This window comes from Palaemon carinicauda, chromosome 21 (genome assembly GCF_036898095.1).
Source record: "Palaemon carinicauda isolate YSFRI2023 chromosome 21, ASM3689809v2, whole genome shotgun sequence".
In the NCBI taxonomy this organism is placed as follows: domain Eukaryota; kingdom Metazoa; phylum Arthropoda; class Malacostraca; order Decapoda; family Palaemonidae; genus Palaemon; species Palaemon carinicauda.
Window position 1 is genome coordinate 26,872,828 of NC_090745.1, and position 255,000 is coordinate 27,127,827.

The following is a 255,000-nucleotide window of genomic DNA, read 5'->3' on the forward strand; positions in this document are numbered from 1 at the left end:
AGGCTTGCCTCCTTGGGCGGATAACTTTCCTTCCGAGGGAAGTTTTTTTCCTGTCCAGGCTTGAGCTTTTCCTCTTTTGGGGGGTTCTTCTCTTGCCTTTTTTTCGTGCGACTATGCTCTTGGTGCTGAGCGGTCGCAACTGCAGTTTCGCTCAAGGGGCTGGGCAACTGCAGGATCTCCTCTTCGGAGGATTGCCCCTTTTAGGTCACTGGCTGACCAGTCTCTTCCACGAAGTGTTTCTCTTTCGTTCGCGAGAGAGTACACTCATAGAGACTCCTCTTCGGAGGTTTCTTCTGTTGCTGTTGCTGTTGGCCTCCAGCGATCTCCGGATCGCCCACGTGTGTTACAGCTGGCACGCCAACGTTCTCCAACACTTCTGAAGGAACATGGTTCGCCAGCTACTAGCTCAACTGCGGATGCTGATCGCCATCGCGCGACCCTCAACTGCAGATGCTGATCGCCATCGCGCGACCCTCAACTGCGGATGCTGATCGCAACCCTGAACGATCGCCCTCTTGCGGATGCTGATCACCATCGCACCCTTTCACGCGATCATTCACCTGCGCATGCTGCTCGCCATCGCACAACCCTGAACGATTGCCCGCTTCGCATGCTGCTCCTCATCGCACAACCCTGAACGATCGCCCTCTTGCGGATGCTGATCACCATCGCACCCTTTCACGCGATCATTCACCTGCGCATGCTGCTCGCCATCGCACAACCCTGAACGATTGCCCGCTTCGCATGCTGCTCCTCATCGCACAACCCTGAACGATCGCCCTCTTGCGGATGCTGATCACCATCGCACCCTATCACGCGATCATTCACCTACACATGCTGCTCGCCATCGCTTACCGCCAGCGATCTTCTTCACCTACGCGGCAGCACGATCCCTCGCCGTCACGCCCATTCGCCTGCGCGCCCGCGCGATCGCTCGCCTGCGCGCCCGCGCGATCGCTCGCCTGCGCGCCCGCGCGATCGCTCGCCTGCGCGCCCTCGCGACCGCTCGCCTGCGCGCCCTCGCGACCGCTCGCCTGCGCGCCCCTCACGACCGCTCGCCTGCGCGCCCGCGCGACCACTCGCCTGTGCGCCCGCGCGACCATTCGCCTTTGCGCGACCGTTCGCCCTCGCGCGACCATAGTTCGCGGCGAATTCCACAGCCGGTGGTAGCAGCAGGGACGCGTGCTCCTAGGCGGCACTCGGGATCACCTCCATCCAAGCACAGGTTGGTAGTGCTGGACGAAGACAGGTCAGTACAGCATTCTTCCCACCTTCTTTTCAGGCAGGAACCGTCGTGTCCTCTCCAAAGGATCGCCCGATCCCTTTCACCTTAGCGAGGATTTCGGACTCGGTGTCCTTGGAGCAGCAGACATGGTTTGATCCGCTGGCACGGGCGTTAATGAGGTTTATGAAACCAGCACTCACCGGCCAGGGTAACAAACCAGCGGCTGTCTCTCCTACGCTGAAGAGAAAGAGAGGAGTGGACTTCGTGGTGACTTCCCCCAGGGCGAAGTTGGTTCCCAAGAGGTCGGTCTCGAGGGTCCCCTCTCCTGCACGAGTACTCTCTCCTTCTCCCGCCCTGGAAGGATTTTTGGCGGGGGGGCTTTCCGTTGAAGATTTCTCCATCGGACAAGGGGTGACTGCTTACCTCTTCCTCTGGGAGCTTACCAGGTTCTTTCCCTCCTCGGTTACGGCCCGAGGTTTGGTTCAAGGAAGCTACAGGAAGATCAAGGGTACTTTCCTCCTCTCGAGCTCAGGCACCTTGGCCTTTCGTCGTTAAGTATCTACTTGCGGACAAGCTCGATGTTGTACCATCTGGACGCACTGACTGAAGGCTTCCTTCGGGTGTCTCATCTGTGGAGGTCAACGACCTCAGACACCCTTCCATCCTTGAGAAGAGTTTTGTCTTTGCCCAAGGACAGAGACTTAAACATCTGCTGTGCGGAGTAAATCGACTTCCGGTTTCACTCCTCCAAGGCGCTTTCTTCCAGACTCTGCAGGGCTCCAGCTCCCTTTTCTTTCAACCACGTCGGCCTAAGTTATCGGCTACGACAACTGGGACAAGGTGTCCAATTGCAGTTTCCTCCTGTCAGGAACAGATGGCACGGGAGACTCCCCCGGGGTGGCATAGTCCTAAAAGGAGTTCACGAACTCTAGGATTGCAGGTTTTTTCGCTGGGAGGATGCTTAAGGTTACTCATCCGAATGACAGCTTCCCGATGCCCATTCCCGCACAATCTCTGTGAGTAGCCAAGGATATCGCGCCTGCCGTCTCTGTCAGCGAATTCAGTGTCTCTGAACCTCTATGCCATAGCATCAGCAGAGTTGCCCGGTTGGGCAGAATGATCCATACCTTAGGCGAAGGTCTTCCTTAGGATCATCGACGGCTTCACCCCCGGCCCCCTCAGTCGATCCTTTCTTGTAAGGAAGGATCTGAGAGGGGACGTCCATAGTCGACCTCTCAGCCCTGATCAAGTTTGTCGAACAAACTTCGGCCAGCGTAGACCAGCAGAATCGATCAGACTGGTAACGAGGCGACAGGACTCCTTTAACCCTGGATCGGAAGGACGGGTACTTTCAGTTTCCATTCCATCCATCTTCCAGGGTGCTCGTCGAATTCAGCCTAAACTGCAAGTATTCCTGCTTATGATGCAGTGTGGCTATCCCGCCGTGGCATAGCAGGTTTGTTTCCCCAGAGAACTCTCCCTGCCTTCCTCTTGGCCGCTCAGGTGCAGACTTCCGCCTCCTCTGCTGTTTGGAGGGCTGGTCAACTCCGGTAGGCTCGGGTTTCGACCTGATTCAGCGCCGGGAAAAGCTTCCGAATGCTGACCATGAGTGTGGGCTCATGGTATTTTGCTTGGAGCCTTCTCTTCCTCTGCCTCAACATCTGGAGTATCTGGCCATGATATTGAGTCAACCGCCTTACCACGTTGGAAACCCCGCTTCTCGTCCGTCCAGCGAGGTTAAGCAACGTCGGTACTTGGATGGGTGACCACCTGGGGACGCCAGATTCTGTTACCACATCCTCCGAGCCTTCCTTTCGGTTCACCGTGGCAAGACTGAGGAGAGTCGCAGTACCTGTTCTCAGTCAAGCAGAGTTTTCAGCCCTACCTTGGAACGTTTCCTAGTTCTTCTTTCCTCATTGACCCGTTTATAGTCCGAACGGTCGCCTCAGGATAAGTTCCATGTGGGGCGATCCAAGTTCCGGTGGCTTCAGGCAATGTTTAACCGGACTCCCTGGCCCTATGGGACCAGCGGAACTATTAAACCTGCAATGGGTGTTGACCTATGGAGCCTCTTGATGGTAGTGGATATTCTCGTCCTTTCCCCACATTCTTGATGCGGTTCTCGGACTCGTCAAAGGATAGGGGGGGGGGGGGGCATGTTCCGGTCCAGGCCTATGGTCAAGACCTGAAGGATACCTCTCCATCATTCAGGCAGGCTTAAGGGCCTTAGTCTGGCCCCTCTTCAGATCCTACCGCTCCTGCCAAGTCGCCCCGTTGCGTGTCGACTTCATGCTAACCAGCAGGGGACGCATTTTCACACCTTCACATCTTGCAGTAGAGATATCGGGATGATTGAGATTCTCTCAATTCCACCATCGGCTCTCTCATTCCAGGCAGGGGAATGTTTCTCTCAGACTATCCGAGCAGAGCCTCATAGAGAGAGTGTACCTAGGGGTCTTTGACCTTGGGTAACCAGCAAGTGCTGGTCTGGGGGACCTGATCGCGACAGCTTGGAACCTCAAGCTTCCGCTAGTTTTCCCCCCAGTCTCAGACCCCGAGACTCTGGCAAGATGCATTCCGGTGATGGTGGGACAACTTCGACGCCTGCGTCTTCCCTCCTTTTTGTCTGCGGACAATGGGTCTCAACAAAACCAGGTTGTCTGTCAACCTTTCAATGGGAGAGCTCCACTGGGACTATGTGCAGAACGGTTTCTGGACCCTCTGCTTCCCCTGACGGAACTCCCGGGAGAGCTTCTCCCACGGCGCAGACTACTCAAGCAACCACACTGCGACATCTCTCCCGAACCGGGGCGTCGCTTCGGCTTCATGCCTGGAGACACTGCGCTTCCTCCTCTAGAAGAGACAACCCGCTACAGTCGCGGTACGGAGGTCGCGTCATCTGCGATAGTCATCCACAGGGGTCTCCCAGGCAAAGTGAAGAGTCTAAGGTGGTTGGTGCCGTGGGAGATATACTTCTTCCCGTGAGGCCTCTTCTCCAGCAATAACGGTCTTATTGCCTTTCGGCGGGAGGAAACTCCTTTCCGCTCTTGGCAATGAAGCCTGTCGCTCAGCCTTTCCCTGACCTTCAGGCTTAAAGGAATAACTTTTTCCTGCCCGCTGGATCTATCCTCGCTCATGCGAAGCTACGATCGTCCCTGCCCTAGTCGGAGGAAGACCTCCAACTTGGAGCATGGCTCGGACTTTTAGTCCTTTAAGAGATCTTCTCAAGACCCTTTTACGACAGGCCTCGGATTGTATTCCGCCCTGGGTCTTCTGCTCACTCTGGCCACGGCCAGTGTGTGAGCAATCTTCTTGGTCTCTTACTACTCCCCCCCTTTCTAAGGAAGAGGGGAAGGCAACATTCAGGCTCGCTCCTGAGTTGTTGGCTAGACTCAGAATCTGAGGGTCCCGACCCTTCGGTCCGATTCATTCAAGATTTTGAGTCTCCATTCTGTGTCTGATGTCCCAAGACCTTCTCTTTCTTGCCAGTACAGGAATCGAGAGGTTAGCGCTGGGAACAGCTGCAGTTTGGCCTCAGTTGCAGCCGATTTGGGAACACAAGGAGGACATGGGGGGAGAGTCACCAGTATACCTCTTCAGCCCGGACTCAAGGACATTCATCTCGACCTGTCTTCAGACCCTCCCCCGTCACGTCGCCCTACAGCACGATGTTGGATACATCGCAACGTCCCTCGCCTTCGAGTAATACTACTCTGTGACGCAGGTGCTACAAGCTGGAGTCTGGAAGCGTCTGATGACCTTCGCAGCCCGCTTCCTGCAGGGCGTGACCCACAGGAGTCTCGATACGTTTTCTATCGCTCTGTGGTGGCTACACAACAGCTGGTCTAACCTCAGGCTCCTTTTTGGACAGGTAGCAGAAGGTTGAGGGCATTGTTATCAGGTTTTAGTCTGCATGAACGAAAGAAGTATGTCTGGCCCTTACTTCTTTCTTCATCATCCCCTCTACGGGGAAGCAGCATCCTGGTCTCTGCATAGCTGACCTCGAACCTCTGCAGGTAAACCATGCTTCCTTGTGTTCCGAGTATTGAGTCAATACTGTCGCGTCCCCCATACCCTGACGAGGTGGTATTGGGAACGTCTTAACCCAGAGTTCCTTCTGGAACTCCAGGTCAACTGCCTAAGACGGGTCACACTTCTTCCTTCACACACAAGCTTACGTAGGCCACATGGTTCCTTGCGGTGCAAGGAACTTGTGAGGTGCAGGGACTCCTTTTCTCGAGTGCGACTCACTCGGATTCTGAGTCCCCGGGTAAAGCCAAAGCCAGTATGGCTGGGGACTTTCCACCCTTCCTAAGGGATAAGTCACCCTTTGTAAATAGCGTGGTTTGTATTTCGGTTACGGAACAAATGACAAATTCGAAGATAATTTGTATTTTTCCTAACCATACAAACCTTAGCTATTTACACATATTTGCCCGCCAGCCCTGTCCCCCAAGACAAGTCCTACCTCTAAGTGAAAGTGAGTATTCACCTGTGTGTGAGGGGGAGGAGGGGTAGCTAGCTACCACTCCCCTACCCCCCCGCTAACTAGCGCGGGGGTAATACACCCTCGTTAAATTCTAATGGCTCGCCATTTCAGCTACGCTAAAAGTAATACCCTTTGTAAATAGCTAAGGTTTGTATGGTTAGGAAAAATACAAATTATCTTCGAATTTGTCATATTTATTTTATATCTCTCCGCCTCTTATAGGCCTCTTCGATTAACTTCCTTTTATTATAAACTTATTAAAATTAATTTTTATATTTGTTTATATTCGACCTTCCTAATAGTAGGCGGTCTTTTCTTGGTACCGAAGTTAATTATCGTGAGCCCGTCATTTCGGTTTTACCTGTTAACATATTATGCTATTTTAAGGTCTTTGAAAGAATTTCTTTGATAGTCTCGTACTTTTTCAAAGTTGAACTAACGTTTTGTTTGTCTCGGCAGTTGTTGACGTTCAGAACGTTTCAACTTGCACTCTATCGTTACGATAGAGAAAGAATGTTCACGGTTTCACATTGCAGTAAGAGTAACCGTGTCTAGCGTTTTGTTCATTCTTTCTTAACTTAATGGTTTTGATCCTAATAAGGAACTTTTCTTTTTGGGAAATATTTCAGTTTTTTCCTTTAACAATAATATGTTTTAACGATATATATGATTGGGCTCTTCTCTCAGGTTCTAAGTCAAGAGAGAGAGAGAGAGAGAGATAGAGACGGAGGGAGAAAGAGGATAAACGTTTCCCTCAAGCCTGCCAGGCGTACGAGTAACGTCGTTATCGTTTTGCTCTTATCCCTAGTCTCTTTAGGGGAAGAAACTAAACGTTTCTAGAGTGATCTAGTGTTTAGTCTCTTTCCAGCCACTGAATTTTCTTTCATTAGATTTTTCTGTTACATTGTAATTCTGTTTTCGCAATTACTAACTTTTGAGAAGGATAGAATTGCGTGTTTCAGGTACAAACCACTTAAAGTTTCGAGTTCAGTGAAATAAATGCAAACAGAAATCAAAGTGATAAGTGATTAGCGCAAAGTATGTCAGTGTTATGCGTGAGGGTACTTTTGTGCGCGCCAGTCGTCCTCCCAGTCCGGGACCTCTTGCAAGCTCCCAAGCCCAGGGGAGAAGCAATGTCGAAGGGCATAAGGGTTCGGCAGGCCTTGATCGGCGCACAGAAGTATCCTCGGTGGTTGTGGGCGTGTCTTACCGAGACCGTCACTCCCACCCGCAGACGATTGAGCCCTTATTTTGCTCGTCTGCAGAAGAGATTTAGAGGAGAAAATAAAGGCAGAGTTACGCTGGTCTCAGGTCTCAAGACCTCTTAAACGTAAAGTCCAGACCTATGCCAGACGTACGAAGTAAAGTTCAACAACCCGGATGCAGTCATTGGGTTAGCTCTGACTCTCCTCAGTCATCAGTTTGTCGGGCTGAGAGTGCGCCTACACTCCCCCCCCCCCTATGCTCGCTCCGCCTGATCGCAGTACCACCTGCCAGGCGTACGATGTTGTGGACTCTACTACAGTCCATGCAAGCACAGCTTTCGGACCTGATGCGTGAGTGTCGTGCTGAGAGTGTTGCACCTCCTCCTCCTCCTGCACCGGTGGTGCACCAACCGCCTGCACCCGTTCAGCCTGTGCTGCACCCGCCTGCACCGGTGGTGCACCAACCGGCTGCACCCGTTCAGCCTGTGCTGCACCCGCCTGCACTCGCTGCACCCAGTCGCAACACCATCTGCCAGGCGTACGATGTTGTGGACTCTTCTACAGTCCATGCAAGCACAGCTTTCGGACCTGTTGCGTGAGTGTCGGGCTGAGAGTGTTGCACCTCCACCTGCACCCTTTCAGCCTGTGCTCAACCCGCCTGCACTCGCTGCACCCAGTCGCAGCACCATCTGCCAGGCGTACGATGTTGTGGACTCTACTACAGTCCATGCAAGCACAGCTTTCGGACCTGTTGTGTGAGTGTCGGGCTGAGAGTGTTGCACCTCCCCTGCACCCGTTCAGCCTGTGCTCAACCCGCCTGCACTCGCTGCACCCAGTCGCAGCACCATCTGCCAGGCGTACGATGTTGAACCTCTTTCTGTGTTCGCTGTTCCCAGTGTTGTTCAGCCTCAGCCTTCTTTAAGGCAACCTTCGGTTTGGGATCAGGAGGATTACCCCACTCTTCCTCCTCCTCCCCTGGCTGCTCCACCGGTGGTGCAACTCTCGGTGGAGGTACAACCTCTTCCACCTGTGAGTCAGTCTCCTCAGCTGCTGCACCGAGCTCAACCCGTGCACCCTGATCCTGCGCCTCAGACACCTCTGCTTGCGGGAACTTTACCTTGTTCTGCGCAACCTCGGTCTCTTCACGCTCCACTCATACCACAGGAACAGGAACTTTCTGCACCTTCCACTGTTGTTGTTCCAGCTCGTTCTGACTCTGCTGTTCAGCATACCTTACCTCCATTTTCAAACCATGGCAAAAATATGAATCATGAGTTATGAATGTAAGGTAAACATTATGTTGATTTTTAAACCCCATGCAAGCATGCATAAAGCACTCTAGCACTGGTCATGGAATTTCTGAGAAATGTTAAACGCCATGCACACGCTCTGCTTTCCTTACAGCAGGCTCTGCTTACAGCAGGCTCTGCTTACTACATGCTCAGCATTCAGCATGCTCTGCATTCAGCATGCTCTGCATACAACATGCTCTGCATTCAGCATGCTCTGCATACAACATGCTCTACATACAGCATGCTCTGCATACAGCATACTCTGCATTCATCATGCTCTGCATACCTTACCGCATGCTTCTCAACATATCTTGGGTTGTTGCCAACTCACTAGACTGTCAAGCAGTTTCATAACGTTGCCTTCTAGTCTGCTGCTTTTGCACCAGTGAACCCTCACTCAGAGAACTTAGCTTTTCTAGGATAAGGTCCCTGTAGATGAGAAAGTTCTTTTCTCCCTCCTTCTGATATTCCCTTGAGGACTCTGTCATTTGGAGGGAGCCTTTAGCTGCATAACCTCTTATGGACTTTTATTTAAGCATAACATGCTTACAGGGAAGGTAATGGTTCCACTTCAGCCGCTAATCCCGTCTGTTACCACACCTGCTCCCATAGACCTTGAGCTGTGTTGCATGACATGCAGTCCAAGCTTAGTCCTTGTTAGAGGATTTTTGTTTACGGAGTCAATGTGTCACGGGGAAGACGTTCAACAACCAACAGAAGGGACTTGTTGTGACGCAGTGCGGCAACCTCAGCAACCCGTTAAGGAGTTGTCTGTACGACCCAGATAGTCTAGACAGATTCGGGTTGTCACTGTACTTCCTCGCTTGCCCATGATTGTCAGTTTACAGACTGTGCAGCAGTATCATGATCTTGTGTCCGGCTCCGTCAGACGACTGGCTTTTAAGAGCTCCCACAAGTCGTCGCTGTCTGGAGATTTTCAAATGGACTATGGATCTGACCAAGGAACTGGGCCTCCTGGTCAATTTTGAGGAGTCTCAGCTCGTTCCATCCCAGACCATTGTTTCCTTGGGTATGGATCTTCAGAGTCGAGCTTTTCGGACTTGTCCGTCGGCCCCAAGGATCTTCCAAGCCCTAGAATGCATCCAGAGCATGCTGAGAAGGAACCGATGCTTAGTCAGGCAGGGGATGAGTCTAACAGGGACACTTTCATCGCTGGCCCTGTTCATCGAGTTAGGGAGACTCCACCTCCGCCCCCTTCAGTATCATCTAGCTGCTCACTGGATAAAGGACATGACGCTAGAGACGGGCTCAGTTCCTGTTTCCGAAGAGATGAGGTCTACTCTAACGTGGTGGAAGAACAGCATTCTTCTCAAGGAAGGTCTACCTTTGGCTGTTCAGACCCCCGACCACCGTCTCTTCTCGGACGCATCGGACACGGGCTGGGGTGCGACACTGGACGGACAGGAATGCTCGGGAACATGGAATCAGGAGCAAAGGACACTTCACATCTATTGCAAGGAGTTGTTGGCAGTTCATCTGGCCTTGATAAACTTCAAGTCCCTCCAGCTTAACAAGGTGGTGGAGGTGAACTCCGACTACACCACAGCCTTGGCTTACATCTCCAAGCAGAGAGGGACTCATTCGAGGAAGTTGTTCAAGATCGCAAGGGACCTCCTCATTTGGTCAAAGATCGAAAGCTCACGCTGGTAACGAGGCTCATTCAGGGCGATATGAATGTCATGGCAGATCGCCTCAGCCGTAAGGGTCAGGTCTTCCCCACAGAGTGGACCCTTCACAAGAATGTTTGCAGCAGACTTTGGGCCCTGTGGGGTCTGCCAACCATAGTTCTATTCGCTACCTCGATGACCAAGAAGCTCCTCTTGTATTGTTCTCCGATTCCAGACCCAGCAGCAGTTCGCGTGGATGCCTTTCTGCTGGATTGGTCCCATCTCAACCTGTATGCATTCCCGCCGTTCAAGATTGTCAACAGGGTACTTCAGAAGTTCGCCTCTCACAAAGGGACACGGTTGACGTTGGTTGCTCCCCTCTGACCCGCGAGAGAAGGGTTCACCGAGGTACTGCAATGGCTGGTCGACGTTTCCCAGGACTCTTCCTCCTAGAGTGGACCTTCTGCGTCAACCTCACGTAAAGAAGGTACACCCAAACCTCCACGCTCTTCGTCTGACTGCCTTCAGACTATCGAAAGTCTCTCAAGAACTAGAGGCTTTTCGAAGGAGGCAGCCAGAACGATTGCCAGAGCAAGGACGACATCCACTCTCAGAGTCTATCAGTCTTAATGGGAAGTCTTCCGAAGCTGGTGCAAGGCCAATGCAGTTTTCCTCAACCAGTACCACTGTAACCCAGATTGCTGACTTCCTGTTACATCTAAGGAACGTAAAATCCCTATCAGCTCCTACGATCAAGGGTTACAGAAGTATGTTGGCAGCGGTTTTCCGCCACAGAGGCTTGGATCTTTCCTCCAACAAAGATCTACAGGACCTCCTTAGGTCTTTTGAGACCTCAAAGGAACGTCGGTTGTCCACTCCAGGCTGGAATCTAGACGTGGTCCTAAGGTTCCTAATGTCATCAGGATTTGAACCGTTCCAATCAGCCTCTTTTAAGGACCTCACATTAGAAACTCTTTTCCTCGTGTGCTTAGCAACAGGTAAAAGAGTAAGTGAGATCCACGCCTTCAGCAGGAACATAGGTTTCACATCTGAAACGGCTACATGTTCCTTGCGGCTCGGTTTTTTTTTGGCTAAAACGAGCTTCCTTCCCGTCCTTGCCCTAAGTCGTTCGAGATCCCAAGCCTGTCCAACATGGTGGGGAACGAACTAGAGAGAGTACTTTGCCCTGTTAGAGCTCTTAAGTACTATTTAAGAAGGTCAAAACCATTACGAGGACAATCAGAAGCCTTATGGTGTGCTATCAAGAAGCCTTCTCTACCAATGTCTAAGAACTCAGTTTCTTACTACATCAGGCTTCTGATTAGAGAAGCAAATTCTCATCCGAAGGAAGAAGACCTTGCTTTGCTGAAGGTAAGGACACATGAAGTGAGAGCTGTGGCTACTTCAGTGGCCTTCAAACAGAACCGTTCTCTGCAGAGTGTTATGGATGCAACCTATTGGAGAAGCAAGTCAGTGTTCGCATCATTCTATCTCAAAGATGTCCAGTCTCTTTACGAGTACTGCTACACCCTGGGTCCATTCGTAGCAACGAATGCAGTAGTAGGCGAGGGCTCAGCCACTACATTCCCATAATTCCATAACTTTTTAACCTTTCTCTTGAATACTTTTTATGGGTTGTTCGGTCGGCTAAGAAGCCTTCCACATCCTTGTTGATTTGGCGGGTGGTCAATTCTTTCTTGAGAAGCGCCGAGGTTAAAGGTTGTGATGAGGTCCTTTAGTATGGGTTGCAGCCCTGTATACTTTAGCACCTTTGGGTTGATTCAGCCTCCAAGAGGAACGCTGCGCTCAGTAAGGAAGACGAACTTAAAAAAGAGACAGAGTAACGGTTCAATTCGACTTCCTTACCAGGTACTTATTATTTCATTGTTATTTGAGATAACTGTTATATGAAATATGGGATACTTAGCTATCCTTTAATCTTGTACACTGGTTTTCACCCACCCCCCTGGGTGTGAATCAGCTACATGATTATCGGGTAAGTTTAATATTGAAAAATGTTATTTTCATTAGTAAAATAAATTTTTGAATATACTTACCCGATAATCATGATTTAATTGACCCTCCCTTCCTCCCCATAGAGAACCAGTGGGACCGAGGAATAATTGAGGAGGTGTCAACAAGAAGTACTTGAGTACCTGGCCACAGGTGGCGCTGGTAAGAACACCCCCTTCTAGTATTGTGATAGCTGGCGTATCCCTCCATAGAATTCTGTCGGGCAACAGAGTTGACAGCTACATGATTATCGGGTAAGTATATTCAAAAATTTATTTTACTAATGAAAATAACATATTACCCAAAAATTGTCCATAAAATATGCAATTCACAAATAAGGACAATTTTGAGTAATTACTCCATTTTTAATTTAGTATATATTTTGAATATACGGTATATCAATTGTACGCTGGCATCACAATCTTCTGTTTATGTACGCTGGCATCACAAACTTATGTTAGGTTGACTATGTTGATGTTGTCAATTCCAGGTCGTTTAGTGAGGAAACCAAGCTTTCTAGAGAGAGAGAGGCTTCAGCCTTTCAGACCCACTGGTTTTGCTATGACACACCCCTGGCTCCTCCCCCCGACAGCTGTAAGCGGGCACAAACCACGCCCATCGGGGCGGAGCTACCAGAGACATGTGAGTTGACAGGAACCAACCCGCCATATTTGAAGTTGACAGGACACAGGTAACACCTGTTACACCTCACCATTACTACAACCCTCCCCTAATTATTGTTTCGAGGGTCAACGCCTTAATCAACTAATTAAAATGTCCAAAAAAGTCGTAGTATCAGCAGATGTGCATAATCTTAGCGAAACTAGCGATGATGACCATATTCTACCGGCACAACCCAAAAGGAAGAGATGTCCCAAAACGGAAGTAACAAGCCAAGAACCTTCCAACAGTGAAATTCTTCAATTGTTATTATTACAGAATCAAACATTAATGAAACTAGTGGAGAAAGGGTAAGGTTTAATATTCTGTTTTTTTTTTAAAAACGTCTTGGATAGCAGCGGATATAGACTGATGACGTCACGCGCATGGCAGTAAAAGGTAAACAATGAGCCGGTACGGACCGTGCGGTAGTGATAATCGTAAAAGTTTGAAAATAGATAAATTTCGAGACCGAAGTACATTATCATATAATCCTAAACTATGTGTAAAGTGAGCCTAAAACATTATTAGGGCTAAATACTTATGTGCCAAAGGTAATTTATGCAGTAAGGTGAGGTGTTAACTAGGTTTGCCTTTCGTTCCAAAGAGTTGAGTAGCCTAACTTTTTCTTATTTTAAGTTTAATATACTACGTCAATCTAGGCTACCTATTAGCCGCTTCTTGCGCCTATCCCACCGAGATCCTATCGTCGACATTTAACTGGAGGGGTTCCTGTCAAAGGCGGTATAATTGCGCCTACCTCAGCTAATGGGTAGAATTTTATATCACACTCGTTTCCTTTCGATATAATAGTTTACCCCTTACCATGAGGAACTGCGTCTTAAGAATTTCTGACAGGTCGGCTATATTAATAATATAAGATTATTACTGTAGAGGCTATATAGTTAAGCATGTAATATTAGTGAGAGGATGCCGATTGACCTGAATTAACCGATGAAGGCCATTTGAGCCTAGAACCCGATTGCCTGGCTTCAGCCTTCTAGGTCTGCTGCTGTCCAACCTGATTCGTAAATTCATGAGCCATGTTATAGACATCAGTCAAACTTTTATTATCAAATTTGAGTCTAGATTTTCATTCCTATTGCAGAGGTGGTTCGACTGCAAAAAGGAATGACAATACTCCTCCTCCCAAGCGCCCTCGCCGTAAAGTAGATTTACCTGAGAATGCAAATGAAGAATTATTTACTACTTATAATGAAGATAGTAGTGACTATGAAGAATTTAACCCACTTACTTTTAACAAACCTATTCCTACTTATATATCTAACAATTTCAATGCTGTGCCCTCCATTCATAGAGATGGGAAAATACAATTAAATGACTCCCTAATTGCATTAACATTAAGTGAAGGAGACAAGAACTCTCATGATCAATTCTTTGTTTGTAATCATAATAAAGAACTTGCAGACCTTTTCAAATTGATAAATTTGCCAAAGTTGAACTTTTGGCCAAGTGGCAGGTTGTTCAATGAAGATTTCAAGAAGAAATTTCACTTTGATATTGAAAACATTAAAATGTCTATATCTTCTTTCCAAGGACATGCAGCTCTGGCGCAATTAGCTTACCCCTCTAAGATTAACGATATTGATTTCATTACTAAAGTGATAATTGGGCCTTTCAGGAAACACATTGATCTAATTAAAAGTTTAATCCGCTCATTCAGAAGTAGAACTTTACCCAGGAACCTCAATTTAGATACCAGAGATGCTATTATTAAAGCTGAAACTAATGATATATGGGTCTTATCAGATGATCATAGGAAAGCTATTGCTTCATGCTTTCGAGGCGGTCCCCTTCCTAGAGGAGGGGACATTTTCCCTAGAGGTGGAAGGTTCAACTTTGGCAAGCATCAGGGCTATCCCAGAGGGAAATTCAACTCTTACAGAGGTTTCAGGGGTAGCTTTGGGTTCAGGAATAGGTTCAATCCCTACAGGCGAGGTATCAAGAGAGGTGGCCGAAGAGGGGGAAGGAGTACAGGGGGACAGACAGCAATTAATTCAGACGTCAAAGATAAGAAACAAAACTAATAATTCTTTAATTCTTAATACCATCGAGCCCTGCTCGGACCAAGATGAAAATAACCTGGAGCTACACAGTAAAGATAAAAATTTGGCAAATGTACCCACTAACAATTCAATGATATTGGAAGAGTTAAATTTCCCTTCAGAAGCCTCCAGCTCCAAGGAAACCTCTCACGCCCCTCCAGTAAGTGGGATAGGTAGGTCATTGACAAATAAATTAAAAAATTGGCAAAAACTCCCAAATTCTTCTTTTGCATGCAACTTGATCAGTAAGGGTGTGAGACTCCCATTTATCAATAAAAATAAGGCTCAAAAGACTTTGAAAAGATTAGGGGTTGATAGACATTATCCTTCTAGCAAGAGAACGATACTAGAGAGAGAATGTAACAGATTACTAGACCTAGGGGTAATAGAACAAATTAACAGGAATTCTTTCTACTACTCTAACCACATATTTTACAAGCTTAAACCCGATGGGAGCATTCGCCTAATCTTCGATATGAAATGCCTTAATACTATGATCAAAAAACCTTCTTTCTCCATGCTGAAACCTAAAACTTTATTCCCTTATTTGCATTTAAACAACTGGGCATGTAGACTTGATTTAAAGGATGCTTATTGGCACGTCCCCCTTCATTCAAGTGCTCAAAGATTCTTAACGTTCAAATTAGGAAAGCGCAAATTCAAATGGACGGTTGTTCCCTTCGGGTTAAAGACAGCTCCCTACATCTTTTCCAAACTAATGTACACAGTAGTTAAATACATTAGGAAGGAATATAATATTCTCATCTTTAACTACTTAGATGATATACTCATATTAGCAGATTACTTTCACAAATGCGAGGCTCACACCCAAATAGTCATTGAAGTGCTCACAGAGCTGGGCTGGCAAATATCTATTAAAAAGTCTGTCATTCATCCAGTGCAAAAGATAGAGTTCTTGGGAGTTCATTATAACTTGGAAAACAAAACAATGAGACCAATGCAGAAAAATATTGATAAATGTATCAGACTTGCCAATACAGTATCAAACTTGAACAGATCTGACCTCAAATTATATCAAAGATTGATAGGATCACTTAACTTCTGTTCCTACTACACCTTTTACGGTAGATACCATCTTAAATTCCTTCACAGATTTCATAGATATTTTGCTAAAGGATATAGAATCATTCCTCCTTCTTTCAAATCCTTTCTAGGAGAATGGAAACAAACTAACATGTATAGTGATATAAACATTCCTAATAATCAAGTAGATCTAGAACTATTTACAGATGCATCCAACTTTGGCTGGGGTGGAGCATTAGTAGGAGAACATGGCATACTCTCAACTAATAATACATGGCTACAAAATGAGAATACTCTGCACATTAACATTAGAGAATTACTTGCATGCATTTACTGTATAAAACACTTCAGAGACAAACTAAGAAACAAAGTAGTACTAATTCACATAGATTCACAAGTAACAAACTGCTGGATCAAAAAACATGGTAGCATTAGGAACAAATCGGCCCAGGAGGCCATCAAAGTGTTACTAAACATCAAAGGAAAATACAACATAGACATTCAAACTAAATGGATTAAAGGGAAATGCAATGTGATGGCTGATTCCCTATCGAGAGACTTTGGTTCCATACATCCAGAAGCCACTCTTGACGACAATCTATTCAATTTAATTTGCACAGATATGAATTTCTCTCCTGAAATAGACCTTTTCACCAATGGTTTTAATTCTAAATGTAAAAGATTTTGTTCTTCCATACCCAACACAAAAGCAATCAGTAATAATGCTCTTCACATTAGCTGGGAAGGTTCTTCTCCTCTTTATGCTTTTCCCCCAGGCTTCTTACTGCATAAAGTTGCTTTTAAGATATATAACGAATGTAATAACAATATGCTCTTCTGCACTGTTTCCCAGGAAACGGAACCATGGATTCCCCTTGTCAAGACAGTCTCCAAGGAATACCGGAAGTACAAAGTCAAAGCAGAAGGCTGCCAGATACTTCATATGGACTGTACCTTACCCTTAGCGCAACACCACTTAAATTTGATCGCCTTCAGAATATAAAAGATCAACTACCTTCTATATTTCCTCCAGAGATATGCAACAAAATTACTTCCAATTTACGAGACAGTTCCATGGCCAAGTACCAAAACCTCTTCAGCAGCTTTAAAGAGTTCATACACAATAAATATGGAGGTAACAACAAGTTCCCCCTTTTATCAGTGCTACTCTATTTTAACGAATTAATAGACAAGGGCCTAGCATACAACACACTAAAAGGATACCGAGCTGCTCTTGGACCGGTTTTGAAGGGATACTTTCCCAATTATTGTCTAGCAGAAGACAAGTACATTAAAGCTATGCTTGATGGAGTAAATAGAAGAAGACCCAGCAATTCTCATCAATTTCCAGGCTGGGATCTTGATAAAGTGGTTTCCTTCCTCAACACTACAAGAGATGATTCTATGCTGCTCATGATTCAGAAGACCTTATTCCTCGTAGCTTTGGCTTGCCCATTGAGAGCTAACCAATTTAATCATCTATGTATCTCTAGGAGCACTTTCACGCCAGAAACCATCGTGTTAAGGAACCACCCTTCCTTCATGGCCAAGAATCAGAGAAACAATTACACTCCTATTGAATTCAGCTTTAGGTGTCACTCTACCAAGCCAAAAATTTGTCCGGTTAGACAATTAAACTTTTATCTGGAGTACACAAATAAAATCTGTGCAGAAAGAAACATAGATAGGAAAGACCATATTTGGCTGGATGAAAACTTCAAGATCATGTCCCTTCCAAAGATGAGGCAGCTATTCAGGGACTGTATTTTCAGAGCTGATCCCAATGCTAGAAAACACTCCACCAATTTCCACTCTATCAGAGGTCAAGCAGCTTCAAGGATGATGTATAATGGAGTTACGCTGCAAGAGATAATGACTAGAATGAATTGGAAAAGCAACTCTGTATTTGGGTCATTTTATGCTCTCCTCGGTCTACAGGGAGCGTTCAATGCAGTCGTTGCAGGACTTCATCTTCATGCCCCCTGAAGTATCGGGTGAGCAAAACCAGTGGGTCTGAAAGGCTGAAGCCTCTCTCTCTCTAGAACTGACAGTTTACTTGTGAACCTAAGTTCTGGAGAGAAGAGGTGAGGCCTTTCAGACCCAGGGTCTGGTTCACCCTCCGACCCTTCCCCCGTAACCGAGGAGACCATTCTGGAGGAAATAAAGGATTTTTAAAGTAATTACATACAAAGTCAACAGCTTTCATGTTTCTGAAAGCCAACCATAACATTTTTTCAATTATTCATAATTTCTTTAAGATATATTTAGACTCTTATCCTCGCACTTAGAGGAAAGGCAACTTTTAGGTAACAAGATAGGAATATCTTGGAAAGGGGAGGTGAACTACTGTCACATTATATTATCTTAAAATATAAAGAGGAATGGGAAATGTTAAAATTCACAATTGGAACTTTGAGTTACTACTTGTAGTAATTTGCAATCTCAAATAAATCTCACAACAGGAAAATGGAATGGTAAGTACAGATACACTTCATAGCAACTTGCAACTTCAAATATGGCGGGTTGGTTCCTGTCAACTCACATGTCTCTGGTAGCTCCGCCCCGATGGGCGTGGTTTGTGCCCGCTTACAGCTGTCGGGGGGAGGAGCCAGGGGTGTGTCATAGCAAAACCAGTGGGTCTGAAAGGCCTCACCTCTTCTCTCCAGAACTTAGGTTCACAAGTAAACTGTCAGATGTTTTTTTTATTAACCCCTCTCCACTTGCTTAACATATCTTGCCATATTTTGCTTTCCCCTAATTTAAGGAACCTTCTAATTACTGTTAAAGAAGAGGAGAGCTGTAGAACTGCATAATTTTGGAGTAAATGGGGAGTATGCTCTTGTAAACAAATACTTGTTTCTTCCTTTAGACGATCAAATTATATTTTGCAATAATTGGTAGAGCCCAGTGGCTTTGACTGCCTATAGTACATGTTGATGGCTTCCCTTACAATTCTGGTGCAGAATAATTATTTTCATGAAAATACTGTTGGCCAGGAATCTCCTGAAACAAGATTGAAAGATATTGAGGGTTAGTCCTCTTGCTTGAAAGTACACTCAGCCGCACTTTTATTTTATTTATCTTCCTCTTGATATTTAAGGTTTTGTAGTTTTTTTTTTTTTTAATAGAAAAGAGCTATTTTAATCATGTTACTGTTCTCAAATTTTTAATTTTAATTATTAATTGTTTCTCACATAGTTTATTTCCTTATACTCTTTCCTCTCTGGGCTAGTTTTCCATGTTGGAGCCTTTGGGCTTATAGTATCCTGCTCTTTCAGCTAGGATTGTTGCTTAGCTTGTAATAGTAATTATAGTAATAATGATTAGGCAAGAGCTTGATGAAAATGGGTTTAACCAGGTCACTAAGTTGGAATTCTCAATGTTCATATGACTAGGTTGGATTGAAAAGTTCATTTCTTAAGATTTTATAAGATTGAATGATGAATTATTGAGTTACCTATATCACAATTTCCTTCAAGGGAATTTTATTATGGACTAATTCTTCTTTATGAATTTTGAGGATTCACACGTTTGAGGATTGTGTATGATTTATTGCGTTCTTCAAAGAAATAATTGTCATTGAGGAGTATAAATTCTGTAACATTGTGTTATATTGGTGTCTTAAATTCCAAATGGGGGAATAGCTACATCTACTAGTCTTTTTGTAATGATGACCTCCCCAATCCGTCTGTTGGTAAAAATTTTTTATTTGTCATTTTCATAAGTTTGGAATTACTGTATGTAGAAAAGAAGAAATTGAGTTTTCCTTCAGGAGTTATTGTTGTATGAGGATCAATCAATACAGTTTATGAAGCATACCTTTACTCTGTAATTTGTTGGATAATTATTTATTGGATACACATTCACGTTTTAAGTTTATGTAGGAATACCTTATATTACTGTCAATATGATTGGTTGACGTATGGAGAATTTGGCTTAATAGTTGTACAATGTGTAAAGTAGTTCCTTTTAGATAATTATTTTGTAGGGGAGTCATTGCGATAACCAATATACAGTAGATAGGTTGTCCCATGAAAGGATGGTTATTACCCCAAGGAGACTATTTATTTCCATGAACCGCCCCTAATGTTCGTATTGCTTCTTTAGAAACTCATTATAATCTACATATAGCTTTAAAACTAAGAATTAAAAAATGACTAACCATTTTTCAATAAACACATACCACAAGTAAAGGAATGGAAATTTATTGTAGTAAAGTTTGGGTAGAATTCTTGCCCAGTGCTAACATGCCAGTGTATCTTTGATCCGTTGTCGTTGTTTGAGGCAGATGCGCTCCAGATTGGTTAGTTATTATTACATATCAAGTTGTTTTCACCAAGATTTGTGTGTAATTTCTCTACTACATGGTGTTCAAGGAAATTGTTTCTTGGAAGGCTTGATCCACATGTATCATGTCAAGGGCAATACTGTGATTGGAATAACTGTGTGAGGAGTGAGCTTGCTTCACGAGCCCTCTCGTGGAAAAGTGTTTCAATGGTTGCCAATGTAATTAAAAGTTGAAAGTCCCAAAGGACACTTGCTTTTTGTCCAGGAGTAAATCCTGGAAGGAATAGCCTAGTTAATTAATAGTGGGAATGACGATGATAATGAGACACCACCACCTCTAGCTAATTCAATTAATCAGCCAAGGTTAGATAGTGATAACTATTTCAATTAGAAAAGCACTCAAAGTGCAGACCTCCACCACGGCAACTTATTTCTCGAAACCAGCTTGCCTTTCCCAGACTGTAGGCATATTTGAAGTCTGCAGAACAACCATTTGCAAACTTGGGATTAAGGTTAGGGTTAATTTGGTTGACCATTTACTTGACTTTTGACTTAGGACTTTCAAAATTGTACACTTCTACGTCTCAGCGTAACAATTACTCCCCGAAAGTTTCACTACTCTGACTAAAATTGTGGCCAGGAAGTTGTTCATAAACAGACAAACGGAATAAAAACATAACCTCCTCCCAAATTTATATGTGGAGGTGATTAATCAGTCAAGTTTTGATAGTGATGAGCTTCAAAAGTTCTTGACATCTCTGGCTTGAATAGCTTCCATTGTTAAATTTCAGAAATCCAATGAATTGCAGTCCTATCTGCCTTTCCAAACCTAACTTAATTTCTCGAGTTGAGCCTAGTGGTATTGCTTTATTTTTGGTTTTTTGTTTTTAGTAAGGGTAGTAAAAGTTCAGGGTGCAATGTAGATTAAAAATAAGACTAACAGAGCCCCAGATTCTTCAATTACTCTAGACCCTTCCACTGCAAAACCCCTGTATTGCTGCATTCCTAGTCGCTTATTAGACAACTAGATTATGACAAGAAGATGGAGTTAGTAACTTTGTAGTCTTGATTCTAATATCCCTCTACTCACTAAAGTAAGCACTCTTAGATAATCTTGTACTACATGTGAGGGTGGTATGTCATATTGTACAATTCATCTTGATCTTGATTGGGTAAACAAAGTTTTAACTAAAGTCGGTCGTTTGCATCATATTTTGGATGTTGTGCTATGTTCCCTTGCAAGCTCGGCTACTAGCTCATCACAGGTTAGCTCTAGCTGGTTTGTTAAATGCAGGCGTTAGTATATATACATTTAGTACTGTCAAAATGAATCCTCTGCACACACATATGCAGCTTCCTCTGTATCCAGATGTAAACAAGCTGGGAAATCTCTTGATTTTCACTTGTTTCATCCTGCTGTACAGGAAGTTGAGTTGGAAGGAAGTTTAATTGATCTATAACACACTTAGTTACGATATATGGGGTCTTGATTTAATAAACATTTAAGAACTGCAATTACTGTATTAGAATTGAGGTTTTATTTTGAAAGCTTTGTTAACCTCATCTGTTTTGTTAACCTCATCTGTGTCGGGTAATTTTCCTTAGTGGTCCGCCTGGTTAATCTTTCTAATGATGTTAGTAATAATAGAATTTCAATATAATAATGATAGGCAGAAGTACAGTTATGTGCAAAGGTATTACTATATACTTACAGAATACTGTGGCAGAGCTGAAAGGCTCTATTTTTAATTAACTTGTGTGTATTTGATCTGCACTAATGTGTTTCTTCTAACTCATCTCTTCCTAATACCTAAACAAACAAACAAACACACACACACACACAAAATCTTGCAAAATTTGGATTTTCCCCTTCATTTTTTTACAAAACCCATTGTCTGTCATTTAGATCTATCATTTTGGATGCCCTCCATCTTCTGATACTTCTGTAATAGCAAATAACCTTAACCAGAAGTCTTGTACAGTAGTTTACTTAGTTTCCTGTGTTATGGAATAATGCAATTTTTTTTCCCAAGATGGTTTTAATTGTCACTGAATAGCCTCTCTGGGCCAGGTATTTGACTATAAGGTAAAGATTCTGTAAAATAAATATACAATTACAATGAGTGTACATTTTCTCATGATATCAACTGTTAATCTTTCACAGCATTTTTATATTTATTTTGCTAATTTTCACAGACTTCATTACTGTTTATCCTTTAATATTGTAGGGTATTCATTAAGGGTATTGAATATTAGAGAATACGTAAATATGATGGGCTAATTTTGCCTTTATTTATAATCTCTTTCAATTTTTGTTCAAGTTTGTTGTCATCACATGTTGCTTCAAAGTTTGTTGTCATCACATGTTGCATCAAAGTTTGTTGTCATCACATGTTGCATCAAAGTTTGTTGTCATCACATGTTGCATCAAAGTTTGTTGTCATCACATGTTGCATCAAAGTTTGTTGTCATCACATGTTGCTTTAAAGTTTGTTGTCATCACATGTTGCATCAAAGTTTGTTGTCATCACATGTTGCATCAAAGTTTGTTGTCATCACATGTTGCATCAAAGTTTGTTGTCATCACATGTTGCATCAAAGTTTGTTGTCATCACATGTTGCATCAGGCTGGGCAGTGTCCATATTGTACGTACGTATTTGAAGGAGACAGTGACCTTTGGTGTAATTTATTCTCAAGGACCTATGCTTCTGATATTGATTTTGCAAAGTTCTGATTTCAGTCTCACTGCAATTTACCGATGTGAACAAGTTAATGAAGCCTGTAATAATGCGTTGTTGGTGCTACTTTTATTGTAGCTATTTGATCCCTTTAATTTGAAAATAAGTGGGCGTTTCTCTTGACACCTTAGCCAATCTTGAACCATTATCCTACTTCATTTGCTTTAAGTATCACCATTTTGATATGCTTTACTACACTAAACTTCATAATTTGTTTACCCTTAAATACAAGCCTCCTTTTACATATTTGAAAAAGATAAAACCTTATGTTGCCCAACATACTACTATATATCCAGGGAGAAGAATGTTTTAATACTGCCGAAACCTTTTCCTTACGTCATTTGAATTCTATTCTCTTGTCTGTTTGTCAACACTCCGTGGGATAGTTAAGATTTCTTGAAATATAGTAGCAATTTCTGTTTTTAGAACGAGAAAGGTCTTAATTTAGATATTGTAATCTCCATTTCAACAGGGAAGTACAGTAATAACATTTTTTGGAATAGATGGCCTTTTCCATAAAAAGACAGTCTTTCAAGTCTTGAGAAAAATAAAATTTCCTGAATTATATTAACTATTTAGCCTATTATTCCTTTGAACCCATGAAATGCAAAAAAAAAAAAAAAAAAAAGCCGGAAAAGGGTAATTATTGCAATAAATATTTCTGTATATGGAACCATTTTCTTGAAATGCCCTTGCAAGTTCATTTATGAAAGTGAAAGAAAAAGATGCCCTTGGATATACATTATTCTCTGTATTACCAATTTTTATAGCAAACAGTATCAATGCTGATTATGCTGTTTGTGCTTGAAAGTTATTAGAATAGTCAATAATTACGTGGTATGCTTACTTATTACTTTATTGTTGTAATACCTTACAGTGCATTAGTAAAGTTGAAATTTGAGTAGATGGCAAAACTCAAGACAGGAAAAATTAGTTTTTTTTTAATGTAACAATTAATTAGGTTCATATTTGTAGTGCTACAAATTGCATATGAATCCTAGCCGAAGGTTAAATTTAGGTTAGCAACAGTATTCATTTTGAAATAAAGGAAAACTAAATTGTGATAATTTCACATACTATTGGCTCTTTTTTCTGTAAAAGTTGAGAGCTTTTAGGCTTATTCCATACATAATGGTAATGAAAATAAGTTTTCTTAAAGTGGGAAGTGCTCCTTTAAGTAAATCCAGTGTTCTTGAAAGAAGAAGCACTTCAAGTGCTGTGAAGATGGGAAGTCTGCTGCTGTCAGTAGTTGTGAAGCCTTTTATTGGCAGCTACTTGATTTTTGTATGGATTAGTGTTTTGCCATTGTGTATTTTCCTGTATATTTTGCATTGCTAAAATCTGCTACGTTGCTCTGCTGACTAAATAAAAAACTGGTATGAGTGGAACATTTTGGCATGTCTTTATGATATATTTTTATCATTCTTAATTTTGTACAACACTATATCTGTGCATTTGATTTTATATAAGAAAAGATGAAAAAGTTACACAAGGATGAAACATTCCTTTTACTCCTTGTGTAAGGGATTTGAGTTCAAAACATATCACCAATTTAGGTGTTGTGTAGTGGAGGTAATATCTTTATATATGGAAAAAATTTTAGGTGCCATTTTTATATATGTGTTAAGGTACATGGTAACCCCTTAATTAATGCCATATTTTTAATCCTTAGTCTCTGCTCTAGTCCCGGAACTATTACCGTTCAGTCTTGGGCATAAGCTCTTTCTCACTTGTAGACTTAAAAGGGTTTGGTGATTTAGGCTGGCGTGGAATGGTTACAGAGTGTGAGAATATGACTTGTCTGACCACCAATTGATTTATGGTTATAGTATTAAGTTTACAACTAATATATCTTTTTAATCCATTCAGAAATTAAAAAAAATAATTGATAGAAAAGAAATTAAGGGTATTTCAACTACCCCGAAGAAGTCACACTTTTTGCATGTAAAATTAAGAAGTCTAATGATCAAATATTCTCTGCACTAGTATAGGTAAAGTATTTAAATAATTAGCACAACCATATTCTTTTATTTCATCAACCCTTGCCTGGCTCAGGATTTATATTTTCAACCTTCTGTATAGTACTGCACAGTATTATCATTTGTAAATCTATATCTGCATGAATGTTATGATTTTCTAATGTTTATATTTCAGAATGACAAGGCCCCTCCAAAAGCTAGTGAAGAAGGTGCAGAACAGGAAGATGCTTCTCCAGAACTATTAATTAAGCATCCTTTACAAAATACATGGACTTTATGGTTCTTCAAGATAGAGAGTAATCGATCCTGGGAGGATTGCCAGGTCGAAATTGCTAGTTTTACTACTGTTGAGGACTTTTGGGCGTAAGTTTTTGCATCATCCTTTTTTCTGTTTCTTTAGAAAGGATTAATAGGCTGCCACAAAATTTTCCAAGGGTTATTTTTGAAGAAACTAATTATTTATATTTGTTTCTACACATAATATAACTCCTCCACTTTTAATTTAAGTGTGGCTTTCATCTAAGCCGGAACGGCCATTAAAACTTTTAAAAATAGTAGTAGCAGTAAATGGGATATTCCCCCCCCCCCCCACACCCATCATGTAATGTAACCTAACTTTGACTTAGACCACCAGAGAGTCAGGTATACTACTTGACTTTATCATCTGGCTGTTTTAATCTTTTGCTTTTCTTTCACATTGAATAAATGGTTTTGCAGACAGTTGTGTTTGAGGGATGTTAGTGGAAGAAGCTATATGCAGTTTCTTGATAACAAATTGTGTTAGTCTTTTTTGCCATCTTCCATTATCCAATATAATTGTTACTGTCGGGCAGCTTGTATTCTGTAGTTGATTTATCCTTTTTGTGTGTGGCAGCACAACAATAATGGTCATTTGAATCTAAACAAGTCGGTTTTCACCTGTGCTACGTCGGAAGAAGAGTTCCACTGCCCAGTGTAAGTAGTGGTTTGCTGCCTTTCATTCCTTCCGTGTCTGCCGATCTCAGAAAGCGCTAAGGACGTACCGCCTGGATGTACTTTTGTGGCCTCTTTCCCATGAGAGTGTTCTTCACTGGCCCGCACAACTCCGGGGAAGACTAACTTAAATTCTCCCTTCTCCGCTGACTCGTCTTCCTTGAGGATACAAATGAGTAGAAGTAGACCAGGAAGTTTGATTGATAGAAGGTACAGAAACTCCTGCCTTTTCTCTCCTTCTGGGAGGTATTGTATAATGCTGCACTAAGAATTCACTGTCCGTCCAGATGTAAGAGCCCTGCTATTCTTTTCCTTCTAGACTATCACTTTTTTTTTTTTTTGCTGAGTTATCTCTTAATTGGAAGAAATATCAGTATGCGCTACTACTGCTTGTGTTGCTCTAAAGGAAAATCCTCATGATAATTCATATGAGAGGCCTCCACCCATAATGGTTTGAAACATAACCACAGGCTACATATATATGGTCTCTTACCACACTGTCTTACACACACGTGTATTCAAGGACTCAATGCATTTATTCATTAGGATTCTATGTGCAGCAGATTTCCACACTCCTGGGCTTTGTTCTTGACTTCCACACACGCACAGGCTCTACGTATGGTCTTTTATCCTACTGTTTTTCACTCGTATGTTTGCAAGGACTTAAGTACCATACATATAGACACTCAAGGTTTCTTAACTGCAACAGAAATCCACTCTTGTCACCACATCCCTGACTTCTATGTGGACAGGCTTTCTGTACTGTATTTTGCATATTATCTTTCACGCATACGCGGGCAAGGACTCTCCTTTTAACCTCAAGAAAATGCCATGCATAAGGCCTTCGACAGTACTGTCTTAATGTAATGCCTTTTATATGTAATCACTGGTGTGAAGCCTCAAACAGTGCAGCTCTGGATCAAGTGCTATCATGAATATGGGGAGGCTTGCATTCCTGCCCCTTGCCAAATACTGGTAGACCCCGTAAGACGACTTTAAGGACCAGAAAACTTATGTTATTATTATTCTTCTTCTTCTTCTTCTTCTTATTATTATTATTATTAAGCGAGGATCCTTCCTTACTTGTCTATCAATAAGTTTTATGATCCTTAAAGTCGTTTTACGGGGTCTACCAGGCGTTGGGAAAGGGACAGGAACGCAAGCCTCCCCAAATTCACGATAGCACTTGATCAAGCGCTGCGCTGTTCGTGGCTTCACACCAGTGAAACTATATTTCCCGTAATTTGTGGTTTGTTTTGAATAATGGGACTATTTTAATGCATTTGTTCTTATCCATGGTCTGTTTAGGCATGGTAAGGGGTATAAATGTCACAGTTGGAGGGTAACACGAACCCAAAAGGGGACAAAAAAAAGCAATCCCGATCGCCACAAAGAACCAATTGCAACAGAGGTAAACAAAGCATAAGCCAAAGTCTCCCCAATTGTAGACACTACGTCCAGAGAAAATATCGGCTCGTTACACACTTTTTAGGGGGGCCACTTTTGAGGATCCAAGACTTTTGAAAAAAAGGTGTGAACCTTGGGTTAAGGCGTCAATTCATTCCACGCATACTGTAGGTTGTGATGGAGAGGGAGAATTTCTGGCCATTTTGTCTTTCATTTTCCCCTTTTTTGGGGTGAAGTAGTTGCTTCGTTATGTGCTTGATTGGACGCAGAATTTAGAAGAGCCTTACGACTAAATAAGTTTTCTATTCCTTTCCCATAATGACTATACATTCAGACACCTTATCCTTACGGATATAAATAGGTTCCTGCATGACTTTACCAGTCTCCTGGTAGGGACTTATCCTAACACCTGCAACAAATTCATGCTCACTTTTTTTTGTTTTTATGAAGTTTAACCTTTCCTTTGTTAGTAAACCAGCCAGACTTACTTTAGGAACTTCCTCTCTCTAAGGAGGAGTCGTCTATTAAAGATGGATGGTTCGTATTACAAGTAGAAACAAGATCACAAATTTTTGATAAATTTATATTTCTAAACTATACAAAACTTAGACCTTCAAGTTATAATACCTGGCTCAACCGCCTGGCCGCAAGACCTAAGGTAAGGTCGAAGTGAGATTACGCTAGCTGTCGGCTAGGGGTCATTGCAGCTACCCGCCAACTACTACTACTACCTTGTTAGAAGTTTAAAAGACCGTTCCAGCTTTTCTGAGTCATACTCCTAATAAAGGTATCGGGTTTGTATAGTTACGGAATGTATAAGTTCGTCATATCTCGCTTCACGAAAGAATTGGATTACCAAATTTTCAAGCTGCGAAATGACAGGGAAGATTTTTCCGACTTTCATTGCGAAAAATGTTTCATGATAATAAGATTTGCCAGCCAGGCGGAGAATGAAAAAGTCGCCCATTAAAAAGAAAAAAAAGAAAACAGGTTGTTCACACAATAGAAAATGTATCTCTATAGTAAGGGTAACTATAATACAGGTAGTATAGTACATATTATACTGTATATTTGTATATGTACAACATTTTACTGTATGTGTTATATTATTTTTTATTATTGCATTATGTTCTAATAAATACGTAATTTACAGGTATTAACAGTTGGTTTAGGTATATTGAATTGTTCAAATGTATTTAGTTGTATAGTATTTCATTGTGGTCATACGGTAGTGTTGTTATAAAATTTAATATGGGGTTTTTGTAGGACTTGGAACAAATTAGGCGATTTACATGTTAAACATTACTCATGACACAAAATTTTCACAAAACAAAGGCCACTCCAGAACAGATTAATTTAGTGTTGTGAGGCATTACTGTACCATTGAATTTTGTGATTTTTGAAAGTTACTACTTTCCTCGGTAAGATACTTGATTTACAATCCATGATCAAATATTGATCATCGTGTAAATAGCATTTCCTTGTGAATGTTTCTATATTCAAAACCCCTAAAAGAAATATTTGAATATTTTAGAGATCCAGAGAGGTTTGGAAAAAAAATCGTTATTTGGACATTGGGAAATATTTTCCAGGAATAAAAGCTTAGCCATTAATTCTTGCTCAAGAAATAGTTCTGCAAAATATTTTACCCCTTTCTATGAGAAAATATTAATGGCTTCAGCCTCGTTATTTGCTCTACAGGAATAAAACCCATACAGAAGAAGACCATTGTGTAGACTATTAAACAAATATACCAGATTCCCAGTAAAAATCCATGGTTTGCAGAATGTGCATAATTATTATTTTTTCATTATAGTACCTTAGATATTTCCAAAATTTAGTCTTCTTGACTGTGAACAATTATTAATTTGGTCAGATAGACTGGTCTAGACATGAAGTAATGTGCGGGTGAAATTTTCAAATTAGTATTGTAAATAATGGAAGAGTATCATGAGATGCACTATTCAGTATAAAAATATCCTTGTTTACCTAGAAGAGAGAGATGCTTATTTTCCTGCCAGTATCCAACCCATGTTCCACACCATGTTGATTGAATGTGTTGGGCTGGAAGGACAGTAAATTATCCTTATTATTGATGAATGTTTATTGAAAAATGTATTTTTAAACATCTTTGGTTTGTTATAATATTGGTAATCAAAAGATAGTATTAATGCCGTTTTTGTTGGGGGGAGGGGGGAGATGAAAGAGGGTGCTCGCAAAAATTACCAGCATGACAAAGCTGATAAAATTAAGCTATAATATGTTGAATTTGGTTGGTTATTCTGTACTATGCCGTAGTTTTGACAAATGGAAAGAAAACAAAAAGATAGAAACTCGTACTTCATAAGAGTGAATAGTGTTTGGGAGACATTGAAATAAGGGACAAAATTTTTGAAGGGGGTTGTGTTGCAGCCAAATTATCACAGGAGGAGAATAGAAAGGCCGACTTTTAGGGAGCATAAATTCACAGACCAAAATGAGTATAAGTTCAACAATAAATGATGAAGTGAGATTATGATTAATTTGAGATGAAACAAAACAAATGATTGCATTTTGAAATTGAACGAGAGGAAGATTCTTTTGTTTGGATCCCTTTCTTCTGCTGATTACTCAATTTTCAATATTAAACTTACCCGATGATCATATAGCTGTCAGCTCTGCTGCCCGACAGAAAAAACCTACGGGCGGAATACGCCAGCGATCGCTATACAGGTGGGGGTGTACATCAACAGCGCCATCTGTCAAGTAGGTACTCAAGTACTCGATGTCAACATAGAACCAATTTTCTCTCTGTCGTGCCACTGGCAAGACCTACTAAATACGCCATCCCTAACTGGATTTGTTTTCACAACGATTTGGTGAAGTACACTATTCCAGTTTTGAGCTTTCGCTATGCAGGGGTTTTTTCTTCATTTCAAAACTTGAACTCGTTTTGGATAGATTTAATTATGGTGACGAAGAGAGTATGGACTCTCTTTCACTTTTAAATGGCCGACCCTTCCCTTAGACGGAAGTGTGTTTAGGTTTTTGGTAATTTTGCTTAACACGTTATAGATCTATTTATTTTATATCTCTCCGCCTTTATAGGCCTCTTCGATTAACTTTCCATTTATTATAAACTTATAGAAAATAAATTTTTATGTTTATATGCGACCTTTCCTAATAGTAGGCGGTCCTAACTTGGAACCGAAGTTAATTAACATTGAGCCCGTTATATCGTATTTAACCTTTAAAGAATTTAATACTTTTTTAATTTTAATGTTTTATGAAAGAATTTCTTTGATAGTCTCGTACTGTTTTCAAAGATGAACTAACGTTTAGTTTTTAGTCTACGCAGTTGTTGACGTTCAGGACGTTCAACATGCGCTCTATCGTTACGATAGAGAGAGAGTGTATCACGGTTTCACTTTGCAGTAAGAGTAAACCGATTCTAGCGTTTCGTTCATTCTTTCTTAGCTTAAATGGTTTAAATTCTAAATTAAAGGAACTTTTTATGTGGAAAACCTTTCAGTTTTTTCCTTTAGCAAATAACATGTTTTAACGATATATAATTGGGCTCTTCTCTCAGGTGCGAAATCAAGAGAGAAGAGAGAGAGAGATAGAGACGGAGGGAGAGAGAGGAGAATAAACGTTTCGTTCAAGCGGGTAACGTTGTTCTCGTTTTTTTTTTTTACTCTCCTCCCTAGTCGCTGTAGGGGAAGAAGGTAAAACGTTTCTAGGGTTTTATTCTTGTTCCCAGGCTTTGTGCGGTGAGAGATTGTAAACGTAGTTTATTTGATCTAGTGTTTAGTCTCTTTTCCAGCCACTGAATTCTTTATCTTTATTTATGTTTTTCTGTTGCATTGTAAGACTGTTTTCGCAATTACTACCTTTTAATGAAGGATAGGATTGCGTGTTTCAGGTAGAAATCAGTTAAAGTTTCGATTTCAGTGAAATAAGTGCTAAACAGAAAATCAAAAGTGATAGTGATATGCGCAAAGTGTTACAGTGTTGCGTCCGAGGGTTCGTCTGTTCGTGCCAGTCGTTCACCTAGTCCGGGACCTCTTACAAGCTCCCAAGCCCAGGGGAGAAGTAATGTCGAACGACTTATGGGTTCCACAGGCCTTGATCAACGAACAGACGTTTTTCTCTCCGTGGTTTCGGGCGTATCTACCCAAGATCGCCCCACCCACACAAAGACGAGAGAGCCCATTTATTCCTAGTCTGCGGAAGAGGTTTCTCGTAAGAAACCATGGACCACATCTTGCAGCTTTTTAAGTGCAAGTCGGTCCCTTCCGCGCAAGTCCAACGGCCTAGGTGTAGCCACTGGGTCAGTTCGGACTCGCTGCAGTCATCCGACGACTGCACACCTCCCAAGAGAGGCAAGGTGGTACCGCAACAGGCAGTAACTCCGTCTGTTGCCGCACCAGCTGTTTTAGACCCTCAGTCACAACGGATAGTAGCTACGTCTTTTGCCGTTTTTGTAGACCCTTAGTGGTCTTTACTGCAGTCTATGCAGACTCAGTTAGTTGCGATTATGCAGGAGTTTCGCGCGGAGAAGGTTGACACTGCTCCCGTTAGCCTACAACCTGCCACGGTTGTGCGCCCAGCTCACGCTGAGGCTGCCTGCTCCCACACTCCGGCTGCGGAGAGCTCCACCTCCGATGCGCAATCGACCCTGCCAGACGCATGTTGACATTAGCCGACGTGCGGCACCCTCCGTTAACATGCGTGAGCTACCGCATCAGCAGTGGGAAGGTGGAGTCAAGCTGCCGTGTTTTGACGCGATGCGTTAGTTTCCGCAACCCACGGCAGTCCCCACCACGCACCACCACTCCGCTTTGGTTGTTGCCTGCTCCCACACTCCGACTGTGGAGGAGGTTGACGATGCACCCGTTTGCCTACAACCTGCCACGGTTGTGCGCCCAGCATGGCTGCCTGCTCCCACACTCTTGTTGTGAGAGCTCCTCCACCCATGCGCAGTCGACCCTGCCAGACGCATGCTGACTCCCACAGACACACGGAGCACTCCGTTGCCGTGCGTGAGCTACCACAAGCTGCCGTGTTTTGACACGGTGTGTCAGCCTCCGCAACCCACTGTGGTTACCGCCACTCGCCCGCAGCAGACTAGTCAGTCAGGAGTTGAGGCTTCCCCACACAGCTTTGGTTGTTGCCAGCTCACAGACTGTCAAGCAGTTACATGACGTTGCCTTCTGGTCTGCTACTAATGCACCAGTGCTGTATGTCCTCACGCCCTGTTGTGGTTGACAGTTCACAGACTTCAAGCAGTTACATAACGTTGCCTTCTGGTCTGCTGCTTATGCACCAGTGAGAACCTCACTGAGATAACCTAGCTTTTCTCGGACATGGTTCCTGTAGATGAGAAAGTGCTGTTCTCCCTCCTACTGATATTCCTTCGAGGACTCTGTCATTTGGAGAGGAGCCTTAAGCTGCTTAGCCTCCTATGGACTTTAAGCATAACAAGGCTTCCAGGGATGGTAAATGGTTCCGCTTCAGTCGCTAACCCCGTCTGTTGCCACACCTGCTCCCATAGACCCTAATGGGCTTTGTTGCAAGACATGCAGTCCAAGCTTGTGTCCTTGATAGAGGATTTTTTACGGAGAAGAACCTTCTGGCCAACAACCTTCCTACCGGTTGGTTGTGCGCCCTTTTGACGCTGAGGTATCCTACTCGCGTCCGCCAGTTGAGGTGGTTCCTCCGCCGATGCGACCCAGTGTGGGTTGCCAGTCGCACGTTGACGTTAAGCGACTCTCGGAGGTGGTTGTGGACGTTCAGTGTGTCACTAGGAAGACGTTCAACAACCAGCAGAGGTGACTTGTTGTGACGCAGTGCGGCAACCTCAGCAACCCGGTAGGGGGTTGACTGCACAACCCAGACAGTCTAGACAGTTTCGGGTTGACGCTGTACATCCTCGCGTCCCCATGGTTGACAGTTCACAGACTGTGCAGCAGTACCATGATATTGTGTCCGGCTCCGTCACGCATCCACCAGTGCGACCGGATTCAGCAAGTCAGACGTTGCCCACTCCGTTGCCGTTTCCTCATCAGTTTCGGATGAGGAACCCTCTGATGAGGACATTGCTGAACTAGACGATCAACCCCCAGCCCTGCTATCCATCCAGAAGATGCTGAAGAAGGAACGCTGCCCTGTCAGGCTGTGGATGAGTCTGGTTAGGACACTGTCATCCGTGGTTCATTTTGTGTCACTTGGAAGACTACACCTCCGTCCTCTTCTGTATCATCTAGCTTTTCACTGGAAAAGGACAAGACGCTAGAAGCGGTCTCGATCCCGGTTTCCGGAAAGATAAAGTCTGGTCTGACTTGGTGAAAGGACTTTATCAACCTTTGAAAGGGTCTTCCCCTGACTGTTCAGACTCCCAACCACGTTCTCTTCTCGGACGCATCGGACGTAGGCTGGGGTGCGACATTAGGCGGTAGGGAATGCTCGGGATTATGGAACTCGAGTCAAAGGACAATGCATTTCAACTGCAAGAAGCTACTGGCAGTACGTCTGACCTGGAAAAGCTTCAGGTCTCTCCTTCAAGGCAAAGTGGTGGAGGTGAACACGGACAACACCCTGCTTTGACGTACATCTCCAAGCAAGGAGGGACCTACTCTCTGACATGGTACGAGTTCGCAAGAGACCTCCTCACCTGTTCAACAGGTCTAGACTTTTCACTAGTAACGAGGTTCATCCAAGGCAACTTGAATGTCATAGCAGATTGTCTCAGTAGGAAGGGACAAATAATTCCAACAGATTGGACCCTCCACAAGGATGTATGCAAGAGACTTTGGGCCACCTGGGGCCAGCCAACCATAGATCTCTTTACAACCTCGATGACCAAGAGGCTCCCAATACTTTGCTCACCTATCCCGGACCCAGCAGTAGTTCATATAGATGCCTTTCTACTAGATTGGTCACATCTAGATCTATATGTATTCCCTCCATTCTAGATTGTCAACAAGGTACTGCAGAAGTTCGCCTCTCACGAAGGGACAAAGTGGACGCTAGTTGCTTCCCTCTGGCCCGCGAGAGAATAACTCACCGAGGTACTTCGATGGCTAGTAGACGTACTCCAAGGCCTCCACGCTCTTCGTCGGACTGCCTTCAGACTATCGAAAGACTCTCGAGAACTAGAGGTTTTTCGAAGGAGGCAACCAGAGCGATTGCTAGAGCAAGGAGAACATCCACCCTTAGAGTCTACCAATCGAAGTGGGAAATCTTCCGAAACTGGTGCAAGTCAGTATCCGTATCCTCGACCAGTACCTCTGTAACTCAAATAGCTGACTTCCTCTTATATCTGAGGAAAGAACGATCTCTCAGCTCCCACTATCAAGGGTTACAGAAGCATGTTGGCATCAGTCTTCCGTCACAGAGGCTTAGATCTTTCCAACAATAAAGATCTACAGGACCTCCTTAAGTCTTTTGAGACCACGAAGGAGCGTCGTTTGGTTACACCTAGTTGGAATTTAGACGTGGTTCTAAGATTCCTTATGTCAGACAGGTTCGAACCACTTCAATCAGCCTCCCTGAAAGATCTCACCTTTAAGACTCTTTTCCTGATATGCTTAACCACAGCTAAAAGAGTCAGTGAGATTCATGCCTTCAGCAAGAACATCGGATTCTCATCCGAAACGGCTACATGTTCTACAACTTGGTTTTCTAGCCAAACACGAGCTGCCTTCTCGGCCTTGACCAATATCGTTCGATATTCCAAACTTATCGTATGGTTGGAAATGAACTAGAAAGAGTATTATGTCCTGTAAGAGCTCTTAAGTTCTATTTTAAAAAACCTTTACGAGGCCCGTCTGAAGCTTTATGGTGTTCAGTTAAGAATCCATCTTTGCCTATGTCAGAGAATTCTTTATCCTATTTTATCAGACTGTTAATACGAGAAGCTCATTCCCTTCTGAATGAGGAAGACCAAGCTTGGCTGAAGGTAAGGACACACGAAGTTAGAGCTGTCGCAACTTCCGTGGCCTTTAAACAAAATAGATCTCTGCAAAGTATATTCGACGCAACCTATTGGAAAAGCAAATCAGTGTTCGCGTCTTTTATCTTAAGAATGTCCAGTCTCTTTACGAGAACTGCTACACTCTGGGACCATTCGTAGCAACGAGTGCAGTAGTGGTGGGGGCTCCACCACTACAATTCCCTAATTCCAGAACCTTTTTAATCTTTCTCTTGAAATATTTTTGGGTTGTCCGGAAGGCTAAGAAGCCTTTCGCATCCTTCTTGATTTGGCGGGTGGTCAAAGTCATTTCTTGAGAAGCGCCTAGATTAGAGGTTTTGATGAGGACCTTTAGTATGGGTTGCAACCCTTCATACTTCAGCTCCTAGGAGTCGCTCAGCATCCTATGAGGATCGCGAGGCTCAGTAAGGAAGACGTACTTAAAAAGGCAGAGTAATTGTTCAAGTCGTCTTCCTTACCAGGTACTTATTTATTTTATGCTTGTTATTTTGAATAACTGCTAAAATGAAATACGGAATACTTAGCTCATAATAATGTCAACATGTAATGCTGGTCTCTACCCACCCCCCTGGGTGTGAATCGGCTATATGATCATCGGGTAAGTTTAATATTGGAAAATTTTATTTTCCTTAGTAAAATAAATTTTTGAATATACTTACCCGATGATCATAAATTAAAGGACCCACCCTTCCTCCCCAATAGAGACCCAGTGGACAGAGGAGAAAATTGGTTCTATGTTGACATCGAGTACTTGAGTACCTACTTGACAGATGGCGCTGTTGATGTACACCCCCACCTGTATAGCGATCGCTGGCGTATTCCGCCCGTAGGTTTTTTCTGTCGGGCAGCAGAGCTGACAGCTATATGATCATCGGGTAAGTATATTCAAAAATTTATTTTACTAAGGAAAATAACATTTCTTGAAAGTCTAGAATACGATATTTCACATTGCCGTGTCAGTGCTCACGTGGTAGTGGCTTTTGCTTTAGAAATTGGTCCAGTTTGCTGATTTGGTTGTCTCCCATTCTTTTAGCAAATCCTTCTGGCTTGAAATCTTTTATCTTTTACGTTGGCTTTGCGTAGAGATTACATTGATTAATTTCTTTATTATTTTGTGTCTTTGTTTAGGTTTAACGTCGGTGAAAATTATGAACGTCAGTGAAAATTATGATGATTGTGCCTCTTCAGTGCCTTTTGGTTTTAAGGAGTGAAAACAAAACACTGTGTTGAGTTAGCTTGCCAAATAGACCCCCCAATAGAAGGCTTTCTGTATTTTGAGGTCTAGATATTTATGATTGGCAAAGTCTTCTGTTAGGTGCTAGTCTCGTCCAAAATAAATATATGCTTGCTGTTATAATCTACTGCAACCACCTCTATGATAGTTTCCATTGTGTGGGGATAGTTCTTAATAGCAACTCTATCATCTAAAGCAAATATGCCAGAAACCTACACATTATGGAATTGAATTCAAACAATGTGAAATTGAGTAAACCAATCGGAACATTTTTATTTCTCATCCATTGCCAGATTTTATTTTTTACTTCACCGCATCTACTGTATTACATAAATACAATTATTTTTGTGCAGTTAATGGAATGACCAGTCATATACCTAATACAATTGCTTGCATTATAATTGTACTGTAGTGCAAAACTTCTTGTATGCATTGCATTTTCCAGATTTGAGGGTGTTGTTTCTAAGGAATTAAATTTCCTCGTTTGCTTAGGAGCATTACCTCATTGGAATGATGGATGATGTGGAGTAGAGGTAGAAATACATTCTTATCTTGAGGAAATTGTGGTGCAACTGGGATATTTACTATGTTCCTTAAGGCATCTTATAATTATCTTGTCATAATTGTGTTCTGAGCAAGTTCCAAAGCAATAAAATTCTGCATTGATAATATTGTATAGGATTAGTTTAGTAACAGATGCCATTAGTCAGTTTTGTTGGTAATGTTTATGTTAAAGATATTTTACTTTTTAACAAAGTATATAGTCAGGCCTCACTTCGTGATGGTTAGGTAACAGAGATAAGCACGAATTTGCATATCTTTGGTGCTCCAGGGTTGGAAAACTCCTAACCTAACCTAACAACTCTTTAACCATTACCTAAGCTCAGATAATTAACACCAAGTACTGCTTGTTTTTATCTGGCTTTTTTTCACAGTATAAATAGTTTGTCATCATATCGGTAAGTGTACAGTACATGTGCACACGTGTACACTACGTACTGGACACGGTAAGGCGACAGTACAGCACGTAGTTGTGTTGCAGTGACCGAAACTACATAACTGAGTAGTCATATAATTTCAACAAAACTTTTTTTCCTATCTAGTAGTACAGCACTATACTGTATAACACACGCTGTTACTTTAGTGTATATTACTGTAATATCACTACAGTACAACTTAACTGTACTGTAAGTGTTCGCTGTTTTTGTTCAGACGACTCGACTACTTTGACAACTCACCGCACACGTAGCCTACATTTATATTTTGTCCAGTATTATAGAGTACAGCACTGTTAATAAACACTTTATTGTAATACTGTTCTGTACAAAATGTATACAATTCAAAATTACTCAAGTGTACATATTTTATAAGTTGACCAGTAACCATATTCGTACAAAGTTCTACGCAGTGACTCGAAGCATGGTGCAATTCCTAATGTGTTGTCTCTTGCGCAGTAATGTCCAACATCTAAAGTAACCCGGTAATATTTATCCCATCTACTTCAATGAGTTAGAAAATTACAAGATAATGATATAAGTATAGTTAGAAACGCTATAATCATTACGTAAACGCATACCGCCACAATAACAACCAAACAAATAACGGCTATTTTGTTATGAGCAACCGAATCAAATATTGGCTGTTTTGCTTGTATTTCGATCATGGTACAATACTAATAAAAGTAGCATAAGACTGACATTTTTACATTTTAATGTACCTTTATTTACTATTGAGAAAAGATGAAGAAAATATACTGCCAAATATAAACCAACAAGCTGTAAATGAAGGGGAGAAAACTAGCTATATTCATACCCGGTATTCTGTTTGGAATTGGAGAAAGCTGTGTCCGAAACTGGAAAAACAAAAACAAAATTTAGTGGAAACCATGGATGTGCAAATTGCATAGTTAATTGTAAATGTCTAATTAAAAAGGTAACATAACTAAGTGTCTGAAAACTGAAAATATAATTTTTTTTTAATAACATTTTAAATAATTTCCCAATCTTCATAAGCAAGCACCACAGAGGTAAAAACTATAAATTGTCGTGCATCAGCAACAATGAATGAAACTCCGGTTAACTTGCGATTCAACTCGACAGTAAATAGAACATGAGAGAAGTATTTAAAATGAAACTGCTGTATTGATATTAGTATGCCAATTAGAAAATGATAGATGAAGTAATAATAGTTTCATTTAGGAAATATGAAATATGTTTCGTTAGCGTGCCTTAATCAGCTGATTTAGAAAGCATTAATGTAAGCAATGGAAATAATTATTTTTAGCCAAGTTTTTATTTGCAAATATGATACTAAGATGGCAATATTACATTCTTTATTATTGATTACAGTTACTTGAAATACCAGTTTAATTAACATCCAGTTTATTTCAAATATAGTTCTAATTTTTTTACCACTGTAAATGGATACAGTATGCTATACTGTGTACGAGAGGTGGGACTACCTGGGTGGGGAGAGAAGAAAGTGATGTGAAGCTAACCCAGTGCAAAGGAGCATGGACTATTTGAAATCTTGCTGTAAGACTTTTTATTCAATAGGCATTCCGGTTTTCTGTCGCATATTAGTGAAATTACAAAGTATGAATCGTGTAAAGCGCAGGCTGACTGTATTGCTCATAACAAACATACTTCACATGTTCAAGTAATTTTTTCCCTTTTGCTGTGGTGGTAAGAAGACCACCATAGCAAGAGAAGTATGATGGATTGTGGTAAAGGTACACTCCATATCTGTACAATGAAGTGTCATAGAACTCCATGAAACTATTTTAATATGTTTTTTCTGATTTGATTTTTGTTAATGTAAGCAGGCACTTTTAATGCCATGAATTATTATTTATACAATTTTTTTTCAGGCTTTATAATCACATTGAACCAGCATCACGACTTAAAGTAGGCTGTGATTACTCCATGTTTAAGCAAGGGGTGAAACCTATGTGGGAGGACAGCCACAATATAAATGGTGGTAGATGGCTGATAAACCTCAACAAGCAGCAAAGATCAACAGAACTAGACAATTTCTGGATGGAAGTAGTGAGTAGTTTAACATTTTGAGTGATTATATTATTTTAGGTCTGTTCAGTGAGATTTGTTTTTAGCAAACTGTATACGGTAATACTGTACCCCAGGCAGTGATAATTTGTTCTAAGAGAACTTTTTTTTTACTTGTCATATTTTATCCATATAAAGGTACTGTACTTGTGTATGCGCCCTATAAATGTAATACACATGAAAAAGTACATGCAACCTGCTATCATTCTAGAAAAATCACAACTGTAGCTACATTATTAAGCCTCCATGTGAAGTACAGGTACAGTAAATACCTCGATTTATGAGTTTAATACTTTCTGGGAGTAAACTCGACCCAAAACAATTTTTCCCATAAGGAATATATGAAATATATGTGTATACAGTAAATATACCTATACACTCAATTTTAAAGATTTGTAATGATATTGAAACGAAATTATAATCCCTAACATCAGAAATAAATACATATTAATTCACTATAAGAATAGAAATATATTAACATTAACGAGAGGTGGGGTTGGCATGAGGGAGGGAGCCGAGAGAGGAGGAAGAATGGGTTACTTTTTGGAGGAGAATCGGCCTCTGTGAGCACTCCTGGTAAAATGTGGGGAGTTCTCTCTAGAACAACTTTCAGTATCACTAACTGAATCCCCTAATTTATGCTTTATGGAGACTTGGTCTTCTGTTTTTTTTTTTTTTTTCTTATATATTCCTATATTCAATTTTGACAAGAAACCTATCTAGAGAGGACTGCTTTTGCCTTGTCTTTAAAATTGCATGAAAATGGGATAAAGATCAACATAAACTTGTGTGGCGTACGTGCACCACTGACTGGTGTCCTGCTAGTCTCATTAATACTCTTCCACAAAAATACACATGCAAAGGGAAATTTTAGTTCATAGGCAATTTGAATTTTTATGGTTGCATTCCGAGTTACAGTACTCGCAAACCAAGGTACAGTATTTCTGTACACTCGCTCATATATTTAACACAAAAAAGTCACTTTACAGTAAAGTTGGCCTCTCTCTCAATAAATGTAGTACTACTAAAGTTGCCAATGTTTATCTTGTTAAAATAAGCCATGCCCACCTTATGTCATGGCATGCTTTTACCCCTCAAAAGAGTTCCCGCTCAGCGTTAGCACGACTTATGTTACTCAACAAAAATTCCTGTAGATTTTGGCTTTCAACTTTTTCACTTTTTATTATCATCATCATCATCATCATCTCCTCCCACGCCTATTGATGCAAAGGGACTCGGTCAGATTTTGCCAGTCTTCTCTATCTTGAACTTTTAAGAATAACTTTGGTTCATCATCTCCGACATCCCGCTTCATAGTCATCATCTCCGACATCCCGCTTCATAGTCATCATCTCCGACATCCCGCTTCATAGTCATCATCTCCGACATCCCGCTTCATAGTCATCATCTCCGACATCACGCTTCATAGTCATCATCTCCGACATTACGCTTCATAATCATCATCTCCGACATCACGCTTCATAGTCCTCAGTCATGTAGGCCTGGGTCTTCCAACTCCCCCCCATGCTGGGCGGGATATCTTGGCAATCTATGTTTACCAAAGGTTTTATAAGCGAGGAGGAGTAACAAGAACCTCAAGTGTGGAGGAATTTATCCCTAAATCTCGATGAAGTCACTGGCAGCAAGGTGACGGATTGGGTTTAAGGCGAGAGACAAGTCTCTTAGTCTTCTTTAACTGATGCCTGGCGGTTGATCTCACTTTCAATTATAATAACTACAATTATCTGTCACAGGAACATAACGCTGGTATCTATAACTAGAAGTTTTTTCCTTTTTTTTTTTTTTTTTTGTGGTAGTTCAACGCTGAGGCTGACAATGTCGATTAAAATGGCCTAATAAAATTTTTTTTTTTATTTCATTTACAGACAGTCCTCAACCAACAAACCCAATGGGGACTGAGAGGACATTTGTAGCTTGAATTTATTCTTAAATTGTTATCATACAAGTACCCCTTGAGTGAAATTTTGCCATAGGGTTTGCGGTCTAAATCAAATGCCTACGATTTTCAGAAGTCAACAAATAGTCCCCTTTCATATAAATTCAGCATCAGGTTATTACAGGTGATGTTTGACTTACTTTATCACCTTACATTACTGTATATAATACTGTAAAGGTTGGGCTCAAGATAAATAGAACAAAGACAGAGATGATGAGAACGGAATATGCAATGAAAGATGAAATACCATTGGAAGGAGAAAGTATTAATGAGTTGGAATCATTTGAATATATAGGAACTATGATCTCTGATATAGGATCTTTAGAATTTGAGTTTAACGAAAGATTAAAAAAAGTATGTCAGATATGGCTTGGTTAAAAAAACTTAGGAAATCAATCGCCTAAAATTACATATAAAAATCATGCTATATACTGTCTCAGTTTAGTGAGATCGGGGTTACTGTATGGACAACAACTGCCAATTGTTTTTATTTTGGGTTTGTTGTCAACTGTTTTCAAGGTCACAATGGTATCACGATTATGCTCACATATAGTTAACAGAGTATTGTTGATCAGATTTTCCTCCCTACCATGTAATTCTTGAAAGAGAGAGAGAGCACAGTGCAACGAACTCTCGACCAGTTTCTTATTGAATGGGCGTAAGAAATGAGTTAGCAGCTAGAGTGGACGTGAATGTATTTAGGTGGTTTGGCCATGTTGAGAGAATGGAAAATGGCTGTCTGATAAAGAAGGTGATGAGTGCAAGAGATGATGGGAGAAGTACAAGAGGAAGGCCAAGGTTTGGGTGGATGGATGGACTGAAGAAAGCTCTGGGTGATAGGAGGATAGATGTGAGAGAGGCAAGAGAGCGTGCTAGAAATAGGAATGAATGGTGAGTGATTGTGACACAGTTCCAGTAGGCCCTGCTGCTTCCTCCGGTGCCTTGGATGACCGCGGAGGTAGCAGCAGTAGGGGATTTAGCGTTATGAAGCTTCATCTGTGGTGGATAATGTGGGAGGGTGGGCTGTGGCACCCTAGCAGTACCAGCCTGACGAGGGACGTAGAGAGGAGAGGTCCCCTTTTTTTGTTTCATTTGTTTGATGTCGGCTACCCCCCAAAAATGGGGGAAGTGCCTTGGTATATGTATTTGCTATTTAACCTTAAAAATCCTTCTATTTTATACTATCTTGAGAGAAAACCACATTCATAAATAAAGAGCCTGCTATGTACTGTAAATTTGTTAAATTGTAAATGTTTACATTTACAAGTATGGATATACATTTATTCATAAAATTAGGTTAGTTTAGTTTAGTTTTTCGGTACTGCATTATAAACTAAAATTAATTTATTTGTAAGATGAAATAGATTCTTAATAGCCATATATTAAAATTGCATTTATAAATAGAATACCAAACTGGGAATGGTTATTTGTGGTTTAGTCTAGTGACTAGTAAAGTCAAAGACAAATTAAATTCGACTTGAGTCATTATTCAACTTAGGTCACCTCTACTGGAACCAATTACAGACGTAAGGTGAGCTATACCTGTATCATCTTTTTGAAATATGGCTGACTATGGCTGATGAATAGTTTCATATTTATGGTCAAAGTAGAACCAATAACAATATCTTTACAAATACAAATCATAGTCATCCGACAAGATTTACATCTGTATGAAGGTGAATTCTATTCCTAATTGAAAATTCTATTTATTACAGTTATCAAAAATGGCAGTTTTGATATGCTCACCGTAATTAATTATTAAAAAAATTTTAATTTAGGGCCAGGGGTATGGCAGTTTATAATAGAACTAGAACTGAGTACCCTGCTGCTTTCCTTAAGTCCATCTATGAGTGTTGATGTCATTAAAGATTCAGGTCCTATAAGTTTGTGGCAGTCATAACAGCTTTTATTTGTGTTCCATCTGTTGGACTCGAAACTTGGATAATTCTGCCGTTGATTGTTTTCTTACCTCTTTTGATAGAAAGGCTTCTTTTGTACTTGGTGATTTCAATGGTGAATAGGAAGTGGTTGAAATCTGTTTCAGTATGACAGCTCCTGAATCTTGTAAACAAGGTGAGTCCTCGCTAGATACTGAACAATTATTTGACCAGTCAATGCATGGTGTTGCAATCTGTTTTATGTACACATTTTCATATTGATGATGCCAAAGTATGTTATCCTCAGGAGGTTAAAAAGGTTTAACTTATGGTCTCGTAGGTAAATATTTGTTTGCTTTGGCATCAGAAAGCTAATAGGTAAACTGCATCTTTTTTAAAGTAGGCCTAGGTGATCATAAGATGGTTTTACTCTTTTGGCCTAGTTCAGAGCAAAAAATAAATTCAAAATTAAAGTTTATAAAGTTTTTAACATTCCAACATTAATAAAGGAAGGTGTCATTAGTTCAACGGATAGTTTTTCTTGACCACTAAGAGCTATTTAATATTATTTGGACAAATTTATGGCTATTAAAGGTAATGTCTAATTTGTTTTGTGGGACTAGAATTATAAAGTGACCTCTGTTCAAGAATGCAATGTCCTTCAGTATTACTGTTTGGTCTCGAAAGCTCAAAAACAACTTGATCCAAATCTCAAGGGTTGGAATTATGAGTATGGCTACATCTCTGTTTGGTAAATTATTTCTTTGGAATGGGTTTAAAAGGCAGCTCAATGATTGACCAAATCTGTATTTGCTCAACATCATCTTGAAAAGAATGCTGGTTTATGTTTCATGATTTTCAGGCTTAATGCCTTTAGTGGTTGCTGGGGATGTGGCCTGATAAAGAATATACATACACACATATATATATATATATATATATAAAATTTTTTTTTTTTTCTTTTTATAGAATTATGCCATAGAGTAGCAGTCTAGTAACCTTCCAAATTTAATTTATTGGTTTTTGTAAAATCATACTTGCAGTTCCACTGTAATTAGTATTTTTTTATATAACAAACTAATTAGCTGATTAAGTAAGATTTAGAAATGCCTACACTACAGGTATGTTCAAGACATTTGATTATGGGAAACTTAATGCCCTATCTTTTTTCTTCACTGGCTGCCCACTAGTGTGGGACTGCAATATGAACATTAAGTAAGGTTAATTGAAATAAACAAATCTGATAACATTTATTGTAGGGAAGTTTTGTTTCGACTTTGAGACTGAAGATACGACATGCGTAGCGTGTTTTTGTTGGTAGATGATCATTGGTGTCATTACTGTACTAAGGAATTAATAGATTGGAAGGAAAGAAAACAAATTCGTTCCATTTTTTAGGGGATTATTTGCAAAGCTTTTGGAAAATAAAGCAATAAGACCGTCTGATCAGTATGGAAATAAATGTTATTAAAATTCAGTTAGTCATGAATATTTTTGAGAATGGATTAATTTTTTTTTTTGTCTAAAGTGGTGGATTCATTAGTCTGGATATTGATTTTCTTTTTTATTTTGCCTTTGCAGCTCTTGCTTTTGATTGGTGAAGCTTTTGAAGACCATAGTGATGAAGTTTGTGGTGCAGTGGTGAATGTTCGGAGTAAAGGTGACAAAATCGGGGTGTGGACTGCTGATGCCAAGAAAAGTGAAAGCATTTTGAAAATTGGGTAAGTTTTATATATTTGCTTTATTGCCTTAATATTTGGTTCTTTTTGTATTTCAAGATTTAGGTTACTTTTATGCAAATACAAACAATATATATATATATATATATATATATATATATATATATATATATATATATATATATATATATATATATAAACAGTATATATATATATATATATATATATATATATATATATATATATATATATATATATATATATATATATATATATATATAAACAGTATATATATATATATATATATATATATATATATATATATATATATATATATATATAAACAGTATATATATATATATATATATATATATATATATATATATATATATATATATATATATATATATATATATATATAATGTGTGTGTGTGTATGTTTCACCCATAAGTGTTCAAGAAACTCTAATATTATTAGTCTCCCAAGACTCAATATTGCTGGTCCACAAAATATTGGTAACAATAGCATGGTTAAGGAAGTTTGACCGGAACATGAATGCTTTAATTAAAATATTATAGAAAATGTAGCTTTAACTTCATGGCATGTATAATTCATAGTATCGATAAAGCGCTAAATTAATGGAATAATATCCTTTTAAATCTTGCTTTTCAGGCACACACTGAAGGAACGTCTATGCATCCCACGCATTATCAACATTGGTTTCCAGGCTCACACAGATACCATGGTTAAATCGGGATCAACTGCTAAGAACAGATTCACCGTCTGACAACTGCAATTTATTATAGTGCCCCTCATTTACGTTGTGGAGATGCAACAGTTAGCCTTTTTTATGTCCATATGTTTCTTGATTCCTATATATATATGTATGTACAGTACTATTTTGCAACCAGAAGAAAGTTAACAGCATGGAAAAACTGTAAGAGTATGCATTACCATTTTTAGGTAAATGCATTATTTTCCAGTAATGGACTGAAGAAGACTGCTGTACATGTTGAGCAATCCAGTTTTGTTGTTAGTGTAAATGGAATATGTTCTGGACAGGTAAAACAAAAATATGGTTAGTAACTAGTGGTATAGTTTTTCTTAACATCAGAAAGTCAGTGTATCAGATTTCTCATAAAATGTTTAAGTTGTCAATGAGTGGTAAAACTTTAATAGGAGATTTGTGTTGTATGGAGTCTAGTCACAGCCAACATTTTTGTTTTACTTATTCAAATGAAATTACATAATACAGAAGAGTACAGTATGTAAATGGAAAAATAGCCTATTTGTTTTTGTAGTTAATTTATTTATAATGTTGCTTGTTACTTTTATTTAAGCTTGGGAGGAACATTGTTGCTAAATAAAACTGAAATAAAAATGCAGGAAATCTCCGGCAAATTTTTTATCTAGTTTATTTAGCAAAAAATGTCCAATTCTTATAAATTTTTTTTTATTACCATTTATCATTGGGTATTTTTGTATATAATTTGAGTTGTGGTGTATTAGGAAAGGGAACTTTAGCTTGACATTGTGTGTCTACTATGTATGTAATTACAATAAGTGAAAGACTGCATACCCACAAAAGAATATTTAGCTTTACACAATTTTAATGATGTTCACCACTAATGATATGGCTGTAATGTTGGAACTTGGCACCGGGAGTTTGTTGGCTTTCAAAGTAAATTCAAAAGATTATGGTTGTCAAGTTGGAATATAAATTTGTAAAACAGTTATTAAGGTGAGCATCTAAGTAAAGTTTTATCGTAAAAATCATAGCATATGGAACATAATGCAGTATGGATTTTGTAGTATAGTAGTTTGATAAGGAATTTATAAGAATTTATTGCAGTAGTTCCACATGCAATGAATTTTTTGCTTAGAAGCAGAGGTAAATCTCGCATTTTGTTTAAGCCCATTTCAGGAGGTTGTCTTATTTGCATAGGGAAATGTTGCTTGGCTGAGTTGAGTGAGAGCTCCATTGCCTTTGAAATTGCCCCACACCCTATATTATTTTCTCTCAAATCTGTACAAGCTTTACACTAAAGACCTTAGCATCTCCCAAAGTTTTTGGCCAAAGCCTATCAAATATCTGAAAATGAAGTAAAGGTGATGAACCACACAAAAATTTGATATTCAATGTGCAAGTTCAGTTTTGAAGACTATAAATTTTGCAATTGTAACCCCCTTTAGTATGGTTTATCAAGAGCAAAGTCTAAAGGGGGCCATGTTTGTATTGCAGTTTTAAAATACAGCACCTATTATTTCAGTTATCAAGTGAAAATGAAATAAGATTTTTTTTTTTTTTTTTTTTTTATAAAGAACATGCAAAAGGTGTCTGTAAAATTCTGTGATAACCCCATTAAATTATTTCATAAATGTACATAAATTTATCAAGCACCTTGGAGGTTTGAAGTTTAATCTATATTTTATGTAAAGATGGCTGGAGTTTTTCTCCGGCTTAATATAGTTCATAAGAATGGTGGGAAGTCACATTTGTTTCATGGCTTAGTCAATGATGTTCTTGCTTCTTGTCTTGAAACTTCCAGACATTGTATTGGATGTTTATGTAGACTTTGTTCCTATGATTAAATTTGATCTAGCTATGTTCCCATTTAACTTGCTGTGATCACACGAGTGATTTGCATTTTGGAAAAACTTCCCGTTTTGTATTTGTTACTTGCAGAACGAATGGATACATAGGTAGAGTTCTTTTCCTCTCATGCCTTATCTGTGACTTGAAAAGATCATCCATCATCACTACATTTACAAAAACTGAAGGAATTTCTTTCTTATAAAATATTAAAATTGAAAAAAATACCACTTAGTTGTAGACATACCTCTTTTTTTGTAATAAAATAGGTGTTAAAAAAAAATAGTGTCACTTATCCTATTTTCAGAGCTTAATAATTTGTTAGCATTAGTCTTAAGTCACTAGGATTGATTTCGGCTAGTTATATAGAAAAAACAATGGTGTTTGTAAGAGTTGTTTTTCATAGATGGTAATCATGTATTGCCCTTTTCAGTAAAACCCATTAATCACAAATGCCAACCTTGTTCTTTATTAGGAGTAACTTTTGGCGAGTGTTCACAGCCAGTAAACAACTCGGTGAGGTGGCAGCAAATTTTCCTGGTTGAGCGGGAGAGGCTCTCAACCCCTTTTGACTCGTTTGTCAGAGAGAATGGACGTGCATTGCTCCACCTGGTGTATAACCAGCAAATATATAATTTATATTTCTTTTCAGGTGTGATTGTGCCATTCTCCCGAGGAACCGGCAAGCCAACTTGCCCTGGTATGGACAGACGTCCTTCTGGCACCTTCCATATCCCACCCTTTGTGTAGAGGACACTTCATGCCTTCAGGAGTGGCCATACTACAAATGGGAGCAGTAAAGCTGCAGGAGGATGAGGGACTCTTGCCCTAGGAGCTATGGCTTAGGCAAAGAAGCCCAGACATTCTTCTGGAGTAAGGTTGGTCAAGAGGGATGTGCCTCTAATTCTTGGGCCTGGAGGACTCCATTGCTTCCCCTGGAGAAGCAATGGTGCCCTCTACCCAAGAGAAGGCCTTCCTTGATGCTCTCTATTGAAACTTCTGGGTTGTCCTAGGAAAGACACTGCTAGAGGTGTTGAAGCATAGTGCACAGCAAGAACCTCCACCTTGTGCAGAGGTCATCTTAGGACCTTCCTCTTCCCTCAGTCTATTCTCTGTGACATTGCTAACATAGTTTATCTTACATGATTGCTTCCCTTCAGGGTGACAAACATGAATATGTACTGAGCCTGCTCCACTACAGGATCCCCAACCTAGCACCTGCCAGCTCACTCTAGCTCTTCCGAGCAAGCAGATTGCCCTCCTGGTCTAGCTTTTCAGCATACAAAGATTGTTACGTGAGACTGCGAGATGAACCTGCACCCCGCGAGGACACGGTACCCAAGGAAGTCATTGTCTTCGAACATGATAAGGCACAAGCCATCCTGACCAAGACCCTGAAAGGAGCCGGATATACCAACTCCAAAGTCTCAGCATTGAGCAAGAAGCACACATTGCTCCTGCCTCCAGAGCTTTCCCCTTTTTGGTGAAAGCCCTTGACTGTGTCATGAAAGCAGTCGAAGAGGGCAAACCCTGCCCAGTTCTAGAGGAATGCAAACCATTGTCTCTAGCCATGCCCACCTGCAAGAAGTGGAAAGAGGTACATCTAACCTTCTCTGTCTCAAAATTGGATCCGGAGATAGCAGGCCAGCAGTTTAACGAGAACCTTCCAAAGTTGTCAGATCATCTTTTGAGAAGGGAACAGGAGATGAAAGAAAGACTTGCCACTTCCTTGTCTCATCAGAACTGCCTGGAAATGTGTGCAGGCCTAACTAATGCCCCAGACATGTACATGGTCTTAGCTAAGTCCCACATGGGTACCCTTGTGAAAGACTTGTATGCCTTTGTAAGGTTAAGGAGGACCTGTAGAGAGCATGTGTTTGCTGCAGCAACGGTAAAACACGAACCCAGGAAGCTGATATCATCATGCATCTGGGGCAGAGACCTTTTCCCACAAGATTTGGTCCAAGAAGTCATTGCCAAAGCCGCCACGGAAAATAGGAACCTTCTCCAAAAGTGGGGCATATCTTCAAAAAGGAAATCTTCCTCAGACAGTGGTCCCCAGCCTAAGAACAGAAAGGCAAAGAGACCACGTAGACCTGCACAACTTCCGGCCGTGACCATGGCCACAGTGCCCCAAATAGTAGCACAGCTGCAAACCACCTTCCAGATGGTCCCTCAGTCACCTGTCTGTAACCCAAGTAAAGGCCCATAAAGAGGATCCTCCGGAAACCCATAAAGGGGGAGAGGAGGACGCGGTCACGGAAAAAATTCTCAGGAACCTCTAAACAATGAGAGGTTCCAGGTAGGAGGCAGACTTTTCCACTTTCGGGATCGTTGAACCTTCGATCCCTGGGCCCACAGCCTAATCACGAATGGACTTGGTTGGAAATGGAACAAAAATCCACCCCCTTTTCCAAAATTCTTCCAACCCTCCACCCCCTTGTTGGAAGAATATACCTTGGAACTCTTGAACAAGAAGGTAATAAGAAAAGCGAAGTCCATCAAATTCCAGGGAAGGCTGTTTTGTGTTCCCAAGAAAGACTCTGACAAACTCAATGAGTCATTCTAGACTTGTCTCCACTCAACAAGTTCATCGAGAACAAGTTCCGGATGCTTACCTTGCAACACATAAGGACCCTTCTACCAAAAGGGGCGTACTCAGTCTCAATAGACCTGGCAGATGCTTACTGACACATACCAGTCAGTCGCTCCCTCTCCTCCTAACTAGGATTCAAGCTACAGAAGACAAAATATGTCTTCACAGCCATGCCTTTTGGGCTAAAGATAGCTCCAAGGGTATTCACAAACCTAGTGGACACATCGTCCAGCAACTACGCTCTGAGGGAGTACAAGTAGTAGCATACCTGGACAATTGGCTGGTGTGGGCAGTATCCAAGACTACTTGTCTGCAATTGGCCGGAAAGGTGATCCAATTCCTGAAACACCTGGGCTTCAAGATCAATCGCAAGTCTCGCCTTTCTCCAGCTCATTAGTTTCAATGGTTAGGAATCCATTGGAACTTACACCACCTCTCCATTCCATTAAAGAAGAGGAGAGATAGCTGCATCTGTCAAGAGACTAATCCAACACGAGGATTTCAAGAAACCAACAGGAAAGAGTATTGGGGTCTCTCTAGTTTGCAGCAGTGACAGACCCGGTGCTAAAAGCACAACTAAAGGATGCGTCAGGAGTCTGGAGAAGATACGCATTAAACGCTCAAAGAGATCAACAAAGATTGACCCTGACCCGATTGCGCACGGTATTAAGGCCGTGGTAAACAGCCAAGAGCCTAGCATGGACAATTCTCTTGCAACCACCACAACCATCAGTGGTGATGCACACGGACGCCTCCCTGGAAGGATGGGGAGGCCATTCGCAAGAAAAGAAAGCGCAAGGAAATTGGTCGCACCAGTTCAAAACTTTTCACAACATCTTGGAGGCTATGGCAGTCTTCCTGACATTGAAGAAACTATTCCCTCGCAGAGCAGTACACATCATACTGGTCTTGAACAAAAGTGATAGTAAAATGTCTAAATCGACAAGGCTCGAGATCACCTCACATTAATCACTTGATGTTGGCCATCTTCCGTCTAGCAAGGCAGAGAAGATGGCATTTATCAGCAGTTCACCTTCAAGGGTTCCGCAATGTGACGGCGGATGCTCTAACGAAGCGAAAGCCGATAGAGACAGAATGGTCCCTAGACGCAGACTCATTCTAATTCATCTCGGAAAAAGTCCCAGAACTGCAGAGCCACCTCTTCGAATGAGCGACAACAAGAAACTACCTCGTTATGTAGCCCCTTACGAGGACCCTCAAGCAAAAGCGATAGACGCCATGTCTCTTGACTGGAACATGGAATCGGATTTACCTGTTTCCACCAACCAATCTCTTGCTAAAAGTCCTCGACAAGCTAAGATCCTTCAGAGGAACAGCTGCAGTAGTGGCCCCCCAATGGCCCAGAAGCAATTGGTTCCCTCTAGTTCTAGAATTGAAACTGAAGTTGTTTCCTCTGCCGAGCCAACTGGTTCAGAAGTCGATTGTTTACGCTTCATCCTTGAGAACCAACAACCTACATCTCATGATTTTCTCGCCCTAGCATCGAAGAAAAGGTTTGGGATCTCAAAGGACAAAATCGAAGAGTACAAGTCAAGTTCAACTAGGAGACAATATAAATTGTCTTGGAAGAAGTGTGTTTCCTTTGTGAAACCAAGGAAACCAACAGAAATATCAATAGATTTCTTTCTTTCTTTCTTCATCCACCTACACGAACAAGGCCTGTCTTCCACCACAATAACCGCGTGTAAGTCGGCTCTGACTAGACCTCTTCTGTACGCCTTTCAGGTGGACCTCATAGGTGAAATCTTCAATAAGATATTAAAAGCATGCACTAGGACTCAAGCCAGCAACCCCTCCAAAGCCCATAACATGGTCCTTGGACAAAGTCTTGCACTATGCTTCGAATCTGAACAATGAGAATTGCACCTTAAAGGATCTAACACAAAGTTATATTTCTGTTTGCAATAGCCTCAGGGGCTAGAGTTAGTGAAATAGTGGCCCTATCCAGAAATGAAGGCCATATTCAGCTCCTAGACACAGGTGAACTGAATCTCTTCCCTGATCCTGCCTTTCTCGCCAAAAACGAGCTACCCACCAAAAGGTGGGGTCCTTGGAGAATCTTCTCACTGAAGGAAGATGTCCTTCTATGCCCAGTAGTGTCTCAAGGTCTATCTTCGAAGAACTTCAGACTTCAAGGAAGTACAGCTCTTCCGAGGCGAAACCTCAGGATCAAACTTAACTCAAACACAACTGAGAGCGAAACTCACCTACTTTATTCGCAGAGCGGATCCTGACAGCTCACCCGCAGGTCATGATCCAAGAAAAGTTGCTTCTTCGTTGAATTTCTTTCAATACATGGACATTGAGAGACTCCGCTCATCTACGGGTTGGAAATCATCCAGAGTCTTCTATAAACATTATGTGAAGCAAGTGCACGAGATAAAACACTTGGTGGTGGCGGCAGGCAGTGTCATAAAACCTGTCATCTAGTGCTGCGATGAACAGTGAACTGTTTTGGGACTTAACAGTGCATCAGGTGCATAGGCATTACTACCTTCGAGTGAAAATCACTACGGTGATTAATAGACTGTTCTATACAATTGCAGAATCTAACCAATAACACCAGTGCCGTATGAACATTTGAACAGTGTTGATGCATATCCAACATCTGAGTGAAACTAGACATGTTTAGCTTCACATTCATCTGAGTGGCATTTTTTATAATGAATTCATATATGTATATTCTTCCTTACAGGTCACAAATATATATAACCATGATGTTGATCGATGCAAGGTTACACTTCTACTTATGATGTAAACATTTACAATTTATTTTGCTTATGAAAATAAATATAAAAATCTGCATCTTCTTTTAACCCTCAGTATATGAAATAAAAGAGTTCAGAGTTAAATAGAATCTTGATTGTACCGATATCCAAAACACGAAAAGGCAATTTCTAAAACACGAAAAGGCAATCTCTAGAAAGTTTCCCTTGCGTCCTTAGGGATATACAAACTTTGAATCCTTATAGTCGAAGTCGACACTTTACCTGTAGGGAGCAGGAAGCCCTAAGCTAGTTCCAAGCTTGGTGGATATGATAAATAACGGTAATGTCACATATACAGGTCTAGGAGACCATATAAGGAACTCATTCAAAGGAAAGGCACTTATACAAACCCACAGATATAATACTTTCAAGTTAATTCTCTGGCAAGCTTCCATCAGGACGACATGGCTGAGCCCAAAAAAACTGATTTTGAACAAAGCGGAAAATCTATATTTGGGTGAGATAGCCATGTCGTCCTGATGGACCCACCCTTCTTTCTTTCTTAAATGACCCCACCCGAAACTACTCTATCTGCGGCTATTCCAGCTTAAATGCAAGTTCGTAATGATGAGCCATAATAGTATGGAGAGGAGGTCCACCAGTTACCTTGATAACGGCTCCCCTTTCGTTCGCCACTCTTCTCCCTCAAGAGTTAAATCTATTCGGGGTGAAGATTGCTAAGTGTCATATCTAAAAAACATGTCCCCTGATATTATGCGATATCCTTAAAGCTATATTAAGGATACTCGCACCAGGGGTTAGAATTCTGGAGACCTATGGTTAATTCTCTGGGAGTATCACTGTAGCAAATATCCCTTAGAAAGCTACCTAAAAGAAACTTCCATCAGGACGACATGGTTATCTCACCCAAAAATGACAAATTCGTAGATAATTTGTATTTTTCCTAACGATACAAACCTTAGCTATTTACATGGGGTAATTACTTGGGCGACAGCCGATGACGAGCCATAAAGTTTTAACGAGGGTTTCCTACCCCACCGCTAGTTAGCGGGGGGTAGGGAGGGGTAGCTAGCTACCCCTCCCCCCTCACACACACTGGTGATTGATTCACTTTACTTAGAGGTAGGACTTATCTTGGGGGACAGGGCTGGCGGCCACATAACTGTAAATACCTAAGGTTTGTATCGTTAGGAAAAATACAAATTATCTACGAATTTGTCATTTGTTCCGTAACTGAATACAAACCACACTATTTACATGGGGTGACTTAACCCTTAGTAAGGGAGGTAAGTCCCCTGCCATACTGGCTTTGGCTTGACCGGGGGCCCCGAACCCGAGTTCATAAAGCAAATCAAGGGTTGGGGCCCCTGCGCCTCGCAGACAGCTGAGGGGCTGCTGCGGCCTACGTAAGTCGCGTGTGAAGGTGAGCAGTGACATGTCCAAGGAAGTTGACCTTGAGTTCTTTAGAAGGAAATCTAGGCTAGGACTTACCCAATACCACCTCGTCAGGGTATGGGGACATGACAGTATTACAACTTAATACTAGGAAGACAAGGAAGCATGGCTTACCTGCAGAGGTTCGAGGTCAGCTGTACAAAGGACCCAGGATGCTGTTTTTCTCCAAGGGAGGAGAGGATGAAGAAAGGAAAAGGGCCAGACAGATCTTTTCATTCACACAGACTAACACCGGGTAACAATGCCCTCAACCCTCTGCTACTTGTCCAATTAGGAGCCTGAGGTTAGACTAGCTGTTGTGCAGCCACCACAGGGCCGATAGAAAACGTATCGAGCCTTCTGTGTGTCACGTCTTGCAGGTAGTGGGCCGTGAAGGTGGTCTGACGCTTCCACACCCCAGCTTGCAGGACCTGCGTCACCGAAAAGTTCTTCTTGAAGGCCAGGGACGTAGCTACGCCCCTGACATCATGCGGCCTAGGGCGCCGTGACGGAGGAGGGTCAGAGCTCAAGGCCAGGTGGATCACCTTGCGGATCCAGGCCGAGATGGTATTCCTGGTGACCCTCCTCTTCGTTTCCCCGGTGCTAACAAACAGGGCTCGTACCTGGGGGCAGACTGCAGCTGTTCTTTTAAGATACAACCTCAGACTCCTGACTGGGCACAGTAGGAGATGGTCTGGGTCATCTGTTACAGAACGAAGACTCGAGACCTGGAAAGAGTCGAACCTAGGGTCTGGCACTCCCAGGTTCTGAGTCTTAGCAACAAACTCAGGGACGAAGCCGAACGTTACCTCCCCCTTATCCCCTTGAATGGGCTACATCGTAGGAGACCATGCAGTTCGCTGACTCGCTTCTCCGAGGCCAAAGCTAGCAGGAACACAGTCTTCCAGGTAAGGTGGCGATCAGAAGCCTGGCGTAATGGTTCGTAGGGAGGCCTCTTAAGAGACCTGAGGATCCGAACCACGTTCCAAGGAGGAGGTCTCACTTCCGACTGAGGGCAGGTAAGTTCGTAACTCCGTATGAGAAGAGACAGATCCAGCGAGGAGGAAATGTCCATTCCTTTGAGCCTGAAGGCAAGACTTAAGGCTGAGCGATAGCCTTTCCCTGCCGAGACTGAAAGGCGCATTTCTTCCCGCAGATACACAAGGAACTCCACTATTGCTAGTAAAGTGGCATCGAGGGGAGATACCCCTTCCACGGCACCAACCACAGAAAACTCGCCATTTCGCCTGGTAGACTCCTGCGGATGACCTGCACAGGTGGCCAGACATCCTTTCCGCAACTTCTTGTGAAAATCCTCTCTTTGAGGAGATACTGGATAGTCTCCAGGCGTGAAGTCGAAGCAAAGCTACGGCTTTGTGGAAGATGTTGGAGTGTGGTTGTTTGAGTAGCTTGTGACGTGGAGGAGCTCCCTCGGGATCTCCGTGAGGAGCTGCAGAAGGTCCGGAAACCACTTTGCGTGATGCCATAGCGGAGCTATCAGGGTCATCGAGAGATTGACCGATGTTCTGGTCTTGTTGAGGACCCTCCTCATCAAACAGAACGGGGGAAAGGCGTACACGTCGACGTTGTCCCACCGTTGTTGGAAGGCATCTTGCCAGAGGGCCTTAGGGTCCGGGACTGGGGAGTAGTACAGCGGAAGCTTGGTGTTCAAAGCTGTAGCGAACAGGTCCACAGTCGGGGAACCCCACAAAGTCAGGACTTTATTGGCTATCCGAGGATCCAAAGACCACTCGGTACTCACTATCTGCGTCGCTCTGCTCAGACTGTCGGCGAGCACATTCCTCTTGCTTGGAATGAAGCGAGCCGCATGTGATATCAAGTGGACTTCGGACCATCTCAGGATCTCTACTGCAAGATGGGCAGCTGTTCCGAAAAGGTACCTCCCTGCTGTTGATGTAAGCCACCACCGTGTGTTGTCGCTCATCACCACCACGGAGTGGCTCGCCAGGACTTGGTGGAACTTTTGAAGGGCCAGGAAAATGGCCTTCATCTCTAGCAGGTTTATGTGAAGGTACTTTTCTGATTCTGACCACAGGCCTGAGGCCCTGTGGTTCAGAACGTGGGCACCCCACCCCTTGTTTGATGCGTCCGAAAACAGCATCAAATCCGGGGTAGAGATGAGAGGATCCATTCCCTTTCGCAGGTTCTCGTCTGCCACCCACCACCTGAGGTCCGCTTGTTCCGCAGATCCCATGGGGATCAGTATGTCCGGGGAGTCGAGTCCTTAACTCCACCAAGACTTCAGTCGCCACTGAAGGGATCTCATCCTGAGGCGATTGTTGGGGATGAGACGGGTCAGAGAGGAGAGGTGGCCGAGGAGACGAAGCCACGATTGGTCTGGGAGTTCTTCTCGATTGAGGAAAGGTTTCGCAACCTTCCTCAGCCTTGCTATCCTTTCGTCTGATGGGAAGGCTTTGTGGAGATTGGTGTCTATGATCATGCCTAGATATACCAGTCTCTGAGAGGGCTGCAGAGAGGACTTCTCGAGGTTTACCACGATCCCCAGATCCTGGCAAACTTCGAGGAGCTTGTCTCGGTGGCGAAGAAGGAATGCCTCCGAGTCTGCCAGGATCAGCCAGTCGTCCAGGTAATGAAGGAGACGGATGCCGATCCTGTGAGCCCACGAAGAGATGATGGTGAAGACTCTGGTGAACACCTGAGGCGCTGTGGAGAGACCGAAACACAGCACCTTGAACTGGTAGATCTTGTCTAGGCAAAATCTCAGGTACTTCCTTGAAGACGGATGGATTGGGATCTGGAAGTACGCGTCCTTCAGATCAAGTATGCACATGAAGTCTCGTGGTCTCACTGCAAGTCTGACCGTGTCTGCCGTCTTCATACTGAACGGAGTCTGCTTGACAAACCCGTTCAGTGTCGAGAGGTCGATGACTGGTCTCCAGCCTCCAGACGCCTTTCTCACAAGAAAGAGTCGACTGTAGAAGCCTGGGGACCCGTCCACGACCTCCTGGAGAGCGTCCTTCTCCAACATGGTCTGGACTTCGGGCCGAAGGGCCTGCCCTTTTGCCGATCCCATGGCAAAAGAGCTCAACGACACTGGATTCGCTGTCAGGGGAGGGAGAGATGCTGTGAACGGGACGCGATACCCTAGGGATATCACGGAGACTGTCCAGGCATCTGCCCCGAGTTGCTGCGCAACTCTGCAGGCATCCCCCTACTGGTGGACACGCGGGGGGATTGCCAACCCTAGCGCTTCCGGCCTCGGCCGGAGCCTCTAGGGTTCTTGCCTCCCCTGGAGGACTTCTTTCCCCTCCTGCCCTTGGCAGGGAAGGGCTTAGACACCTTCGGCTTCGCTGCTACGGTAGTCTTCTTCGTATCCTTGACGGGACGGGGCTGCTGAACCGACGGAGGCTTATAGGGCCTCGATGTCAGGTCCCTATGGATGAGGGAATCCTGATTGGATTTCCTCCTCCTCTCGGCAGAGAGCTCCACGTCCTTAGGCTCAAACAAGCTCTTACCGAGGACGGAAGAGTGTCTGAGCCTGCTCGACTCGGCACTGGGAACCTTATGGTGGAACCTCTCGGCAACAGCGTCCCTGCGTTTGAGGATCGTGTTGGCCCACAAGCTCGAGACTTGGTGGGACAGGAACTCAATGGTCCGAGTGCCCGAGAGGAGGAAGGTTTCCAGCGCTTTCCTTGGAGAGATCCTCGGACCGCACCAGGATGCCCAGAGACCCCAGCCAGATGTCGAGCCATGAAGTGGCCTGCATGGCGCACTTGATGACCTTCTCCTGGCTCTGGATCTCAGTGGCTGAGAAGGATACGTGCCGGTTGGAGAGCCTCTCAAGAGGGACTCCCCCTGTGAGTCCTTCCACGGAGTGATGTAAGGGAAGGCTCAGCGAAGACTCCTCGAGGATTTCAAAGTACCTCCTCTGATGGACACGAGGAGGAGGGAGGAGCTTATTCCCGGCACTGGATCTGCTGGAGGATTCAAGCTCCGCAAGCTGGCCCTCGATCTTGTCTCTGGCGCTCTTCATCCCTTGGGACCAGGGCAATGCTGCGCTGGCTCTACAGGGCTTCTGAGTAGACGCAATCCAGGACCGTGTCCTTACCTTCACGAGGTGGGACTTCAGGGTCTGGAATCCCATTAAGGTTCCTCATGAGTCAGGACTTGCCAGAACGCGTGTTCTGACTCCTGGTGTTCGCCTCCTGTCGGACTTGCAGCGAAGTCTCCGGACCCCAGAGGCTCTTCCTGGGGGGAAACATGGGCATCCTCGACAGCTCTGGGCTGTTCCTGTCTGATCCTAGTAGACGATTTGGGAATCATCTTAAGAGTCCTTAGGTTCTCTCCTGGGAGGGATGCAGGACTCTGGAAGCGAAGGGGGCAAGTCCTTCTCCACCTCGGGACGAGGAGACCTCTTGGGAAGAGGAGGAACATCCACCATTGGTGCGATGGGGGAGTATTCCTGCTCAACCGACTCCCCTGAGGAGGGGTAATCCTCCTCCGCAGGAGAGGGCGAGAAGGTCTGAGGGGGAGTAGGATCCTTGCGCAAGGATCTACGCAGGGACAGCACAGGCCTCGGAGGAGGATCCACAAGAGAGACTCCTCTCTTCCTCTTCAGGGGGGAGGAAGCTGCCGCTGGCTCGCGACCCGAATCAGAGAGGGCTGGCTTAATCGCCCGCACGAGAGCTCTGAGTAGGGTGTCGAACCAGGGCTGTTGACTGACAGCAGCGCTGTCTGTCAGACACTCCCTCTGGAGGGAAGGGGATCGAGGGATCCCTAGGAGGACTTGACAACCGAGGGTTCACCTGCAGGGCTGTAAGAGAAGAATCCTTAGACCTGTCTGAGGAGCGTTCCCCCTCTGGCGAGCGCGCTGGTCTGCGCTTGCGGGGAGGGGAACGCGATTAGGAAGAAACCGCCTGTCGGCGATCGCGCTGGGGCTAGTGTGACGGGCCCAGCTCAGGGTCGCGCGCGAGAAAAGGGCGCGAAGCTGGAAAATCGCGTGCGCGCGCACCCGTTTGGGCGGGGGCGCGATGGCGACAGAGCGGGAGCGCACGGCAGCCTGAGCGGGAACATGCCCGCAAGCGCGAGTGGGCGATGGTGTGGACGTGCGGCGATCAGGGGCTGGAACAGGAGGAGGCTGAACGCGCGGGCGTGCAGCAACCTGGTGCGGCCCCGGAGGGCGAGCGATAACAGGAGCGCCCGAGCAGGTGTCCGGTAGGATTGGCCGAGGGCGCGATAGCAGGGTCGCGAGCGACCTGGGAACGAGAGGTTTGATGACGGTCTGGCTGGACCGGTTTACTCGCCTGTGCAAGCGCTAGTTGCGCTGGCGATCGTGGGCGCGCATCAGGAACAGGTCGCACCGGGGTTCACTGCTTCGGAGGTCGCGTGGTGCGAGCCGCGTGAGGGCGCTCTGGAGTTAGTTGCGCCACCACCGCTGTCTTAAAGACAGGGACGGGGCGTGAAGCAGGAACGCGTCGGGCGCGATCATATCTGTAGTAGATTCGCTTGGTTCCAGAGGCGGCCGTGAGCGCCTGTGCGCTGGCTTGGCAACCTCTGGGGCGACGAGCTGAGTCGTCGCGACGCATGGTCACGTTGGTGCTGGAACAGGAACTGCGCGCGGGCACGCATCACGAACCTCTCTCATATTGCGAGCCTCCTTTGTATCGCGAACCTCCTTAGGTGAGCGCGATGGGTCCAAAGCGACACGTGGGTGCGTTGGGGTGCGCGTGAGCGCTGGAGCTGGAATCGCGTGGGGACGCGTATCGCGTCTCTCCCCCGCAGGGCGCGACGAGTCCGTGGGAACCTGTGGGCGCCTGTGCGCCAACTCAGGAACCTCCTGGATCGCGCGCGATGAAACAGGAACAGGGGGCCGGCGAGGTGCCGGATGGCGCGTGAGCGCTGGAGACCGCTGGGGTACCGGTGGACGCGTAGGCGCCTTGTCAGGAACTGGCCGCAAGTGCGCAGGAGAGCGCGGCGGCACTATAACAGGAACAGGGCGCGTTTGCGCAGTTGGGCGCTGGCGTGCTACTTCAGGAACTGCTGGAGGGCGACGGGGCGCCGATGGGCGTGGGCGCGCAGGGGAACCCTGGCGAGCAACAGGAACAGTGGCACGAACGCCTAAGGGTGAGCGCCGAGGCACTTTGTCAGGAACGTCAGGAACAACAGCAGCAGGGTGCGCAGGCGGAGCCTTACGCTTAGGAGCGAGCGGTGCAGCTGCGCGCTCAAGTCCCTGAGACCCCGAAGGGTCAGGAGGTTGCCCAGTGGCAGTCTCCAGCGCGTAAAGTGCGTCAGCAGCTTTAGATGTAGGTGGTTGAGGTGACAGCTCACACTGTCCCGAAGGACGACCATCCTCCGACGGGGATCGCGAAGGATCCCTGGAGAGGTCAAGGTTGGTAGCAGGCAGGTTAGGAGAACAGCGAGTCGTCTCCTCCACAGAGGACTGTGGTGACGACGAGCCGAAGAGGCGCCTCTTAACCCCTTTGAAGGGGGAAGGAAGGCCTCTACGGCGAAGGGGAGGGCGAGCCTTCCGCCTTATACGCCCACGAGGGGCCGTGGGATCAGCAGGCTGACCATCAATAGGCCTCCGAAGAGGCGTCTCTACCAGAGAACTCCCCCGAGAGGGAGTCTCAACGGAAGGAGAGACCGTGGGACTAAGCTCCTCCCTCGAAGTATGTTCAGAGGGGGAGACAGAGCCTTCTGCTACCGCAGCCACAGGAACAGGAGTTTGGTCAGACCCACAGGATGTTTCCGACACAACAACGTCAACCACAGACAGAGGATCTATGTCCGCTGAGGTTGATGATTGCTCGGCAGCCGCACCCCGTTTGATCATACCAAACAAGGCTTCCTTGGAGGGCGAACCCTGTAGCCCCAAGGAAGCCCAAAGCTGAAAAAGGTCATTGTTAGAAACAAATACCTCCTCCGAGGGGGAGGGGCAGCCGCCTCGCTATGGTAGGCAACGACCTCTTCCTCACCACGGGATCGGTTAATGGCATCAACATTATGGTCTACCCTACCACTCGCCGGCCTCTCGGAAGAGGCCGCCCGAGCGGGAGCTTCGGAGGAGGAATGGGTGGCGGAAGAAGAAGACCTAGGATTTTCTCTCTTCCAAGGAACCTCGGAAGGAGAAATATCCCTTTTAGCCTTCTTCTTACGTAGCCGGGCAAACCTCTCCCACTAGGAGGTAGACCACTCCCAACACTCAATGCACAAATTAGAACTATCACACCGTTGGCCCCTACACTGGGGGCATAAGGAGTGAGGATCCGTTTCCACGGCCGACATAAAGGTCCCACAAGGGCGGCCGGAAAGTCCAGGGCAAGTGCGCATAAGGAGAGTATAGGCCAACTTCACACACAAACGCTGAAAGAAAAAGCAGACAAAAATTATGGCAGTCAAAAGAGAGGAGAGCGCTGACAGGTCTGTCGTCTCTCCGAGCCAAAAGTAAAATGAATCAATCACCGGTGTGTGTGAGGCGGGAGAGGTAGCCAGCTACCCCTCCCTAACCCCCGCTAACTAGCGGTGGGGTAGGAAACCCTCGTTAAAACTTTATGGCTCGTCATCGGCTGTCGCCAAAGTAATTACCCCATGTAAATAGCGTGGTTTGTATTCAGTTACGGAACAAATAGATTTTTCGCTTTGCTCAAAATCCGTTATATATACATAGAGTATTTTACACATTCTTGTACCCTCACAAAAAAATTACGGGGGAGGGGCCCAATCCTACTTAGCAGATTTTCACCTATCGCGGGGGCTCCGGTCCCCATTAACCGCGATAAACGAGGTATCACTGTAGCAAACACAACTGATTTTGAATAAAGCAAGTCTGTGCTGAACAGCACTGGGACCCAGTCGGAAGTGGTGAAAATTTCAAAATTATAACTCCTTGGAGTTTGAACATATTTTTGACTTGTGGTAATTTGCTTTCTTAAATCTGAAAGTTTGCAAATCGGATGTTCATACCTCAAGGACTGTCAGTACTCCAGTTTCTGAGACAGTAGCAGAGATGATTTCTCTCCGTTTATCACGATCCCTAGATCGTGACAAAACTCAATTAGCCTGTCTCGGTGTAAGAGAAGTTGCTGCACCGAGTCTGCCAGAACAAGCCAATCATCCTAGTATCAAAGAATACAAGTGCCGTTCTTGTGAGCCCAGGTTGACACTAGGGAGAGAATCCTCGTGAAAACCTGAGGGGCTGTGTGGACAGCCCGAAACAGCACGGGTATGTTAATTATTTCAAGACAAATCTGAGGTACTTCCATAACGATGGATAAATTAGGATCTGCAAGTATGTATGTATCCATCTCGAATGGAGTTTGTGCACGTTCAGAGCGAAGAGGATGATGACTAGTTTCTGGCCTCCAGACACCTTTTCTACAAGAAAGAGTGGACTGTAAAATCCTGGAGAACATTCTTCTCTAGCATGGTCTGTACTTCAGCCTCAAGAGCCTATTTTTCTGCAGATCCCCTCGCATGCCTCTGGAATCTTGAAATGGAGTCATGACATTTCAAGCACCAGTTGGACCACTGGTTGACAATGCTATGAGTTATAAACTCCATTATGCTCATGCCAGAAAGCAAAAAGGCTGACATTGCTTCCGTTCTCTGCTCATTGGAGAAATCTTAATTTTGGAAGAGATATCAGACTGAACCAATCCTGTAGTCCAACTATGACCGGCTTGTAAAGAACACACTTTGCAATCGGTTCCATGTTTCCGGTTTCCACTGCAGAGAAAGCCACGGGCAAACCTGCCGGTTTATCTATGATGGTGATGTGTATCAACACAAAGTCCAATGGCATAGGAGACAGGTCATCGTCTACTATCTCATAAGGCTTCCTCAGTCGTATGTATGGAGGAGGAAGCAAACGAGATAAGTAACCTGCTCTGGGTGATTGGGATACTCCTACTTCTTGGGCTAAAGTTCTTTTCTTGGCCCCTAAGACCCCTCCAGACCAAGGCATGGCAACCCTAGTCTTGATAGTCTCTAGGCTTTATAGAGACGGTCTAAGACTAATCCTTTCACTAAGGGCTTATGTGAGGTGGGTCACCTAAGGAATTAATCTTCCTTACGCAAGCTAACACCTACTTAAAGATGCGATCTGTCTCCTGCTCCAGACGAGAGATTAGGACTAGCTGTTGTTGGCAGGTCAACAGATTGGTCAGAACTCTCATCTAAATAATCTTCCACATCCTGAGTCCGCACACATAGGAGCTCGAGGTGGGTCAAGGTTGTTAAGTATGTCCCCAGCAGGGGCTTTAAACCTAGGAGCGAGACTGCACTCCTTCTATCTCGCTACAGATGGTACAGAACCTTGAACATTCTCCCGAGGATCTAGGGCCTAGTCTTGAGAAAGGGTTCTTGGGAATAGACTTCGTATCCTTTCTCTCTCTTGAGGCTGGACTGAAAAGGTTGCAAGGAGTAATGTTTCACTGCTTCCTTGTCACCTCTGTCAGTCACAAAACTTTCAGGTGTACAGCAGAACTGTCAGCCAACTCTGGCAAAGGAGTGGAAGGTTTGGTCTAGACAAAATCTATTGGTTAAAGTTGATTGTAATCAACTCATGAGATCTCTCACCCCTGCCATTTCTCTGATGCAGAATATCCCCCAGGAGAGGCGTTGATCTCTCCTCCTCTTCCAGGGATTAACTGGAACAATCAACAATTTTCCCACTTGGGTCAAAATCAGTCTGGGAGATCTTAGAATGCAGGTATCGCTGATAACTGGAAGACTGCTGCTGAGAAAAAAAACAAGTTGCTGGCATTATGTGAGCCTGTCTAGTGGCAGAACTCCTACGCCTGGGGTCACTAGTAGTCGTAGGGTACTCTGAAATTTCGAGTGATATACGAGGAGCACTCGGTACTGCAGGTGGAAGTGGGGCTGGTCCAGAGACTTCCTGCTTAACTGCTTGCACCAACTCTGAAAACCATGAGGTGTCCTTTACGAATGAAGAAAAACCTACCGAGGAACTGCAAGAGTGCATACTGGTTACCTGCTCTGGGTAAACCGTGAGCAGGGCGAACATGAACAGGTGAACGTTCACGTTTATTAGCGAGACCTGGACTGTGCAAAAAAGAGTGTGCATGAACTACTGAGGTAGGATACACAGGTAAGCGTTCACGAACAGCAGTGTGTGCATGTACTACTGTGGTCAAGTGAATAGGTGATCACTGGCAAGCTACCGATATAGCTTTTCCCTGTGTAGGTGCATGCGCTCAGATTGTGAGTGTATGCACACTGCCGAAGCAGTGAGAGACATGAATTCGCTAATTGCGACCTAAGTCGGAAGTAGATCTCTATCAGTGAAAGGAGGTCGCCCACCCACCTCGCTCGGTGGTTGGATGCGCAACTCTAATCAAGACTCTCTCACTAACCTAGGGTCTACTCACCCGCGTGTCTGAGCAACGTGGGATCGATAATGAAAACTCGTCAGCTCACTTGTAGGAGGTTGACAATTTGCCGTATGCAGTTCTGTAGAATGAGACAAGCTCGTATGGTGGCGAGTAAGACAAGGGTGTTTTTCTTGTTTACTGTCAGAGGAAAAAGCAAGCTCTTCCCCGTAAGGAGAAGAAGCCCTAGGCGCAGGACCCGAAGGACCTAGCCTAACAAATTGCCAAGCATGCTTTTGTGTTTTATAGACATGACGGAAAAGCCGGGAACTGTAAACAGTCTCCTAGTAGACTCATCATCCTGCTCCAAGAAGCTGGAATGAGGCCATGGAGAATCCAGTTCTCATTTCCTCATCCCCCAAGGGAAAAACCACTGAGATACCATCACTCGCAAGCAAGCACATAAAGTTATGGGCTTCATGTGCTACGGGACCTTAGACCTCTAACCAAACTCAATCTGAGGGTGTGCAGTGCAATCAGCAAGCTGAGAAGACTGGGTTTGCCTTGTAAGGCTCACCCTCCTGGTCACTCAGAAGGGTACCAGTCTGCCAGTACTCTTTTTCATATGCCAGAGATCCATGAATGATGGGTGCATGAGCAGAGGCAGAAAGTGCTACAGCTAGGGACACGAGAAGCTCTGGAGGGTCACCTGCCCCAAAGTCTCAGAGGGGAAGACTGAGGTCAACTCCTGGAGAGGCAGATGTCCACTACCATTGCGCCTCCCTCTGAAGCACCCCAGCCAGTCATTTCTTTGTAGGAGAACCCAAGATTCCCAAGGACGACCAGAGCCGACACATAACGTCAGTGGACATAGACGTCCCTCTGGCCAAGGGCGCTGCCCCTTCGCTGGGGGAAATAGCAGTATACTCGGCTACTGAAGGTTGACCCGGTTTCAACTGGCCACCACTCTTGCTCGATTGTCCTCCACAGAAGACTGAACGAGGAGTCAAAGGGGAGTGAATGAGACGCCAGAGTAAGAAGTTTGGACTTCTTCGAGGAAGACCCTGAAGATGACGAATCCCTTTAGGACTTCTTTTCACAACACCTAAACCGCACCCACTAGGAGGATGGTCATTCCCTACACAGAGACCCCGCCAAACATATGCAGATCTGCACGTTTATCTCACTAAAAGTCTTAAGACTAGTTCAGCTTCGCCAAAGTTGTGTTCTCTTATAATAATGAGCGAAAGGTTTGGTCTGTAGGTGTAGGAACAAATATCTGTTTCATTATATCAAAAATAGCATTTTAGAATTTACCAACTTGAAAACTAGCATCCAATAAATCCTATTTGCTTGTTTCCATCAAATAACTTTTCAAACATAATCAAAGGAAACAGTGCTAGGAAGATTAGTTAAAATACCTTATAAAGTATATTGTTGTAAGGATACTATTCAAGTGTATATTGCACCTTTACTAAATAAAATACATTCTAGCACAAGAATAACTAAAAATTTGTACTGAAAAACTAATGAGGAATGAAATTAAAAGTAATATGGTATATACATTAATATAAAAACTATATATTGACAGAAAAGTCGATATTTCTTTCAAATAAATTTCACAAGCAGAAAAAGTCCAATATTTATTGTCTATACATCATGAAAAACTATACACTATAATAATGAAAATCCAATTAAAAATTATAAGTTAAAATTAATTTTTTTATCAACTACCCTCTAGTTTCAGTTAAAATAGGCGGAACAATTGTTGTCTGATTCAAGGCACCATTTGTTTTTTCATGAGTTGGTCCAGCCACGTTTCCATATTTATTGGGATTAATGGTGACAGATTTAGTGGCATTATATGTCTTGTAGATTCCTACCAGTCTGTCTGCCAGCTCAAACATTTGTGAACGCAAGGAGATGATGATAAATTGCGCATTCTTGGTACGCTCCTAGAAAGAAAGTAAATAGACAGCATGAGTAAAGACCATGTGTTACCACTACAGCACGATACTGTATACTTTTTATACTGAATATAAGATAATGCTATACTCTAAAATGGAGAGAAGAGAAAATTGCTGAAACCCAAACAAACAGAGTATTCCAACTACTGCAGTTCAGAAATTCAAAACATTTCCTCATGATATACAGTATATGTTCCCTAGATTCTTAAGTTTTTTTTTAAACATTTAATTTTACAATTAAAAAGACCAGCTGTTCCTCAAAAGTGAATGTGAAATCAAGAATAACACTTAGAATTCTAGATTATCTGCATCCAGTATTAAAAAGATCTGGATGGGGAAGATCCAATGTCCTACACCTACTAATAATCATACTTTGAGCTTTGTTAGGGGTTAACTTCATATCTCATAATTTGACCAAGCATTACTTTTACCTAGATCATTAGCCCAATTAGAGTAGCAATATCTGTGTAAGAAAAAGGCTTACTTTCAAGGACAACTCTCATGTTGTGTATATATAGAGATGCACTGATATAACTTTGGAAGCCGATACCGTGCCCAATTTTTTTTCTTCTAAACCGATACCAATACCATTACACTAGCCGATACTTCGGTACATTAGAAATTCTTTCTAATGATTACAATTACTGTACAGTATAATATTGATTTGATGACTGACTTTTCAACCTCTTCAGTGTGTGCAATGCAGTATATGAGGGATCATTAGGCCTAATCAGTATACGGTACAAGCCAAGCACTTTGTGGTATATATTTGACATAAAACAGTATTTTAAAGATTTCGCTTTATTTGAAACATGTTAAACTATGGCTATATTCATGGCAAATGACACAATCTTATCATAAATCTAATGCCTTCCCCTATACAATTTTTTTCATTACTAAATATCATATTAGTTCAACTAGACCACTAAACTAGAAAAAATAACTGTTCATAAATAGAGTAAAGTAATGAATTATTTGCAATTAAGAATTTATTTTCAGTGTGAGGAGCTAAAATGATAGCTTTAGCTGAAAAGAATATAATAGGTTTCCTTTTGCAACGCTCAATCTTAGCGAATTTTTCCCAAATAGTGTTATATTCTACACATCACCCTTCGTTGTTTAGTTATTGTTTAGGTACAGTTGTCTGCATGAATTCTAGTACACCAAGGTGGGAGAGAATAGAAATTTACGTTGTATACCAAAAGTCATATAGGGATTGTGCAAGGAATCAACAGCATTACTAACCTTCTTTATTTAGCTAAGTCCATATTTCAGTTATTGAAATGTTAACTACAGTAATACCTCGACATACGAGTGTCCCACCATACGAGAAATTTGAGATACGAGGAAAGTTTCGAGCAAATTTTTTCCCCGAGATACGAGGATACAAGACAGTTCCCTAGGTGGCCGAGTGTGCGAGAGGCTGCTCACGAGGACAGCATTGTTCGCTCTTTCCCATCGGATCTCCGTCATGTAAAGTTATCTCCGAGCATCGGCCGTAGTGTTTGCATTTTTTACATGTGTTTTGCGTTAATCAGTACAGAATTAAGTGAATAAACAATGGGTCCACAGCAAGTGAGTGCAAACAAGGGTAGTGAAAAGAAAAAGCGCATGATGACAATCGAGATAAGCATGAAATAACCAAAAACCATGAGAGTGGTGTATGAGTGACTGAGCTGGCTCGCCAATATGAGAGCAGTACATCAACAATACATACCATCCTCAAGCAGAAGGATACTATGAAGTGCACCAAGCCTTCCAAAGGACTAACCATCCTTTCCAAGCTGAGCAGTGATATTCATGACGAGATGGAGAGGCTTATTTTAATATGGATAAAGGAGAAACAGTTAGCATGACCGAGACGATCATCTGCGAAAAGGCCAGCGGAATCTACGATGACTTGAAAGGAAAGCAAGCAGCTGAGAGGGGGAAAACTTCGACGCCAGCGGAAACCTTCCCAGCCAGTCGTGGCTGGTTGGATAATTTAAAAAAAACGGACTGGGATACACCCAGTTGTCAGGCATGGGGAAGCAGCAAGTTCCGACTTGAAAGCCAAGGCGGACTTCGTCAAAACCTTAGCCTCGGTTATCGCAGAACAAGGATACATCCCCCAACAAGTATTCAACTGCGATGAAACTGGCTTTTTCTGGAACAAGATGCCCAGGACGACATTCATCATGGCAGAGGAGAAGAGACTACCGGGCCATAAACCCAATGCCAGCGGTGATTATAAGGTTAAGCCACTGCTGGTGTACCACTTAGAAAACACTCGTGGTTTCAAGAACCAAAGGATCTTGAAAGAAAAACTGCAAGTTATGTGGCAGGCTAATGCTAAGGCTTGGGTTACGCGGCAGTCAAAAAATATTTGGCTAAGAAAAACCAGTCAATGAAATGTCTCCTACGCCTCGACAATGTCCCTCGTCACGATCCTGGTCTCGAAGAGGACATTCTTGATGAGTACAGATTCATCAAGGTCCTTTATCTCCCGCCCAACACCACGTCACACCTCCAGCCCATGGACCAACAAGTAATTTCCAACTTTAAAAAACTGTACATGAAGCATAGGTTCAAGAAATACTTTGATGTCACAGACAACACCAATCTCACCCTTCGTGAATTTTGGAAGGAACATTTCAATATCGTCCATTGCTTAAAAATTTTTGACAACGCATGGCAGGGTGTTATACGAAGAACTCTTAATTCAATATGGAAGAAATTGTGGCCAGCTTCCGTCGCTGAGAGGGACTTTGAAGGGTTCGATACGCCAGACCCTGATGAACCCGAACCTATTGTGGTGGATGAAATCGTGTCTCTTGGAAAGTCCATGGGGCTGGAGGTAGGTGAGGCAGACGTGAACGACCTTGTCGAGGAGCATCAGGAAGAGCTCAAGTTGATCGAGCTCCAGGAGATGCAACATTCGGAGGTGTTGCAGGAGCTCAGTAGCGAGGAGATGGTGGAAGAGGAGGACCGCCTTTTTACGAAGGAAATCAGAGACATGTTAGCGAAGTGGCAGGAGTTTTCTGATTTATGGAAAAGAGGCACCCGGACAAGTTTGCGTGTGGTCGTGCGTTAGCCTTTTGTGACGACACTTGTGTACGTCATTTTCGTAACATTTTGAAGCGGAGACAAAAGCAAACATCCCTAGATAGGTTCCTTTTAAAATCGCAGGCAAAGAGTAAAGGTGAAAGCGAGTCAAAAAGAGCCAAGCCGGGAGACGAAAAGTAAAAAAATGAAAATGAAAACAAAATTAGAATTAAGTTTAGTGTAACGTAAGATTAACATTTATTTTTAAGTGTGCGTACAGTAAGCTAATTTCATTTAGGTTAAATTTAGTTCAAGTTATGTTATGTAGCATTGCAAAAGTGTAGTGTACCGAACGAGTTGCCGTCTAGTCTCTCTCCTCCCCTTTCTCTCTCCCTCCTCCTCCGCACACACCGCCATTAGCCGCTACCATCTGTCTCGAAGGTAAGAACTCCATAATAATTTCACATTTTATTGCAGATCATAACCAGTACATAGGTGCTGTATTTGTTATTTTGTGAGTGTAGGTTGTGAATTAGAACAATTAAAAACATGTTTTTCTACTGTAATACTGTATACTGTTTCTACGTGTTTTTTCAGAGGGTGGGAACGGATTAATTTTCTTCGTTATTTTTTTGGGGCTCAGCCATGTCGTCCTGATGGAAAGTTCCTTTAGGCAGCTTTCTAAGGGATATTTAGCTACAGTGATACTCCCAGAGAATTGACCTTAGGTCTCCAGAATTCTAACTCCTGGCGCGAGCATCCTTTAAAAAAATTCTTAAGGATATCGCATAATGTCAGGGGACGTATTTCTCGATTCGACACGTGGTAATTTTCACCCCGAATAGAGTTTTCGCTCTGAGGGGGAAGAATGGCGAAAATGAAAGGGAGCCGTCATCAAGGTTACCCGGAGGATCCCCTTCCCGTACTACTACAGTGCCACGCATGGCGATCCATTCCTTTGTTAGTAGCGAATTAAGCACGGTGTATCTCCCGCTTGCTCTCGGTGTTGTGTTACTAATTATTGGATTTATCATGCATTCTCCAGCATCTTCGGCCCCTGGAAAGTTGAGTATTTAATCTTTCCTGTGTATAATTTTTAGCTCCCCTCTCACAGTTAAATTAGCATAATTTAGATGTGTTTATCGGAGTATAGCCGTTCACCGGAAGCGCCATTTTGGACGCTGTCGTACGCCATATATGCTTTATTTAGTCAGTAGTACGACGTTCCCAGTATTTAGCTTTAATGAATTATAGGTATTAAGGCAAATTATACTAGTGAAGATAAGATCATGCACGTATATTTCCTCTTCTGTGAAATGTTTCGATCGTATACGATAGTCTCTCGGTAACGTAGCGTATCCGAGATCTCGACTCGCGTTAGGCTAGCCTAATGAGTTTTAGTATACTTTCGTACATTATCCCCATTTACCCTCTTGTATCGTTTTATCAATTCTGTAGGAGATAGTATATCTCCTAGAATTACTAATATAATTCGATACTCGTCTCTTTTCGAGATTTAAGGGTAAACCATACCTTCCCTCTTGAGTGTTGCCATTAGGCGAGAACTCTATCTTGGTCTTGCCATAGAGTACAGACGCTCCCCAACTTACGAACGAGTTACGTTCCGAACGATCGTTCTCAAGTTGCTTCAGTGCTATATTTTGTATTATAATTTATGTTTAAGGCCTATATAAGTATATTGAAGGTTTATATAAGTATGTTTAAGGCTTGTATAAGTAACCTGTATTGGTTTGTACTGAAAAAAACATTTAATAAAATGAGAGAGAGAGAGAGAGAGAGAGAGAAAGAGAGAGAGAGAGAGAGAGAGAGAGAGAGACAGAGAGAGAGAGAGAGAGAGAGAGAGAGAGAGAGAGAGAGAGAGAGAGAGAGAGAGAGAGAGAGAGAGAGAGAGAGAGAGAGAGAGAGAGAGAGAGAGAATGTACAAGTAAGTAATAAGATAAATAAAATGAAGTTTAACTTACTTTTGGAAGATGTACTCGATGCTTAAGGAGATGATGGAGGAGGAGGAGGAGGAGGAAGAGGAGGATTTTATATCATGAGAGGGTCTTCGTCGTTGCTGGAATGGGCTTCAAAAGTTACTTCCTCCTCCGTAACTTCAATGTAGGAAGAAGTTGAGGGTTGAAGAGAAGATGAGGATTGATGAGTATCTTCCTTAGAGGATTTACTAGAAACTGGCCGAAAGAAGCGATCTAACGACGATTGCACAGTTTTCTTCTTTTTTTCATCATAAATGATGCGGTAGTACTGTATGGCATCATTCAATTGATTTGCAACCTTTGTGCAACGGTCAATATTTGGGTCTTGCTGCTCGAAGAGTGCGATGGCTTTATCTATGAGCGAAAACCCCTCGGCCAAGAGTTTCGTCTCGAATTTTTTCATGGGGACAGGCGTTTCTTCCTTCTCCTCCTCCTCGACACGTTGCTGAGCCTCCAACTCCATGAGGTCTTGGTTACTCAATTCCTCAACATGGGACTCAAGCAATTCCTCGAAGTCCTCCTCCTGCAGGTCAAGCTCGAGTTTGTCACTTAGGCCGACAAGAGTGCTGAGAATTTCTTTATTGATGCCCTCCTGATCAAAGCCACGGAAGTCGTTGACGAACTGAGGGCATAGAGGCCTCCACACGGCGTTGAGGTTGACCTCGGTAACCTCACGCCATGATGCATCAATTTTTTTTACGCAGTTAAAGATGTTATACGACTTCCAGTAGCTCCGTAAGGTCATCTCGGGGTCAGAATCCACTGCTTTCAAAGCCATCCTGTACGTCCGTTGGGTGTAATATTTCTTGAAATTGGCGATAACGCCTTGGTCCATCGGCTGCAGAAGTGAAGTTGTATTTGGCGGCAGGTACACAACTTTGACATCAGGATGAAAATCATCCAAGTGCGGGGGGTGGCCAGGGGCATTCTCCAGCACCAGCAGGATCTTGAATGGAATTCCATTTTCCCGGCAATAAAACTTCACTTCTGGGATGAAATGGTGGAAGAACCAGTCCTCAAATACAGCGAGTGTCACCCATGCCTTCATGTTTGACATCCATATAACGGGGAGAGAGCTTTTCGTCACGTTCTTCAGGGCTCGAGGATTAGCTGCCCGGTAAACTAGCAGCGGCTTCAGCTTGTAGCTCCCTTCAGCATTCGCCCCAAGCATTAAGGTTAGGCGATCTTTAGCCGCTTTATATCCGGGCATCGTCTTCTCCTCACGGCTAATGTAGGTCTTCTCTGGCATTTTCTTCCCAAAAAGACCCGTTTCGTCGACATTGAAGATCTGCTTAGCCGAATAGCCACCCTCCTCAATGATCTCCTTCAACACTTGGGGGAATCGCTCGGCAGCCTCTTTGTCCGCAGATGCTGCCTCTCCGGACACGGACACATGGTGGAGATTAGCCCTCTTCTTGAAACGGGAAAACCACCCGTGGCTGGCAGAAAACGTTTCTTCGGCAGCGCTTTCCCCAGCCTTAGCCTTGACATCCTCAAAGATAGATTTTGCCTTCTCCTGAATGAGCATAAGGCTCAGAGGAATACGCCGCTGCTGCTGATCCTCGAGCCAAATGGTGAGAAGTTTCTCCATCTCTTCTATGATTTTCCCTCTTTTTTTGCTAATGATCGTCGATTGCATCGGCACTGCACCTTTCACGTGTTCCATTATACGATCTTTCTGTTTATAAATGGTACCGACGGTCGAACGATTCAAGTTGTATGCCCGTGCAACGCTCACCATTTTCTCACCCGTATCAAGCTTCTTTATTATTGCCACTTTCGTTTCAAATGAAATGGCTTGCCTCTTCTTTGCACTACCACTCTCACTAGAAGCCTTTCGCTTTTCACCAACCATATTGAATAATGGATGCACGAGATATTTAATGATAAAAATGAAAAAAGTTCTTTGCGCACTGGAGATACATTCACGCACTTACGCACTGCAACGAACTGGGCAGAGGAAGATGGATGCTGGGTGAGCTCTCACAGCGCCAAGCGTTGGTATTAGCGGCGGAAATAAGCACTACTCGGAAAAAGGTGCGCAATACAAAATCTAACTTACAGCATCTCTTTCCGAACATTTTTCGACATACGCGCAGACATGTTTGTATGTACTGTTGTTCGTAACTCGAATGTTCGTAAGTAGGGGAGCAACTGTAGTGTATTCCGGCTTGACTAGGCTAGTGTTTTTCTATCTTCCCTCTTTACCGGTGAGTATCCCAGCTTTGAATTACGACAGTAACTCAGAATATTCAGTCTTGTTGTCGGCAACCCTACTGACTAGTCACTCCCCTGCCGGTTTACAGTTGCAGACATAGGAAGCCCGGCTTCCCTAGTCCACAACCGAAAGTGGTAGTACAATTGCCGCCACCTTCTCCCTTGTGGTCTAGAAGACATGTCTTATATCCAGCAAGGTCTTGGGCTGAGGAATCATTATTCTTCTGCCGCCAAAGATGGCGCCGGTATAGGAACTATGTTTCTGTGTTTGTGACCGAAAGTGGGCGGCACGCCTTCTTCCGACATAAAATATAAGACCCTTTTCCCTTCCCCTCTCTGTCCTTTAGTGATGGCCTAGCCGTCGCAACATCATTGGCTAGTATGCTACAATTTCCCTGCTTGCCGGGTGGATTGTGATGCTGGCCGGGCTCCTACAAAGGCGGCTTGATTGTCACTTTGACCTTCCCCCTAACCAACGCAAGGCTCCGGTTAAGGTTGTGCCCGCCATGACAGCTGCCGGTGGGAGACCCTTATGACTTTGACTGTTCTTCAGTCCTCTCTTGGACTGCCATCCACAAACCGTGGAATCGGCAGAGCAGCTGGCAACAGATTCTGTGGCTGGATGGAAGCTAAAATGATTACATTTCCCCCTTCCATTTGAATCCTCATTCTGGAAGAAGGCAGTAGGGACAGTAGTCCCTACAACCCTATTTATTGTACTAAACTATAATAATACGGTAGCCCTTCTCTCCATGCTTTCCCTCTCTCTGTCGGCTAGTGCCGTCAGGTACTAGCCTAGCCGGCAGAACTACAGTATAAGATCATAGAGTAGCCAGCATTTCTGCAGTATAGTACATACTGCAGTTAGAAAAATGATATTTTAATTATAAAATAAATTTTTGAATATACTTACCCGGTGAATATATAGCTGCAACTCTGTTGCTCGACAGACAAAAAACTGTACAAAAAACTCGCCAGCGATCGCTATACAGGTTGCGGGTGTGCCCATCAGCGCCAACTGTCGGCCAGATACCAAACTCCATGTAAACAAAGACTCAATTTTCTTCTCATCCCACTGCGTCTCTATTGGGGAGGAAGGGAGGGTCGTTTCATTTATATATTCACCGGGTAAGTATATTAAAAAATTTATTTTATAATTAAAATATCATTTTTAAATATTTAACTTAGCCGGTGAATATATAGCTGATTCACACCCAGGGTGGTGGGTAGAGACCAGTTAAATATGTTTACATCTTATGAGCTAAGAGTTTTTATTTCATTTTAGAAGTTATCAAAATAACAAAAACAAAATAAATAGGTACCTGGTAAGGAAGTCGACTTAGACGATTACTCTGCCTTATAAGTACGTCTTCCTTACGGAGCCTCTCGATCCTCTTAGGATGCTGACAGACCCCTAGGAGCTGAAGTATCAAGGGCTGCAACCCATACAACAGGACCTCATCAAACCCCTAATCTGGGCGCTCTCAAGAAATGACTTTGACCACCCGCCAAATCAACCAGGATGCGAAAGACTTCTTAGCCTTCCGGACAACCCATAAAAAACAACATTAAAAACATTTCAAGAGACAGATTAAAAGGATATGGAATTAGGGAATTGTAGTGGTTGAGCCCTCACCCACTACTGCACTCGCTGCTACGAATGGTCCCAGTGTGTAGCAGTTCTCGTAAAGAGACTGGACATCTTTCAAGTAAAATGACGCGAACACTGACTTGCTTCTCCAATAGGTTGCGTCCATTATACTTCGCAGAGATCTATTTTGCTTAAAGGCCAAGGAAGTTGCTACAGCTCTAACTTCGTGCGTCTTCACCTTAAGCAAAGTTCGGTCTTCCTCACTCAGATGTGAATGAGCTTCTCGTATTAACAATCTGATAAAGTATGACAAAGCATTCTTTGACATAGGCAAGGATGGTTTCTTAACTGAACACCATAAAGCTTCAGATTGGCCTCGTAAAGGTTTGGTACGCTTTAAATAGAACTTAAGAGCTCTAACAGGGCATAAGACTCTTTCTAGTTCATTGCCTACGATCTCCGATAAGCTGGGAATATCGAAAGATTTAGGCCAAGGCCGAGAAGGCAGCTCATTTTTGGCTAGAAAACCAAGTTGCAGCGAACAAGTGGCTTTTTCCGACGAAAATCCGATGTTCTTTCTGAAGGCATGAATCTCACTGACTCTTTTAGCCGAGGCTAAGCATACCAGGAAAAGAGTCTTAAGAGTGAGATCTTTCAGGGAGGCTGATTGTAACGGCTCAAACCTGTCTGACATGAGGAATCTTAGTACCACGTCTAAATTCCATCCAGGGGTAGCCAAACGACGCTCCTTGGTGGTCTCAAAAGACTTAAGGAGGTCTTGCAGATCTTTATTGTTGGAAAGATCTAAGCCTCTATGCCGGAAGACCGATGCCAACATGCTTCTGTAGCCCTTGATAGTGGGAGCTGAAAGGGATCGTCCTTTTCTCAGGTATAAGAGAAAATCAGCTATTTGAGCTACAGAGGTACTGGTCGAGGATACAGAAACTGACTTGCACCAGTCTCGGAAGACTTCCCACTTCGATTGGTAGACTCTAATGGTAGACGCTCTCCTTGCTCTAGCAATCGCACTGGCTGCCTCCTTCGAAAAGCCTCTAGCTCTCGAGAGTCTTTCGATAGTCTGAAGGCAGTCAGACGAAGAGCGTGGAGGCTTTGGTGTACCTTCTTTACGTGTGGCTGACGTAGAAGGTCTACCCTTAGAGGAAGACTTATGGGAACGTCTACTAGCCATCGAAGTACCTCGGTGAACCATTCTCTCGCGGGCCAGAGGGGAGCAACTAACGTCAACCTTGTCCCTTCGTGAGAGGCGAACTTCTGCAGTACCTTGTTGACAATCTTGAACGGTGGGAATGCGTAGAGATTCAAATGTGACCAATCTAGGAGGAAGGCATCTATATGTATTGCTGCTGGGTCCGGGACTGGGGAGCAATAGATTGGAAGCCTCTTGGTCAGCGAGGTTGCAAAGAGATCTATGGTTGGTTGGCCCCAAGTGGCCCAAAGTCTCTTGCATACATCCTTGTGGAGGGTCCATTCTGTTGGAATTATTTGTCCCTTCCGACTGAGACAATCTGCTATGACATTCAAGTTGCCTTGGATGAACCTCGTTACTAGGGAGATGTCTTGACCTTTTGACCAGATGAGCAGGTCCCTTGCGATCTCGTACAACGTCAGTGAGTGGGTACCTCCTTGTTTGGAGATGTACGCCAAGGCCGTGGTGTTGTCTGAGTTTACTTCTACCACTTTGCCTCGAAGGAGATACTCGAAGCTTTTCAAGGCCAGATGTACTGCCAACAGCTCCTTGCAGTTGATATGCATGCTCCTCTGACTCGAGTTCCACAGACCTGAGCATTCCTGACCGTCTAGTGTCGCGCCCCAGCCCAAGTCCGATGCGTCCGAGAAGAGAACGTGGTTGGGAGTCTGAACAGCCAGGGGAAGACCCTCTCTTAGGTTGATATTGTCCTTCCACCAAGTCAGACAAGACTTTTTCTTTTCGGAAATCGGGATCGAGACCGCTTCTAGCGTCTTGTCCTTTTTCCAGTGAAAAGTTAGAGGGTATTGAAGAGGACGGAGGTGTAGTCTTCCTAGTGACACAAATTGTTCCAGGGATGACAGCGTCCCTACCAGACTCATCCACCGCCTGACTGAGCAGCATTCCTTCTTCAGCATCTTCTGGATGAATAGCAGGGCTTGATCTATTCTGGGGGTCGACGGAAAAGCCCGAAAAGCTAGACTGTCAATCTCCATCCCTAAATACAGAATAGTTTGGGATGGGACCAGCTGCGACTTTTCCAAATTGACTAGGAGTCCCAATTCCTTGGTCAGATCTAGAGTCCACTTGAGATCCTTCAGACAGCGACGACTGGAAGAGGCTCTGAGAAGCCAGACATCCAAATAAAGGGAGGCTCGGATGTCCGATAAGTGGAGGAATTTGGCCACATTCCTCATCAGCCTCGTAAACACGAGAGGAGCTGTGCTTAGGCCAAAGCATAGGGCCCGAAACTGGTAGACCACATTTTCGAAGACGAATCTCAGAAAAGGTTGGGAGTCTGAGTGAATGGGGACGTGGAAGTAGGCGTCCCTTAGGTCTAGCGAGACCATCCAGTCTTCCCTTCTGACCGCTGCTAAGACTGACTTTGTGGTCTCCATGGAGAACTTCGTGTTTGTGACAAAGACATTCAGAGCACTGACGTCTAGCACCGGTCTCCACCCTCCTGTCTTCTTTGAAACTAGGAAGAGACGGTTGTAAAATCCCGGTGATCGAAGGTCCGAGACTTTGACCACCGCTCCCTTCTCTAGCAAAAGAGACACTTCCAGTTTCAGGGCTTGTCTCTTTTCTTCCTCTCTGTACCTGGGAGAGAGATCGATGGGAGACGTTGCTAGAGGGGGTTTGCGTACAAAAGGGATTTTGTACCCCTCTCTGAGTAACTTTACAGATTGTGAATCTGCGCCTCTCCTCTCCCAGGCTTGCCAGAAGTTCTTGAGACTGGCTCCCACTGCTGTCTGAAGTTGCGGGCAGTCAGACTCTGCCCTTGGAGGACTTGGGTCCTTTCCTCTTCCCTCGTTTCCCTTCGGCACGAGCACCTCCTCTGCTGGAGGCTCTGCCACGAAAGGGCGGAATAAAGTGAGACGCTGGAGTGTCTATCCTCGGTCTAGCGGATAATGAAGGCAAAGGGGGAGCTTTGCGAGCTGAGGACGAAACAAGATCGTGGGTGTCCTTCTGAACTAACGAAGCGGCAATTTCCTTTACCAAGACTTCAGGAAACAGGCACTTGGAAAGGGGAGCAAAGAGAAGTTCAGATCTCTGGCATGGTGTAACTCCAGCAGACAGGAACGAACAGAGAGACTCTCGCTTTTTCAGGACTCCGGACGTGAATGAGGCAGCTAGCTCATTGGACCCATCACGGACGGCCTTGTCCATGCAGGACATAATGAGCAAAGAAATATCCTTATCTGTCGAAGAGATTTTCCTGCTCAGGGCTCCTAAGCACCAGTCTAAAAAGTTAAAGACTTCGAAAGCCCTAAAGATCCCTTTAAGAAGGTGGTCCAGGTCCGATGGTGACCAACAAATCTTCGAGCGTCTCATGGCAAGGCGGCGGGGAGAGTCTACAAGACTTGAGAAGTCGCCCTGGGCAGAGGCAGGAACTCCCAAGCCGAGAACTTCTCCCGTGGCATACCAGACGCTCGATCTAGAAGAGAGTTTAGATGGGGGAAAGGCAAATGCTGTCTTCCCTAAACTCTTCTTGGACTCTAACCAGTCTCCTAACAGCCGCAAAGCTCTCTTGGATGAGCGTGAGAGGACGAGTTTAGTAAAGGCAGGTGCGGTAGAAGGCATGCCTAATACAAACTCTGACGGCGGAGAACGAGGAGCCACAGAAATAAAATGGTCAGGAAACAACTCTTTGAATACAGCCATGACTTTTCTAAAGTCCAATGATGGTTGAGTTGCCTTGGGCTCGTCCAGTTCTGACTGTTGATCGTCTTGTTGTTCAGCAACATCCTCATCAGATAGTTCCTCATCCGAAAACTGATGAGGAAACGGCAACGGAGTGGGCAACGTCTGGTTCGCTGAGTCCGGTCGCACTGGTGCATGCGTGACGGAGCCAGACGCAACGTCATGGAACTGCTGCACAGTCTGTGAACTGTCAACAACCATGGGAGCGCGAGGACGCACAGCGTCCACCCGAGACTGTCTAGACCGTCTGGGTTGTGCAGTTGAAACCACACCGGGTTGCGGAGGTTGACGCACCGCGTCAAAACAAGTCACCTCTGATGATTGTTGAACGTCCTGAACGTCAACAACCACCTCCGAGCGTCGCTTAACGTCAACGTGCGGCTGGCAACCCACACTGGGTCGCATCGGTGGAGGAACCACCTCAACTGGTAGACGCGAGAAGGTTACCTCAGCGTCAATAGGACGCACAACCGATCGCTTGGAAGGTTGTTGGCCAGAAGGTTCAGCAGCAACCTTCTCCGCATGAAAGTCCTGCATCAAGGACGTAAGCTTGGACTGCATGTCTTGCAGCAAAGCCTATTTAGGGTCCACGGGAGCAGGTGCGGCAACAGACGGGGTTAGCGACTGAAGCGGTACCGCTTTGCCTCTCTTAGGCGGTGAGCAGTCATCAGATGACGGCAACGAGTCCGAACTGACCCAGTGGCTACAACCGGGACGTTGGACTTGTCCTGAAGGGACCGACTTACGCTTTAAAGGTCGTGAGACCTTGGTCCAAAGTTTCTTACGAGAAACACCTTCAGACGACGAGGTAAAAACGGGCTCTCTCGTCTTACGTAGGTAGGGGCGATCTTGGGGAGATATGCCTGATACCATGGAGGGAACGTCTGTTCGCTGATCAAGGCCTCTCGAACCCATGCGTCGTACGACATTGCTTCTCCCCTGGGCTTGGGAGCTTGCAAGAGGTCCCGGACTAGGAGGACGACAGGCACGAACAGACGAACCCTCAAGCGCAACACTGTTCACAACACTTTCACTAGGCACTTTATCACTTCCCGCGGCACTTTGGCACTTTAGCTCCTTAACATCCGCCATGAGTTGATTGCGGTCACTTGCAAGGGACTCAACTCTCTCCCCCAGGGCATGGATAGCACGTATTATGTCAGCCATCGATGGTTCCTGAGTGCTAGGAGGGGGGTTAGGAACAACCACTACAGGGGAAGGAATAGGTTGTGGGGCATGAGGAGAGGAAAAATCTATCGACCTAGAAGAACTTCTCCTAATTCTATCTCTCTCTAGCCTGCGTGTGTACTTTTCAAATTTGATAAAATCGAATTCCGAAAGGCCCACGCATTCCTCACACCGATCTTCCAATTGACAGGTTTTACCCCGACAATTGGAACAAACAGTGTGAGGGTCGAGAGAAGCCTTCAGAAGACGCCTAGAACAGTCCCTAGCATTGCATTTTCTAAACTTGGGAACTTGTGAAAGGTCAGCCATTTTGAATTGGTCAAGGGAAAATTCCAAAAAACGATCTAAGTCATCAACAATGAATCCGATACAAAAAAAGAGTTCAAGGATTTATTTGAAGAAAAACCCTGCACAGCGAAAGCTCAAAACCAGAATATAGTACTTCACCAAAGATGATGGGAAAAACTCCAGGTTTCAACAGCGAGTAAAGTACGTCTTGTCGACACGTCAACAGAGAGAAAATTGAGTCTTTGTTTACATGGAGTTTGGTATCTGGCCGACAGTTGGCGCTGATGGGCACACCTGCAACCTGTATAGCGATCGCTGGCGAGTTTTTTGTACAGTTTTTTGTCTGTCGAGCAACAGAGTTGCAGCTATATATTCACCGGCTAAGTTAAATATTTAAAACTATAGTATATAATATACAGTAGTATATTTTTCCAACATATTTTTTGTGTCCTTTCAAAGTCCATTGTTGAGACCACTTATAATGTTGAAGTGAAGTACTGTATTCCTTTAATATCTTGATGAGCCATGGGTCATCAGAACTTGATATTCTTACCCTACAATATTAATATTCCATTATGGAAGGGTTAGTGCTAGTATACACTAACTTTAGCTCTAGAGATTAGAGCTCTTCCACTCTAGTTTTCCCTAATAAGGAAATTCTAAATATTAATATTGAGGAAGGTCACAGCAATTGCCTGGACTGGAGACACAGATATGTGTCTTTCCTATTTTCTTTCTAGCTTACTATCCTAAGCTATAATGATAATAATAAGTGCTAATTTTATGCATGAACATAATTTATCAGTGTGATAAATTACCCCACTCATTTCACCTTTTTCTTTCTTTACAGGAGGAGACCAAGGTGGAGTGTGAAGTCATCTACTGCAACCACAAGAGTAAGAACTTTTGTGGTCACTCCATGTGCAGGTCTCATGCCCCCTGCTCCATCGCAACTGAAACCTTGAGATATTGGGATCCCAAGGATTGCAACGTCTGCTCGGCCTTGAAGACCGAGGGTTTCGGCGATCCCAAGTCGACGGAGTCGAGGGATGCTGCGAGGGAAAAGCTTAGGAAGTGGGTACGAGGGTTCCAAAAGAACTCTACGGGACCGTACCTACTAAGCGAGTTATTGAGAAGCTTGCTGTTCCCGAAGGCAACAGCTGATGCCATTGTACCTCAGGCATGACCCGGGCCTCCTTGTGTACAGCTTGCAATTGAGGCCGATATCAACGAGGCTTTAAAAGGCATGGACATCCATCAGGAGAGGATGTCAGACATGTCCTCAAGACACCGAAAAGGATCTCCTTCAAGAGGATCCTGACAAAGAGGTGGCCCAACCACCTGGAGAAGACGAAGATCTCGAGTCGACAGAAGCGGAGGATCCTCTTCTGTCTGTGTCGGCATTCCAGCCTGTGCCGTCAACTTCTTCGGCTCCAACCACTCCACTAGACCCACTGGGCCAAGCGGTTATGGCCCAGATCACGCAACTAGTGGACTCTCTACGTAAGGAAAACGTAGATATGAGGAAGGAATTCTGTGAAGCAACCCGCATAGTCACTTCTCGTGGGTCTTACAAGCGACCTAAAGTGTCTGACCTGCCACCATGCTCCGAAACCAATCCCTGGAGGTCTGCAGAGTTCATGCCCATGATGAATGGGAAACTCTACATTTCGGAAAAGATGGGGGCCATCCTCCTGGACGACATCCAATTCTGGTCAAACCTTTCGGCTTACCCGGAATGTTTCATCCGGCTGAAGAGTGAGCCGGCGTCTAAGGAAGAGACGGAACCCAAGGAAGTCATGGTTTTTGACCACGACAAGGCACAGGCTCTCCTGACGAGTAGCCTGAAGAAGGCAGGGTATACCAACTCCAAAGTTTCTGTGCTGAGCAAGAAACACCCTACTTTTCTTGCTCCTTCATCAAAAGCTTTCCCCTTCTTGTCGAAAGCTCTCCATAGCGTGCTGAAGGCAATTGATGCAGGCAAACCATGTCCTACGCTAGAGGAGTGTAGGCCACTGTCTCTGGCCTTGACCACAGATGAGAAAGATTGTAACGAGGTCCACTTAACCTTTTCAGTCTCGAAGCTCGACGCAGACATCGCAGGACAGCCGTTCAATGAGAACCTCGAGAAGCTGTCGGACTTTCTCCTGAGAAGAGAACAGGAGACAAAGGAGAGAGTAGCCGCCTCTCTTTCCCTCCAGAACTGCATGGAGATGTGTGCAGGCATTTCTAGCACCCCAGACATGTACACAGTTCTGGCCAAGATGCACATGGCCACCCTAGTTAAGGACTTGTATGCTTTTGTGAAGGCCAGGAGAGCCTGCAGGGAATTTGTGTTTGCCAATGAAACGGTTAAACACGAACCCAGGAAGTTGATCACTTCCTGTATCTGGGGCAAGGACCTCTTCCTAAAGGAAGTAGTCCAAGAGGTAGTCGCCAAAGCCGCCACAGAGAATAGGAATCTTCTCCAAAAGTGGGGCATCTCTGCTAAGAGAAAATCTTCCCCTGATGCTGGTCCCCAACCTAAGAGGAAGATGAAGAAGTCAAGACTACCTTCTCGACCTGTGCAACATCCCACAGTCACCATGACCACGGTGACTCAAGTGGTTCCTCAACCACAAACCACTTTCCAGGTGGTGCCTCAATAGCTGGTAGCCCAGTCATCAGCCTTTAACCCATGTTTTGAGAGGCACACCACTACCTTTCGCCCGAAAGGAAGAGGATCTAGACGGGGCTCCTCAAGAAACCCCTCACGAGGTAGGGGAGGACGTGGTCAGGCTGGCAAACCCTCTGGACCATCTAAGCAATGAGATGCTCCAGGTAGGAGGGAGACTCCTCCACTTTCAGGATCGTTGGACCTTCGATACCTGGGCCCACAGCCTAATCAAGGATGGACTAGGATGGAAATGGAACAGATCTCCACCTTTATTTCCTCAGTTTTTCCAACACTCCACCCTCCTACTGGAAGAATATACCTTAGAACTTTTGAACAAAAAGGTTATAAGGAAAGCAAAGTTCATCAAATTCCAGGGAAGGCTGTTTTGTGTTCCCAAGAAAGACTCGGACAAACTCAGAGTCATTCTAGACTTGTCTCCACTCAACAAGTTCATCGAGAACAAGTTCCGGATGCTAACCCTACAACACAAAAGGACACTGTTACTGAAAGGGGCGTACACAGTCTCAATAGACCTGGCAGATGCTTACTGGTACCTTCCAGTCAGTCGCCCCCTATCCTCCTACCTAGGATTCAAGCTACAAAAGACAAAGTATGTCTTCAGAGCCATGCCCTTTGGACTAAACATAGGCCCAAGGATCTTCACGAAATTTGCGGACGCAGTCGTACAACAGCCACGTTTAGAAGGCGTTCAGGTAGCTGCATACCTGGATGACTGGCTAGTGTGGGCAGCATCCAAGACTGCTTGTCTGCAGGCAACCACAAAAGTGATCCAGTTCCTGGAACATCTGGGATTCAAGATCAACTTCTTGCCTCTCTCCAGCTCAAGAGTTCCAATGGTTGGGAATCCATTGGAACTTACAGTCACACCGCCTCTCCATTCCACCAAAGAAGAGGAGAGAGATTGCGGGTTCTGTCAAGAGACTACTGAAATCCAACAGGATCTCAAGATGCCAACAGGAAAGAGTACTGGGCTCTCTCCAGTTTGCAGCAGTAACAGACCCAGTGCTAAGAGCACAACTAAAGGATGCGTCAGGAGTCTGGAGAAGATACGCATCAAACGCTCGAAGAGATCTACAGAGACTGATACCGACTTTACTGCAATCGCTTCTGAGACCGTGGTCGAAGGTCAAGAGCCTAGCAAGGACTATTCCCTTACAACCACCTCAACCATCGGTAATCATCCACATGGATGCCTCGACGGAAGGATGGGGAGGTCATTCCCATCAAAGGAAAGTTCAAGGGACCTGGTCATCCCTGTTCAAGACCTTTCACATCAACCTTCTAGAAGCCATGGCAGTCCTCCTCACGTTGAAGAAGCTATCCCCTCACAGATCAGCCCACATCAAGCTGGTCTTGGATAGTGAAGTGATAGTGAGATGTCTGAACCGACAAGGCTGGAGATCGCCCTACATCAACCACGTGCTGTTGGCCATCTTTCGCTTGGCAAGAAAGAAAAGATGGCACTTATCAGCAGTTCACCTAAAAGGGTTCCGCAATGTGACGGCGGACGCTCTATCCAGGCTAAAGCCGATGGAGTCAGAATGGTCCCTAGACGCAGGCTCATTCTCCTTCATCTTGGAAAAAGTCCCAGAACTGCAGATCGACCTCTTCGCAATGAGCGACAACAAGAAACTACCTCGATACGTAGCCCCATACGAGGACCCTTGGGCAGAAGCGACGGATGCCATGTCCCTCGATTGGAACAGATGGACTCCCATCTACCTGTTCCCGCCAACAAACCTTCTGCTGAAGGTCCTCAACAAACTAAGATCCTTCAAGGGAACAGCAGCAGCAGTGGTGGCCCCCAAGTGGCCCAAGAGCAATTGGTTCCCTCTGGTGATAGAACTGAAGCTGAGGCTGTTTCCTCTACCGAACCCAGTTCTATCCCAACTGGTTCAGAAGTCGACTGTCTTCGCTTCATCACTGAGAACCCAAAACCTTCATCTCATGATTTTCTCGCCTTAGCAGTCAAGAAAAGATTTGGGGTCTCGAAAGACAGTATCGACTTTATAGAAGAATACAAAAGAGACCCACTTCTTCCAAGACGATTCATATTGTCTTCAGTTCTATCAACGAGAAGACAATATGAATCATCTTGGAAGAAGTGGGTCTCTTTTGTTAAAGCAAAAAAGCCGACGGAAATCTCGATGGACTTATGCCTGTCCTTCTTCATCCACCTTCACGAACAAAGCTTGGCTTCCACCACGATAACTACATGTAAGTCAGCTTTGACTAGACCTCTTCTATACGCATTCCAGGTGGACCCGTCGAACGAAATCTTCAACAAGATTCCAAAGGCATGCGCTAGACTTAAACCAGCAGCCCCTCCGAAGCCCATTTCATGGTCTTTGGACAAAGTCTTGCACTATGCTTCGAACTTGAACAATGAAGATTGCACCCTAAAGGATCTAACACAAAAAGTGATATTTTTGTTACGCTATAGCCTCAGGGGCTAGAATTAGTGAAATAGTAGCCCTATCAAGAGACGAGGGCCATATTCAGTTCACAGAATTGGGAGAACTGAATCTTTTTCGCGATCCTACCTTTCTCCCCAAAAACGAGCTACCTACCAAAAGGTGGGGTCCTTGGAGAATCTGCCCTCTGAAGGAAGATGTCTCTCTATGTCCAGTAGAGTGTCTAAAGGTCTATCTTCGAAGAACTTCTGACTTCAAGGGAGGACAGCTCTTCATAGACGAAACCTCAGGATCAAACTTATCCCTGAAACAACTGAGGGCGAAGCTCACCTACTTTATTCGCAGAGCGGACCCTGACAGTACACCCGCAGGTCATGATCTGAGAAAAATTGCTTCCTCGCTGAACTTTTTTCAGTATATGGACTTTGATAGACCTTCCTCATACACAGGTTGGAAATCCTCTAGAGTCTTCTATAAACATTATGCGAAGCAAGTGCACGAGCTGAAACACTTTGTGGTGGCGGCAGGTAGTGTTATAAAACCTGTCGTCTAGTGCTGCGATGAACAGTGAACTGTTTTGGGACTTTACAGTTTTGGGTGAAAAGGTGTTAACACCTTTCAGTGTAATACCTAATTAAGGGTCACCCTGGTGCCCCTGGGACTGTTCTTTATAGGTGTAGAATCAAACCAATAACACCAGTGCCGTGTGTATACCGCAGTGTTCAAACTCATCCAACATTTACAGTGAAATTATCTTAATTTTACAATGATTTCGAGTGGCAATGTTTTAATAATATATTTCTTCCCTTACAGGTGATAAATATATATGTACCTTTAGAATGTTGATTGTAAAGGATATATTTATGTTGTCTATATAAATAAATATAAAAAATATATTTGCCTCTTATTCGCCCCATAAGTAGCTGAATAAAACTAGCCAGGGTTTCTTAATTATTTTTCCTAAAAATAATGTAAACACTTGAATGTGCCTATATGTGTAAACATAATTATGGTAAGTTAATTGCAATTGTTCCGACGTATACAAACCTTTTCGCTTCTATAGTCAGAGTTGACAGTTTCCCTGCAGGGGGCAGGAAGCCCTAAGCTCGTTCCAAGCTTAGCAGATATGACGAATAACGGTAGCGTCATATATTCATGTGGTCTGGGTGACCATATAGAAGCTGAATCAAGGTTAAGGCACTTATACAAACCCACAGATATAGTACTTTCAAGTAATTCTCTGGTAAGCTTCCATCAGGACGACATGGCTGAGCCCAAAAAATGGATTTTGAAGCAAAGCGAAAAATCTATTTTTGGGTGAGATGGCCATGTCATTCTGATGGACCCGCCCTCCTTTTCTAAGAAAAGGAGTATACATATGTAACAATCCCCACCCGAAACTACTCTATCAGTAGCCATCCATGCTTAATTGCAACAAGGAATGGGTTGCCATGCGTGGCACTGTAGTAGTACAGGAAGGGGATCCGCCGGGTAACCTTGATGACGGCTCCCCTTCATTTTCGCCACTCTTCCCCCCCAGAGCGAAAACTCTATTCGGGGTGAAGATTGCCATGTGTCGTATCAAGAAATACGTCCCCTGACATTATGCGATATCCTTAAGAATTTTCTTAAGGGATACTCGCGCCAGGAGTTAGAATTCTGGAGACCTATGGTCAATTCTCTGGGAGTATCACTGTAGCTAAATATCCCTTAGAAAACTGCCTAAAGGAATCTTCCATCAGGACGACATGGCTATCTCACCCAAAAATAGATTTTTCGCTTTGCTTGAAAATTCGCTATATGGAAAAAATTGATCCAAGGTACGAGTGAATTGACATACAAGCTCAGGTCCCGGAACGCATTAAGCTCGTATCTCAAGGTACTACTGTATTCTATTCAAAATCCAAAGTTAGTCCAGTTTGGTGGTAGGACTCCATTAGTAATAGGTAAGAAATATTATTATGCTAGAATGAATTATGATCAATTGTCAGTTGGTTTGAAAAAAAAAAAAAAAAAGGGCAAAATTGGCAACTTCACTTCCACCCTTTTCCCCACATCCATATTCGAAGATACGCTAGTTTGTCAACTTATTGTACAGCTAATTATTGTTTTACAGAACTTATAATATTTATGTTTTATCGGGTTGAAGATGAAGTAGTATAGAAAGAAAAATAATTCACAAATAAACAAATTCTTCTGTATATATATATATATATATATATATATATATATATATATATATATATATATATATATATATATATATATATATATATATATATAAGGCTAAGTAGGATGTAACACATTAGTCACATCACTCACATGAACTGGTTTCAGAGTTACATTACCGGGTACCAATCATTATCGTTTAATCTGAACAAAAGGTAGAAGGAGTGCCAGGGCACCAGCCACCTGTTGAGATAGTACCACTAGAGTTATTGGGTCCTTTGATTGGCCAGACAGTACTACATTGGATTCCTCTCTCTGATTTTGGCTCATTTTGTCTTTGCCTACACTTCCATTGAAAAGACTGGCCTATTCTTGCCAAATTCTCATCTGTCCTCATACAACTGACAACACTGGAATTACCAACCAATTGTTCTTCACTCAAGGGGTTAACTACTGCAATGTAATGGTTTACTTTCCTCTTTTTAACGGTAGAAGAGACTCTCTAGCTATGGTAAGCAGCTCTTCTAAGAGGACATTCTAAAATCAAATGATTGTTATCCAGTCTTCCACTGTCTTGGATTAGAATTCTCTTCCTTGGAGGTACACTTGGGCATGCTGTTTTACCTCATTTCTCTTCCATCTGTTTTTTTTTTTTTTAAGATCTTATAGTTTATATGTGAAGGATCTAATTAAATGTTTCTGTTATTGAATTATTTTATTATTATCTATTCTTCTCTTGTTTATGTATTTCCTTCTTTCCTTTCCTCAATTGGCTATTTTTCTCTGTTGGAGCCTTTGGGCTTACAGCATCTTACTTTTCCAACCCAGGTTTTAGCCTAGTTTGTAATAATAAAAATAATAAAAAGAAAATCTTTGATGTTCGAATAAACCAAAGTAACAGTATCGGAGTATTGGCAATTTGAGCTCATTTTTTGATTGGCCAGTACCGATACCAGATACTGTACTCATGGTGTCATGACAGTGGTTGATACCGGTAATCACAAAAAAGACCAATGCAGTACTATCGGTACAGATACTATCGATCCAACTCATATATAATCTAATATAAAAAGTAATGGATAAAGAAAAGTATCCTAATAAAAACCAGATTACATTTCTGAAGCCACCATGGTTTCCATCCACAACTAGGTAAAAATTTAATAATAAAACTAAGAAATGACCCATCAATTCCCATATGTTTAAGTCTGAAAACAAGGGCATTGTATCTGACATGGTAAAAAGCAGCACTAAAGTAAATATAAACCAAGTGAAAGTAGAGAAGGCTATCCTCAAGGTAAGTTTTTTTTCCCCATTTAACTAATTAGTTAATTTTTAATATGAGATTCAGACCACAGACTGACCATAAAAATCTTGCCAATATGAACACAACCATGTTTTCCAGATAAAGGACTGAATAAATAGTGCTTCAATGTTATTCTTTACTCGTACCAACTTATGCTACACAGAAAAAACTACCAATACTTAGAGACGATATCTAAAACCTTTTCACTTTAGTTGGTAGATTAGTTTATAGAAAATAAAACTGTCCATGCATATAACTCACCTTGATATAATTTCCAACAATAGAAACATTTTTGAAATCCAATGCAGCATCAATTTCATCCATAACATACAGTGGTGTTGGCTTATAGTAGTGAAGAGCAAATACCAATGCGAGAGAGGACAGGGTTTTCTCACCACCAGACAGATTTGTGATATTTTTCCATGATTTCTTAGGAGGACGCACACTGTAAAAAAAAACATGCTTAATTGGTACATTTTGTCATCCTTTTTATGCTGCATCATCATTTGACATCATTATGAATAAAAGGCATATTATTGGTAATAAAAACCAAAAATTAACAAAGTAATTTGCATTTCCCCTACCTATATAAACCAGTCCTTTAAAATAGGGAAATGTTTTAAGATATTTAGTTAACAAGGTTGTTAAAATTATAATACGGAACATGGGTGTAGTATCAAAATAATAAATATTAAGTATTATACAATATTTGTATTTTGTTGTTTTAAAATTAATATATATTGCAACATAAAACTTTTTCCACTCGTCAAGCATTTAATTATTTCATGCTTGTACAGCTCCCTACACATAAATAATTTGACAGTTAATAAACTAACTGTAATGATTTTTTGTGCACTGAACACAAACCAATTAGGAACCACACTTGATGTGTATTGGAGTGAATAATAAGGAAGCACAAACTGTCATAAGCTATTTTTCAGGCATTGTGATTAGAAATTGGATTATCCACAACGGACTCAAAAGCTTCTTCCAAAAACCAGAGCTTAATTGTTTCAGATTCCAGATCTATAGGGAACCAGAGCTGTAGAGTAAGGCTGTGCAAGATACATACATACAGATACCAAGGCACTTCCCCCAATTTTGGGGGGTAGCCGACATCAACAAATGAAACAAAACATAAAAGGGGACCTCTACTCTCTACGTTCCTCCCAGCCTAACAAGGGACTCAACTGAGTTCAGCTGGTACTGCTAGGGTGCCACAGCCCACCCTCCCACATTATCCACCACAGATGAAGCTTCATAATGCTGAATCCCCTCCTGCTGCTACCTCCGCGGTCATCTAAGGCACCGGAGGAAGCAGCAGGGCCTACCGGAACTGCGTCACAATCGCTCGCCATTCATTCCTATTTCTAGCACGCTCTCTTGCCTCTCTCACATCTATCCTCCTATCACCCAGAGCTTTCTTCACTCCATCCATCCACCCAAACCTTGGCCTTCCTCTTGTACTTCTCTCATCAATTCTTGCATTCATCACCTTCTTTAGCAGACCGCCATTTTCCATTCTCTCAACATGGCCAAACCACCTCAACACATTCATATCCACTCTAGCTGCTAACTCATTTCTTACACCCGTTCTCACCCTCACCCCTATCTACTCGAGATACACCAGCCATACTCCTTAGACACTTCATCTTAAACACATTCAATTTCTGTCTCTCCATCACTTCCATTCCCCACAACTCCGATCCATACATCACAGTTGGTACAATCACTTTCTCATATAGAATTCTCTATACATTCATGCCAAACCTTCTAATTTTTACTACTCCCTTAACTGCCCCCAACACTTTGCAACCTTCATTCACTCTCTGACGTAAATCTGCTTCCACTCGACCATTTGCTGCAACAACAGACCCCAAGTACTTAAACTGATCCACCTCCTCAAGTAACTCTCCATTCAACCTTGCACCACCTTCCCTTCTCGTACATCTCATAACCTTACTCTTACCCACATTAACTCTCAACTTCCTTCTCTCACACACTTCCAAATTCTGTCACTAATCGGCCAAGCTTTTCTTCTGTGTCTGCAACCAGTACAGTATCATCCACAAACAACTGATTTACCTCCCATTCATGGTCATTCTCGTCTACCAGTTTTAATCCTCGTCCAAGCACTCGAGCATTCACCTCTCTCACCACTCCATCAACATACAAGTTAAACAACCACGGCCCTCCATCACCTGGGCTACAGAAGGTATACAGAGCTGTAAACCACTGGCACACCTGGCTAACGGGTTAACTGGGGAAACCCGAGCCCTGTATGACGATACATGGGGTCGTGGCACTGCAGAAACCACTTGGGTGTTCCCCCCTACCACCCCTGAAAGAGGTGTGTTGTAAGGAGCCCTTTCCTTTTGACTATGCTAGCCATCATGAACTTCTTTCTTTTCTTAGAAGGTGCAACAGAACCCATCCCAGATGGCAAAGGAGAACATGCGCATTTTTTCCTCTCATCAACCTTTGCCTAAGGCTCTGCATGCAGAGAAGTCTGACTTCTGAGCTACCATTGATGATGACTCCCCCAAGGTAAAAAACCACTTTTGTTGCTCCAACAGGAACCACAATGTTGGGAAACTATCACAAGGAGGAGGTTGACATTCTGGGGTTTTCTCCTGTCGGAGGCACTGGTGTAGAAGGGCACACCTTCCAGAACTATTGGACTTCGGGATCTCATGGGGCACCACCACTGGGTACACCAGGAGCAAGGTAGCCCTACCTACCAGTTCCTTAACATAATCATACAGGGCCTGTGTGTCAGACCTAAGAAGGCCCAAGCCTTCCTCAAGTCTAACTTATCGTTGGTAGTCTGTACAACAATAGAAGAGCCTTTGATTTCTGATGGGGTTCATGCCACCAGAACCTGAAAATAAATGCAGGGTCTCCGCATTCCTGCCGCATACTACCAGTGGATCAAGCCAGGGGCGTATGCACAAAAGCAGATACCAGTCACACTCGATGAGGGAACGAAAGTGAAAGATTTCCTTAGTGTCTTATTCCTGATCTAGATATTAATCTTTGGCACATCGTTCAATTATTTCTTTATGCATGTTGCATAAGATTTTTTATAACTCTGACCATCCTTTACATTCCGATCTTCCTGCACAGTTCTATCCTGGTAGTAATACTGGGCATGCAATTAATTCTAATAGTCTGGCCTACTCCATTATGAGGCTCAACACTACACAGTATTCTAGAAGTTTTATTCCAGCTGTGATCAAATTGTGGAATGACCTTCCTAATCGGGTAGTTGAATCAGCACAACTTCATTAAGTTCAAACTTGCAGCAAATGTTTTTATGTTGAAAAGGCTGACGTAAGTCTTTTCATAGTTTGTATAAGAAACAACTATTTAGATGTTGATGTTTTTAAAATATTTTATTTTAATTGTTCATTACTTCTTGTGTCATTTATTTCCTTTCCTCACTGAGCTATTTTTTTCCTGTTGGACCCCTTGGGCTTATAGCATCTTGCTTTTCCAACTAGGGTTGTAGTTTAGCTAGTAATAATAATAATAATAATAAATATCAGATAAGATCCAAGAAAGTAGACTGAGGCGGTATGGTCATGTGATGAGAAGAGATGAATAGTATATTGGGAGGAGAGAGATGGAAATGGAGGTACAGGGAACGAGAAGGAGAGAGAGACCAAAGCGAAGGTGGGTGGACTGTATCAAGGATAACTTGCGATCAAAGGGATTAACTGGTGATGAGGTGTGGGACAGAGGTAGATGGAGAAACCTGACCAGAAACATTGACCCCACATAAAGTGGGAAAAGATGTAGACAAGAATAATAATAATAATAATAATAATAATGAAAGTGTTATCTTGGGAGTTTCCCAAACAATCACTAGAGAAGGCTTAGCTCTCTTCCTCCCCTTCAAAGAATATGCCTGCCACTGCAAAAGACTACGACATGCACTCAGCACATGGGGATGATTGTGAACAATCATGCCCCTAAGAGATGCATAGAGAGTGTGGATCTCCAGCCAGTTTTGTCAAAACCGGTTGTGTCCAACCTTTCCCCACCAAATACGCATGTCCTTTACATTCATAGCCACAAACAGCAACAACCAACATACACTTTCTAGAAAAAGATAAAACTTTTTGGTTAGAGCGCAACTATATACCTGTACTCTGCAGCCAGATATAAAAGTGAAGAGCATCTGACAAGCTTGGAAGTGTGCTTCTCACCCACGCTCACTGCCTATTGTCAATTACCTTGTTAATGAATTCAACGGCTGGTCCAGATCTGCTGAAAACATTTCCCTATTTAAAGAGGATGGAAGGTTTGTATACACGTAGGAACAAATACATGGAAAAATAAATGAAGGTCATGACCAAAAATTTTTAAAAGTACAAATAATCTTTAGAATACCAAAAGCCTTGTCTATAGCCTACCTGAAAACTATTCCTTCACTAAAAGGATCTAAAGAGTCGACCAATTCCAGTTCTGCATCACCTCCTAGAGTGATCATCTGATACATTTCCTTTAACTTGTTAGATATTATTGTAAAACCAGCCATAAATTCATTTAAACGCTGTTTTCGTAAGTCTTCGTGGTATTTTCTTTGCTCATCCCTTTTTTTTGTGATTTCATCTAACTCTGCAACACGTTGCAAGTAAATTTCTTCCTGTAAAAAATAAAATATCTTAGTAATATTTTTCACTAAACCCTGGTTATTATATATACAAATAGAAATATATTCAATATTCATATACAGGCACTAAAGTGTACCATACTGTATATACACATACAGCCAGCTCTCGTTTTTTGAGTTATTTCTGCTGTTTCACTTATACGTGACACAGAGGACCGCAATACTTATAGTTTGCTGTCAACCTCAATTTTCAGATCAAATAACTCTATTAAAGCATGCTACCGAATGATATTTTATTTTTCCTAAAAGAAAGAATTATTACTTGCTCTATCATTTTTACATTAGCATATAATTTCAATAATTCTATTTGAAATACTTCTCTCCTATTTAATTTACTTGTAATGTTAAGTTGAATCACATAAAGGTAACCAGTTTCATTCATGTTCCTGATACACGATATTTTATAGTTTTTACTTCCGTGGTGCTTGATTATAAAGCTTAGGAAATTATCTATTGCGGCTCCGTCAGTGAGCATTTAATACACTTTGTAAAGAGACAAAAGACTTCATTAGTTACAGAGAGAGAGAGGCAGATAGATAGAGTAAGAAAAGAGAGAGAGAGAGAGATATCCAAGTGATAACTAATAATGAAAGCTATATATGTATTATAAGAAAATTATGATAGCTTAAAACACATTGGTGCTTGTGATTCTATATTAAATATATACAGTAGATGACTTGAATAAGTTAAAAAATAATATTTGTATGTGCATCAAGCTGGTCTGATCATAACACCAACATACTTGATTGTTAAAATATACCCGAAAACAAAAGCACATACAGTAAATGTTTCATTAAAACCCAATTAACTACAGTATTTTTAGCTACCATTGGAAATGGATTATACTCGGTATAATATTTTTGTGTTGCATTTAATCGGCACCTTTCAAGGAAACAAAGATTTTGGTTTCTTCTGCTATATGTAAGTATTGTATAGCAAAAAAAAAAAAAAAGAGAGAGAGAGAGAGAGAGAGAGAGAGAGAGAGAGAGAGAGAGAGAGAGAGAGAGAGAGAGAGAGAGAGAGAGAGAGAGAATATCAGCTGGTGTACTGTAACGTTACTGACGATACTTTTATCATTATCTTTTATTTTTTCTAGCCCATGGAAGAAGATGAAATAAATAATATTACCAGGTTACTATACTGTAGAAGTAGCCAACTGAACAGAAGACGGAGCATACGGAGTTGCGTCATGTTTCAAGAAAACGCATAGATCTTCGTACGAAAGTGGTTAGTGGTCGTGTTATGTGATATGGACACTTAGTTAATCATAAATAGTTAAAATATCCACAGAAAAGGGTATTACACTAAAAATTTTAATTAATAACTACATATTGTATTTCTTTACTTCACATGTATGTAGGCTACGTGTCGAGTCGTTTAAATGAAAACACCGAACACTTACAGTACAGTTAAGGTGTACTGTACATATATTACAGTAATATACACTACAGTATCAGCGAGTGTTTTATTACAGTATTACTAGATAGGAACAACTGTTTAGTTATACAGTACAGCAAGGGTATGATGACGACTCTGTAAAGTTTTAGTTTAGTATAATACTGTACTATAGCCTTACCATGTCTAATACAGTATATAGCGTACATGTGTGCACATGTACTGTACACTGTACATTTGATTATAAACTGTAGTAAAAACCAAATAAAATCAATATTAGGCAGTCCTTAGTGTGTTAATTAGCCCCTCAGGTGCCACTCATAGGTTAGGAGTTAGCCCACCCTAGGGCAACACATTCGCAATTTTTTGCTTATTGAGTCTGTCTGTGTCAGCTAACCCTCGCGAAAAACGAAGGCAGACTATATATATACCTCTCTTCACAAAAGACTTTCAAGCTGCGAAATGAGATGCGAATATTTTTATGACTCACTTTGCAAAAAATGTTTCATTTTAAGAAGAGAGATTTGCCAGCCAGGCCGAGAATAAAATAGTCACCCAATAAAAAGAGTTGAAGAAAACGAGTTTAGACAATAGAAAATGTAGCTGTGGTCTATAACGGGTAACTACCGGTATAATAGTACAGCGCATATGGTATTGTATATTTTATATAATATGTACAGTATCGTACTGTATGTATTGTATTATTTTCTATTTATTATTACATTATGTTGTAATAGCAATTTAATTTACAGCTATTAACAGTTATTTTAGGTATATTAAATGGTTAAAATGTATTTGGCTGTACAGTATTTCATTATGGTTATACTATAGCTTTATTATAAGATTTAATGAGGTGTTTTACAGGGTTTGGAACAAATTAGGCAATTTACATGTAAAATGTGACTCACAACACGAAAAAATCACTTTACGAAAGCCACTCCAGAACGAATTAATTTTGTGTTGTAAGGCATTACTGTGTGTGTATATATATATATATATATATATATATATATATATATATATATATATATATATTCTATTGAATGAAAGTCTGCCTCATGCATCATTAAAATGATGTTTAAACAAATACATCAATATTATATTGTATCTATATCATGGGGAATGGTTTTAGGGAATACAAGACAACAATTAATAACACATCCCTCATTGAAACTACTGAATCACAAATGAATCTGTATACAGAAAACTTTTGTATTACCAATCGCTTCCTGAATCTAAACAAAGCTATCAGCAGACAAGCCTCACAAACACATGGTACTATGCTATTCTATCCTGTATTTCCTTCATATCAGGTTATGGTAAATTTACTGAATAGGTGACTAAATTGATTAAAGCCATCTCCATGAATGACTGTCAATCAATCAGTATATTTATCATGGTTGAGATTACAGATACAAATGAAGGTATAAAATTAGAATTTCAATAATAGAATTTATTCCTTTACTCACCTTTATTGCTTTGCCTGACGCTAAATTTAATTGAAACAGTTTCTTTTCCTTCAAACAATACATGCCCTTAAAGTTACATATCCCTCTATCATAAGTAGTAAGAGGGCAAGGATGTCACCTCGGTAAATATAGCTTTCAGTTTTGAATTTGTTATTATCCCTCCTTTGGATAGTATGAGTCAATGGGGAGGAGGGTGGGCATGTATATGAATATCAGGTAAGTATAAAAATAAAAAATTTTATTACTAATATTCTAATTATTTCTATTAATCTCCCTTGATGTTCATATTGCTGATTCCCACAATCAGTTGGAGGTGGGCAATGTTTGAAAGAGAGGGTAAATTTTAATACAACCATACAAAGTTAAAGTTGCAAATCTAGTCTAGATTACTTGTCTACCTTACAGGCAGAAACTCAGTATGCTTAGACTCTACAGTGATGAGGGAATCTATAAGTTCCTGCTCAGATTCACACAGCTGATACTCCTTAACAGGCCTATGGTCACCTCTCCCTGGAATGTGCGATACAAAAACCAAGGGGGGTCATGATAAACTGTTTAAAATGATATTTTATTTATAAAATAAATTTTTGAATATACTTACCCGGTGAATATATAATAGCTGCTACTCAGCGGCTCGACAGAAAACACACTCAAAAACTCGCGAGCGATCGCTATGAAGGTTGCGGGTGTGACCACCAGCGCCAACTATCGGCCAGATACCACTCTTGCATGTAAACAAACCCTTCAATTCTTCTCGTCCCGCTGCGTCTCTATTGGGGAGGAAGGGAGGGCCTTTAATTTATATATTCACTGGGTAAGTATATTCAAAAATTTATTTTATAATTAAAATATCATTTTTAAATATTTAACTTAGCCGGTGAATATATAATAGCTGATTAACACCCAAGGCGGTGGGTAGAGACCAGAGTTAATTAAGTTTACAGCGTATAAGCTAAGAGTTTTTGACAGTTATCAATATAACAAAACCAAAATATATAGGTACCTGGTAAGGAAGTTGACTTAGACGATTACTCTGCCTTGTAAGTCTGTCTTCCTCACGAAGCCCAGCGATCCTCTTAGGATGCTGAAAGACTCCCAGGAGCTGAAGTATAAAGGGTTGCAACCCATACTAACAGGACCTCATCAAACCCCTAATCTGGGCGCTCTCAAGAAATGACTTTGACCACCCGCCAAATCAACAAGGATGCGAAAGGCTTCTTAGCCTTCCGTACATCCCAAAAAATATTGAAAAACATTTCAAGAGACAGATTAAAAAGGATATTGGAATTAGGGTAATGTAGTGGTAGAACCCTCACCCACTACTGCACTCGCTGCAACGAATGGACCCAGTGTGTAGCAGTCCTCGTAAAGAGTCTGGACATCTTTTAAGTAAAATGACGCGAACACTGACTTGCTTCTCCAAAAAGTCGCGTCCATAATACTTTGCAGAGATTTATTTTGCTTGAAGGCCACGGAGGTTGCTATAGTTCTAACTTCGTGCGTCTTAACCTTAAGCAACCATCGGTCTTTCTCATTCAAGTGAGAATGAGCGTCTCGTATTAAAAAATCTGATAAAATATGACAAAGCATTCTTTGACATAGGCAATGATGGTTTCTTAACTGAGCACCATAATGCCTCAGATTTACCTCGTAAAGACTTAGTACGAGCTTAATAGAACTTAAGAGCTCTAACAGGACATAATACTCTTTCCAGTTCGTTGCCTACGATCTCTGATAAGCAAGGAATATCAAAAGATTTAGGCCAAGGACGAGAAGGCAGGTCATTTTTTGGCCAGGAAACCAAGTTGAAGTGAACAAGTGGCTTTTTCTGTAGAAAAAACCGATGTTCTAACTGAAGGCATGAATTTCACTGACCCTTTTAGCCGAAGCCAAGCACACTAGGAAAAGTGTCTTGAGGGTGAGATCCTTCAGGGAGGCTGAATGTAATGGCTCAAACCTGTCTGACATGAGGAACCTTATGACCACGTCTAAGTTCCATCCAGGAGTTGCCAAACGACGTTCCTTAGAGGTCTCGAAAGACTTAAGGAGATCTTGGAGATCTTTATTGTTGGAAAGATCTAAGCCTCTATGTCGAAAGACCGATGCCAACATGCTCCTGTAGCCCTTAATCGTGGGAGCTGAAAAGGGAGCGAACCTTTCTCAGATGTAAAAGAAAATCTGCGATTTGGGCTAGAGGTACTGGACGAGGACACAGATGCTGACTTGCACCAGTCTCAAAAGACTTCCCACTTCGACTGGTATACTCTAATGGTAGAAGCTCTCCTCGCTCTTGCAATCGCACTGGCTGCCTCCTTCGAAAAGCCTCGAGCTCTTGAGAGTCTTTCGATAGTCTGAAGGAAGTCAGACGAAGAGCGGGGAGGCTTTGATGGACATTCTTTACGTGGGGCTGACGTAACAGATCTACCCTTAGAGGAAGACTTCTTGGAAAGTCTACCAGCCATTGAAGTACCTCGGTGAACCACTCTCTCGCGGGCCAGAGGGTAGCAACCAACGTCAACCTTGTCCCTTCGTGAGAGGCGAACTTCTGCAGTACCTTGTTGACTATCTTGAATGGTGGGAATGCATATAAGTCCAGAAGAGACCAATCCAGTAGAAACGCGTCTATGTGGATTGCTTCTGTATCTAGGACTGGAGAGCAATAGATTGGTAACCTTTTGGTCAACGAGGAGGCAAAGAGGTCTATGGTGGGTTGACCCCAAGTAGCCCAAAGACTCTTGCCCACGTCCTTGTGGAGGGTCCATTCCGTGGGTATCACCTGACCCCTCCGACTGAGACAGTCTGCCAAGACGTTCAAGTCCCTCTGGATGAATCTCGTCAACAGGGAGATGCCTCGATTTCTTGACCATAAGAGAAGGTCCCTTGCGATCTCGAGCAGCGTGAAGGAGTGTGTGCCTCCTTGCTTGGAGATGTACGCCAAAGTTGTGGTGTTGTCTGAGTTGACCTCTACCACTTAGTTTCGAAGAAGCTTTCGAATATCATCAAGGCCAAGTGGACTGCTAATAGCTCCTTGCCGTTGATGTGCATGCTCTTCTGACTTGAGGTCCACAGACCCGAGCATTCCCAACCGTCCAGGGTCGCACCCCAACCCAAATCCGACGCGTCTGAGAACAACACGTGGTTTGGGTTCTTGACTGCTAGGGATAGTCCCTCTCTTAGACTGATATTGCTGTCCCACCATTTCAGGCATGCCTTTACTGGTTCGGAGACTGGGAATGATACCGTCTCTAACGTCTTGTCCTAGTTCCAGTGAGAGGCTAGATGGAACCGGAGAGGCAGAAGGTGTAGTCTCCCTAGTGAGACAAACTGCTCCAGGGATGAGAGAGTCCCTACGAGACTGTTCCAACTCCTGACTGAACAAACGTTTTCTTTTCAGCATTAGTTGGACTTCGAGCAGGGCTTGTTCTATTCGGTGGCAGACGGAAAAGCCCGAAAAAAACTTGACTGCGAATCTCCATCCCCAAATATAGAATAATCTGGGATGGGATCAGTTGGGACTTTTAGGTTGACCAAAAGTCCCAACTCCCTGGCCAGACTCAACGTCCAATGTAGATCCTGCAGACAGCGAAGACTGGACGATGCTCTGAGAAGCCAGTCGTCCAAGTACAGGGAGGCTCGGATCCCCAATAGATGGAGGGATTTTGCCACATTCCTCATGAGCCTCGTAAACACGAGAGGCGCAGGACTGAGGCCAAAGCACAGGGCTCGAAACTGGTACCCCACATTCCTGTAAACAAACCTCAGAAACGGTTGGGAATCCGGGTGTATAGGAATGTGGAAGTATGCCTCCTGAAGGTCGAGAGAGACCATCCAGTCGCCTTCCATAAATGCTGTCAAGACAGCCTGGTAGACTTCATCGTGAAGTTTGTCTTGACAATGAACACATTGAGCGCACTTGCCTCTTACGTACTCCTGCAGTGAACATGGCTGCCAGATCATTGGAGCCATCCCTGAGGGACTTGTTCCTGCAGAGAACGTGGCTGTCAGATCATTGGAGCTATCCCTGAAAGCCTTGTTTATGCATGACATAATTGTACAGCAAAACTTCAAACGCTCGAAAATAGCTCTGAAGTCGACCTGTAAAATCTTGGAGCGTCTCATGGCCAGGCGCCAGGGAGAGTCTATGAGGTTTGAGAAGTCTATCTGGGCAGAGGCAGGAACTCCCAAGCCGAGAACTTCTCTCGTGTCATATCAGACTCTCGCTCTATAAGCCAGCTTAAAAGTAGGGAAAGCAAAGGCTGTCTCCCCCAAACTCCTCCTGGTGATAAACCAGTCGCCTAGCAAACGTAAAGCTCTCTTAGAAGAGCGAGAGAGCACTAGCTTATAAAACAACGGCTTCGAAGTAGCTAGGCCTAGTGTAAACTCTGACGTTTAGGCGAACGAGGAGCAGCAGTTACAAAAAGATCCGGACAAAGATCCTTAAAAATCAGCATGATTTATTTAAAGTCCATAGAGGGCTAAGCTGCTTTAGGCTCCTCTCCGCCTGACAGAGTCCTCAAGGGAATATCAGTAGGAGGGGGAACAGCAACTTCCTTATCTGAAGGAACCTTGTCCGACAATAGCCGAGTCTCAAGCAAGGGAGAGACCTACCGTGGTGGCAATGCTTTACAAGCAGAGTCCACACGCACTGGTGCATTAGTAGCGGACCAGGACGCAACGTCATGTAACTGCTTAACAGTCTGTGAACTGTCAACAACAACAGGTGCGGGAGGACGCTCGGCGTCCACTCGAGACTGTTTTGACTGCCTAGTCTGAGCAGTCAAAACAACTCTAGACTGCGGTGGTTGACGCTCAGCGTCAAAACAAGTCAACTCCGCTGGCTGGCAAACGTCCTGAACGTCAACAGGAGCATTAGGAAGCGGCCTAACGTCCAAATGCGGCTGAAAATCAACACGTGACCGCATCGAGTGAGGCTCTACATATCGTGACTGACGTGACTTAGCTACGCCAACGTCAACAGGACGCACAAAGGTTCGTTTGGGCGGCTGAAGGCCAGGATCTCGATGAGATAAACGGCTAGGATCAACGTGAACCTTATCGGTAGAATAGTCTTCCAAAAGAGAGGCAAGCTTATTCTGCATGTCTTGCCGTACAACCCATTTAGGATCAACGGGAATGATTGCGGTAAGAGACGAGGGTAACGTCTGTGACTGCAAAACCTTGCCTACAAAAAGACTCTCGCAGTCTGTGTTACGCTTTTGTTTAGGCGGCGAGCAGTCTTCCGATGACTGCATAGGGTCAGAGCTGTCCTAATAGTTAAGACCAGGACGCTGGACCTGTCCTGAAAGGACTGACTTTCGCTTAAAGGGCCTCGAAACCTTGTTCCACGGTTTCTTATGCGAAAAGCCTTCGGATGACGAGGAGAAAATCGTCTCTCTCGCCTTATGGTAGGGGTGATCTTGGTGAGATACGCCTGATACCATAGAGGGAACGTCTGTTCGCTGATCAAGGCCTCTCGAACCCATAAGTCGTACGACATTACTTCTCCCCTGGGCTTGGGAGCTTGCAAGAGGTCCCGGACTAGGCGAACGACAGGCACGAACAGACGAACCCTCGGTCGCAACACTGATAACACTTTGCGCAATATCACTTTATCACTACGATTTTCTGTTTTGCACTTATTTCACTGAAATCGAATTTTTTAACAATTCACATTAGGTATGAATAAAACTGATTTCTACCTGAAGCACGCAATTCTACCCTCATCAAAAGGTTATAATTGCGAAATCACTCGTATAATGTAAGCACATTAATACCAGCAAAAAACAGTAAACATATTTTAAGATAAAAAGATCAGTGGCTGGGGAAGAGACTAAACACTAGTTGATTCAAAACTACGTTTTCAATCTCTCACCGTACAGTGCCTTGGGACGAGAATAAAAACTAAAAACGTTTTATCCTTTCTCCCCGTACAGAGACTAGGGACGAGAGTAACTCGAGAACAACATTACTCGCTTGGGACGAGATAAAGATCGGAACGTTCTCTCTCCTCTCTCTCTCTCCGTCTCTATCTCTCTCTCTCTCTCTCTCTTGATTTCGCACCGAAGAGAAGAGCCCACTTACGTTTCGTCAAAAAACAGGTTATTTGACCAAAGGAAAAAACTGAAAGGTTTTTCAATTAAAAAGTTCCTTTAAAATAGAATTTAAAACATTTAAGCTTTGAAAGAATGAACAAAACGTCAGAATCGATTTACTCTTTCTGCAAAATGAAACCGTGATACTCTCTCTCTCTATCGTAACGATAGAGCGCAAACTGCGTAGCATAAATAAACTAAACGTTAGTTCATCTTTGAAACAGTACGAAGACTATTCAAAGAAAATCTTTCATAAAATATCTACTAAAAAATATTCATTTAATAAGTTTTAAATCATTAGCTCTGTAAAAGTTATTTACGATTGAAAGGGCTCAACGTTGTTTAACTTCGGTTTCCAAGTTAGGACCGCCTACTCTCAGGAAAGGTCGCATATAAACAAATCATTAAAATTTATCTTGATGTTTATTATAAATGGAAAGCTAATCGAAGAGGCCTAATAAAGGCGGGTGAGATATAAAATATATAGAGGAAAATCTATAATTAATTTATAACGTGATAAGATAATTGCTAAAAGCCTAAACACACTTCCGTACTAAGGGAAGGGTCGGCCATTTAAAAGTCAAGGAAAGCCCAAAAAAACAATCCAAAGTCATCAAAAATTAAATCTATCCAAAAACGAGTTCAAGATTTAAGTTGAAGATAAAACACCTGCACTGCGAAAGCTCAAACCAAAATGAAGTACTTCACCAAATATGTTGAGAAAACTCCAGGTTCTACAGCGAGTAATGATACGTCTTGTCGTCAAGGTCGACAGAGAAGAATTGAAGGGTTTGTTTACATGCAAGAGTGGTATCTGGCCGATAGTTGGCGCTGGTGGTCACACCCGCAACCTTCATAGCGATCGCTCGCGAGTTTTTGAGTGTGTTTTCTGTCGAGCCGCTGAGTAGCAGCTATTATATATTCACCGGCTAAGTTAAATATTTAAAATCAAGGTTTAAAATACAGGACTCCTCATTGTTTACTAAAGTAATTAAAAATACAGTAATGTACTGTAGATTGGCCTTTTACAATAATGGTTTGTGAATTCGAACTTGGTACACTTTTGAGCTGCTGCTAGAAACTTTCCCAAGAAAAATTATAATTAAAAAAAAAAAAAAAAAAATCATGAAGTAACTGCACTCCTAATAGCTTGAACCTTTACTCTCAAGCAGAGATGATTTTCAGATCTAATTCCTTGTCTGTTTCTGTGATAGAATTTTAACAAGGGCTGTCAGATCCTTTTGTGGTAAGTGGGCGATCATGGACTTGAGCTCAGCCCAGAGAACAAATTAGGGACATTACCTCTTATTATGTCTCTTACTGGACAAAAAAAATTCTGAGGTGTCTTCATCCAGTCTTAGTGAAGAGATGCGCAAAAATTGAGGAAGACACTCGAGTCTTAAATCTAAAAGAAGGTAAAAGCGACAAGATTATACTGTGTTCACAAAAAATTACTTCAATCAACAGCATACTGTAATTCACTAAAGCATTTAGCCGTCACTATAGCCAACAGAACACTAGCTTCGCTGAATGGTGTAGATATCCCCCAAGTTACTACTTGAGAATTTAGGTTAAGGGTGAAATAGGGTAATCTAGAACTAAACTGATTTCTGGCCAACCTAAAAAGCAGTTTTTGGTCTTATTCACAATGAAATAAAGAAATTGAGAGGTATATGCTATATAGTTAAGTGACAGCTGTCTCTGCATACTTAGATGAAAAATTGCAACAGATCATAACTTAAAAACATGTTAAGTAGAATAGTGGAAATGTAAATACAGAAAATCCAATATATGTTTAATGACCACACTAAAGTACAGGAAGTCCTCGGGTTACGGTGGTCTCAAGTTATGATGATTTACCGTTATGAACAGCCTCCCATTAGGTAGTTAAAAAAAATCCTTGCAACTCAATTTCGAGCTATGATGTTTTGTTTGTTGATATAACAAACAATTTACCAACGCGGATAGCAATTAATGTCGCAGAATAATGTTACGTGTTACTTTAACATTAGTTTGCCATCCTTATTTGTTACAAATTGAGGATTTTCGTGCTCATCTTTTTAGGATAGTTTCGTACCTTTGTATTTTTGCTGTGCATCATATATATATATATATATATATATATATATATATATATATATATATATATATATATATATATATATATATATATATATATATATATATAGAGAGAGAGAGAGAGAGAGAGAGAGAGAGAGAGAGAGAGAGAGAGAGAGAGAGAGAGAGAGAGAGATTTATCTAAAGAAAGTAAACTAATGGGGCAAACATTTTCTTAGAATTATATTTTCTTTTAAATTATAAAAATAAAATTCCTTTGCTTGGTAAGTTAGTATTTTCTTTCATTTCTTGCAAGAAAAAGGAAAGGGTTTTACATAATTTGCAAGTCATCCTTTATCGAGTTCACATCACATGTCCCGTGACGTCACATGTAAGGCGGAATGCGCGGTGGCAAACCGAATGATTTCCTTTCGGTGTATTACTGAGTAATCTTATTATTCCCATTATCGTATCATCGAGTAATGATACAAAGAATTTCTGATAATATCTAAAGAAATATGAAGATTCAACGGTGAATTAAATATCAAAATACGAGAGAGAGAGAGAGAGAGAGAGAGAGAGAGAGAGAGAGAGAGAGAGAGAGAGAGAGAAAACATATTCATATGATAACTAATAAGGTGTATAAACGGACAGTATGGAAACTATTACCCTATAATACTGTATATTGTTGCTGAAGTAATATTCACTATGAAGAGATTTTGAATAAGTTAAGAAGATTATATAAACAACTCCGTGTTATTCATATTATATGTGCGCATAATCGCAATACGGTAGCGTGACCTTGAGATCAGCTGAAGCCTACCGAAAGTAATTGTTGATTATTGAAATGCTCAAGAAATTGAAAAAATAGAATAAAAACATGCTTTAATAAACCACAATAATGACTAATGAAATATGAAGGCTTAATAATGAATAAAAAATTAAATAGTGTACTGTATGAAGCTTTTAAAATAAACTACCCATACAAGAGGATATGTAACGGCTCCTCACCTATCCTCCTTTGATTCCTACACTGGGTTAAGTCTGTTAGGGGTGCAGATATCTATGGTTATTTATGGATACGTCCCTGATATACACGATATCTTAGGATAGTCGTTCTGGTGGTTAGAACCCTGTGATAACTGACGGTAATTCTCTTGTAATATCACTCGCAGAAATATTATACAGTAGGAAGCTGCCAGAAGGAACTTCCATCAGGACGACATGGCTATCTCACCCAAAAATAGATTTTTCCTACGTCAAAATCCGTTTCAAAATAAACTACCCATACGAGCCAGCACATGTACTGTACACACTCGCATAGAGTGAGAACGTATTCGCATGATACCTAATAATGATAGATATAAAAGAATTGAATGGAAACTGTGATATCCTGTAACATTTTGGTGCTGATGGAATATTCATCATGAGGATATCTCGAATAAATTAAGAAATTATATAAAAAATACGACACTTGTACGTGAGCAAACTTACGATATGGTAGCTTGACCTTCAGATCAGCTGATCATTAACCAAAGGTAAACAAAATATTAAGTAATTCTTGATATTTAAAATTCTTCCGAAATTGAAAAATAGAATACAAAAATACTTTAATAGAGCATATGATATTCTATTATACAAGAAAATGAAATAATGGCATACAGTATAGTAAGAATATATTGATAAAATATGACTTAGATGATTGCCGGATCATAATGCACCATAATAAATCTACGGAGACTTCCTTTTTTCAGTTCGACATACGTTGAAATTGACTTGCGACAAGTCTCTCAGTCCCTATCTCCGTCATAAGTCGGCAACTGCCTGTGTATGTGTGTGAGTATATATATATATATATATATATATATATATATATATATATATATATATATATATATATATATATATATATATATATATATATATATATATATATATATAAATATAATTTATATATATATATATATATATATATATATATATATATATATATATATATATATATATATATATATATAAATATAATTTATATATATATATATATATATATATATATATATATATATATATAAAATTTTCATTGAAGGCGATAGCCTTAATGGTGTTAATATGTTTCCTGCAGGAATATGTTATTTTCATTAGTAAAATAAATTTTTGAATATACTTACCCGATGATCATGTAGCTGTCAACTCCGTTGCCCGACAGAAATCTAAGGTCGGGATACGCCAGCGATCGCTATACAGGTGGGGGTGTACACAACAGCGCCATCTGTGAGCAGGTACTCAAGTACTTCTTGTCAACAAGAACTCAATTTTCTCCTCGGTCCACTGGTTCTCTATGGGGAGGAAGGGAGGGTCCTTAAATTCATGATCATCGGGTAAGTATATTCAAAAATTTATTTTACTAATGAAAATAACATTTTTCAATATTAATCTTACCCGATGATCATGTAGCTGATTCACACCCAGGGTGGTGGGTGGAGACCAGCATACATGTTAACATTAGAAGCTAAGTATCCCGTATTTCATTTTAGCAGTTATTCAAAATAACAAACATAAAATAAATAAGTACCTGGTAAGGAAGTCGACTTGAACCATTACTCTGCCTTTTTTAAGTACGTCTTCCTTACTGAGCCTAGCGGTCCTCTTAGGATGCTGAACGACTCCTAGGTGCTGAAGTATGAAGGGCTGCAACCCATACTAAAGGACCTCATCACAACCTCTAATCTAGGCGCTTCTCAAGAAAGAATTTGACCACCCGCCAAATCAACCAGGATGCGGAAGGCTTCTTAGCCTTCCGTACAACCCAAAAAACAACAATAAAAAGCAATTCAAGAGAAAGATTAAAAAAGGTTATGGGATTATGGGAATGTAGTGGCTGAGCCCTCACCTACTACTGCACTTGCTGCTACGAATGGTCCCAGGGTGTAGCAGTTCTCGTAAAGAGACTGGACATCTTTGAGATAGAATGATGCGAACACTGACTTGCTTCTCCAATAGGTTGCATCCATAACACTCTGCAGAGAACGGTTCTGTTTGAAGGCCACTGAAGTAGCGGCAGCTCTAACTTCATGTGTCCTTACCTTCAGCAAAGCAAGGTCTTCTTCCTTCAGATGAGAATGTGCCTCTCTAATCAGAAGCCTGATGTAGTAAGAAACTGCGTTCTTAGACATCGGTAAAGCAGGCTTCTTGATAGAACACCATAAAGCTTCTGATTGTCCTCGTAATGGCTTTGTCCGTCTTAAATAGTACTTAAGAGCTCTTACTGGGCAAAGTACTCTCTCTAGTTCGTTCCCCACCAAGTTGGACAGGCTTGGGATCTCGAACGACTTGGGCCAAGGACGAGAAGGAAGCTCGTTTTTAGCCAAAAAACCGAGCTGCAAGGAACATGTAGCCGTCTCAGATGTAAAACCTATGTTCCTGCTGAAGGCGTGGATCTCACTGACTCTTTTAGCTGTTGCTAAGCAAACGAGGAAAAGAGTCTTTAATGTGAGATCCTTAAAAGAGGCTGATTGAAGCGGTTCGAATCTTGATGACATCAGGAACCTTAAAACCACGTCTAGGTTCCAGCCTGGTGTGGACAACCGACGCTCCTTTGAGGTCTCAAAAGACCTAAGGAGGTCCTGTAGATCTTTGTTGGTGGAAAGATCCAAGCCTCTGTGGCGGAAGACCGCTGCCAACATGCTTCTGTAACCCTTGATCGTAGGAGCTGATAGGGATCTTACATTCCTTAGATGTAACAGAAAGTCAGCTATCTGTGTTACAGAGGTACTGGTTGAGGAAACTGCATTCGCCTTGCACCAGCTTCGGAAGACTTCCCATTTTGACTGATAGACTCTGAGAGTGGATGTCCTCCTTGCTCTGGCAATCGCTCTGGCTGCCTCCTTCGAAAAGCCTCTAGCTCTTGAGAGTCTTTCGATAGTCTGAAGGCAGTCAGACGAAGAGCGTGGAGGCTTGGGTGTACCTTCTTTACGTGAGGCTGACGCAGAAGGTCCACTCTTAGAGGAAGAGTCCTGGGAACGTCCACTAGCCATTGCAGTACCTCGGTGAACCATTCTCTCGCGGGCCAGAGGGGAGCAACCAACGTCAACCGTGTCCCTTCGTGAGAGGCGAACTTCTGAAGTACCCTGTTGACAATCTTGAACGGAGGGAACGCATACAGGTGTAGATGGGACCAATCCAGCAGAAAAGCATCCATGTGAACTGCTGCTGGGTCTGGAATCGGAGAACAATACATCGGGAGCCTCTTGGTCATCGAGGTAGCGAATAGATCTATGGTGGGCTGACCCCACAGGGCCCATAGTCTGCTGCAAACATTCTTGTGAAGGGTCCACTCTGTGGGGATGACCTGACCCTTCCGGCTGAGGCGATCTGCCATGACATTCATGTCGCCCTGAATGAACCTCGTTACCAGCGAAATCTTTCGATCTTTTGACCAAATGAGGAGGTCCCTTGCGATCTCGAACAACTTCCTCGAATGAGTCCCTCCTTGCTTGGAGATGTAAGCCAAGGCTGTGGTGTTGTCGGAGTTCACCTCCACCACCTTGCTTAGCTGGAGGGACTTGAAGTTTATCAAGGCCAGATGAACTGCCAAAAGCTCCTTGCAGTTGATGTGAAGTGTCCTTTGCTCCTGATTCCACGTGCCCGAGCATTCCTGTCCGTCCAGTGTCGCACCCCAGCCCGTGTCCGATGCGTCCGAGAAGAGACGGTGGTCGGGGGTCTGAACAGCCAATGGTAGACCTTCCTTGAGAAGAATGCTGTTCTTCCACCACGTCAGTGTAGACCTCATCTCTTCGGAAACAGGCACTGAGACCGCCTCTAGCGTCATGTCCTTTCTCCAGTGAGCAGCTAGATGATACTGAAGGGGGCGGAGGTGGAGTCTCCCTAACTCGATGAACTGGGCCAGGGATGAAAGTGTCCCTGTTAGACTCATCCACTGCCTGACTGAACATCGGTTCCTTCTCAGCATGCTCTGGATGCATTCTAGGGCTTGATTGATCCTTGGGGCCGACGGAAAAGCCCGAAAAGCTCGACTCTGAATCTCCATACCTAGATAGACGATGGTCTGGGATGGGACGAGTTGGGACTTCTCTATATTGACCAGGAGGCCCAATTCCTTGGTCAGATCCATAGTCCATCTGAGATTCTCCAGACAGCGACGACTTGACGGAGCTCTTAAAAGCCAGTCGTCCAAATAAAGGGAGGCTCTGATGTCTGCCAAGTGAAGGAATTTGGCAATATTCCTCATCAGTCTGGTAAACACAAGAGGTGCCGTGCTTAGGCCAAAGCACAGGGCTTGGAACTGGTACACAACCTTTCCAAAGACGAACCTTAGGAAAGGTTGGGAGTCTGGATGGATGGGGACGTGAAAGTACGCGTCTTTCAGGTCTAACGAGACCATCCAGTCCTCCTTCCTGACCGCTGCTAGGACCGACTTCGTCGTCTCCATCGTGAACGTCTGCTTGGTGACAAAAGCATTGAAAGCACTGACGTCCAGCACCGGTCTCCAACCTCCTGTCTTCTTCGCTACCAGGAAGAGACGGTTGTAGAAGCCCGGGGATTGATGGTCCCGGACTATGACTACCGCTCCCTTTTGTAGCAAGAGCGACACCTCTTGTTGCAACGCTAGCCTCTTGTCCTTCTCCTTGTAGTTGGGAGAGAGGTTGATGGGAGATGTTGCTAGAGGGGGACTGCGGCAGAACGGAATTCTGTACCCCTCCCTTAGCCACTTCACAGACTGAGCGTCTGCACCTCTGCTCTCCCAAGCTTGCCAGAAGTTCTTGAGCCTGGCTCCCACTGCTGTCTGGAGAGGAAGGCAGTCAGATCCTGCCTTTTGCGAACTTGGAACCCTTCTTGGATTTGCCACGGTGACTGTCGGCACGGGGACCTCCTCTGCTGGAGGTTCTGCCACGAAAGGGCGGGATGAACCTAGTTGCTGGAGTGTCCACTGCTGCAGGACGGAAAGGTCTAGGCACGGAAGGTAAAGCTTTAGCCTTACGTGCGAAAGATGCCATCAGATCATGGGTATCCTTCTGGATCAGCGAGGCAGCCATCCCCTTGATCAGCTCCTCCGGAAACAGACACTTGGAGAGAGGAGCAAACAACAACTCGGACTTCTGGCAAGGAGTGATCCCAGACGACAAGAAGGAGCAAAGATGTTCTCTCTTCTTAAGCACTCCCGACACGTACGAAGCCGCAAGTTCACCAGACCCATCCCGAATGGCTTTGTCCATGCTAGACATGATAAGCATGGCAGAGTCCTTATCCGAAGGGGAAGTCTTTCTGCTTAACGCTCCCAAACACCAATCGAGGAAGTTGAAGATCTCAAAAGCACGAAAGACTCCCTTCAACAGATGATCCATGTCAGAAAAGGACCAGCAAATTTTAGATCGTCTCATAGCCAGCCTGCGGGGAGAGTCAACCAGACTTGAGAAGTCGCCCTGGGCAGAGGCAGGAACTCCCAAGCCGGGTTCCTCTCCCGTGGCATACCAGACGCTAGATTTGGAAGCAAGCTTGGTAGGCGGAAAGATGAAAGCAGTCTTTCCCAGTTGCTTCTTGGACTGCAACCACTCTCCCATAACCCTCAAAGCTCTCTTGGATGAGCGTGCGAGGACAAGCTTGGTGAAGGCAGGAGCAGCAGACTGCATGCCCAGAGCAAACTCGGAGGGAGGAGAGCGAGGGGTTGCAGACACAAACTGTTCAGGATACAAGTCCCTGAACAAGGCAAGGACTTTACGAAAGTCTAAGGAGGGAGGTGTAGACTTGGGCCCTTCTAAGTCGGAGTGCGGTTCATCCAAATGTGCAGCTTCGTCATCCGATACTCCATCATCCGAAAGCTGAGTAGGAAGTGGCAAAGGCGGGGCAGAAAGCTGAACGGCTGAATCCGGCAGCACGGGTGCATGCGTAGCTGCTGCGGATCCAACATCATGCCGCTGCTGGTCAGTCTGCGAGCTGGCAACAACAAAAGCAGAGTGCTGGTGCGTGGGAGGGACTGCCGTAGGTTGCGGAGCATGCCGCATGGGTTGCGGAGCATGCCGCGTAGTGTCAAAACACGGCAGCTCTACCGCACCTTCCCACTGCTGATGCGGTAGCTCAAGTATGTCAACGGAAGGTGCAGCATGAACATGCGTCTGGCAGGGTGGACTGCGCATCGGTGGTGGAGCTCTCACAGGTGGAGTGTGGGAGCAGGCAGCCGCAGTATCTGCTGAGCGCACAACCGTGGCAGGTTGTAGGTTAACAGGTGCAGTGTCAACCTTCTCAGCATGATACTCTTGCATGAACGCAGCAAGCTGAGACTGCATAGTCTGCAGTATGGACCACTTAGGGTCTACCGTGGTTGGTGCAGCAACAGACGGAGTAGTAGCCTGTTGTGGAACCACTCTACCTCTCTTGGGAGGTGTGCAGTCTTCGGAAGACTGCGGCGAATCCGAACTGACCCAGTGGCTACACCTGGGCCGTTGGACTCGCTCGGAAGGGACCTTACGCTTGAGAGGTCGTGAGACCTTGGTCCATCGTTTCCTCCTTGAAACTTCTTCCACAGACGAGGAATGATGGGGCTCATTCGTCTGTTTGTGGATGGGACGATCTCTGACAGATACGTCCGCAACCACTGAGGGTACATCCGTACGCTGATCAAGGCCTGCCGAACCCTTTGGTCCTTCGACATTGCTTCTCCCCTGGGCTTGGGAGCTTGCAAGAGGTCCCGGACTGGGAGGACGACTGGCACGAACAGATGTACCCTCATGCGCAACACTGACACTGACACTTTTCACTTCACTTGCACTAACAACACTTCCCACTGCACTTTTCGCTTTCAGCTCTTTGACATCTGCCAAAAGCTGATTACGGTCATTAGCCAATGACTCCACTCTGTCACCAAGAGCCTGAATGGCACGCATCATATCCGCCATGGATGGCTGAGCACTAGTAGCAGGGTCGGGAGTCACCACTACAGGGGAAGGAAAAGGTTGAGGGGCATGGGGAGAGGAAAAATCAACAGAGCGAGAAGAACTCCTCCTGATCCTATCCTTCTCTAGCCTATGTGCATTTTTAAGGAATTCGTTAAAATCGAATTCCGAAAGCCCAGCGCATTCCTCACATCGATCTTCCAATTGACAGGATTTACCCCTACAATTGGAACAAACGGTGTGAGGATCTATGGAGGCCTTCGGAAGACGCCTAGTACAAGCCCTAACACTACACTGCCTGTACTTAGGGACTTGAGACTGGTCAGACATCTTGAATTGTAGAAATAGTCAAGGGGGAATTCCAAAATCTAGCAAAGTTCGTTAACAATTAATCCAAATTAAATCAAAAAGCTTGCTAAGCTAACGATAAAGCTTCCTGAATAGCGAAGGCTAAAATCTAGAGCGAATACATCACCAAAATCGTGAAAAACAACTACAGAATCAACAGCGTATCCAAGTAGGTCTTGCCGGCGGCACGGCAGAGGAAAAATTGAGTTCTTGTTGACAAGAAGTACTTGAGTACCTGCTCACAGATGGCGCTGTTGTGTACACTCCCACCTGTATAGCGATCGCTGGCGTATCCCGACCTTAGATTTCTGTCGGGCAACGGAGTTGACAGCTACATGATCATCGGGTAAGATTAATATTGAAAACTTCATATTTCCTCAGCTTCTGTAAGTTTTCAGCTGTAATCCTTTGGTTTATTTTCTTCATACTTTATTCATTACAGCACTGTTTCGACAAAACACTGGAGTCAGATCTCTTCTCCTTTGTACTAGATTTTGTAGCCAAATCTCAGGATCCTGCTATTCATGATTCTGACTTATTATTTTCTCCCTTTGGAAAGTGACCGACAATCCTAGGAGGGACCCAATCAGCTAGGCCAAGGTTAAAGAACCTGTTCATTAGACCAGGAAGGCAAAAGATGATGACTTCCAAAAACACAATCTTTCTGGCTTCTTGTGGTCATTAACAGAGTGCTATCTTCTGACTAAGGCAAGCTGGAGGGGCCGGCACAGGCACGCACTTGCGAGTTCAGGGTAGTGGGAAGGAGTCTATCCTTTCTGAAGAACTAGTCTCAATGGTTCACACTACACAGATTGAGTGTATTTTGATTTCAGGTGCTCCTTTTATAAAAAGCATTTGTAACTTATTAGTATTACTGTATACTGTATACTATATATATATATATATATATATATATATATATACATACAGTAGGGTCCCGAATTATGCGAGAATTTGGTCGATGAAAGGCCTCGTGTAATTGGAAATTCGTATATTTCGAAACACATCATGGCGGCAAACAGCAACCTACCCGTCAATTTTTTTTTTCACTCCATTTCTAGCTATATATATACTGTATATACACTGTGTGTGTGTATGTATGTGTGTATGTATATATTATATATATAAAACACACACACATATATATATACAGTAGGGTCCCGAATTATGCGAGAATTTGGTCGATGAAAGGCCTCGTGTAATTGGAAATTCGTGTATTTCGAAACACATCATGGTGGCAAACAGCAACCTACCCGTCAATTTTTTTTCACTCCATTTCTAGCTTTCTAGCTATATATATACTGTATATACACTGTGTGTGTGTATGTATGTATGTACAGTAGGGTCCCGAATTATGCGAGAATTTGGTCGATTAATGACCTCGTGTAAATGGAAAATCGCGAATTTCGAAACACACAACTAACAGAAATAATTCCATTGCGGCCATGGCAACCAGCAATTTGCCTATTCAAATGTGTTTACTACCCATTTCCAATACTTTCTTTGTACTATACAGTATTTCTTTACAATATCAAATTGTTTTTGTAAGTAAATAAAACATTTAATATACTTTAAAGTTCTAATAACTTGAAAAATGGTTAAAATTACAACCAGGATAGGTGTAAACACCATATATTTCCCATTATAACACAACCCAAAATACAGACAAATTTTAATGTTTGTCATATCTATTGTATAATACAACTGGTGAATAGCAAAACCATAACTCTATAGACTAGCTTGTTGTATGATTGAAAATCCAGAATTATCAAAATAAAGGCGATTTTATATCATGCGTTTCCTGAACACGCTAAAAAGCACAATAGAAAACGACAACCAATGTTTTGTTTACGTTTATCTGATCACAACGAAGAAACAGAAGCATTTATACATCTGTGTTTTTGAATTGACAGCAATTTTACCAAGTATAGATTATATGTTGAATTTGTTATTACCAATGTTCTAATTATTTTTTATTAGAACTTTCAAATAATTGAAATGAATGCCATTTATGAAATGTTTTTCTTTATGATGCCGCCTGAAACGGAAACCTTCCATTTGTTTACGCTCCATCTTCGATCATAATAAACAAACGAATGTATTAAACACACATGATCTAAGTCATAACTAATGATATTACAAACATTTAGTAAACATTATGTTATTACAAATATTTTACTTACCGTATCCATATAAATTCCTAAATTCGTAGCAAAGCTGGAAATTTTTTTTTCCTTATGCGTTTAATCCACAATAGCAAACTGCCGCTAATGACAGAGTGATAACTTACGATAATTCTAAACTGTTACGAAAGATAATTGTCCTTTCCATATCCAAAATACTTTTCCTAACTTCAGTTATAAGTCAACTTGTACCCACCTCAATTATGGATCCACATGCAAAAAAGGTAAAAGAAGAAAGTACTAGGCCTATTTTTAGTCACCGAACAATTAGGTTACCGCTATAACGTTCGATGTGAGAGAGAGAGAGAGAGAGAGAGAGAGAGAGAGAGAGAGAGAGAGAGAGAGAGAGAGAGAGAGAGAGAGAGAGAGGGATGGTTTTAAAGTACTAAACAATAAATATGATAGGTTATAACACATTGGTGTTTATGTAATATTAACTGTATAGATGGTTTGAATAAGTTAAGAAATGGTGTAAACAATTCTTTGTTATTGTATTCGCGCGGAAGCTAGACATCAGCTGATGTGATCACAGCCAAAAGTAAAACAAAAATAAGTTAGCAATACTCGATTTTTAAAACAAACCCGAAATTTGACAACATAAGTACATGTTTTATTATAGCGCAATTGACATTTAAAGAGTAAAAATTTTCTGGAATAGAATGGTGTTTCCTAAAAAATAGTGGTTTACGGACGAAATCGGTTACCGTATTTTAAGCTATGATTGAAATGGATGTATACACGGTATAATTTTTTCGTTTTGTATTTAATTGACACTTCAAGAAAACCGATTTTGGTTTCTTCATCTATTTGTAAGTATTGTATAACGAGAGAGAGAGAGAGAGAGAGAGAGAGAGAGAGAGAGAGAGAGAGAGAGAGAGAGAGAGAGAGAGAGAGAGAGAGATATTATGACGCAGAAGGTTACAGACCTAGAAGAGGGGAGGATGAAGGTGGGGAAGTGATGAGATAGGCTGGGTGGACTCGCAGGGGAGACGGTAGGAGACGGGGGAAGGGGGGATTTGGTTGCCAGTGGCTAAAAATAGATTCTGAAAGACGGTAAAGGGAAAAACGAATCCCATCGAATAAACAGAATAAGGAAAGGGAATAAGATCCAGAGGAATAATAGATATAATGGAATGAAAATGACTAGATGGTGTTAGTTGTGATAAGAATAATTTAGATATTTGAAATAAGAGTGTCTGAGGAGGTATAGAAGGAATTCGTGATAAATATAGAGGAATATCAAAGGATACAGTTAGTTTGCATTAAAGGGTTTGTTATCGTTTATCGGCAGTGAATAGCCTAAACTTCGGTAACGGGTCGTCAATATTTTGTCATATTTTAAACAGTATACATTTGATTTGCAAACATTGGTTTTGTAGAGTAGACGGTAAAATAAAATCTAGAGAGAGAGAGAGAGATTTCTGCCATCAAATCTCTCTCTCTCTCTCTCTCTCTCTCTCTCTAGATTTAGAGAGAGAGAGAGAGATTTCTGCCATCAAATCTCTCTCTCTCTCTCTCTGTCTAGATTTTATTTTACCGTCTACTCTACAAAATCAATGTTTGCAAATCAAATGTATACTGTTTAAAATATGACAAAATATTGACGACTCGTTACCGAAGTTTAGGCTATTCACTGTCGATAAACGAACCCAGTCTACTCGTGAAAACCTTGAACGCCCAGAGGGAAAAATAAGGCTTTTAAATATACTGTACTAAACAAAAATAATGCTTTAATATACCATCATTAACACTACCATTACAATTATCGTAAGGTTGGAGAAAGATAAAGATTGCCGAGAACGTAACCACATTTCTGTTTACATTTTGTCAGCTGGACTCGCACAGTTAACAGTTGATTTCATTGTTGATGTGGAATTTTATCCTTAAATAGGCTATTCATTATGAAATTATGTTAATGAAATGTAATGTTGATATTGTTTTGTAACATTTATTATAAATCACCGTATTTAGGGCTACCAATATACTTAAAAAGACAATAGATTTGATACATTTTGTAGTGCTTGACTCGCGAACTTTGAACAGCCTCGCAGATACAGAAAATTTATTTTTGAAAAATAGCGATCGCGGAAAAGGGGAATCGTGTAATGCGAACACGCTTAATTCGAGACCCTACTGTATATATATAATATATATATTTATATATATATATATATATATATATATATATATATATATATATAACTATATATATATATATATATATAACTATATATATATATATATATATATATATATATATATATATACATATATATATATACATATATATATATATATATATATATATATATATATATATATATATATATATATATATATATATATATATATATATAAATAAATCTATTGTAATTGCTGGTGTATCTTTAGGTGTTATTTTCAACCTTGACATTTTTTATGATCCACTGATGGGTAGAATAAGTTAGTTTTTTAGAATAAATAATTCCTTTTCATATCACTATATTCTCTTATGCTTTGTAATTCAATGAAATGTAACAGAAAAATCTCATCTGAGGTACATGTTGCTTGTCAGGTCCCCTTGCCCAGAACCAAAACATGGGGTGGTGCTCATTTATCATAGAGCTTCCTGGGGTAAGTTGATTAATAACATGGATAGGGGTCACTCACCCAATAGTAAGTCTGTGTGCTATACCATGCTGCAGCCTGCTAACTATAACAGTGTGCTGGATCTACTATGTGATTGAGAAATTTAGTAGGTGTGTGAACACCTGTACCACATACTGATTTCAGGTTGGGTACGTTCCATAGTATTAGCATATGCAAGGAGACACTGATTGGAGATGTACAGCTGCAGCTGATTACACATCCTTTGATGATGTCTTCTTTTTTGAGAGAGAAGTAACAGCATTCACAGGTACTGTCAAGAGAGCTGCGTATGGTACAAGACTGAGAGTTGTGCATACTTTTTTTTTCTCACTGCCATAATTTTCGGCAAGTACTCCCCCAGTACAAGTACAGTAGTAGGAACTGTGTATGGATACTCCTTCCTGGTATGGGATAGTTTTCGGGATGCACCGCTTTTCTGCCTCTCCCAAAAGAGGGAGAGAAGATTGTCCAGGAAGGGAGATAAAAGGATGTGCCCTTCTATCCTAACCAAAAGTTATTTGGGCTAATTAAAACAGCTAGATATGAGGATGCTGAGAAGTACATCTGTACTGTACTGTTCGGCAGCTGAAATCAGAGTGGCTACTCAGTGACCTGTTGGGTGTCCTTACACACCGTTCTCCAGCTGACTACCATCACCTTGATATAAATCTTAACAGATGTTTCCAATTTCATTGAAATTGTACTGCTATTAAAAGACTATGATTTGTATTCATGTAAGAGCATATACTTTTACACAAGAGGAACAGTAAAACTTTTGCACTCATCACAACAGTTATCTAAGCCACAATACTGTCTCTGAAACGAGAAACAAAGAAAAGGCCGATCATAGTCCCCCCGAAATTATTCCATTGAACAATCTATGCAGTAGTTACAAACAAATACAGAAAAAAGACATCTTTCTAAAAGCATTAAAAAATCTAATTATGAACAATCTGGAGTTTGGGGCTTGTCAACAAGCTGATACCAATGCAGAGACTGAAGGCAAAGACAGTATGGCTTGCCTAAGACATCAGTATTTCCATCAACTGCTAGATTGTCTCATTACTTTACTAGAGGCATAAGTATATTGAAAGGAAAGAAAATTTATTTTTTTTTTAGGTTTTAGGGGTAATCGTATTATGGAAGGTTCATAGAAATAAATAGCATTTGTTTCTTATTAATCAAGGTACACTCACTTTTACTATTATAAATACTCTTCTGCTTTTCTGAGACCCAAAAATATTACTTTAAGGAATATGTAGATCTCCCAAATATATTTAAACAGCAGATAATAAGTGTTGACTGTATACTAGACACAACAATATACTGTGAGAAATGTGTAGGTAAGTCAATATAGTGTAAGAAAAGTGTAGCTAAGTGTTTGATTTGTAATTTAACATGATCATGTAACTATAGGGCTCTTTGTTTGTATTACGATATTTTGGGAGCAACCACATCATATATCATCATTAAATACAAAACCAGAAAAAATATATCTTACCTTTTTTCGGTATTCATGAACAGCTGCTAAATTAGGTTTGGATTGGGCGAGTTTTTCTTCCAAGACTGTTATTTGATATTTTAATTGTTTTGTATCAATTTCGTCAAGGGCAGCTTCATCTAAAACGACCAATTCCCCTTCCTCATTGTTCTTTTCAAGGGGAATCTCAGAGAGCTCTAAACGACTCATCTGTAAGGAAGAAAAACATATGAAGTATAACACAGAAGAAGTTTCATGAATGTCTACTGGTCAACATTAAACATCTGACCAAATTATTTCATACATGAATATTTCTTACAAGACAAAATATCAGTAATACAGTTTTATGCACTCAACTCACCATTAACAAAGTCGGTTTTATAACGTTTGAATAATAAGTGAATTCGTCCTAACTCAACGTTCATTCAATGTTAACCAACCTAACGTGATATCATGACGACTGGAGAATTAAATTTCCCAATGGTTGCGATAAATGTACTCAGGGGGGTGAATTCAAATAAATTTTAACCCAACCTACAGTCAAAAATATAAATAAAATATGGAGTAAATAACTTGCAAGAATGACCATAATACTAAACTTGTTTAAAATCAATACTGTTTTCTGGGGGTTAGTCATTATATAAGATACAGTAAGCATATGAAATTCATAAAGTAGATACAGTTAAGACTGAAAATTTGTATAAAAGAGAACAACAAAACAGCATTATTCATCGACCTAAACAAATACCATGCCTGCGCATAAGTAACCAAATTATTTCTTATCAATTGGCAGCTGTGGGTTAGGTGCTATAATAAAGGTGAGCGTTGTGGTGAATAGGAAACCATATGCGCTCAAGTTCCCATAGCGTGTACAGCCAATCTTAAATTTAACTCTTACTGTACCAATACTATCATTCTTCTTCACCCAAGAGGTTAATTACTGCATTGTCATTTACTAAAGGTTTAAAGGCCACTCATGAATGGCAGGGGCAAAGGACAGTGACATTGCCCTATCAAGCAGGACAATGCCCTAGAGACTGACCATATACACATATGATCAGGGCCCTAACCCCCCTCTCAACCCAAGCTAGGACCAGGGAGGGCCAGGCAATGGCTGCTGATGACTCAGCAGATAGAGCTATAGGCTCCACCAAAACCCCCATCCAACAAGGATGATGTGGTTGGAACGACCAAAGAAACTAACAAGTTTGAGCAGGACTCGAACCCCAGTCTGGCGTTCACCAGTCAGGGACATTACCACATTGGCCACCACAACACTTTCCTCTTGGTAAGGGTAGAAGAGACTCTTTAGCTATAGTCAGCACTTTTCAAGGAGAAGGATACTCCAAAATCAAACCATTGTTCTCTAGTCTTGGGTAGTGCCATAGCCTCTATACCATGGTCTTTCACCTCCTTGGGTTAGAGTTCTCTTGCTTGAGGGTGCACTCGGGCAAACTATTCTATCTTATTTCTCTTCCTCTTCTTTTGTTAAAGATTTTATGGTTTATATAGGAAATTTTTGTTTCCGAGTTGTTACTGTTCTTGAAATATTTAATTTTTCCTTGTTTCCTTTCCTCACTGGGCTATTTTCCCTGTTGGGCTCGTTTGGCCACATCATGTTAACAAAGACTACAGAATAATAGTAATAATAATAATAATAATAATAATAATTACTGTAATAGTAACAAAATAATCCATAATTTTTATACAAAATTATTATAAATTTGCATATTTCTAACGCCAGGTTAGAAAATCCATCAATCAATCAAATATGTGCTACTAGTAGAAAACTTTTAAAATTAATTTTACGATGGTGTAATCAGATATTCTCTCTTAATTTTCATGCTTAATTTAAAATACAGTATTGTTAGATCTCTCTCTCTGACCTCATAATGACATAAAAAGACTATCAAACCTATCACCTTATTTCCCTGACCTTCACAATAACATGATGACATTATATTAAAATCCAGAGCTTACTAAAATCCCTGTCCATATGAACACAAAAAATTTGAGATTTACCATCAAGGCTTCCATATTTAGACCTGTTATGTTATGCAAGTATGATTTGTGAATTCAAGCTTGGAATAAGTATTCTCATTCCATATTCTCGGGATATGCATTCCTAGTTCTTTAGTCTTCCATAAGCATATCTTAAGCCATCAGAATCAAAAGTCCATGGTGATCCATCAACCAGTCATGAAGTCCTTTCAAGTTGATGCTCAAGATGCATAGGGACTTTTAATACTAAAGCAGTGTTGTATAAATGAACAAAATATATTTTCTCTAGAATAGGTATTAAAAGTTTTACAGACATTTTTATACAATTTACTAAGATGTGAAGTTTTATGGGAAACATAATTTACAAAAATATTGTTTTAGGGACCTTGGATATATTATCGATTAATAATGTGTTAAAAAATTGTGTACACTAAAACTAAATATCATTGCCTCTAGTTAGAATCCTCAGCTTATATAATAATTATTTCAAATGAGGCCTTCATGCATGTGTTGTAGAAAGAGAGCAGAAGATGACACTCTCGAAGAGATGGACATTGAAGTGAAAAAAATAAGAAAACCACAGAGGCACTAAGTAGAGCGCTGAGCTCCGCCGCGAAGATAATTTCTCAACCTTTGGCTCGACTAGGACCTTAACATGTATTAATTGGCATGGATTTTCAACACTCAAATATGAACCAAGTTTGAAGTCTCTATGACAAGGATGTCCAAAGTTAAGGCTGATTACGTCATATGGACATATTACTTGCCCATGACCTTGACCTTTGATATTCCAAAATTTAATCCTTTCCAGTTCTTTACATAAGTTTAAAATTCCTGCAAGTTTCATTATTTTACGATTAAAATTGTGGCCTTATGATTGGTGACCGAACTTTGACCATGAACTTTACATGTAATAAAGTTTTTAAACGTCTTCTGGCAAAACGTCTTAATAGGTTTGCTGAAGATAATCATCTACTCCCTAGTTTGCAATTTTTGATTTTGTAAAGGCCTTGGAGCATGTGATGCCATTCTTACAATCTCCAATGCTGTACAGAAATCCCTTGATTGTAGTGAAGAAGTTTGTATGATTGGCCTTGATTTTAGTGCTGCCTTTGACCGTGTAAATCATGAGGCCCTTGTTTTCAAACTCAAACAGTTGGGAGTGGGTGGGTCGTTTCTTAGCATTATTATTGATTTTTTAAGTATTAGATCTCAAAGGGTTGTTGTTGATGGGCACCATAGTGAGTATAGGAATGTGATATCCGGTGTTCCACAGGGTAGTGTTCTTGGCCCATTACTTTTCATACTATATACACATGACATGTGGTTTGGCCTAGAAAACAAGCTTGTTGCATATGCAGATGATGCTACTCTGAATCAATTCCATCCCCTGAATGTAGATCTGGGGTTGGTGAATCCCTTGATAGAGACTTAGCTAGGATTAGTGCATGGTGCAAATTATGGAGTATGAAGTTGAATCCTAACAAAACTCAAAGTATGATTGTGAGTAGGTCAAGGACGGTGGCTCCTCAACATCCGGATCTCAGTATTGATAATGTTTCTTTAAATTTGTATGACTCTTTTAAAATTTTAGGTGTGATTCTCGACAGCAAATTTACTTTTGAGAAACACATTAGGGCTGCGTCTTCTTCAATTGCACAAAAAATTGGCTTATTGAGAAAGTCTTACAAGATTTTCGGTAATCAATCTATTCTGAAGAAGTGTTTTAATTCTTTCATTCTACCTTGTTTTGAGTATTGTTCTCCCGTCTGGTGTTCCGCTGCTGATTCTCATCTTAATTTGTTGGACAGAAACTTACGGTCTATTAAATTTCTTATTCCTGATCTAGATATTAATCCTTGGAACCGTCGTTCAATTAGTTCATTATGCATGTTGCATAAGATTTTTCATAACTCTGACCATCCTTTACATTCAGATCTCCCTGGACAATTCTATCCAGTTCGTAATACTAGGCAGGCAGTTAATTCTAATAGCCAGGCCTTCTCCATCATGAGGCTCAATACTACACAGTATTCTAGAAGTTTTATTCCAGCTGTTACCAAGTTGTGGAATGATCTTCCTAATCAGGTAATTGAATCAGTAGAACTTCAAAAGTTCAAAGTTGGAGCAAATGTTTTTATGTTGACCAGGCTGACATGAGTCTTTTTCTTGTTTATATATGACATATCTCGTTTTGATGTTGTTAATAGTTTATATAGGACATATCTGTTTTGACGCTGTTACTGTTTTTAGAATGATATATTGTTGATTTATTCTCATCATATATTTATTTCCTTATTTTCTTTCCTCACTGGGCTATTTTTTGCTGTTGGAGCCCTTGGGCTTTATAGCATCTTGCTTTTCCAACTAGGGTTGTAGCTTGGCTAGTAATAATAATACTAATAATAATAATAATAATAATAATAATTGGCGTGGATTTTCATACACTCTAATATCATATGAACCAAGACTGAAGTGTCTGTGACAAAGATGTCTAAACTTAAGGGTGATTACGCGATATGGACATCTTGCTCGTCCGTGACCTTGACCTTTGATCTTCCCCAATTTAATAATTTCAATCTGTTTACCTAAGTTTCATTACTTTAGGATTAGAATAATTGTGGTCATATGGTTGATGACTGGAATTTAACCTTTTTCTTGACCTTGACCTTAACATGTATTAATTGGCGTAGGTTTACATACTATTATTATTATTATCACTTGCTAAGTTACAACTCTAGTTGGAAAAGCAGGATGCTATAAGCCCTGGGGCCCCAACAGGGAAAATAGCCCAGTGACGAAAGAAAACAAGGAAAAATAAAATATTTTAAGAACAGTAACAACATTAAAATAAATATTTCCTATATGAAATATAAAACTATAACAAAACAAGAGGAAGAAAAATTAGATAGAATAGTGTGCCCGAGTGTACCCTCAAGCAAGAGAACTCTAACCAAAGACACTGCAAGACCACTTTACAGAGGCTATGGCACTACCGAAGACTAGAGAACAATGGTTTTATTTTGGAGTGTCCTCCTGGAAGAGCTGCTTCCCATAGCTAGAGTCTCTTCTACCTTTATCAAGAGGAAAGTAGCCACTGAAAAATTATGGTGCATTAGTTAACCCCTTGGGTGAAGAAGAATTGTTTGGTAATCTCAGTGTTGTCAGGTGTATGAGGACAGAGGAGAATCTGTAAAGAATATGCCAGACTATTCTGTGTCTGTGTAGACAAAGGGAAAGTGAACCGTAACCAGAGAGAAGGATCCAATGTAGTACTGTCTGGCCAGTCAAAGGACCTCATAACTCTCTAGCGGTAGTATATCAACGGGTGGCTGGTGCCCTGGCAAACCTACTATCTCTAATATGAATCAAGTTTGAAGTTTCTGTGACAAGGATGTCCAAACTTATGGCTGATTACGTGATATGGACGTTGTGCTCTTCCGTGACCTTGACCTTTGACCTTCCAAAATTTAATCATTTTCAGCTCTTTCCACAACAGTTCAAAATCCATGCAAGTTTCATTACTTTACAATTAAAATTGTTTCCGCATGGTTGATGACTGGAATTCGACACTTTGCTTGACCTTGACCTTCAACACTAGCATGTACTAAATGGCATGGATTTTCATACACTCAAATATGATCAGTCACTTGACCGTGACCTTGACCTTCCAAAATTTAATAATTTCCAGCTTTTATATTTCATAACGATTAATCCCTGCAAATTTCATTACTATACAATTAAAATTGTGGCCTGAAGGATGTTCGCTACCGTAACAAACACACACACACACTCACTCTCTCTCTCAGAGAGTATTTTTCATAAATGCTTGGGACATACAGTAATCACACCCCCAACATTATGAGCTCTACGTCTCCTCAATAAGGGGAATGATCCTGCGAATCCAAGCTGACCTATTCATGGTGATCCTTCTCTTGACCTTCCCCGGGCTGACGAAGAGTACTGACACTCGGATGCTAGCTCCTGTAGTTTCTTTGAGGTAGAACTTCAAGTTCCTCCCTGGCACAATAGCCATTGATCTGGATCATAGGCCACGCTACAAAGGACTTGAATCTGGGATCTGAGCTGCCAGGAATGAAGTCAAGTACAGTATTACCTGGCCCATCGCCGTGAATGAGACATGTTGAAGGCGGCACATGGGGTTCGTTGACTCTCTCGGCCGTAGCCAACACGATAGAGAGACCTGTTATCGAGGTCAGGTGAACTAGGCCCTGTGAAGGAGGTTTCCCTTTCGAGTGAGGGGAGGTAGGCTCGAAACTCCATATGAGAGGTGATGCTGTCGTAGAAGAAAGTTTAATTACTTTCGGTCTAAAGGCAAGGCTGCTTTCCTCCACAAGATAAACGAAGAACTCCACTATTACTGGTATTGTGGCATCAAAGGGAGAGATAACCCTTCAATGACTTTAACCACAGACAATCCACTTGGCCTGGTAGACTGAAGCCGAAGATTTACGCAGGTATCTGGACATCCTCTTTGCAATTTGCTGTGGAAAAGGCTCTCTCTGAGAAGGAGCTGGATAGTATCCAGGCGTGAAGACGCAGCGAAGCCACAGCTTTCTGAAAGATGTCCACATGTGGCTGTTAAAGTAAATCGTGTCGTGGAGTGAGTTCTGTCGGGATCTCTGTTGGGAGTTGCAGACGAGTTCATTGGGCATGACAAGACTGATGGGCTAGCCGAGTCTTCTAGCGAGACGAGACTGCCAACGATGTGGCCTGCTCCAAAGAGCAATGGTAGGGAATGGACGAGTCCAATTACCACCAGAGGAATCCCCTGAAAGGGAGACCAAACAGGTGAAGGAAGTCTTTCCCATGGACAGGAAAAGGAGACCAACTTCTGCTGCCATTGGTGATTCTTCCCGCAAGCAAGAAAATTGCTGAATAGAGGCTGGAGGATGGACTCTCCCTCTGAAGGGGAGCGGACGAATCCAACATCCGCCGAAGGAATACCCTACTTACCGGACTGACTGGGTTACCAGCCGGGCTCTTACAAAGGCGGTTAGGTTGCCACTTCGACCATCTCCCTAACGGAAGCTAAGCTCCGGGAAAGGTTGAGCCGGCCCTGACGGCTGCTGGTGGGAAACCCATTATACTTTTGAGTATTCTTCAGTCCTCTCTTGGACTGCCATCCACAAACCCTGTAACCGGCAGTACAGCCGACAACAGAAATTGTGGCTGGATGGAAGCTAGAATCAATGTATTCCTCCCCTTCCATTTGAATCCTCATTCTGGAAAGAGGCAGTAGAGACAGTAGTCCCTACACCCCTAATTATTGTACTAAACTATAATACAACAGTAGTCCCTCTCTCCATTCTTTCTCTCTCTGTCAGCTAGTGCCGTCAGGTACTAGCCTAACCCGGTAGCATACCAGCAAAACTACAGTATAAGACAATACAGTAGCCAGTATTATTGCAGTATAACAATACAGCAGTTAGAAAACTACAGTATATAATGATACAGTAGTATGAAATTTCCAACATACTCTATGTATCCTTTTACAGTCCATTGTTGAGACCGTTTAAAAAATGTTGAGGTGAAGTATTCCTTCAACATTCTGATGAATCTTAGATCATGGGAACACCAATGATTACCTGTCAGTATTAATATTTTACAAGTGGTGGAGTTAATGTTAGTATCCACTGACTCCGGCTCTATGTAGGAGAGTTATTCCACTCTGTATTTTCCCTAATAAGGAAAATAAAAATATTAATATTGTAGGAGGTCACAACAATTGCCTGGAAGGGAAACACAGATATGTGTCTTTCCTACTTCTTTTCTAGCTTACTATCCTAAGCTATGATAAATAATAGTAAAGTATACTATTTTATGCATGTGTACATTTATCAGTGAGATAAATTACCCTGCACTCATTTCATTCTTTCTTTCCTTACAAGAGGAAGCTAAGGTGAAGTGTGCAGTTCTGTTCTGCAACCACAAAAGTAGGGACTTTTGTGGCCACAAGATGTGCAAGTCTCATGCCCCCTGCTGCATCGTATCCAGATCCCTGAGGTACTGGGACCCGTATTTTAAGTATATATTACAGTGAACCCTCGTTTATCGCGGTAGATAGGTTCCAGACGCGGCCGCAATAGGTGAAAATCCGCGAAGTAGTGACACCATATTTACCTATTTATTCAACATGTATATTCAGACTTTTAAAACCTTCCCTTGTACGTAGTACTGTTAACAAACTACCCTTTAATGTACAGAACACTTAATGCATGTACTAAATTACCCTAAACTAAAACAGGCACAAATATTAAAGGCAATTTTATATCGTGTTTCCTAAACACGCTAAAAAGCACGTTAAAAAATGGCAACCAATGTTTTGTTTACATTTATCTCTGATCATAATGAAGAAACAAACTGGAGGTAGAGCTTTGCTTATTACCCACACATATTTCTCATACTATTCCCTTAGAACTACATCACATCTTCCTACTTTAGATATATATATATAAATATATATATGTGTGTATATATATATATATATATATATATATATATATATATATATATATATATATATATATATGTATACACATATACATACCTACATATATACATACATACATATATACATACATACATATATACATAAATACATGCATACATATATATATATATATATATATATATATATATATATATATATATATATATATATATATATATATGTTACTGTATATATATGGGTTATGGAAAAAATCCGCGAAGTGGTGAATCCGCGATGGTCGAACCGCGAAGTAGCGAGGGTTCACTGTATATCAATGATATAAACAACATAGTACTCATTCACCCTTTTCTCCCTTATAGGAGCTGATGGTGAAGTGTACAATTGTGTTCTGCAACCACAAGAGTAAGGACTTTTGTGGGCATACGATGTACAGGTTTTATGTCCCTGCTGCATCGTATCTGGATCCCTGAGGTTCTGGGACCCGAAGGGTCGCCCCAATCGCTTGACCTTGCTGACCGACGGCTTTGTAAAAGATATCCCTGACACAACGGAGTCAGGGGATACAGCAAGGGAAACCCACCAAAGGTGAGTGAGGCTTATAAAAGAATTCTCCGGGACCTTATCTACCTAACAAATCTTTTAAGTGCCTACTGTTCCCTAAGGCTCAATCGAATATGTTTGTGCCTCAGGTACAGGTCCAGCCTACCTCTATCCAACGGACAGTAGACATGGATATCAACAGGCACTGCGAACCTTGGACATCCACCAAGATCGGATGTCAAAGGTGTCCACTGACACCGGACAGGACCTACTGCAAGAAGGCCCTGAATAAGGAGTGGTTCAACCACCCATGGAGGAAGAAGGATCCGTTTCGACACTGACTGAGGTCCCTCAGCTCACTGTGCTGGCATATCAACTCATACCGTCAACCTCTTCAGCCTCAACTCCCCAACTGGCTAGACAGGTCAGCAGGAGCGAAACACTCCTAGAGTCAATCCAGCAGATGCCGACACTGTTCAGGAAGGAACGAGAGGAGAATAAGCAAGATCTCAAAGAGATGAAGAGAGAGGTACAGGGAAGGAAAAGCCCTGGCGCTTCCAGGGGCTCCGCAAGCCCCTTAAAATATCTGACTTCCCTCACTGCTCCGAACCAACACCTGGAGGTAGACGGAACACATGCCCATGCTGAATGGGAAGCTTTATATCTCCTAGAGGTTGGGGTCCAATCCCTTGAAGAGCTTCAATTCTGGCCCAGCTTTCAGCGTACCCAGATTGCTACGTGAGACTGCGAGATGAACCTACATCCCGCGAGGAGACTATATCGAAAAAAGTCATTGTCCTCAAATATGACAAGGCACAAGCCATCCTTACCAAGACCCAGAAAGGGGCCGGATATACTAACTCCAAGTCTCAGCATTGAGCAAGAAGCATCCAACCTTCATTGCTCCTTCCTCCTGAGCCTTCCCCCTTTCGGGGAAAGCCCTAGACTGTGTCATGAGAGCAGTCGAAGAGGGAAAACCCTGCCCAATCCTAAAAAAATGCAAACCATTATCTTTAGCTATACCCACCTGCGAGGAGAAGTGGAGAGAGGTACATCTAACCTTCTCCGTCTCGAAGTTGGATCCGGAGATAGCAGGCCAGCAATTTAATGAGAACCTTCCAAAGTTGCCAATCCATCCTTTGAGAAGGGAACAGGAGACGAAAGATAGTCTTGCCGCCTCCCTGTCTCATCAGAACTGCTTAGAAATGTGTGTAGGACTTTAATAACGTCCCACCCTTGTGTAGGATTTGTAGGCTTTTCTCAGGTCAAAAAAAGGACTGGTAGAGAGCATGTGTTTGCTGCAACAATGGTGAAACACGAAACAGAAAACTGATTTCATCATGTATCTGGGGCGTAGACCCTTTCCCACAGGAAGTGGTCCAAAAAGTCATTACCAAAGCCACCATGGAGAATGGGAATCTGCTCCAAAAGTGGGGCATGTCCTCAAAGAGGAAATCATCATTAGAACAGCACAATTTCCGACCGTGACCATGACCACGGTGCCTCAAATGGTAGTCCAGCCGTAAACCACCTTCCAGATGGTCTCTCATCAGCTGGTAGCCAGTCACCTGTATTTAATCCCAGGCTTTGAAAGGCACTCGACCACCTTTCGGCCCCACTAAGGTAAGGGCCCAAAAACAGGATCATCCGGAAATCCCCCGAGGGTGGAGGAGGACGTTGTCACGGAAACATATCCTCAGGAACTTCTAAACAATGAGAGGTTCCAGGTAGGAGGCAGACTTTCCACTTTCGGGATCGTTGGACCTTCGATCCCTGGGTCCACAGCCAAATTATGAATGGACTTGGTTGGTTATGGAACATAATTCCACCTTTCCAAAATTCTTCCAACACTTCACCCCCTTATTGGAAGAATATACCTCGGAACTCTTGAAAAAGGTAATGAGGAAAGCGAAGTCCATGAAAATTCCAGAGAAGGCTGTTTTGTGTTCCCAAGAAAGACTCCGACAAACCCAGAGTCATTCCAGACTTGTCTCCACTCAACAAGTTCTGCATGCTTACAGTGCAACACATAAGGACAGTAAACAGTCTCAATAGACCTATAGACCTAGCAGATGCTTACTGGCACCTACCAGTCAATCGCCCCCTCTCATTCTACCTAGGATTCAGGCTACAGAAGATAAAATTTGTCTTCACAGCCATGCCCTTTGGACTAAACATAGTCCCAAAGGTATTCACAAAGCTAACGGACACGATTGTCAAGCACCTACGTTCCGAAGGAGTACAGGTAGAAAGGTGGTCCAGTTCCTGGAACACCTGGGCCTCAAGATCAATCACAAGAAGTCTCGCCCTTCTCCAGCTCACAAGTTTCAATGGTTAGGAATCCATGGGAACTTGCAGTCACGCCACCTCTCCATTCTATTAAAGAAGAGGAGAAAAATAGTGGCATCTGTCAAGAGACTAATCCAACATAAGATGATTTCAAAATGCCAACAGGAAAGAGTGCTGGGCTCTCACCGGTTCGCAGTAGTGACAGACCCGGTGCTAAAAGCACAACCAAAGGATGAGCCAGGAGTCTGGAGAAGATACGCATCAAACGCTCAAAGAGATCAACAAGATTGACACCGACCCGACTGCGCACGCCATTAAGGCCGTGGTCAACGAATAAGAGCCTAGCACAGACAATTCTCTTGCAACCACCACAAACATCAGTGGCGATAAACACGGAAGCCTCCCTGAAAGAATGGGGAGGCCATCCGCATGAAAGGAAAGGGCAAGAAATCGATTATTCCAGTTAAAAAACTTTCACATCAACATCTTGGAGGCTCTGACAGTCCTCCTGACGTTGAAGAGACTATCCCCTCGCAGAACAGTCCACATCAGACTGGCTCTCAACAACGAGGTGATAATAATACAGTGAACCCTCGTTTATCGCGGTAGATAGGTTCCAAACCCGGCCGCGATAGCTGAAAATCCGCGAAGTAGGGACACCATATTTACGTATTTATTTAACATGTATATTCAGACTTTTAAAACCTTCCCTTTACAAAGTGCTGTTAACAAACTACCCTTTAATGTACAGAACACTTAATGCATGTACTACAGTACCCTAAACTAAAACAGGCACAAATATTAAAGGCGATTTTATATCATGCGTTTCCTAAACACGCCAAATAGCACAATAAAAAATGACAACCAATGTTTTGTTTACGTTTATCTCTGATCATAACGAAGAAACAGACGCATTTACACATCTGTGTATAGGTTAGTGTTTGCATCGACAGCAATCTTACCAAGTATTGATTATATGATGACTTTGTTATTACCAATGTTCTACTTAATTTTTCTTAGAACTTCCAAATAAATGAAATGAATGCCATTTATATAATGTTTTTCTTTATGACGCCGCCTGAAACGGAAACCTTCCATTTGTTTACGCTCCATCTTCGATCATAATAAACAAACGAACGCATTAAACACACATGCTCAAAGTGATAACTAATGATATAACAAACATTTAGTAAACATTATGTTATTACAAATATTTTACTTATAGTATCCATATAAATTCCTAAATTCGTAGCAAAGCTGGAAACCTTTTTTTTCCTTATGCGTTTAATCCACAATAGCAAACTGCCGCTAATGACAGAATGATAATTTACGATAATTTTAAACCGTTACAAAAGATAATTGTTCTTTCCATATCCAAAATACTTTTCCTAACTTCAGTTATAAGTCAACTTGTACCCACCTCACCATATGCAAAAAAGGTAAAAGAAGAAGAAAGTACTAGGCCATTTTTAAAGTCATCGAAAAATTAAGTTACCGCTATTACGTTCGATGTGAGAGAGAGAGAGAGAGAGAGAGAGAGAGAGAGAGAGAGAGAGAGAGAGAGAGAGAGAGAGAGAGAGAATGGTTTTAAATGTACTAAATAATAAATATGATAGGTTATAACACATTGGTGCTTATGTAATATTAACTGTATAGATGGTTTGAATAAGTTAAGAAATGGTGTAAACAATTCTTTGTTAATGTATTCGTACCGCGCATATTCTTGAGACCGGAAGCTAGACATCAGCTGATGTGATCACAGCCAAAAGTAAAACAAAAAGAAGTCAAAAATACTCGATTTTTAAAACACACCCGAAATTTAAAAACATAAGTACATGTTTTATTATAGCGCAATTGACTATTTAAAGAGTAAAAGTTTTCTGGAATAGAATGGTGTTTCCTAAAAAATAGTAGTTTGCTAACAAAATCGGATACCGTATTTTAAGCTATGATTGAAATGGATGTATACACGGTATAATTTTTCGTTTTGTATTTAGTTGACACTTTAAGAAAACCGATTTTGGTTTCTTCATCTATTTGTAATTATTGTATAACACGAGAGAGAGAGAGAGAGAGAGAGAGAGAGAGAGAGAGAGAGAGAGAGAGAGAGAGAGAGAGAGAGAGAGAGAGAAAATCAGCTGTTGTAATCGAATGCCGTGTTTTTGTTTCCTGTACCTCCTGAAGCGAGGAATTGATCGCCACAACTAACAATATTCATGTTAATTTCATTCTTAAACTCAAGTTACCATATGTGAACTAAGGTTTTATTTCTTATGGAGAGAGAGAGAGAGAGAGAGAGAGAGAGAGAGAGAGAGAGAGAGAGAGAGAGAGAGAGAGAGAGAGAGAGAGAGAGATTGTTTTAAATGTAATAAACAAAAAAATATGATAGATTATAACACATTGGTGCTTATGTAATATCAACTGTATAGATGGTTTGAATAAATTAAGAAATGGTATAAACAATACTTCGTACGCGCATATTCTTGAGACCGGCAGCTAGACGTCAGCTGATCTGATCACAGCCAAAAGTAAAACAAAAAGTCAACAATACTCGATTTTTCAAACACACCCGAAATTTAAAAACAAAAGTACACGCTTTCTTAATGTGCAATTAACTATTTAAAGAGTAGCAATTTTCTAGAATAAAATGATGTTTCCCCCAAAAATAGTGGTTTGCTGATGAAATCGGATGCCGTATTTAATGAAAAAAGTCCGCGAAGGTCGAACTGTGAAGTAGCGAGAGCTCACTGTATGTCTAATCGACAAGGCTCGAGTTCACCTCACATCAACAACGTGATGTTAGCCATCTTCTGCCTGGTAAGGAAGAGAAGATGGCAATTATCAAGCAGTTCACCTTCAAGGGTTCCCCGATGTGACGGCGGATGCTCTATCCAGGCGAAAGCCGATAGAGACAGAATGGTCCCTAGACGCAAACTCATTCTCCTTTATTTTCGATAAAAGTCCCGGAACTGCAGATCGACCTCTTCACAACGAGTGACAACAAGAAACTACCTCGTTATGTAGCCCCTTACGAGAACCTTAAGCAGAAGCGATAGACGTCATGTCTCTCGACTGGAACGGATGGAATCGAATTTATCTGTTTCCACCAACCAATCTCCTGCTAAAAGTCCTCGACAAGCTAGGATCCTGCAGAGGAACAGCTCCTGTAGTAGCCCCAAAATGGCCCAAAAACAATTGGTTTCCTCTAGTTCTAGAAATGAAACTGTGGCTGTTTCCTCTGCCGTACCCACTTTTATCCAAACTGGTGCAGAAGTCGGCTGTTACATTTCATCCTCGAGAACCAACAACCTGAATCTCATGATTTTTTTGCCCTAACAGCGAACAAAAAGGTTGGGATCTCGAAGAATGAGGCCAACATTGTAGAGTACAAATCAAGTACAACCAGGAGACAATGTGGATTGTCTTAGAAGAAAGGGGTAACCCTAGTGAAAACAAGGGGACCAACAGAAATTTTAATAGGTTTCTGTCTCTCTTTCTTCTTTTACCTACTTGAACGAGGCCTGACTTCCACTACGATAACCATGTGTAAGTCGGCCCTGACTAGACCTCTTCTATACACCTTTGAGACGGACCTCATAAGCGATATCTTTTTTAAGGTACCAAAGCATGCACTAGACCCAAGCCAGCAACCCCTCCAAAGCCCATTACATGGGCGTTGGTCAAGTCTTGCACTATGCTTCGAACCTAAACAATGAGGATTGTACTCTAAAAGAACTAACACAGAAAGTCAATTTTCTGTTCGCAATAGCCTCAGGGGCTAGAGTTAGTGGAATATTGGCCCTATCAGGGATGTAGGCCATATTCACTTCACAGAAGAGGGAGAACTGAATCCTTTCCTCGCCAAAAACAAGCTGCCCACCAAAAGGTGGGGTCCTTGGAGAATCTGCCCACTGAAGGAAGATGTCTCCCTATGCCCATTAGGGTGTCTTAAGGTCTATCTTCGTAGAACTTCAGACTTCAAGGAAGGACAGCTCTTCCAAGGCAAAACCTCAGGATCAAAATTTATCCCTAAAATAACTGAGAGCAATGCTCACCTAATTATTCGCAGAGCGGATCCTGACAGCTCACACGCAGTTCATGATCCTAAGAAAATTGCTTCTTCACGAAACTTCTTCCAACACTATACGAAGCAAGTACTGTACATAAAATAAGACATGTTGTGGTGGCGGCGGGTAGTTTAAAAAAAAACGTCGTCTAAGCCTGCGATGAACAGTGAACTGCTTTGGGACTTTCCAGTGCATCGGGTGCATGGGTACATTTACCCCCAAGTGCAAATCACAACGATGATTAACACACTGCTCCATATAGGTGCATATTTGACCGATAACACCAGTGCCGAGTGAACTGGATGCATTTACAAAATCTGTACAAATCAATCAGATTTGGTTTCACATCTCCATTGAGTGGCATCATTTCGATGAAATTACATATTTTTCCGACAGGAGAAAATATGGGCCCTGATGTGTATTCAATGCCGGATCAGATTCATACCTGATTGTAACTACAATTGATAATCTAGTTACAAGGTAAAATACTAAACGTATTTGCGTCTTATTGCTGCTATCTCAGTTACAGACGAATAAAGTATACTAGAGTTTTATTTAAACCCTAGAAGGGCCCAACTTGAAATCAGAGTACAGATTTCCAAGGGATGAAAAAGGTAATCTCAGAGATTTACCCACCGTCCCTATGGAGATACAAACTTTGAATCCCTATAGTCGAAGTCGACACTTTCCCTGCAGGGGACAGGAAGCCCTAAGCTAGTTCAAAGCTTAGTGGATATGACAAATAACAGTAAAGTCATACAGCAGTACCTCTACATACGATCTTAATTCATTACGGGAACTGCTTCGTTGACGTGGACTGGAGAGCCGATGAAGAAGCTTGCCAATCATATACACAGGCTCTTTGAAGCCCGGGGAAGATGAAGAAATCATCGGAAACCAAAAACTCTGCTTGAGTGAAAACAAGCTCCAAGAGGCGAGTGGGGTATTATGTCAAGCGCAAGGTCAACACTTATGCTTAACCCTGCCCATCGATGGAGAGTGCTGGATTAGGTTCCAAGAATGGAACGTGTGAAAAACTACTTCAACTGTATGAGGGAGGCACTATCGAAGTAGTGAAACTCGAAGAGACTGGGGGAAGACAATCTATGTCATCTCGATGAGGATATTCTCCGATAACCAGAGAAGGAGGAGAGTCTCGCCAGGAAGAGCAGCATGCTTGTTTCAAGTGAAGGTCTCAGCCAAAGCAAATCCTCACACAGAGCAACTTTACGTCGGAAGGAGAAGTAGCTAGAAAAGAGTCAGGTGCTGGAAGCAGTTGCTGGTACTACAGCAACCTAGAAGAGAGCTGACTAGAGACGATCCCGAGCAGGTGAGTAACGATCATGAGCTGGCGAATGGTGAGTTGCTGAACGGTGAGCTTGAGAGCAACGATCCAGAGCTGGCAAATGGCAAGCTGAAGAGCCATGATCACAAGCTTACGAACGACGAGCTGGAGAATGATCATCACGAGCTGGCGAACGGCAAGCTGGAGAGTAACGATCACGAGATGGCGAATGGCGAGCTGTAGGCGAGACGAGATGAGTCTGCTGGGTGACAAGGACTGCTCCCGACGAGGAAGGGTGGGGAATGGACGAATCCGCCGAAGGAGTCCCCATCAAGAGAGCCTGAACAGGTGAAGGAAGTCTCTCCCGTAGATGCGAAAAGGTGACCAACATCTGCTGCCCCTGCCAACAATTCTCCCAGCAACCAGGAAGATTGCTGAACAGTGGCTGGTGATGGAACTCCCTTGAAAGGGAAAGTTCCAACACCTGGAGGCGAGCCTCCAGGCAGCACTCTCTGCTTCCCCTCAACAAGCTCTGGCTTAAATTGAAGGTTGACATCAAGTGTTGCCTGAGAACGAAGATAAAGCTTTCGCTGCCTTTCAACTATCGAAGATATTGTATAGGCTAGTTTTTTTTTGTCCAGACCCAGTAATGGTTCTTCTGTTGTTAAACTTTTCTTGTTGGGCTAGTACAGCTTTCGAGCTGCTCTTTCTTCCTGCACTGTAATTAATAGGGAGCATGTGAGACATTTTTTACATTAAACATTGTGATGTTACTATTTTGTAACATAACTCTTAGCAGAGCGGAATGTGATTACCTTGTAGGAATTCGGTCCGTCTTCGTGATGAATTCACAGTCCTGTGACGTAATCCGCTTAGTATGACTTGCATTACAGATGAGACCATCTGGAAGGTGGTTTACAGCTGGACTACCATTTGAGGTACCGTGGTCATGGTCACGGTCGGAAATTGTGCAGTTCTAATGATGATTTCCTCTTTGAGGGCATGCCCCACTTTTGGAGCAGGTTCCTATTTTCTCTCTCTCTCTCTCCCAACAATCGATACACAATTCAGATCGCGCACAAGGCGCGCTAGAAGTATCGAAAGTTGACGATACCTCTCAGCAATCACTACATAGTTCAGTTAAGAGCACACGACGCTCATTATGTATCGGATTTGTCAGAATTAAAGAGGTCTATTTCGTCTCTGTTGACGCTTACGATTCTCGGGCAGAAAAAATACACCTAAAAGAATCTAAGCACAGCGATACACCAAGAAAACGGTCTTCCGATAGTATCGGACAGCATAGTTCTCCGATACTCAGTAACGCTCCCTCCCAGCGATCAGCTTGCGTTGCAGCAAGCGTTAGGACGGAGGCATGCGGCAGTCTGGTCTCTTCCTCACGGCAGTCGCAGACACCAGTCTGGTCTCTCCTTCATGGCTGACGCAGACGCCAGTCTGGTCTCTCGGGGGAGATCTCTTGCAACAATTGACACATACAAGTATCGACAGTTGACGATACCTCACTGCGAAACGCTCCCTCGCAGCGATCAGCTCGCGTTAGGACGGACGCATGCGGCAGTCTGGTCTCTTCCTCACGGCAGTCGCAGACACCAGTCTGGTTTCTCCTTCACGGCAGATCAGACGCAGACGCCAGTCTGGTCTCTCGGGGGAGATCTTTCACAACAATCAATACATAGAAGTATCGACAGTTGACGATATGCAGCAGTCTGGTCTCTCCCTCACGGCAGACACAGACAATACGGCAGACACACACGCCACGGCGGACGCAGCAATCTGGACGCATGCAGCAGTCTGTTAACTCACGGCAAAGTGGATGCATGCGGCAATCTGGACATATACTGGACGCATGCAGTCAGGTTTTGTCACACGCCACTGTAGACAAACAGTTGTCTCTTCTTTGCGATTGACTGGACGCGCTTCCTCACAGCTCGCGGCAAACTCACGGCATTCGGGACTCATGCATTAGACTGATACCTCTTATGGAAAAATACAACAGTCTCGATCTAGACCCATGATGGACTCATATGGTCGGGACTTGTCCTCGCAACAGGATAGACAAGTTTTTTATCACTCCTTCGCAATTTTTTGAACGCACAACTAACGCTCCCTCGCTTCAACGCTGTTGACATACAACATGCTGGACGCACACGTTCAAGATTTTCCCTCACATGAGTTTACAGATGTTGTTGCTCCCTTACAGCATGATGATCTTATGCTAGAAGCACTAGAACCTGTCTCTCCCTCGCGGCTTACAATACTTAAACGTGATACTTCGCAACTGGATGATATCCTTCACGAGATTTCTTCCAGACAAGATGAATTATTTTTGGAAGATAATAACCGTCAAAATGACGAGGTTTTGTTTTGTTTCCTACTCATTCGAATCTGGGAATCGATGTTCCATTAGCCGAATTAGAATCTCAGGATTCATTACAGTCAACCAATTTATAAAAAAAAAAGTTCTGGCCAGATGGGTTAAGATAGTTTTCTCAACTCTCAACCAATGGACGTCCAAGAGAAAGGTTCTAGGGAAGGCCTCCTTTTTCTTTTCCTCAATCAGGTCAACCATGAGCAAGTCATAGTTTATGTGGTCCAATTCTGAAATGGACCATCAGCTGAAGTAAACTTTTAGACAATAAAAGTCTTCAGCCTTATGGACTGGACTCTCGGAACTCTCGCAGTAGCCACAGACCCTAGGAACAAGGCTCAGATATATCTGATTGCCTGTTTGGTCAAGACCTGGAGGGATGTCCCCATTGAACTTTCTGCCCTTTTCATGGCAGGAGTTCTTAAAAAGAGAACTCAGAGGATTGCGACTGGAGGTTAAACTCACAGATTCTCAAGTCAACAAACCGAATAAAAAAGTGAGACGTTTTATGCCTCCCATGTCGTCTATACCCCTAGAGCTGACAACAGTCCACTCAGGAGACAAGGCATCAGCTCTTTAAGAACAAGTGAGCCTTATGCTGTCAAAATCATTCATAGTAATTAGAGGACACCTCCTCGGAGGGGGTTTACAGCATACTTTTCCTTGGCCCGAAAAACTCGGGGGGAGGGGATGAAAACCTGTTCTGGACGTCAGTCCATTGTACACATAAAGGGAGTAACGTTTTTCTTGTACCTGGACAATTGACCACTCAGAGCAGAATCACAAGTAAAGTGTCTGGAAGCTCTTCAAAGGATAATGCCCTTAACGCAACAATTAGGTCTGATGGTAACCTGGCCAAATCTCAACTAACACCCTCACAGAATTTAATTTTTCTGGGGATGATAGTTGGTTCAGTTTGCGTTCAAGGTGCTCCGGAAATGTCGCAAGGACTTTCCCCTGGTGGACATCCGGCTAGGGTTGACAATCCCTCGCAGCAATCAGCACACGATTTAGTTCGCGCACACGGCGCGCTTCATGTGTCTGGTCTGTCTAAACTAGAGAAGTCGATTTCGTCCCTGTTTGACGCATATGATTTGTGACAGGGATCTATGGATAGAGTCTCAGAGGGAATGACACATAAATATCAAAGAGCTAGTGGCCATTCACCAAGCCCTGATTACTCACTTCATAGAAAATAAGAATAATGTCAAGAGGGATCTTCTCAGCAGAGGAAGGCAAGTTCTTACTGCAGAATGGACCCTATATCACGAGGTGTGCACCAACCTTTGGATGATTGTGGGGTCAACACTCGATAGACCTCTTCACCTCACAATCGACATAGAGGTTGCCGGTATTTTACTCTCCAGTACCAGATCAAGAAGCAGTCGCACTGGATGCTTTTCTTCTGAACTGAGAAGGTCTAAATGTGTACGCTTTTCCTCCATTTAAGATCCTGGACAGAGTCCCGAAAAGATTCAGGGATTCGGCCAACGTCCGCATTACCATGATAGCTCCTTTTTTGGTCTATGAGACATTGGGTTGCGGAGATGATGGAGTGGCTGGTAGATACCCCCAGATCATGACCACTATTAAGGTTGATTAATCTGAGTGGTACATATTTAGAGTGCCGTGCAGGAATAATAGATTTTCCTCTACCAATACCTCTATAGCCAATATAGCAGAGTTTTTCTGTTGTATCTACGTACAAAAGAGAAGCTAGCTATACCCTGCATCAAGGGTTACCTCAGCATATTAACCTCTGTCTTTCGTAACCGACACATTGGCGTGTCAGGTAACAAGGATCTCTCAGACCTCATTAGATCTTTTGAGACGAACAAGAGGAAGGACAATCCAACCTCCTCGTGGAACCTAGACGTAGTCCTGGCCTTTTTAACTTCAAGTAGGTTTGTACAGTTGGACAAGACATCTTGGAAGTATCTTACCAAGAAGACTTTTTCCTAATTTCATTGGCTTCAGTCAAAAAATTAGGAGAGTTAAAAGCCATCAGCAAGAAGATGGGCTTTAATGGAGACAATGCAATTTGCTCCCTTCAGCTAGGCTTTCTTTTCAAAGACGAGACAGACAGCCTCTGATGCTCAGTTAAAAATCCCTCTTTGCCTTTATCAAAGAATACCCTGGCTTTTTTCATTAAGGATTTAATAAGGGAAACTCTCCAAGATTGTGAGTAAGTAGTTTTCCCTATCCTCAAGGTAAAACCACACGAGGTTAGAGCAGTAGCAATTTTTATGACTTACAAACACAATAGGTCAATGAAGTCAATTTTGGAGCCTACTTTCTGATGAAATAAATCAATCTTCACAGACTGCTATCTCAAAGATGTCCAGACCCAGTATGAGGATTACTATTCCCTGGGTCCGTACGTTACCTCCGGCTTCGTAGTTGGAGAAGGGTCTACTGCCTCTTCCCTATAACTTAATATATACCCTTGCCTTTTTTCTTGTACTTGTTCACAGCTTGTTTGCGAGGGTTTTCGCAGGCTTCCGTCAGTCTCTGATGCAAGTCAAGTTAGTTTTAATGCGTTCACAGTTTGTCTGTGAGGCTTGTCGCAGCCTTCCATCAATCTGGGATACAAATCAAATTAGTTTTAATATGGCGTAGGTGGTCAATATCAGTATCATTGGCTATGCCAGGTTTGCAAGGGTGGTGGTCTAGCCATTCTAAGGGTCGTGGACCTTGTGGCAGCCCCAAGAGACTTTTCAGCCCCCTGAGTGGATGGCTGAGTCTCTTAAAGAATGCAGGCGAAATGAGGCAGTATCATTTTTAAAGCCAGCTTCCTTATCAAGTTAGAACACCAGATTCAGTATCCTTGGCTTTGCCAGGTTTGCAAGGGTGGTGGTCTAGCCACGCTAAGGTCGAGGACCTTGTGGCAACACCAAGAGACTTTTACAGCCCACTGAGTGGATCACTGAGTCTCTTGAGGAATGCAGGCGAAATGAGGCAGTATCATTGTGAAGCCAACTTTCTTATCAGGTTAGAACCAGATTGTTAGTACTACTATTGTAGTTATTAATAATTATACAAATTCCCAAGCGAATGAGGTTTTCAACCCACCTCCAACTGTGTGAATCAGCTATATATATGTAACTACCAGGGAAGTTACATATTTAAAAATGGTATTTTTATTATAAAATAAATTTTTAAATATAGTTACCTGGTAGTTACATATATAAAAGGGCCCTCCCTCCTCCCCTCTGAAAACAGAGACATCAAATTTCTGAAGATGTTGGGATCGGTTCTAATAACCTACGAGTGATGGCGCTCATGTATGACCACCTACTGTCATGGCGGCGATCGCCACGAATTTTGAATTTCTGTCGTGCTGCGTCAAAACGCAGGATTTAAGCTATATATATGTAACTACCAGGTAAGTATATTAAAAAATTTATTTTATAATAAAAATACAATTTTTCTCTAATGTCTTATTTCTTAATATGATATTTTAATTATAAAATAAATTTTTGAATATACTTACCCGGTGAATATATAGCTGCAACTCTGTTGCTCGACAGACAAAAAACTGTACAAAAAAACTCGCTAGCGATCGCTATACAGGTTGCAGGTGTGCCCATCAGCGCCAACTGTCGGCCAGATACCAAACTCCATGTAAACAAAGACTCAATTTTCTCCTCATCCCACTGTGTCTCTATTGGGGAGGAAGGGAGGGTCGTTTAATTTATATTCACCGGGTAAGTATATTCAAAAATTTATTTTATAATTAAAATATCATTTTTAAATATTTAACTTAGCCGGTGAATATATAGCTGATTCACACCCAGGGTGGTGGGTAGAGACCAGTTAAATATGTTTACATCTTATGAGCTAAGAGTTTTTATTTCATTTTAGAAGTTATCAAAATAACAAAAACAAAATAAATAGGTACCTGGTAAGGAAGTCGACTTAGACTATTACTCTGCCTTACAAGTACGTCTTCCTTACGGAGCCTCGCGATCCTCTTAGGATGCTGACAGACCCCTAGGAGCTGAAGTATCAAGGGCTGCAACCCATACAACAGGACCTCATCAAACCCCTAATCTGGGCGCTCTCAAGAAATGACTTTGACCACCCGCCAAATCAACCAGGATGCGAAAGGCTTCTTAGCCTTCCGGACAACCCATAAAAAACAACATTTCAAGAGACAGATTAAAAGGATATGGAATTAGGGAATTGTAGTGGTTGAGCCCTCACCCACTACTGCACTCGCTGCTACGAATGGTCCCAGTGTGTAGCAGTTCTCGTAAAGAGACTGGACATCTTTCAAGTAAAATGACGCGAACACTGACTTGCTTCTCCAATAGGTTGCGTCCATTATACTTTGCAGAGATATATTTTGCTTAAAGGCCACGGAAGTTGTTACAGCTCTAACTTCGTGCGTCTACACCTTAAGCAGAGTTCGGTCTTCCTCACTCAGATGTGAATGAGCTTCTCGTATTAACAATCTGATAAAGTCTGACCAAGCATTCTTTGACATAGGCAAGGATGGTTTCTTAACTGAACACCATAAAGCTTCAGATTGGCCTCGTAAAGGTTTAGTACGCTTTAAATAGAACTTAAGAGCTCTAACAGGGCATAAGACTCTTTCTAGTTCATTGCCTACGATCTCCGATAAGCTGGGAATATCGAAAGATTTAGGCCAAGGCCGAGAAGGCGGCTCATTTTTGGCTAGAAAACCAAGTTGCAGCGAACAAGTGGCTTTTTCCGACGAAAATCCGATGTTCTTGCTGAAGGCATGAATCTCACTGACTCTTTTAGCCGAGGCTAAGCATACCAGGAAAAGAGTCTTAAGAGTGAGATCTTTCAGGGAGGCTGATTGTAACGGCTCCAACCTGTCTGACATGAGGAATCTTAGTACCACGTCTAAATTCCATCCAGGGGTAGCCAAACGACGCTCCTTGGTGGTCTCAAAAGACTTAAGGAGGTCTTGCAGATCTTTATGTTGGAAAGATCTAAGCCTCTATGCCGGAAGACCGATGCCAACATGCTTCTGTAGCCCTTGATAGTGGGAGCTGAAAGGGATCGTCCTCTTCTCAGGTATAAGAGAAAATCAGCTATTTGAGCTACAGAGGTACTGGTCGAGGATACAGAAACTGACTTGCACCAGTCTCGGAAGACTTCCCACTTCGATTGGTAGACTCTAATGGAAGACGCTCTCCTTGCTCTAGCAATCGCACTGGCTGCCTCCTTCGAAAAGCCTCTAGCTCTCGAGAGTCTTTCGATAGTCTGAAGGCAGTCAGACGAAGAGCGTGGAGGCTTTGGAGTACCTTCTTTACGTGTGGCTGACGTAGAAGGTCTACCCTTAGAGGAAGACTTCTGGGAACATCTACTAACCATCGAAGTATCTCGGTGAACCATTCTCTCGCGGGCCAGAGGGAAGCAACTAACGTCAACCTTGTCCCTTCGTGAGAGGCGAACTTCTGCAGTACCTTGTTGACAATCTTGAACGGTGGGAATGCGTAGAGATCCAGATGTGACCAATCTAGGAGGAAAGCATCTATATGTATTGCTGCTGGGTCCGGGACTGGAGAGCAATAGATTGGAAGCCTCTTGGTCAGCGAGGTTGCAAAGAGATCTATGGATGGTTTACCCCAAGTGGCCCAAAGTCTCTTGCACACATCCTTGTGGAGGGTCCATTCGGTTGGAATTACTTGCCCTTTCCGACTGAGACAATGACGTTCAAGTCGCCTTGGATGAACCTCGTTACTAGGGAGATGTCTTGACCTTTTGACCAGATGAGCAGGTCCCTTGCGATCTCGTACAACGTCAGTGAGTGGGTACCTCCTTGTTTGGAGATGTACGCCAAGGCCGTGGTGTTGTCCGAGTTTACTTCCACCACTTTGCCTCGAAGGAGATACTCGAAGCTTTTCAAGGCCAGATGAACTGCCAAAAGCTCCTTGCAGTTGATATGCATGCTCCTCTGACTCGAGTTCCACAGACCTGAGCATTCCCGACCGTCCAGTGTCGCGCCCCAGCCCAAGTCCGATGCGTCCGAGAAGAGAACGTGGTGGGGAGTGTGAACAGCCAGGGGAAGACCCTCTCTTAGGTTGATACTGTCCTTCCACCAAGTCAGACAAGACTTTATCTTTCCGGAAATCGGGATCGAGACCGCTTCTAGCGTCTTGTCCTTTTTCCAGTGAAAAGCCAGATGGTATTGAAGAGGACGGAGGTGTAGTCTTCCTAGTGATACAAACTGTTCCAGGGATGACAGCGTCCCCACCAGACTCATCCACAGCCTGACTGAGCAGCGTTCCTTCTTCAGCATCTTCTGGATGGATAGCAGGGCTTGATCTATTCTGGGGGCTGATCGTCTTGTTGTTCAGCAACGTCCTCATCAGATAGTTCCTCATACGAAAACTGATGAGGAAACGGCAACGGAGTGGGTAACGTCTGGCTCGCTGAGTCCGGTCGCACTGGTGCATGCGTGACGGAGCCGGACGCAACGTCATGGAATTGCTGCACAGTCTGTGAACTGTCAACAACCATGGGTGCGCGAGGAAGCACAGCGTCCACCCGAGACTGTCTAGACCGTCTGGGTTGTGCGGTCAACACCATACCGGGTTGCTGAGGTTGACGCACCGCGTCAAAACAAGTCACCTCTGATGGTTGTTGAATGTCCTGAACGTCAACAACCACCTCCGAGCGTCGCTTAACGTCAACGTGCGGCTGGCAACCCACACTGGGTCGCATCGGTGGAGGAACCACCTCAACTGGTAGACGCGAGAAGGTTACCTCAGCGTCAACAGGACGCACAACCGACCGGTTGGAAGGCTGTTGGCCAGAAGGTTCGGCAGCAACCTTCTCCGCATTAAAGTCCTCTATCAAGGACGCAAGCTTGGACTGCATGTCTTGCAGCAAAGCCTATTAGGGTCTACGGGAGCAGGTGCGGCAACAGACGGGGTTAGCGACTGAGGCGGTACCGCTTTCCATCCCTGAAAGCCTTGTTTATGCATGACATAATTGTACAGCAAAACTACAAAGGCTCGAAAACAGCTGTGAAGTTGACCTGTAAAAAAAACTTGGAGCGTCTCCTGGCCAGGCGCCAGGGAGAGTCTATGAGATTTGAGAAGTCTATCTGGGCAGAGGAAGGAACTCCCAAGCCGAGAACTTCTCTCGTGTCATATCAGACTCTCGCTCTATAAACCAGTTTAAAAGAAGGGAAAGCAAAGGCTGTATCCCCCAAACTCCTCCTGGTGATAAACCAGTCGCCTAGCAGACGTAAAGCTCTCTAGGAGAGCGAGAGAGCACTAGCTTATAAACAACGGCTTCGAAGTAGCTAGGCCTAGTGTAAGCTCTGACATTTAGGCGAACGAGGAGCAGCAGTTACAAAAGGATCCGGACAAAGATCCTTAAAAATCAGCATGATTTAATTAAAGTCCATAGAGGGCTAAGCAGCTTTAGGCTCCTCTCCGTCTGACAGAGTCCTCAAGGGAATATCAGTAGGAGGGGGAACAGCAACTTCCTCATCTAAAGGAACCTTGTCCGATAAAAGCTGAGTCTCAAGCAAGGGAGAGACCTACCGTGGTGGCAATGCTTTACAAGCAGAGTCCACACACACTGGTGCATTAGTAGCGGACCAGGACGCAACGTCATGTAACTGCTTGACAGTCTGTGAACTGTCAACAACTGAACTGTCAACAACAACAGGTGCGAGAGGACGCACAGCGTCCACTCGAGACTGCTTTGACTGCCTAGACTGAGCAGTCAAAACAACTCTAGAATGCGGAGGTTGACGCACAGCGTCAAAACAAGTCAACTCCGATTGTTAGCGAACGTCCTGAACGTCAACAGGAGCATCAGCAAGTGGCCTAACGTCCAAATGTGGCTGAAAATCCACACGAGACCGCAACGAGTGTGGTTCTAAACAACCTGACTGACGTGACTTAGCTACGCCAACGTCAACAGGATGCACAAAGGAACGTTAGGTTGGCTGAAAGCCAGGATATCGATGAGATAAATGGCTAGACTCAACGGACTAATCGGCAGAATAGTCTTCCATAAGGGAGGCAAGCATATTCTGCATGTCTTGCCGTACAACCCATTAAGGATCCACGGAAATGGTTGCGGTAAGAGACGAGGGTAACGTCTGTGACCGCAACACTTTGCCAACAAAAAAGACTCTCGGAGTCTGTGTTACGCTTTTGTTAGGCGGCGAGCAGTTTTCCGATGACTGCATAGGGTCAGAGCTGTCCTAATGGCTGCAACCAGGACGCTGGACCTGTCCTGAAAGGACTGACTTTCGCTTAAGGGTCTCGAAACCTTGTTACAGGTTTCTTATGCGAAAAGCCTTCGGATGACGAGGAGAAAAACGTCTCTCTCGCCTTATGGTAGGGGAGATCTTGGTAAGATACACCCGATACCATAGAGGGAAACGTCTGTTCGCTGATCAAGGCCTCTCGAACCCATAAGTCGTACGACATTACTACTCCACGAACAGACGAACCCTCGGACGCAACACTGTAACACTTTGCGCAATATCACTTTATCACTACGATTTTCTGTTTTGCACTTATTTCACTGATTTCTACCTGAAGCACGCAATTCTACCCTCATCAAAAGGTAGTAAATGCGAAATCAGGTGTATAATGCAAGCACATTAAAACCAGCAAAAAAAAAAAACAGTAAACATCTTTTAAGATAAAAAAAAAAAAAAATTCAGTGGTTGGGGAAGAGAATAAACACTAGTTCATTCAAAACTACGTTTTCAATCTCTCACCGTACATTGCCTGGGGACGAGAATAAAACTAAAATCGTTTTATCCTTTCTCCGCGTACAGAGACTAGGGACGAGAGTAACTCGAGAACAACGTTACCCGCTTGAACGGAACGTTTTCTCTCCTCTCTCTCCCTCCGTCTCTATAGCTCTCTCTCTTTCTCTCTTGATTTCGCACCTAAGAGAAGAGCCCAATTACGTTTCGTCAAAAAAACATGTTATTTGACCAAAGGAAAAAACTGAAAGGTTTTTCAATTAAAAAGTTCCTTTAAAATAGAATTTAAAACATTTAAGCTTTGAAAGAATGAACAAAACGTCAGAATCGATTTACTCTTTCTGCAAAGTGAAACCGTGATACACTCTCTCTCTATCGTAACGATAGAGCGCAAACTGCGTAGCATAAATAAACTAAACGTTAGTTCATCTTTGAAAACAGTACGAAGACTAATCAAAGAAATTCTTTCATAAAATATTTCATTTAAAAAGTTTTAAATCCTTAGCTCTTTAAAAGCTATTTACGATTTAAAGGGCTCAACGTTGATTAACTTCAGTTTCCAAGTTAGGACCGCCTACTCTCAGGAAAGGTCGCATATAAACAAAACATTAAAATTTATTTTTTATGTTTATTATAAATGGAAAGTTAATCGAAGAGGAAAATCTATAATTAATTATAACGTGATAAGATAATTACTAAAAGCCTAAACACACTTCCGTCTAAGGGAAGGGTCGGCCATTTAAAAGTCAAAGAAAGTCCATACTCTCTGTCACCAAAAATTAAATCTATCCAAAACGAGTTCAAGATTTAAGATGAAGATAAAACACCTGCACTGCGAAAGCTCAAACCAGAATATAGTACTTCACCAAAGATGATGGGAAAAACTCCAGGTTTCAACAGCGAGTAAAGTACGTCTTGTCGACACGTCGACAGAGAGAAAATTGAGTCTTTGTTTACATGGAGTTTGGTATCTGGCCGACAGTTGGCGCTGATGGGCACACCCGCAACCTGTATAGCGATCGCTAGCGAGTTTTTTTGTACAGTTTTTTGTCTGTCGAGCAACAGAGTTGCAGCTATATATTCACCGGCTAAGTTAAATATTTAAAAAGATAAATTTCAACTTCGCTGATGTTTTCTTGGCTACTTTTTTCATATGGTTCAAACTGATACGGTTCCAGAATTGTTGATGACAGATCCTCAGTATCTGCTACATTTTCTTCGTTTATACCTATCATCCAAAACTATAGAAAAATTGATCGAATCTACGCTGTTTACTATCTGAATCCTTTTTCCCAAGGTTAGCGGACTCTAAACAAACCAGGTGGTGGAGGGAAGTTGTTTTTCAGTGATGTCATGCAATGGCATGCAGCCTTTGCCAAATCTAGTGTCAGGTTACGGCCTGTGTAACTAATTGTAACAACAAACGAAAATGTGAAATGTGGCAGAGTGTTTACTAATTTATGGTTATGAGTGAATTATAAGTACCTGTAAATATTGTTTATTTTTTCAAAGATATTTTAAGCATGTCAGCCCACCTCTGATTGAGTGGCTCCTCCAAAGAAAATTGCCTGGATGACTATTGCTACCTAGCTGTGTCCATAATCTTAAATCCTAGCTCCACTTTGATGTCAACAGATAATCTCTTACAAGATCATGATCATGGCAGAAGCCATGTTAACTGAATCTTCATGTCCCAAACGAGATGGTGAATTTATCACATTAGGATGTCTCTCCCTTCTTATGTTTAAGGTTAAGTTTACTAAAGGTTCTGGCATGTAATTTTGTACAAGAAATTGTCTACATTAAAACCCATGAGTCTGGATGGCAGGATATAATATATTATAAATGCATAAACTGAAGAGAATTACCAATCACCAGTTCAAAGACAAAGGGTATGAGTGGAACATGTTAAGATCTGGATAAGTTAAGCAGATGAAATGCAAGGTCAAATGTATAACACAAATGAACAGCTGATGGCCTAATTGAGTAGAAAAAGACAATACGTACAGTATATCATACATTTACCTTCTGACTGTCACTTCACTGTGTAGTGTACAGTATAACATTGCATATTGGCAGTAGAAAAAATCATTAGTTTGTGATTTCTAAGATCATAAGATCCATTTTTGTGGACTGAAACCAATGATGATTGCAAGAAAAATTTCTATACAGTAATGTATTTCATGCTCCAAAGATATATTAAAGAACTGTACCTATTTATAAAGAATGGAGGAAAGATAATAAATTCCTTTTCAAAATAAATGAAAGAATTGCTCTACCTTATATCTGGTTTTATAAAAACAATGATGACTCTACCTTGAAAAATTTCATCAATAACATACCAGTTTCTTCCAGTGTGACATTTTTGACTTATTTTCCTTGATAATGCCATCATATTTTTCCAATTCTTGATCGATTTCAATTCGGCTTGCCTTTATTTTGTTCTCTTTTTTGACAATCTCTTCATGTGCAGCTTTTAGTTCAGTCAATTGTTCACTAAGCTCCAATTCTTCTTGCTGTGTAAGGCAATAATTAATTTATGATTATTACAAGATGAATTGGTTCTACTGAAGTTATCTAAAAATTATTGGTCAAGATATATTTAGTAAAGTCAACAGAATAACTACTTATATATTCAGTGACTTTGCTAATTACAATTGTTCATATATTCCGTGACTTTGCTAATTACAATTACAATAATAGTGAGAAAACAGAACATAGCCACAACCAAGTTCATCCTACAACAGCTGAAACATGAATGATACTTGTTACAAGAACCTCCTAAACATTCCAAATATTACCTAGATACTAAAGTCCTTGCTTTCCAAACATTTTCAACACCAACACAATATTTTCTCTAGATTTCCTCTTATCCTACCTTCTAAAATATCAAAATTATACACTTCCACATGCTTATCATCCCTCATTCCCTCCCTTCTAATATCACTAAGCAATCTGTGTCTAGTAAACTGTTTACTACAGTATATATATATATATAAATGAAACAAAAAAGGGGACCTCTCCACTCTACGTTCCTCCCAGCCTGACAAGGGACTCAACATAGTTCGGCTGGTACTGCTAGGGTGACACAGCCCACCCTCCCACATTATCCACCACAGATGAAGCTTGATAACGCTGAATCCCCTACTGCTGCTACCTCTGCGGTCATCCAAGGTACCGGGGGAAGCAGCAGGGACTTCCGGAACTGCGTCACAATCGCTCGCCATTCATTCCTATTTCTAGCACGCTCTCTTGCCTCTCTCACAACTATCCACCTATCACCCAGAGCTTTCTTCACTCCCTCCATCCACCCAAACCTTGGCCTTCCTCTTGTACTTCTCCCATAAGCTCTTGCATTCATCACCTTCTTAAGCAGGCAACCATTTTCCTTTCTCTCAACATGGCCAAACCACCTCAACACATTCATATCCACTCTAGTTGCTAACTCATTTCTTACAGCCGTTCTCACCCTTACTACTTCGTTCCTAACCCTATCTAATCGAGATACACCAGCCATATATATATATATATATATATATATATATATATATATATATATATATATATATATATATATATATATATATATATATATTTGTAATCTAAATCTCTCATTATTTCAACCATTCTTACTGAACATTCACTAAATTAATTTCAACTTTCATTTCAACAACTACCACTTTTTCTTTTACTCACTTCCATAAAGAGTCCTTAATAATCCCTTCAAATATTTTTCAAAGTTTTTGTCAATGTCTATTCTTCACTTTACATAACCACTTAAATGCCTATAACATTAATGCATACAAGGATTCTTTTCAGCAGTTTCCTGGTTTCCCATTCAAATAAGCATGTAACCTGGATGTTTCAAGACTACAGGGGTGGCCTAATTGGCTGATCATATGTATATATGGTCAGTCTCTAGGGCATTGTTCTGCTTGCTAGGGTAATGTCCCTGTCCCTTGCCTCTGCCATTCATGAGTGACCTTTAAAAAACAAACTGGTAGCCCGTCTATGAAAATATATTACAAATACATACTTCCTACCATCCTAACATGGAATTTCCATGAGTAAAGTTTAATAAGCCCTCATTTTCAGTTATGAAATAAAGAAATTACCTAAAACAATTGGTTCAACTTCATAAATAATACTAACTTTGGTAAGACAGTCCAACTAATGTAGGCTAATAACCAAAGCAGCAAAGGCTAATAACAATAAAATCTACGATCAAATCAAGATTCAAACTCATGGACTCAATTGAACCTTTCATATTTGCATCACTAGGTATGCCACTATACATCTCTTTTCATCTTGCAACTTTGCACATCCACCTTCTGTCCTTTTCCTATACTAGAGAAGTACAAAACACAAGTAAACAACTTACAGTTACTTCCTGCAAGTTCTTTAAAACTGTGCCTGCTGCATCTTCAATTGCTTGCCTTTTATCTTGCATTCCCTTTAGTTCCTCTTCCAACTCCTTGATCTCTGCTTCCATAGTAGTAATTTTCTCTTCTGTCTTTTTGGTGTTTCGTTTAGCCGTTTTAATTGCTACCTAAAAAGGATTGTAAAATAAATACAGTAGTTAAAAAGGTGTACATAGAAGTATAGTACTGTATTACCTTAATACACTACAGTAAAGGGGGGACATACCTGTCTAAATATTTTGACTGTACATTTTGCAGAAGCTTATTCAAGCTTCAGTTATTCAGTCACACACTGTACAGTAATCCATTGCCGTATAGTGGTTTACCTATTGCTCTCTAAGTATTTTGTGGATTTATGAATATATATGTCCTGTAAATCTATATCATGGATTTTGTATTTTTTTCAGATTTTAATCATTTTTGGGGCCTAAAAATTCAATAAGTAAATTACACTAAAAAATAAAAATACAAAAATTTGGCTTGGCAGTGAGAACGCAATATGACAAATTTGGAAATAATTTGTATTTTTCCTAACTATACAAAACTTAAGGTATCTCCAGCAGATATTATTTCGGCGAATGCCGAAAACTAGTCAGAAGACTTTAGTGAAGTATACTGTAACTACCCATCGCTAGTTAGCGGAAGTAGACTAGTCGCTTCGCTCACATACTCACTGGTTGAGTGATGTCACTTTTTAAATTGCATGCAGAACTTTCCCTGAGGTTTGGTGATGGCGGGTCAGGTATGGACAAAGAGCTCATGGTTTGTATAGGTAAGGAAAATGCAAATAATTTCCATATTTGTCATTGTTCCTGTGGCTACGGATGCATAACAACAATTAGAAGATTATTATTATCATTACTAGCTAAGTTACAACCCTAGTTGGAAAAGCATGATGCTATAAGCACAAGGGCTCCAACAGAGAAAAATAGCAAAGTGAGGAAAGGAAACAAGGATATAAACTGGAAGAGAAGTAATAACAATCAAAATAAAACATTTCAAGATAATTAACAACATTAAATTAGATCTATCCTACATACGCCAAAAAAACTTCATAACTAGAGGAAGAGAAACAAGATAGAAAGAACGTGCCTAAATGTACCCTCAAGCAAGAGAACTCTAACCCAAGACGGTGGAAAACTATGGTACAGAGGCTATGGCACTGATTTTGGAAAGTCCTCCTAGAAGAGCTGCTTACCATGGCTAATGTGTCTCTTCTACCTTTACCAAGAGGAAAGTACACACTGAACAATTACATTGCAGTAGTTAACCTCTTGAGTGAAGAAGTACTGTTTGGTAATCTTAGTGTTATCAGGTGTATGAGAATGTGAAAAGAATAAGCCAGACTATTTGGTGTATGTGTAGGCAAAGAAAAAATCAGCTGTAACCAGATAGAGGGATCCAATTATCCTATGTAGTAAAGCCTGGCCAGTCAAAGGATCGAATAACTCTCTAGCGGTAGTAACCCAACATATACCGGCATGTCATAAGAGGCGACTAAAAGTGACGGGACGAGGGGACTGGGAATCCTCTTTCCTGTATTTTGTTCCTGAGAGACATCAAAGAAGAGGAATAAAGTTAAATATAATATTTAGGCCTTAAGGCAAGCACTGGGGCATCAAAGGCCATTCAGCACTATATAATGCAAGTTAATCAATCATACCCGTACACTCAGACCATATGGTATCATTTCAACCAATAAAACCAATCATACCACTTTCATACCATAAAATCTTGATGTGAAATAAGGGATTAAAAGGATTGAAAAAATAAATTATTAAAGAGACTGCTCCCCACACTAGTTTTGGGGTGTTTGACTGTCCGTGGATGTAATACAGTAGAAAGTTAAGATGTGATTTTGGAAGTATGTTTATGAATAGAAGGATGGATATATTGACCTTGTATGAGACAAAGATAAAAGGGAAGGGTGGTGTGATGTTTGATGAAGTGACAGGTACAGTGTCTGGGATTGTAAGGGGAAGAGCAAGAGAGGGTTTGGCTTTATTACTGAGTGAATTGATGACAGGTTAAGTAGTGGAATGGACGAAGGTAACCTCTAGGTTAATATGGGTAAGGGTTAGGTTGGGTAGGGAATGTTGGACTTTTGTTAATGAATATGAGCCACGTTGTGAGAAAACTGAAGAGCATAATGAATCAACTATGTGTGGGAGGACTGACTAGAAGGAATTATGTAGTTGTGATGGGTGACTTGAATGCTAGAGTGGGTGCTGGAGAAGTAGGTGTCATTGGGAAGTATGGCATACCAGGCAGATATGTGTTGAACAAGAACTGGTAATAATTTAGTTTTTTTTTTTTTCAAAAATAAAGATAATAAGTATACATGGGTAATAGTGTAGAATTGAAGAATGGTAGAAAGGGCATTAATGGATTGTGTGTTGATAACTAGAAGGATGCTAGGAAGATTGAAAGATGTGCACTTTTGGAATGAATGAGCGAAGATAAAAGTGGAAGGAAACAAGGGGTATTAGAAGAATGACTGCAGTGTAATAGTATAGAGAATATGAAAGATTGTATGGTTGGTGCGTTTGTTTAATAATTGTTTTTATGTTGTCAATGGTACCAGTGGGCTGTGTGTATAAGAGTATTGTACCACTATATAAAGGTAAGGGAGATGTGCATGAGAGTTTAATTCAAGGAATATTATTTTGTTGTGTGTGGTTGTAAGTGTATGGTAGAGTACTAATCAATAGAATTAAGGATAAAACAGAGGTTGCAATCTTAAAAGTACAGGGTAGTTTCAGAAAAGGTAGGGGATGTATGAATCAGATATTTCCAGCCTGGCAGGTAAGAGATAAATATTTAGCAAAAGGCAAGGAGGTGTATGTTGTATTTATGGATCTGGAGAAAGTGTATGATAGAGTTGATAAGGAAGCGATATGAAATGTGAAAAGTTATATGGAATTGGTGTAAGGTTGTAGAAAGCAATGAAGAGTTTCTACATAGGCAGTAAAACACGTGTTAAAATATGGAAAGAAGTGAGAGAGTGGTTTCCAGTGAGAATGGGGCTGAGACAAGGATGTGTGATGTCGCCAAAGTAGTTCAATTTGTTTGTTGATGGAGTTGTGAGAGAGGTGAATGCTCAAGTGCTTGATCAAGGATTAAAACTAATAAATGAGAGTGATCATGAGTGGAAGGTAAATCAGTTGTTATTTGTGAATGATACTGTACTGGTTGCAGCCTTGGAGAAGCTGGGTCGATTTGTGGCAGTTTGGAAGGGTGCGTGAGCAAAAGAAATTGAGTTAATGTGGGTAAGAGTAAGGTTAAGATATACGCAAGAAGGGAGGGTGGTGCTAGGTTGAATGCCATGTTGAATGGAGAGTTACTTGAGAAATTAGATCAGCTTAAGTTCTTGGGGTTTGCTGTTGCTGCAAACGGTGGAGTGAAAGCAGATATACGTCAGGGAGTGAGTGAAGGATGTAAAGTGTTGGAGGCAGTAAAGAGAGTGGTAAGCAATAGAGGGTTAGAAATGAATGTAAAGAGAGTTCTGTATGAGAAAGTGATTGTACCAACTGAGATGTATGGATCGGAGTTGTGGGGAATGAAAGTGACGGAAAGACAGAAATTTAATGTGTTCAAGATGAAGTGTCTGTAGAGTATGGCTATTAATGGATTACGTGTTGATAACTACAAGGATGTTTGGAAGATTAAAAAATGTGCACGTGTTTAGGGGTATGGCTAACGGTATGTCTGATCATTTTGGTTGAAGGATAATTAGTTTCAGCAAAAGAGTGGGGGAATAGAGTGGGGGATGTAAAAGGGAAGTAGTGAAGGTTGAAGAGTTAAAAAGAAAAAAAAGGAGGGAAAAAGTGAATATCAAGAAAGGTTGGAAGTGGCATATGACAGGACAAAAGTGAGAGAAACTGGTAATCTAGAGGAGGAGTGAAAGTTAGAAAAAGAAAATTTTGGGGGGATTGCAGGTGATGCATGTAGCAAGAGGATTGTTGGAGGCAGCATGAGGAAGGATAGTGAATGGTGGAATGGAGTGAAAATAAAATTGGAAGAGAAAAAGAGGGCATTTGAAGAATGGCTGCAGAGTAATAGTGTAGAGAAGTATGAAAGATATAGATAGAAAAATGTGGAAGTAAAATTTAAGTTAGCTGAGGCAAAGAGGGTGGGGTGAGGGATTGGGTCATTCATATTAACCCTTTTATCCCCAGGCTATTTGGAAATTTCCAACCCTTAACCCCCAGGGGGTTATTTTTTCCCAGCACATTTTGCAGTATATATTTTTTAAATTGCTCTAACAGGCTTAACTTTTGTGATAGAGAGGTCAGGTTGGTCTCATTCTCTTGGAAAATGCCTGAATTTTCTCAAAAAATTATAAAAAATATGAAAAAAAATTTTTTTATAGCATTTTTTTGCAAGGACGTACCGGTACGTCCATGGGGGTAAAGGGATGGCTTTTGTGAAACGTACCAGCACGTCCTTTGGGGGTAAAAGGGTTAAGAGAATAAGAATATTTATAAAGAAGTGAAGACAGTAAGAAAGGATGGTTTGAAAATTTAAAAGACAGTGAAAGATGAATATGAAAGGTTGTTGAAAGGAGAGGAGGCAAGGAAAAGGAGGGCTGAATATTTTGAAAGATTACTGAATGGTAAGGATAATAGGGAGGCAGATATAATTGCTGTTGCAGGTGTTGAGGGACCACTTATGGGAGATGAGAATGAGAGAGAGATTACAAGAGAGGAAGTGAAGAGAGCACTAGATGAAACGAGAGTAGGAAAAGCACCTGGTATGGATGGTGTGAGGGCTGAGATGTTAAAGGAGGGGGATGTGACTACTTGAATGGTTAGGGAGATTGTTTCATATATGTTTTATGTTGTCAATGGCACCAGTAGACTTCATGTGTGCATGTATTGTACCACTATATAAAGGTAAGCGAGATGTGCACAAGTGTTCAATTCAAGGGGTATTAGTTTGTTAAGTGTGGTTTGAAACATATATGGTAGACTACTAATTAATAGGATTAAGGATAAAACAGAGGATGCAATCTTAGAAGTACAGGGTGGTTTTAGAAGAGGTACAGGATGTATGAATCAGATTTTTATAGTGAGGCAGATATGCGAGAAATATTTAGCAAAAGGCAAGGAGGTGTATGTTGCGTTTATGGATCTGGAGGAAGATTATGATAGAGTTGACAGTGAGGCAATGTGGAACGTGATGAGGTTAGAGGAATTGGTGGAAGGTTGTTGCAAACAGTGAAGTTTCTACATAGGCAGTAAAACATGTGTTAAAATAGGAAATGAAGTGAGAGAGTGGTTTTCAGTGAGAATGGGGCTGAGACAGGGATGTGTGATGTCCCCATTGTTGTTCAATTTGTTTTTTTGATGGAGTTGTGAGCGAGGTGAATGCTCAAGTGCTTGGTCGAGGATTGAAACTGATAGACAAGAGTGATCAAAAGTGGGAGGTAAATCAGTTGCTGTTTGTGGATGATAATGTACTGTCCAGATTCAAAGAAGCTGGGTGGATCAGTAGCAGAGTTTGGAAGGGTGTGTGACAGAGGGAAGTTGAGAGTTAAAGTGGGTAAGAGTAAGGTTATGAGATGCACGTGACGGGAGGGTGGTGCTAGGTTGAATGTCATGTTGAATGGAGAGTTACTGGAGGAAGTATATCAGTTTGATAAAGTACTTGGGGTCTGTTGCTACAAATGGAGTGGAAGATGTACGTCAGGGAGTGAATGAAGGATGCAGTGTTGGGGGTGTTAAGGGAGTGCTACAGAATAGTTCTGTATAAGAAAATTATTGTACTAACTGTAATGTATGGATAGGAATTGTGGTGAATGAAAGTGATGGAGATTGAAATTGAATGTGTTCGAGATGACGTGTCTGAGGAGTAAGGCTGGTGTATCTCGATTAGATATGGTTAGGAACGAAGTAGCAAAGGTGAGAATGAGTGTAGGAAATGATTCAGCAGCTAGAGTGGATATGAATGCAGAGGTGGTTTGGCAATGCAGAGAATGGAAAGTGGTTGTCTGCTGAAGAAGGTGATGAATGCAAGAGTTGATGAGGAAGGCCAAGGTTTGGGTGAATGGATGGAGTGAAGAAAGCTCTAGATGATAGGAGGATAGATGAGAGAGAGACAAGGGAGCGTGCTTCAAATAGGAATGAAGGGTGAGCGATTGTGACGCAGTTCCAGTAGGCCCTGTTGATTCCTCTAGCTGCCTTGTTGACCACTGAGGTAACAGCAGTAAGGGATTCAACATATGAAGCTCCATTTGTGTTGGATAACGGGTGAGGGTGGGCTGTGGCACCCTAGCAGTACCAACCAAACTCAGCTGAATTGCACATCAGGCTGGGAGGAGCAAAGAGGAAAAGTCCCCTTTTCTTCTTTTTCTATTAATTTATGTCGGCTACCCCTCAAATTGGGGGAATTGCCTTGGTAAATGGGCTTAATAGATACTCCTTGACACCTCACTAATTCTCAGAATATGTAAGATTTATCTGCCTGAGCAATCAAACAAATGTGTGAGAACTCAGCAACGTGATTTGAGTAGGTGTTTTTTAGAGCTAAACTCCACCGTTAACCTAGACATTGCCCGATTCCACCTCGTAGGGATATGAGGGACATAACAAACATATAAAAATATACCAGGTTACACGATGGTACCCACCTGCAGTTAGAGGAGGTCAGCCTGGAGAGTTCCTTGGTTGCTCAACCCCAAGAGAGGGGAGAGTAAAATATGAAAAGGCCAGTCAATCGCACATTCATTATAGTCTTATACCAGGTAATATCTGCCTTCTACCAACTGCTACTTGTCCAATAAGGGAGCCCAGGTGCTTGCGACCACATTTTGTGCAGCCACCACAGTACATGTGGCGAACATGTCCAGGTTCCTGTGGGTAATATCTTGCAGGTAGTGGGCTGTGAAGATCGCTTGATGCTTCCACACGCCCGTCTGTAATACCTGTGCCACAAAGTTCTTTTTGAACGCCAGGGATGTGCTTATACCCCTGACGTCAAAAGCTCTGGGTCTTCGAGTCTGAGGATTAGAGTCTGGAATGAAAGCTCTCTCTATCACTTGCCTAATCCAGGCGTAAATAGTATTGCGTATTATTTTCCTCTTGACCTTACCGCTGGTCACGAAAAGTCCTGTGGTTCTTTAAAGCTAAGACCTCAGCACCACAATGGGGTATATAACAGCTGACCTGGATCATCTGTAACAGAACATAGATTCTCAATTCGGGAAGGGCCCGAATCTAGGATCCGCTACAACCACATTTTGAGTCTTGGCAATAAACTCAAGGATGAAGCTGACTGTCACCTGACCCCATCCCCTTGAATGGGCGACGTCGTACAATAAACCATGTAGCTCACTGACTCCTTGCCTACACAAGGGCTGGAAAAAAACCTGTCTTGATTGTCAAGTCACAATCTGACGAATGACATAACGTTCAATATGGTGCTCTTTTCAAGGTTCATAGTACATGTGCTACAATTCATAACGGATGTCTAACTTCTCACTGAGGGCAGGAGCACTCAAATCTTCGTATGAGAAGAAACAATTCCGTCGAGGAAGAAATGTTAACTCCTTTCAATCTGAAGGGGAGTCTCTAGGCTGAGCAAGAGCCTTTTACCACCGAGATCAAGAACTTTTTCCTCCCTAAGGTATAAAAGAAACTGCTTTCACAGGGATAGTGGTTTCCAGCGAAGTGTTACTCCTACGACACCAACCACAAAAAATAGACCACTTCGCCTAGTATACAGCAGCTGGAGAGTCCTGGAGGTATCCGGACATCCTTTTCTGTGCTGAATAACCTCCAGGCGTGAAGTCGTAGCAAAGCCACAGCTTTGTGGAATACTTCTGCGTGTGATTGTTTGAGTAACTTGGGAAGAGGTGGTAGCTCTCTCAGAGCTTCAGTGAGCAGATGTATAAGGTCTGGGAACCATTCTGCATGCTGCCACATCGAAGCTATGAGGGTCATCGAGAGATCTTGCGATGCCTTTACCTTGTTTATGAGTCGTCTTACTAGGCAAAGTGGGGACAACGCACAAACGTCCAACCTGTCCCAAAGATATTGGAAGTCATCCTGCCAGATGGCCTGGGGATCTGGCACTGGCGAGCAGTACACCGGAAGTTTCCGGTTGAGGACACGCTGCGAAGAGATCGATTGTCAGAGAACCCCATAAAGTCAGAACTTATTGGCAATCTGATGATTCAATGACCACTTAGGTCCAACTATCTGAGTCTTCCTGCTCATTTTGTCTGCCAGAACATTCCTCTTGGCTGGAATGAATCAGGCTGAGAGGGCTACCAAGTTGTCCTCCGTCCATCTCAATATTTCCTTAGCTAGATGGCAGAGGTGCTGTGAAAAAGTACCTACTGGTTTGTTTACATAAGCCTCTACCATGGTGTTGTCGCTCATCAATACCACAGAGTATCATGAAAGGAAATGGTGGAATTGTGTGAGGGCTAGAAACGTTACTCTCATTACCATGAGGTTTATGTGGCACTATCGCTCGGACTCGCACCAAGGCCCGGAGGCCGTGTGGTGCAACATGTGAGCCCCCACCCTTTTTTTGATGCATCTGTAAAGAACATCATTTCTGGGGGAGGAGAGAGGTTGGTGTCTCATGCCCACCTACTCAGGTCTCTTGCTCTAACCCTATTGGACCCCGGAGGTTCGGAGGGTCTTTGGGCTGAGACCATAAGGTCTTTAATTGCCACTGGAGAAAACGGATATGAAGAAGGCTGTTGGGCACTAGTCTCTCTTAACGAGGGCAGGTGACCTAATAGCTTCTGCCACTGCCGAGCTGGTAGTTTGCATTGTATTAGTAACGGGCTGGTTGGCTGTTTCAGTCTCTATTCTGTCTAAGGATGGAATGACTTTGCCTATGAAGTAGGTTAGCCAGGGCACCAGCCACCCATTGAGATACTACCACTAGAGTGTTATTGAGTCCTTTGAACTAGCCAGAAAGTATTACATTGGGCCCCTCTCTTTGGTTACAGAATATTTTACCTTTGCCTACACGTACACAGTACTGTATAGTCAGTCTGGCCTATTCTTTACAAATTTCATGGTGTCCTCATACACATGACAACATTGAGATTACCAAATATTTCTTCTTCATAAAAGAGATTAACTACTGCACTATAATTGTTCAGTGGCTACTTTTATCTTGTGAGGGTAGAAGAGACCCTAGCTATGGTAAGCAGCTCTTCTAGAAGAAGGACACTCTGAAATCAATCCATTTTTCTCTATTGGGTAGTGCCATAGCCTCTATACCATGGTTTTTCACTGTCTGGGGTTATAGTTCTCTTGCTTGAGGATACACTCGGGCACACTATTCTAACTTAATTTTTTTTCTCTTTTTTTTTTATGGTGTGTTGGGCAGGCTGAATTAAAGGGACATGGATGCCTGGTGGATAATCAAGAGGTTGTCTTTTCCTTACCCATTTCTTTTTCTTTTCAAAACCTTCGTTACTGTCCTCCCTTCAGCTGAAGTAGCTATCTTGGAAGGTATTTAGTCTTGCATGGTGTATCGGCTCAGCCATGTTGACCAGTTTTTCCGACTTTTTATCTATAGTCTGTGGGTTTCATGTCACTTTATTTGTATTTCTGTATATTGTTTTTGTAATCATCAATGTTAATTTAGTAGGATGCATCTTTTTTATTGCCATTAATTCTTATCCTGTCTGGAGACATTGAGCAAAATACGGGACCAGTACTTCCTAGAATTTGACAGCGTTGTCTACTGTATTGCAATATTCGAGGTCTGCATGCAAATATTCAACACATTACAGTTGCGTCCAGACAGTATGATATTCTTTTGTGCATAGAATCTTTGGTTTCTAATATAAGGCTCTCATCCGAGCTACTTATGACTGGTTTCAAGAAGTCAATAATTTCAAAATGGGATGCCATTCCTACGACCAGGGAAATGGCAGTGTATATTAGGACTTAGTACCCTATTTTTTATAAGTCCTATTATGAATGTCATGTAGCATCAAAGCATTTGATATCTTCAATTTGATTTAGAGTAGTAATTCAATCAGTCCTAGATGTAGTACAATTGAACAGTTTTTGTAAATTACCCTCACCCATGCCTCCTTCATTTTTTTTTACTTATATGGTGGGCTATTGCCACAATACTGTAAACCTTACAGCGTAGCACAAAATATCTTTATGAAGAAGAATAGCAATCACAACATCAAAAAGAATATGCAGTCACAACCATACAAAAAATAATTCCAGAAACAATACTCACAAGAAGGTACTTCTACCAGTACTGGTCTTAGAGTGGAAGAGTTAGGATCTGAGCATAGGAGGGGGTGTTAGTTGATGCAATATAAATTAGGGTAAAATGATTAGAAACACTGCGTTGGGTTGTTGGGTGGTGTATGGGTACTGCATGACTGATTTCTGCACATTACTGTATTTCCTGTGTCATAAGACGAACTTTTTTTCCTGAAAAAGGTCCACTAAAATCACCCTATGTCTTAACACTAAGATAAAGTTGTGTAGAGGAGTTTGTCAGCGCTCAGACACCTCAGCAATGACATGAAAACACTCATATTCACCAGACATAAAATATAAGCCTACAATTATCATTGATATGTAATAGATGAATTTTTTTTAATGCACTTTCTTTAATAAGTGAAGGTTATGAGATATTTGTTTTTATTTTGATGGTCAGTCAGTTGATGACTCCCAATGCCATATACATGCAAACATGCCAACTAATGGTATCCAAACAATTGTTTATGCAGTAGCTATCTATTTTCTCACAATTTGTTGATATTTTGTAAGAAAGCAATATTTTGATGACTATGATGCCTGTATTCCAAAATAATACAGACAGTTGTTAGTTTACAGCTAACTTGATAAAACTCCTCACTGCAAGTTGAGGGCATTGTTACCAAATTAGCTGTAAACTAACAAACCTAGAGTCACAGATAGCAGAAAAATCGATGACTGGAGCTTCCTATACTCCAAGAAGTGGCCAAGAAAGGAAGCCAAGAAGTCTAGGGTTATTTGAGCAGGTGATTGACTCCATAATAAAGCTATCCACATTTTCCACTGATTGGTATTGTCTTGCGAATCAAGACCTCTTGTCGCTCACCAAGTATAAAAGTAAAATTGTGGGCTGAAAATTCTTTCTGGAAAATTCAGAAGATAAAAAATCAAACATAAAGGTTCTGGGTTAGGAAGGAGGAAGCGAAGGTAGTAGGCCTTTCTACTTTCCGATACAGATGTGCAGACCGAAGAGGATTCTTGGTCTCAGACGCAGAAGCAGCTTTATACAATATATGTATGTGTGGGGGGACAATCTTAATTTCAAGGAATGGGCTCATCACTGTGAAGTAAGCAGTAGGTTGGCCAGGGTACCAGCCACCCATTGAGATACTACTGCTAGTGTGTTACTGGGTCCATTGACTGGCAGGTAATAATACATTTGATCCCTCTCTCTGGTTACGGCTGTTTTTCTCTTTGCCTACACATTCACCACGTAGTCTGGCCTATTCTTTCCATATTCTCTCCTGTCCTCATACACCTGACATCACTGAGAATACTAAACAATTCTTCTTCGTTCAAGGGGGTTAACTATTGTAACGTAATTGTTCAGTGGCTAATTTCCTCTTGGTAAGGATAGAAGAGACTCTTTTGCTATGGTAAGCAGCTCTTCTAGGAGAAAGATACTCCAAAATCAAACCATTATTCTCTAGTCTTGGGTAGTGCCATAACCTCTGTATCCAGGCCTTCCACTTTTGCTTGAGGGTACAATCGGGCATGCAGTTCTATCTTATTTCTCTTCCTTTTGTTTCTTAAAATTTTTATAGTTTATATACCAAAGATCTAATTTAATGTTGCTCCTGTTCTTAAAATATCTCATTTTGATTGCTTATTACTTCTTTTGTAGTTTATTTCCTTTCCTCACTTGGCTATTTTTTCCCTATTGGAGAACTTGGGCTTATAGGATCTTGCCTTTTAAACTAGGTTTATAGCATACCTTATAATAATAATAACCACTGTGAAATAAAATGATAATGTCCTTATGAGCCCCATTAGTGGGAAAAAAATTAACACAAAAGTCCCAAACTTATACATACTAACCTTTTCGATAACCAATCTCTAAAAAAAATTAAGCTTTTCTCAAAATATGAAAGTTTTAGAAAATACCGTATTTCCCGTGTCATAAGACGCACTTTTATTTTCTGAAAAATGACCACGAAAATCACCCTGCGTCTTAACACTTGAGAAAAAGTTGTATAGGGGAGTTTGCACCCCTTAAACACCAAACTATTGACATACAAGCACTCAAACTCACGAGAGATAGAATATAAACCTACAATTATCATTCATATGTAATAAATTCATTTATTTTTATATTGCACTTCATTCAATGAAGTACAGTAGCAATTTTTTTCTTTTTTTGGTAATCAGCTAATGACTTGCCAACCCCTTCTACAAGCAAACATGCCAACTAATGGTCTCGTAGCAGAAGACGCTGACACAGTTGTTTATGCAGTATATATCTATTTTCTCATATTTTGATATTTTGTAATAAAGCAATATATCTATAATGACTTTGTTGCCTGAGTTACGAAATAATACAAACAGACAGTGGCTGAATACAACTTGGAACAAACTCTCTTAATTGATTGCAGTATAACCAAGTTAGCAGAAAAGTAATTAGACCGTGAATCACATAAACAGTAGCAAAAGTATTCCACCTAAAAGAATTCCTAGATTTCTTTAATCAATAATTACATTTTGTGTGAAAATTTTTAAGCTGTATGAGGAATTTTGGAAATATTACTAGAATCATACCTCTCTAACAAAATTTTATGAAGAACCTTTGGCAACGCTGCTTTCATGTAAACTACACTTGAAACACCAAATACTATGACTAAACGTGTAGTTGTGGTGGAAACTACGACTGATTTAGTGGTTTCTTATATGAATAAGTAATAAAATTCGGATAATTGGCATATAGCTAATTAATATTACCATAAACATTTCATAATACTGTACACCCAAAATAAGAAAAGTTACTGTGCCAGACAATAATCATGCTTGAGTCACTGACTAGGGATTTCTGCTAAGAAATTTTTAAAATGATCAACTTCTTTTTTTTAAAACTGCCTTGCCACTTGTAGCGTCTTATGACACGGGAAATACAGTAATTAAATTTTTTTGTTAATATTGACCAATTTTTGTCATTTAAACATGAAAAAATAAGGAATTTTAAAGCCTAAACTTAGTGCACAAACTATTAGCAAAAAATCTTGCATTTCAAAATTGTGACCTTTAAAAGTAACATATATAGATTAAAATATACAGAAAAAATATAAGTGCCCAGAGAATTTCACATGCATAAAATTATCTTTCAAATAATGTTCAAATAAAAAAATCGGATGAAACAAAAAGGTATATAGAGTTTGCAGTATCACTAAAACAATTATGATTTCATGGGCCTCAGTAGCACTCCTTAAGGTACAATAGACTTATTTAGAGTGAAGAATTAAACAAAATAAAATGTTTCTTACCTGAAGACGAGTAATTTCAGCTATGACTTTCTCCAGCTTCTTTGTTGCAGTATCCAAAGCCTTTTTCAGACCTTTCATCTTTCCACCAGTTACTTCAACAATCTGTGCATGGATTCTGGAGACCTCACTTTCTATTCCTTGGGCAGATTCTGTAGCTTTCTTATAGTCTTTGACTTTTTCACCAATGTCTTTTTCCATACGCTTTACTTCAACTGGATCTGACTTGACAGATTCTACTTTTTCCTCCTGAACTTCAATTTGACTTTGGAAGGATTTGAACTGTTGTTCAGCTGCCTCAACGTTCATTTTAAACTTTTCAAAATCACTTTTCATTACCTTTATGTCTCTAGTAAGTTGACTAATCAAGTTTTCAAGATCAGCCCTTTCCTTCCGGAATTGCCCCGACCGTTGAGTAAGTTCATCTACTCTTGCTTCTACTCCTTCTATTTCTTTTGGATCAACATTTACTACGGCAGCCTGGCTTCCCATGCGACCACGATTTACGGAACGTCCACCTCCACTCATTGTACCCGAAGTCTCAATTAACTCTCCCTTCAAGGTAACTACACGGTGACGAACCTTTCCATAAGCAATACGAGAGGCCTGGTCCATGTCATTTGCAACAAGTGTATCTCGTAATGCAAAATAAAAAGCTGTTTTTACTCTATCATCATTCATTTTTATGAGATCAAATAAACGTGGAACATTTTCTGGAGTTTGCATGCGTCTTTCACATTGAGCCCTCCATCTTTCCTGCTTATCCAAAGCAATGAAAGTTGCAGTACCTATGCCATTCTTCTTCAAAAAGTTAATACACTGCTGGGCACTGTCTACACAATCCACAACAATGTTATCCAATGGCCCACAGGCTGTGCTAATTGCTATATCATATTTTTCATCAATACCACCTAAATCACCAAGACGTCCAAATATACCAGGAATGTTTCCATTTCTTTTCTGCTCCATTATGGCATCTAAAACTCTGCCGCGTGACCGAGATGACTGCATAGCACTTCTCTTCTCATCTAATTTTACGCGAAGACTTCGTAATTCTTCTTCTACCCTTTGTTGCTCAGGAAGCAGTTGATGAAGTCGTTGAGTACTTTCTTTTAGCTGTTTTTCTTTTTGGGGAATTTCCTTTTGTAATCTCTTTATTTCCCCAGTCTTACTCTTTATTGTTTCCTCAGACTTTTCCAAACCATTTTTGATCTGGTCAAGTTTCTTCAGTTCATTACGCTCTGTACTCAAGTAAATATCCAACTCTGACTGAGCAATATCTACAACACTCTTTGTTTCATCTACAACTTTGCGTAAATCAATAAGTTTTGTCTCAAACTTTGCTTTCTCATCTTGAAGTTGCTGAGTTTCTGAGTTGAGTGTAGACATAGCTTTATGATAAGCTTCCTCTTCCTTCTTTCTTTGTTTTTCTAAATCTTCACGAAGTGTTTCACATTCTGAAATATCTTTTTCATTCTTCTCAGGAACTTGGAGGAGTTCTTCCAACTTCTCTTTTTCTGTCTTCAGCAATGCCATTGTTTTCTTTCTTTTCTGATTTTTATGCTTGAGTTCTTCCTGCAACTTTACATCTTCACTTTCTAGTCCCTTGAATTTTTCAGAGCATTCTTCCTTGACTTTACTGATCCTTTCCAAGTTCTTCCCGATTTTCTTGATCTCATCGGACTTCTCAACTCTTAAAGCTTCTATCTCTTCAAGTTTTTTCTTCACATCACTCATACCTTCATCAATGGCCTTTTTCTTTTCTTCAGCTTCTTGTTTTGCCCGAGCACTATCGAGGGAATTATGCTGGTAGAGAACGTGAGTTTTCCGGGTTAAATCATTTTCCATTTTAATATGCTCTACTGCAGCATCTTTTGGACCTTCTAATTCATCTTTTTCCTTTTCTACAAGTTTAACACGATTCAATTTTTCTCCCCTTGCTTCATTTAGCTCCTCCACTCTTTTAAATAATTTTTCAATGGGCTCCTTGAATCTTGAAGAACCAACTATGTCTTCTAAAAACTCAAGCATACCTGTGTCGTGCTCTGTAAGGGCTTTAGCCCTCATCATAGCAATCTGCTCTACCTCTCCTTGGAGAATAAGGAAACGATTATGATCAAGATCAATTCCAAAATTTCTTAATTCTTTTGCTACCGCCTTAAACTGGCATCTTTTTCCATTCATCTGATAATAAGAGGAATTATCTCTAAAAGCTGTCCTAGACACAACAAAATGAGTGTTAGGAACAACTTCAAAGTCATCATCTTTATCAATAATTTTTTGAAAATGGACAGCTACTGTGCAGCTCTCGACATTCTTATGGTCTTCAGAATTATGAATTAGTACAGAGATCTTCTTAGAACGGATTTTTTGAGCTCGATACCCAAATACAAATAACATTGAATCTATAACATTACTTTTGCCACTTCCATTTGGCCCAACAATTGATGTGAAACTCTTGTGGAATGGTCCTAAAACCTGAAACAAGAAACATTCTTTAAAATCAAACTGTAGTTCTGGAATTTCTATACAACTTATATTATTCTGAAATTCTTGAATGATTCACCATAATTTTCTAAACAAATCATTAAATAAGTACACTAAGACCACTGGATATGATAAGATACTTCCACAAAAGCATACGTATATTTCCTTCAAGAGCTTTTCATTACACACTTATTCTGCAAATGGTTACCCCTTTTGGGTACGGTATTAAAGATGTACATATTACTATTAATGTTATTAAAATTATCATTATTCTAACACATTTATTAATCAAATATAGTTTATCCAGATCACTGTATCAAAGCTGTCACCAACTCATACTATACAGCATCTGATGAACTGTGGATTCATAGAATCTTTATAATTGGATGAACAAAATGTGTTTAGGGTATCAAATCTCTAAAGTAATTTGTATTTTTCCTAACTATACAAACCCGAGACCTTGTACCCTTTTACTATAATGACATACATTATGCGTCAAAACATGCCAGGTACAAGGGTGTTGGACGTACCAGTAACATAATTTACAAAAACCATATGGAAGTTAAAATCATTTGTTTATCCTACCAAAGAATACCACAAATGGTAGCATGTCACAACTGATGATATTTTACTAAAAATAGCTCATACCTTTGATTTTACCCCCTCCTTCCATTTTCTTCAGCCAACCAACAAAGATTTTAGGATTCTACCCTTTAATCCTGACTGTGAAAGGGTTATTTTTGTGTATTTTTATGTTACCATACATAATCACACCACTTTCTATAGCCAATGGCAATTTCTCCATGTGAGGCATTGCTCTTCCCCCAATTCCCTCCGACAACTACCAGCTTAAGAGATTTAAAGTAGCTATCCTTACATCTCACCCCACCACAAACTGAGACACATGTGATTCTATTCTTTATTCAGGATTATTTTAGTGTATTTGGCATACATTATCAAATCACACAGGAAGTATCCTCTCAAGTGAGACGTAGCCATAACACCCCAATCTCTGCCAACCAAGACACCAGCCATATAAGATGTCGAAAGCTTCTGTTTCAGTCGAATTCCATCATAAAATATCTAAAATACCATCAAATTATCTCCATATTTCAAATAATTGCCTAAAAATTCCCAATTCATATAAAACTTACCCTTATTTTGGTATAAATTCCAACATCATTTACTTGCATTTAATAGATCTTGGGAAATTTCATCAATATTGGTAACACTGATAACATTTGTAACCCTGATGGCTGTAGACACGATGAAGGACAAGATTTATTTTTTTCACACTTCTTTTCTTATTTTCTCAACTATCATTTCTACAAAATAATATTTTCCTGTCTTTCATGAAAATGGAAGGATTGTTGAAAGGAGAAGAGGTGAGAAAAAGGTTGGCTAAATATTTTGAAAGGTTGTGGAATGATAAGGATAATAGAGAGGCAGATATAATTGCTGTTGCAGGTGTTGAGGGGTCAGTGATGTGAGATGAGAATGAGAGAGATTACAAGAGAGGAAGTGAAGAGAGCATGAATGGCATGAGGGCTAAGATGTTAAAGGAAGGGGATGTGACTGTGCAAGTGAGATTCTTTAATATATGCTTTATGTTGTCAATGATGCCAGTGGACTGGGTGAGTGCGTGTATTGTTCTGCTATACAAAGGTAAGGGAGATGTGCATGAGCGTTGTAATTTCAAGGGGTATTAATTTGCTGAGTGTGGTTGGAAAAGTTTATGATAGCATTAATAGAATTACACATTAAACACAGAATGCAATCTTGGAAGAGCAAGGTGGCTTTAAAAGAGATAGGGGATGCATGGATCACAATTTTAATAGTTAGGCAGATATGTGAGAAATATTTAGCAAAATGTACGTCGGTTTATGTTGCATTTATGGATCTGGAGAAAGCTTATGATAGAGTTAAAAGGGAAGCAATGTGGAATGTGATGAGGTTATATGGAGTTGGTGGAAGGTTGTTGCAAGCAGTGAGAGTTTATACATATGCAGTAAAGTGTGTAAAGATAGGGAATGAAGTGAGTGCATGGTTTCCAGTAAGAGGGACTGAGACGGATGTGTGATGTTGCCATGGTTGTTTGATTTGTTTGTTGATGGAACTTTAAGAGGTGAATGCTAGAGTGCTCGGTCGAGGACTAAAACTGATAGATGAGTGCAATCATGAGTGGGAGGTGAATCAATTGTTATTTTCAGATGATACTGCATTGGTTGCAGACTATGAGAACAAGCAGTGTCAATTAATGACAGAGTTTGGAGGGTGTGTGTGAGAAGGAAATTGCGAGTTAATGTACGTAAGAAGGTTATGAGATGAACGAGAAGGGAGGGTCGTGCCAGATTGAATGTCACATGGAATTAAGTTACTTGAGGAAGTAGATCAGTTTAAGTACACTACTTGGGGTATATTGTTGCAGCAAATGGAGGAGAGGAAGATGTATGTCAGGGACTGAATGAAGGATGTAGTGTTGGAGGCAGTGAAGGGAGTGGTAAATAATAGAGAGGGTGGAAAATGGTCGTCTGCTGAAAAAGGGGCAGGAGTTATGGGACAAGTGCAAGAGGAAGGCCAAGGTTTGGGTGGATGGATGGAGTGAAGAAAATCCTAGATGACCGGATAGATGTGAGAGGCAAAAGACCGTGTTAGGAATAGAAATGAAAGGTGAGCAATTGTGAAACAGTTCCGATATGCCCTGTTGCTACCTCGGGTCACCTTGGTGACCGCTGAGGTAGAGACAATAGGGGATTCGGCATATGAAATTTCCATTGTGGTGGAAGACATGGAGGATGGGTGTGGCACCCTAGTAGTACCATTCAAACTTGGCCGAGTTTCTCATCAAGCAAGGAGGAACAATGAAAATAAAATCTGCTTTTGTTTCTATTTTGTTGTTGGGTACAGTACCTCCCAAAATAAATAGATATATATACATACATACATACAGTGGAACCTCTACATACGATTGTTCCAACACCCCAAGTAAAATTCGATCAAATTTTCGTTTTGACACCCGAAGTCATGCTCCAACATCTGACGTAGATCATACGCGTAGAATTTTCTCGAAGCGTCGATCGTAGTTTCTTGTTTACGCCGGTAACGGCAGCACGTCAGAGGGACGTTATTGAGCGTCACATCTGTCAGTTCTCTGTTCTCGCGCACATTGTGTGATTGTCCTCTGTTCGGTCCGTTATTAACAGTGCTCATTATCTTCCTTTTCTTATGTTTCCTTTTCGATTTTACGTATAATCATGGGTCCTAAGAAGCTTAAGTTTCGGTAAAGGTAGTAGTAGTGGTGGGAAAAGGAAGAAGGCAATGCTTTCATTAGAACTGAAGCAAGAAATTACAGAAAAACATGAGCACGGTGTGCATGTGAGAGATCTGACTAAACAATATAGCCGGAATATGTCTACGATCTCGACGATCATCAAGCAGAAGGCAGCCATTAAAACAGTCAAACCATCGAAGGGGATCATCATTATTTCTAAACATCGTAACCCTACCCTGGAAGAGATGGAACACCTTTTGTTGATATGGATAAAGGACAAAGAGATTTTTGGCGTGGAAAGACCGAAGCACAGTGCCCTGAACTGGTGTTTCTTGTCTGTCTAGACTGAATCTTCCACCCTTCCTAGATGGATGGTTTGGGCCTGGAAGTATGTGTCCTTTAGGTCCAGTGTGCAAATGAAGACCTGAGGTCTTAGCCCTTGTTCGAAATCCAAAATGGTGTGGACATCGACCCAAAGGGACAGCTCCTTGTGGATCCTTTTGCATAGCAGATTGTCGATGCTGGGGTCTTGACTTGTGGCATAAAGGATCAGACGCGATACTCTGTGTAAGAATTCTTCCTTGAGAGAGTGTTCCTTTAACTAACAGAAGGAAGGCAACGCTTAGCCCTACCATGCGCCCTGATGGGATTGATGCTATTCCTTAGAATAGAATCAATCTGGCGAATGTTAATCAATGGTTAACGATTGGGTGTCGTGGTTACTGTGCAGTTGGAGAGTGCTCGCAAGTAGTCCCCTGTTGACAAGCCGTTGATGTGGATTGTCGATCGTTTGCCGATCACTTTAGTGTGATGGCAAACGGCCAGTAGCGAGAAGTATTTTGTATACCTTCTGATCTAGGGAACTACGGGAAGAGGTTAACTAGTAAGTCCGAGTCACGAACTGCTGGCGAATTGCCGATGATCGGTGAATCGGCAGTCTGAGCCGAGGATGGTAACTGACAAGCAGATGAAGGCTGTCTGGTCAGTCAGCCAATGAGTTGGAAATCTGCTATGAGAGCCCTGAGAGACAGCAGAATGGTTTAATGATAGTCAGTTAGTGGTAGTAAGCCATTGATGATCAGCAGACTATGGTCCCTCCTGGTTGGTCAGAGATCAGCAAGCTGATGATGGGCTGGTCAGAGATCAGCGAGCTGAGTTCAATGATCGAAGAAAGATGAGCTGCCTGATTAGCAAGCTGATGACTGGTTATTGACTAGCAATCAGTGATTGGAACGCTAGCAATTGGAGACCGTTAGTCATTGGAGGGACTAGAGGTCAAGGATCAAGCTGAGCTAGCAATTGGCGATCTGGTGATCGGCTAGCTAGCGATCAGCAAACCGTGAACTAGCCATTAGCAAACAGTGATCTAGTGATCATTCTGTTGATGCTTTCTTGTTTGCTGACAGTGGTCTGTCAAGGCAAAAGAAACTTCAGAAGAGACAGGGACCAAGGATTCCCCATTTTGATTCCCCTTAGAAGATGGAATCTTCGGTGACCTGTCCAAAAAGTTCTATTCCTTTTTTCTGCCTATTGCACCAGTGTGCAGGAGAGTACTGGTGCGATGGCACACAGGATGATGCTGGTGCTCAGTCTCTGCTGAAGCGCAGTTTCCGGTGAATACGCAGACGAGCGCTAACAGGCAAGCACTGGTTCCTTGTGAAGAGTTGGCGCATTGGCGAAGCGCAAGTGAGCAGGAGGGTGCTGGATATGAGAGCACTGGCGCGCAGTAAGGCACTGTGTAGTTTTGTGCAGTCTCCCTAAAATGCGCCGAAGCGTGTGACTGGTTGCGCAAGGGTGGGTGCATTGGCGCGCGTGCAGAACACCAATGGCCCGCGCGGAATACCGCTGGCACGTGTGCGGAAGACAATTTGCGCGTGGGCGCGGGAAAACCATTGGCACGCGCACGGAAATCAGTTGGAGCGCACGCGCGCTGAAGACCACCATGACGTGTGCGGGGAAAACCATTGGAAGGGGGGCGCACGCGGGGAAAACCATTGGGGGGGGGCGCACACAGAAAACCATTGCCGCACACGCGCGGAAGACAGTTGGAGCACGCGTGCGCGGGAGACCATTGGTGCGCGCCCGCAAGACCATTGGCGCTCGCGCAGAAGCAATGGTGCGCATGTTAATGCTTGCAGGCGGGAGCTGGTGATCCTCAAAAGAGTCCAGGACCGAAGTTCAAGAACTAACTGTAGCGTAAGGTAGCGCTGGTAGGTCGGCAGGTTAGCTGGCAGGACGACCAGAAACTGGGATGAGCCCTTTGGAAGGGCAAACATCCATGATGGAGACCGTAAAAGCTCCACGGAAGTCCAGGACCAAAGCCCAAGGACTAACAGTGGCGCAAGATTGCGTTGGTAGATCGGTAGGTCAGCTGGCAGGACGATCAGGAACAGGGATGTGCCCTTTGGAAGGGCGAACATCCACAGTTGGGGACCGTAAAAGGTCCACAGAAGAGTCCACGACTACCAGCGGCATAAGGTTGCGTTGGTAGAACGGCAGGTCAGCTGGCAGGACGATCAGGAACTGGGGTGTGCCCTTTGGAAGGGCGAACCATCCACTGATGGCAACCGTGAAAGGTCCATAGAAGAGTTCAGGACCGAAGTCCACGGACTAAGTTGCAGCGCAAGGTTACGCTGGTAGGTCTGCTGGTAGGATGATCAGGAACTGATGATGCCCATGAGGGCCGGTGGACCAGCAAGCTGGCCTTATGAAGAGTCCAGGACCGAAGTCCACGGACTAAGTTCCACTGGCAGGTCTGCTGGTAGGATGATCAGGAACTGATGAGCAGAGTGATCCCCCGAAGAGGTGTCTCTATGAGTGGCCTCTCTCGCGAACGAGAGAGGTGAACACTTCGTAGGAGAGACTTGCCTAAGACTGTGCCCCACCCCTGAAGGATGAGAGACTCAGCAAGGGGGGAGAGTAGTCTAGGCGAAGACAGCAACAGCAGTCGGAGTTTGTGAAGTGATTTAAGATGCAGGTAGTTCTCCCTCAAAAGGGGGAAACAACCTTCCTCGAAGATGAAGTGCTGATCAGGGGTTGCCACAGGCGTACTTCTGAGAGAAGGGATGCCGCCCATGAAAGTCGGTGGATCAGCAAGCTGACCTTCAATAGCAGCGATCCTCCGAAGAGGAGTCTCTATGAGTGGCCTCCCTCGCGAACGAAAGAGGTGAACACTTCGTAGAAGAGACTTGCCTAAGACTGTGCTCCGCCTCTGAAGAAAGAGAGACTCAGCAAGGGGGGAGAGTAGTCTGGGCGAAGGCAGCAACAGTAGTCGGAGATGATGAATTTATTAAGATGTGGGAAGTTCTCCCACAGAAGGGAGAAACAACCTCACATCTGGGGAGGAAACTTTCCCTCGGAACGGAAAGTTGTCCGACCCCTGGAGGCGAACCGCCTGGTAACGCTCTAAGATGATCTGAAGTGCTGGTCATGTTGTCACGGGCGTACTTCTAAGAGAGGTGATGATGCTCATGACGACGTCCTCTGAGGGACGGCAGTGACAGCAGATTCCCCAGGCATGAACAGAACAGCTCTGCTTCGTCGGTACTCGTAGTAGAACGAAAAAAACACTGCATAGATAACTGGGAAAAAATAAAATTAATTATTTAACAGAAAATTCCCTAGGGAGGAACTCCAAAAGGAACCCCAAGGGAACAACATAAAAATAAGTATTGTGCCCTCCCATCCCCAGTCGACATCCAAGGGATAAGGGGGTGTAGAGTAACTGTAATAGAAAAAAAAAAAAAAAAATACAATTATTTAAATCAGCTAAGAATATTCACTAATAGTGAGAACCACTGATCCTCCGAAGGGAAGCATTCCCCACGGAGAAAAGCTGAAAAGTTAAAATTACAATTATAATTTCACTGAAAAATAATTGAGACAAACAATAGGAAGCGCAACCTAACCCGCAAACGGGAAAGGTGCTCTTCCCAATAGTACACTTGTTGAAAGGTGAACGACCTTGAGAAGAGAAAGACCGTAGTCAATCTCTGAGAGGCCACATTCCCTTCGCTCAGTAATCCATGTTTCCCGTAGGAAAAGGGAAAAGGCGAAGACAATAGTTGAATGAACAGGGTCCAGGCGATGATGATTCCCCTGCGGCGGCCGAGTCAACAATTATATGCCGACGGGAAGACCGATGGACCAGAGAGGGAGAGGTCATTCCCCCGAAGTGGAACTGTGCTGGCCTTGTTCCGGTGCTAATATACGCAAGTGTTGTAGTCGTATATGTATCACATGCACAGCACAAATACTGAAAAGGAAACTTATCACATTTCTAAACACATATATATACATAAACATTAAGAATGTTTTCATATATATACATGTATAAGTAAAAGTAAGTTAAAGACAAAAATAAATGGCAGTCCAGAATAGGCAAGGAGAAAGAGCGGAAACAATCGCTCTCCATCCGAGCCAAAAGTAAAGTGTGGTAAATCACAGGTGTATAAACGGGAGTGGTAGCAAGCTACCCCCCCTATCCCCGCTAACTAGCGGTGTGGGTAGTTAACCCTCGCTAAATTTTAATGGCTCGTCATTTCAGCGTCGCCGAAAGTATAACCCCTAATAAATAGCATGGTTTGTATTCCAGTTACACAACAATCGAACTGTTATACCTTTCAGGCAAATAAATAAAAGCCAATCTAAAATCTTTAAAACTAAAGGGTTATTAGAATTAAAACCTTCCAAAGCTTGAAGGACACTTCTTGCATCAATAAAAATGGTAAAATTGCCCTCCTCTTTAAACGCTATTTTGTCAGTAGCGGTCAGTATGCTATATAGTTCTCCAGTAAATATAGGATATTGGAGGAAGTGCATCTCTACAGTTAAAAGAATTACTATATACCGGTACTCCAAATCCAACGCCATCATCAGATTTGGAGCCATCAGTATAATAGAAGTAGATTAACTATGTTCTTCAACATGTTCCATAAAAAGAGACCTCGCTTCTAATTCAGTCATGTTCTTTTTAACACTAATAAAATATTTACAAAAAGATTTCTCTGGTAATTTCCAAGGAGGAGCTGATGATATCTTAAATGGATGCAACTTAGTTCTAATTATATCAAGACTGTCTATCAATTGTTTCACCCTAAAGCCGTAAGGTTGAGGAGATTTTGGGTGCAACGCAAAGTATGTTGAGTTCCTTACATGGCTTGCAGCCTGATAGGCTAAAGAATTAGGGAGTCTTTGCAACCTAAACCAATACCGAAAAATAGAAAACATCTGGTAAAGGTCTAAAGGTAAATCTTCAGTATCAACAGGGAGACTTGGGATAGGTGAAGTTCTAAACACTCCTGTGGACAATCTAATACCAGCATGATGTATAGAATCAAATATCTTTAATTGGCTTGGGGTGCCTGAGGAGTATATTTCACTTCCATAACTAATTTTTGAAAAAATCTGGGTCTTGTATAGTTTTAAAATAGTTTTGCGGTCTGCTCCCAAGATGTATGGGACAATACTTTTAAAAGATTCAGAGCCTCGAGACATTTAGCTTTTTAAGCCTTCAAGAGTAGGAACCCATGTAAGCCTACAATCACATATCAATCCTAAAAATTTATCTTCACCTACACATGGGATCCGTTGAACTTTCATGCATATATCCAGGTCTGGATGTACTCCCCGGATACAACAGAAATGGACAATAGTAGTTTTGCTTGTCAAAAACTTAAACCCATTCATATCAGCCCACTGAATATTTTGTCAATTGATAGTTGTAGTCTTCTCTCAACCATTGCCATTCTAGCTCCAGCAAATGATATGGAGAGATCATCCACTAATAGTATTGAGAGAATATCTTGAGGAATGACAGAGGATATTCCATTAATGGCTAGTGCAAATAAGGTTACACTTAGCACACTACCCTCGAGAACTTCTCCTCCTTGACATTTCCTCTCAGATAGAGTTTCCATCACTTTCACTTGAAAAAATCTGTGAAATAAATGATTGAATGAACAATGATGACACTCCTCGTAATCCCAAATTATGAATGGTTTTAAGGGGACCGTCCGCCATGTCCGCCATTTTTTTTTTCTAATGATCCAAATTACACCATTTCTATATATGATATAGACATATATAATACCTTCATCATATAAAAATTTCAAGACATTTGATCAAAAACTTTTGGATTTATTAGCAAAAATCATGATTAAAAAAAAAATTTAGGTACATTTTTCCCCACTACTATAATATCAATTGTATTGAAGCTTATACCATAAAAACTACTCTATCAACCGAACAATTTTGTCAGGCAGAATTTTGATTTTCCTTTCTATTTTTTTTTTAATGAATTTTTTTTTTCCTAGTCTAGACGGAAAATAATCGTGAAAAAAATATAAAAAGAAAATCAAAATTTTGTCTGACAGAATTGTGGGAATTTTATTCTTCTTTTCAATGATATCTTTCTCTCTAATATCGAACAATAAATAAGTGAGAAAAATGTACCTAAGTGTGAATAAGTATGTTTTTGAGATATGAGCTCCCAAAGATTTGCAACAAATTTTCGCTTCTTTTCTTAAAGAAATCAAGATAATATTATTATGATAACTTTTATTGTTTATTCTTACATAAATGCACCCTAAACGAGGTATTTGAACCCTCAGTTTACTATTCCTATGTTACGAGTTGCCAGCCATCTCTTATTATTGCCAGTGTTTTAGTTAGCAGGTTTCAGCTTTTACTCTTATTCATGTTTCCCTCTTTCTTGGTTCTTTTTTTTTTTTGTTCTCCACTTACTTTTTGTTCTTCCTATTACCTTATGTAACATTGGCATTGCTATAAAGTTCCAGAAGACGTTGTGAAAGCACAATCTACATAGGCTACGAACTTCAGGTAAATAAACACATGCATTATAATTTCTGTGTCTTTGGAAACTTGGCTGATGTTCTAGTAGCTGGTAGTTTTCATTTAGCTACCCTCTACCAATGCCTTTCATTTCTGCCAGAAGTACGACATATCGAAACATAAGAGTAAGAGTAAGAGTAAGAGTAAGAGTAAGAGAGAGAGAGAGAGAGAGAGAGAGAGAGAGAGAGAGAGAGGAGAGAGAGAGAGAGAGAGAGAGAGAGAGAGAGAGAGAGATCATGAATTTAATTTTGGAGTGATAGCATTTGGTTGATATACTGTAGATGGCAGTTCAAATTGAGAGAGAGAGAGAGAGAGAGAGAGAGAGAGAGAGAGAGAGAGGAGAGAGAGAGAGAGAGAGAGAGAGAGAGAGAGAGAGAGAGAGAAAGAGAGAGAGATCAACCATTATTTGATTCTAAGAGAGTTGAACATTGATATTATAGAATTTGTATAAATGGCAGCTTTGAATAATTTGAGAGAGAGAGAGAGAGAGAGAGAGAGAGAGAGAGAGAGAGAGAGAGAGGAGAGAGAGAGAGAGAGAGAGAGAGAGAGAGAGAGAGAGATGCAAAAATAAACATAACTGCGATTCTGTCAAACTCAGTCATGCAGACGACAGTAAGTATGACGTCATAATTTAAAGACCGCTATATCATTATTGTTTGGAAAAATGATAGACTATTTTTTCTTTTTATGACCTTAGGTAACATTGTGATTGCTATAAAGTTCCTGAGGATGTTATGAAAGCACAATCTACATGCGAACTTCAAAAGAGAGAGAGAGAGAGAGAGAGAGAGAGAGAGAGAGAGAGAGAGAGAGAGAGAGAGAGAGAGAGAGAGAGAGAGAGAGAGAGAGAGAGAGAGAACTACGATTCTCTCAAACTCAGTCAGATAGACGACGCAGTTAGGATGACGTCATCATTTAAAGACCGCTATATCTTCATTGTTTGGAAAAATTATTGACTATTTGTTCTTTTTATGACCTTAGGTAACATTAGCCTTGCTATAAAGTTCCCATGACGTTGTGAAAACAATCTACATACGAAGTTCAAGTAAACAAACGCATGCATTATAACTTCTGTAAGTGTTTGGAAACTTTGGCTTCTGTTCTATGAGTAGAATTCGTTCAACTACGTTCTACCAATGCCTCCCATTTCTGCCAGACGTACGATAGTTCAAAACATAAGTGAAAAATCGCTATAGATATGAAAAATAACACACAAAGATGATTTTTTCAAACTCAGTCATGCAGACGACACAGTAAGGATGACGTCATCATTTAAAGACCGCTATATCTTCGTTATTTGTAAAAATTATATTTTCATTATAAAATAAATTTTTGAGTATACTTACCCGGTGAATATTTAAATAGCTGACGTCTCCGACGGTCCACAGATTCCAAAAACTCGCGAGCGATCACCATGAAGGCTGCCGGGTGTGCCCACCAGCGCCGACTATCGGCCAGATACCGCATATACTTCTCAACCAAACCAGTTCTTCTCAGTCCGTAGGGTCTCTATCGGGGAGGAAGGGAGGGCCTTTAATATTATATATTCACCGGGTAAGTATATTAAAAAATTTATTTTATAATGAAAATATCATTTTTAAATATTAAACTTAGCCGGTGAATATATAAATAGCTGATTCACACCCATGGTGGTGGGTAGAGACCAGTATTAAAACAATAAAGGCGTATATGCTCAAGAGTTTTTGACAACTATTCAAAAATCAAACTTAAGTATAGGTACCTGGTAAGGAAGCTGACTCTGATAATTACTCTGCCTCATTAGTCCACTATCCTCACGAAGCCCAGCGATCCTCTTAGGATGCTGAAAGACTCCCAGGAGCTGCTATATCCAGGGTGAACACCCCTATAACAGGACCTCATAAATACCCTTAATCTGGGCGCTCTCAAGAAACAATATTTTGACCACCCGCCAAATCAAAAAGATTGCGAAAGACTTCTCAGTCTCCCGTACAACCCAAAATAAGATTAAAAATTTCAAGAGTAGATTAAAAAGATATTGGGATTAAGGGAATGTAGTGGTAGAGCCTTCACCCACTACTGCACTCGCTGATACGAATGGTCCCAGTGTGTAGCAGTCCTCATAAAGAGTCTGGACATCTTACAAGTAATATGAAGCGAATACCGACTTGCTTCTCCAAAAGGTCGCGTCCATAATACTTTTAATGGATCTATTTTGCTTAAACGCTACTGAAGTTGCTATCGGCCTAACTTCATGAGCCTTGACTTTAAGTAAATTACGATCCTTCTCACTTAAATGAGTGTGTGCCTCCCTAATCAAAAGTCTAATAAAATAAGACCACGCATTCTTAGACATGGGCAAAGAGGGCTTTTTAACGGAGCACCATAAAGCCTCTGAACAACCTCGTAGCGGTTTAGTTCTGGATAAATAAAATCTAAGAGCTCTAACGGGGCACAGCACTCTTTCAACTTCATTCCCCACAATCTCAGAAAGACTGGGGATTTCAAATGATTTAGGCCAAGGACGAGACGGAAGTTCATTCTTGGCCAAAAATCCAAGTTGAAGAGCACATACTGCTTTATTAGTGGAGAAGCCGATGTTCTTGCTAAAAGCATGTATCTCACTAACCCTTTTAGCCGAAGCCAAGCTCACCAAAAAAAGTGTCTTGAGGGTAAGATCCTTCAGGGAGGCTGAATTTAATGGTTCAAACCTGTCTGACATAAGGAACTGTAGGACCACGTCCAAGTTCCAAGCAGGAGTCGAAATATGACGCTCCTTGGAAGTCTCGAAAGACTTAAGCAGGTCTTGGAGATCTTTGTTATTAGAAAGATCCAAACCCCTATGCCTGAAAACAGAAGCTAACATGCTTCTGTAGCCTTTAATGGTGGATGCAGAGAGGGAGCGACCGTTTCTCAGATAAAGCAGAAAATCCGCAATCTGCGCTACAGAGGCACTGGAAGAGGAAATAGAGGAGGACTTGCACCAGTCTCTAAATACCTCCCATTTCGACTGATAGATCCTGATGGTAGAGGATCTTCTAGCCCTCGCGATTGCTCCAGCTGCCTCCTTCGAAAACCCTCGAGCTCAAGAGAGTGTTTCGATAGTCTGAAGGCAGTTAGACGAAGCGTGGGGAGGCTTTGATGAAATCTCTTTACGTGAGGCTGTCGCAAGAGATCCATCCGCTACGGCAGACTTCTTGGAACGTCTACCAGCCATAGAAGTACCTCTGTGAACCACTCTCTCGCGGGCCAGAGGGGAGCAACCAACGTCAACCTGGTCCCTTCGTGAGAGGTGAACTTCTGCAGCACCTTGTTTAGGATCTTGAAAGGTGGAAAGGCATAAACGTCCAGGTGAGACCAGTCCAGCAGGAAAGCGTCTATGTGGGCTGCCTCTGGATCTGGAACTGGAAAGCAGTAAGTCGAGAGCCTCTTTGTCAGTGAAGTCGCAAAAAGATCTATGGTGGGTTGACCCCATGTCATCCATAGCTTCTCGCACACAGTCTTGTGCAACGTCCACTCCATGGAGATGACTTGTCCTCTTCTGCTGAGGCAGTCCGCCAAGACGTTCATTTCTCCTTGCACAAATCTCGTCAAAAGAGAGATGTTACTTGCCTTAAATGGAGTTCCTTCTGATCCGTGGACCAAAGACCCGAGCATTCCAGACTGTCCAGTGGAGCTCCCTAACCCAAATCCGATGCATCTGAATACAACACATGGTTTGGGTTCTTGATCGCAAGAGAAAGACCTTCTCGATGTCTGATGTTGCTGTCCCACCAAGTCAGACATGTCTAGACTGAGTTGGAGATTGGGAAAGAGATACTCTCTAAGCCCTTCTCCTTGTTCCAATGGTTTAGGTGAAATTGGAGAGGGCAAAGGTTGAGTCTCCCCAGAGAGATAAACTACTCCAGTGATGAAAGAGTTCCCACGAGGCTCGTTCAAACTCTTACAGAGCAACTGTTTTTCTCTTGCAAGTGACAGACTTTTAACAGAGCTTGTTCCATTCTTGTGGGAGACGAAAAGGCCCGAAAAATTCGACACTGTATCTCCATTCCCAAATAAAGAATAGTCTGGAATGGAGTACTGTAAGTTACGACTTCTCTACGTTCACTATGAGACTTAGCTCCTTGGTTAGGTCTGATGTCCATTAGAGGCTCTCCAGACAGCGATTTAATGACGACGCCCTGATTAGCCAGTCGTCAAAATAAAGGGAGGCTCTGAATCCTCAAAAAATGTAGAAAGCTTGCTACATTTTGCAAGAGCCTTGTAAAAACAAGAGGAGCAGGAATGAGGCCGAAGCACAGTGCTCGAAATTGGTACACTACTTTCCCGTCCACAAACCTCAGATGTTGTTGAAAGTTTGGATGAATCGGGATGTGGAGGTATGCATCCTGAAGGTCGAGAGAGACCATCCAGTCGCCTTCCCTTACTGCTGCCAAGACAGATTTGGTAGTCTTCATCGTGAACTTTGTCTTGACAATGAACACATTGAGCGCACTTACATCATAAGTACTCCTGCAGTGAACGTGGCTGCCAGATCATTGGAGCCATCCCTGATAGCCTTGTTCATGCATGACATAATTGTACAGCAATACATTGACAGCTGGAGAGACCTTCTTACTTAAGGCTCCCAGGGACCAATCCAACAAATAAATACTTCAAACGCTCGAAAAAACTCCTAACAGGAGATGGTCTAGCTCTGAAGCAGACCATAAAATCTTGGAGCGTCTCATGGCTAGACGACGAGGAGAGTCCACTAGGCTTAAGAAGTCTCCCTGGGCAGAGGCAGGTACTCCCAAGCCAAGAACTTCTCCTGTGTCACACCAGACGCTCGAGCGAGAAGCTAATTAAGAAGGAGGAAAAGCAAAAGCAGACTTTCCTAAACTTCTCCTGGATTCCAACCAGTCTCCTAGTAAGAGCATGGCTCTCTTGGAAGAACAAGAGAGAACTGACTTCGTAAATGTAGGAGTCGAAGAAAGTCATGCCAAGAGTAAACTCAGACGGTGGAGCACCCGTTACAAAACGAGTAGGACAAAATTTCACTAAAGAAATTCATAATTATAAAACAAGGGATTGTTGGACCACCCTAGGATACTCCTCTTCTGAATGACTCCCCAAAGGTACATTAGTTGAAAGGGGGTCATCAACTTCTTCAGAAGGCACATCATCTGATAAATCTAAAGTCTTGCGAGAAGGAGATTTATGTTCAGAATGACGTGAAGGAGAAGCCTGACAGGCTACATCAACTTGTATATGAACAGAAGTTAAAGTTGGAGGGTCGATGTCACGTTGTGACTGCAGAGAATGTTATTCTACTACACGTCGTGACAGAAGTAACTGACGTTCAAACGTCCCGTAGTAACAGCGGTGACTGCTGTTCGATGCTATATCGTGACTACGATGACTGACCCTCGACGTCACGTCATGTCTACGGTGTCTACCGCTCAACGTCACGTCGTGTCTGCAGCTCAACGTCACGCTGTGACTGCGGTGGCTGACGTTCAAAGCGATCAAAGTTACTGTACATCGAGATTCATGCTCCGCATCTCGTTTAACAGCAAAGCTGTCACTAGGGATAACGTCAGCGAAGCGTAACAAAGCTCGTTTAGAAGGTTGAAGACCTGAATCACGTATCCCAGAACCGTGACGTACAAAAAGCAAAGGATCCTTTCGCACAGGAACAGGATCGTAAGCTTCTATTGAAGAAGAAAGCTTTAACAGCATATCTTGCAAAACACTTAACTTCGGATCAACCTGTGACTGCGGTGGCTGACGTTCAAACGTCACGTAGTAACAGCGGTGACTGCTGATCGATGCTATATCGTGACTACGGTGACTGACACTCGACGTCACGTTGTGTCTACGGTGTCTACCGCTCAACGTCACGTCGAGTCTGTGGCAGAAACGTCTGTACTGTACATGAACGGGACTCTCATGATGACTACAGCTAGGACGTTGAACTTGTTCTGAAGGAACTAATAAACGTTTCAACCGTCTCGAAACCTTATGCCCAGGCTTTTAAAGAGACGAATCATCGGAAGACGAGGAGAAACTTCGTCTCTCCTGACTTATGGCAAGGACATGCTTGACGAGCAACGTCTGATACCTTTGAGGGAACGTCTGTTCGTTGGTTTACACCCCTCACTCCCTTAGGTCCTACGACATTCCTTCTCCCTGGTGCAGGGGAGCCTGAAAGTAGTCTCGGACTAGGCAAGCGACAAGCACGAACAAACGAACCCTCCGCAACACAGAACATGTTTTTTGCACTTTCTTCACTGATATCACATTTTTTAATAATTTCACATTAGACATGAATAAAGCTGATTTCTACCTGAAGCATGCAATTCTCCCTTAAATCAAAAGATTAGAATTGCGAAATAAGTCGTATAATGTAAGCACATTAGTACAAAATGAAACACACATGCAAAAATCAATAAACATATACATATATATCGAATAAAACGGAAATATATAAAGCTAAAAAGATCAGTGACTGGGGATGAGACTAGTTCACTAAGGACTACGTTTTCAATCTCTCACCGTACAGTGCCTTGGGATGAGAATAAAAACTAAAACGTTTTATCCTCTCTCCCCATACAGAGACTTGGGACGAGAGCAAAAATCTGAAGCGAGAACAACGTTACTCGCTCCCAAACTCCTTGTACAGAGACTTGGGACGAGAATAAAGATCGGATCGTTCTCTCTTTCTCTCTCTCTCTCGTCACTCACAAGAGAATGGCTCACTCACTCTTCGTCAATAACAGGTTATTTGACTAAAGGAAAAAACTGAAAGGACTAAGAAATTGAAAATTAACATGTTCCTTTAAATTAGTATCTAAAAAACTTCAGTTTGAAAGAAGAATGAACAAAACGTCAAAATCGATTTACTCTTTCTGCAAAGTGAAACCGTGATTCTCTCTTTCTCTATCGTAACGATAGAGCGCAAACTGCGTAGCATAAATAAACCAAACGTTAGTTCATCTTTGAAAAACAGCACGAAGACTATTCAAAGAATAAATTTCTTAAAATATTTTCTAAAAATATTCATCTCATCACTCTTACAGAGCAACTGTTTTTATCTAAACAAAAATAAAAGTTGAATGGGCTCAACGTTGTTTAACTTCGTTTTCCAAGTCAGGACCGCCTACAAAGAATAGATAAAGGCCGCTTATAAACAAAAACATAAAATTTATCTCGGTGTTTAGTATAAATGGAAAGCTAATCGAAGAGGCCTAATAAAGGCGGGTGAGATATAAAATATATAGAGGTAAATCTATAAATATCAACAATAATTTATAGTGATAAAATAATTACTAAAAGCCTTTAACACACTTCCGTACACTGAGGGAAGGGTCGGCCATCTTTTCTCTATGGAAAAACCAGAGCGAGATTAAAAAAGCAAGGGCAAAAACTTTTCCTCTCCTTTCAAAAGCATTTCTTTTGAAGATAGTATTGAATAATCCAACACGGCGAAAGCAATAAAACCAAAACCAAGTACTTCACCAATCGGTAGAAAAACTCGAGGTCAAGCGCGAGCGGAACCAGTGTTGTCTTTAACACCGACAGAGAAGAACTGGTTTGGTTGAGAAGTATATGCGGTATCTGGCCGATAGTCGGCGCTGGTGGGCACACCCGGCAGCCTTCATGGCGATCGCTCGCGAGTTTTTAGAATCTGTCGACCGTCGGAGACGTCAGCTATTTATATATTCACCGGCTAAGTTTAATATTTAAAAATAATTGGCTGAAACTTCTGGGGAGCATGTACGATATGTTTATACATACATAGAAGCAATAAAACGATTTTCGATTTCTGAAAGTTGTTATGTCAAAACCCCATGGCGGACAGCCCCCTTAAGTAAACCATATCTCTATGTAGTATCCTATGCCTTTTCAAGGTAAAAAAAAAGACTATCACATGGTGCTGTTTGGAAGCAAAGGCTTCACAAATAGAGGACTCAAGTCGTATCAACACATCAGTTGCTGAGTGTATTTTTCTAAATCCATACTGGATATTGATAAAATACCCTTCTTTTCAAGGTACCACATTAGTCTTGCATTGACTATCTTCTCCAAGATCTTATATAAGCAAGATGTCAACGCAATTGGTTGATAGTTTGCATCTAAAAACTTATCCTTACCGGGTTTTAGAAAGGCTAAAATAATGGCTAGTTCCCAAACACTTAGATAACTATGATCAAGCCATATTCTGTTGATAATGTTTAAAATAAATAACTTTGTGTTAACAGGAACATTTTTAATCATTGCATATGGAATTCCATTGGGTCCAGGGGCAATATCATTACAAGTAGCAAGTGCAGAATCAAATTCTTTTTCAGTATAAGGCAAATTGTAAGACTTGCCTTACTGTTGGAAAATCTTAAATTTTCATTTCTTCAATGCTCCTATACTGGTGACCAGGAGCTGCTATACACTTGCATGATACATTTGAGAAATGGTCAGCCAGGGAATTGCTACCTTTATTTGCTTCAGTCACATACTGACCATTCACCTTCAACACTGGTGGTGGGTGCCTACTATCTTTTTTACTTTCCCCCAAACAGAAGATGGTGGTGTTCTACTATTGATGGAGGGTGCAAAAGACACCCAAGACTGGGACCTAGCTTCTTTCATTGCACGACGGAACTGTGGTCTACATTTCTTAAACATTATTAAGTTCTCCTCTGTACGGTGCCTATGCAATCAAGTCAAAAGATTTTCTTGTGGCTCTGTACAATGCAGTTAGTTCTGAGGACTACCAGGGGATAGGTTGCCATTTGAATAACCCTGTGGTGTTTTGGAATTGAATTGACTCAAGTTGTATGTAGAGTTTCATTCAGTAAGTCTATGGCATCATCTACACTTCCAAATTTTTCTGCACTCCCTTCAATTTCACTTAACTTTCAAAATTTATTCCAGTCCGCCTTGTTAAGGTTCCATTGTGGCAATCTCTGCAAGGGTGGAACATGATTTGTATTTATAATAATTGGAGCATGATCACTAGTATGCCAATCACCTAACTTTCTCCATTCAAAATCAAAAAGGCAGTTAGCACTTGTAACTGAAAGGTCAATGCATGATAGGGTACCTGTCTGAACATGAAAGTGTGTGGGCTCTCCTGTAATAAGGAGTGCCACATCTTCATTTTCCACAAATGATGAAATAATATTGTCCCTTGTGTTTGCTAGAACATCGCCCCATGAAGGATGTCTACCTTTCAAATCTCCCAGTATGAGAAAAGGTTGAGGGAGTTGTTGAATCACCTTTAATAAATTATCATATGAGATGTTGTCATTTGGAAGCAAGTAAAGAGAACAAATAGTGTATTTTCTTTCTATATCAATCTGTACAACCTTTGCTTGCAGATGTGTACAAATAGGCAAAGATATTTGGGGAAAATATTCTTGACGAATGTATATAAGACTTCTGCCTTGGCTCCTTACTCGATCATATGATGTCCTGTAGCTGATATATTCACAAGGACAAGGAGTATTATGATCAAGTTTGCTCTCTGTAGACATATAATTATGGGGGAGTGCTCATGAATGAGGAGCTCAAGTTCTGCATATTTAGCCATCAGACCTTGACATTTCCACTGTAAAATTGAGGAGAAAATAATGTTTACTTTAAGGAAGGTTTCTTAGAAGTATTCCTATCAGACTTTATTGAATTGATAGGAGTTTCTGATATGGTACTCTTTTTGAAAAAGTTGGTCTTGCTAGTCTTGGTTTGAGGTTTTTCTTAGCGGCTTTCTTATCTATTTGTCGAGGGGGATGGTGCACCTCAACATTAATCTTTGAAATATTTAAATTTTTTGGAAGTTCATCACCATTTACAGAGGAGGTAGCCTTTGAGGTTCCTGTTGCATCATGGAACCTTGATCACTTGCTGGAGGAAATGGGAGCCTCCGAATAGGGGCAACACGTTACGTAGGCGAGCGATGCACTACGGGAGAGCTTCGCATAGACGAGTGCATACAGAAGACACTCCAGGCCTTAAAAGGTGCTTGAGGTAGCCTTGGAAGAGGCTTCTGTACAAGTTTTCCTTCGGGTAGTCCTTGTTCGGTCGAGGGTCGATTGGGAGAAGGATCAGTAGATCTACGGGATGTAGAGCGCCGAGCGGATGGAGAGTACGAGCGTCTACATCGTCCTAATGAAGAGGATCTTCTCGATCTTGGAATGGAATGCCGTGTTCGAGATCGTGAGCACCTCATTCGAGATCGAGAGCGCCCTGCTCGTGATCATGAGTTTCGTGCTTGCGATCGTGAGCACCCTGCTTGTGGTCGTGAGCATCTTGCTAGGGATCATGAGCGTCTTGATCGCGATTGTTTAGCTCGTGAGCGGGATCGTCTTGCTCTTGATCGTGAGCGTCTTACTCGCTTTTTATCATGATTGTCTTGATCGCGATTGTTTAGCTCGTGAGCAGGAGCGGGATGCTCGCGATTTTAGGCGTCGTACTCGCGATCATGATCGCTCAGCTCGTGATCAAGAAGAAGAAGGTCTCCTGGAAGACGCGTACCTAGACCCTGATGACCTGCAGTCTTTTTGGCCTAAGTGCTAGAGTGAGAGCGTCTGCAAGAAGAAGAACGCTGAGATCCTTTGAACACTGTAAACGACGTTCGAAGAGTGAGCGTGAAGCTCGTGAAGGTGATCATCCAGATGGATGAGGTTTTGTCTCTTGTCCTAGCGAACGGCGAGGAGAGGGAGAGCTGGCCACATGAAAATCCTCTTGCCTACGATCTGCAGCTGGCGAGAGGAGCGTATGCGAGCTGAACCTTGTCTGTGGGAAGAAACAGAATGTTTCTGGCGAGGCAACGACCAACATCCTAGGATGGTGAGGGGACTCATTGTCAGCAGGAGGCCGTAAGGGGGGCGAGTGAAAATGGTCATCTCGTCCACACGTGGATGGACCAGGAGAGGGTGAAAGATGGGCTACACACATCCAGGACGAAAGATGTTGAGGCTACAGCGGACGGATCTCTCCTCACACCACGCTGAAGGAGAAGCAGCAGCGATTCCTTTGAAGGGAGAGCAGAAACCCCCATGGACGGCCATGCCTGAAGTACATCTGCAAGAGAGAATGGCTCCTTGGCAGCTTGAGGTGCTGGAGCTCCACTAGGGGAATCATTAACATCCCCAGTACCCCAAGGTTGCCATGAATTATGCGGTCTGCACTCCTACTCAACTGTTCCCCTGAAGAGACGGTTGAGTGAGGAGGAGCTTTGGGAAGAGATCTGGGAGTGCGGGTAGAAGAGGCTCGAGCTCTTTTCCTACCAGAGGACGACTCCGGAGGAGAAAGATCTCGCTTGGCCTTCTTCCTACGGCGGGCAAATTTCTACCACTGGAAGGCAGACCACTCCCTACACTCGTCACAGGGGAACCCTGCTCACAGCAACACCCAAAGCAGGCTGGACACAACAGATTGGGGTCGGTCTCAACCAACGACATGAAGGTGCCACAAAGGCGACCTTTCCGGCCAGGACATTTTTGCAAGGGAATGTTCAGGAAGAAGCGCACACACATCTGAAAAGAGAAGGCGTAAAGCAATAGTTGTAATCTACGGCTAAGCTTGAAAGAGAGAGACCGGAGACGTCCGTTCTCTACCAGACAAAAGAGAAAAGTGAGGCAGCTCTCCAAGCTGTCAGTGGAGATAGGTGGCTGGGGTCGCACTAAAAGGTGGCTGGGGTCACACTTTTTAGTCTATTGGCTAGCTTCCAGATTTGCCAAAAGAATATCCATATAAATTATGAAAGGTTTGTTAGTGAAGGAACAATCATCCTTTGCTTAATCACTACAAATTTCTGACTCATTTACTTTACTTAGTGAGGTGTAAAACTGCAGAAAAATTTTAAACATTTGCAGAATCATTTCAGGCTGATGCAGTTTTAATTTGTGGCTTTGACTTTAAATCTTTTTATGGTGACCTCCTCCTTAGATAATTAATTTCTTGAACTCTACCTTGCTTTGGTTTCTATCCCAATAAAGTACAAATTCTATGAGTCTGGAAAAGACTTGGTGATCTTAAACTGAGTACATTTTAAATTTGATTATAAAATAACTTTATATATATATATATATATATATATATATATATATATATATATATATATATATATATATATATATATACAGTAGGGTCCCGAATTATGCGAGAATTTGGTCGATGAATGACCTCGTATAAATGGAAAATTGCATATTTTGAAACACACCTAACAGAAATAATTCCATTGGGGCCATGGCAACCAGCAACTTGCCTATTCAAATGTGTTTACTACCCATTTCTAATACTTTCTATGTACTATACTGCATCTTTTTTATAATGTCAAATTGTTCTTGTAAATAAATCAAACATTTAATATGCTTTGAAAGTTCTAATAACTTGAAAAAAGGTTAAAATCAAAACCAGGATGGGTGTAAACACCATGCATTTCCCGTTATAACACGACCCAAAATACAGACAAATTTTAATGTTTGTCATATCTATTGTATAAAACAACTGGTGAAGAGCAAAAACATCACTCTATGGACTAGCTTTTGTTGTATCATTGAAAATCCAGAATGATAAAAATAAAGGTGATTTTATATCATCCGTTTCCTAAACACGCCAAAAAGCACAATAAAAACGACAACCAATGTTTTGTTTACGTTTATCTCTGATCATAACTAAGAAACAGACGCATTTACACATCTGTGTATAGGTTAATTTTTGCATCGACAGCAATCTTACCAAGTACTGTATTGATTATATGTTGATTTCGCTATTACCAATGTTCTACTTAATTTTTCTTAGAACTTCCAAATAAATGAATGCCATTCATATAATGTTATGTTTTTCTATATGACGCCGCCTGAAACGGAAACCTTCCATTCATTTACTGTACGCTCCATCTTCGATCATAATAAACAAACGTAGGCATTAAACACGCATGATCAGAGATAAATAATGATATTAAAAGCTTTTAGTAAATATGTTATTACAATTATTATTTACCATATTTATATAAATTCCTACAAACGTAGCAAAGCAGGAAAACTATATTTTCTTTTTGCGTTTAATCAACAATAACAAACTGCCGCTAATGACAGATTGATAATTTACGATAATTCTAAACTGGTACTAAAGATGATTGTCCATTCCATATAAAAAATACTTTTTCTAACTTTAGTTATAAGTCAATTTGTACCCACTTCAATTATGAAACCATCTATAAAAAAGTAAGAGAAGAAGCAAGTACTAAGCCGATTTTTGAAGTTATCAAACAATTAAGTTGCCGCTTTAACGTTCGATGTGACAGATGGTGCGAGATTAGAGAAAGTAAGGAAAATTGAATCATGATTGATTTTCAATATAACAAACTTTGTGAAGCAACAAAGATTTCATTTGTTAGAGAGAGAGAGAGAGAGAGAGAGAGAGAGAGAGAGAGAGAGAGAGAGAGAGAGAGAGAGAGCGTGTGTATGTGTGTGTTAGTTTTAAATGTACTAAACAAAAAAATATGATAGGTTATAACACATTGGTGCTTATGTAATATCAACTGTATAGATGTTTTGAATAAGTTAAGAAATGGTATAAACAATACTTTGTTACTGTATTCGTATGCGCCTATTCTTGAGACCGGCAGCTAGACGTCAGCTGATCTGATCTTAGCCAAAAGTAAAACGAAAAGAAGTCAACAATACTCGATTTTTAAAACACATCCGAAATTTAAAAACTAAAGTACACGCTTTCTTAATGTGCAATTAACTATTCAACGAGGGGCAATTTTCTATAATAAAATGATGTTTCCCAAAAAATAGTGGTTTGCTGAAGAAATCGGAAGCCGTATTTTAAGCTACGACTGAAATGGATGTATACACGGTATAACTTTTTCGTTTTGTATTTGGTTGACACTTTGAGAAAACTGATTTTGGTTTCTTCATCTAATTATAAGTATTGTATAACACGAGAGAGAGAGAGAGAGAGAGAGAGAGAGAGAGAGAGAGAGAGAGAGAGAGAGAGAGAGAGAGAGAGAGAGAATCAGCTGTTGTAATCGAATGCCGTGTTTTTGTTTCGTGAGGAATTGATCGCCAGAACTAACAATAGTCATGTTAATTTCATTCTTAAACTCAGGTTGCCATATGTGAATTAAGGTTTTATTTCTTACACAGAGAGAGAGAGAGAGAGAGAGGAGAGAGAGAGAGAGAGAGAGAGAGAGAGAGAGAGAGAGAGAGAGATATTTTTATAATTATACCGTGTACTCTACAAAACCAATCTTTGCAAATCAAATGTATACTGTTTAAAATATGACAAAATATTGCCGACTCGTTACCGAAGTTTCGGCTATTCACTGCCGATAAACGAACCCAGTCTACTCGTGAAAACCTTGAATGCCTAAAGGTAAAAATAAAGCTTTTATATATACTGTACTAAACAAAAATAATGCTTTAATATACCATCATTAACACTACCATTAAAATTATCGAAAGGTTGGAGAAAGATAAAGATTGCCGAGAACATAACCACAACTCTGTTTACATTTTGTCAGCTGAACTCGCACAGTTAACAGTTGATTTCATTGTTGATATGGAATTTTATCCTTAAATAGGCTTTTTATTATGAAATTATGTTAATAAGATGTAATGTTAATATTGTTTTGTAACATTTATTATAAATCACCGTATTTAGGGCTACCAATAGACTTAAAAAGACAATATATTTGATACGTTTTGTAGTCCTTGACTAGCAGACTTAGAACAGCTTCGCAGATACAGAAAATGTATTCTTGGAAAATAGCGATCGCATAAAAGGGGAATCGTATAATTCGAACATGTATAATTCGGGACCCTACTGTATATATATATATATATATATATATATATATATATATATATATATATATATATATATATATATATATATATATATATATATATATATATATATATATATATATGGGCATTCTGTTAAAAGGAAGTTGCTATGCTAAAGAAAAAATGGCATTTCAACTTGTGCCATATACAGTATATATCTGCTTTACTTTGAATAACATTACATATCATAAGGGAAAAAATTCTTGAACTATATATCCATACAACTCTATAAAATAAGTCAGTACTTTTTCCATATTTACCTATTATAATTTAACTTATGCATATTCATGAAAAACTCACTTGCCGACCAGCATAACTCTTGAAGTATTCATTCTCAATGTGTGTAATTACTAATCGTGGGCCAGTACTATCAAAAGTACAGGCAGGTGGTGGCGGAGGAGGAAGGTATATATCTCCTATACGAATTCCTCCTTCCTCCTCCTCATCTTCTTCGTCTTGCATCTCAACATTATTTAACTCTTCCTTGTCCTTTTCTATGTCTGAAGGAGGAGAGTCCTTTTCCTTTTCACTGTTTTCATTGTCCTTATTCTTGCTTTTTCTTCTTCCCTTTTCCTTCTTCTCCTTGGTCTGCTTTTCAGATGGCATCTTACATTTAATTTAACCTGCTGAAAAAGTTACCATTACTTTATGTACAAATTGCTGTAAAGTTCAAATAAAAAATATCAAAAGTTAGCAATAACATATTTGGTACACACACACACACACACACTCTCTCTCTCTCTCTCTCTCTCTCTCTCTCTCTCTCTCTCTCCTCTCTCTCTCTCTCTCTCTCTCTCTCTCTCTCTCTCTCTCTTTTTCAAAATTGGATCAAGACTAGAGGCAAGCAATTATAGACCTGTTAGTCTAACATCACATATTATGAAAGTGTATGAGAGGGTAATAAAAAAGAAAATAATGAATCATTTGGTTAAAAATAATTTGTTTAATATAGGTCAACACAGTTTTGTGCCAGGAAAAAGTACACAAACCCAACTGATAGCACACTATGAAAACATAAAAAATATGATAAATGAAAAAGACATAGATATGATCTATATCACAAATTTTAAGTAATTTGTATTTTTCCTAACAATACTTACCTCGAACTACTTTCTTAGGAGTATCTGGATCTCCTCCCATCCGACCAGAATTTTGTGTAGTTTACCCTACTCACGTTTTCTATGCAGGGCATCTCTGGTGGAGTGATACGCGCCCAGAGACGACCCGGGGTCAGAGAGCATGCTTGCTCAGGTCTCGCTCTCCAGTAAGTTTTGTCAGATAGGTTTCTATTAAGTCCTGTAAGGCACTCGGGGTAGGATGGGCGGGCCATAACCCAAAAGTAGTTCGAGGTAAGTACTGTTAGGAAAAATACAAATTACTTAAAATATGTGATTTGTTCCAACACGAAGTACTTACCTCGACCTACTTTCTTAGGAGACTTATACCTTAGGAGGTGGGAGTGTACCACAGGGCCCAGAGACCGTGATGAGGAGAGAAAGGGGGGAGAACCTAGATAGGAGGCTAGGTTCTGGTGACCCTTCAAGAGAAAACCTGAGAAAATAGGGAAAACTAACCAAAAAACTATCTTAGTGTCTAAGTAACTCACCTCTGTAAAATTCTTCGGAGACGTATCCATTCACTGACGATGTATGTCCTGGCAGTTAAGGGTTTTAGTGTCATTTCAGGGAGGGTAATAAGGGAACAGGGGGGGTAAGGAAGGAACCTGCGTCTCTTGGACTTACTGCACGTGGTTACCCTGGGGCTACACCTTTAAATCTTTTGAAGTGCTGAAATGAAGGGACCGAGAGAATCCGTCCAAGGGTCCAAGGACCTCCTCGAACACTCCTTCAAGTAGTGAGCTGTGAAGGTTGACTGATTGGTCCAAGTACCCGCCCGTAGGATTTGGCCGACTGCCATGTTCTTTTCAAAGGCCAACGAAGTACTCAACCCTCTGATGTCGTGGGGTCTAGGCTTACCCGGAATAGGCATCCCTGCACTACTGTAGGCCCTCATGATCACTTGCCGTAGCCAGAAGGAGATCGTGTTTTTGGAGACTGGTTTCTTCACCAAACCTGAAGAAACGAACTGATTCTTGATTCCGGGTCTAAGACTGACAGTCCTCTCCAAGTACTTCCGTACTGCTCTGACAGGGCAGAGCCGCAAGTCCTTCGGGTTGTCTGTACGTGGAATTGCCGGCACAGAGAAGCCTTCGAACTTGAGGTCCCAGACTGCGGGGTTGTGGGTCTTGGCCACGAAGGATGGTACGAACTTGAAGGTAGCTTCACACCATCCCTTCGAGTGTGACACCTCGTATGAGAGTCCATGAAGCTCCCCTACCCGTTTTGACAATGCTAGTGCTAAGAGAAAAACTGTCTTGAGGGTGAGCTCCTTGTCTAAGATATCCTTCAAGGTTCGAAGGGAGGTTCCGTCAACATCTTCAGGACCCTAGCTACGTCCTATTGGGGCACTCTAACCGCTTGAGGATGGCATAATTGCTCGAAGCTCTTGATGAGCATCGAGATGTGTCTGGAGGAACCTAGGTCAATGCCCTTCAGGAGGAAGACCTGTCCTAGGGTGGCTCGGACTCCTTTAATGGCGGGAATAGACATCTTTACCTCATCCCTGAGATAGACTAAGAAGTCAGCTATCTCCGGGATGGAGGCTTTCAACGGCTTGATGTTCTTTGTGACGCACCACCTCGTGAAGGTCGCCCATTTAGCCTGGTACACCGCGGCTGACAACCGTCTCAGGTAACCTGACAACCTCGTTGCGGTCTTCGCCGAATACCCTTCCTTCCTCAGATGACGCTCGATAAGCTCCACGCGTGAAGGCAGAGGGACCGAGGGTTTTCGTGGAACCTTTGAAAGTGTGGTTGCCGGAGAAGGTCCGACCTGTCCGGAAGGGGCCAAGGTGGAAGGCGCGCCAGTTCCTTTAGATCCGCGAACCACTCTCTCTCCGGCCACTTGGGCGCTACCAAAGTCATCCACAGGTTGTCCGCTCTCCTCACCCTGTTGAGGACTTGTCTGAGCATTCCGAAGAGAGGGAAGGCGTACACGTCGTGGTTGTCCCAAGGATGCTGGAAGGCGTCCTCGAACGCCGCTCCTGGGTCTGGCACAAGAGAACAAAACACGGGGAGCTGTGCGTTCAGTCTGGTGGCGAAGAGGTCTATTACTGGCGAGCCCCATTTCTGAATCAGAGTCTTGGCCACTTCTGCGTGCAGGGACCACTTGAACCCCACCACTTGACCCACTCTGCTGAGGCCGTCAGCCAGGACGTTCCTCTTCTCCGGAATGAACCTGGCCGAGATCTTGATCTGCTCCCTTTCGGCCCATTCCGGGAACTCCAACGTGAGGCCGCACAACTCCCTTGATTTTAGTCTTCCTTGCTTCTTTATGTAGGCCACCAACGTGGCGTTGTCGCACATCAGTGCCACGGTGTTTCCCCGGAGCTTCTGAACGAACTCTGGGTGTGCATGTACTGGTGCGTGCGTGCACGCGGGAGAGACCTGGCGCGCGCATGTTGATTGCAAGCGTGCAGACGCGTGATGGCACATGTGCGTAGGAGAATGACGGTGCGTAGGAGAACGCTGGCGCGCAGGAGCTTGCTAACGTGCAGGCGAGTGCTGGTGCGCGGGAGAGTGCTGGTGCACAGGAGAGATTTGATCCGCAGGAGAGCACTTGCGCACATGAGAGGGCTGGTGCACAGAAGAGCACTGGCGAGTAGGTGAGTGCTGGCACGCGGGAGAGCGCTGGCGTGTAGGAGATTGTGGGCGCGTAGGCGCAGGGTGAGCAGGAGTGTGCTTACGCGCAGGAGAGCACTAGCGCGTTGGAGATCGTGGGCGCGCAGGAGAGCGTTGGCACGTAGGTGACCGTGGGCGCAGGAGAGCGCTGGTGCATAGGCGCAGGTTGCAACTGCCATCTATGAGGGCGAGCAGGTGCTGTAGAACACTGACGAGCAGGCTGGTGAGCGCTGATATCCTGTAGAAGGTTGGCAAGCTACAGGGCGATGGCGCACAGCTGCGCACTTCGGTAGGGCCTCAAGAGGCTTTACCGGGAACAGGAACGGTGATGGAAGGTCAGCAGGTCTGATAGGTGGTAGGTTAGGAACTGGGATGTGCCCTTTGGAAGGGCGAGCATCAACCGATGGAGATCGCGAATGAACTGCAGAGAGGTCCAGGACCGAAGTCGGAGGACTCGTAGCAGGTCCAGTGACGGTCGAAGGTCGAGGTCCAGATGACTGAAGCGGAGGCTCCTCTGCAGGTGAAGGCTGCGACGACGAAGCAGAAGAGCCGAAGAGGCGCCTTTTCACCGATGGTGAAGGGAGACCTCTAAGACAAAGTGGAGGGTGAGCTTTCCGACGAAGGCGCCATCTAGGGGCCGTTGGATCAGCAAGCTGACCGTATGCTGCAGCAGTCCTCCGAAGAGGATTCTCTATGAGTGAACTCCCCCGAGGGGGAGAAACACTCGCAGGAGACAGATGTTGGACTTAGTTTCCCCTCGAAGGATGTACAGGAACGGGGGAAACTAAGTCAGCATCAACCGCTGGAGAGTCTGGAGGGGCAGAGGAGTTGGATGAGATCATATGTGACACCTCTGACATCACGTCAACAAGGGCCAAAGGATCTGCCTCTGACAGCGATGATGACTGCTGAACAGTAGCACCCTTGCAGATGATCTGCAGCAATGCATCCTTGGAGGGTGGACCCGAGAGGCCCAAGGACGACCAAACCTGTAATAAAGGAGTCAGTGACAAGGCCTCACCCAGGGGGAGAGGTGGGGTCGCTTCGCTAGGGGAAGCAACATCATCTCTAGAGGACCGGGGTTGGCCGACAATAAATTGGTCTACGCTACTACTTGACGGTCTCTCGTAAGAAACCGATCGAGTACGAGCTTTGGAGGAGGGTCTGGAGACGGAAGAAGAGGCCTTGGGATTTCCTCCCTTCTAAGGAACCTTCGAAGGAGAAATATCCCGCTTACACTTCTTTCGCCGTTGCCCAAACCTCTCCCACTGGGAGGAAGACCACTCCCTACACTCATTACACTTATTATCACTATCACACCGTTGACCTCTGCAGGTGGGACAAAGGGTGTGGGGATCTGTCTCCACCGCCGACATATATGTTTCACAGGGCCGGCCAGCGAGTCTAGGACAGGTGCGCATGGTTGCAGAAGTCAACTCACAAACACACACTAGAAAAAGAAAAAGCAAAAACAGATTAATAGTTGTCCAAATTAAGGAGAAGGATGAAGAGCGGCAACGTCCGTTCACCATCCAAGCCATAAGCAAAGTGAGCTAAATCACAGGTGTGTGAGTGGGAGCGGTAGCAAACTACCCTCCCCTACTCCCCGCTAACTAGCGGTGTGGGTAGTTAACCCTCGCTAAACTTTAATGGCTCGTCATTTCAGCTACGCCGAAAGTAATACTCCTAATAAATAGTGTGGTTTGTATTCCAGTTATGGAACAAATTTATATTGTAAATCAAAAGAGCTCTGTACCTGACTTGTACTTTTTTGCTCCCTTAGTTCCTAGAATTCACTGTAGATAACTTGATCAATTCAAGAGCGTTTCAGTGGCAGAACAGTGAACTAATCGAAAGGAGCAGTAATTAGAAACAACGCAATTGGACACCGCTTAACCAGGGAAACTGCTGGAGGGCTTTTTTATCCAATCGGAATTCAATATTGTACTTCCAAAATTCCAACAAGGTAATGGGAGCATCAAGCGTTGGTTGGAGATGACCATTCTTAGGCACCAAGACGTGAATATGGTAACATTGTACTCAGAGAGTGACGAAGTTCGACAGATACCAGCGATTTTTTTCTATAACTTAATCCAAAAATTCCCCCAACAAAGGTCGTTTATGAGAAAATTTCCTTGAAATGGCAAGACCACGTTTTTTTGGTAATGTTCAAATAGTTTGTGCGAAGTAAGGTTGCTAGGAAACATTGAAGCACTTTGAAAGATCCTTACTATCTTGTGGCGATCTTTTTGTTATACTAGCTTGCTTTGCATATACAGTAGTGTACCACAGAATATGTGCCCGTCCATCTCATAAAAATGTTTTCCCTTCAAATGAAGATGATGCAACCCAAAATGGGGGAATGTAGTTCATTGGGTTGCTGGATTGATTTATGAAATTTTTGGCCTGAAGTTCGTTGGGACAAGTGTAAAATTTCTTATTACTAGTAAAATATATTTCCTTTACAAAATATGACTGCGTTACTTTGCTATGAATAAATAGGGTTGCGAAGCAAAAGCAGGGTAAGCTAAAATACCGAAGTCTAAGGAGAGTCGGAATGGGGTATTAGGCCACCATTATGTAAGTAGGTAAGGACAAAACTTATAAATTAGGTTAGGAAGGGATGTCTAGGTTAGGTAGTATTCTAGTGTAGGTTTTACAGAACGACGGACACAGCTTATGAATGTCTAAAAAACAGAAAAGAGATTAATATTTCCTGTGGTGGCGGGAGACCTGGTCTGTCATTATACAAAGGCTCAGATTCAAATTAGTGTAATTGCAAAGATCACTTGAATCCTGTGTCTCCATGTCCAAACTAATATTATAATATTCTATAATAAAAGTGTAAAAAAACTATACACTCTAAATCAAACCTTTCACTCCCCAGTAGAATTAGTTAGGGACGGAACAACATTTTGAACAGAGAGAAGTTTTTCCTGTAGTAAATAATGCTTTCACGGAATTTGACCTCTATCTTAACAAAAAATAAATTGAAAACCAGTTAGACTGTCTATGAACGGGGATATTCTTAATAATTTTTGCTCTGCCATGTACTCGCTTTGCTCACAGAAAAACACCAACTCCTATATACTGGCAAGCGGTACATGCTGATCTGCGCACGCTACCCCATCAACTATCCTAAACTATCCCCCCTAACCCAACCTACAAGCCGTGTCCTTACCTACTTAAATAACAGGGGGCTAACCTCCCCTGCGACCCGCCTTATTCTAAGTTAGACATAATAATAAATGCAGGTGGCCGCTATCATACATACACCCCAAAAATTGTACTAGTTGTCAAATGTGATACATCCAAGCCTAAAGTTATCCAGTTGCCAGCTGCAAGCAGGATATGTTAATTACGTCCTACGATACCTTTTTACTGGGGCTAAAAGTTGCTGGTGTTCAGTTGAGCCAGAAACTGTGACTCAGGTTAAAGGGCAACTGAAACCTAATTATTTACACATCTATTTCATCAAAATTCATGCAATTTTAAGACATAAAAAATGGAATCTAATATTTTCATTGTTCGACTAAACTCAAGTAGGAGGGTTCAGAATTGCCCGTTACTTCTTCGTCAACTTTTAAACTTCCTCTAGCAACGGGGTTGTCAAATTTTCACCATATTAGTGCACTGGTTCTTTATGAACACAAACATTGTGTCTTTCAAACTTAAATACCGATGTGAAAACATATAATATGACTTACAATTGCAATAAGTTGAAAAGGTGATTTGGCGCGCACAGACCAGTATCAACAATATCGTTGCCACACTTGAATTGTTTTCTAAATATTATGCATTTTCAAAGACATAAATGTTGCTCATTCTTCATATTATCAAATAAACTAATATTATAAACATTAGGAATTTCATATATGTGGCAATTGTCCTGGCTTACGTTCAAATAAATATACAAACAAGAGATTAACTGGAAACTCACAGTTTTAAATGTTATTATTAAAAATCATAGATACTATAAAATTAATAGAAGATATATTTTCTTCACGGATTAAAAAAAAGAGGGTATACGAAGACTAATTTTTATATAAATAATCTAAGATGTATCACAATAAAGGAGCATAGATGAAAACTAGAATCGCCTGAGAAGATGATAGACAAAGTGAAATAAGTTGTAATTTGCATCACCGGGACCCTGATAAAGAATGAAGAAAAGTTGAATGCGGACGGTTAAAGAGTTTTTGATAATAATAGAAAATTAAATGTGGAGGAATGTTGATTTCAGTAAAGTGGAAATGAAAAGTGTAAACTATATCCATGTATAAATCAATGAAATGTTACTGATAGCAATTAACAAAGAAAAAGTAGTCGTAATGAGTGACTTAAATTACAAAGCGGGAAGTTATTTAAAAATCTGTTAAAATGTTGTTTTATATGGCGAAAGATTCCAGCACGAAGATTGCTAATGGTAATTGGATTTGTAAAGGAATTTCTTTTACAGATGAAAAGGATAAGAAATCCGTGATCGATTATGCCCTAGTCAAGGAAGAAGAGGAAGGTAGTAATGGCTCCTTACAGGATAACAAACGAGTTATTTGGTATACCTAGATCACTATATAATCCTACATGAGATTAATTGAGTGATACTAAACAGGAGAGCTACATAGTGGTATGACACTAACTGAAAGTTCAACAAGATAAAAAGGAATTACGTACGATATGCACAGAAAATTTAGACATAAAATAAGTGTTCAAAAGGGAAAGAAAATGCAATGGAAATTATAAGAAAATTTTGCATTAAGGAGACAAACAGAGTAAACAAAAAGTCAAAGGGATTAAGAAAATTAATTAAACTAATGAATCTTCGGGAAAAATTGATGGTATTATTACAGTTTCAACCAATTCCCCCACCATCTACGTTTATTGGCTCAAAATATCTCGGTTAGATTTCGCCAGTCATCATCTATCTTTAGCTTTTAATTCAATACTTCTCCATTTGTCATCTCTTCCTTCACGCTCCATAGTCCTCAGCCACGTAGCCCTTGGACTTAAAACTAGCCTAGTGCCTTGTGGAGATACCCTCACCATGATCTCATATATGGCACTCGAGTAATCTATCTTATAGTTTAACTTCTAATCCTGCCTTGTCCTTTAACTCGCAATATCCTTCTGATGGTTTTGTTCTCAAACCTACCAAATCTGTTTAATATTGCTTCATTGTCATACACTGACTCATGTCTGTGAAGAATTTTTCTTGACTCTTCCTTTTGTATTTAGGCTCTCTGCTAATACTTTAGCCACGCCTTGAACGTTTTCTCCTGTATTAGGTTTTCTTTATCAAAACATCGGGAGAACTATTTTAAATCAACTTAACTTGACAGTAGCATACGCCATGTTCGTGACGCCACAGTGTAGATATGCACAGTAAAGGCCTTACCTCGGCGTATATTGATTCTTTCCTTAAGCTACTTGGCTCGAGATAAAATATTAAACTGAATTTGAATATAATTTTCAAAGCAGCTTTTATTTCTCAGTACCAATTAAGGTCTGTTAATTTTAAGACGTATGCCCATCCCATCATCCCATTGCTAATTTATTATTTAATCTCTTATTTTTTTGCAAGCCAGAATACGTAGGATTATTGTATGTATAAACTCCCTTAGAGCAGCAAGATTTCTCTAGGTATTTTGTACAAAATCCTGCCTCCTATGCACTCCTTGCAACAATATATTGCCCTGTCCTAAAGTCTCGATATGGCACCTCCACTGGGTTATTCTGCGCAGCATGACTCTCACCTGTCTTGAAAGGTGAAGCCAGGTGAGCCCCCTTGACCCTATCGGCGCCCCATTCGTACTCGAGCAGTGACCGGATGACCAACTTGGTCAGTAAATCTGTGCACCTCTGGCTCACCACCCCACTTCCCAAAACTAGACTCACACCAGAACCTGTGGCTGAAGATAGTGTAGACACGAGCCTGGGAGTCCATATTTGCCAAAAGTGAGAATTCTATGGGTGAGCCAGTCAAGGGTGCAAAGTGCAAACTGTGCAACGATCCGGTCAACAGCCATTTGAGGACAAGGAGTGCAGGTACAAAAACGTAGCCACTTATTCCCCAAATTTTTAGCTTAGACTAATTTTTACTTAATTTAGGTTAACTGGCTATTACATATTTCGGGCTGTGTGCACATTTTTTTTTTCATATCATCTTTACTTTTGAGACTAGCAGTCTCGGGGTCACCGAGCCACGTGTCCGTCCCAATTTTGATTATTAACTATTGCAGAAGACCACGTGTCTAACCAACCCTATTTTTTATTAATTTGCATTTCTGTTGTTACATTTTGTATTTGTTCAGATGTCCATTTCTTTTCATGTAAATTTATATAATAAATCAAGATTAAGTTAATTAAACCTCGTCGTATTTCTATTCCTCCATTTATTTGATTGTCTATTATTATTATTTAATCTCGGGACAGTATACCCGATATTTTGAAAGGAGTAAGTAACTTGAATTAAGTGTGTTAGCGAGTGACTTATTATTGAATCTATCTGCTTCGAAGGTAAAGATCCATATCTTTAATTTTTACTTTACATCTCTGCTCCCAAATTTTATTTTGTCTCAATAATTACTTAACATAATATTCCTGTCCAGCATCTCACTGGGGTCCCTGGGACGAAGTCGAAACAGAGCCTGCGAGTGTAGATGACCCTAGACCTGACAAAGCTAGAGTAGGCCATTAATTTACTGTTATTTCACGTGTGGAGTTCTCCGGCCTCTGGACAGAGTAAAATTTCCTTTTGCATTTAAGGGGGATGGTTAGTGAACTACGTCAGTAAAGTTATTAGAGGTGTTTGTGCCCTGAGCCATAGTGCTCCTTATCCTCCTGATCTTTTAGGAACTGACGTAGGGAGACTTTCCTGGAGCACCAAGTTCCCACTCAACACTTGAAAAATTCTCCACAATGTCCATAGAGTAACACCAATCTCACCAAACTGATATATAGTCTGCTTTTTTTTATATACAATTTCAGGCGATTTAATTTTCAAATCTTTCTTAACTTAGCCATTGTCTGATTTGCTTTTTTCAATATTTCACTAAACTCTAATTCTAAAGTCCCTGTATTGGAGATCGTAGTTCCTAAATACTTAAACAATTCTACCTTATTAATTCTTTTTCCTTTTGATGATGTTTCATCTTCCACTGCATACTCCGTTCTCATCATCTCTGAGCCCAACATCCTGTGATATTTCATGTATTCTGGTGAGCAAGCATTGCAACGCATGTGGTGTTCTGCTAATAGGAACAGCATCATTAGCATACTCTAGATCTGCTAATTTTCTATTACCAATCCAGCCCAACCTTCACCACCATCTCCGACTGTTCTACTCATTACAAAATCCATGATGGTAAACAACATAGGTGACAACTCATTCCCTTGGAGTACTCCTGTGTTCACTGGAAATTCTTTTGATAGGGCTCCACTAACATTAACTTTGCACTTGCTATGATCATGAACAAACTTAATCAAAGTCACATATTTCCGAGAAATTTCATAATAATGCAGGACTCTCCATAAAACTGGCCGGTGTACAGTATCAAAGGCATTTTCATGGTCCACAAATGCCATCAAAGGGGGATTTATATATACTACGCATTACTGTAGCCTACATGTCTCAAAGTGAAAATTTAGTCTGTAGGCCTACAACTTCTACCTTTTCTAAATTCTGCTTGTCCATCTCTCAGCTTTTCACCAATCTTTCTATCTAGTCTCTTCAGAATAAACACACACACACACACATATATATATATATATATATATATATATATATATATATATATATATATATATATTATATATATATATAAGTGTGTGTGTATTCATAACAACTGACGTAAGTGTGATGCCTCTGTAATTATTGCAATAATTCAGGTCTCCCATTTTTGCTATTTTCACCAAAACTCCTAACTCCCATTCATCAGCTTTTGCCTCTTCACGCCAAATTCTACAAAATAATCTTGTAGGTATTCTGGGGGTCACTTAATTTTCAGCCACTATCATTTCAGCAGTTATTCCATCGTATCCAGGGGTTTTCCATCTCTTTAGTTTTTAATGACAGTTTCGACTTCAAACACACTGAATTCATCCATGAGTACACCAAGGTCTTCATCAGCTTTAGGTATATGAATCAAATTATTCCCTTCTTATCTCTTATTCATGACCTCACTAAAGTGTTCCATCCAACGTTGTCTTTCTCCATCTTCTGTTGTTATACAGTAACAGATAAATCTCTCACTTCTATAGGTATATGCTTCTTCTTCTTTGACCCAGTTGAGATTTCATTAATAATTTTATGAGCAATTCTTACACCATAGCCAGTTCCTGAATTCATAGCTCTGTCAGCCTCATCTACTTTCCTGTCTAAATATTCTCTCCAGTCATTCTTGGCTTTTCTTTTCACCTCACTATCAATACTGGAATACTTAGCATGCTCTACTTAGTAATTTGCATTACTTCCTTGAAAACATTCAATGATCAATTTCTCTCTTTGTCTCTTTTTTTATGGTATCCCAAGTATCATTTGATACCCAAGTCTTTCTCCTTGTAACTACGTGTTCAAAACTTCACTACCAGCAGACTGATATATGTTCTTGATATTATACCATTCTTCATTAGTTGTCTGCTCCTCGTTTCTTAAAGCCTCTAAGATTGCAAATCGATTCATACATTCAATTTCAAATTTTTCTCTGTACTCATCTTCTAGAAGCTTAGTTGTATCAATCCTAGGTATTCTATCCATCTTTCTGTTGGGTGCTTCAGTTTTAATTTCAGTGTGACAATAAGGAGCTGGTGATTACTACCAATATCTCCACCTCTATAGCTTCTTGCATTTCTTAAGAGTCCTCCTTCTCTCTTTATTAATGGCAATGTGATCTATTTGATTTTTGTAATTGCCACGTGGTGAAGTCCATTTGTGGATTTCCTTGTGCTGGAAAAGAGTACCTCCAATGACAAGATTGCTTGTTGCACAGAAATTTATGAAATGTGCTCCATTTTCTTTTACAACTTCTCCAAGACCCTCAACACCCATCAAATTCTCTATCCCTTCCAATTTTAGCATTGAAGTCACCTATCACAATTTTCATATCTTTTTTGGGATCTCATCTATTGCACTCCGCAGTTCATCATAGTAATCATTTTTCCTTTCTTCAGGGGAATAATTTGTTGGTGCATAGCAACCTATAATACTCATATTGCACTATTTGGATTTAAACTTTGCAAGTAACAATCTATTATTTACAGCTTACCACTCAGTTAATGCCTTTCCCGCTCTTGGTGTCACCATCATTCTTACCCTTTCTCTTCCAACTCCATCTGTTCTTCCAGAATAGACAAATATATATTGCCTTGGTCTAAGGTTTCCTTACCAATCCCCTTACAACGTGTTTCACTTAAGGACAAGATATTTAAACTATATTTCTCAATTTTACTCTCCACTTGCTGTAACTTTCCAATCTGATTCATGGTTCTAGCATTCCAATTACCAATTTTTAGTTTTTTTTTTCGGTATTTATAAACCGGGAGATTCTTAGCACCCCACTACGCCTAGGATTGGGGCCATTCTGTCATCTCTTTCCATTGACTGACTAAATCTATAGAGGATTCATTGGTTGGATTTATCAAAGGATAGCTAGTTTCTTGTGATGCATAGTGCCTATCTAACTAAAGTAAGTGACCCCTGCCAGTCCATACTAATTCCAGTATAATCAACTGGGAGGCATCAGGAGTAGGAGTTGAAGAGACAGTTTATCTATCACTTAAACCCAATTCCTCCACACCCAAAGTTCTCGTTTCTCCACCAGGCTGCTCCTTCGCTGATATAACCGTTAGCAAACAATCATTACTAAGACATACCGCCTGGCACAGTAACCAAATTCGGATATCTATTAATTTTTTTACTTGTGGTCATATATTTCTGAGATGATTCATACAAAAAATTTACTCAAATCTCCGCAAACTAAGGGTTACGGAAATATTTACCCCTTTAAGTTTGTATAATTGATAATTAACACTGAAATACTAGCCAAAAGGGCTAACGTGCGTAATGAAGCAAAGTCTGCTTGACAGAACATAGGAACAGTGAGATGATGTTTAATAGCAAGTGAAGCAAGCATATGGCAGAACAAAACCCAATAAATGATTGGCTCAATTGAGTAACAAGGTATTTGTAATAATATTAAGATGAAGACTGCTACCAGTGACTCGACTCCATAGTAAATGATAAGAAAATTTGCATTTTCTATGCATCCATAAGTCTGGCAAAGAAAACCTTCAGTGTTTGACTGTGTTTCATTACTATAATTCGATTTTGATTAAGTAAGATTTTTTTTATTATGATTGGTGTGTTTAAGTTGGACAGCTTTTTTTTATTTCCCTCGTTTTTTGTATTCTCTCACCCAAAAACCCATATTTTCCTCTGATTCTGATTATTTGCTGCAGAAATAAAGGTGAAATTTGTTGAAAACACACAATTAAGCTAGAATCTTTTTTTCATATTGGATAACAGTTTGGTTAAAACTGTAATTTCACTAAATTAATTCATCTTGGAAAGTAAAACAAAGAACAAGACAAGAACTTAACTTCAAGAGAACCCCACAGTCCAAACCATTCTAAATTATGTTATACTTGAATTGCAACAAAATACGAATTACAATTATAAGGTTTCTTCCCTATCTAAGATCGATATGATAATAGTATCTATTTGATTATCGAAAAAGCCTACTGTGATTCCAGCTTAACTCAATATCTAACTCAAACAAGCAAACACAATTAATCAGTCATTTAGACAAGCTGTTCATCCTACTTTTAATGATGTCCAAAAAACAAATTTTTCTTGATAAAAATAATGATTTGATAATCAGAATTTAATCCTCTGATAGAATGTTATTAAAACATCAGATTCTTATAAGAGACTGTTTACATATTTTGAAAATATAACGCTAATCCCCTTAACAGCCCCCACAAAAAGGAAAAAGAAATCTTCAGCTCCATCCCTCGTAGCTAGAGCATTTGAATGTAATTCCATAAAAATTCGGGCTAGTTTATTTAACAGCAACGCGTAAATACTCAGAGCTCCTTCATGGCGATAGATTTCAGTCCTCTGATTGGCTATAACTTCTTCAGCTGTCATTGGTTGTTGTATTTTTTTTCTGAATATAGCTTCACACACACACACACACTAACATTGTAACGAAAACGGTCAATTATTTCTTTGAATAATTTACATTATACTTGAAATGTAATAAAATACGAATTAGTCATGTACTATAGTTCCTTCACTATAAAAGCTTGATAAAATAATAGCATTTATTTGAATATCGCAAACTAGCAAACAGAATTAATTAGTCATTTAGACAAGATTTAAAGATCATCCTATTCCTTATGGCATCGCAAAGACATTTTCTCAATACAAATCATTATTTCGTAATTAAAATATATCCCTCTGATAAATTTTATTATTAAAACATCTTATTATGCACCATCTTTACATGTATTGAAGAAAATATATCCCCAATTCCATTAAAAACAAAAAGTTCAGGTCTGTTTTCCCTAAAAGCTAGAGTGTTTAGAAGCAATATTATGCAAATTTGGGTAGATTTTTCAAACAGCTTAACATCATAGCCACAACCCAGTTAATTATTCCTTCAAAAATGATATACTTATTTAGCCTTTGCATTTGAAAAATATTGTAGAAAATTTTTTTTGTGTTGAGTGGGAACTTGTAGTTCCAGGAAAGTCTCCCTACATCAGTTCCTAAAAGATCAGTAGGGGAGGATAAGGAGCACTATCGCTCAGGGCACAAACACCTTGCTAATAACTTTACTGACGTATTTCACTAACCATCACTCTTAAATGCAAACAAGGAAACTGTACTCTGTCAGAGAACTAGAAACTCCACACGTGAAATAAAAGTAATTTGATGGCCTACTCTAGCTTTTTAAGGTCTAAGGTCATCTACACTCTTCGGTTCTGTTTCGGCTCTGTCCCAGGGACCCAGTGAGATGCTGGACAGGAATCTTACGTTAAGTAATTATTTTGACAATGGCAAAAAATGGGAGAAGTGATGTAAAGTAAAGTAAAAGTTAGATATGGATCTTTACCTTTGAAGCAGATAGATTCAATACTAAGTCACTCGCTAACACACTTTTATTTTAAGTTACTTACTCCTTTCAAAATATCGGGTATACTGTCCCGAGATTAAATATTCCTAATAGGCTTAATGAAATAAATGAAGGAGTAAAAATGCGACAAGGTTTAATTAACCTAATCTCGATTTATTATACAAATTTACGTTAAGAGAAACGGACATCTGAACAAAAAGTAAAAGTATCAAAACAAAATGTGATGTGATAAAAAGAAATAAAGAATAAAAAATATGGTTGCTTAGACACGTGGTCTTCTGCAATGCTTAATAATTGAGATAGAGTCGGACACGTGGCCCGGTGACCGCGAGACTGCTAGTCTCGAAAGCAAAAATGATATACAAAACTACACACAATCCCACCGCACACAACCCAAAATATGTAACAGCCAGTTAAACCTAAATTAAGTAAAAATTAGTCTAAGCTAAAAATGCGGGAAAAACTAAGTGGCCCCATAATTTTACCTGTGCTCCTTACAGAAGCTAGCCCTTGTCCTCAAATGGCTGTTGACTGAATAGTTTCACAGTTGCGCCCTTGACTGGACCACCCCTGGAATCCTCACTTTTGGCAAATAGGGTTTACCAGGCTCGTGTTCTTCCCTATCTCCACTTGGCAGGTCCTGGTGTGAGTAGAGTTTTGGGATGGGGGGCGGGGGAGGTGAGCCAGAGGTGCAGAGATTCACTGACCAGGTCGGTCAGCCAGTCACAACTACGGCTTCTGAACGAATGGGCGACGCTAGGGTTGTGAGGGTTCACCTGGCTTCACCTTCCAAAACAGGTGAAGGTCATGATGCGTGAGTAACCCAGTGAAGGTGCCATATCGGGACTTTAGGACAGGGCAATATATTGTCGTAAGGAGTGCATAGGAGGCACGATTTTGCACAAAATACTCAGAGAAATCTTGCTGCTCTAAGGGATTTTACATATACAATAATCCTACCTATTCTGACTTGCTAAAAAATTGATAGTTTAAAGATCAGTTAGCAATGGGCTAGTGTGATGGGCATATATCTTAAAATTAACAAACCTTAATTGGTACTGAGAAATAAAAGCTGCATTCAAGTCAGCAGTAATAAAATTATATTCAAAACCAGTTTAATAATTTACCTCAAGACACGTAGTTTGAGGAAAGAACCACCATGCGCTGGCGCGTAAGGCTTTTGCTGTGCGTATCTACGCTGTGATGTAACGAACATGGCGTACGCTATTGTCAACAGGTTTGATTATTTTAAAATAGTTCTCCCGATGTTTTGGTAAAGAGAACTTAATGTAGAAGAGAACGTTTAAGGGGTAGCCACAGTATTAGGAGAGAGAGTCTAAAATACGAAAGGAAGAAGAAGAGTGAAGAAAATTCTTCACAAATATCCATTACCTATTTTATTACTACTATGCATTTCTTGGCCGTGTCCAATTGATTTTCGCTGATAAAATCCTACCAAAACATTGGATATGGGTCATATGTTGGAAATAGGTATTTGAAGCCACAGCCTAATTGGCAAAAATATGCAATAATGTCTAATGTGAATAATAAAGGCACTTACCAGAGTAAATCTAAGAAATTGAAAGGGTAACTTAGCTAAATTTAGACGCACCCAGAGACAGACTATGTAGACGTCATTATTGAAGGCCCTCCCACTCATTGATACTCTATTGTAGTATGACGTAGTTACTAGACACTCCAGTTGTATAGCCACTTTATGAATGAAGACACACAAACAGCTACCCTATACACTCTCTCTCTCTCTCTCTCTCTCTCTCTCTCTCTCTCTCTCTCTCTCTCTCTCTCTCTCTCTCTCTCTCTCTCTCTCTATATATATATATATATATATCATATATATATATATATATATATATATATATATATCATATATATATATATATATATATATATATATATATATATATATATATATATATGAGATCAGTAGAATAGGTAAATTGTTAAATATGGTTGATGAAGCTAGTCAGTGAGATAGTTTGCAGTCAAGAAAAAATCTGTCATTCTTGTTGTGAAAATTTAGAAATACATTAATATAAACAAAATATTTTTATATCTCATTTTTTTTCCAAACTCGTCATTCATGTATGACCCCTATAAAATTTAATTTAGGCTTCCTGTCTGAATCATTTGGTGTTTGTGCATGATCTGTTATCCATTTACCTGTTAATATTAATCATATGACGCATGCGGTTCTTTTCTTTATTGCATACTGCAAAAACACGCAGCATGAAAGCAGCCTTGCAGCCACAAGGACAATTTGCCAGGCCTGCCATAAGTGAAGCACCAGACAGCAGTCACGTAGAACAGATTAGCTTTGACGTATGAATGCTCTGCTGTCCTCGTCCTCTTATCAGCGTGTTTACTATTGTGAATGAAAAGTTTACTGGTATTACGTCTGATGTCATAGTTCACGTCACAACCAGCCTCTCTCTGGGTGCGTATAAATTTAGCTAAGTTACCCTTTCAATTTCTTATATTTACTCTGGTAAGTGCCTTCATTATTCACATTAGACATTGCTGCATATTTTTTCCAATTAGGCTGTGGCTTCAAATACCTATTTCCAAAATGTGACCCATATCCGATGTTTTGATAGGATGTTATCAACGCAAATCAATTGGACACGGCCCTGAAATGCATAGTAAATTAATAATTTGAGTTTGTTTTTATATAAATTGTAATTTCTTGTTCTTAATTTATCTACAATAACTATAAATATTTTACCTCTACCCAGTTGAACTCATTCATGAAATACGTGATTGTATGACATTACATACAACCACCAATCACAGCTAAGAATGAATCAGCCAATGAGACACCAGATATTTCCCGCTGAGGAAAAACATTGAGTTCCATTTTATTACTAAATGATTGTTTTGAGTTTGTTTCCATAAATTTGCAGTTTTAAAAACATCATTTATCTGAAATATGTATAGGCCTACACTAGCGTTTTACCCCTACCCTTCATGACGACAAATTTCCTGATAAACATATGATTTGATAATCATTGTTCAGTTACATTACACTTAAAATGTAACAAAATACAAATTCAAGTTACAGTACTTAGTTACTTCACTATTTAAACTCGATGTAATAAAACCCATTCTACTCGTGATCACGTCGCAAAGACATATTTTCTGGATAAAAAATAAAGATTTTAGTAGTCAGAATCTATTTATCTAATAAAATATGTTATCAAAACATCACATAAGGGGCTGTCTTTATATTCTAAAGAAAATATATCTTAAATTCCCTAACAAAATCTTCAGCTCCGTCCCATAGCTGGAGGGTTTGAAATGGATTTTGACATAGAAAAAATCTATTTCTGGGCATGAGCCATGTCGTCCTGATGGAAGGTCCCTTCGGCAGCTTCCTATGTATAACATTTCTGCGAGTGATATTACAAGAAAATTACCGTCAGGTATCACAGGGTTCTAAACCCTGGAACTACTATCTCGAGTATAATCAGGGACATATCCGTAGATAACCATAGATATCTGCATTCCAAATAGACTTTACCCAGTCTGGTCAACTAGGGGGAAAGATGAGTGAGGAGCCATTATATATCCTCTCTCCCTATGGTGCCCCCGTTCATCTCTGATGCCTCAATCCTTTGTTTGCAGCATAGTCCTACACTTGTTGTTATTTTGTTGTGCGCCCTTTATCAGCTTTTTTGAAGTTTTTCTTCGTATGATGGCATCTTCTTCGTCGTCTAAGTTGAGTACCAACTTCCCTTTACAGAAGCTATTTTATGGAAATTCAGGCAGGTTTCTCAATCAGCAACTCACAAGATCCCAAAACTCTCCCAGCGGCAAATTTCTATCCGCTGACTGGCCAAATCTTCCTCAGCTGTGACTGGTGGTTCCCTTCAGTAACTACAGCAGAAGATACACACACACACACACAACATTGTAGCCAGAAGCACAAGCTAGTATTCCTTTGAATATGACATATTTATTTAAGTAATACCCCTCAACAAGATCCATTATCTATTTATAACAATTAATAACTATATTAATTCTATTGCCATGAAAATTATGATTTGCAGTCATAATTTATCTGCAATAAGTATAGGCTTCCAACCCTACCCAGTTAATTAATTCATAAAAATACCATTGCATGACACCACACAAAACCACCTATGAGCTGAGAAAGAGTCAGCCAATGAGACGCCAGGTATTTCCCACTAAAAATGCATAAGGGGAAAGGGTTCATCTGGATTATAATACGTTGTTGCCAAACGAGTTATAGTCATTTTTTTTAGTGAAGCAGATTTGAACAGACTTTCCGGGGTGCCATATTAGCTCGGAAAAGTTTCATGATCGCCGATAATTCCAACCAATCAGATAGCAGGAAACTTTTCCGAGCTAAAAGGGCACCGCTGCGAGTCAGTGCAAATGTGACTCATTCAAAAATAATGAGTATAGTTTTCTCACGAGGCAGTTCGTTCAAACGCTCTAAGAGAGGCTCTTCTGGTTTATATGAGCTGCTATTTGAGGACACGTTAAATTGCATGCGTCACTTCATTCAAACGCTATAACTATGGATTCTTTCACCCTAATTCATTTCATATACATGTAATGATGATATTTTAGTTGCCTGAAAAGAATATTTTCATATTTCTTATATCTTTTAGATATTCAAAGATTTATCAATTACAGACTTTCCTTTCAGTAATCACACTTCTTTTCTTTTAGGAGTGAGAAGCGCAAATAATATGATTTTAAATATTTCTATATTATCATCATTATCTTTTATCATAGTCATTATTATTTTGAATATTTTGTGAGATAAGGTTGAGAATTTTTAGTTCATATTTATTCATTTTAAAACAAAAAACTATCTCAAGTCAGAAGCTCAAAAAGACTACATAGTAAATGGCAATGTACATAAGTGAATTTCCCTTTCATACGTTTGCTTTGTTATAAATATTTTTGGGCTCAAGCCATGGCGTCCTGATGGAAGGTTCCTTTTTGGTAGCTTCCTTGGGTAAATAACTACTAGATATTCCCAGAGAATTTAACCACAGGTTATCACAGAATTCTAACTTCTGGAGCGATTATCCTAAAGGTTTCCCTTTAAGACATCGTATATCAACAGCGGACGCATGTATTAACGCGCCACATAGCTATCTGCACCCCACATAGAGTTAACACTTCGATGTGTAGGGGCAGAGAATAGCTGGGGAGCCGTTCCACAGCTAATCTTGTCCGTGGCTACTTTTGGTACTCGAGATGTAAACAAACGGGCGCCATTGCTAAATGACGTCACGTCCGTCCTCATCCTTCGCATAGTAGCTTGCCTTACTAAGACGGATTTTCCCTGTGCTTACTTTATCGACTTGCATCTTAGCCATGTCTCTACCCTCGGCCTCGCCTTCTTCTGGAAAGTTGAGTACAAGGTTCCAGTATTGTTTAAATAAGCTCTGACCGTAAAGTAACTTTTACTTTTCGAGATATTTTATGTTTTTTGGCAGAGCTGTGCTGCTACAGGACACGCCATTTTATGGTGTCGCTGTTGTCTTGCATGCCTTATTTAGCTAGCCTCAACAGCTTTTTCCGGCCTTATTAACTAATCAATACTATTAGTTATTTAGTCTTCATAGCTAGGAACTTTCCTTATTAACTAATCGATACTATTAGTTATTTAGTCTTCATAGCTAGGAACTTTATATATCGTGTTTTGACGCTCTTTTATTGGTCATCGCCTGACCCCATACCAGATCGCTAGCCTAGCCCCTAGGCCAGAGTGCCTATCATCAGTGTTCATGCATGATATATTACAGTGATCCTAGGTTAAGTTATGAAGATAGTGGCATTATTTTATGATACTGTTTACTGTGATGCAAGTGTTTTCGCCTTCAGGGACCATATAGGGGATAGGTTTGATAGTGTGCCTTTCTAACCTAACCTAAATGTAGGACCCCTATATGCTCCCTTCAACCCCTGCCTTAGGGCATTCCCTCTGTGTAGCCTTGCTCCCCCTACCACGTAAGGGGATCAAGCTCATATCAGAGTACCTATCACTTCTCTGTCCTCCCTAAGGGAATGATCCCCCCTTAGGGTTGCGTCCGAGAATGAGGAACGGCCTGCCCTTCCTCTATTGCTGAGGCTAGGTTCCTGACCTTCCCTGCAATTGCGATACGTCTTCCAACCTTCCTGGTTCAGGGTGTAATATCCCTGCTCTAGGTTAGGCTTGGGGGGAGCTAGTTCTGTGCCTTGCTTGAAACGGTACCCATGCACCGTTCTCAGCCAGGTTGCCTACCTTAGGCTAGGGAGCGTCCTCCCTTCCTTGGTGGCCGTTTTGGTACAGAACCTCCCCTATGGAAGACCCTCCTTCTTCTCCCCTCCCCACCTATCTCTTGTATGACCTAGCCTATACTTAGGTTAGCCTATACCCATCTGTCCCCTGTCCTACAACTCCTTCTTAGGGTGGAGTGATAGGGCTACCTTGAGTCCCTGTGTGCAGTCCGCTCTGGTACATACACCCTTCATAGTGTCCTATGGGGTTAGCCACTGGATGCGTTTTGTCCGCAGGGGTTCTCCCCCTCTTGGGTGTTCCCTAGCCTTCCCTTGGGCTACACTGGCTCCCGGCCGCCTGCGGTTCCCTGCCACTGGGTGATAGGGCTATCCCCTATCATGGGTACACCCATTCAGGTGGGATGCCTTGGGGTTCGTGTCCGTACTCCTACATCCCTCCTTCTGTCTCTTTCACTGTCCTGGTGCCGGTCCCTTGCCGCCTCTACTGTCGGCGATACCGACCTCCCCCCTTGGTGACATCTTCCTTGCCCCCCGTGGCCGACAGCCCTCCGTGTGCCGGAGGGCTGCCGCCTCCCGTCGGCGTACAGCCGATGGCCTACCCTCATACCTCCTACCTTTGGTCGTCCGTCCATCGGACCGGCCCCCGGCGTGCCGGCATCCATTGCCGGCAGTCCGGTTCTGCTATAGCTCACCCTTGTCCCTGTCACCAAGCCGGCAACCTTCGGCTGCCGGAGCCGCCGCCTCCCGCCGGCATGCCGCCGTTGTACCGGCGGACGCCATCCTGGCATTACTCTTGACTTCTCTATTTGTCTTCCCTAATGCCAGAAACTCTGCTGGAGCGGCCTCCGGCGTCCCGCCGGTCTGCCGGCGCATTCCAGAGGCACCAAGAGACTTGCACCCCTTCTCCTAGCTATCAACACATGCTGATAGCCCTACCTTGCAACCAGATGGTTTGACTACATAAATAGATAGGTATTGTCTTACCGTTCTATTAGTAGCCGTGCTGTCTTCTTGCATATCACAATTTTCCAGCATGCTGTGTATCTTAGCATGGCTGGTTGCCGGAAACCGTTACCCTATGGGGTTTTCTACATCCCCAATTCAGTGGTCTGAGTGGTCTCAGTCCCAGTTTTATATCCTTGGCAATTCCTTCTAGAATTCCTTTGCCTCCCTGGCAATCTATGGAGAATTCTACCCTGTGTCCTCGGTCACAAACAAATTGCCTATGGATAAGGTTACGGTAACCAGCCGGGCGGGTTACACGGAGTATGTGTCTATCTACTTCATTTCCCGCTCCACTCTCAAACATCACAATGTTTATATCACTTAAGATTAAGTTAAAAATTAACCTTTTAATATTTAACTTTAGAATATGTCATTAATATGACTTCCCCATACTCATGTTCTCTTTCTCTTACAGGAGGAGTACGTGAAATGCGACCATGGCTTCTGTGGAGTGAAGCGCCCGCACTTCTACGGGCACACGGCGTGTAGGACCCACGCCCCTTACGCCAACAAGAAAGGCGATCTGAAGTTTTGGGACCCGCAGAACTGTACAGTCTGCAAGGACCGCCTGGTCGAGGCGTTCAATAATCCTCCCTCAGCGGAGGTTAGGGACGCTTCTCGAGAGAAGCTACGCAAGTGGGTGCGTGGCTTCCAAAAGAACGCCACCGGACCATACCTTGCCACCGAAGACTTGAGGGCCTTGCTTTTCCCGAAGGCATCCCCAGATTCTGTGGTCCCCAAGGATCAGATCCCCACCGTCCAGATAACGGTGGAACCTGATATAGTCATGGCCCAGTCCATGCACGAGTGCTGTCTGGATACCGACAACGCGGAACGTATGTCGGAAGTGTCGGAGAACACGGAGAGGAACCTCATGGCCGAAGAATTGGACTATGAGGAAGACCAGGTGGAATACACCGAGTCGGAGCAGGAGGTCGCTCCACCTTCCACCCCCACCCCCACACCGACTCCTACACTGACAGACGTATCACTCCCGTCTACCTCCGCTACCCCGGATCCCATCCCATCCAGCGCCCAGGAGATGTTCCGAATGCTCGAAGCTCTCATGGACAAGAAACTCCGTGAGACACACGAATACATCAGGACCATGGGAAGTTCAAAGCAGCCGAAAAGGATTTCGGTTAAGGACCTCCCGGCATGCTCGGACGCCAACCCCTGGAGGTATGCCGAGCACATGCCAATTACAACAGGCAGGATCTTCATCAGTGAGAAGATTGGCTCGATTGTCCAGGAAGAAGTGGAATTCTTCCCGAATTTTGAGGCTTATCCGGACTGTTACGTCCGACTTCGATCCGAACCTGCCTCTAAAGAAGAGACCGAACCGAAGGAGGTGATTGTGTTCGATCTCCCGAAGGCCCAGGCTATGCTGGCCAATACAGTAAAAAGTAGGGGTTTTACCTGCTCAAAACTTCCGGCCCTTAGCAAGAAGCACCCTACCTACGTCGCACCAGACGATGCGACCCTCCCCTTCTTGGAAAAGGCCTTCGCTGCGGTACATAAGGCAGTGGAAGAAGGAAAACCTTGCCCTGCACTGGAGGAGTGCAGACCCTTCTCCCTGATTACTCCCCCCGATGTTCGACACTGGAAAGATGTCCAGCATACATTCGTGGTAGGGAAACTAGAACCTGACGTAGCTGGCCATCAGTTTAACGAAGACCTCCCGAAACTTAATGACCATCTCCTTCGTCGGGAACATGACACGAAGGAAAGGCTCGCCGCATCCATGTCCCACCAGGTACAGCTCGACGTCATGGCCGGTGACACTAGAGTCCCTGACTACTACATGGTGCTCGCCAAAACACATTTGGCGACCGTAGTAAAAGACCTGTACAGCTTCACGAAGGCTCGTAGAGCCTGTCGTGAATTCGTGTTCTCCAGTGCCACAGTGAGACACGAACCCCGGAGGCTGATTTCCTCCAACATCTGGGGTAAGCACCTCTTTCCCTCCTCCCTTGTGAAAGAGATCACCGACAAGGCCGCCACGGAGAACAGGAACCTTCTCCACAAGTGGGGCATGTCGAAGTAAAGGAAATCCTCTCAGGACGACGGCCCTCAGCCTAAGAGGAAATCCTCCAAGCCGAAACCCCAGCAACGTCAACAGAGACGGCAGTTTCCGGGATCCGCTACTCCCCAAGTGGCAGCTCAGCCACAGCAGACCTTTCAGCTGGTCACCCAACCGGTCTTGTCACAGTCACCGGTTTTCACCCCTGCTTTCGAGCAACAGTCAACTACCTTTCGTCCCAAAGGTAGAGGCTCAAACAGAGGTGCAGGCAGAGATGCATCTCGCCGTCCCTCCAGAGGCAGAGGAGGAAGGGGAGCTAGCGGCCGAGGCAGTAAACCCTCGGGACACCAGAAGCAATGAAGTGCTTCCGGTGGGAGGAAGACTCCGCCAATTCCAGGATCGTTGGACCTTCGATTCCTGGGCACACAGCATCGTCAAGAAGGGTCTAGGCTGGAGTTGGACTCAACCACCCCCAATCTTCCAGCAATTCTTCAAACAATCAACCCCCTTCTGCAAGAATATGTCCTAGATCTCTTGAACAAGAAGGTGATAAGGAGGGTAAAGTCAACCAGGTTCCAAGGGAGACTGTTTTGTGTCCCCAAGAAGGACTCCGACAAACTCAGAGTCATTCTAGACTTATCCCCCCTCAACAAGTTCATAGCGAACAACAAGTTCAAGATGCTGACTCTCCAACAGATAAGGACCCTTCTGCCTCAAGGTTCCTACACGGTCTCCATAGACCTGGCGATGCCTACTGGCACGTTCCAATGAACCACCACGCTTCCTCCTACCTAGGATTTCGACTCCAAAGGAAAAGCTACGCCTTCAGGGCCATGCTCTTCGGGCTCAACGTGGCCCCTCGGATCTTCACAAAGCTGGCAGACGCCATCGTTCAACAGCTTCGCCTCCGAGGCGTCCAGGTGATGGCCTACCTCGACGACTGGCTGGTCTGGGCTTCATCGCCCGAGGATTGTTTAAGATCCTGCAACAAAGTTACCCAGTTCCTAGAACACCTGGGATTCAAGATAAACGTGAAGAAATCTCGCCTCTCTCCAGCTCAGAAGTTCCAATGGTTAGGAATCCAGTGGAACCTTCAGTCACACCACCTTTCCATCCCCCAGAAGAAAAGGAAGGAAATAGCAGGGTCTGTCAAGTGACTGCTGAAATCCAAACGGATCTCAAGACGTCAGCAGGAACGAGTTCTAGGCTCTCTACAGTTCGCCTCAGTGGCAAACCCAGTGCTACGTGCACAGCTAAAGGATGCCGCGGGAGTCTGGAGACGTTCCGCATCCATCGCTCGAAGAGACCTCAAGAGACGGCTCCCAAACAGACTTCGGTTACTCCTAAAGCCGTGGTCGGAAGCAAAGGCCCTGAAAAGGTCCATTCCTCTTCAACACCCACCTCCATCACTCAACATCCACACGGACGCTTCGCTGGAGGGTTGGGGAGGTCATTCCCACCAAAAACAGGCTCAAGGAACATGGTCTCCCCTATTCAAGACGTTTCACATCAACATCTTGGAGGCCATGGCAGTCCTTCTAACTCTGAAGAAACTCTCCCCGCCTCCCTCGATCCATATTCGTCTGACCCTGGACAACTCGGTGGTAGTTCGATGTCTCAATCACCAAGGCTCAAGATCGCCCCAGATAAATCAGGTGCTTCTAACAATCTTCCGTCTGGCAGAGAAGAAGAAATGGCACCTGTCTGCAGTTCACCTACAAGGATTCCGCAACGTGACGGCGGACACTCTATCTCGAACAAGCCCGATAGAGTCGGAATGGTCTCTAGACGCAAGATCCTTCTCCTTCATCTCTCACCAAGTCCCAGAACTCCAGATCAATCTCTTCGCAACGAGCGACAACAATCAACTTCCTCGATATGTGGCCCCGTACGAGGACCCCAAGGCAGAAGAAGTGGACGCCATGTCACTGGATTGGAACAGATGGTCCAGGATCTACCTGTTCCCTCCCACCAACCTTCTGCTAAAAGTCCTCTCCAAACTGAGAACCTTCAAAGGAACAGCGGCCCTAGTGGCTCCCAAGTGGCCCCGGAGCAACTGGTACCCCCTAGTCCTGGAGCTACAACCCACGCTGATCCCTCTCCTGGGCCCAGTTCTCTCCCAGCAAGTACAGAAGTCGACTGTCTTCGCTTCATCATCGAAAGTCAGGGACCTTCATCTCATGATTTTCTCTCCTTAGCCGCAAAGAAAAGGTTTGGGATCTCGAAGAAAAGTCTAGACTTCCTCGAGGAATACAAGACCGAATCCACACGACGGCAATATGAATCATCCTGGAGAAAATGGGTCTCATTCGTCAAGGCAAAAAATCCTACGGAAATCACCATCGATTTTTGCATGTCCTTCTTCATTCACCTTCATGAACAGCGCTTAGCAGCCAACACGATTTCTACTTGCAAATCGGCCTTGACTATACCGCTAATGTACGCCTACCAGATTGATCTGTCCAGCGACATCTTCAATAAACTGCCGAAGGCATGCGCTCGTCTACGCCCAGCACCCCCACCAAAACCTATCTACTGGTCCCTGGACAAGGTGCTCCATTTTGCCTCCAATTTGGACAACGATTCGTGCCCTCTCAAGGATTTGACTCAAAAGATTATATTTCTTTTTGCTCTTGCCTCAGGAGCCCGAGTCAGCGAAATAGTGGCATTATCAAGGGACGAGGGTCACATTCTGTTTACAGACTCAGGAGACCTTACCCTCTTCCCGGATCCGACGTTTCTCGCTAAAAACGAACTACCCACCAAAAGATGGGGCCCTTGGAGAATCTGCCCCCTGAAAGAAGATGCCTCTCTATGTCCAGTAGAGAGCCTCAAGGTCTATCTTCGTAGAACTTCTGACTTTGGTGGAGGCCAACTCTTCAAAGGAGAAACATCGGGCAGCGACCTGTCACTGAAACAACTAAGAGCGAAGATCACCTACTTCATTCGCAGAGCGGATCCTGACAGTACACCCGCAGGTCATGATCCTAGAAAAGTCGCATCTTCTCTGAATTTCTTTCAGAGTATGGATTTCGAAAGCCTCAAGAGTTTCACAGGCTGGAAATCCTCGCGTGTTTTCTTCAAGCATTACGCGAAACAAGTGCATGAAGTCAAACATTTCGTGGTAGCCGCAGGTAGTGTTATGAAACCTGCACCTAACTCTGCATAGAACAGTGAGTTACTTGGGACTCTAACTCCTCGGGTGCCTATGTTGACCCTCGCGTGATACGTAGTGAATTCAAAGACACTTAGTGTTTTTCATAGACTGTTCTTCTCTCAGGTGAAATGTCATAGTCGTCACATGAGTGCCGTATGCTTAGTGCATGATGTGTTTTTTCTTTGAAAAGACTAATGTTCCTCTGGAACCCGTGCTTTCTAATAATTTGAAATTTTCTTTCAGATTCAAGAGCGAAGTCTTTCATTACTATGTACATTATAATTTATTGTAAATACCTTTACATCCTTTATTGCATTTACTACCATATTCTGCAATTGTGAAATAAAATTTCTATTTTATTTACTTGTGCGTCTCAATCCGCTCCTACTTATACTATGAAATACATGGTTGTCATAGTTTTATTATCCTTCCCCTTTTTCCTCTATAAAAAAAGATGAAGATAATTGGTTCAATCCATATTATATACTCACCCATGCTATGTAATATTCCTAACTGAATACTTACTTGCGCTATACCTTCGAGACCAGACTGTTCTCCTTTACAATATACAGTGCCTAACCACCACTTGTCTGTTTTTTGAGAATGTTCCTATACGAATAGCAACCATTCTGTCTTGTCTCCGAGTTCTTCACGTTCTCCCCGCAAGGTGGGTAGCCCTTCAAGAACCACTTTGATCCTCAGCATGGTCCGTTGGGACTTCTCTGCCAAGGGGGGCAGGAATTTTCAGCCCCACAGAACCTCTATCTAGATTACCATGCTTACTCTATTCAAAGCCCTCGGCACTTACACTAAAAGGGGAAAATCTACCACGATACATTGATTCTCTGGTATTCTTCTATGAGGATGCCATGGCTTGAGCCCAAAAAACGGATTTTGAGCGAAGCGAAAAATCTATTTTTGGGTGAGATAGCCATGGCGTCCTGATGGACCCTCCCTGCTACTTCGTCCAGCCTTTCAGGTCCCACCCTGTCCTGCTGTATCATGGTGATCGGCAAGCAACTGGCTTCAGGATGAGGACGGACGTGACGTCATTTAGCAATGGCGCCCGTTTGTTTACATCTCGAGTACCAAAAGTAGCCACGGACGAGATTAGCTGTGGAACGACTCCCCAGCTATTCTCTGCCCCTACACATCGAAGTGTTAACTCTATGTGGAGTGCAGATAGCTATGTGGCGCATTAATACATGCGTCCCCTGTTGATATACGATGTCTTAAAGGGAAACCTTTAGGATACTCGCTCCAGAAGTTAGAATTCTGTGATAACCTGTGGTTAAATTCTCTGGGAATATCTAGTAGTTATTTACCAAAGGAAGCTACCAAAAAGGAACCTTCCATCAGGACGCCATGGCTATCTCACCCAAAAATAGATTTTTCGCTTCGCTCAAAATCCGTTTATTAAAATGGCTAAAATACAGAGTAGGCTATAGATGAAGTGGTCTGATCAGCAGGACAAATTTACATTCAGAATTTCATTTTCCTTTATAAATTGGAATAATCGAACTATTAAGAAATTAAAACAGCATCAGCAAAACTGATTGTTGAATTGTAAAATTTTCAGTCTTCAACACTCAATTTCTCAACCTAACCTAATAAAGTGCACATCTCCATAACAAACTACTATTGACAAATAGGTTATAAATTAATTTCTTGAAGTCGACATGGTTACAGGAGTAGGCCTACTTGGTTCAAAAACCTTTCTTGAGAACATCCAGTCAGACTGTATTGTATTGTCATGATAGGCTCAATCACCTAACATTCTCAAAAAGTTTGATAATTTGAGATCTATATATACCCTAACATTAGGGTTTGTGGGGCCGTTCAGAGTCAAGGTGACCAGACATCGCATATTTGACGGGATTGCCTCATATTTACAACATTTGTCTCGCGTCCCATATCGATCCCCCGGGAGCCTTTTGTCTCTTTTTCAACATCTGAATTTAGTGAAATTTTTAGTAATGATATCCTTCAAAGCTGCAAAACATGCCTGATTAGAATATTGTATTGTTTTAACACGCAAAGCTGTTAGAAACAAAATCTACAATGAATGCACTTTAAAACAAAAAAGGCAATGCAGTAGGTCCTGGAAAATCTAGACTAAGCTGAGGACTTCAGACTGCGTCGCTTCATGTAAGTATTGTTTATTTATTGCTCAACTACCTCTCCAATTTAGGTGTCACTTATTTCAAATATCAAAATCTGGTCACCCTGACTCATACTTTCGAGAAAAAAAATAAAACGAGTAAGGTTTTAGAATAATCAAAGAAGTAGAGGAGATCAAAGCAAAAGGGTGAGTAAATAGCATAGCTATTTGGGAATAAAAATGTGAATAGAAAAATCACCAATAACTGTATAGTTATCAGAAGAAAGGATGGAGAAATAATAAAGGAAGTTGAACGGATAAAGAAATAAAGAAATAATATGTACAACTCTATAAAGATCTTTTCAAGCCAGACAATCCCCAGAGTAAAGAAGAGATCGTGGTAGAAGAAATCAACACTTTGTTTGATGCATACCTGACAATGTAATGATAAAAAGGGTGGGAAAATAACCAACATAAACTCTGACGCTCATCTTTAAAGAATGATGAGAATATATGTATCGCGGAAGAATGGGAGGAGGTGTGTTAACATAAAAAGGAAAATAAAATGAAACTAAAAACAATAGGGCTATTTCTTCTTCTTTCCCACCGTTATCGCTACATTAAGGGGTCGGTTGCCTGATGCGCCCTCTCCAATGCCTTCTATCAAAGGTATCCTCTTCCACTAAACTTCTTCTCTCCATATCATCCTTCATCTTATATTATCTCACCATCTAATTATCTGCCTCCCTCTCGATATTCTGCATCTAAAAGGTTCCTTTCAAGCCCTCCCCACCATCCATTCTCAAATTGTGCCCACATCATTTCAGACAGGACACTCTTACCATTACTACGCCTGCCATACTTCTTTATTTCATCATTTTCCAATCTTTCATGCAGTGATATTCCCATAATCCACCTCAGCATTCTCAAGCTTTGTTTTCCCGATCCCTACATTAACACTGGTTTATTACAGTGCTATCGATCTTGAGTTTTAGCTTAATTGGCATTTTCTTATCACATACACAGCTGCTGCCTCCCTCCACTTTCCTATAAGCTGTTTTTATCCTAATCTCAACTTCAGCCTCATATCCTCCCTCCTGACGTATAGTAGATCCTAAGTATCTAAATTGTTCCACCAGTTTTATAACTGAGCCTCTGCATTCATGCATGGCTATCCTTTATCTATCTTCCTTACTGCTCATCATAGCTTCTATCTTATCAACATTTACACTCAAGAGGAATACTTATAACAAACACTATAAGTACGAAATTTGAGACAATAATTAATAAATCAAAGAACAAATTCAGGGGAGAGATGAGTAAGCTCCAATGTAGAGGCATTTAATGAAAGTCGATTGCAGATCATCCGCTAACTCTGAAAGCAGTAATCAACCATAATGCGTATACGAGAGGACCAACATACATGTGACTTTGTGATTCCTATAAGTTCTTTGATAAGATAGATCTCAAAGATTACATCAGAGACAGGAAATAGCAGGTAGGGAGTACTGACAGTAAAGAAAATGAAAGGAAAAAGTACAACAGTCATTAACTGTCTTGCAGTAGCAACAGAAAACATTGAGATTGGAGGAAAAGTAAGAAAATGGACTATATTTGGACCCAAGCTATACAGTATAGTGACAGACAGTGAATAGCATCTGTAGAAAAAAATCTATAATGTTGATAAGGTATATTTAAACTAAAACGCTGATATTTGTAAATGATATGCTTCCTACAGGAAGGAAAGAAGTATAATGTGCTGTAGATAACTGTCATAGTTTGGAGATCCTAAAAATTTCATAATTAGTACACATCCCCAAAAATCTTTTGAATTAATAATTAAAAAAGGAAGGGAAAAGAAGAGATTAAAGCAAATGTGAAGAAATTAATTCTAACTAAATCCACATAGTCAGCGGTGTTAGTAATATGACACAACAGAAGACGCTAGAAAGGTAATGGAACGGTTAGAAACGGAAGGAGGGAAACAGTTAAGGAATATAAATACTTAGGAGAATGATACTCAGGAAAGGGACACGTCCATAGTCTTAGTATAAGTAAAACGGAAGCAAAAATAGAATACATGGTGCAAAAAGTTAGTAATTATGGAGACTGTAACAGAGTAGGAGATTTGGCATTGCTTGTGAGAATGAAGATTTATGAAACAGTAGTAGTACTTACAATATTTGAAAATACTGAGACATGGGGTGTATTAAAAGAAAAAGAAATAAAAGAACTAGAGGGTATACAGTGCAAAATAATGTTTGAACAGGTTGTACCAACACCTTATTGGGGGTTAATAGCAGAAACAGGAATATGGCCGGTTGAAAATAGAATAGAGTATAAAAAAAGTGATGCGTTTTCATATCATCAGATGATAAACGATTAGTTAAGGAGATAGTGGTAGACTAAATAAGGGAACCATATGGGGAATGCTGGGGTAAAAATATTATAGAAATATGCAGAAAATAATATAATAAAATCGAAGAAGTAAGAAAGTATAAAAATCAAGAACTCAAGAAAGAAAGACACAGTAAAGTGGCAATCCTGCCTAAGGGCCCGGCCAGACCAAGCGCGGCTAGCGGGGAGGTTAGCGGCAAGAGGTTCCAGCTGATAATTGAAACCTTAGGTATCTCATGTAGGTGGCCAGATAGGAGACGCGAGGCTCTCGCGTCTCCTATCTGGCCACCTACATAAGATACCTAAGGTTTCAATTATCAGCTGGAACCTCTTGCCGCTAACCTCCTCGCTAGCCGCGCTTGGTCTGGCCGAGCCTTAAGGGCTCGGCCAGACCAAGCGCGTTGAGTGGCGAGGTTAGCGGCATGACTCGGTGGCAAGCCAGCAACAAAATGTTGGGTGGCCACACCGGAACCGCCACACCTCTCTTGCCACCTCACTCCCAGCTGATAGCCCTCCTCGTAAACATGACGATGGTGTTTGAGTAGGAAATTACTTCCGACTGAAAATCGTTATTTTAATCTGAACTATAAATTACACAAGAGTCTGGATTCACGATTTTAATAAACAGAGAAGGGAAAATCAGTTAATTTTGAAATTAATGTTGCCAGTCTCGTTTGTACGGCGACAGATTTAATGAATATCTGCATATTTCACAAGTCTTTAGATTCTTTGATAGGAACATCCTTCCTGGATTCAGACTAAAAAAAACAAACGCCAAACTATAGACAACCTCAATCTCTTTTTTACCAGCTATTATAATTGCTTCAGATATGATAAAGTTCACGAAAAATCATTGTCCCTTTTATTCCAAAATTAACTAGCATTTGCATAAGATATATTGTTTAAATGTACATACGATTCTTTTCACATTTGAAATGTTCTCTATATCTTATATATATATATATATATATATATATATATATATATATATATATATATATATATATATATATATATATATATATATATATGTATGTATAACTAAATGGTGATTAAATAGGTTGCAAAGCACAAAAAAGCATAGGCCTACCCACTATTTTATTACCATCCATTTGCAGTTGATTGCCATAACTTCCATTTATTTAATCCATTTTTGCTCTCCGAAACACCTCCCAATAAATTGTTGATTAGTAATGGCTGGAAACGAACAATTGAACGCGTACCCCTTCAGGAACTGATGAAAAATGGCGTAATCTTGGGTGAAGACGCTCAAGCCGCCGCGATTTTTTAAAACATGAAACATAGTCTGGCGGCAACTGCAGCGGCTTGAGGCTTCCCGCGTCTCCTTTATGACCACCTACATAAGATACTTAAGGTTTCAATTATCAGCTGGAACCTCTTGCCGCTAACCTCCCCGCTAGCCGCGCTTGGTCTGGCCGGGCCCTAACCGCTTATCAGGTAGGCTGGGGGTGACTGGGGAGTACCCAGCCGCCTCTATATATGCTCTCACAGCGCTGTAATGTTTATTCCACCCTTTCTCTACCACTCAAAGCTGCTAACAACTCTCTTTTTCAGCTCTCTCTCACTCAGCTGAAACTTCTCACTATCTCTCTGTCTAATAACTTAAGGTTAAACCACTAAGAAGTTTTTTACTTCACCTATATCAATATCTCCAACTAAAACATTTCAAACTCCTTCCCGAGCTCTCCTACTATTGGGACATACTACTGTAACTCTCTTTCTCAAACTAAAAGACTGGAGCCAGTGGGCTCTTGGGAAGGACATCTCCCCACAGTCACCTTCTTCCTTTCTCCCCCCCCCCACAAAAAAAAAAAAAAAAAAAAAAGAGGCAGGGGCGCCTCCCATACAAGCATAAAACCATTGCTTGTTACTATCCCAAAACCCACATCTTAACCTAAAATCCACCTAAATAAAAGTTGCAGATTACCCCACAACCAAATTACCTACTCCCAAAAACCCAACCAAAACACCTACAGGCTGCAAGAGTGCAAGAGCCCGTGCCCGGCAGTAAGGGCCAGGCAATCTTCAACAACAACAATGAGAAACATCACAGTTCTCACTCTGCTCCCACAGAGAGAGGACCTTCTGCCTGCTGCTGCTGCTGCTGAGCTGCCTTGACTGCTGACCCCCTGCTGCCTCCCCAGGGATTTTAGCTGCTGCTTTTTGCTGCCTTCTCCACGTAGCTGGTATTTTCAGCTGCCCTGCAGAGATCGCCGCCGATTTCGCCGGGATACCTGCCTGTAGGGGCTGCCTTGTGCTACCCCTACTGTGTAGGCTGCTGTTGGGCGCCTTTCAGCGCTACTGTAAAGGGCCTTGCCCTCAAATCTGGCTGATTTTCAGGCCCCCTTTATAAGAAGATATCATTGACTTGCTAGGCTTTTTTCTCCAACTATTCTAACCTTTCTCACTTACTAATAGATCCTCCTATGGAAAATCCAGTAGCCGTTGTGGTCTTAAAACTCTGGTTGAAACAGGACTCAGGGTCAAAAACTTTCCACTCTCGCCGTCTGTGGCTAGTGGCATAGGGATGCTAGGCTTGGCGCCTATAAGCCAAGGATAGGAATAGGTGCTAGGTGATAGGATCTTGCTAACCTGGCGTAGATAAGCCAGGAATTAAAAAAACAACATAGTTTCAATAAAGTAATAGGAGTGTACTTTGTTTAATTCTACCATAAACCTCCCTACCTGCAGGAGTAGATTACTGGGCCGTCTTAGTGCTTGGAAAGCAGTAAGGAGGCTCCCCAGCTACTATTTGTGCTGATTAGTATTTAGATAAACAGAGAAAGTTTTCGCACTTTCTCTACTAATAGGCTAGATAAGGCCTCCCCCAATTAACCGTTCTGTTTCAGATTCTGTACTTTTCATCTTTCCAACTCCTACTATAACTTTGTCTGGGGCCTTAGGGCTTAAAGTGTTTGACAACCCGACCAGACGCACTGTCTGTCTTCTCCCCCCTCTATGGACTAGGAAAGGAACTGATCATGGAAGAAATACAAGATATGGCGTGCAACCAACCGAATAGAAAAAGGGCTCAAGAAGACCTGGAACAGGACAAGGAGTCTCAAGAATGGACCCAAGTGATCAGGAAAAAGAAGCTGGCTAAGAGAAACCCTGCCCCCGCCCCTGCTGAAACCAGACCTCAAAACACTGAGGGAAACTGAAACTCAACTGGAGAAAACAAAACATACTTTTTCAGAGTTTTAGCTGGCAACTCCTCTGAGGCTTTCAAGGCTATTGCAGCCTTTGAGCAAAAACACAAAAACCTAAAAATAGTTGCAAAGCCAAACAGGCAAGGGCAGTGGACCATCTCCACCAGGGACGCAAGAGCCCTGATTACTCTGAGAAGCACCTTAGATATTAAACTGCAGGAGCTCAGAGATGAAGAAAAAATCAAGAAGGCTGTTGTAGTGGGCTACCCCACTGACATGATGGAAAGCGATCTTACAAAACTGACCAATATAACTGCGGCAGAACGAATGACCAATAAGGCTGGCTACCTAACCAAAGCCATCTTTGTGACTTTTAAGGGACCTCACCCCAATAAAGTTGATCTGGGCATCTTTGGAAGTTTCTAGGTTAAGAAATACTACCCAGATCCCCTAAGATGCTACAACTCCCAAAAATTTGGCCACCCCAAGGACCAGTGTCAGGCCAAATTCCCCACCTGTGCGGTGTGTAGCCAGAGGCACCCACGCAGGAATGCATAGATAAGAAGGCGGCAGGTATCCCTACCATGAATAAATGCCCTAAATGCAAAAAGGGCCACACTGCAATGGCTTGGGGATGCCCTGAAAGGGTAGCAAGGGTAATTGCTGCCCTCCCCAAGAGAAAAGAGAGAAGAGCTAGCTTTGAAAATTGCATATAATGCTTCGCTCAGGGACACGCATTTCGTTTTAGTGTATGGACAGGATCCTGTGTTACCATATACGGTACTGATTAATTCGCAATAATTACCAAAGTATTCAACTGAGCAATACCGCGTATATTTATTAAATCTATTAAGGAGAGTAACGAACACCACTGGAAGGTTTTTGAAAAGAGCTAATGAAAAACCACTCTAAGTATGATGGTCAATTCAAAACCGCACCAGTAAAAGTATTTGTGGGCGATCGTGTGTAATTGAAACGATTACAACCTAGGAAACACAAACTAGAGCCAGCATATTTGGGTTTATACCGAGTAAAGTCAGTTAAATCTAACACAGTTGTGATACAAAGCATTATTAATGGCAGTGTCTGAACATCATCAAGCACACATACATGTGGTGCCTTAAGAGGTAGTTTTCAAAAGTGTCAATCAGTGTTCCTCCTTAGCCCTGCATATGTGACATTCCTCGAGTTGATAAGTAGAATATTTTTTTTCCTTTGCTGTTGTTGTTGTTAGAACAGAACTCATTTCTTATTTTGACGTGTTTTAAATAAACTTGATGATAACAATGTGTTCTTATGTTGATGCTTAATGTATACGTAAAATATTGTGGTAATTTTGCCAAGTGTGGCAACACGTATGACATATTGCTGAGTGAACCTAAAAACAATCAGAGGTTAAATAGGTCAGGCAAGATCCGTCAGGCGGATGTTGTATTATTCATGTACATGTATTTATATGATTCCTGGTTGCTGAAGCCGGGGCAATTCCTGAATGGCAAGTAGCTGCAGGATTTGAGTTCAGCCTTGAGGATAGGCAGTCTTAGAGATTGTATAGATTTGAATACCTTATACTTAATGTTATAAGAGAAGGGCGGGAAGATGAATTTTTTTTCTCGGGAAAACGGCTAGTGGCCACCGGTTGATGGCAGCAAGTGCAAGTGTAGTAGTGACTTAGATAAATGGCAAAACGGTGGTGGTGAGTTGTATTGCGAAATTGTGCAGTAAACCCAGAGAAGTAAAATCAAGGGATGAAGGTTATTATTCTTACCCCTGTCCCACCCAAAAAGCCTGTATTGCCCGCAACCAGAGGGAGGTTATTGATGAGGGTGTGTAAGACAGATGTTGATATGATTTTTTATTCCACTTTGGGTATTCTGTATTTTAGTTGCAGAGGTCTTAAGAAGAAATATGTGGAATTATTTATATTGTATTGTGTGCATTTTTACATGCAATATTTCTTTTTAATTTTTTTTGTGGAAGATGTGTTATTTTCTGAGGGGTGATTTATATATATACATATATATACATATATATATATATATATATATATATATATATATATATATATATATATATATATATATATATATATATATATAATATATATATATATATATATAATATATATATATATATATATATATATATTATATATATATATATATATATACTGTATATATATATTATGTTGCATTTCTGTTTAGCCCATGCCATGCCTATTCTAGGTCGGAGTGTCCTCCATATATCATAGACTAGTGAGGGCGAGTGCGCACCTCCTCCCGGAGTAAGGAGCTTGGGGGATGGGGGAGTAATGTCCTTATTCTTGTAAGAAGATATGTGTTGTACGCCAGGGTAAATGAACTCTATAATCATGAGAATTCCACAAAACCTATAACTCAGCATGTTGTTGTAGCAAGATTGCATTTTGATAGCGAGGGGTAGTTAGTTGCCTTTGCACGCTCAAGTAGACAAGGCCCTCACCTGAGAGAGCGTTGATTGTATAGTATAGTGTACTTATGAACCTTTTGTAATAAAGTGAAAAAAAATCCATGTTCCGGTGTCTCATTATCCGTCAACATAAGACACGCATGCAAATTTAACTCGTCCGTAAACGGCAGCTCACATAAACGAGAAGAACCCCTCTTACCTAGAGCTGTGGAAAATATGAAATGAATAAAGTTAAAGAAAATTACAAATCATTTTATTTTGATGCATTTTTTTTAATGTATTATCTGTTATATTTTTGGTCCTAACATTTGTCTAACGAAATTCTTTTTTGCAGCACGCCCTACTCCCTGTAGGGTTTGGAGAGGCAACTAGAATTTGAGTCAGGCCGTGGCACAAGTAAAATAATTGGAAGGGTACTATATCCTACTGAAGAAGTTGAAACACTGGAACTAGTAGATTCTGCTGAGAAAGTTAATTCAGCAGTACTAGTAGATCCTCCTGAAGAAGTTGAGCCACCAGAACTTGTAGATCCTCCTGAAGAAGTTGACCCACCAGAACTTGTAGATCCTCCTGAAGAAGTTGAGCCACCAGAACTACTATATCCTACTGAAGAAGTTGAAACACTGGAACTAGTAGATTCTGCTGAGGAAGTTAATTCAGCAGTACTAGTAGATCCTCCTGAAGAAGTTGAGCCACCTGTGGCGAGCAGGAGGGATGTTGATGGGGACAGTATTGATTTGGGGAAAATTATTTCAGTGCAGTATTTTTCGCAGACATATGTTCTTTATGGATGGTTCATTAGATATTAAGAGTTCAAGTTTATTACTGGTCATTACAGATGTCATAAAAACATAGTGTTGCGGGGTTCTCCTTTAAGCTTAGTTCTGTAGTAATGTTTCTTTTGTTTTGGAGGCTGACTATGTTGAGAATCCTAATATTTCTAAGTCTTTCAAATCGTCAGGTTCTGCAGTCATGGTTTGGTTAGTATTTTTCTATTGCTTGTACAATATGCAGTAAGACTATTCTGAAGCGGTCATCTCTTTTGTTTATCTTGTTTTTTTCTTTTTCTTGTTATTCTGAGTGTAAAGGGATGCTAATTTTTTCCTTTAATTGATTATTTGAATTGACAAAACAATGTTGATGTATTCCTAACAGTTTTTTTTTGTTTCATTTACAAATAAATAATTTTTTGCCTTTATGAGGGCAAATTTATTCCAGTTCCTTACAACAAGGTGTTCCTTTCTCAGCCACTGTTTTTTTTAATCTTTCTAATAAGTCATTTATTACAATTTTTTCCTCCCACACTGAGTCCCGTTATAAGTTAATAAATGATCCCTTTCACCTAATGATCTGACCCTTACTTGAAGTTGAAGCTATCTAACCTTAAATTCAAGCTATTCACATATACTGCTCATTTTTCCCAGAAGTGAATCAACGTTCATCTTACATGGTAACCCAGCTAGCCCAAGGAAATGGAATTTAAGTAGGAAGTAAGATTCTAGCTGGGTCCCCTTGCCCAGTATAAATCAAGGGGTGGTGCCCAGTGCTCCGTTCTTTTGACCTGTTACCTAGATTTTAGGGTAATCCACCGTTGTATATTTTTTGTGTAGTGAACGTTGGGTTTTGGTTGGCATTCGGACACTATGCAGTTCGGGTGCTACCTCTGGCCACAGTCCGCAAACCACTACAGAGCCTTTGAACGAACTGCCTCGTGGGAAAACTATACTCATTTTTTTTTAACGAGTCGCATTTGCACTGACTCGCAGTAGCGCCCTTTTAGCTTGGAAAAGCTTCCTGCTATCTGATAGGTTAGAATTTTCTTGTCCAACCAATCAGCGATCATGAGACTTTTTCGAGGTAAAAGGGCACCCCTGCGAGTCTGTGCAAATCTGCCTCACTAAAATGAATTGACTACAACTCGTTTGGCAACAACATATTATAATCTAGATGAACCATTTCCCCTTATGCATTTTCAGTGGGAAATACCTGGCGTCTCATTGGCTGATTCTTTCTCAGCTCATAGGTGGTTATATGTGGTGTCATGCAATGGTATTTTTATGAATGAATTAACAGGGTAGGGTTGAAAGCCTGTACTTATTGCAGATAAATTATGACTGAAAATCATAATTTTCATGGAAATGGAATTTAAATAGTTAATAATTGTTATAAATAGATAATGGATCTTGTTGAGGGGTATAACATAAATAAATATGTCATATTGAAAGGAATACTAACCTGTGCTTCTGGCTACGATGTTATGTGTGCGTGTGTGTGTGTGTGCTGCTGTAGTTACTGAAGGGAACCACCAATCACAGCTGAGGAAGATTTAGCCAATCAGAGAACAGGAATTTTCCGCCAGGAGAGTTTTGGGATCTTATGAGTTGCTGATTGAGAAACCTGCCTGAATTTCTATAAAATAGCTTTCAAACCCTCCAGCTATGCGACGGAGCTGAAGATTTTTTATGGGAATTAAAGATATATTTTCTTTGAAATATAAAGACAGCCCCTTATGAGATGTTTTGATAACATATTTTATTAGATAAATAGATTCTGGTCCACATATTTTTTTCCAGAAAATATGTCTTTGCGACGTGATCAAGAGTAGGATGAGTTTTATTACATCGAGCTTAAATAGTGAAGTAACTAAATAACTTGAATCTTTATTTTGTTACATTTTAAATATAATGTAACTGAACAAATGATTATCAAATCATATGTTTATCAGGAAATGTGTCGTCATGAACTATAGAAAGGGAAGCCAACCACCCACTTATGTAATCAAAGACCCTATGGATGGGACAATTTTAACCGAACCCCGAGAAATTGAATTAGGATGGAAGCATCACTTTGAAACACTACTAAACAATGAAAATGATGACCTTGAAGAACATGTAGAATTTGATGTGGTTGGGGATGCAGAACCTGACATAACGACACAGGAAGTAAAAAATGCCCTCAAGAGGATGAGAAATGGTAAGGCCCCTGGAGTGGATACAATACCTGCAGAGCTCCTTAAAAACATGGGTGAGGATGGAGTCATTTGGCTGCTGGAACTAATCGACATACTCTGGAATGGACAAATACCACCTGAAGACTGGAGAAGAGATCTAATATGCCCAATCTATAAAAAGGTGACAAGACAAATTGCAGCAATTATAGAGGAATATCCCTAATGTCACACGCTTTTAAAGTATATGAAAGAATACTTGAAACCAGATTGAGAGGATATGTTGAACCAAAGCTGGGGAATGGCAAAGTGGTTTTCGGCAAGGAAGAGGGACAACCGATATGATTTTCTCACTCAAGATGATATTCGAGAAAAGCTGGGAATGGAACAAGGACAGATATATTGCTTTTATAGACCTAGAAAAGGCTTTTGATAGAGTACCAAGAATGAAAATATGGGATGCCCTAAAAGACCCTTACTATGGAATCCCTGAGAAACTTATAAGAGCAATTTATAACACCTATCAAAACATCAAATCCAGAGTAAAAACAAATCAAGAGAATGAAGATTGGTTTGAAATTAAATCAGGAGTAGGACAGGGCAGCGTCCTTTCTCCACTTCTTTTTATATTGTTCCTAGACAAATGTATGAGGGAACGAGGCGAGGACGAAGCTGAAGATATGATCATCAACCTTCTGTATGCAGATGACCACGCAATGATAGCCCCCAACGCAGCAGCTCTCCAAGAAAACGTCAACAACTGGAATGCGATCTTAACAGCAAATGGAATGCGGATCAACAAGGATAAGACAGAGATTATGCACCTATCACGAACACCAAACAACGTAGATGTAGAATTAGGTCATACATTGAAACAGTGTAGAAATTTCAAATACTTAGGAGTGGAGTTTTGTGACCAAAACGATCCAAAACTGGAAATAACTACCCGAGTTCAGAAATTCAGTAACAATTTGTATCTACTCTACCCACTAATGAAAGACAGAAACATACCTCGCAAAGTGAAAACCATAATATATTTAGCTATTTTAAGACCAATATTGACTTATGGCTATGAATCATTTGACATTAACATCAAGAACTAGAAGCCAACTCCAAGCAGCTGAAATGAAAGCCTTAAGACTCATAAAAGGTGTGAAAAGACTGGATAGACTACGAAATGAAGATATTAGAAGAGAACTGGGAGTGGAGGGGATTCTGGATTTTGTGGAGAGAGGGCAGCTTAGATGGTTTGGACATGTCAAAAGAATGGAGGAAGAGCGATATCCTGTAAGGTTTTTGGAATGGACACCAGAAGGAATGAGACCGGTAGGAAGACCAAAACTGAGATGGCTACAAAACATAGAGAGAGGAGTAGAGAGGAGAGGCTTCCGTTTGCAGGAAGTTGATGAGATGAGACTCTATGAGGATCGCCAAGAATGGAGACAGTTCTTGAAGCAGGACGACTGACAGGCCTGGAGGCCTACCTGGCGTCTGGTGAGAAAGGTGAGAAATGAAGGGTAGGGGTAAAATACCAGTGTAGGGCTATACATATTTCAGATAAATTATGATTTTAAAACTGCAAATTTATGGAAACAAACTCAAAATAATCATTTAGTAATAAAATGGAACTCAATGATTTTCCTTAGCGGGAAATATCTGGTGTCTCATTGGCTGGTTCATTCTCTGCTGTGATTGGTGGTTGTATGTAATGTCATACGATCTCGTATTTCATGAATGAGTTCAACTGAGTAGAGATAAAATATCTATACTTATTGTAGATAAATTAAGACGGAAATTACAATTTATATAAAAACAAACTCAAAATACTAATTTAGTAATAAAACAGATAATGGTGTAAGGACATGTTTCCTCCCCCTAGACTCTTTTCTGCATGCTTACGAATAGCTCGAGGAGGTGTTCTATCAAATAAGAACAACCAGTCGTGGGCGCGAGTGAGTCTTAAGGGAGCATGCTCATTCAGGGGAATGCACAAGTGAGGTTTTCACTCACAAGAAGGACAACCTGAAGGACCTCAAGGTCAGGAGGAACTGCAAAAGAGGAGGTGGGACACAGGGTGGGAGAAAACTCCCCTCACTTGGCACAGGAAGGAGATGGGCCTAGGCTGATCCTGGCAGAAGCAGATAGGGTCTCTTGCTATGTACCCCGCTTCAACACCAGAAGTTGATCCTTCAAGGGGGAACCTGAAAGTCCAAGGGATGGCCACAGCTCAAGAAGAGCATCAAGGGAGGACTTCTCATGGTAGAAGGTGCTACTGCTTCTCCAGGAGAAGCAACAGGGTCTTCCAGACCCGAAAGTTGTCCGGGGGTCATAGGTGCATCCCTCTTGGTCATTCCTCCTCCGGAGGAGATCAAATGAGCAGGGAGAGAAGAAAAAAGTCTGGGTTTCTTGGCCTTTGTGGTAGAGCTCGAAGGTAAAGAATCCCTTTTCGACTTCTTCCTTCTCATGCAAAACCGCTCCCATTGGAAGGATCATTACTCCAGATACTCGCCGCAGAGAGACTCCTCCATGCAGGAGTATCCTCTGCACAAAGGGTGAAGCTGATGAGCATCCATCTCCAAGGAAGACTAAAATTTGTCACAATTACAGTCGGTCGTTTCTGGACAAACCAGAATGCTGTTTCATCAAAAAAAAAATGCACTAACACCTGAAACATGAAAATGAAAACAAAGTTAGAACAGCTGGTGAACAGAAAACAAAGGTAGCAGAGTACACACACTCTGTGAAAATTCTTTCCACGCTTTATTTTAGTCACCCCCGTTATTCCATTTTTTTATTTTTTGTTTGTTATTTTCTGGATTTTACACATCTCGTTTTTCTTTTGTTTCCTTTGTAACCTTCATTATTATACCCTTAAATATTCATTGCTGCTAACATGTCCATCATTCCCCTGTAATGCTTTACCTTTCATCACCTCATTCCTCTGTAGATGATTTTATCTCATTTCCTGAGCTCACAGTACATTGCTTGACGATGCAACCGACCGTCGACAATTTTCAAAGACAGCGCTTGGTTGCGTTCTGTTCCAAATGTTCTTGAAGCTTTGTATGTTTAACCACAGTTGGTTTGTATTTAAGTAACTCTTTAATTTACATAACTCATTGATCTTAGCTTATTGCTATTTACATCTCAGTACCTATTTATGAGTCTGTTTAGCTAGGATTGTTTCCTGTGTTATTGAACATCACTAAACGCCACTTAATTTTTTTGTATGTATATTAATTCTTATAAACCAGACAGTAGGATTTCTTTATAATTACTTTCCCCTGGAGTTTCAAGAATGATCCTTGTATTTATAAAAAGCACCCTTCAGCAAACCACGTACTCATGGAAATTTGAAGAAGAAGCACCCTTCAGCAAACCACGTACTCATGGAAATTTGAAGAAGAAGACTCGACCGGTTCGAACCAGCTCAGCGGCGAGAGGCAGAAGCGTGTGAGCAGCCCACTTAAGAACCAGGAAGCGTGGGAGACGGACGTAGGCATAGCCCCTTCAACTTGGACGCCGCTTAAACTTGGGCGTCGCTTCAACTACCTGTTGGTCAACCAGTTACTAACCAACAGTATGTCTTGCTTTGTGCCATTATTCAGAAGATGGGCTTACGAAGACAAAACACGTCAGTGCAGAAGTTAACAGTTTACAAGATGCTTCCACTTCAACGTCTACAATCAACCCTCAAGAGCGTGAGTACTAATTAACGGTGCTCAACCTTGCCCAAGGAACTGTCCCCCCCTTTTTTTTCTAGCCTTTATTTAACGATGTGCACATTTAGCTAGGAAGTCATGTTCAAACTGTCTGGTTTAATCATTTGTGGCGTGTCCATTACTATAAGTTGTGTTCCCGTTCCCCTCTATCAAGTTTGAAATTTTATTGCCCGAGAGGAATGTGTTCAAAGTAGTGAGTAGAATTTTTGGTATTATTTCAGTCACCATTTTTACTTTCATTGGTTGATTAGTTATTTGATTATTGATTTACGATTTAATTGATTTGACCATTTTCTTGGCATTTTTTCATTTTTCATATGCCATGCGGTCTTTATTCAAATTTCAATTAGGTAGTTTTGCTGTTTTTTCCTGTGTCAGTTAGGTGAAAATTCCTGTTGTACTTTATGGAAATAAACGCCATTTTTAGGTCAAAATTATTAACTGTTTTTAACTTGGCCTTTACATTTTGAAAGGACTAAATGAGTTATCACATGAGGTGAGATATGACTTAAGGGTAAGTTTATATTTACGTCAATCTAAAGCTATCGGTGTCAATCCTTTATTGTAATGTTCTACGGTATTACCTCCCGGTGGCCCTTAGGACGTTTTGACTTTTACAGTACTGCTCCCCCTAACTCTTTGTGAAACTGTCGTTAACATAACTGAGTCAGTCCAACCACACTTGATTGGGATTTACTATTCTGCGCCCTGGAGTAGCGTCTGAACATCAAGGTGATATCGGTGCCGACAGTCCCGGTATAGAATAATATTTGGACTTAAACGTGTGTAGGGAAAGCAAACCGTCTTCGTTGCGTTTCTCTAGTTTGTCAAGTGTGAGAGTGTTGGCGCTCTATCCTTCAGACTCGGGTCCGAAAATCAGAAACGGGGAGGCCTTTCCCGGAATTATTTCCCACACACTCTACGAAGGCCAAATAAAAAAGTAGTTGAGCTAGTGAGTGGGGGGGGGGGGGGAGTAGCAAGAGTGTTCCCCTGTTAACCCCCAGCTTGGCTGCCACCTCGCTCAAAGTTTTTATGGTCTAAACACCAGCTCGCGCTGAATCTATCTCCTACGTAAATACAGTAACGAGGGTTTGTATCAAGTGTTGGAACAACTAGGAATTTAGGCAATTCCAGTATATTCTTTATGCAGTATACTGATGGTTTCCAGCGTGATTTAGCATGAAAACAGAAAAACAAACTACCCGCATCATATCATTACAGAATTTTTTCGTCTTAATAGAACATGACCCTGCGAGATTTACATTATGAAAAATAAGTGAAAAGACAGTAAACAGTATGATGGAAGAAAGAAAGAAGCACTTAATAATAGGTTTTGAGCATGTCTCACACAATGGCACAAAACAATTAATGCAATTATCTAATTTGAAATACATATGTTGTATTATCATAAATAGTATGGACTGGTTTTATGAATGTGGACTATATAGCCCAGTTCTATGGCCTGTGAGGCAATTCAACGCTTACTTACAATTGGCAGCAAACTCTGTAATGCCCCTCTTATGTAGAAAATGTTGGACAGCAAAGTGGAAGCGGAAATGCATGTAAAGTATTAAGATATAAAGCAATTGCAGCTAGAGGCTGAAAGAACGCTGCAGACCTTAATATAATACCTCAGTAAACAGCGTGAGGTGCACTGACAGCAGGGGCCCATAACCTTGATACTTGTTTAGAAGTTTCTTGCTTTTAAAATTATTATTTGTTCTGATATTATTCGTTGCAAAATTACTTCATTATTCGTTATTAATGTGGTTATTCACTAAGTTAGTGCATAGATAGTCTTACTTTATTTCATGCACTTATTTACTTAAAGACTGCTTTTCTGGTCCTAACAGAAGGGGAACCCTACTCTCTACAGGACCCCCACAGTCCTTTTATCGTGTTTGTTCGAAATCATTCAACATTTCACACCTATGGCTCGTTTATTGTCCAATCCACACTACGAAAGCAATTAAAAAACAAGAAAATCTTCAGTTTCCTCTTGAAAGTCTTGATATCTACAGTCTTTTGAATGTCTAGTGGGAGCTTATTGTATAGTCTCGGGACCCCATATTTAAAAGGTATAGAGCCTACAGTAGACATATATCTATGTTCCAATAATTTGAAACTATCTGTAACTATCATGCTGTCTGGAGACATTGAGCGAAATCCCGGACCAGTACGTCCTAGATTTCGTCAATGTCGTCTTCTGTATTGCAATATTTTTGGTCTTCATGCAAATATTCAAGACTTTACAGCTGCGTCCAGACAGTATGATATTCTTTTGTGCTCAGAAACTTTGGTTTCTAATATGGCTAAGATACAAGAAGATAGAAAGGCTTCTTTTGTCTTTGTTGGTGATTTCAATGATCACCATAGGGAGTGGTTAAGTTCTATCTCTCCTACCGATCGCAATGGCGACTTAAGAGCTTTAGACTTTGCCTCTGAATCAGGCTGTGAGCAAATCATAAGTGAAGCTACTCACAAGTCTGGTAATTGCTTGAACCTTGTATACACTGACTCCCCTGGTGTTACAACAAGTAAGGTTGGTTCTCCAGTTGGGACATCTGATCATGCCTTGATTTCATTAGTAGTGAAGACTGAGTAGCCTGTCCCTGATGTATCATACTCTTGTAAAATTTATATGAAATCTCAAGCAGACTAGAATGGGATTTTGCATGATCTTATGTGCTTGAATTGGTCACAATTATATAGTAGTGTTGATCCTGTTGCCCCTTTGAATGAGAATCTACTCAACATAATTGATAGGAGTATCCCTTCTCGTGTGCTAAGGTACCGAGTGAAGGACAAACCGTGGTTCAATGATGATTGTAGACATGGTCATTTGGAGAAGCAGGAGGCCTATCCTCTTTGGAAGGGTATTAGACCAGATTTGACCTGGAACAACTATACTCAGCTTAGAGCTTTTGCTCAGAGGGTTTATGCTTCAACTGAAAAGGAATACAACTTAACCATAAAAGAAACCCTTTTTGGCGCAACTCAGGAACATAAATGGTGGTCTACCCTTAAATCTGCACTCTTTGGTGTAGATGCAACAGTTCCTCCTTTACTTGAACCAGAGGGCTCAGTCATTCACTGTCCAAAGGAAAAGGCAACCCTTTTGGCTGATGTTTTTGACAGTGAACAGAGTAATGAAAAACTTGAACTTCCTCATTCCTATTTTCCTGAGGCTAAACTAACTAGTTTAGCTTTTTGATCTCGCAAAATTAAAGCTCTGTAGATGGACCTTGATGCTTATGGTGTAGACCCAAATGGTATTTTTCCTTTGTTTTTTATAAAGACTGCAGATTTCTTAGCTCCAAAGTTATGTTATTTTGTGCAAGTTAGCAAGAGGAGGAGCTTTTAGCACTTGTTGGAGAATTGGTAAGGCTACTCCTTTATGTAAATTTGTTTGTGGTAGCTCAAGTCCAACTGATTACCGCCCAGTTTCCATAACTCCCATATTATCTAAAGTTTTTGAACGTCTTCTGGCAAAACGTCTTAATAGGTTTGCTGAAGGTAATCATTTACTCCCTAGTTTGCAATTTGGTTTTCGTAAAGGCCTTGGAGCATGTGATGCCATTCTTACAATCTCCAATGCTGTACAGAAATAACTTGATTGTGGCCAGGAAGTTCGTATGATTGGCCTTGATTTTAGTGCTGCCTTTGACCGTGTTAATCATGAGGCCCTTGTTTTCAAACTCAAACAGTTGGGAGTGGGTGGGTCGTTTCTTAGCATTATTATTGATTTTCTAAGTAATAGATCTCAAAGAGTTGTTGATGGGCACCATAGTGAGTATAGGAATGTGATATCTGGTGTCCCACAGGGTAGTGTTCTTGGCCCATTACTTTTCATACCATATACACATGACATGTGGTTTGGCTTAGAAAACAATCTTGTTGCATATGCAGATGATGCTATACCCTTTGCATCAATTCTGTCCCTTGAATGTAGATCTGGGGTTGCTGAATCCGTTAATAGAGATCTAGCTAAAATTAGTGCATGGTGCAAATTATGTGGTATGAAGTTGAATCTTAACAAAACTCAAAGTATGATTGTAAGTAGGTCAAGGACAGTGGCTCCTCAACATCCGGATCTCAGTATTCATGTTTCTTTAACTTTGTATGACTTAAAATTCTTGGTGTGATTCTCGACAACAAATTTACTTTTGAAAAACACGTTAGGTCTGTGTCTTCTTCAATTGCACTTGAAGTTGCCTTATTGAAAAAGTCTTTCAAGATTTTCGGTGATCAATCTATTGTAAAGAAATGTTTTCATTCTTTCATTATACCTTGTTTTAAGCATTGTTCTCCTGTCTGATCTTCAGCTGCTGATTCTCATCTTAATTTGTTGGACAGAAACTTACGGTCTACTAAATTTCTTATTCCTGATCTAGATATTAATCTTTGGCACCGTTGTTCAATTAGTTCATTATGCATGTTGCATAAGATTTTTCATAATTCTGACCAACCTTTACATTCAGATCTTCCTGGACAATTTCATCCTGTTCGTAATACTAGGCAGGCAGTTAATTCTAATAGTCAGGCCTTCTCCATCATGAAGCTCACTATTACACAGTATTCTAGAAGTTTTATTCCAGCTGTTACCAAGTTGTGGAATGATCTTCCTAATCGGGTAGTTGAATTAGTAGAACTTCAAAAGTTCAAAGTTGCAGCAAATGTTTTTATGTTGAACAGGCTGACATAAGTCTTGTTTTAGTTTATATAATACATACCTGATTTGACGTTGTTACTGTTTGTAGAATGATTAATTGTTAATTTGTTCTCATCATTTATTTATTTCCTTATTTCCTTTCCTCACTGGGCTATTTTTCCATGTTGGAGCCCTTGGGCTTATAGCATCTTGCTTTTCAAACTAGGGTTGTAGCTTGGCTAATAATAATAACAATAATAATAATAATAATAATAATAATAATAATAATAATAATAATAATAAACGGATTTTGAGCAAAGCGAAAAATCTATTTTTGGGTGATATGGCCATGTCGTCCTGATGGAAGGTTCCTTTAGGCAGCTTTCTAAGGGATATTTGGCTACAGTGATACTCCCAGAGAATTGACCACAGGTCTCCAGAACTCTGACTCCTGGTGTGAGTATCCTTGATATAACTCTCAAGGATATTTCATAATATCAGGGGACGTATTTCTTGATACGACACATAGCAATCTTCACCCCGAATAGAGTTTTCGCTTTGAGGGGGAAGAGCGGCGAAATTGAAGGGGAGCCGTTATCAAGGTTACCCGGTGGATCCCTTCCCGGTACCACCACGGCGAACTATTCCTTGTTGCAATGAAGCATGGATAGCCGCAGATAGAGTAGTTTCGGGTGGGGGCTTTGTTACATAGATGTATACTCCATTTTAGAAAGGAGGGAGGGTCCATCAAGACGACATGGCCATATCACCCAAAAATAGATTTTTCGCTTTGCTCAAAATCCAATTTTTGAGCTTAGCTATGTCGTCCTGATGGAAGTTTACCAGAGAATTACTTGAAAGTACTATATCTGTGGGTTTGTATAAGTGCCTTTACTTTGACTCAGTTCTTTATATGGTCTCCCAGACCAAATACATATATGACATTACCATTATTTATCATATCCACTAAGCTTGGAACTAGCTTAGGGCTTCCTGCCCCCAGCAAGGAAACTGTCGATACCGACTATAAAGCGTCAAAGTTGTATTTCGTAGAGACAAAGTGGAACTTTTTAGCGATTACCAGGTTGTTCTTACAGAGGTATACTGACAAGTATATTTATTTTTAGGAAAATAAAAGGCTCTGGAATATTTATTTGATTTCATGTAGGGCGAATAAGACGCAAATACATTTCATGTATTTATTTGTATAGACAAAGTAAATACAACAACGAATGTATTATAAATAGAATCTTTTAACAATTCAACATCAAGGTATATATATATTTTAACCTGTAAGGGAAGAAATACATATATGTGTTAATCACAGGTGCCACTCAGTATTGTGAAATTATTAGATTGATTTCACTTAGATGTTGGATATGTTTTAACACTGTGTACGAATGTTCACACAGCACTGGTGTTATTGGTTAGATTCTACACCTATATAGAACAGTCCGAGATTCACTATAATGATCTCCACCAACGGGTATTACACTAAAAGATGCTAATACCTGTTCACCCCGTATACTGTTAAGTCCCAAACAGTTCACTGTTCATCGCAGCACTAGACGACAGGTTTTATAACACTACCTGCCGCCACCACAAAGTTTTTTATTTCATGCACTTGCTTCGCGTAATGTTTATAAAAGACTAGAGGATTTCCAACCAGTATATGAGCGGAGTCTATCAAAGTCCATATGCTGAAAGAAGTTCAGCGAGGAAGCAATTTTTCTAGGATTGTAACCAGCGGGTGTACTGTCAGGATCCGCTTTGCGAATAAAGTAGGCGAGTTTTGCCCTCAGTTGTTTTAGGGATAAGTTTGATCCTGAGGTTTCGCCTAGGAAGAGCTGTCCCTCCTTGAAGTCTGAAGTTCTTCGAAGATAGACTTTAAGACACTCTACTGGACATAGAGAGACATCTTCCTTCAGAGGGCAGTAATACACTTTTTGGTGGGTAGCTCGTTTTTGCCGAGAAAGGTAGGATCGGGAAAGAGATTCGGTTCTCCCTCGTCTGTGAACTGAATATGGCCCTCGTTTCTAGATAGGGCCACTATTTCACTAACTCTAGCCCCCGAGGCTATAGCGAATAAGAATATCACTTTCTGTGTTAGATCCTTTAGGGTACAATCTTCGTTGTTCAAGTTCGAAGCGTAGTGCAAGACTTTGTCAAAGGACCATGATATGGGCTTTGGAGGGGTTGCTGGTTTAAGTCTAGCGCATGCTTTCGGAATCTTATTGAAGATTTCGTTCGACAGGTCCACCTGGAAGGCATAGAGAAGAGGTCTAGTCAAACCTGACTTACACGTGATTATCGTGGTAGAAGCCAGGCCTTGCTCATGAAGGTGGATGAAGAAGGAAAGGCAGAAGTCTGTCGAGATTTCTGCCGGCCTGTTTGCTTTGACAAAGTAGACCCACTTCTTCCAAGACGATTCATATTGGCTTTTGGTTGACTTTGACTTGTATTCTTCTATAAAGTCGTTGTCTTTTCCCGAACCTTTTCTAAGGCGAGAAAATCATGAGATGTAGGTTTTGGGTTCTCAATTATGAAGCGTAGACAGTCGACTTCTGAACCAGTTGGATAGAACTGGGTTGGGTAGAGGAAACAGCTTCAGCTTCAGTTCTATCACTAGAGGGAACTAATTGCTCATGGGCCATTTGGGGGCCACTACTGCTGCTGTCCCCTTGAAGGATCTCAGCTTGTTGAGGATCTTCAGCAGGAGATTTGTTGGAGGGAACGGATAGATATGATTCCATCTGTTCCAATCGAGGGACATAGCGTCCGTCGCTTCTAACAGAGGGTCCTTGTATGGGGCCACATATCGAGGTAGTTTTTTGTTGTCGCTCGTTGCGAAGAGGTCGATCTGCAGTTCCGGGACTTTTTCCAAGATGAAGGAGAATGAGTCTGCATCTAGGAACCATTCTGACTCTATTGGTTTTCGCCTGGATAGAGCGTCCGCCGTCATATTGTGGAACCCTTGTAGGTGAACTGCTGATAAGTGCCATCTTTTCTTTCTTGCCAAGTGAAAGATGGCCAACATCACGTGATTGATGTAGGGCGATCTCGAGCCTTGTCGGTTCCGACATTTCACTATCACCTCACTGTCCATGACCAACTTGATGCGGGCTGATCTGTGAGGGGATAGTTTCTTCAACGTTAGGAAGACTGCCATGGCTTCCAGAATGTTGATGTGAAAGGTCTTGAACTGGTGTGACCAGTTCCCTTGTACTTTCCTTTGACGGGAATGACCTACCCATCCTTCCGTTGAGGCATCCGTGTGGATGACTACTGATGGTTGAGGTGGTTGTAAGGGAATTGTCCTTGCTAGGCTCTTGACCTTTGACCACGGCCTCAGAAGCGATCGCAGTAAGGTCGGTGTCGATCTCTGTTGATCTCTTTGAGCGTTTGATGTGTATCTTCTCCAGACTTCTGACGCATCTTTCAGTTGTGCTTTCAGCACTGGGTCTGTTACTGCTGCGAACTGGAGAGACCCCAGTACTCTTTCCTGTTGGTGTCTTGAAATCTTGTTGGATTTCAGTAGTCTCTTGACAGAACCCACAATGTCACTCCTCTTCTTCGGTGGAATGGAGGCTGCAAGTTCCAATGGATTCCTAACCATTGAAACTCTTGAGCTGGAGAAAGGCGAGACTTCTTGTATTTGATCTTGAAGCCCAGATGGTCAAGGAACTGGATCATCTTCGTGGTTGCCTGCAAACAAGCCGTCTTGGATGCTGCCCACACCAGCCAGTCATCCAGGTATGCTGCTACCTGGATGCCTTCTAAGCGTAGCTGTTGTACGACTGTGTCCGCAAGTTTTGTGAATATCCTTGGGGCTATGCTTAGTCCAAAGGGCATGGCTGTGAAGACATACTTTGTCTTCTGTAGCTTGAATCGTAGGTAGGAGGAGAGGGGGCGGCTGACTGGAAGGTGCCAATAAGCATCTGCCTGGTCTATTGAGACTATGTACGCCCCTTTTGGTAACAGGGTCCTTATGTGTTGTAAGGTTAACATCCGGAACTTGTTGTTCTCAATGAACTTGTTGAGTGGAGACAAGTCTAGAATTACTCTGAGTTTGTCCGAGTCTTTCTTGGGAACACAAAACAGCCTTCCCTGGAATTTGATGAACTTTGCTTTCCTTATGACCTTTTTGTTCAAGAGTTCTAAGGTATATTCTTCCAATAAGGGGTGGAGTGTTGGAAGAATCGAGGAAAGTAAGGTGGAGTTTTGTTCCATTTCCACCCTAGTCCATTCTTGATTAGGCTGTGGGCCCAGGGATCGAAGATCCAACGATCTCGAAAGTGGAAGAGTCTTCTTCCTACCTGGAGCATCTCATTGCTTAGATGATCCGAAGGGTTTGTTACCCTGACCACATCCTCCTCTACCCCTTGAGGGGTTTCTTGAGGAGCCTCTTCTAGATCCTCTACCTTTAAGGCGAAAGGTAGTGGTGTGCCTCTCAAAGCCTGGGTTAAAGGCTGGTGACTGAGCTACTAATTGCTGAGGCACCATTTGGAATGTGGTTTGCGGCTGGGCAACCATTTGGGGTACTGTGGTCATGGTAACTGTGGGATGCTGTGCAGGTCTATGAGGCACTCGTGGCTTCTTCGTCTTCCTGTTCTTGGGTTGGGGACCAGCGTCAGAGGATGATTTCCTCTTGGAAGACATGCCCAATTTTTGGAGAAGGTTCCTATTCTCCATGGCGGCTTTGGCAACTACCTCTTGGACTGCTTCCTTTGGGAAGAGGTCCTTGACCCAGATACATGAAGTAATCAACTTCCAGGACTCGTGCTTGACCGTTGCATTGGCAAACAGGCTCTCCTGGCCTTCACGAAAGCGTACATGTCCTTTACTAGAGTAGCCATGTGCATCTTGGCTAGGACCGTGTACATATCTGGGGTACTTGAGATGCCTGTGCACATCTCCATACAGTTCTGGAGAGACAGAGAGGCGGCTAGTCTCTCTTTTGTCTCCTGTTCTCTTCTCAGAAGAAAATCCGACAACTTAAGGATGGTTCTCGTTGAACTGCTGTCCTGCAATATCTGGAACTAGTTTCGAGACCTCATTCCAATCCTTCTCGCCAGTAGGCAGGGCTAGAGACAATGGTTTACATTCCTCTACCGTAGGGCATGGTTTGCTTTCATCAACTGCTTTTAGTACGCAGTGGAGAGCTTTAGCTGTAAAGGGAAAAGCTCTGGAGGAAGGAGCAATGAAGGTAGGGTGCCTCTTGCTCAAAGCAGAAACTTTCGAATTCATATAGCCGGCTTTCTTCAGGCTACTCGTCATGAGAGCCTGCGCCTTGTCATAATCAAAGACCACGACCTCCTTAGGTTCCGTCTCTTCTTTAGATGCAGGTTCATTCTTCAACCTCACGAAGCATTTCGGGTAAGCCGAAATGTTAGGCCAGAATTCGAGATCGTCGAGAGGTATGGCCCCCATCTTCTCAGAGATGTAGAGTTTCCCATTCATCATGGGCACGAACTCCGCATACCTCCAGTGGTTGGTTTTGGAGCATTGGGTTAAGTCAGAGACTTTGACACGTTTGTGGGAGCCGCTAAAAGCGGCTGAGCGGTGTGCTTCCCTGACTTCCCTTCTCATCTCTTGCTGTTCCTTGCGCATTGTTTCCATCATCATTTGGATCTGCGCCATGAGCCCTTCGCCCTCGGATAACAGCGGGTCCGGTTGAGGGGTTGGGGCCGAAGAGGTTGACAGCACAGGTTGATATGCCGTCACAGACAGTAGAGGGTCTTCCCTCACTGTCGATACGGATCCTTCTTCCTCCTCGGGTGGCTGGGCCACCTCTTCTTCAGGGTTTTCTTGAAAAAGATCCTTTTCGGTGTCCGAGGACACCTCTGACATCCTTTCCTGATGGATGTCCATGCCTTCTAAAGCCTTGGTAATGTGAGCCTTTATCGTCAGTTGTATGAAGGGAGGGTTGACCTGTGCCTGAGGCACAACCGCGTCGGATGTTACCTTAGGGAACAGAAGGCTTCTCATCGTCTCGCTTGGTAGGTAAGGTCCCGAAGAGGTCTTCTGGAACCCTCTTACCCACCTTCGAAATGTTTCCCTCGCAGTATCCCTTGACTCCGCCGTCTTGAGATCACCGAAACCCTTGGACATCAAGGCCGAGCAGATGGTGCAACCCTTTGGATCCCAATACCTCAAGGTTTCAGTTGCAATGGAGCAGGGGGCATGAGACCTGCACATCTTGTGGCCACAAAAGTCCCTGCTTTTGTGGTTGCAGTACATAACTGCGCACTTTACCTTAGCCTCCTCCTGTAAGGAAAGAAAGAGTGAGATGAGTATGGGGTAATTTATCATACTGATAAATATATTCACATGCATTAAATAGTAATCATTACTATTATAATTATAGCTTAGGATAGTAAGCTAGAAAGGAAATAGGAAAGACACATATCTGTGTTTCCTGTCCAGGCAATTGCTGTGACCTCCATCAATATTAGTATTTTAAAATTTCCTTATTAGGGAAATACAGGGTGGAACAGCTCTAGTACTTAGAGCTGAAGTCAAGTGTATACTAGCACTAACCTCCCCACAAGTGAAATATTAATACTGTAGGGTAAAAACCTTTGTGTTCTGATGATCCAGGATACATCAGAATGTTGAAGGAATGCTTCACCTCAACATTTACTTAGCTGTCTCAACAATGGACTGTGAAAGGATACACAGAGTATGTTGGAAAATCATACTACTGTATGTTATATACTGTAGTTTTCTAATTGCTGTATTTGCTATACTGCAGGAAAACTGGCTTCTGTATAATCTTATACTGTAGTTCTGCCGGTATACTACCGGTCTAGGCTAGTACCTGGTGGCACTAGCCGGCAGAGAGAGAGAAAGAACGGAGAGAAGGACTACCGTATTATTATAGTTTAGTACAATAATTAGGGTTGTAGGGACTATTGTCTCTACTGCCTTCTTTCCAGAATGAGGATTCAAATGGAAGGGGAGAGAATGTAATAATTCTAGCTTCCATCCAGCCACGATATCTGTTGCCGGCTGCAGTGCCAGTTACAGGGTTTGTGGATGGCAGTCCAAGGCAGGACTGAAGAAGTTGTAATGGGTCTCCCACCGGCAGCCATCATGGCCGGCTCAACCTTTCCCGGAGCCTTGCTTCCGTTAGGGGGAAGGTCGAATCGGCAATCTAACCTCCTTTGTAGGAGCAAGGCCGGCATCGTAATCAGCCTGGCAACCGGGGTGATTGTAGAATACCGGCCACAGGGGTCGTGACCGAGGGAAAGGATCTTATATTTTGCATAGAAAGAAGGCGGCAGGTATGCCTCCTGCTTTCGACTGCAAATCAAGAAAACGAAGTTTCCTTTGCCGGTGCCGTCTTGGGCGGCAGAGGAACAACGATTCCTTAGCCTAAGAGACTGCCGGATGTAAGACATGTCTTCTAGTCCACAAGGGAGAAAGGTGGCGGCAATTGTACTACCACTTTCAGTTGTGGACTAGGGAAGCCGGGCTTCCAATGCCGGCAATGGTGTAACCGGCAGGGGAATGACTAATCCCTCATCGGTAGCGTTGCCAGCAACAAGACTGAACACTCTGAGTTACTGTCGTATTTTAAAGCAGGGATACTCACCAGCAAAGAGGATGGACAGAAACACTATCTCAGTCAAGCAGGAGTACACTACTCTATGGCAAGACAAAGCGGCAATCAGGGGGAAGGAAGGGTTTATCCTCATTTCTCTAAAAGAGACGAGTATCAAATTATGATAGTAATTCTAGGAGATATTCTATCTCTGATTGAATTAATAAAACGATACGAGAGGATAAACGGGGAATAACATTACTAAAGTATACCAAAACGCGTTAGGCTAGCCTAACTTGAATCGGGATCTCGGCTACGCTAATAGCACCGAGGCCCTAATGTATACGATCGAAACGTTTTATCAGAAGAGGAAATATTACATGCGTAAATCTTATCTTCACTAGTATAATTTGCCTAAATAGCTAGAATTTCATTATAGCTAAATAACGGGAACGTCGTACTACTAACTAAAAAAAGCATTTATGGTGTACGACAGCGGTCCAAAATGGCCGCCTCTGATGCTGGCTCTGCTCCACTAAACACATCTAAATCATGCTAATTTATCTGTGAGAAGGGAGCCAAAAATTATACACAGGAAAGATTAAATACTCAACTTTCCAGAGGATGAAGATGCTGGAGATTGCATTGTAATAATCCTTTATGAGAATAACAACACCGAGAGCGAGTGGGAGAAACACTGTGCTTAATTCGCTACTACAAAAGGAATAGTTCGCTGTGGTGGTACCGGGAGGGGATCCACCGAACCTTGATAACGGCTCCCCTTCAATTTCGCCACTCTTCCCACTCAAACCGAAAACTCTATTCGGGATGAAGATTGTTATGTGTACAGTAGTATCAAGAAATACGTCCCCTGATATTATGCGATATCCTTAAGAGTTATATTAAGGATACTCATGCCAGGAGTTAGAATTCTGGAGACCTGTGGTCAATTCTCTGGGAGTATCACTGTAGACAAATATCCCTTAGAAAGCTGCCTAAAGGAACCTTCCATCAGGACTACATGGCTGAGCCCAAAAATAATAACACGATATGTTGACTGCACAATATGTAGCAACTCTCAGATATTTTGGATGTCCGGTTCTGATAAGCTGATGGGTTATTGTGCATATTTTAAACTCAATGCTTGCTTTAGTAGGCAGCCAGTGTATTTTAATTAGTATAGGAGTGATCCTTTCTTGGGGTGGGACACCTTTTATCAGTCTTGCTCCTCTGTATATCATGTTTTTCAATTTCTTCGGTTGCACATTTGGTAAATTGTGGTAGATGGAGTTACAGTAGTCAATCCTGGTAATAATACAGTTAATCACAAGTTTCTTTACAGAATGATCATCCAGATACTTCTTTATAAAAGCAATGTTTCTAAGATGATAACTATCAGTTTTTACTACATTATTTATTTAGGCATTGAAAGACAAGTTACAGTCAAAGAGATATGCCTAGATCACAAACTTTACTAGACATCGAGGCAGAGCTGTTATTAATGTTTATTTGAATATCACCAAAGTTTCTTACAGTTTTTCTCTCCAACCACCATAAACTCAGTTTTATTTTCTTTTAATTTCAGTTGTTTGATTGTATCCATTCCCTAACACTGGTAAGAATTTGGTTTAGAGTTTCAGTAGTGTCGCCTATATCATTTATGGAGAAGTAAAATTGTGTATTATCTGCAAATGTTTGAACTTCACTCTATGCCTTTGTAGTATTTTTGACATACCAATAATATAGATACAAAATAAGATTGGGCCCAGTACACTCCCCTAAGGTAACCCTCTATTTGCACACAGTAATTTCTGTCAACCAAGTAGTCTTTTAGGTATTCAAAAGCTTAATCTTCAATACCAATGGACCATAAATCATTTAATAGCAGTTCATGCAAAACTGTATCAAAAGCAGCACTAAGATCAGTAATTTCAAAATACCACATTTGTTTTCATCCATCCTTTCCAGCATATCATTTATTATTATCATCATTATTACTTGCTAAGCTACAACCCTAGTAAGAAAAGCAGGATGCCATAAGCCCAAGGGCTCCAACAGGGAAAATAGCCCAGTGAGAAAAGGAAATAAGGAAAAACTACGAGAAGTTGAAGAACAATATTAAAATAAATCTTTCATATATACACTAAAGAAACTTGAAAATAACTAGAGAAAGAGAAACAAGATAGAATAGTGTGCATGAGTGTACCTTCAAGCAAGAGATCTGTAACCCAAGAAAGTGGAAAACCATGGTACTAAGGCTATGGCATTACCCAAGACTAGAGAACAATGGTTTGATTTTGGAGTGTCCTCCTAGAAGAGCTGTTTACCATAGATGGAGATTCTCTTCTATCCTTACCAAGAGGAAAGTAGCCACTGAACCATTACAGTGCAGTAGTTAACCACTTGAAAGAAGTAGAATTGTTTGGTATTTTCAGTGTTGTCAAGTGTATGAAGAAAGAAGAGAATGTGAAAAGAATAGGCCAGACTATTGTGTGTATATGTTGGCAAAGATGAAATAAGCCGTAACCAGAGAGAGGGATCCAATGCAGTACTATCTGGCCAGTCAAAGGACCCAATAACTCTCTAGCAATAGTATCTCAATGGGTGGCTGGTGCCTTGGCCAACCTACTAGCTATCTCAGTAGAGTATAACTTCTGTAAGCAGACTGGTTGACTGGCAAAGCTTCTATTTCTTCTAAGTGACTAATTAGATGTTCAAGAACTACATATTTTAGCACCTTTGAAATAAAGGATAGATTCGATATAGGGCTATATGAGCTTAATTCCTGATAATCTAGAGCACTTTTCAGAACCGGTGTGACTACAGTATAGCTATTTTCCCAGAGTTGGGGATCTTCACTCACCGATGCTTGTACATATTTGCTATTCTCATAATTATATAAGCTAGACGAGAAAATTTCCTTTTTTCAGTTACTTCAGATATTGGCATTGGATCAATCGCACAATTTGTTTTCTTTGCTCTCTTGATAATCCTGGTGACATTGTCTTGCATTATATAATTGATCTTATCTGTGTATCTGGTGTAGCATTAATCTGATGTTGAATATTTGTAAATGACATAGTTATATTTACTATTTTGCTTTTAAAGAATACTAGAAAATTATTTGCTAGTTCCTGGTTACTGTAACCCTTTGGTGGCTTTTTTCTTATTTACATTTAGACTGTACCATTTAGGAGACGATATAACTTAATCATGTCTGCTGCTGCTTCGCAGGCCTTTCTCTTGTAGTATTCGCTTTTTTCCATCTTAGTCGGTAATTATACTGGCACATTGCAGTTTTGTATTCTACCCATGTACTTTCAGTTTTTAACAGATTCCACTTTCTATCTTTGCATCTTTTTATCCCTCTTTCTCTCCAAAGTCTCCCCATCAAACCAAGGAGATCGGTCCTTAACAATTATAGTCTTTTTCATCAGTGGACACATGGTATCATATTCACTTTTACTCACCCTATTATATATGGTCATAAGGTAATCAACACAAATAGCACCCAAGAAACATTGGCTATCATGATCGCAGGGAATGCTGACAGGATAATTTATTTTCTTTGTCACTTATTCAATAAACACAAAAGGAGAGAAGTTTGAATTATTGTATGTCTAAAGTTTATTTTCTTCACCACTACGTGTTCCTGTAGAGGTAGTCTAATTGTAATAAGTTTGTGCACTGAGCATTAAATACAATCATGACTTCTCAAAATTCATTACTGCATTCATGTAGTCAGTCAGCATTCAAGTAGTCTTTCTTATTCTAATAGGAGAAAAAAACAGTACATTTTTACACACTTACTGTAGTTTATTCGGATAAAGATAGAATTTATCATCATGTTAACATGCTTATCACAAATTATTTTTCCCTTTATATTGTATGATGTTGTGTCTGAGAATCTGGTTAATATCTCTTAATGGGTAAAACAAAACTTAATATGTTTCATCCCTTCCGATATTAATTTTCATAAATTCATAGAAATTTTTGAATAAGTGGAAGTTGAATCCTTCTTGATCAATTAGTAGCATTTTCACTTTAGATGTTCCATGTAAATTTTTTTTTTTTTTGGACAGCTCCTTCCATCAATGCTGGACTTATCCATCACTGAATGAAGCATCAATTTCATACCTTAGGGAAGTTGTCCCCAATAAGAGTAACCAATAGTTTGTTTTAAGCTCCGCACAGTAGGAAGTAATAATGGTTTTTTATAGCATACCTTCAGCCTGAAGCTGCTACACTGCTTTCTTCCTTTGAATCTGCATTAGATTCAATTGAACTTTTAGTCAAGCTTCTTAATTTTCTTACTCTAATCCTCACATATCATTTTCAAAAAAAAAAAAAATTGTTTGGCCAAACCTACGAGTCACAAAATGGGAATAAGTGGTTGGGCTGAACTACTTCATAACAGAGTACTTAACATAAGACTCTTCTTCATAATGTTGTACATGATTCTTCTTGACAGAATTGAATCAATGTTTTTCATTAAGATAAATAGTCTAATTTCCTTTCCTGCTTTGGTTGACCTTCCTGCTTTGGTTACCAGGTCAGATCTTTTTCCAAGTTTTATTGTTAGGGGTATACTACTTCAGACATTGCTTTCAAGATCCTCTTACTCGTATTTTGTAAACCAGAACTTTCTCTCTGCCTCTTGGTAAACACCAAGCCTTATAATCCTGCAGGTAATATGCAGTCAAGTCATGAATTCTTGGGTCAATAAATCATAGCAGTATTCCATACCCTTCATTTGCAATATATGGAGATTAATGCATTTATCTTTATTTCCACAATTACTTGACTTGACTCTTCTCAAAAGACAAGTATGTCATAATTTTAGAGGAGAATATTATCAATGTCTGCTTTTTTTTAGTCATAGGGCTTAATTTTGAGAGCCACTTTTCATAAAATACTGTTGGAAACATAATTTGAACAATGAATCATATAAAACACTAATCCAGTAACTTATTCATTAAACACAGAAAAAAGAAGTTTGATACCTAAAAAAAGTTTACTGACTAAAGTATGAAATTCCATATGATTCCAAAATACATTTGCTTCCCTTTTTTTAGGAGTTACCTTTAGAATATGGAGAGA

General features: G+C 41.8%; 3 protein-coding genes across 5 annotated transcripts in view; 1 reads left to right on the forward strand and 2 right to left on the reverse strand.

Annotated features, from left to right (window-relative positions):
• LOC137615228 (eukaryotic translation initiation factor 4E-like) overlaps nt 1-47,666 on the forward strand; it is a 111,803-nt gene extending 64,137 nt beyond the window's left edge. For both annotated transcript variants that reach the window (XM_068344911.1, XM_068344910.1), the window contains exons 2-5: nt 24,803-24,990; nt 39,082-39,259; nt 44,693-44,832; nt 45,463-47,666. In XM_068344911.1, the coding sequence (XP_068201012.1) occupies nt 24,803-24,990; nt 39,082-39,259; nt 44,693-44,832; nt 45,463-45,577 (621 nt within the window). In that variant the 3' untranslated portion in view covers nt 45,578-47,666. The remainder of the gene's footprint in view (nt 1-24,802; nt 24,991-39,081; nt 39,260-44,692; nt 44,833-45,462) is intronic.
• Nucleotides 47,667-65,930: 18,264 nt separating this feature from the next.
• On the reverse strand, nt 65,931-200,202 carry glu (structural maintenance of chromosomes 4-like protein gluon). Of its 2 annotated transcripts, none has more exons than XM_068344913.1 (9): nt 200,025-200,202; nt 192,879-193,201; nt 165,153-167,627; nt 151,603-151,770; nt 149,564-149,737; nt 119,478-119,666; nt 93,637-93,869; nt 89,480-89,663; nt 65,931-66,428 (listed from the first exon to the last, which is right to left on the reverse strand). In XM_068344913.1, exons 2-9 carry the CDS (start codon nt 193,182-193,184, stop codon nt 66,204-66,206), a joined length of 3,954 nt encoding a protein of 1,317 aa, XP_068201014.1. In that variant the 5' UTR covers nt 193,185-193,201; nt 200,025-200,202; the 3' UTR covers nt 65,931-66,203. The 2 variants fall into 2 exon arrangements, with proteins under 2 accessions (XP_068201014.1, XP_068201013.1); XM_068344912.1 differs by having other exon boundaries at nt 192,879-193,204.
• A 53,493-nt stretch (nt 200,203-253,695) lies between these two features.
• LOC137615232 (DNA repair protein XRCC3-like) overlaps nt 253,696-255,000 on the reverse strand; it is a 400,961-nt gene continuing 399,656 nt past the window's right edge. Inside the window, exon 6 of the mRNA XM_068344925.1 lies at nt 253,696-255,000. This exon is cut by the window's right edge and continues 815 nt beyond it. The gene's annotated coding sequence lies outside the window, so the exon portion shown is untranslated.

Bases quoted from the DNA above. Each gene is read 5' to 3' on its own strand.
- glu (XM_068344913.1), bottom strand. From the start codon at position 193,184: ATGCCATCTGAAAAGCAGACCAAGGAGAAGAAGGAAAAGGGAAGAAGA. The intron at 167,628-192,878 runs GTGAGTTTTTCA...TTCTTGTTTCAG, and splicing joins AGAGTTATGCTGGTCGGCAA to GTTTTAGGACCATTCCACAA. The intron at 89,664-93,636 runs GTAGGCTATAGA...TTTTTTTTACAG, and splicing joins AGTGAAGGAATAGTTTTCAG to TGTGCGTCCTCCTAAGAAAT.